General features: G+C 52.6%; 97 protein-coding genes and 1 non-coding gene across 98 annotated transcripts in view; 54 read left to right on the forward strand and 44 right to left on the reverse strand.

Annotated features, from left to right (window-relative positions):
* Positions 1 to 4949: 4949 nt before the first annotated feature.
* J4E87_009392 (uncharacterized protein) lies at positions 4950 to 5464 on the reverse strand (the record flags this gene model as incomplete). The annotated part of the gene is made up of 2 exons (XM_049380969.1): positions 4950 to 5365; positions 5461 to 5464. 2 exons carry the CDS (start codon positions 5462 to 5464, stop codon positions 4950 to 4952), a joined length of 420 nt encoding a protein of 139 aa, XP_049229190.1.
* Positions 5465 to 6120: 656 nt separating this feature from the next.
* Positions 6121 to 7860, reverse strand: J4E87_009393 (uncharacterized protein; the record flags this gene model as incomplete). Its single annotated transcript, XM_049380970.1, has 3 exons — positions 6121 to 6541; positions 6592 to 7601; positions 7654 to 7860. The coding sequence occupies 3 exons, from the start codon at positions 7858 to 7860 to the stop codon at positions 6121 to 6123; spliced, it is 1638 nt and encodes a 545-aa protein (XP_049229191.1).
* A 1009-nt stretch (positions 7861 to 8869) lies between these two features.
* Positions 8870 to 12302, reverse strand: J4E87_009394 (uncharacterized protein; the record flags this gene model as incomplete). Its single annotated transcript, XM_049380971.1, has 3 exons — positions 8870 to 10252; positions 10300 to 12083; positions 12140 to 12302. 3 exons carry the CDS (start codon positions 12300 to 12302, stop codon positions 8870 to 8872), a joined length of 3330 nt encoding a protein of 1109 aa, XP_049229192.1.
* A 4694-nt stretch (positions 12303 to 16996) lies between these two features.
* SNU13_2 (RNA binding protein snu13) lies at positions 16997 to 17572 on the reverse strand (the record flags this gene model as incomplete). The annotated part of the gene is made up of 2 exons (XM_049380972.1): positions 16997 to 17449; positions 17498 to 17572. The coding sequence occupies 2 exons, from the start codon at positions 17570 to 17572 to the stop codon at positions 16997 to 16999; spliced, it is 528 nt and encodes a 175-aa protein (XP_049229193.1).
* Positions 17573 to 17699: 127 nt separating this feature from the next.
* Positions 17700 to 18424, forward strand: J4E87_009396 (uncharacterized protein; the record flags this gene model as incomplete). Its single annotated transcript, XM_049380973.1, has 2 exons — positions 17700 to 17748; positions 17802 to 18424. 2 exons carry the CDS (start codon positions 17700 to 17702, stop codon positions 18422 to 18424), a joined length of 672 nt encoding a protein of 223 aa, XP_049229194.1.
* A 370-nt stretch (positions 18425 to 18794) lies between these two features.
* J4E87_009397 (uncharacterized protein) lies at positions 18795 to 19729 on the reverse strand (the record flags this gene model as incomplete). The annotated part of the gene is made up of 2 exons (XM_049380974.1): positions 18795 to 19511; positions 19568 to 19729. 2 exons carry the CDS (start codon positions 19727 to 19729, stop codon positions 18795 to 18797), a joined length of 879 nt encoding a protein of 292 aa, XP_049229195.1.
* An 837-nt stretch (positions 19730 to 20566) lies between these two features.
* Positions 20567 to 21667, reverse strand: J4E87_009398 (uncharacterized protein; the record flags this gene model as incomplete). Its single annotated transcript, XM_049380975.1, has 1 exon — positions 20567 to 21667. The coding sequence occupies one exon, from the start codon at positions 21665 to 21667 to the stop codon at positions 20567 to 20569; it is 1101 nt and encodes a 366-aa protein (XP_049229196.1).
* A 557-nt stretch (positions 21668 to 22224) lies between these two features.
* Positions 22225 to 23577, reverse strand: J4E87_009399 (uncharacterized protein; the record flags this gene model as incomplete). The annotated part of the gene is made up of 1 exon (XM_049380976.1): positions 22225 to 23577. One exon carries the CDS (start codon positions 23575 to 23577, stop codon positions 22225 to 22227), a length of 1353 nt encoding a protein of 450 aa, XP_049229197.1.
* A 442-nt stretch (positions 23578 to 24019) lies between these two features.
* Positions 24020 to 25847, reverse strand: J4E87_009400 (uncharacterized protein; the record flags this gene model as incomplete). The annotated part of the gene is made up of 3 exons (XM_049380977.1): positions 24020 to 24669; positions 24724 to 25659; positions 25742 to 25847. The coding sequence occupies 3 exons, from the start codon at positions 25845 to 25847 to the stop codon at positions 24020 to 24022; spliced, it is 1692 nt and encodes a 563-aa protein (XP_049229198.1).
* Positions 25848 to 26695: 848 nt separating this feature from the next.
* On the forward strand, positions 26696 to 29726 carry J4E87_009401 (uncharacterized protein; the record flags this gene model as incomplete). The annotated part of the gene is made up of 2 exons (XM_049380978.1): positions 26696 to 26891; positions 26938 to 29726. The coding sequence occupies 2 exons, from the start codon at positions 26696 to 26698 to the stop codon at positions 29724 to 29726; spliced, it is 2985 nt and encodes a 994-aa protein (XP_049229199.1).
* An 87-nt stretch (positions 29727 to 29813) lies between these two features.
* On the reverse strand, positions 29814 to 31470 carry J4E87_009402 (uncharacterized protein; the record flags this gene model as incomplete). The annotated part of the gene is made up of 3 exons (XM_049380979.1): positions 29814 to 29923; positions 29972 to 30910; positions 30957 to 31470. The coding sequence occupies 3 exons, from the start codon at positions 31468 to 31470 to the stop codon at positions 29814 to 29816; spliced, it is 1563 nt and encodes a 520-aa protein (XP_049229200.1).
* Positions 31471 to 32579: 1109 nt separating this feature from the next.
* On the forward strand, positions 32580 to 34550 carry J4E87_009403 (uncharacterized protein; the record flags this gene model as incomplete). Its single annotated transcript, XM_049380980.1, has 1 exon — positions 32580 to 34550. One exon carries the CDS (start codon positions 32580 to 32582, stop codon positions 34548 to 34550), a length of 1971 nt encoding a protein of 656 aa, XP_049229201.1.
* Positions 34551 to 35245: 695 nt separating this feature from the next.
* On the forward strand, positions 35246 to 36172 carry J4E87_009404 (uncharacterized protein; the record flags this gene model as incomplete). The annotated part of the gene is made up of 2 exons (XM_049380981.1): positions 35246 to 35693; positions 35748 to 36172. The coding sequence occupies 2 exons, from the start codon at positions 35246 to 35248 to the stop codon at positions 36170 to 36172; spliced, it is 873 nt and encodes a 290-aa protein (XP_049229202.1).
* A 1292-nt stretch (positions 36173 to 37464) lies between these two features.
* J4E87_009405 (uncharacterized protein) lies at positions 37465 to 39031 on the forward strand (the record flags this gene model as incomplete). Its single annotated transcript, XM_049380982.1, has 2 exons — positions 37465 to 38563; positions 38613 to 39031. The coding sequence occupies 2 exons, from the start codon at positions 37465 to 37467 to the stop codon at positions 39029 to 39031; spliced, it is 1518 nt and encodes a 505-aa protein (XP_049229203.1).
* A 590-nt stretch (positions 39032 to 39621) lies between these two features.
* Positions 39622 to 41430, forward strand: J4E87_009406 (uncharacterized protein; the record flags this gene model as incomplete). The annotated part of the gene is made up of 2 exons (XM_049380983.1): positions 39622 to 40797; positions 40999 to 41430. 2 exons carry the CDS (start codon positions 39622 to 39624, stop codon positions 41428 to 41430), a joined length of 1608 nt encoding a protein of 535 aa, XP_049229204.1.
* Positions 41431 to 41809: 379 nt separating this feature from the next.
* J4E87_009407 (uncharacterized protein) lies at positions 41810 to 48119 on the reverse strand (the record flags this gene model as incomplete). The annotated part of the gene is made up of 2 exons (XM_049380984.1): positions 41810 to 42894; positions 42944 to 48119. The coding sequence occupies 2 exons, from the start codon at positions 48117 to 48119 to the stop codon at positions 41810 to 41812; spliced, it is 6261 nt and encodes a 2086-aa protein (XP_049229205.1).
* Positions 48120 to 49356: 1237 nt separating this feature from the next.
* Positions 49357 to 55038, forward strand: J4E87_009408 (uncharacterized protein; the record flags this gene model as incomplete). The annotated part of the gene is made up of 3 exons (XM_049380985.1): positions 49357 to 49876; positions 49927 to 54875; positions 54928 to 55038. The coding sequence occupies 3 exons, from the start codon at positions 49357 to 49359 to the stop codon at positions 55036 to 55038; spliced, it is 5580 nt and encodes a 1859-aa protein (XP_049229206.1).
* Positions 55039 to 56202: 1164 nt separating this feature from the next.
* On the reverse strand, positions 56203 to 57687 carry J4E87_009409 (uncharacterized protein; the record flags this gene model as incomplete). The annotated part of the gene is made up of 5 exons (XM_049380986.1): positions 56203 to 56583; positions 56643 to 56722; positions 56773 to 57074; positions 57125 to 57382; positions 57683 to 57687. The coding sequence occupies 5 exons, from the start codon at positions 57685 to 57687 to the stop codon at positions 56203 to 56205; spliced, it is 1026 nt and encodes a 341-aa protein (XP_049229207.1).
* A 3598-nt stretch (positions 57688 to 61285) lies between these two features.
* On the forward strand, positions 61286 to 64966 carry J4E87_009410 (uncharacterized protein; the record flags this gene model as incomplete). Its single annotated transcript, XM_049380987.1, has 1 exon — positions 61286 to 64966. The coding sequence occupies one exon, from the start codon at positions 61286 to 61288 to the stop codon at positions 64964 to 64966; it is 3681 nt and encodes a 1226-aa protein (XP_049229208.1).
* A 2229-nt stretch (positions 64967 to 67195) lies between these two features.
* J4E87_009411 (uncharacterized protein) lies at positions 67196 to 67868 on the forward strand (the record flags this gene model as incomplete). Its single annotated transcript, XM_049380988.1, has 3 exons — positions 67196 to 67282; positions 67410 to 67551; positions 67612 to 67868. The coding sequence occupies 3 exons, from the start codon at positions 67196 to 67198 to the stop codon at positions 67866 to 67868; spliced, it is 486 nt and encodes a 161-aa protein (XP_049229209.1).
* A 175-nt stretch (positions 67869 to 68043) lies between these two features.
* On the reverse strand, positions 68044 to 69138 carry J4E87_009412 (uncharacterized protein; the record flags this gene model as incomplete). Its single annotated transcript, XM_049380989.1, has 1 exon — positions 68044 to 69138. One exon carries the CDS (start codon positions 69136 to 69138, stop codon positions 68044 to 68046), a length of 1095 nt encoding a protein of 364 aa, XP_049229210.1.
* Positions 69139 to 70669: 1531 nt separating this feature from the next.
* J4E87_009413 (uncharacterized protein) lies at positions 70670 to 72792 on the forward strand (the record flags this gene model as incomplete). The annotated part of the gene is made up of 4 exons (XM_049380990.1): positions 70670 to 70769; positions 71066 to 72246; positions 72358 to 72552; positions 72601 to 72792. The coding sequence occupies 4 exons, from the start codon at positions 70670 to 70672 to the stop codon at positions 72790 to 72792; spliced, it is 1668 nt and encodes a 555-aa protein (XP_049229211.1).
* A 1761-nt stretch (positions 72793 to 74553) lies between these two features.
* On the forward strand, positions 74554 to 76637 carry J4E87_009414 (uncharacterized protein; the record flags this gene model as incomplete). The annotated part of the gene is made up of 4 exons (XM_049380991.1): positions 74554 to 74774; positions 74829 to 74995; positions 75045 to 75952; positions 76008 to 76637. 4 exons carry the CDS (start codon positions 74554 to 74556, stop codon positions 76635 to 76637), a joined length of 1926 nt encoding a protein of 641 aa, XP_049229212.1.
* A 354-nt stretch (positions 76638 to 76991) lies between these two features.
* J4E87_009415 (uncharacterized protein) lies at positions 76992 to 80021 on the reverse strand (the record flags this gene model as incomplete). Its single annotated transcript, XM_049380992.1, has 1 exon — positions 76992 to 80021. The coding sequence occupies one exon, from the start codon at positions 80019 to 80021 to the stop codon at positions 76992 to 76994; it is 3030 nt and encodes a 1009-aa protein (XP_049229213.1).
* Positions 80022 to 80763: 742 nt separating this feature from the next.
* Positions 80764 to 81636, reverse strand: J4E87_009416 (uncharacterized protein; the record flags this gene model as incomplete). Its single annotated transcript, XM_049380993.1, has 1 exon — positions 80764 to 81636. One exon carries the CDS (start codon positions 81634 to 81636, stop codon positions 80764 to 80766), a length of 873 nt encoding a protein of 290 aa, XP_049229214.1.
* Positions 81637 to 83364: 1728 nt separating this feature from the next.
* Positions 83365 to 84666, reverse strand: NOP1 (Small subunit processome complex component; the record flags this gene model as incomplete). Its single annotated transcript, XM_049380994.1, has 4 exons — positions 83365 to 83669; positions 83718 to 84127; positions 84181 to 84408; positions 84650 to 84666. The coding sequence occupies 4 exons, from the start codon at positions 84664 to 84666 to the stop codon at positions 83365 to 83367; spliced, it is 960 nt and encodes a 319-aa protein (XP_049229215.1).
* Positions 84667 to 85082: 416 nt separating this feature from the next.
* On the forward strand, positions 85083 to 85877 carry RPL17 (60S ribosomal protein L17; the record flags this gene model as incomplete). Its single annotated transcript, XM_049380995.1, has 4 exons — positions 85083 to 85085; positions 85151 to 85364; positions 85487 to 85674; positions 85722 to 85877. 4 exons carry the CDS (start codon positions 85083 to 85085, stop codon positions 85875 to 85877), a joined length of 561 nt encoding a protein of 186 aa, XP_049229216.1.
* A 984-nt stretch (positions 85878 to 86861) lies between these two features.
* J4E87_009419 (uncharacterized protein) lies at positions 86862 to 87872 on the forward strand (the record flags this gene model as incomplete). Its single annotated transcript, XM_049380996.1, has 1 exon — positions 86862 to 87872. The coding sequence occupies one exon, from the start codon at positions 86862 to 86864 to the stop codon at positions 87870 to 87872; it is 1011 nt and encodes a 336-aa protein (XP_049229217.1).
* Positions 87873 to 88945: 1073 nt separating this feature from the next.
* Positions 88946 to 90013, forward strand: J4E87_009420 (uncharacterized protein; the record flags this gene model as incomplete). The annotated part of the gene is made up of 1 exon (XM_049380997.1): positions 88946 to 90013. One exon carries the CDS (start codon positions 88946 to 88948, stop codon positions 90011 to 90013), a length of 1068 nt encoding a protein of 355 aa, XP_049229218.1.
* Positions 90014 to 90191: 178 nt separating this feature from the next.
* Positions 90192 to 91772, reverse strand: J4E87_009421 (uncharacterized protein; the record flags this gene model as incomplete). The annotated part of the gene is made up of 2 exons (XM_049380998.1): positions 90192 to 91658; positions 91713 to 91772. The coding sequence occupies 2 exons, from the start codon at positions 91770 to 91772 to the stop codon at positions 90192 to 90194; spliced, it is 1527 nt and encodes a 508-aa protein (XP_049229219.1).
* Positions 91773 to 92535: 763 nt separating this feature from the next.
* On the forward strand, positions 92536 to 93627 carry J4E87_009422 (uncharacterized protein; the record flags this gene model as incomplete). Its single annotated transcript, XM_049380999.1, has 1 exon — positions 92536 to 93627. One exon carries the CDS (start codon positions 92536 to 92538, stop codon positions 93625 to 93627), a length of 1092 nt encoding a protein of 363 aa, XP_049229220.1.
* Positions 93628 to 93824: 197 nt separating this feature from the next.
* On the reverse strand, positions 93825 to 94711 carry J4E87_009423 (uncharacterized protein; the record flags this gene model as incomplete). Its single annotated transcript, XM_049381000.1, has 3 exons — positions 93825 to 93897; positions 93950 to 94535; positions 94588 to 94711. 3 exons carry the CDS (start codon positions 94709 to 94711, stop codon positions 93825 to 93827), a joined length of 783 nt encoding a protein of 260 aa, XP_049229221.1.
* A 340-nt stretch (positions 94712 to 95051) lies between these two features.
* Positions 95052 to 95998, reverse strand: J4E87_009424 (uncharacterized protein; the record flags this gene model as incomplete). Its single annotated transcript, XM_049381001.1, has 2 exons — positions 95052 to 95803; positions 95881 to 95998. 2 exons carry the CDS (start codon positions 95996 to 95998, stop codon positions 95052 to 95054), a joined length of 870 nt encoding a protein of 289 aa, XP_049229222.1.
* A 1010-nt stretch (positions 95999 to 97008) lies between these two features.
* Positions 97009 to 97948, reverse strand: J4E87_009425 (uncharacterized protein; the record flags this gene model as incomplete). The annotated part of the gene is made up of 2 exons (XM_049381002.1): positions 97009 to 97042; positions 97125 to 97948. The coding sequence occupies 2 exons, from the start codon at positions 97946 to 97948 to the stop codon at positions 97009 to 97011; spliced, it is 858 nt and encodes a 285-aa protein (XP_049229223.1).
* Positions 97949 to 99465: 1517 nt separating this feature from the next.
* Positions 99466 to 100040, forward strand: J4E87_009426 (uncharacterized protein; the record flags this gene model as incomplete). Its single annotated transcript, XM_049381003.1, has 3 exons — positions 99466 to 99498; positions 99553 to 99666; positions 99726 to 100040. 3 exons carry the CDS (start codon positions 99466 to 99468, stop codon positions 100038 to 100040), a joined length of 462 nt encoding a protein of 153 aa, XP_049229224.1.
* A 1301-nt stretch (positions 100041 to 101341) lies between these two features.
* Positions 101342 to 104566, forward strand: J4E87_009427 (uncharacterized protein; the record flags this gene model as incomplete). Its single annotated transcript, XM_049381004.1, has 1 exon — positions 101342 to 104566. One exon carries the CDS (start codon positions 101342 to 101344, stop codon positions 104564 to 104566), a length of 3225 nt encoding a protein of 1074 aa, XP_049229225.1.
* Positions 104567 to 105279: 713 nt separating this feature from the next.
* Positions 105280 to 106295, forward strand: HPT1 (hypoxanthine-guanine phosphoribosyltransferase; the record flags this gene model as incomplete). Its single annotated transcript, XM_049381005.1, has 4 exons — positions 105280 to 105312; positions 105563 to 105669; positions 105748 to 106176; positions 106244 to 106295. The coding sequence occupies 4 exons, from the start codon at positions 105280 to 105282 to the stop codon at positions 106293 to 106295; spliced, it is 621 nt and encodes a 206-aa protein (XP_049229226.1).
* A 451-nt stretch (positions 106296 to 106746) lies between these two features.
* Positions 106747 to 108520, reverse strand: J4E87_009429 (uncharacterized protein; the record flags this gene model as incomplete). The annotated part of the gene is made up of 2 exons (XM_049381006.1): positions 106747 to 107608; positions 107721 to 108520. The coding sequence occupies 2 exons, from the start codon at positions 108518 to 108520 to the stop codon at positions 106747 to 106749; spliced, it is 1662 nt and encodes a 553-aa protein (XP_049229227.1).
* Positions 108521 to 110058: 1538 nt separating this feature from the next.
* Positions 110059 to 112092, forward strand: J4E87_009430 (uncharacterized protein; the record flags this gene model as incomplete). The annotated part of the gene is made up of 6 exons (XM_049381007.1): positions 110059 to 110390; positions 110441 to 110539; positions 110594 to 110661; positions 110720 to 111066; positions 111117 to 111186; positions 111671 to 112092. 6 exons carry the CDS (start codon positions 110059 to 110061, stop codon positions 112090 to 112092), a joined length of 1338 nt encoding a protein of 445 aa, XP_049229228.1.
* A 913-nt stretch (positions 112093 to 113005) lies between these two features.
* Positions 113006 to 115536, reverse strand: EXG1 (exo-1,3-beta-glucanase; the record flags this gene model as incomplete). The annotated part of the gene is made up of 4 exons (XM_049381008.1): positions 113006 to 114007; positions 114067 to 115190; positions 115241 to 115426; positions 115476 to 115536. The coding sequence occupies 4 exons, from the start codon at positions 115534 to 115536 to the stop codon at positions 113006 to 113008; spliced, it is 2373 nt and encodes a 790-aa protein (XP_049229229.1).
* A 2066-nt stretch (positions 115537 to 117602) lies between these two features.
* On the reverse strand, positions 117603 to 118234 carry J4E87_009432 (uncharacterized protein; the record flags this gene model as incomplete). Its single annotated transcript, XM_049381009.1, has 2 exons — positions 117603 to 117784; positions 117880 to 118234. The coding sequence occupies 2 exons, from the start codon at positions 118232 to 118234 to the stop codon at positions 117603 to 117605; spliced, it is 537 nt and encodes a 178-aa protein (XP_049229230.1).
* A 574-nt stretch (positions 118235 to 118808) lies between these two features.
* On the forward strand, positions 118809 to 119333 carry J4E87_009433 (uncharacterized protein; the record flags this gene model as incomplete). The annotated part of the gene is made up of 1 exon (XM_049381010.1): positions 118809 to 119333. One exon carries the CDS (start codon positions 118809 to 118811, stop codon positions 119331 to 119333), a length of 525 nt encoding a protein of 174 aa, XP_049229231.1.
* Positions 119334 to 119611: 278 nt separating this feature from the next.
* J4E87_009434 (uncharacterized protein) lies at positions 119612 to 121984 on the reverse strand (the record flags this gene model as incomplete). The annotated part of the gene is made up of 1 exon (XM_049381011.1): positions 119612 to 121984. One exon carries the CDS (start codon positions 121982 to 121984, stop codon positions 119612 to 119614), a length of 2373 nt encoding a protein of 790 aa, XP_049229232.1.
* A 1016-nt stretch (positions 121985 to 123000) lies between these two features.
* J4E87_009435 (uncharacterized protein) lies at positions 123001 to 124362 on the forward strand (the record flags this gene model as incomplete). Its single annotated transcript, XM_049381012.1, has 1 exon — positions 123001 to 124362. The coding sequence occupies one exon, from the start codon at positions 123001 to 123003 to the stop codon at positions 124360 to 124362; it is 1362 nt and encodes a 453-aa protein (XP_049229233.1).
* Positions 124363 to 125261: 899 nt separating this feature from the next.
* On the forward strand, positions 125262 to 126890 carry J4E87_009436 (uncharacterized protein; the record flags this gene model as incomplete). Its single annotated transcript, XM_049381013.1, has 3 exons — positions 125262 to 125287; positions 125346 to 126756; positions 126843 to 126890. 3 exons carry the CDS (start codon positions 125262 to 125264, stop codon positions 126888 to 126890), a joined length of 1485 nt encoding a protein of 494 aa, XP_049229234.1.
* Positions 126891 to 127213: 323 nt separating this feature from the next.
* J4E87_009437 (uncharacterized protein) lies at positions 127214 to 128531 on the forward strand (the record flags this gene model as incomplete). The annotated part of the gene is made up of 5 exons (XM_049381014.1): positions 127214 to 127220; positions 127424 to 127938; positions 127986 to 128019; positions 128067 to 128354; positions 128407 to 128531. The coding sequence occupies 5 exons, from the start codon at positions 127214 to 127216 to the stop codon at positions 128529 to 128531; spliced, it is 969 nt and encodes a 322-aa protein (XP_049229235.1).
* Positions 128532 to 128836: 305 nt separating this feature from the next.
* On the forward strand, positions 128837 to 129951 carry J4E87_009438 (uncharacterized protein; the record flags this gene model as incomplete). Its single annotated transcript, XM_049381015.1, has 2 exons — positions 128837 to 128840; positions 128990 to 129951. The coding sequence occupies 2 exons, from the start codon at positions 128837 to 128839 to the stop codon at positions 129949 to 129951; spliced, it is 966 nt and encodes a 321-aa protein (XP_049229236.1).
* Positions 129952 to 133414: 3463 nt separating this feature from the next.
* On the reverse strand, positions 133415 to 135472 carry J4E87_009439 (uncharacterized protein; the record flags this gene model as incomplete). Its single annotated transcript, XM_049381016.1, has 3 exons — positions 133415 to 134064; positions 134114 to 135225; positions 135279 to 135472. The coding sequence occupies 3 exons, from the start codon at positions 135470 to 135472 to the stop codon at positions 133415 to 133417; spliced, it is 1956 nt and encodes a 651-aa protein (XP_049229237.1).
* Positions 135473 to 135973: 501 nt separating this feature from the next.
* J4E87_009440 (uncharacterized protein) lies at positions 135974 to 136682 on the forward strand (the record flags this gene model as incomplete). The annotated part of the gene is made up of 2 exons (XM_049381017.1): positions 135974 to 136492; positions 136551 to 136682. 2 exons carry the CDS (start codon positions 135974 to 135976, stop codon positions 136680 to 136682), a joined length of 651 nt encoding a protein of 216 aa, XP_049229238.1.
* Positions 136683 to 138025: 1343 nt separating this feature from the next.
* Positions 138026 to 138882, reverse strand: J4E87_009441 (uncharacterized protein; the record flags this gene model as incomplete). Its single annotated transcript, XM_049381018.1, has 2 exons — positions 138026 to 138360; positions 138468 to 138882. The coding sequence occupies 2 exons, from the start codon at positions 138880 to 138882 to the stop codon at positions 138026 to 138028; spliced, it is 750 nt and encodes a 249-aa protein (XP_049229239.1).
* A 574-nt stretch (positions 138883 to 139456) lies between these two features.
* J4E87_009442 (uncharacterized protein) lies at positions 139457 to 140422 on the forward strand (the record flags this gene model as incomplete). The annotated part of the gene is made up of 3 exons (XM_049381019.1): positions 139457 to 139697; positions 139745 to 139980; positions 140027 to 140422. 3 exons carry the CDS (start codon positions 139457 to 139459, stop codon positions 140420 to 140422), a joined length of 873 nt encoding a protein of 290 aa, XP_049229240.1.
* Positions 140423 to 140769: 347 nt separating this feature from the next.
* Positions 140770 to 141367, forward strand: J4E87_009443 (uncharacterized protein; the record flags this gene model as incomplete). The annotated part of the gene is made up of 3 exons (XM_049381020.1): positions 140770 to 140775; positions 140802 to 140817; positions 141063 to 141367. 3 exons carry the CDS (start codon positions 140770 to 140772, stop codon positions 141365 to 141367), a joined length of 327 nt encoding a protein of 108 aa, XP_049229241.1.
* A 1959-nt stretch (positions 141368 to 143326) lies between these two features.
* J4E87_009444 (uncharacterized protein) lies at positions 143327 to 144054 on the forward strand (the record flags this gene model as incomplete). The annotated part of the gene is made up of 2 exons (XM_049381021.1): positions 143327 to 143391; positions 143442 to 144054. The coding sequence occupies 2 exons, from the start codon at positions 143327 to 143329 to the stop codon at positions 144052 to 144054; spliced, it is 678 nt and encodes a 225-aa protein (XP_049229242.1).
* A 1893-nt stretch (positions 144055 to 145947) lies between these two features.
* J4E87_009445 (uncharacterized protein) lies at positions 145948 to 147902 on the forward strand (the record flags this gene model as incomplete). The annotated part of the gene is made up of 7 exons (XM_049381022.1): positions 145948 to 146091; positions 146138 to 146208; positions 146256 to 146279; positions 146331 to 146503; positions 146553 to 146959; positions 147005 to 147340; positions 147396 to 147902. The coding sequence occupies 7 exons, from the start codon at positions 145948 to 145950 to the stop codon at positions 147900 to 147902; spliced, it is 1662 nt and encodes a 553-aa protein (XP_049229243.1).
* Positions 147903 to 148606: 704 nt separating this feature from the next.
* On the reverse strand, positions 148607 to 150257 carry J4E87_009446 (uncharacterized protein; the record flags this gene model as incomplete). The annotated part of the gene is made up of 3 exons (XM_049381023.1): positions 148607 to 149151; positions 149198 to 149279; positions 149325 to 150257. The coding sequence occupies 3 exons, from the start codon at positions 150255 to 150257 to the stop codon at positions 148607 to 148609; spliced, it is 1560 nt and encodes a 519-aa protein (XP_049229244.1).
* A 1003-nt stretch (positions 150258 to 151260) lies between these two features.
* Positions 151261 to 151809, reverse strand: AIM41 (Altered inheritance of mitochondria protein 41 mitochondrial; the record flags this gene model as incomplete). The annotated part of the gene is made up of 1 exon (XM_049381024.1): positions 151261 to 151809. The coding sequence occupies one exon, from the start codon at positions 151807 to 151809 to the stop codon at positions 151261 to 151263; it is 549 nt and encodes a 182-aa protein (XP_049229245.1).
* Positions 151810 to 152273: 464 nt separating this feature from the next.
* Positions 152274 to 156515, forward strand: J4E87_009448 (uncharacterized protein; the record flags this gene model as incomplete). Its single annotated transcript, XM_049381025.1, has 4 exons — positions 152274 to 152514; positions 152571 to 155006; positions 155057 to 155805; positions 155856 to 156515. The coding sequence occupies 4 exons, from the start codon at positions 152274 to 152276 to the stop codon at positions 156513 to 156515; spliced, it is 4086 nt and encodes a 1361-aa protein (XP_049229246.1).
* A 1883-nt stretch (positions 156516 to 158398) lies between these two features.
* On the reverse strand, positions 158399 to 158969 carry J4E87_009449 (uncharacterized protein; the record flags this gene model as incomplete). Its single annotated transcript, XM_049381026.1, has 3 exons — positions 158399 to 158534; positions 158813 to 158896; positions 158959 to 158969. The coding sequence occupies 3 exons, from the start codon at positions 158967 to 158969 to the stop codon at positions 158399 to 158401; spliced, it is 231 nt and encodes a 76-aa protein (XP_049229247.1).
* Positions 158970 to 162024: 3055 nt separating this feature from the next.
* On the forward strand, positions 162025 to 162905 carry J4E87_009450 (uncharacterized protein; the record flags this gene model as incomplete). The annotated part of the gene is made up of 2 exons (XM_049381027.1): positions 162025 to 162051; positions 162099 to 162905. 2 exons carry the CDS (start codon positions 162025 to 162027, stop codon positions 162903 to 162905), a joined length of 834 nt encoding a protein of 277 aa, XP_049229248.1.
* Positions 162906 to 164089: 1184 nt separating this feature from the next.
* J4E87_009451 (uncharacterized protein) lies at positions 164090 to 164868 on the reverse strand (the record flags this gene model as incomplete). The annotated part of the gene is made up of 3 exons (XM_049381028.1): positions 164090 to 164184; positions 164253 to 164603; positions 164790 to 164868. 3 exons carry the CDS (start codon positions 164866 to 164868, stop codon positions 164090 to 164092), a joined length of 525 nt encoding a protein of 174 aa, XP_049229249.1.
* Positions 164869 to 166072: 1204 nt separating this feature from the next.
* J4E87_009452 (uncharacterized protein) lies at positions 166073 to 168047 on the forward strand (the record flags this gene model as incomplete). Its single annotated transcript, XM_049381029.1, has 6 exons — positions 166073 to 166277; positions 166325 to 166547; positions 166598 to 166660; positions 166712 to 167219; positions 167287 to 167617; positions 167683 to 168047. The coding sequence occupies 6 exons, from the start codon at positions 166073 to 166075 to the stop codon at positions 168045 to 168047; spliced, it is 1695 nt and encodes a 564-aa protein (XP_049229250.1).
* A 1877-nt stretch (positions 168048 to 169924) lies between these two features.
* On the reverse strand, positions 169925 to 171184 carry J4E87_009453 (uncharacterized protein; the record flags this gene model as incomplete). The annotated part of the gene is made up of 2 exons (XM_049381030.1): positions 169925 to 170883; positions 170935 to 171184. 2 exons carry the CDS (start codon positions 171182 to 171184, stop codon positions 169925 to 169927), a joined length of 1209 nt encoding a protein of 402 aa, XP_049229251.1.
* A 418-nt stretch (positions 171185 to 171602) lies between these two features.
* On the forward strand, positions 171603 to 173166 carry J4E87_009454 (uncharacterized protein; the record flags this gene model as incomplete). Its single annotated transcript, XM_049381031.1, has 2 exons — positions 171603 to 171794; positions 171847 to 173166. The coding sequence occupies 2 exons, from the start codon at positions 171603 to 171605 to the stop codon at positions 173164 to 173166; spliced, it is 1512 nt and encodes a 503-aa protein (XP_049229252.1).
* A 2033-nt stretch (positions 173167 to 175199) lies between these two features.
* On the forward strand, positions 175200 to 178449 carry J4E87_009455 (uncharacterized protein; the record flags this gene model as incomplete). The annotated part of the gene is made up of 2 exons (XM_049381032.1): positions 175200 to 175527; positions 175574 to 178449. The coding sequence occupies 2 exons, from the start codon at positions 175200 to 175202 to the stop codon at positions 178447 to 178449; spliced, it is 3204 nt and encodes a 1067-aa protein (XP_049229253.1).
* Positions 178450 to 179141: 692 nt separating this feature from the next.
* On the forward strand, positions 179142 to 182771 carry J4E87_009456 (uncharacterized protein; the record flags this gene model as incomplete). The annotated part of the gene is made up of 1 exon (XM_049381033.1): positions 179142 to 182771. The coding sequence occupies one exon, from the start codon at positions 179142 to 179144 to the stop codon at positions 182769 to 182771; it is 3630 nt and encodes a 1209-aa protein (XP_049229254.1).
* Positions 182772 to 183506: 735 nt separating this feature from the next.
* On the forward strand, positions 183507 to 183610 carry J4E87_009457. The gene has a single exon. It is a non-coding gene; the product is annotated as a tRNA-Glu (tRNA).
* Positions 183611 to 184297: 687 nt separating this feature from the next.
* J4E87_009458 (uncharacterized protein) lies at positions 184298 to 185291 on the reverse strand (the record flags this gene model as incomplete). Its single annotated transcript, XM_049381034.1, has 2 exons — positions 184298 to 184832; positions 184879 to 185291. The coding sequence occupies 2 exons, from the start codon at positions 185289 to 185291 to the stop codon at positions 184298 to 184300; spliced, it is 948 nt and encodes a 315-aa protein (XP_049229255.1).
* Positions 185292 to 186595: 1304 nt separating this feature from the next.
* On the forward strand, positions 186596 to 188431 carry J4E87_009459 (uncharacterized protein; the record flags this gene model as incomplete). The annotated part of the gene is made up of 1 exon (XM_049381035.1): positions 186596 to 188431. The coding sequence occupies one exon, from the start codon at positions 186596 to 186598 to the stop codon at positions 188429 to 188431; it is 1836 nt and encodes a 611-aa protein (XP_049229256.1).
* Positions 188432 to 188846: 415 nt separating this feature from the next.
* J4E87_009460 (uncharacterized protein) lies at positions 188847 to 190480 on the reverse strand (the record flags this gene model as incomplete). The annotated part of the gene is made up of 5 exons (XM_049381036.1): positions 188847 to 189064; positions 189118 to 189932; positions 189984 to 190167; positions 190222 to 190357; positions 190409 to 190480. The coding sequence occupies 5 exons, from the start codon at positions 190478 to 190480 to the stop codon at positions 188847 to 188849; spliced, it is 1425 nt and encodes a 474-aa protein (XP_049229257.1).
* Positions 190481 to 191100: 620 nt separating this feature from the next.
* On the forward strand, positions 191101 to 191868 carry J4E87_009461 (uncharacterized protein; the record flags this gene model as incomplete). Its single annotated transcript, XM_049381037.1, has 1 exon — positions 191101 to 191868. The coding sequence occupies one exon, from the start codon at positions 191101 to 191103 to the stop codon at positions 191866 to 191868; it is 768 nt and encodes a 255-aa protein (XP_049229258.1).
* A 152-nt stretch (positions 191869 to 192020) lies between these two features.
* On the reverse strand, positions 192021 to 193749 carry J4E87_009462 (uncharacterized protein; the record flags this gene model as incomplete). The annotated part of the gene is made up of 3 exons (XM_049381038.1): positions 192021 to 192064; positions 192129 to 193566; positions 193618 to 193749. The coding sequence occupies 3 exons, from the start codon at positions 193747 to 193749 to the stop codon at positions 192021 to 192023; spliced, it is 1614 nt and encodes a 537-aa protein (XP_049229259.1).
* A 480-nt stretch (positions 193750 to 194229) lies between these two features.
* NOG1 (Nucleolar GTP-binding protein 1) lies at positions 194230 to 196373 on the forward strand (the record flags this gene model as incomplete). The annotated part of the gene is made up of 3 exons (XM_049381039.1): positions 194230 to 194312; positions 194431 to 196276; positions 196332 to 196373. The coding sequence occupies 3 exons, from the start codon at positions 194230 to 194232 to the stop codon at positions 196371 to 196373; spliced, it is 1971 nt and encodes a 656-aa protein (XP_049229260.1).
* Positions 196374 to 197482: 1109 nt separating this feature from the next.
* J4E87_009464 (uncharacterized protein) lies at positions 197483 to 198926 on the forward strand (the record flags this gene model as incomplete). The annotated part of the gene is made up of 2 exons (XM_049381040.1): positions 197483 to 197864; positions 197971 to 198926. The coding sequence occupies 2 exons, from the start codon at positions 197483 to 197485 to the stop codon at positions 198924 to 198926; spliced, it is 1338 nt and encodes a 445-aa protein (XP_049229261.1).
* Positions 198927 to 199914: 988 nt separating this feature from the next.
* Positions 199915 to 203679, forward strand: J4E87_009465 (uncharacterized protein; the record flags this gene model as incomplete). Its single annotated transcript, XM_049381041.1, has 3 exons — positions 199915 to 201268; positions 202257 to 202388; positions 202445 to 203679. 3 exons carry the CDS (start codon positions 199915 to 199917, stop codon positions 203677 to 203679), a joined length of 2721 nt encoding a protein of 906 aa, XP_049229262.1.
* Positions 203680 to 203892: 213 nt separating this feature from the next.
* Positions 203893 to 204945, reverse strand: CDC21 (thymidylate synthase; the record flags this gene model as incomplete). The annotated part of the gene is made up of 1 exon (XM_049381042.1): positions 203893 to 204945. The coding sequence occupies one exon, from the start codon at positions 204943 to 204945 to the stop codon at positions 203893 to 203895; it is 1053 nt and encodes a 350-aa protein (XP_049229263.1).
* A 208-nt stretch (positions 204946 to 205153) lies between these two features.
* On the forward strand, positions 205154 to 206843 carry J4E87_009467 (uncharacterized protein; the record flags this gene model as incomplete). The annotated part of the gene is made up of 4 exons (XM_049381043.1): positions 205154 to 205332; positions 205381 to 205651; positions 205696 to 206181; positions 206226 to 206843. The coding sequence occupies 4 exons, from the start codon at positions 205154 to 205156 to the stop codon at positions 206841 to 206843; spliced, it is 1554 nt and encodes a 517-aa protein (XP_049229264.1).
* Positions 206844 to 207410: 567 nt separating this feature from the next.
* On the forward strand, positions 207411 to 208748 carry J4E87_009468 (uncharacterized protein; the record flags this gene model as incomplete). The annotated part of the gene is made up of 3 exons (XM_049381044.1): positions 207411 to 208464; positions 208522 to 208553; positions 208641 to 208748. The coding sequence occupies 3 exons, from the start codon at positions 207411 to 207413 to the stop codon at positions 208746 to 208748; spliced, it is 1194 nt and encodes a 397-aa protein (XP_049229265.1).
* A 487-nt stretch (positions 208749 to 209235) lies between these two features.
* Positions 209236 to 210485, forward strand: J4E87_009469 (uncharacterized protein; the record flags this gene model as incomplete). Its single annotated transcript, XM_049381045.1, has 3 exons — positions 209236 to 209666; positions 209731 to 210069; positions 210134 to 210485. 3 exons carry the CDS (start codon positions 209236 to 209238, stop codon positions 210483 to 210485), a joined length of 1122 nt encoding a protein of 373 aa, XP_049229266.1.
* A 466-nt stretch (positions 210486 to 210951) lies between these two features.
* On the forward strand, positions 210952 to 213135 carry J4E87_009470 (uncharacterized protein; the record flags this gene model as incomplete). Its single annotated transcript, XM_049381046.1, has 2 exons — positions 210952 to 212159; positions 212196 to 213135. The coding sequence occupies 2 exons, from the start codon at positions 210952 to 210954 to the stop codon at positions 213133 to 213135; spliced, it is 2148 nt and encodes a 715-aa protein (XP_049229267.1).
* A 3778-nt stretch (positions 213136 to 216913) lies between these two features.
* Positions 216914 to 217167, reverse strand: J4E87_009471 (uncharacterized protein; the record flags this gene model as incomplete). Its single annotated transcript, XM_049381047.1, has 2 exons — positions 216914 to 217103; positions 217154 to 217167. 2 exons carry the CDS (start codon positions 217165 to 217167, stop codon positions 216914 to 216916), a joined length of 204 nt encoding a protein of 67 aa, XP_049229268.1.
* A 361-nt stretch (positions 217168 to 217528) lies between these two features.
* On the forward strand, positions 217529 to 219238 carry J4E87_009472 (uncharacterized protein; the record flags this gene model as incomplete). The annotated part of the gene is made up of 1 exon (XM_049381048.1): positions 217529 to 219238. One exon carries the CDS (start codon positions 217529 to 217531, stop codon positions 219236 to 219238), a length of 1710 nt encoding a protein of 569 aa, XP_049229269.1.
* Positions 219239 to 226772: 7534 nt separating this feature from the next.
* Positions 226773 to 229601, forward strand: J4E87_009473 (uncharacterized protein; the record flags this gene model as incomplete). Its single annotated transcript, XM_049381049.1, has 4 exons — positions 226773 to 226827; positions 227032 to 227411; positions 227478 to 228214; positions 228263 to 229601. The coding sequence occupies 4 exons, from the start codon at positions 226773 to 226775 to the stop codon at positions 229599 to 229601; spliced, it is 2511 nt and encodes an 836-aa protein (XP_049229270.1).
* Positions 229602 to 230916: 1315 nt separating this feature from the next.
* Positions 230917 to 231836, reverse strand: J4E87_009474 (uncharacterized protein; the record flags this gene model as incomplete). The annotated part of the gene is made up of 4 exons (XM_049381050.1): positions 230917 to 231222; positions 231279 to 231457; positions 231537 to 231651; positions 231705 to 231836. The coding sequence occupies 4 exons, from the start codon at positions 231834 to 231836 to the stop codon at positions 230917 to 230919; spliced, it is 732 nt and encodes a 243-aa protein (XP_049229271.1).
* A 459-nt stretch (positions 231837 to 232295) lies between these two features.
* On the forward strand, positions 232296 to 233089 carry J4E87_009475 (uncharacterized protein; the record flags this gene model as incomplete). Its single annotated transcript, XM_049381051.1, has 2 exons — positions 232296 to 232389; positions 232437 to 233089. 2 exons carry the CDS (start codon positions 232296 to 232298, stop codon positions 233087 to 233089), a joined length of 747 nt encoding a protein of 248 aa, XP_049229272.1.
* Positions 233090 to 233216: 127 nt separating this feature from the next.
* On the reverse strand, positions 233217 to 233647 carry J4E87_009476 (uncharacterized protein; the record flags this gene model as incomplete). The annotated part of the gene is made up of 4 exons (XM_049381052.1): positions 233217 to 233360; positions 233409 to 233515; positions 233568 to 233585; positions 233632 to 233647. The coding sequence occupies 4 exons, from the start codon at positions 233645 to 233647 to the stop codon at positions 233217 to 233219; spliced, it is 285 nt and encodes a 94-aa protein (XP_049229273.1).
* Positions 233648 to 234029: 382 nt separating this feature from the next.
* Positions 234030 to 237180, forward strand: J4E87_009477 (uncharacterized protein; the record flags this gene model as incomplete). Its single annotated transcript, XM_049381053.1, has 5 exons — positions 234030 to 234152; positions 234204 to 234296; positions 234341 to 234619; positions 234721 to 234811; positions 234860 to 237180. 5 exons carry the CDS (start codon positions 234030 to 234032, stop codon positions 237178 to 237180), a joined length of 2907 nt encoding a protein of 968 aa, XP_049229274.1.
* A 1527-nt stretch (positions 237181 to 238707) lies between these two features.
* On the forward strand, positions 238708 to 239654 carry J4E87_009478 (uncharacterized protein; the record flags this gene model as incomplete). Its single annotated transcript, XM_049381054.1, has 3 exons — positions 238708 to 238855; positions 238911 to 239274; positions 239327 to 239654. The coding sequence occupies 3 exons, from the start codon at positions 238708 to 238710 to the stop codon at positions 239652 to 239654; spliced, it is 840 nt and encodes a 279-aa protein (XP_049229275.1).
* A 362-nt stretch (positions 239655 to 240016) lies between these two features.
* TIF35 (translation initiation factor eIF3 subunit g) lies at positions 240017 to 241062 on the reverse strand (the record flags this gene model as incomplete). Its single annotated transcript, XM_049381055.1, has 3 exons — positions 240017 to 240066; positions 240123 to 240907; positions 241046 to 241062. The coding sequence occupies 3 exons, from the start codon at positions 241060 to 241062 to the stop codon at positions 240017 to 240019; spliced, it is 852 nt and encodes a 283-aa protein (XP_049229276.1).
* Positions 241063 to 243501: 2439 nt separating this feature from the next.
* Positions 243502 to 244302, reverse strand: TIM23 (Mitochondrial import inner membrane translocase subunit tim23; the record flags this gene model as incomplete). The annotated part of the gene is made up of 3 exons (XM_049381056.1): positions 243502 to 243549; positions 243603 to 244233; positions 244295 to 244302. The coding sequence occupies 3 exons, from the start codon at positions 244300 to 244302 to the stop codon at positions 243502 to 243504; spliced, it is 687 nt and encodes a 228-aa protein (XP_049229277.1).
* Positions 244303 to 244656: 354 nt separating this feature from the next.
* PYR1 (Orotidine 5'-phosphate decarboxylase) lies at positions 244657 to 245358 on the forward strand (the record flags this gene model as incomplete). Its single annotated transcript, XM_049381057.1, has 1 exon — positions 244657 to 245358. One exon carries the CDS (start codon positions 244657 to 244659, stop codon positions 245356 to 245358), a length of 702 nt encoding a protein of 233 aa, XP_049229278.1.
* Positions 245359 to 246014: 656 nt separating this feature from the next.
* On the reverse strand, positions 246015 to 246953 carry J4E87_009482 (uncharacterized protein; the record flags this gene model as incomplete). The annotated part of the gene is made up of 3 exons (XM_049381058.1): positions 246015 to 246317; positions 246426 to 246757; positions 246884 to 246953. 3 exons carry the CDS (start codon positions 246951 to 246953, stop codon positions 246015 to 246017), a joined length of 705 nt encoding a protein of 234 aa, XP_049229279.1.
* Positions 246954 to 251181: 4228 nt separating this feature from the next.
* J4E87_009483 (uncharacterized protein) lies at positions 251182 to 252667 on the forward strand (the record flags this gene model as incomplete). The annotated part of the gene is made up of 2 exons (XM_049381059.1): positions 251182 to 251225; positions 251698 to 252667. 2 exons carry the CDS (start codon positions 251182 to 251184, stop codon positions 252665 to 252667), a joined length of 1014 nt encoding a protein of 337 aa, XP_049229280.1.
* A 672-nt stretch (positions 252668 to 253339) lies between these two features.
* J4E87_009484 (uncharacterized protein) lies at positions 253340 to 255259 on the forward strand (the record flags this gene model as incomplete). The annotated part of the gene is made up of 1 exon (XM_049381060.1): positions 253340 to 255259. The coding sequence occupies one exon, from the start codon at positions 253340 to 253342 to the stop codon at positions 255257 to 255259; it is 1920 nt and encodes a 639-aa protein (XP_049229281.1).
* A 282-nt stretch (positions 255260 to 255541) lies between these two features.
* J4E87_009485 (uncharacterized protein) lies at positions 255542 to 256738 on the reverse strand (the record flags this gene model as incomplete). Its single annotated transcript, XM_049381061.1, has 1 exon — positions 255542 to 256738. One exon carries the CDS (start codon positions 256736 to 256738, stop codon positions 255542 to 255544), a length of 1197 nt encoding a protein of 398 aa, XP_049229282.1.
* Positions 256739 to 258752: 2014 nt separating this feature from the next.
* On the forward strand, positions 258753 to 261253 carry J4E87_009486 (uncharacterized protein; the record flags this gene model as incomplete). The annotated part of the gene is made up of 3 exons (XM_049381062.1): positions 258753 to 259118; positions 259169 to 259846; positions 259901 to 261253. 3 exons carry the CDS (start codon positions 258753 to 258755, stop codon positions 261251 to 261253), a joined length of 2397 nt encoding a protein of 798 aa, XP_049229283.1.
* A 154-nt stretch (positions 261254 to 261407) lies between these two features.
* J4E87_009487 (uncharacterized protein) lies at positions 261408 to 262121 on the reverse strand (the record flags this gene model as incomplete). The annotated part of the gene is made up of 1 exon (XM_049381063.1): positions 261408 to 262121. One exon carries the CDS (start codon positions 262119 to 262121, stop codon positions 261408 to 261410), a length of 714 nt encoding a protein of 237 aa, XP_049229284.1.
* Positions 262122 to 263141: 1020 nt separating this feature from the next.
* J4E87_009488 (uncharacterized protein) lies at positions 263142 to 264399 on the reverse strand (the record flags this gene model as incomplete). The annotated part of the gene is made up of 6 exons (XM_049381064.1): positions 263142 to 263206; positions 263259 to 263531; positions 263583 to 263751; positions 263800 to 263944; positions 263994 to 264180; positions 264231 to 264399. The coding sequence occupies 6 exons, from the start codon at positions 264397 to 264399 to the stop codon at positions 263142 to 263144; spliced, it is 1008 nt and encodes a 335-aa protein (XP_049229285.1).
* Positions 264400 to 267074: 2675 nt separating this feature from the next.
* Positions 267075 to 267124, reverse strand: part of J4E87_009489 (uncharacterized protein) — a gene marked incomplete at both ends in the record, with an annotated part of 768 nt that continues 718 nt past the window's right edge. The window contains one exon of the mRNA XM_049381065.1: positions 267075 to 267124. This exon is cut by the window's right edge and continues 718 nt beyond it. Within this exon, the coding sequence (XP_049229286.1) occupies positions 267075 to 267124 (50 nt within the window).

Genomic DNA, 267124 nt, shown 5'->3' on the forward strand with positions numbered 1-267124 from the left:
TCTTTAAATAGCTTAAAGCTAAAAAGGTACTATTATAATAATAGATAAAAAGTATAAGTTAAACTATACAGTTCTAAAATAGATATTTTATTAATTCTAAAGAATAACTCTTTTAGAATAAATAAAAGTCTTTTTCTTTTAAATATATTAATTACTTAGAATAAGTAATAATATAAATAAAATATATTCTAACAAAGCTATAAGCGTCTAGCTAGGCTTATAACCTATAAAGAATAGATAAGTAATAAGAACTATTCTCTAATAATAGAATATAGCTTTGTTAGAATAAAGTAGTTAAATACTATAATAAATAGTATAACTAATAAAGATTTGTAATAAAGTAATTACAGAGTAAAAAGTAAGTAAAAAGTAATAATATTATTACTAGGTAAAAAATAACTATAAAGAATTACTATTTCTTTTATAGAAAATAGCTACTAGAATAATTACGTAAATATCTACCTATTTCTGCCTAAAGATAAGAATTTATAATTAAATCTACTTAATTTCTTTAATTTCTAGATTTATAATCTAAGTCTACTAAATTCTTCTTATTTTCTAGATTTATAATCTAAACTAGTACTAATTATATTAGTCTATGCGTTGTATTGTATAGACTAATAATTAGTTTATTACTAGATCTTTTAGTAATTACAGAAAGAAAGATAAGAAGATAAGAGTTATTAAATTACGTAATAACTCTAATATTAACTAGGCTAAGATAAATAAAGGTGTTTTAGAATCTTTTAGTGTAGTAGATTAAAACTAGCTACTAAAATCTTAATTACGTAAGCAATTAGATTTACTAGGAATTTTTCTAATTTGTTAAGAAATAATAATAAGTGTAATCTTAATAAAGCTTAATAATAAAAGATAATAATAATAACTAAGTTATTATAATCTTCACAAATCTAGACTCTCTAGTCTAAGTTAGAATAATTTACTTATATACGTTTACTTAATATAGCTTTTAAGTCTACTAAACCTATATAGCGCTTTAGATATCTACTATCTTAAGTAGCTACTTAGATAGTACTTTTATAATTTACTTATACTTATATCTATATCTACTTACTCTATATCTATCTTAATTACTATATACTATATAATATATATATACTTATATATACTATATATATTATTAATTAGTAAACTAATAATTCTATAGTAAGCTAGTTTAAAAAAAGTAAGGTCTATTACTAGTATATAAAAAGACGTATTTCTAAAAGAGTTAATATTCTACGTTTAGAGATAGAGGTGTTAGATAGACTAAGACTTAGGTTCTTAGTATAGTAGTTAAAGCTTTTAAAATTTAGAGTAGTAAGGTAACTCTTTTATTAATACTAATATCTACTAATAGTAAAGAGAATTATAATATAGTTATATATTCTTAATAGCTTATAACTAATAAAGCTATAGATTATAAAGTAATAAAAAACTAAATTTTTTAGTAAGTAAAATTATACTTCTACTATATATATACTCTCTATTCTCTATCTCTATCTTTATATCTATTTTTATTTTATAGCTTATAGTATATTAGAGATCTAAAAACTTATTAAAGTAAATAGTAGCTTAAATCTAACTCTAAAGCTATACTAGTATACTAAATAAGCTCTTAACTATATTCTCTCTTATACTTCTTTATAACTTCTTCTAGTATTAGAAAGTCTATTTAAAGCTAATTTTATTACTAGTTATATTATCTTACTTACTAAAGCTTAATTAAGTACTTTTATTATTACTATATTTATTACTTTTCTCTTAAATATATTACTATTACTACTTTTATAAGTTCTCTTAAAATTATTACTCTAAAAGCTATTATAGAGGCTATTATAAACTACTATATTTATACTATATAAAAGGCTATTATAAGTACTCTAAAGAGCTACTTTACTAGTATAGAGCTATATACTAGAGCTATTAATATTTCTATTACCTCTATTTCTATTATTTCTATCTTTATTATTTTTATTATCTCTATTATCTTTATTATATATATAGCTAGCGTAGAACTTTTTATTATTTTTTATTTTAGACTTTCTTTTAAGAAGCTTAATAGTAAGATATATAAGCTTTTTAGTAGTTATAGTTTTTTACTTATAAAAGAGAAAAACTAAAAAGACTATTCTATTAAAGACTATTATATTAATAATTTTACTAATAAAATAATACTAATTATTTACTATATTATTTTCTATAACTAAGTATATAAAGTAGAAGAAATAATTAATTTACTTCTTTCTTTAGCTTTATAAAAAGCTATACTTTAGTAAAGAAATACTTTAGCTAGAATACTTTATAAAAGTAATAAATACTAAAATAGTAAAAATATAGCGTTTATAAGTTACTTTATATAGTAAGATACTATTTATTAAATAGTAGCTATAATAAACTACTAGAACTTCTATTAAGAGCTAGAGAAATAGTTATTATATTATAGTTATTAGAGAATAGATACTATAAGGCCTAGTATAGTATTTCTATTACTATTATATTATATAGTTCTTAACTACTACGTAAAGAGAGTATATAAATATATATAGTTATAGTTAAGTATTAGTACTAATAGTAAAATACACTAAATATCTTAAAATCTTAAAATCTTCTAGCTATTCTAAGATAACTTAGAAGCTAGGCGTTTTTTAATATCTTTTTACTAAATAAAGTCTATAAAATTAGATATATAGCACTACTCTATATATTATATTATATTATATTATATTATATTATATTATATATATACAAAGATACTAAAAATTACTTTATATATAGCTACTTGTAAAGAAATACTATTACTAGTAATATTATACTACTACTTACACTAATATAATACTTAACTAATATATTATATATATTTTATAGGCGCTATATAAGTAATTTATTAGTATATCTTTAGACTATTCTATATCTTAAGTACTTCTATAAAATTAGTTTTATAAGTATTTAGATTAACTTTATTATTTAGATTATAGTATAATAACTTTAGTAGCTTACTATACTTTACTATAAACACTTTCTTTATACTATCTATATTATTTATTTTTTATAAGCTTACGCTATATAGCTATAAATCTATACTATATATTTTTTTAATTCTTTATATTCTTAAAAAGATATATAAATAGTCTAAGCTCTAGTACTAGCTCTAATATCTAATAATAAAGCTTTTTTATTTTTTTTATTCTTCTTACTAATACTAGCTATCTTTTTATATACTACTATTTCTATATTAAAAAACTTAAACTTTACTTTATTTATAAGTTTATATAAGTATACTTTAAATACTACTTATTATTAGCTATATATATATATATAATATAAGTATACTTACTAGTTATTACTAGTTCTATAATAGAAGAAAAAATTATCTTATTTAATACTTTTAAATACTTAGATATTTTAATAGATATTTAAAAATACTTTTCTAACTTTAAAGTTTTTTAAAATAATGTATATTTTTTTTTACTACTAATTTTTTATAACTTAACTACTTTTTTTACTTTTACTTTATAAACTTTTTTTTTATTTTTACTTTTACTTTTTAGCTACTATACTTTAGAATATAACTTAAATTAGAATTAGAATAGTTCTTAAATATTAGCTACTTAACTTATACTTACTATAATTATACTTTCTAATTTATTTATAGCTACTATAATTATACTTTCTTTCTTTTTTTTATAATAGCTTTTAAAATAGCTTTTAAAATAATAATAAATAAAAAAATCTATAAACAATTATAATTTATTAAAGAGAAAAGTAATTTATATAGTAATTATAAAAAGGTTTAATTAAGCTTTATAAAATAGAATAATAATAAAACTAGTAATAAAATTTATAATAGATATACTAATACTAAAAGAACTTTTAAAGAAAATTTAAGAAATTATATAGTTATAGCTTATCTAGTATATATATTTTTAGTTCTAAATTTAAGCTACTATTTATATTCTTAATAGATTTTAAAATCTTTAATTTATTATAAGTAGTAAGATAGGTATAAAAAGTATATATATAGTAGAATTATAATTTTATATACTAAGAGATTTAGTATTTTATTACTTTATAATTTATATATTTATTAGTTATAAGCTAATATAAATATAAAATTATATTTTAATTCTTTTTACTATAAGTAAATACTAGTATTTATAATATAGTTACTTTACTAGTTTAAATCTTAGAAGCTTAAACTATACTAAAAGTAGTAGTACTAGAAGTTTAAGCTTTAGTTTACTAGATAGTTATACTTTTAAATAGAAAGTTTAAACTTTTTAAGAAATATATCTTTTTATAAACTAGTAATAGACTTTATTACTCTACTTATAGAGCTATATATACTTAACTTATACTAGATAAAAGTAGATACTCTAATTAGTAGACTAGAAGTAGTCTTATAATTAGCTATATATAATTATAGTAATTTTAAAAGTTAGTATTTTAGTATAGTAGCGTAAGCTACTAAGAAATATAAAAACTTTTAATTATTATATATACTATAAAGTATAATATATATAATACTCTAAATAGAAGTAAAATAATTAAATAAAAGTAATATAATAAGTATATAGTATAAGATATAGTACTAAAACTTTAGATAAAAGTAAAAAAGCTTAGTATAAGATATAAGCTCTAAGATCTATATAATAACTAAGCTTTACTATAATATAATAATACTCTTTAGTATTAGCTAGAAAGTAGAGCGTTTTAAGTCTAAAATAGACTTACTTTAGATTTTATTTTTTAGACTAGCTTTTACTATAAAATTATTAGTTTACTAATAAAATAAATATTTACACTATTTTAAACTAGTTTTTTTATATACTAGTAATAAATTTTAGTTCTCTAGACTAGCTAATACTATAGAATAAATAGTTTTTTAATAAGCTAGTTTATAACAAGAGTAAATCTAATGTAATACTTTAAATATAGATACGCTGAGGCTATTCCTTCTGTAAAATCGCTAACGCCTTCTTCTTCTGTTCCTCGCCCATAGGTCGTGGCAGCAGTCCCGGATCCGGGTGCCACATTTCCTCATACGTCGCCTTCGATCCATCAGCTTCCTTAAGTTCTGGCGTGAGCGCGCGGTAGTCTGGAGGCACGCGGTCCAAGAACGCCTTCACAAGTCGCGGACTCAGTCCAACAGCATCGAGGACCGCACGATCCGCCGATAGATTTCGCAGGACTCCATCTTTGCCCAGGGAGATGACACTCAGAGCGAGAGGATCTTTGTTGAATTTGGCGAGGATTGCGGTGATTTCTTGTTGGTCGGGTGTGTTGCGATCGTATGTGTGGGGTGGGTTTGGTGGTGCTTCTGATGGGGCTTCTGATGGAGTATTTGTAGTCATTATGTGATAGTCTGGAGCCGGCAGGGTAGTTTTTGAGGTATGTGGGTAAGGTTTTGCTGCTCAGTTTGCAGTTGTGCTGCAGATAAGCATGCCAGAACCGGTGAACACATAGGCAGCCACACTGACATTGGAACCGCGTCATGTGTGCTGATCGCGATCATGTTGGCACTTGGCAACCAAGAAGGATTTCTTCCCCTGCATGTCATGCATTGGCTTGCATACGTCGATAGGATTGGATTGGACGACATGCGGTAGACTAATTGTCCATGAACCAAAGAGAAGGTTGTGAAGCGCTTGGTCGTGAAGAAGTGAAGTGACTGTGGACGTCTAAGGCTTGGAATGGGTAACTTCACCGTCTGATCTGCTGTTTGATCATCACTAAAGCCTGGCAGCAACAGGTAAGTAACCAAAGCAGTACTAAGAGGGTTGCGTTCTTCTGTTTATGCACCACCCCCTAATATAAGTTCAGCTTTCAACGAGTATTGCTGATGACGCGATAGGAACAAAGCGAGTGGGAAGCTGCATCACAACCACAGAAGCACCAGGCCGAGAGAAAGTGGAATGGTCAGTAGGGCAGAACAACAGATAGCATTTCGCATCCTCAAATATAGTACTATGCCAATGATCAAGACATCCTGGTATCCCGCAACGCCATACGATGCGCAGCCAGCTTATGAAACCATGACCGGGAAAGCGAATGCCCAAACGCCAATACAGATACTCTGTACAGATATCATCATCTTCGTATACAATCCATGTTCCACGTTCATGCGCTGGGCCCACTCGCGCCAGGAGCAGCATCCGCTTCATTCCTATGTGACCCTCCTTGCTGTGCCGAACTCTCATCAGCTCTTTCCCTCCTCGAGCGACCAGAGAAGACATCGCTCAGTCTGGCACTAATGCGCCTATTCCTCCTGTCGCGCGCGCCATCGACATCCTCGGTACTCGCATTTGCACTGCCAGTTGCGACATCACCACTTTGGTTCCTCCGCTGTTCTCTTAGTCGTCGTAGAGCAGATATACGCTCTTCGGGTGAGGCGTTCGGTCGTTGACGGAGAGATAGGATATCGAAGAGCGCGGTGCGGCGACGATGGGATGTGTCGCCTTCGGGGTTCAAAGGGGGAGCGAGCTCATCTTCTTGCGATCCCGTTGAATCGCGTGAGTTTACAGGACGGAGGTCGACCCGGCTATCAAAGGTTAGTACAACGTTTGCATGTAAGGTCGAGAATAGTCATACCATAATGGACATGTGCCGGATACATTCAATAACCACGGATCCACGCATTCTGGGTGAAACTTGTGGTCGCATGGTAGAACGCGGAGATCCTGACCCTTTTCAAAGTCTTCGGTACAGATCGAGCATCCCAGACCTTCATCTGGTGAAGCATTGTCGAGGCCCGTGGTCGCACCAGCGGCAACAGGTTGTGCCGGCGCGATGCCGGATTGCTGCTCTTCCGCGGGATCCGATCTTACGACCTGTGCTGTCTCAGTCGCACCAGGCACAGAATCTGGACTCGTGTCGTGCTGGGTCGCAGCTGTTCCTCCACTCGCTTGCGCTTCCGTGTCTGTGTTTACGCCGTTCACATCCCGTGTTTCTGCCGTCGAGCCCAGTTCGACATCAGCGGGTTTCGCCGGCTCCTTCTCGCCAAACTTGACAATGGGTATGGTATCCAGTATAGCTCGTCCCAAGCCCCTTGCCCTGCTTTGTCGCGGTCGTCCGAGTACGTTTCGAGGGCCGTATCGTTCGGGGTGGCGATGCGCGCGGACGGCGCCGGTGATGATGATGACGAGGAATAAGGCTGTGATGATGCCGGTGATACTGTATAGAATGATCATGGCGACGGCGGTAGAAGGCGATGGTCCCAGCGGGTTCTGCTGGTATTGGCCGTTGCCGGAATCGTTGTTCCCCTCATCTCGCGCCTTGACTTGAACGAAGTATTTCATAGCTGCCGGCATGTCGATGATGTCGTTGCGCACTTTTGCCGAGTCCGCTCTGTTCGTCATCGAGTATATGGCGAATTCGTCCATCATGACCTGTGTCTTGTCCTGAGTGTAGTTGCAGTAGTCTGACGTCCTGCTATACAGTATAACTGCCGAGATGTTGCCTTGCAAGTAGGTCTGTTCGAAGACGCCCTGCGCAGTGTCGTAGCCGTTGTAGTCGGTGGTGTCGCAGCTGATGTATGCGATTTCGTCATTGGATATGCCGACGACGCTGGTGTAGTTGGTATTGTACAGATTGCCCTGGACCTAGTGCTTTGTCAGTGCATGAAGGCGATGCGACGAATAGTGTTTGACGAACTGAGTTGGCGGCATCCTTAGTCAATGGGATCAGATCGGCTATCCTGGTCCCGTCGTCGCCCTGGGCGTTAGTGAGCGGTAGAGTGCCGTCGTAAAGATTTGTACGCGCGGTAGACGTGTTAGACGAGGATATCGTGGCCGTGGCGACGGTCGCGAACAAGAGACACGCCAATCGCGACGGCAGGCGATGCGGTCGCACGAGCAGCATCTCAGGGTCTATGCTGTGTATGATGCAACACTGGGTAGCAATATCGCTCGCTCAGCAGCGAACGGCTGACCGTCGGCCTTATCGATGACCAGCACACCAGGCCCGACGCCTCATGGAGAGAAGATCTCGAGCGCGGGGTGTGGCTTCCGCTGTCGCGCGTCTTTGGCAAAGCCCAGGCGGTTCAAAGCGAGTATACGACAAAGCAAATCCCGCGACTGCACACTACCATATCGCGCGCGAACACCAAACCGCGACATAGAAATAGACGGGGCAGCGAGGGTCGATTGAAGCCTCGACGGAGAGGCGCGGACGGCCATGGCGTATCGATTGATCTTCACACGCCCGCTGACGCCGGCGACCCACTGTAATCTGCCACTCCGAGACTGCCGCACCATGTGCGCGCACCCTCCTCTCCAGTCCTCCCACGTTGGATCGCCCGGGGGACCCACTCCATGCGCTGCGACTTGCGGACTTCGTCGCATCGTGACCTGTAAGATATACCCGCCTCACTCCGCCCATCTCGACTTCGCACGCCCATCGCAGGATGTTGTGAAGCTGTCGTCACCTGCATGGCTGAGCAGCGTTCACGGACCGACTTCATGTCTCTTTGATTCTATAGGCTTCACGTAGACGATTATGCGAAACACGATGTTCGAGCACATCCTGATCATGTTTCTGTCAGCAGTCCGAGTTAGGAGCTCTTGCATATGCTTTCTCTGGTGCCGCACCGGAGGAACATTGCACGCTGCATGAGCTGATCATCAATCACCGCTCGACCTGAGTGCAGCCCAACATGAATTATACTTCACAGATCAACAGAGCATCTCCATGTCCGATTACGTGGCAGTCTTGCCACTATTTGTGCGTTTCATAACTAATTATTCCCAATATAAAGTTTTCCTCAAACGCCTGCGCTATGTACCTTTTGTGCAGAAACCTGCCCATTGCAAACACTCATTAACATTCTTCTAACATCCCCCTCCATACCTCAATATCACAATAAAGCTTTTCAGTACGCCACGCCACTGCGACCTCTTCCAGGTGTCTTGAATGTCATGGACTGCACCTGCTGCTCGACCAACCCCCCAAGCGCCAGCGTGTCCATCGGATCGACACCCATCTTCTGGAAGTCGTTGAACCCGGAGAGGTAAAAGCCGGCAATGACCACAAGATACGACAAGATAAGAATAGAGCCCTTGAAGTAGTTGCTCTTACCCTCGCCGTACATGTAAGACAAGAGAAAGACGCAGAGGATGACAGTAACCATGTCCCATTGCGGGAAGATGAGAGTGAATGTCTGGCTGGCAACGTCCTGAGCGGGAATGTATCCAGTGTGGATGGCACTGTAAAACACCAAAGCCGGAATCTGGAGGAGACACACTTGGAGAGCGTACGCGGAACCAATCTCCATGGAAAGTGCAATGTTGCCGTTCATGGCAAACGAGATGGCGTTGAGGAACTCAGTCGTGTTGGGAACCAGTGCAAAGAGCGTGATACCCAAGAACTTCTCGTCAATGTCAGAGCCTTCAAGAACACCATCAACGGTATTAACGAGAATCTCAGCGATGATGGCATATGCGACAGTCGCCGTCAGCAGGATAGCAGCACTCTTTTGACGGCTCCAGTTTGGTGCATCGTGCCCACCAGAGGCATGCCCAGTCGCTGTATCAAGCTCCTCGGGTGCAGCTTCTGTGTTCGTTCGCGTGTGAACGGGGCGTTCTGCATGCGCTTTCGTTGATGTATGGGCGAGTTGCGCTGCCTTGCGTGGAGCCCTGGTAACGTCACGCGTCGCCAAAGCGGTCGTCGTTGCCGCGATTTCAGTGATTTGTCGCGCAAGCGACTCTGCAGCATCATCTGTAAGCCCCTCAACGTGGAAAGAGTGGTGCGAGACAGCGTCGCTCTCTTTTGGCGGTACCATGTGTGGTGTATTGCTGTCCGATTTAGATCCAGGCCGCCCGGTGTCTGATGCAGTGTGTTCAGGTCCAAGACCAACTTCTTGCAAAGTCTGGCTAACCATACGCTTGTACAGCTGGCTGTCGCGTATGTGCGCACGAGATATGGAATTTCCTGTCGCTTGTCTGACGAAAGAAGCATGTGGGAAGTCCATGTGGCCGCTTTGACTGAGACTGCTGGCGCTCATCTCGAGTAGCTTCTTCTCTTGAGCATCTGGCTCCGTCCAAATTGTCGCAGCATGGGTACGAAGGGTGAAGAGAAGACCAATGATGTAGGAGAAGAACAGGAGAGCAGCCGCGAACCAGGTGTAAGGCTTGACAGCTTCGTTGTAGAAGCGATCATTGAGTGCTGGTGTTTGTGAGTAGTAACATCTACGGCAGTCTCGCTCAAGGGGAACGTGGTGATTGGAGTGCACGCATGAGTGGCAGTTGAGTTCATGCTGGTTAGAGTTAGCACAGGATCGACGTGCAATGGGGCTATACTCACGCTTCCGTAGATCTGGTAGAACAATGTCGGACCGAAAGCGCCAATGACGGCGAATAGCAGCATGGTGGAAGTGACACCAGCGGATCGCACATTGAAACGCTGAGTCTTACGCTTGAGAGCACCAAAGCACATGGACAGGCCTGGTAGGAACAGAATACCTGCAAAGATACTGCCGATGATACTACCCTCGACGAGTTGAGCTTTGCCTTGTTTGAGGGCTACGCAGTACAGGAAGACTTCGACGACAGTAGAGAAGAAAGCGTTGATAGTAGCGCCAACACCCATGGAGGACTGAGCTGAGATGGAAGCTACAGCCTGACCAATGAAGTATGCCAACGGAATAATTGACAGCAGTGCTAGGGAGAACAACAAGAACTGGTCAGTCAGCCAGAACTTCATCTCCAAAGCTTCGGCCAAGACGAAGTAGTCGAAGATGGTGAAGGCGACCAGGCCCAGAAGGTTGATGAGGAAGATGTTGGTTCCATCAATAGTGTACTTCCAGTACTTGATACCGACTGCGCGGTAGGTACAGAGCAGGATCGAGGACGACTCTCCGGGGCGGCGCACGTTGCCGTTGTCGGAGTGGAACGAGAGCGCCAGGGGATGGCGTCGCAGATGGTCGAACAGCAGCAGGGTAGTCTTGCCCATGGGAATGGTGAAGACGAGGAACCAGCACAGAGCTGAGACGAGGAACAGCGATGGTGTGAGGAAGCCGTAGAAGAACAGGAAGAAGACCACACGGCCAAGATTCCACTTGCCACGGCCAAAGAGCCTCCTCTTAGTGTTGGCTGTGTCGGTGTGGTTGACATTGGCACGTCCATCTCTGCCGAGGAGGCTTGTCGTCTCTCCACCTGTGGAATCTACGCTGTTGCGTCTGCGGCCGATCAAGGAGCTTGTGCCAGTTGTTGGGCCGAAGAATAGACGTCCTTCTTCGATGTCGCCGCTCTGCCACTGCTCGTACTCGCTAATGCTGCGACCCTCGCCCTCGTCCTCTTCTATGTAGGCCTCATCCTGCATGAGCTTGACGTATTTGCCGAAGGGGTAGAAGAGGTAGCCGGCTAGGGCGAAAAGCAAATGGGAGTACTCCTTGCAGCTTTCGTTGAAGCCCAGGAGCGCGCACAGCAGACCACCCACCGTAGCAACAGCAGCTAGCCACCATCCGAATATGAGGGTCCATACGATGTTGAAGAGAAGCAGCCATCGGCTGACAAAGAGGCCCGGGGACGAGTGGATGTCTTCTTCAGCGTTGCGCTGGACCGACCGGCCCTTCTTGTAGAGGGCAGGCTTCCAGATCCTGATACCGAAGGGATGTGTGACGTTGATGGCATCCTGGCGGTCGCGCAGCGTGAAGCTCTCGGCGTCGCTCAGGTCGTCGTCTTCATCGCCGCCTCCGCTCTCCTCTTCCTCGGCTTGTACCGTCTCCTCGCTGGACGAGGGCGTCGCGTCGGCATCGGCGCCGGTCGGGGGGCCGGCGTTCTCCTGCTCGACCTCGTCGTCTTCGGTCGAGTCGATGGTGGCTAGGTTGGGCGGGGGCGCGGCGGTGCGGCGGCGGACGGTCGAGGGCTTGCGGCGCAGTGTCTGTCGCTGTTTCTTCTGCTGGTCCTGCTGGGCCTGGTCCAGCTCCACCTCCTCTTCGGCGTCGTCGACACTGAACTCCTGCCCCTTCTGCGGCCATTTGGACGACGTAGCGCGCCGGCTCATGGGCGGCTTCTTGGGCTTGGTCGAGCTTTCGTGCGCCGTCGCTGCGGCCTGCTGGCGTCGCTCGATGCCGGACGTGATGGAGCCTGCAGTGGCGTTAGCATCGTGATATCCTCCCCGGGTCGCCAGATGATGCGCGTACCATAGCCAGAGGGCTGCATCGCAGCTTGCGGCCGTCGGCGCGCCGAGTCGCTGGGCGTCGCGCTCTGGGTGGGCGTGTCGCTGCCGGTGCCATAGGTGCTGCTGCGGCGCGACGTGTCGGGCGACGGCTTCGCTTTACCCGCGGCGGGCGTGCGATCTTCCATGGTGGTGTCGCTGTGCGAGGGCGCTGTGAGGTTGGGCAAGGGCAGGCTGTCAGACTATCTGTAGTTCAACCTTGTTTTGGGAGCTGCTGTGGTCACAGCTCAAATGCTCAAACTACGTGGCTCTCCGCACAAGTCACGATTCTGCCGCCGTACGATGACAGCTGTTAGGCAAGGGCAAAGATGCATTACCGCGCCCGTCGTGCCCCTCTGGAGTGTGCGTGTGGGTGGGAGCAAAGCTGCAGATGACCCTGTTAGACGTCCCATTCCCCGGCGATCCATGACTTTAGCGCCCAATGTCTCACCCTGCTCCAGATAAGATAACCACTGCCCAGGCAAGCTGCACGTAATTCACGGCTTCCGCGGCAACTGAATGTCAATGTCAAGAACCGCCTAGAACAACGGTCGCTGTTAGTGCTATTCTGCAATGCTGAAGGTGGCGGTGCAAGCATGATGTCATCTGAGCTGTGGCTGGAGAAGTAGTACTAAGGTAGTCTCCTGCACCCCAACATCCCAATCCTACACCCTCCCAAGACACACGACATAAGAAAAGACATCTGCTGCTACTAGAACAAGGCGCGAACGCCCAGATAGCTAGGTCCTTTGCAGTCTAGAACAACGAGCATTTCGATATCCACGCCTGCATGCGGCTCCACGCACTAGTGTCATCAAAGGTTAGCGTTCAGCCCAGCTCGAATGTCACATGCGTGTCGTCGGGCACGTGTACCACCCTTGAGCTGGCAAATCTTCCATCGGCATCTGGTCCTACAGTGCGGAATCGGTTCGCCAGATCATTAATCGAGATGTAGCAGCTTCTTATACTGGACCGCTGTAGAAGCTACGGCACTAGTCCGCCTCATCGTCTATGATGCTGCAGCCCTGTCCAGGTGGAGACGTGAACCCCTCATCCGGCACTAGGCATGTATACCAGTCGTGTTGCAGTTCACAAGACATCGATGTATGATCAGACTTTCTATCTCTATCTAGGTAGAGGAATACGTTGCCTCGGGATGTATCCAGTTGTCAACAGTTAATAGCGCGTATTCAGCAACACCTGCTTAAATCGAAATCTGGCCACGCCTGGTGCCAGTAGCGCAATGCGCCAGTACAGCCATAGATGCAGCCACAGCTGGGGCACACTCAGCCGCACTCAACCAGAATCTGGATAATGCTTGAAAAGGCCGGCCTCCCACATGTAATGACTGGTTTCTGCCAGCTAACCTCGGAAGCCAACCCCTGACGTCTCTCTTTACTTCCTGTCGTCTGGATGGTAATGAGATATGGACCTCCTGAATATCTTCCTCGTAACCACGAGCGTTTGTGCATTCGCCTACACAGTTTATTTTGTCTACTTGGACAGCGCACGCCTACGGGGCGAAATTGTCGAAGAAGCTAAATCAAGGAAGCGTGCCTGGCATCTCCGAGTGGGACCGGTTGTCTGCTCGATACTGGCTATAATTGCCTTTGTTCTTATACTGTTACCAAGGAACAGTAGATCTGAAGCCTGTTTGCCAGAAAACAACGAAATCAATCCGGATGTTGGGGGCATTGGTGTCCTGCTTGGCCTTTTTCTACCTTGTCTTGTACTCCTTGGGGTACTAATCTTGGGTCACTTTACAGCACATACCTCAGGTGCGAAAGAGCTTTGCATGGCTCAGTTTGCGAGTAAGTTGCGAAGAGCAATGAAGCGTGTTTCGGGTTTAACACAGCATAGACTTGCTTTATCTCACAATCAATCTTGCCAAGGAGATGAGAAGATTAAACGCTCAAGAGCTTGGAATTGCCATATCCAGTGTTGATGCGGTCAGTGCCTCGATATCCATGGCCTTCTCGGATAAAGATGTGCTCGCTGCGCGGAAGCTGGTCCTTCTTGGATTCTTGACACAGCTCGCTGCATACGGCGTACAGGCTGCGGCTTTCAATCAATACTCGCGGCGCGACAGTTTCCGCTGTGATTCCTCTACAACAAATCAGGCATTGCCGCAATCCTACTCGACATTCTACTGGGTTTACTGGTCCCTCCGCGTGGTAACATCGATACTCCCAATCCCGGTAGCCTATCGTCTCACGTCGGACTTGAACAAGATTGAACATAAGAACAATAATACACAAAGCTCACGAGTCAAAGCCACAGCACTATGGAGGTCTCTACCCGCCACTTTAGCGACAAGTTACCTGATCTACGGGTCGTTCGTACTACTCCATGGACTATCTATCTACAACATTTTGCGCGGAACGAACACTATCAAACAGTCATGGCTTGCCTTGATGACCGAGTGGGGCCAAAGTGCCAACGCCATAATCGCCATATTTGCCGTCGGTCATGTCGCATACCACATCTATAGGCTGTTCGTTGCTGAGAGCAGGAATAATATTGCACAGACTCCTGGGCTCAGTGGGCAATCAATCAGTGAGGCCTATCCCCCAACCGGGTGGAAGGCATGGGAGTACTGGCCTTGGAACGCGAAATGGTGGCCTTTTCATCTGGAATTAGACTACTCGGATCATCTCTTGGTAGACGAAGGTATACTGCAGAGAACCCTGCAACCGCCTGTCCAACAGACCCCAGAAGTATTGAAAGAGCTTTGGGAAGACATGATGGATGGCTTTACTTGGAATAGGCCTGACGACATTGTCGATTGTCTGGATCGAGGAGTCCCATTGGATATTTGCGATGACGCGGGCAACTATCCAATCCATCTGGCCGCTCGCCACAACAACACCGATATCCTAATGAGAACACGCTTCAACTTCACCCAGGACTCGATCGAAGGTGACCCTCTGCTTTTCAGTAACTTGGCCTCTGAAACTCCTTTGGAAGTCGCATGCAAGGCAGACAAACTTGAGGCCGTTCGTTGGATTATGGAGCAGCTCCCACAAACCCACCCGCAAGCCAAAGATGCTGTATGTCAAGCTTTCAAGGTCGCTATCGTTGGGGAAAAGGAGGGTATTTTGAGGATTTTACAGCACCTGTGGCCTGAATGGACAACACTGGAGATACAATCACAGTCCGACCGGTTTTCACTACTCCGCTTTGCCATCAACAAGCGCAAAGCAAAGTCTGCCTACCGACTGACAGATCCTAGAGTCGTATTAGAAAGGCAGCCAAATGCGTACAGGATCTTCGAATTGGGCTGGAAATTGGATCTAGACGAGTCTTCTCTATATATGATCCTGGACGATCGTCAAGGCCCGACATCGATTGTGGACCCGACACAGTTGACTTATGATGTCATTGGCTCTTCTACGCTCGATAATGACGAATCATTGGAGCTTCTTCTTGGCCTGAACGTTGACATCTCTATAATCTTTCGACAATCGGTAAAATTTACAGCGGATCAACATTTCGATCCCGATCGATCAGGCGACATGTGGGCGTACATCCTACTAAAAGGATATACGTTTGAGCTAGAGGATCTAGACTCCATTATCACCTTCTTGTTGGATGAAAGACCTTACCCTGAACATCGAGCGCAATTACTGTACAGCCGTATAAGAAAGGCCTTGATTCATCATGGCGGGCGTGACTGGTCCCAGGTGGTAATGTCAGTGAGGCTTGCCTGGCCGATAGAACTAGAAAGAGATATCAATTTGATCCAGGACGCAGCAATGTTGCAGCGGATGCTCAACGTAAGGAAAAACCATCGAAAGTCGCTTCTGACATATGCGATGAAGCCATATCAACCAAAACAGCAATCACTCGAATGCATGGAGCTTCTTCTGCAATATGGAAGCCATATTAAAGGGTCAGACTTGGCTTATGCACGTCAGTGCGCCTTTGATCGGGACGAAGACATCACGTTCTTCATGTTATTGGCCATTTGGGTTAGACCTGAAGTCAATTCTGACGCCTTGTGGACGGTGTGCGACCCCAGCGACCCCAGCGACCCACCTTCCAGGATTTATACACTGTGCCCACCTTCCAGGATTTATACACTGTGCCAAATTTTGCTCAGGTGTGGCGCCGATCCAACACTGATGGATGTAAACGGGAAAATTCCTCGGGATGTCTTCGAGGGTATGAGTGGTCTGATGATAAGAGCATGGGGTGACGGACCTGATGACCTATACCCGTACACACCAATGGAAGAGCTGGGGAAACAACGCATGGGGAGAGGGATAAAGGAAGACATTTCGGAGGTTATAAGTCTCTTGCAGCGGTGGGAAGACTACCATAATGATCCGAAAAGCGGCAAGCCGTCCGATAGACCAGATCCAGATTGGGAGGCATTGTGTGATCACATCGACGAGTCAAAATGGGCACTACTAATCGAGAAGAACCCCGAGGGCTTCAAGATAGTTGAAGAGCATTGAACCGGTCTTGATGCTGCGTGCCGCCTACCTCTAAGCAATGTTTGTCAACTTGCTCAGATCAGGTACGATGTGGGCGGCACGCAACACTGATGCTCGTGGTTTAGGTTCCTCAGACGACTTGATCAGGGGCCAACATCACCGGTACAAGACTGTGCCGATACGTGTAAGGTCCAACGAGCTTGCAAGAAAAGACTCAGACTATGTAGAGACGAGATGGGATCCGGAGAAAACGTTGAGGTTTCTATCTGTCTAAAGAGTGTATTCCAGAACCATCATGCGTCTCGCGTCGCGCAGACCTTGCCGTTCAGCCCCATCTCCATCCCAAACCAGTACCAGGACTCAACAACTCAGAGCTGAGCCATTTCCAGACCCGCTCATCATCGTCAAATCGCAATCCTCTCCACCGCGTCCTTCATAGCCCTGATCTGCCCCATCAGATCGCTCGCCTCGTTGCTAGTGAGACTGACAGCCACAACCGAGCGACCGACGCCACAAGCCCGTCCCAGTGCCATTTTACTGGGCACATAGACGAACGGCACGTTCTTGTCTTCACACAGGAGTGGAAGATGAAGTGTAATGGCCAGAGGCTCGGCGTCGCTAGCCATGATGATGAGCTCGGAGGTGCCTCGGTTCAACGTTTTGGTTGCTTCATTGGCGCCTTTCGAGATTTGGTGGTAGTGAGTAGCTTGCTGGATCAGATCCAGAAGCTTTTCGGCTAGGGTGGTGTCGGCGATGGGCCAGGCTGCGGATGGCGTAGACATTCTAGCTTTTGAAGGTCGAAAGAAGGATTTGTTTCGGTTAAGCTTGGGTTCACTGCTTGGCTCGCCCGTGGGTTCCTGCGGCTGTTAGCATGCATCTATCTATTGATCATTTCAAACACTTACACTGCCTTGCTCGCCCTTGCAAATGTCGTAGTAAGTGGTGGGGAAAGGTTGTTGGTGAGATGACAGAGGCCGCATTCCGAAATATATCTGCCTGGGGCTTATCGATAACGACGGTATGACACGTTCCCCATCAACCGCGCGCCGTGGACCCTCACCCGCCGACCATGTGAAGCGCGCGTCGACATAACGCGTCGCGCAAACCATGTATCACCTGTTCAAGTCGATATATCTCCATGCGACAAGTAAGGAAGGTACGCTCCCTAGTTCTCGTGCATGTCGAACCACTGATGCTAACGTATCGCAGAGTACTCCGTCCTCCTCCTAGGCCTCGACAATGCCGGCAAGACGACACTCCTCGAGCAAATAAAAGGCACCTACTCGGCCTCGCACCCCAACCTCAAGACCGTTCCCACCGTCGGCCAAAACGTTGCTACCATCGCCCTTCCACCTCCAAATCCACCCATCTACCTCAAGATATGGGACGTCGGCGGCCAACATAGCTTGCGCGGGCTTTGGCAGTCATACTACAGCAGCTGTCACGCCATCGTCTTCGTCATAGACAGCAGCGATGTAGGCAACGCCACCCTAGCCGACATGAGCGCGAACAATGCAGCAAGCATAGAAGACATTGGGCGATTGGACGAGTGCAAGTTGGTCTTGGAGAGCGTGTTGGCGAACGAAGATGCCAGCGGCGTGCCGATATTGATACTGGCGAACAAGCAAGATCGCGAAGACTGCGTCGAAGTTGTCAGGATCAAAGAGGGCTTCGTGAGAAGAGTGTTCGAGGGAGAGAAGGGTGGAAACGTGAGGGACAGCAGAGTACTTCCTTGCAGTGCTCTCACAGGGACTGGTGTGCAGGAGGCGGTGGAATGGCTGTGCAGTAGGATGGCATTCAATAAAGAGGCAAGACCGCCCGTCATGAGGTAGTTGAAGGTCGGCACGAAGTCACGAATATACCCCTATTTTCGAACTACTAATTCAAGGCCATATCGATCGCAAGGTGGAATGTTGGGCCCTCAATCTTATCGCGACTTCAAAGAATATACCTTCACAGCAACAGGATGGCAACATTTTGGATATGCAGCTCGTCCCGCGTTTACGGAAGGATGCGTTGGTCAAGAGCTTCTCCACTCCAGTGTTCGCAAATCTGCATCAACACGCGAGCGAGCAACAGCACTGGAATGTCGTTTCTGACGCTTGAACATTAAGAGGTGGAAAACTCATATTCACACTGACGTTCAAAGATATTTACATTCAAACTAGGCTAAGAGATTGTATCGTAGTCTCATCATTCCACTCAAAGTCCAAACCACTTGAGGTCCTCCGCCTCATGCACCGGCACAGTGTGACCGACATTCAGAGCACTGTAACCCACAAGCTTCGTCCCATCACCATACACCATCTTCGTGTACCCACTCTGCGGAGTGTTCGTCTCGTTCTTCGAGAACGAAACACCCAGCAATCCACTCCACTCCTTCAACTGCTCACCCAAGTTAGGAATCTTGACGAGCGAGTCAGCAGTTCCGTGCCAAGTCGCCATGCGAGGGTAAGAGCCAGAGTAGCCAGGGTACATAGCCTTGACCTGAGCGACCCATTCAGCCTGCGACTTGATAACCTGGCCGTTTGCGCATCGCGGGTCTGCGGTGCTGGGACTGGCACCGGGGCTGCCTGCAACACAGCCTGCGGCGACACCGGAGTAGCAGGATCCTGCGGCGATGACGTCTGGGTAGGTGGCCATCATGACGTTGGTCATCATGCATCCGGAACTGCTGCCGGTGACGAAGACCTTGGTGGGGTCGGCGTTGTACTTCTTGATGGTGTACTGGATCATGTTGTTTAGGCCTTGGTTGTCGCCGCCGGCATCGCGGGAGAGGCCTTTGGCGGTGTTGACTTCCCAGCAGTTGTTGTCTTTCTTGGTGGATGGAAAGATGTTGATGAAGCCTTTTTGCTCGGCGAGGCTGTTGTACTTTGTCGATTGAGCGTAGGCTTCGCCGGTGCCACCGCAGTAGTGCAGCTATCCACTGGTTAGAAAGACGATCGTCACAAAGTGGGTGTGATGGAAAGACGTACGGCGAGGATGATCGCAGGCTTCTCCGCAACCTTGGCAGGAACGTAGATGTTCATCTGAAGGTTGGATGGGTTCGCTCCGAAGTCGTTGACACGAGTAAGGGCGCCATTGGCAGTTGCGCAGAGCGCAGCAATGCTGCCGAGTACTGAGGTGGAGAAGTGCATCGTGAGTGTCGTTAGAGTCCGCAACACACAATTTCCTGCACCCTCCTCCCCTTCTTATACCCACACCACACACTCATCATGCGATCGTCGCCAGAGCTAAACATATTAAGCTTGTTTCCCCGTGAATACTAGCCGACATAAACCTCTGTTAAAGCGTCAATCTAAAAGTTCCGAAGCGAGGAGGCACGGCTATGCGCATGTGAGAAGATGAAGTTCGTGCGTTGTTTCAAAACACTTTTCCTTCTCCAATGACATGCGACTGAAACGGCGTACCTGCTGTTTTGGTCGAGCGATGGAGGTTTTTGTTCCAACTGAGGTTAGCCACCAGGGGAATGATGTGGAGTAACCGCAGGGAATCAGGGATCTTGGATCATTACCCCGGATGAACTCCCGCCACATATATTAACCTACTACCGAGCTTTGCTCCGGCGCACGTAACATGTGGCATTGCCTACTTTCGCATCTACGTCACTTGTCATGCTGGGTGGTGACGATTACCGCGACTGTTTACCGGGCTCGAACACCAGACTATGTCCTTTCTGTGTGCCATTGAGCATTGTGTTATCCATATGCCGTTGCACGTCCCGACTTCCGTTCCTGGAGCGAACATGTATACACATGTTGTATGTTTTGAGGGCCCGTAGGTTGCGCAATAACGGCATTAAAGATGGGGGCTGACATGCGTTGTTAGTACGAGGACGTGCCTACGGCTACATCCGAAATTGTGCAAGACCGAAGTAGAGCAGAGCTGTCACAACAAAAACATGCGTCTCAAAATCTTTGTCCAATTATTCTATCAAACTCGCAAACGCTACTGGGTATCTTCTTGCGCCGAATCTACAAGTTAGGGTGCGCCTCCTTCCACTCCTTGCTGAAAGGGTAGTCAATGTATCCCTTCTCGCTCTTGGGGACGTAGAAGGTGTCGCGGTCGTAAGGAGTAAGCTCGATGCCCTTCTCTATCCGGAAAACGAGATCAGGTGTGCTGATGAAGTAGCGTCCGAACACGGCCACGACATCGCGGTCCTTGTGCTCTTCGACAATCTTCTTCGCATCCTCGGCCTTGAGTCCACCAGCGATGAGCAGCTTGCCAGAGTAGTGGGGCAGTAGAGGGTCGAGAGAGTCGTAGCCCTCAACATCTGCGTTACCAGATACGCGAGCCTCGACAAGGTGGAGGTAGGCCAGATTGAACGCATCCAGTCTCTTCATGATGTCTGTGAACTGGGGGAGGGGGTCCTTCATCTTCATGCCCTGGAACTCGGAGAATGGACTCAATCGGATGCCGGTCTTGTCGGCGCCCACGGCCTCTACTACAGCCTGGGTGACCTCGACACAGAACCTGGAGCGGTTCTCAACAGAGCCGCCGTAGGAGTCTGTGCGCTTGTTGCAGGTATCTTGCAGGAATTGATCGATGAGGTAGCCGTTGGCAGCGTGGATCTCTACACCGTCGAAGCCAGCCTCGATAGCGTTTTTGGCTGCCTGTGCGTAGTCGGAGATACTCTGCTTGATGTCCTCAACGGTCATCTCCTTGGGAGTAGCGTATCCCTCGCCTAGGGATGTTGCGCTGGAAGACTTGATGGTGATATCGTTCGCGGCAGCAAAGTCCTTGTTCGCTACACGTCCAAGGGCCCAGAGCTGGAGATAAATGTACGAGCCCTTCTCGTGGACAGCCTTGGTTACTGGTTTCCATGCGTCGATCTGAGCCTGAGTGTAGATACCGGGTACGTTGGGGTAACCACCAGATTGTTTCGAGACCAGGGTGGCTTCGGTGATGAGGAGGGTTCCCGGTACGCAAGCACGCTGGCCGTAGTACTGTGCAGCCATGGGCAGGATCTCATGGTCGTCGTTAACACGGAAACGCGTCAGAGGTGCCATGGCAATGCGGTTCTTGAGCTCCATGGCGCCCACCTTGAGCGGCTGGAAGAGGCGGTCTGCGGACATCTTGGTGTTGTGGGTGTTTGATTTTGGCAAGTTTGAGAGTTCGGACATGTAGGAAGATATTTAAGGAAACAAAAAACAGCAGCTGTGAGGGTTGAATAACAAGACTCCAGACGGATCAAAAAGGCTATATACGCCCCTACTAAGCACACCCCGTCCGATGGTTTGAAATCAGCGCTCGGTCGATCTCGGCATTTGCGCGGTATTTGGCTCGTAGAATTTTCCAAGGCGTTCCACGCCGGTGTAGACCCTGACGGGCATCACCCTAAAGACCATCTAGTCTTTAGGTGGTAAAGTGTGCCCGCATACAGATATGTAGCCGCTGGGAGCGAGATGGTACCTGGACTTAGTGGGAGACGGAACTTGTTGGCGGGAGCGGCGGTATCGCCGAAACCTTCGGGCCTATGACGTAAGCTGCATTGGCGTGGATCGCCAAACTGAAAGAGCGAAGGCCGACACTTCATTGCATGTGTTGGCAAACACCATCTGGACTTGGAAGGAAGTAGAGCGATTGATTGTAAGAAATTACAACAGTTGCGCGAGAATGGATCCCGAGCACGCTAGAGCTGACTAACATCATGTGCGCTTGCTCCTCTTAGAATCTTTTGCGCCCTGCGCAGTTGCTCTTCCAAATCCTCATACCAAAGCCACCGAAAGTTCTCATTAAGCTTCTGCTCGAGCTTAATCATATCATCTTCTACCCCTTCCACCATGAAGTTGTATGCTAGACCATTTTCGATACTCCTCTGAATACATCCCTGTGTTCTAGGTCGTCTGACAGCATCATAGGCCTTGAAGGCAGCCTCAATATTATCAGAACTTCCGACATCAGCTATCAAGCGACTGAGGAGAAATGCATCTTCCATAGCCATGCCAGCTCCAGCTCCCATGTGAGGCGTCGTGGCGTGTGCGCTGTCACCCAGTAGACACATACGACCCTTGAAATATGGCTTATCGTGTTGAAGAGTGTGTAGTGCCCATTTAGATGGTAGAGTATGTTTCGCGATAAGATCGATGAGTGGCGGATAAAAGTCTTTAAACTTTTCACGGACCTCGTCCGCACTCGTGGGTACTATCCAGTCATCCTGGTCCCAAGTGCTGGTGAGGGATCGATCGTGTGGCATGGCAACCATGTTGATGAGTTCGCCATGGTCGACAGGGTAGGTGATGCAACTTCCTCCATAACCACAGTACAATGTACCGTTCAGTGCCCTTTCTTCTCCTAGCGCTTTCTTAACCACTTCAGCTGGGGCCATAGCCCTTATCGCGGCCTCGTGAGCGTACGCTGGCTTCACATCTGGACCACAGACAAAGCTTCGTACCTTGCTCTTGATGCCATCGCAGCCAATGAGTGCACTGGCTAGAGTAGTCGTTCCGTCGGCGAAGCTTATCTTGAGCATACCAGCACCCACTTCTTCGACACTCTGGAAGCTTTTGCCGAAGCTTGTTATGTCCTTGGGAAGCAACGCAACCATCTCATCAAGCAGACGTGCCCGGTGTATTCTACCTCGCATACAGAACCCAGTGGGCGCATCTGGTGTCTTCTTGGCGTCAGCCTGATGGAAACCGAGATCTCCAGCTTTGGCTCCATTGGGTCGTCGCTCGTCCATACCCCATCTGATCGTGTTGAAGGTGTTTTCGCGTTCAGGGTCTGTGTTTATCGTGGCGTGTTTCATGTAGCCTTCCAGCAGTCGAGGATCGATAAGGTGCAATGCAGTCGTGGCGTTAGCACCGAATCCAACGCCGGCACCTATTTCCGCGAAGGCCTGAGAGGCTTCGTAGATGTGCACTTTGACACCATGTTTGAGAAGACCAATGGCGAGCGCGGCACCACCAAGTCCGCCGCCAACGATTGCGATCGGAAGGCCATTGTAGTTCTGGAAGGTTGCTGCAGTTGACCCGTTTGCGGACATTCTTTGATGATTGGTCGTTGTTCCAGGCGCCGTCCTTTCCGTGGCTGCGTCGCAACGCCGCGTCTTATATTATTGAAGATTTCATACGGGCCGAAGAGAGTTGTCAATAACTGCCGGACCCGACCCGCGGGGCTGGTGTACAAAGTAAGCTGATGTTAAGCCGCATACCTAGGCACCCATGAGTTTAAGTTCAGGCCGGCTTGAGGTATATCATTCTCCCGAAAGAGACCCTGATGCGGATGACGTAGTAGACGGAGGCGCCGAGGCGGGAAGGTGCGGAGGCGGGGAAATTGGGGATAGATTAACTCCACGCTAACTGGTGATAATCGTGTTGCTATCTACTCCAAACGCGCTCCAGATGATGTGGGGGACAAAGACAGCGACACATGTTCCAGAACATCGTCATGTCTACCGGCCCAATTGTCTACGTAATTTCGTTTCTTCAAAGCTCATTGTGCGCCGGCACGGCCTTTTGTACATCGATGCCACAGACTGCAGGCGTACCTACTTCCATTCTGTAGACGCACTTTTCTTCCTCGACGATCTTCCAAATCTCGTCATTCTCGGCGCACGCTAGAATGACCATTGTGCTTCGGTTGGGGCCATTCCAGCAGTGTTGGCCATTCTCGTACTTGATTGCGATCCTTTCTCCACTGCCCAAACCCTTACCATCGGCAGGAAGCTCTTCATCGACGGTGATGGACTCAATGCGTGCAAAATTGCCCATGCCAGTGTGGCCACCGCCTTTCTTGGGCTTCTGAGTGGTTCTTGAGAGGAAGCAGTGCTCGTATGTGTATTCACCAGAGTCAGTAGACGTGCAGCGGTCTTTGAGGGCGCGGAAGATGGAGTCTGGGCCGTAGTCCTTGGTGAGATCCTCCTCGTGTTTTGTAAGTTCCGACTTGTCGCCTTCAAGTTCCTTCTTCGCGGAGTCGAGCTGTGACTTGGCGTCGGTAATGACCTTGGATTCCGGGGCGTCGCCAGTCGTGGGGTCCGCGAGGATACCGTTCTCGATGAGCGCGACACGCAAGTCGCGCAGCTTGCTGTCCACCCAGCTACGGATGGAGTCGGGAAGGTACTCCTCGAATTTATAGACTACATGCGATAGTCAGTAGATAGCTTTAGACGCGTCTTGGGGAATTTGCTTACGGAGCTCCACGTCAGACTCTTCGACTGTTTCGAACTCGTCCCATTTGATGGCACTCTCAGAGTCGGGCTTGAGAATCTCATCGAGGTCGCGGTCTAGAGCGTTGTTGGGTCCCGGACGCTCTTGGGCAGCATAGTTCTCCCAGGCCTGCACAGCACGCTTCACGCCCTCGTCGTTGAAGTTGGGGTTGTATTCCTCCTTGAAGCGCTTCAACATGCCCTCGAGCTCCTCAACCCGTGATTGTGCCGCATTCCTCTCTTCTCGCACGCGGTTGACGTTATCGGTCAGCTCTTGGATTCTATCCTTGGCGAGGCTGGCCAGCACTGTGATCTTGCCGCCCTTGCCTGCGCCCTTGACGACCTTGCCTCGCTCGGCCCTCTCGATCTCGGCGAGGCTCTTGGTCAGCCCGTCGACCTTGAGAGTCGCACCTTCTATCTGCGTCTTGAGTGTCTGAATGCGGTCCTCGACCTCCTTCCGCATGCGACCAGCCTCGGCGATGAGCTCCTTCCGCCGTTGCTTCGCAGCAGTCAGGCTCTTTTGTCTCGCTTCGTCCGCCTTCCGCCATTCCTTCCCGATTGTTGCACACTTGTCTTCACACTTGATGCCGCCCACACGCTCGTATTCGTCGCTGCCGTCACAGCATAGTTCGTAGTCGCATGCGCCATCGTTCACGTTGGTGAAGGGAATGTAGCTCGGCTGGTGGCCCTTGTTCTTGCAGTAGAAGCCAGGAAGGGCAGGCGTAGCGTTGACGTCTTTGTTCTTGAAGCCTAGAGGCTGGGGCGGGGAGAGTGGCGAGAGGTAGGCGCACGCCGAGGTGCCTGGCTCATCAGAGCCATCGGGGCAGTCGCAGTAGTCGTCGTTCAGGCGTGCAATGGGGAGCTTGATGGCGGGATTCGAGATACAAGTGAATGTCTCGGCATCCTTGTAGTACTTTGCAACTGCACATCTACTATCAGCTATACTCCAGCGTCTACGTGGAAGCTCCCGAGGTCTCCCTGAGCTGTATCATGTGCAACTTACACTCCGGAGCAACACCCCGCGGCCGGGCGGGGTCTGACGCCGCATCTGCGGTACTGACTAAGATGGGGAGAATGAAGGCTAGCGAAGACACGTGCTTCTTTCCCATTTTGAATGTGGAGAGAGCAATTGGAGCTTGAGGCCTCAAGATGCTCGAAATGCCACATCGACATAGTTTCAGGGTCCACTGGCCCGTGCGCCGCCATTCGAGCCCTCACCTCCACCCAACACTCCACAACTCCAGCGCTGCACGTCACGCCCAACCTACAAGGTCGAAACTCGCGACTCCGTGTTTACTCGCTATCGTCTTAGTGCATACATCTGTCCGCAATGACCACCGGCACTCGCACATGTATGTCGGCATCGCGTCCAGTCGGCTGTGACTTCAACTCCGCATAGCCTGTGTGAGTCGATTGGAATGCGCACACTGACCTTGTCTACGGCATGACTACTTCGCATCTACTTTACCGTCTTTTCGAATTATGTGTCACTCAATGTCCTCGGCGCCCAAAAGTGCGTTTGGCGCTCAGCTCGGACATACCAGCATTCCTCGGCATCAAACGAACAGTAGCCTTCTGCCCAGGCCGCATTACCAAATTTGCCCCCACCAGCATCATTCAATCGCGAACCTGGTGGATCTATTCCTCGAAATCGGCCATCCATCGGGCCTACGACGCGGCTTTTGGGTGGCCGTCTATGTTCCGATCTCTAACAAACGCTGCACATACATTTGGTTTGCTCTGTCTTTTGATCTTGGACATCCACATCCGGCTCTAGTATGACTGAATTCGCACGCTAGAATGATGTCTTTTGTTTGCATATGCGCCCAATTCGCATCAGGATTTATGCGGCGAGGTCATCAGAGTATATTTCTCTTCCTTCTCGAATCTCATCATTCTATCTCTGAACATCGATATCCGTCATTTGCTCATACCTTCATTTACCCACTTCAACATTATGGTCTACGCTGACGAGGATGAGATCGACTGGAGCGATGGCTCTTTTGGTGCTCCGTCTCGGATACCCATCGACGCCGCACCCGGTTTAACTCATCACAACCCAACAGCGGACATTTACGAGGACCAAGATTCGCTTTTCGTGTCGGAAACTTACGACCAACACCAGATACCCAGTGGTGTTACACTTGAAGCTGGTAAGAAGCTTTTTCTACGTAGATGCTGTTCGCTTACATTTGGTAGCTGCTACTAACAGCAACGACACCCTTCAGAACCCTACGCGTGTTCAACGAGCTCGTGCCGGTGTTCATCTGAACCGTCGTATACCTTCCAAGGCGGACTACGTCAACTACGTGCTTTACCAAGCTAGTCAGAAGGGTTACGAAGCCACCTTTCTGAACAGCTTCGTAGCGCATGCCTTGCATCCCGACCGCCTCGCCCAGTGTTCTGAAGATACAAATAGCGGCCGCCAAAGCATCGCCGAGTACATGAAGTCCGTGTCACATGAGGTCAACAGTATCACGAAGAAAATGATCTGGAATAGCCATTGCCGCACTGTACACCTTATCGCTGGAGACGGCATGGACGGCGCGCCGTTCCTCGATCTACATACTCTCGAAACCAAACCCTTCTCAAAGTACGGTCCTGGCAATCTCTTTCCTGTAGCAGAGAGAGTCAACGTGTCTTGGCACCGTATCAGCTCACATCCTACGATGGTACGATACTCGACCAAGGAGTACGAACTTGGCTACCAGGCTGGTCCATTGGAAGATCTTGACGCTGTATCTCAGACACTGTTTCGAAAGGAGAACTTCAGTATGACTTTGCCCATCGGTCGTGCCGTCAAGCTGTCAACATCCAAGAAGCGTAAAGGTCAGAACATGCCTGGAGCAGCAACCAGAGATGACAGGATGGCCTCATCTCGTCGGAACTGGATTCCTTTCCCGCAGCTGGCCACCACGTCAGAATTTCACGAGCCTCAATCCATTACAAGCAGTCCACTCGATATCGGTCACGAAGCAAAGGCGGCTGATGTTCACCAAGAGCCCCGGATACTGTCAGATCTCACCCAACTGTATCACGACCCTGTAGATGTCCTGTCTCCAGATGATGCACAAAAAGAGGGATCCCATCAACCTTTCCCTCGTTACGAAGATCTATTCGGTTCCCATGATTCTGGAGTGTCCATCGGTGACCAGGCCGGCGCATGCAAGCAAAGTAACGGCAACGAGCACGTAGAGAAGGTACACCACTGGCGAACCAGGTTGATCAATGATCACAAGCGCCGGCTGACACTTAAGTGGGGTAACCCACCACAGGCTCTCGATCATGCATTTCAGAACTTCAAGCAAGTTGTTACAGCAGCTATGTGTATGGGTATTCGTCCCATCGCCAACGACTACCCGAAGAAGCTCGAAACCATCGCAGCCTGGGAGCGACTTCGAGAGCAAGCCAGAAATTCTGCTCGATCACAGCAGAACAGTGAAAGCCTGTCAGCTGAAACTACCACTACCGATTCGCCTGCATCGCAAAGTCTCCCAGTAGACTCGGACATGCATACTCCCGGGTCCTCTTCCTTCTCTCCTCCACAGATCCTTCGACGAGATATAGGTGGGTCGTCGGGCAATTCTAATCCCGACAAGACATCCTCCGAGCCCTCCAGAAAGAGAAGGAAGAAGAACCAAGTCGTGAACACGCAAGTCTTGAGGAGTAACTCTGCTCAGCAGCAATTGACTGCACCCAAGTCAGGCAAGCAATCGATGAATCAGTCAATCGTGAAGGAACCGTCGGCGCACAAATCATCATCGCTCCATCCCAGTGGATCTACGACTTTGGAACTACATCAACACCTTCCTCCTAATGCCTACTTCCAGCCGACCTCAGTGGACGAGAAGTACGCTTGGCGTTGTCGTTGCAAACACGCAATGGGTCACTACTACAACTCCGGGAACCGCAAGAACTGTCGAGGCTGTAACACTTCGCTCAGTGACAATCATGCTGTTGAGATGGACTTTTACATGCCACTGAGGTCCTTTTACCACCAATCCGCACCAGACATGCGTTGGAAGCCTAGCAAGCAGACTGCTCGACATCGCAAATCAGACCGACCTTGTCACAATGCTGTGGCGAAGGACGCATATTGGGAGGCCGTGGGTACTGGTGCGACTGAAGAAGAGGCTCGGCAAAATGCTGTCGACGCAGTGGTTCATTACCTTCGGCCAAAGCCACCGCCGAAAGCGCCGACGCCTGAGACGACGCCAGAGCTAGAGCCAGAACCCGATCTTGGTCCTCATCCGAGTGGCTCGACCGCTATGGAACACGGTCAAGAGATCCCCGACTGCTACTACTGGAAGAAGCAGAAAGCAGACGAAAAACTTGCCTGGCGATGCGACGTCAACCATGGTCTCGGACGGTACTACCTAGCGGGCGATAAGAAGACCTGTCCAGGGTGTGGAGCCGGCCGGACTAGTCTGGGCAAAAGCGAAGATATGGACTTTTATCTCCCGTCGGGTGTCGTGGTCCGCCAAGAAGCACCAGGCCTCTCCATATGGAAACCTAGGAAGCCATACAAGATAGGCAAACCCGCTGCTACGAAGAGAGAAGCGGTTAGTCACAACCAAATGTGCGCTAAGGTGTACTTCGAACTTCTCGCTCAAGAACACGAAGCAGAGGAGGCTTTGGCGCTTGCGATTGAGAGAGTGGACAGTGAGCTGGACAAGAAGCAAGAAGCTAAAATGAGACGACAGGAAGCGAGAGAGGAGGTTGGAGACTCAGATGCCGTTGATGGCGCTAGCACTTCTGTCAGTGCCTCGAGGAGGGACTCCGCCGCTACGAGTCGCAACTCGAGAGGAGGATGTACCATGTCTCTCGTCCCGAAGAAGCGTACCATGGATGACGTCATCGAAGAGAGTTTGGAGGGGGCTGTGGGTGATCTTGGAGATAGGGATATGGGAGGTCAGAAGGATTCTTGTGATAGTGTTGTGATGTCTTCTTCTGATGAGGAAGATAGCTCTGGCTCAGACTCGGAATGAGGCTGTAGTCGAATTATGTAATTGTAGTGAATGAACTGTACATTATGCATGCAAATTTCGGCGATAGCGTACATTATCTATGATAATTTACAAAGGGTTCGCTCCCTTTGGAAGCTTGACCTTGAACACCAAAACCTGGTTGTCAAGGTTGTAACCAGACGCATCCACGTACTTATTCTGACCAAAGTTGATGTATCCTACACGATGTCAGTATGGGCTTTGAAATGCGAAAGCAGAGAACCTACCGTTCTGAGTGATGAAGTCATTATCCGAGAAAGACACCAGATAGTACTGCTTTCCCTCATCCTCATCCTGCCTCTCGCTCCTACCAATCTTGTCGTCCTTGTCAACGGGCAACATAGCGAAGCTCTCCCACTTCTCATTCAGCAGATTCGCGTCTTGCTCGCCGCCATTGTGAAGACCGAATCTGCCGAGCTGGTCGTTGTTGTTGAAAGACAGCCATGGGCAGTAGGTAGCAGGCACGATGCTGCTCTTCAAGACACCATCTTTGCTTGCAATTTGTCCTTTGATGTCATCGGCCGCTGTACCTGCGACGTTCGTGGCTTTGGAGATGTCGATCACATCCGCGTTGCGGTAGATAGACAATGTGCTTTCTGCTCCGTGACCAGCGTTGGAGTCGCGCGCAAGGACGAGGAATTGGGTTTCGGAGATATAGTGCATCTCGGACTGACTGGCGACGCGCCCTGTTGGTAGCACAGGAAGCTGAACAGCATATTCCGCCTCTAGCGTAGTCTGGTCGTCTTTGACACGGTACTTGAGAAGGCGGGTGTTGCGACGCTTCTTCGCGGAGCTGCCGCCGTCCTGGATGGTAGCACTTTGGAGCATGGTGTAGAGGTACTTGCCATCTGGACTGGCAGTCAGAGCTTCCAGGCCCTGGTTGTTGCCTCTGCCACTGTCGGGATCCTCGGGCGTGATCTCAACATCAGGGTCGTAGATTGGCGGAGATGCCGCGTTGAAGCTTTCAGTCCCGTTACGGCGGGGAACAAGAGCCTCGGGGGTGCGAACAGCCTTGATCATTTTGCCCTTCTTATCGAACTGGTAGACGTACGCGGCGTATTCGTCACTGATCCAGAAAGTCTTGTCGTCTCCGAGGACCAGGCCCTCAGTGTCTAGCGGGACGCGAGCACCACCGGTTCCATCTTGGCCGAAGCCGTTGCCAGTGTCTGCAACTATCAGTACTGATAATTGATATGTGAATGTAGAACTTACATCTAGCTAAAGGAAGAGTTGGGAAGCCAGGGTAGGTGATGGTTTCTGTAGGATCTAGACCAGTCAAGGGCGTTCCATCAGGTCCAGTGAGAAGCAGAGTGTCGACGTAAGAGAACTGGAAGTTCGGACTGGCCGGTTTCTTCAGAGTTGCCTCAACCGGTGTGAAGACAACGCTGAACTTGTGGATGCGGGTCTGAGTGTTCTGGGTGCCCTGGGTATTCCAGCCGCGATCAGGCAGACCCCAAACGACACCCTCGTAGGAACCTTTCTTGTACTTCCAAGACTTCTTCTCGAATGCAATGGCGCTTCCAATGCCGCCAATGGTGTCGCCATACTTGTCACGAGCGTCGCTGACAAGTTTTCCGTAACCCGCTAGCTCCTCGTAGGTGTAAAGTTTGCCATTGCAGGTGGTGACATTTGCTGCTGCAGCATTATCATCTCGAGTGATGACCGGACCAGCAAAAGCTTGGTTGACGGAGAGCGCCAGAACGCCGAGCGAAGCGACAAACAACATTGCGAAGGGTGGTAGACTGTCGCGTGCCTGAGCAGATGCTTTCTGAAGAATGTCAACAGCCTATATACATGCCCGTCAGGACCGGGATGATCCCGCGATGACGCGACCCGACAGCCAGGCACACGAGGCTATCTTGATGCATATTCATACCAGCAGACACACGTGCGCTGTCTGTTTGGCTGCGACCGACGAGGGTACAAATGCAATAGCGGCATGGCGTTCGCAGAAGCCGTGTAAACAGGCAAATGGCGTCGAAGAAGCGGCATGTAGGAACAGATGCTCTGCCATGGATGTCACTAAGTCATACCAGCGAGCGCAGTGGACTGCAAGCTCCTGGCGGAATCCCCAATAATGACGCGAGGTTCGTGGAGATGGATGCGCACGTTGCTCGAGAACATGATGTGAGTCGCTGATCGGAAATGGTGCCGAGGCAGGCGTTATTCCCGATCGGGCATGCGACATTGGCGGGCGGGTACTTAGTTCAACATAGTTCAGCCTCTAGAGAGTACACTCAAGCCGTCTTTTGACGTCGGAATCAGTAATGGAGTGAGCTGCCCAGTTCGGCCGGTACCGGGAGTGGTATTCAGTCGACCGTCATTGCCCAGGTGAGGGGTGGACACATAAGAAGCCGCCTTTGCCTCCATGGATACGTAATCATTGCAAGCTACAAAAGAGCATGAGCCGTGTAACGTCAACAGTGGATTGATTCCGCATGTCTTTTGTAGAAACCGGAGTTTGTATCGCATTCTACTATCTCAACTTCAGCATGCCCTGCCTGTTCATGGCAGTGCGATTGAGTCATGCTCATGCGAGTGTAACTTCCCGAGGCCAAAACATGATGGCTCTGTGGAGGGTAAGAGCTCCCGTCCCAAGCTGTACCTTTCCTTCCGCATATCCAGATCTTTCTATTGTACAGTTGCCCTGGCTGTTACTGCACACACGTTCCTCGCGACTAGAACGTCACCCTAAATCCTTTTATCACTGACTTTCGAACTTCCTACGTCACGATCTATATATCACGATACTTGCCACCGCTCTTCAGGCTCCGACTCACACGCTGACGAATGTTTGCTGTCCAGTTGACGTATTCATCGTAATCTGCAACTACCATGCTTGGGACCTCCGGCGATGGCTTAATCACCAAGCTCACCTCGTACCTCACAACCGATAAAGAGGCAGCCCTCAACACTCCTCCTTATACACCTGACCAGGAGCGCCAACCCCACTTTGCTTTCGCAACAACAACGCCGCATGATGCCGAGACAACGAGCAACGATCGAACTGACACGTCAGCGAGTCAGCCCTCGAAGGCGGGTTCTAGGCGGTCGCTGAAACGATCCGCGAGCGAACTGGTTATACCGAGCCAAGAACGGAATGAGCGCTTGACTGCGATTGCCGCGTTGGAGGCGGTGCGCTCGAAGGAGGATGGGCGCCATACAACCCGTCCGATCCCATCTCCGACACGTAGCCAGCTACGGCCTCCACGACCCGGCTCTCAGCGCTCCATCAGCAACTCCAGATACGAACTAAAATCTCAGTACCACGATCCAAACATTTCATCTGCTAGCCTTCAGAAGCAACTCGTCGAGCAGACAAAGTCCATGGCCAAGCGATCTCAAACACCCGAGCCGAATAAGAACCAGATCAAGAAGGGTGCAAGGCCAAGTCCCATCAGGTCCACTGCTGTGCGTTCAAAGTCAGAGCCAGACCCAGCAAGAGCGTTTGCAAACCCAAAGACGCGCCATGGGAACGCGAAACTGAAGCCATGTATAAAGAAGAAGGCGAAGAGTACCACAACCACACCACCGACCGGATTGCAACAAGAAAGCATCAACGCCGAGCTCAAGACCTTGCGCCGCGTGAAGACTGTCGATTTCGAAGAAAGCGGTTCGAAGCAATCGATTACGTTACCCCCGGCACCCATCACGGAAGAAGTCTCGACTCGGATTCTAGCAAGTGATACCGGAGAGAGGTTCAGGTCGGCCAGCAATCATACAGAACTCGCCAAGTCATGCCCATCATGCCCGAACACGATGAACATAGCGAAGAGCGCTGCAGCAGAGCCAGCTACTACACGGACAGACGTACATGTCATCGCCATAGCTCCCTCGTGGGACGCGCAAGGACTCACCCATGATGACAGCGCTGACCCAGCAACACCTACAATGCAAATCATCGAGACAAAGAGTGGCAGCTATGAAGTAATCTGGGACGATGTGCCAGAAGAGCACACCATTAGGACAAGAGGACGACGAAGCTCGTCAGCAAGTCATGCCTTAGAAACTGCCAGCCCAAGCGCCAAACGTGGTGGCCTTGACCGAGTCAACTCGAAGCTCGCAGGATGGTCGGGAACCTGGAATAGCCCGTCAGACAGCTTCAAGCCCACCATTGTGGTGTTCCCTGATGATGATGGTCAAGCCACTCGCTATGACTGCGCAGTGGACGACGACGAAGACCTGGCAGCAACAGTACCTCCAAATAGCCGTATCACAAGCGGAGCGCATTCTAGCGTCTCATCACGTCCCGTAAGCGCGCCTCTGACCAGGAGCGTGTCGTGTGAGGAAATATCACTTCAGCACGCCCTACAGGTGACGCCGCCGCACGCTCCAGGAGCAGGATCACCACCCTCCGAGCACACTCTTGTCGTGCCCAATGTCGAGATCCCGCATACCAGAGGAAGAAACACCAAGCCATCGCCAATGATCCGAAAGCTCTCGAATCTCGAAGAAGCAGACACCAAATTTCGCGACCATCGCGATTCTGTTACGATCGCGCACTCTCGTATTGTGCATTCGGGTGGTGTGTCGCCTGAACTGTTTGCTCATAGGGATTCTGTTTCGCTGGGAAAGAAGCGCATGCACGCGCGTAACCATGCCGCATCAGCAGCACGGTCGTCATCGAGCAGGAAAGAGTTGTCTGTTGAGGCACTCGGTCTCTTCACTGACGAGGATATCTCAACGGCGACGTTGCCGACCGTCAAGGAGCATGCCGCACAGGCGCTCAGGAACAACAGCGAACCTTCCATCCTTCATCCACCACAGCAGACTGCCAATAAACGCCACATACGGATCGTGGAGTGAGGAAGCGAAGCCGAGTGGTTGATGCTGGCTGATACTGGCTGAGCAGACGGACGGGCCGGAGGTAATGTGGCGATGGTATCTTCTAATTTCGCTCGAAGAGCATCGATAACCTGTAGAGTATGAGTCGGATCGGAGCGCGTTGATCTCAATCTCATGGTCAGAGGGTGGTCGGTGATGATGCCGAATGCAGTGGCAGGTGGTGTGGGCTAGGGAGTCCTTGGCGTGATTATCGATAGACTCCAATTAGCGTCATCGCGTCCAAAGCATCGTCGCCGACGCCAACCCTCCAACTCTACCATGAATATGAACGAAATTGTTGCGTTGCCTTCTTCCTTCGATCTGAACTTCGATCTGAGTTCGCGTCATCGTAATGTCTGCGCTGATGTCTATCGCGGCGCGTCTGCCACTCGTGCCTGCCTCTTGCGCGATGACATGCAATGCAGCACGCCGTACATATACGCGCATGCTGTTACAATGCGTTCCGAAAGCTGATACTTCTAATAATGTATTTGATCTATGCTAATGATCCAGGGCTCGGCTTGCCGATCGTCGTCCTCCAAGCCGGATCACGTATCATCTAACGATTGGCGTCGCAGTATACGTTTGAGCACCAAAGCAGATGAAGACGATGCCGCGTCAACGCCATTGTACACACGCGCTTACCCATTCATCCTTACCAAACCACAGCTACAGTAATGCCAGCATTCGCACCACACAAGTCGACTCACGACGTTTCCATCATGGCCTTCGCGACCAACGACCCATTAAAGCCCGACCAACGATACGACGCCTTACGCAACACCGACGATCACTCGGATTCAAGTACGGAGGTTGACGACTGGGACACAGAAGATGCAGTCCGGCCGAGACGAAGACGCAAGACGGTGTGGAAGAGGCTGAAGGGCTATCGCTGGATACTGGACACGGCGCTTCTCCTCGTCATTGTGGGGTTGCTGGTGGAGAAGAGATGGCAAAAGCATGCGAAAAGCCATCAATACGAGCTCGCGGGAGACATTACAGGATTTGCGCCAACGTTCTCGCAACAGATTGTGAGCTTCAAGCCCAGTTCTGTGTTCGCCCCAGAAGATGCGGCAGAGTTCTGGAGTAACGAGACGCAACATGCATGGCTGAGCATCGTACCAGGTATGTGCATCTTTCTGGTTCCTCACAGTTGAACAGTGCTGACGATGTCCATAGAGGGCTTGGGCTACGTCAACGTGAAGAAGCCCTCCGAGTACTCAAACCTCCCACACCCGATACACGACTATCCCAATCATACCGTCTTCACCACATCCGTAACGCATCAGCTGCACTGTCTCTATACTATACTGGGCGCCTACAACTCCATGAAGCTGATGGTCGCGTCACCTGTGTCAGCGAACCCTGTCAAGATGCCATGGCACATCAACCACTGCTTCGAATACATTAGACAGGCGATAATGTGCGCTGGAGATGTGGCGCTGGAAGGGGCTGCGACAAGCTTCCCTGGCGACGAGCATGGAGAAGATCGGGGTGGGAGTGACGGTTGGGATGCGAAGCATGTGTGCAAAGACTACACACAGGTATATGAATACCTAGAGAAGGAAACGATCAATCACATGAAGTGGATCTCATCGGATTAGTGATCCACGCTGTACCCTCGGAGGCAGCATGTGAAGTGGAGTCTGCCTCGTGCAGCGGGCCGTTTGGACAGACCCAAACGTGGGCTTTGCGCTTGCGCACGCGGGTGACGTGTATCGAGTTCACCATCAGCAACCCAAGACATTGGCATGTAGCAACATTGTATACATCGTATTCCAAGTGCAAAGCGTCGAATTAAAGTTATGAGCTGACTGTGCACACTATCGTAGCCTGTGTTACATTGTAACAATTTCGCTATGGACCTATGATTTCTTTCTAGCTAGCTGACTCTGATGATTCCCGCAACAAGCAGCATTCCCTTCTCGCCTGCAACACATGACTACCTATCCCACCTCATTACAGTAACTTCCGAGTCCTCCGAGCATGCATACAGCACCATCGGGCAGTAACCCGTTTAGGTCCAACATGCGAATTCGCAGATCTGCTGTATCAGATTTGGCGAATCACGACCCCCGCGAATCAGCCTCGGTAACGGGGCAGAGCAGGGATGCTGCAGCAGCGGCATCACCGAAAACCTACGCACGCTATGCTCTAGCCTCCGCGAGCGCATTCCCTTCCGAATGGGCGTTTACCTCAGCAGTCGGGCGCCGCTTTGCACCGTGTCCGGAGCTGAATGCTCAAATTGTAAGTGTGCCGTGGGCTTGTTAGACGATGCGTTTGTGGAACCCCTAGAATTTCGGACGAGTGTTGGTGGTATAAGAGAGTGGCTGGCCTCGTGACTAGTGATATTATTTTGCTGTGTTGACATTTTACGACAAACCTTGGAAGTACTCAGCCAAGCCCGTGGCTATACTGAACGACCATCCGCCTCTTGGTGGTAATACCGGGATTCTTGGACAACACCGCGGAGAGCGGAACAACGACGGAGACCGAACAGTTTATCGGACCTCGGCCGAGCAGTCGCACGACAAATCTTTCTGCGAGTAAGAAAAGAGACATTGATTGCATACGGACGTAAGACAAGGGGAAGAGGACTTGGGTGTCTGTTACCTGGGCTTGGCTCAACAACAGACGCTTCATACTGTGGATTCAAGGCGGACCTGACAGCGGCTGTGTCTATTACCCTGCAATCACTCTTTCCACATCAACAACTGGGTTTGTTGCGAGGCACCGGTTAAACACCTCGTGGAATAAACGCGACTGCCTCGACGAAGGCATACAAATAGCTCCCACGAAGACGCGGCTACCCACTATCGACATTCCTCGACGTCATCACTAAAACCTTTTCCGAAAACCACTCCTACTCTCCAACAACACCATTCCTACAGACACCATGGCGCAGTCGCCACTACTTTTCATCGTTGCGGGAGCCGCTATATCCTATATCCTATACACCCGTATTGCCCTGTACCTCGCGCGCCAGCGCTTCAAGAAAGAGAATGGCTGCCAACCCTGCACGGCGCAGTTCCACAAAGACCCTATTTTCGGAATTGATAATGTGAAGGTCATGGCATACAACAGCAAGCACCACATCCTGCTGGAAGAGAACAGAAAGCGCTTTGGACGGCTCGGTAACACTTTCCATAACAGGCTGGTTACCATGCCTTTCATTGCGACGTGTGAGCCGGAAAACGTCAAGACGATCTTGAGTTTGAAGTTCAAGGATTACGGTTTTGGTCATAGGCAGGGTGCTTTTACTCCTCTTTTGGGCCACGGTATCTTCAACGCGGATGGTGAGCGGTGGGCTAATAGCCGTCACTTGCTGCGACCCAACTTCGCTCGCGACCAAGTTGCAGATATCGAGGCGTTCGAGAGGCACTTCAAGCTTATGCTCAAGCACATCCCCAAGGATGGCGCTACTGTCGATCTGCAAGAGCTCTTTTTCCGTTTGACCATCGACACCGCAACAGAGTTCCTCTTCAACCACTCCACCAACTCGCTCCGCATGATCGGCCAGGAGGACGAAAACAACGAGGACGTCATTTTCAGCAAGGCATTCACCGCCGCACAAGACGACATCACGACCCGCACCCGCTGGGGCATCTTCGACCGATTCCGCAAGAACCCAGAGGGCAAGAAGGCTATCAACATCTGCCACGCCTACGTCGACAAGTTCGTCGACGATGCTCTCCGTTTCAGGGAAGAATTGGATGCTGAGAAGAGCGCTGGAGGCAAGGACGACAAGTACTACTTTATCCAAGAAGTAGCCAAGCAGACTACCGACAAGAAGCGGATTCGTGAGGAACTCATCAACATCTTGCTTGCCGGACGTGACACGACTGCTAGTCTGCTCAGCAACATGTTCTTCCAGATTGCGAAGAGGCCTGATATCTATGCCAAGTTAAGGGAAGAGGTTGCGGCACTGGGAGGTCGCACACCGACGTACGAGGAGTTGAGGAACCTCAAATACGTCAAGTGGTGCCTCAACGAATGTGAGTTTGGCCACTGAGTTGACGCTGTTTCTATGCTAACCTTGTCCAGCACTCCGCCTTCACCCAGTCGTCCCCGGTAACTCCCGCCTTGCCATCCGCGACTCCGTCCTGCCCCGAGGAGGTGGTCCAGACGGCCAAGCACCTTTGTTCGTACCAAAGGGAACCACAGTTGGCTACTCACCATACACCATGCACCGCCGCCACGACCTCTACGGCCCAGACGCAGACGAGTACAAGCCTGAGAGGTGGGAGACACTCCGTCCAGGCTGGGAATACTTGCCCTTCAACGGCGGCCCACGCATCTGTCTCGGCCAACAGTACGCGCTTACCGAGGCGAGCTACTTGACTGTGCGTTTGGTGCAGGAGTTCAAGACTATGGAGAGCCGAGACCCGGGTCCATGGCGAGAGGGTCTCACACTGACTCTTGCCTCAATGAACGGTACGCAGGTTGGTCTTACGCCTGCCTAGAAGGAGCGTAGCCAGCGATTGAGACACAGCTGTTTTGAGAGGTGTCAGACTGGGGAGGGCGGTGGAAAAATTCAGCACGATGAGTTGTGTTTGCTTGCGGAATCACTGGGAGTCTCGCCCGTCATGCAACCTACTTGGCCAGGAGAGATGCCTAACAGGAGAAGGCGGCTATCATTGTTCTAGGGAGTTCTGTTCATATGGGGGCCTTTCAGAGGCATTGCATCTTGATCTTCACTGTACTATACCTACTACTACGAAATTCTATGAACTCTAAGGAAGCTGGCAGAGAGGGTGACTTGCTACTAGGCGTCCTCCCGAAGCACTAAGACATGCTCGTGCATTCGGTTAATTCACAATGTTTCGAACGTCTCACTTTCGTGATTAGATACAAAATAACAGTGCTCTCTTCGCCAGCGGCAATCAAACCTACAACATTACTGCAACTGTAGTGAGCCGAATCGAGACTAGTGCCGGAAGTCCGCAACTGAGACCCCAGACACACAAGTGTTGATCAACAACAGCGCAACACGCCACGACGCACGCACCGAACCGAACCTTCCACCTGTCCCGTAATCTCGCTGGCAGACATCATGTCGCGAAGTCACCGCCCCTCGACGACGCCCATGGACTTTGAGTGGACGAACCAAACAGGCCCCATCGACGCTCAATCGCCCTTCCTCGCTGCCAGCCAACAAAAGAAGCGTGAGTCCCCAGGCCCCTCTTCCGCTTCCAGACGGAACACATTTGGGGAAACACAACCGCTGACTTCAGGGCCTTCTTTCGGCCAGCCAGGTCCTCACTCCGTCCTAGACTCTCCCTCCAAAAACGGTTTCGCGACTCCAAACCGGCTGCGCGACCCCGACAACCGCATGACATACTTCAGCCGCGATCCCAGCAAGCCGCTACCGTCCACACCCGCATCCTCGGTGCCCGCACACATCCAACCCAGCCTCTGGTCTATGCGGACGCCCTCACACGACCTCGACTTCAGCTCAGGCGGGGAAACACCCGGCACACCACAGGTAGACAGCGACCCTGGCACACCAGACACACAATTGGCGAGCAAGATGGGGCGGTTGGGCAACGGCGATGTAAAGGGCGGTCGGCGAGACAGCTGGTTCAAGCGGACCTTCATGTCCACGCCGAGCCCCACCAAAGAGCGGGACAGAGAGCGGGACAAGGACAAGGACGCATCGCAAAAGTACTACTCCAAGAAAGCCGAGAACCGCATAGTCAAGCGCCGGTCAGAGCGCTCACGGTCCAAGAAGCGCGCCACGGTACATGACGACGACGGCGAAGATTCCGACAACGAACTCCAAAGACGGCCTCAAGTCCCTCCCAAAGAGGCGGGCCCCGTCCAGCAGACTCTCGCCATGAGCGTAGGCGGCTTCCTCTCGTGGGTGGAAGCGCATCCCAACCTCCCCTCCGTACTATCCTACTACCTCCAACTCACCGTCAACATGTTCCTCGGCAGCCTCTTCATCTACATCGTCTACTCCGCCTGGGCGGGCGTCATGACCGACGTCGACATCGAGTCCTCCAAACACGCGTCGGAGGTCATGGTTGAAATCGCCGGATGCGCCATTGAATACAACCGGAATCGCTGTCGGCCGGAGGAAGTCGTGCCGGCGATGGAGAGGGCATGTGGTGTCTGGGAGACGTGCATGAACCGCGATCCAAAGAAAGTTGCAAGAGCGACGGTGACGGCGAAGACGTTTGCTATGATCTTCAACTCTTTTGTCGAGGAGTTTAGTTATAAGTCTATGGTATGTTGCTTTCTTCTCGGTACACCGGCGGTCGCTGTGTATAGAGCTGTTCACGGACGGCGCGGGCACATTGATTCTGCGCATACGCATTCGCACAACCACTACACCCAGTCCTGTAATTGCTTTCAACGCAGCCAACCTCAAACCCACCACCACGAACCCCCAAATATATATCCCAACTCAGACTAACACGCCCCTCAGATCTTCACAGCCATAATAATCTTCGGCGGCTTCAACCTCTCAAACTGGGCTTTCGGCCTCCTCCGCTCCCAGCAACAACAACAATCCCACCACACACAACCCCACCACCAAACCCAACCCAACGAATACGTCCCACAAACACCTCACAGAGTGCTTAGCAACGGGTACAACGATAGTTATAACCAACAAGGTTACCAGCAGAATTGGCAGCAATTACCGACGCCGTATCAACAGCAGCAGCAGCAGTTACAGGGAACGCCGTATCAGAGTCACAACACGCCGTATCAGGGTCAGAGACATATTGAGGCCCCGCCGCTGGTGCATGCGCATACTATGCCTACTCTGGGGAGTTCGAGGGATGGTTCGGCGCAGGAAGGGGTGGCGACGGCGGATGGGGGGAGGACGCCGAGGAAACGGGGGTTGTTCCGGTAGACACTCTTTCATTTGATGAGTTTTCTGTGTATGTTTCTTGATGATTGATCTGTATAAGCGCATTCTTTCGATTTGTATACATGTTCTTAGGGCTGTCGTCGTAGGGTAAGGCTTGGGGGCTCGCGAAAGCTAGCATAAGCTGGGCGAACTGGTCGGAAAAGGTCATCTCACGAATATCCACACTTTTTCTACTCCTGTCATATATAGTTTGTAAATGTCATTTTTGAACGAATGAATTACTAAGTTTTATCATAAAGAAGAGCATCGAAGCCTCCAACCTGGATATCAAATGGCCAATCATCTACTTTGTTGAACCGCCACAAACGCCCCAATCAAGGAATCTCGTATCTATCTGTCTATGCATACATGTCGACTTGCTTTACGCAGCAGCCTCGGTCTTGGTCTCCTCCTTGCCGCTCTCCTCGTACTTCTCCCAGTTGGCCAAGATGTTGCCAATCTTGGGTGAGTTGGTGAGCTTGTACACGTCCTCGAAGTACTCCTTGGTCAACGCGAATGGCTTCGCAGTTACGTTGGGGATGTACTTTCCGACCAGCTTGCTGGGGTCGATGGATGTCTTGTGGATCTTCTTAAGAAGGAAAGACCTGAAGGGCTTGACGCCAGATCGCAAGAAGGTCGAGTGGAAGGGTACGTCGATACCCTTGAGCGGGATGGTAGCAAAGCCACGCTGGAGGTCGAGTGGCTTGGGCTTGGCCTCTGTCTGCTCGGCGCAGCCCTTGATGATCTCAACGAGATGGTTCTTGACTTCCTCTAGCGACAGAGTCTGCATGAGCGCTTGGATGTCGATCTTCTGTTGCTTGAGGTAGTTTGTCACGCCAGTAAGGCAGTCGAGAGCGCGGAGGTCACCGGCAGCGACGTACTGCATGTTGGCGATGTTGTAGTTGACAATCTCCAGAAGCCATCCGGTTGTCTCGGCAATGTTCTCAACAACGTATTGAAGAGCTTGCTCGTTGAAGGTCTTGGAGATCCTGCTGGGGTTGACAGCGCACATGGAGTAGTTCGAGCGTCCGGTCTCGTCACGCTCGACGGCGACTTGCATGGTAAGACCACGGTAGAACACGACTGAGACTAAACTCTCGATAGGCATGACCTCAGCCATGGCAGCAAGGGCAGAGTATTCACCAAGAGAGTGTCCAGCGAATGTGCTCTCGACTTGGATCAGACCCTTGGCGCGCATGTCCTCAAACGATGCCTTCTCCATAAGTGTCAGAGCAGGCTGTGTGAATTGAGTCGCTGACAACAGACCAGTCGGCGACCGGTAGGTGTACGATGTGGTGTTCTCGTCAATCTCCTTGAAGATCTTCTCAGACTTGATGGAGCCGTCCGCAGCAACAGTCTCGAATGTCATGGACATGTAGTTCTGGCGGATAGCCTTGCCCACTGGGCCACCGAAGTGAATGGTGAGCTCCTTAGGGTTGTTCTTCACGATGTTAGTGATAGCGAAGCCTGTCATGAATTAGCCACAGTATAATGCAGGTGAATAGGAAAGTCTTACCGTAGTTGTCCATGAAGTGCTTGTCGGCGCGGTCCCAGACTTCCTTGGCGACGGGGCTGCTATTGTAAAGCTCCATACCCATACCCTGTTCTTGCGATCCCTGTCCAGTGAAGACGTATGAGGTAGTGGGTTGCTCAACCTCAGCCTCGCCGAGGAGGACCTTGTCTTCGGTCTCCTGGTTGCTGACTTCAATCTTGATGATCTTACGACCAGACACCATACCGACGTGCTGGAGCTTGACATCGAGCATGTCGTCGGGAAGCACCATGCCCACGAGGTTGACGTGGTAGCTCCTAACACGACCGACATTGTTCTCGGCGGCCCAGGTCTCTACCAAGCTTCGGACAGCTGCGCTGGAATACATGCCGTGAGTGATCGTACCAGGTAGGTTGGCGTAGCTAGCAAAGACACGTGAGACGTGGATGGGGTTGTAGTCGCCAGAGACGCGAGCGTAGTTCTCGTTGGAAGCAGGTGCCTTGAGCTGAAGCGGTGCCTTGCCGTGAAGCGGGATAGCGTTGTCGAACAGTACTGGCTGATCAACCGCAGCTCCATTGCGCTCCAAATAGTCGAGGACGGGGTTGCCGTATGCGGTGCCCGAGCTGTATTGCACGGAAGCGATTTGGATCACCTCCTTAGTCGGGAGTTCGAGCAAGACCTCTCCTTGAGTCTCGATGTCAGAGAAGACTGTCTTGTTCTTGTATCGCACGACAGTCTCGAGCTTGAAGAGCAAGGTTTTGTTCAGCAGGTCGATCTCAGGCTCTTCAAAGTTGAACCACTCCTTTGATCGCAGGATGGCTACGTCCTTGCTGGTAGCCAAGTTGAGCTGAATGGGCTTCTCGACCTTCCTCTGGAACGTGTTCTGGAAATCATCGTATGCGCCGCGGTAGAGGAATTGACTAGTGACTTCCATCACTGGCTTACCATCGCGGGTGATGGTGCCACAGACCTCTACGATCTTACCAGAGTCCTGGTTGATAACAGCATTGATCTGTGCAGTGGTGTCAAGAACATCGCCCTTCTTCAAGGGCTCAGCGCCAGAGATCATGCGGAACCCGTTGGAAAGATGAACCAACTTGAGAAGGTCACCATCGATTGCGCGAGGGAAGATAGGCTTGGTGATGGCCTTCCAGCCGACAACGATGGCGAAGTCCATGGGGGCGTAAACTTCCTTGCCAGGTCGGTCAACAAAGGCCTCACCCTTGTTTCCGACTGCGTGGACGAAGTCGTTGATGGCCTCACTTGTTACAGTGGCGCGGCCACCATCGAAGCGTGAAGTGACGGACGCATCGAATGGGCATGCCTCATCTCCAAACCAGATCTTGTAGTAGAAGTCCTTGATGCGGTCGTTTCGGGCATCCATGACCTCATGAATAGGCGCGTAGCCTACGTCAGGACGGTAGGTGAAGCGGAAAGGCAATGCGACTGCGTGTCCAATGGCGGTACGCTCCTCGTAGATGTTGAGCAGGATCTCACTGTCTTTGGTGAGGCTGACTTCGACGGTCTTGATTAGCTTGCCGCCGTGGTGCAGCTCCTTGACGATGATGGCAGTCTTGGCAGGCTCGTTGGGGTTCTGAATTTCGACAACCATGCCGGGTGTGGGAGCAAAGACCCTGGAAGTAGGGTTGGTCTGGAAACGCTGACCCTGCACAAAGATGTCCGCAGTGAAGAAAGCATGTCTCCATGAATAGCTGGAGCCTGCCAGGAGTTGCAGCCATGAGTGTACTTCTGGCATTGTGGCGTTGGGAGCAGCGGAGAGGCGGTAGATGACCTTGTTCTCAAGCTCTGAGACGGTAAGACCATCGACCTCTAGACCCTGGGGTGGCGCTAGCAGGTTGCTACCGAAGTACTCAATGACGGGAACCTTGGACTCGTCATCGCCGTAGATGTCGTGCATAAGGAGCTTGATGTGACCCTCGTGGACACCATCCAGGATCTCCTTGATGGGCTCGTCAACCTTGGTGGAGTACTTGACAGCCATGGGTCCTTGAAGGATACATGTCCTGCCAACGTCTTGGTCAACGACAGCATCGAGATCCTCGGATTGCCAGAGTGAATCCTTCTTGAAGAAAAATTCAAAGGTCTCGTCAAGGACGGGAACGAACGGTACAGGCTTCTGTCCACGACGTTGGCAGAGCAACAGGAAGTGTTGCACATCTTGGGCGCTGATGAGCTGGTTGTCGGCATCGGGGTAAGCCTTGAAGACCTTCTCGAGCATTGGGAAGGGGTCGTTGAGCTCATCGTAGTTTTGGATGAGTGACTCGCTGCTAGCTTTGCTGAAACGCTCTTCCAATCGGCGGATGAAGTCGCCAGTCAAGCGCTTCAAACTCTGGTCGATCCAGCGGGATTGGTGCTTGACGTACATGAGGTCTACCATACGTTGGACAACCTCAGTGTAGGTCATGTCTTCCAAGTCAACTGACTCTCCCTTCTTGTTCTTACCGAACCAGACCTTCTGGAAGTCCTTGTTCAGCTTCTCGATGATGTACTCGCGCATCTTCTTCAATTCGGGGACACGCTTGGCCTTGTCGAGACTGAAGATCTTCTGGTCCATCTCATGCCAGAAGATGACACCACGAGTGGCAAGCTTGTGGATTGGCTCACCCATCTCAGAGCGAACAGTGATGACACCTCCAGCTGGGCCCTTGTAGGTCTTCTCCCAGTCCTCGTCGTCAAGACCAGGGGCGTCAACGATAGCTTGTTTGGCCATCTTCGATGTGTAGCATTCCTTCGCCGTCATTACGCGACTGCCGAACAAGCAACCGTCATATGGCATGGGTGGGTATCCAAATTTGGTAGACCATTGACCGGTGAGGTATGGGTATGTGTCTTCGGCGCCACCGAAACCGGAACCTGCGACGAGAATCAGGTTCTCACACTTGCGCAGACGGCTGTACATCTGCAGAATGGGCTGATGGAAGTCCTCGAAGGAATGATGACCTCCACCACGACCACCAGTCCATTGCATCAAGACTGGGAAGGTAGGGTTCGCCTTCGCAATGTTAATGGTCTGCTGAATAGCCTCGACGGAACCAGGCTTGAAGGCAATGTGCTTGATGCCAAGGGTCTCGATGTATTCGTTGGCTACTTCAATGGATGGAACACCAGCACCGATGGTAAGACCTTCGATGGGAACACCTTCGGCCCTGAGCTTGGCCAGGAGGGGGATCTGCCAGGCCATAGCGCGAGGGTTAACGTAGATAAGGTTGACGCTGATACCACGACCAGCAGGAATCGCCTTCTCGACCTTCGTGATAGCTTCGGTCATAGTCTTCTCATTGTAGTAGCCGCCACCGGCAAGTTCAATCTCATAGCCGGCGTTCATGGTCGCTGCAACAAAATCCCATGGAACAGTGCAAGGCGTCATACCAGCCACCATCACTGGAGGCAAACCGAGCATACGACTCATCTTGGTGTCGACGTAGGTTTGGCCAGTGGAAGTCTTGACAAGACGCGGTCCGTGCTCCTTGACCCAGTCGACAGCGTACTTAACAGCATGGTCGAAGTCGCGGTCAAAGATTTCAGGCTTGTAGCCAACTTCGGCGTTCTGTCCGTCGATGGCACCCGCAAGGATGACACGGACACCAGTACCGTCTTTGTTGCGGTTGGTGAGGACTCCGAGACCTGAAATACCACCGGGACCGAAGTCGAGAATGTGGGTAGCCTTGGGGAACACAGTTGCCTTCTCCCACTCGACCGAGTCGGCAGTGATCATGCTGACAAGACGAGGCACGATGTTGTCACTCTCGGTCTCGCGAAGGTCTTGGCCCGTATGTGTGTCATACATGGGGATGCCAAGATCGGCAGTGGAGATTTTGATTGACTTGAGATCATCTTCGAGCTGCTTGGTCGCATCTACCAGATATGGGCTGTGGAAAGGAGCAGTGATGGGTAGGAAGCGGTTGACAAAGCGCACTTTGCGCTCAGTGTAGGGAATTCTCGTTTGGTCCAGGCCAGTCGGGGCCTTGTCCTTGCGCAAACGAAGGTTGAGACCGTACAGAGAGATTGGTGGACCTGTGACTACGAAGTTGCGAGCGCTGTTGACTAGAGAGATGGCAATGTGCCGATCTTGGGGTAAATGGGCATTTGTCGCGTCAATGTGGTCCTGGACTGCTTTTCTTGAGAGATCACGGATGGAAAGCATAGGCGTGGGGACACCCTCGCCGTTCTCGTCCGAGTCTTGCAAGACTGTCGGTGCCAGCGAGGTTCTGGGGAAGGCTTGCTGACTCCGCGCACCGATCCAGAAGAGGATCTCAATGGCTTTCTTGGCAGATCGCTCGAAAGATTCCCAGTTCTTAGCTTCGGCGATAGCGGCGGCTGTAACGACACCCTGCGAGTGACCGGTAACACCAGACAAGCGGCTGCGTACGTGGCCGGGATGGCTGCCGAGCACTCTGCACGTTACGACGTAGTGTGCAAGCTGAGTCAACCCAATCAAGGGCAAACTGACAGGTGCCGAAACCAGGTAGTCGGTATCGGGTTGTGAGTCTCGGTTGTTGAGCCATCGCATGACATCGAGGCCCTTGGAGTAGAGCTTCTCAGCGCGCGGGTCACGCGACAGGACGAGGAGATGTTGTGCCTCGGCGGCAACAAAGTCCTCTACGAATGAGGGGTAGGTGTTGTAGATTTCGCGGAGTTCATCGAAGTACTCCTCGATGTTGCCCTGGCCGCCGAGAACAGCGTAGATGAAGGCATTCTCGTCGGAAGCCTCGCGGAAGAGAGCGGACTCGTGGTGCTTGATCGGCCTCTCTACCGCCGCGCGAGCAGCGTAGTATGACCGGACTGTGACCAGCTTCTTCTCGGTGATGCCGGGCAGAGATGCAGCCAGCGCGTGCACCTCGTTGCCGCGGAGGAAGGCACGCTCGAATTCGGTAAGAACGAGCTTGAGCACCTCCTCGAAAGAGTCAGGGTCCTCCCCCTCCTCTACCTCCTTCGCGACAAAGCCAAGGTATCGCGCCACCAGCTCCGCCACCGATGATGGCTCATCGTCTAGGGCGAGCTCGTCGGTGGGCTCTGGGAGCGTCGACTTGAACGTGTCCCTCAATTGTTGTGCATTGAAGTGGAGGGCGGTCGGGATGAGGAGGGTGTATTCGAGCGAGCCGTGGGAGAGGATGAGCGGGCGCAGGTTTGCGGCAGAGCGGGGCGTGGAGATGCCCGTCTGCTGGCCGGAACCGTACATGGTGGGAATGTGCGATTACTGGTGAGGTGGTTAGCTGAGGGTTGGAGGTGAGTGACGAGCACCGGAAGGCGCGTACCTTGGACAGATTATAGGTGTGGAAGGAACGACGTGGGCAGGAAGGAGCGTCTGAGCAGTGTGAGCTCTCGTCTGGTATGGCGGGGAAGGAGCGATGCAATCAATGCAATGGCCCGGGCCAAAAGACGTCCGGAAGACAGCTGTCTTGAACTGCTCGCAAGAAAGACTCAATGCGTACCTCTTCACTCAGACAGAAGCTAATCTGGCCGGTGTGCTGGGATAGGGCCCGTACTGCTAGTAATGTGTAGCAGCTCCCTTGCTATGTGCGGTGCGGTGTGCGAGGGGCGTGGAGAGAATACCGCAGGCAGCAGGATTACGAACGGCCCCAGGGTTTAAGAAAAGTAATCAGAAGGGAGTGCTTATGCAATTGGGCGGGGAGGAGGTGAGGAATGGGTCGGAAGCGGTGCGCTGGCGTGGTTATGGTCGCGCCGTCTGGGTCGACTTTTTCGAGAGGAGCTCAGATTTGGCCCGCATATCATGGGTCACTAGCGGCGGCAGGGGTCTGCGGTATGTTCCTACACAAATGCTGGGGCAGAGGCACTCAACAAGTCGCCGCCATGCGCTTATCCGCGCCCACGCAGCTGTTGAGGACACGGTGGGCCGAGTGTCCAAGTTTCGGTGCGAGGCTGGCACCCACTCGCAAGTCCAACCGCAATCCCCTTCGTGCGGTGGCCGCCTGTTCTTCGCTCGCAAGCCCATCTTCTTCCAGGCGAGATTAGTTCGTTGAGCACCGGCCAAAGCAGTAACGAGCTGCAGTCGCAGGGGTCTGGAATTTTAGTACCGCCAGCCCGAAGCGGGAGAAATCCTCAACGCCCGGCCATATCAACGCCGCGTGCTGCTGTCCAACAAGAGATAAACAGCCAATGCGTTGAGTGTCCTGTTCCTGCAACGCCCGCTGACCCTTCCCTCATTTTTTCGCGAAGAAGAAGAAAGTTGTCGTTCGCGGGGAGCCAACGCACCCCTCCCGGACCCTTGAATCGTCTCTCGTGCTCTCACCGCACTATACACTACCCACCCACCTAATAGCGCGTCTTCTTCCTGGCCGCTCCTCCCTCCCTAGACCCACGATACCCGTCTTCTATTTTGTAATAGAGATACCCTTTGAGCTCCGTTGAGCTTCAACCACCTTCCTTTCCGCCAATTGCTCCCTCAGTCCCTCGCCATGCGTCCCGAGGTCGAGCAGGAGCTCTCGCACACGCTGCTCATTGAGCTGCTCGCATACCAGTTCGCCTCGCCCGTCAGGTGGATCGAGACGCAGGATGTCGTCCTCGGCGAGAAGACGACGGAGCGCATCGTCGAGATCGGCCCCGCAGACACGCTCGGTGTCATGGCGAAGCGCACCCTCGCCAGCAAATACGAAGGACACGATGCGGCGCGGTCGCTGCAGCGTCAGATCCTGTGCTACAACAAGGACGCCAAGGACATCTACTACGACGTAGACCCAATAGAGGAGGAACCAGAGGCTCCCGCGGCGGCCTCAACAGCGCCCTCTTCTGCACCCGCCTCTTCAGCACCTGCCGCCGCCGCCGCAGCCCCTCCACCACCGAGTGCCGGGCCCGCAGCCCAGGTGCCAGATGCCCCCGTCACAGCCACCGACATTCTGCGGACACTGGTGGCGCAGAAGCTGAAGAAGCCGCTCATGGACATTCCGCTGAGCAAGGCCATCAAGGATTTAGTCGGAGGTCCGTCAATTGCACGTCTAGCGTAAAACTGTGACTAACACGCTTCGCAGGCAAGTCCACGCTCCAGAACGAAATCCTCGGAGACCTGGGCAAGGAGTTTGGCTCAACTCCCGAAAAGCCCGAGGATACCCCTCTCGACGAGCTCGGTGCTTCGATGCAGGCTACCTTCAATGGTCAGCTTGGCAAGCAGTCCTCGTCCCTCATTGCCCGCATGGTGTCCGCCAAGATGCCTGGTGGCTTCAACATCACAGCTGTGCGCAAGCACCTCGAGACAAGATGGGGACTGGCCCAAGGGCGACAGGACGGAGTTTTGCTGCTCGCCATCACCAACGAGCCAGCAGCCCGTCTTGCCTCAGAAGCCGACGGCAAGGCCTTCCTCGATGAGCAAGCGAACAAATACGCGGGCATCGCTGGAATCAGCCTGTCTGCTCCTACAGCCGGCGGAGACGCTGGTGGTTCGGGTGGTGGCATGATGATGGACCCCGCGGCGATCGACGCCCTCACAAAGGACCAACGCCAACTGTTCAAGCAGCAGCTTGAACTTTTCGCGCGATACCTCAAGATTGATCTTCGTGCGGGTGACAAGTCGTTCGTCGACTCACAGAAGGCGCAATCCGCGCTCCAGGCCCAGCTTGACCTCTGGAACACGGAGCACGGCGAATTCTACGCTTCTGGCATTGAGCCCCAATTCACACCGCTCAAGGCGCGCGTCTACGACTCATCGTGGAACTGGGCGCGCCAGGACGCCCTCACCATGTACTACGATATCATCTTTGGCAAGCTGAAGGCTGTCGACCGTGAAATTGTCAGTCGCTGCATCGCCATCATGAACCGCTCGAACCCTCTCCTTCTCGACTTTATGCAATACCACATGGACCACTGCCCTACCGAGCGCGGTGAGACATATGAGCTTGCAAAGGAGCTCGGTCAGCAGCTCATCGACAACTGCAAGGAGGTCTTGAACGAGGCTCCGGTCTACAAGGATGTCGCAGTACCCACAGCGCCACACCTAGAGATTGATGCCAAGGGCAACATGAACTACAAGGAAGCGCCAAGAGCGAGCGTCCGCAAGCTTGAGCACTACGTGCGCGAGATGGCTGAGGGCGGAAAGCTGTCCGAGTACGGCAACCGCACCAAGGTCCAGAACGACCTCCAAAGGATCTACAAGCTAATCAAGCAACAACACAAGCTTTCCAAGTCCTCGCAACTTCAGATCAAGAGCCTCTACAGCAATGTCATCCGTTCGTTGTCAATGAACGAAGGACAGATCATGCCCAGTGAGAATGGCAAGGCTGCTAGCGGCAAGAGGGGTCGCAACGGTCGCGTCAACCCTTCTGCTAAGCAGGGCAAGGTCGAGACAATTCCCTTCCTCCATCTCAAGAGAAAGGATGACCATGGCTGGGAGTACAGCAAGAAGCTGACTGGCGTCTACCTGGACTGCTTAGAGGATGCCGCCAAGTCTGGTGTCACTTTCCAGGGCAAGTACGCTCTTATGACGGGCGCTGGTGCCGGCTCTATCGGTGCGCAAGTCCTTCAGGGTCTCATTAGCGGTGGTGCCAAGGTCGTCGTCACAACTTCCAGGTTCTCCCGTGAGGTCACCGAGTACTATCAATCCATGTACTCGCGTTACGGCGCCCGCGGTTCTCAGCTCATTGTTGTGCCTTTCAACCAGGGCAGCAACCAAGATGTTGAGGCTTTGGTCGACTACATCTTCGACACCAAGAAGGGCCTTGGATGGGATCTCGACCTCATCGTTCCTTTCGCTGCTATTCCAGAGAATGGCCGCGAAATTGACAGCATCGACTCCAAGTCTGAGCTCGCTCACCGCATCATGTTGACCAATCTGTTGCGCATGCTCGGAGCTGTCAAGAAGCAAAAGCAAGCTTACGGCTACGAGACCCGCCCAGCACAAGTCATCCTGCCATTGTCACCCAACCACGGAACCTTCGGTAACGATGGTCTTTACTCAGAGTCCAAGATGTCGCTCGAGACACTCTTCTCGAGGTGGCACTCAGAGAGCTGGGGTAACTACCTCACCATCTGTGGTGCCGTCATCGGCTGGACTCGTGGCACTGGTTTGATGGGCGCCAACAACATCGTCGCTGAGGGAATCGAGAAGTACGGTGTACGCACCTTCTCTCAGCAGGAGATGGCCTTCAACTTGCTTGGTCTGATGGCGCCACCGATCGTCAACCTCTGCCAGGTCGAGCCTGTATGGGCTGACCTCAACGGCGGCTTCCAGTACATTCCTAACCTGAAGGACTTGATGACCGACTTGCGCAAGGAACTCACAGAGACCAGCGATATCCGCCGTGCCGTCATCAAGGAGAATGCCATCGAGAACAAGGTTGTCAACGGCGAGGCCAGCGAGGCCCTATACAAGAAGGCCACGATCGAACCACGTGCAAACATGAAGTTCGACTTCCCCACCCTACCTGATTGGGACACAGAGGTCAAGCCTCTCAACGATAACCTTAAGGGTATGGTCGACCTTGAGAAGGTCGTCGTCGTCACTGGTTTCTCTGAAGTCGGTCCTTGGGGTAACTCCAGGACACGCTGGGAGATGGAAGCGTACGGCGAATTCTCCATTGAGGGATGTGTCGAGATGGCTTGGATCATGGGTCTCATCAAGAACCACAACGGTCCTCTCAAGGGCAAGAGCTACTCCGGATGGGTTGACGCCAAGACCAACGAGCCAATCGATGACAAGGATGTCAAGCCGAAGTACGAGAAGTACATTCTCGAGCACGCCGGTATCCGCCTTATCGAACCCGAGCTCTTCAATGGCTACGACCCCAAGAAGAAGCAGCTTATGCAAGAGATCCAGATTGAGGAGGATCTCGATCCATTCGAGGCTTCCAAGGAACTTGCGGAGGAGTTCAAGAAGGAGCATGGCGACAAGGTTGAGATCTTTGCGATCGAGGAGTCTAGCGAGTATACTGTCCGCATGAAGAAGGGAGCGACACTCCTCCTTCCCAAGGCTCTTCGCTTCGACCGTCTCGTAGCTGGTCAAATCCCGACTGGCTGGGATGCAAAGAAGTACGGTGTGCCCGACGACATCATCTCCCAAGTCGACCCTGTCACACTCTTCGTGCTTGTATCCACGGCCGAGTGTCTGCTTGCCAGTGGTATCACCGACCCATACGAGTTCTACCAATATGTCCACTTGTCTCAAGTCGGTAACTGCGTCGGTTCCGGTATTGGTGGTACTACCGCCCTTCGAGGAATGTACAAAGACCGCTTCATGGACAAGCCAGTCCAGAAGGATATTCTGCAAGAGTCTTTCATCAACACTATGAGCGCTTGGGTCAACATGTTGCTCATCTCATCCACTGGACCCATCAAGACCCCCGTCGGTGCTTGTGCCACCGCTGTCGAGTCTCTTGACATCGGTTACGACACTATCGTTGAAGGAAAGGCCCGTGTCTGCTTCGTTGGTGGTTTCGATGACTTCCAAGAGGAAGGCTCCTACGAATTCGCCAACATGAAGGCCACTAGCAACGCCGAAGACGAATTTGCTCACGGACGTACACCGAAGGAGATGTCGCGCCCCACCACCACAACCCGAAATGGCTTCATGGAGTCGCAAGGTTGCGGTATGCAAGTCATCATGGACGCCAAGCTCGCCCTCGACATGGGAGTCCCCATCTACGGTATCCTCGGCTTCACGGCCACAGCAACCGACAAGATTGGTCGTTCCGTCCCTGCTCCAGGAAAGGGTGTATTGACCACCGCACGAGAGAACCCGTCCAAGTTCCCATCTCCTCTTCTTGACATCAAGTACAGGAGGAGGCAGATGGACCTCCGCCGCAAGCAGATCAAGCAGTGGCAAGAATCGGAAGTCCTCTACCTCCAGGAGGAAGTCGCGGCGATGAAGGACGCTACTGGCGAGGACTTCGACGAGGCTGCCTATCTCGAGGAGCGTGCTGCTAATATCGAGATGGAAGCCAAGCGACAAGAGAAGGACGCGCTCAACAGTCTCGGTAACAGCTTCTGGAAGCAAGACTCACGCATCGCTCCTCTTCGTGGTGCTCTTGCTACCTGGGGCCTTACCATTGACGATCTCGATGTTGCTTCTTTCCACGGTACCTCCACTGTTGCGAACGACAAGAACGAGTCCGACGTTATCAACCACCAGATGCGCCACCTCGGCCGTAAGAAGGGCAATGCGCTGCTTGGTATCTGGCAGAAGTACCTCACCGGTCATCCCAAGGGTGCTGCCGGTGCCTGGATGTTCAACGGTTGCTTGCAGGTGCTCAACACTGGTCTTGTGCCTGGCAACCGTAACGCCGATAACGTCGACAAGATCATGGAGCAATACGACTACATCGTCTACCCATCGCAGGCCATCCAGACCGATGGTATCAAGGCCTTCTCCGTTACTTCGTTCGGTTTCGGACAGAAGGGAACTCAAGCTATCGGTATTCACCCCAAGTACCTGTTCGCCGCTCTTGAGCACCACCAATTTGCTGCCTACAAGCAAAAGGTTGAAGCTCGCCAAAAGAGGGCATACCGATACTTCCACGATGGTCTCATCAACAACACTATGTTCCGTGCCAAGGACAAGGCGCCATACGAGGACGAGAAGATGCAGGAGGTCTTCCTCAACCCGCAAGCGCGTGTCACCATGAACAAGAAGACTTCGACATACAGCTATGCGAAGACTCCTGCTCCCAAGAAGGACAAGAAGGCGCAAGAGACGATGAAGATGGTTGAGCAGCTCACTCAAGCCACAGCTTCTTCCAACAGCAAGGTCGGTGTCGATGTTGAGAGCCTCAGTGCGCTCAACATTGAGAACGAGACCTTTATCGAGCGTAACTTCACCGAGAAGGAAATCGCATACTGCCAAAAGTCACCGAACCCGCAAGCCAGCTTCACAGGCAAGTGGTCAGCGAAGGAGGCTGTATTCAAGTCTCTCGGTGTCAAGGGTGAAGGCGCCGGCGCTCCGCTGAAGGATATCGAGATCATCAACGACGAGTCTGGCGCGCCAACCGTTCAGGTATGTTTCTATCATTACTCAACTCTGAGACCCCATACTGACGCATTCACAGCTCTACGGCAAAGCCGACGAAGAAGCCAAGCGCGTCGGTGTCAAGAACATCAACATCAGCATCAGCCACTCGGACGACCAGGCTGTTTCTGTCGCCATCGCGCAATGTTAAATATACGTGTCAACACCGGCGGGCGAGGTCACTCAATATTCACGACGATTAGATGCATGGTAGTATAGTTGGAACAAGGGGCAAAAACGGTTCACATATCCTTCCTAGAAGGAAACATTATTCCCCTACGCGGCGTGTTTGGGTTCCCAGGCGCATCAAGATTAGATATGTCCATGGTTCGCAAGAGATTTATGTATTGTAATGCAACAAAAACATGTTCAAACAATCCCACCTTCACTACGATGTATGATGACGATGAGTTGTCCGCGTGTCGTCGCGTGCTCCTGCCTATCTTACTCCTTCTACCCTCCATCTCCTTATCTCCCTATCTCCCGAGCATGCCGAGATAACCTCAACAGATAAACCCTCTTCCACATAAACGGTACATCATGCATATTGTTGAGGCCTGGTTACACCTCCTACAGTTTCTTGGTTGCCCCGCTGTTAGCCGTTTTACGCGGCAGCGGTTTCCGTCTTATGCAGTTGAGGCTGACCTGCAGCGGGTAGCTGCATGGGCTGACGTAGCGTGCAGGTTGTTGAGTAAGGGTTTGGGAAGACCGTTACTGCCGTTGAGAACGTGGGAAGCTGGGAACGTGGGGCTGTTCAGTCTAATGGTAAGGTATGGTAGGGTGACGTCGCGGATCGGGGTGCGGGTGGGCTAGAGTGGGCTAGAGGGGAGCGTCTATGTGTATGCGGGAGGGGTGGGTGGTACGCTTACTCGGGTAGTGGATGTGGCGTTCACGGGTTTTGTATGACGTATCGTGGCTTTAGTCTTGATAATAGATTCTGCGTACGCGCGCTTGTTGTTGCTCAGTTGATCTATGTCTGATGTCTGTTACTTTCTTCCACTTTATACATGTTGCGTAAGATGCGAGAAGATACGTGTAGTGGCAATTGCATTATTTGAGTATTGCTGATGCGAGAATTTGCTTTGGTAATCAGTTATGTTATCGTGAGATAGAGTCAGACACAGATGAGCTAGCAAATGTGAAAGGCACAGTCCGTTTTGAGTCACATCGTTTGCTACGTTGAGCAATTGTAAGAGCTTCGCCGTTCTTATTCAGTATGTCTGAGCAGTTCCTTACCGCTGCTTACACGAAACCGCTCGTATCTTCAGGGAGCGGTCGAAGATGTTGCGACAGCAACCGATCACTCCATCGCACCTCACGCTTCACCCTTGTCATCCCAAGCATATACCTTCTTAACCCACGCGATATCCTGCGCAGACGGATGCAAGTTCGGCGTCATCTTCGTAGTCCCCTGGCTATGATCCTCAAAGTTCTTGTACTGTTGAATCGGGCACTCAGCCGTATCCTCCTCGCCGCTGTAGAGCTCACACTTCTCTTGTTTACCCCCAATGGCGCTAGGATAATGCATGATGCTTTCGGGGTCGTATTTGTCGAAGGTAAAGAGGGGGAGATAGAGCTCGGCCATGCCCTTGACCCAATCTCTGCATGCACAGTTGTTGCGTAGCGCTACTCTGAGTGAGGTGCATACGTTTTCTCGGGTTACTCGAGAGCTCTTTTCGTGGGCGCGCTTGTAGCACTGTTCAGAGTCAGTAACGGGTTTGTTTGTTTCGGCGGCTTAATGAGTGTCATACTCACCTCTTCGAAATCGCCGATTTTCTCGGGTTTGACCACGATATAGTCGTCTCGATCACTACGCTGATGTTCGTGCGCCATACCTGCCTTTTGTTAGCCTTTGTCGGTAGCTTACTCGTAGATGAATACTAACCCATGACATGACCCAGTTCGTGCATAGCCGCCCACTCCACATTCACAAGGCGACCGCTTTCCGGGCCGTTCAGTTGGTTCCTCCAAGGACTCTTCTGGTCAACCGCTAGACCTGCGTTGGCCGTCCAACCGGTTTCTCCCTTTCCCACCTGGATCGTCAAGGTCTCGTGAGGCAGATCTGGGTTCCAATGGAAGAAGTCGGTTTCGCTTTTCTTGTAACAGATGACTGGTTTTCCTTCACTGTCCACCCACTCTTCGAAACTGATAGCGTGACCGGATTCCTTTCCTGGATTACCAAGATAACTAAGGGCTCATCAGTCCACGATCAAAGGTCGCACTGGATATGCACGTACGTCATCCACGATTGTATGGCGGCCTCGATAACTTCGTGCATCGCCTCGCGTTCTTTTTCGTCGAAGTAGCAGTAAGGGATAACAGCAATGTTTTCTGAGTTGCGAGGCCATTTCAATGGCGCCTTACCGATGGGGCCACCAAAATGATCCACAGCACCTTGGCCGTCGCCGTCGAGATCGTCACCAATCTCGTCGAGATACTGCGCCCAGCTCGTGGCCTGCGACCCGTTAGCGAGGTAGGGGAGGGGAGGACCACAGCTGAAGACATAGTCAGAATCTGGTTTATGCTTGACAGCTGCAGTGGCAATGGCTGCGAGTGGTAAGAGGTGACCGAACAACATCTGAGAAAATGCAGGCCGAGTGATGTGTAAAAGTGGAGGTAGGAAGTATAAGGAACATTGGTGAGTAACGCAAGGGTAATGTTTCCGAAAAGCGGGCTCTGGAGGGACTTTGCGAGTGAACAAGGCCCAACAAGCGAGAAACTGGCAACAAAGTAGTGAAGGTGAGAGTGAGAGCTTGTAGTGACGTAGTTCCACATCAGCCGATGGGAACTCGCACCACATCTCAGCAAAACTATTGGACATCTACTCCCAACGAAGTAAAGCAATAAGTGATCCAGATTTACATTGCGTTAAGAACTTGCCAACTTTGGCTTTCGTACCAATGTAGACTGCAGAGTGTTCGGCTTCTTCATTGTATTGGTGCTCGTTATACTCGTGTGTGAACTATACAAAGCTTCAAAAATCAGGACGTCAGAACATTCCTTGCTCGTCATGTTCGCGATAGACAAATAAAGAAAGCTATCGACACAAGCTAGCCGCAATTTTTGAAATTGACTTCGAGGTATTGAGATCACAGTGAGGCAGCGCTTTCCCGTTGAACGCGATAGGCAGCGATGGCTACAGAGATGACTGAATATGGCATCCTCGTACATCGCGGACAGTACGTATCCCAGGTCACCGAGAGTGAAGCAACTTGGTAAACCCGTACGAGAGGTCAGTATCGTGGTTATATGAAATTTGCGAATTGAAGCAGAAGCTGGTGTGCAAGCTCGAAGAGCGGAAGTCGGGAGCGTATACACGTAGCTTGGAGATGGTTCTTTCTTGAAGTTCTCAACTGCACAGGAATGATAGAGTGGACTACTGTAATCCGGATAACCCAAACCCCTCTCGGCGGACTCTGGGCATCAGTTTGTCATCGGTCACGCCATGTGATCATCACACACAAGAGCGCGTTACTTAGATTGTGATCAATCAAGGTCTCTGCACTGACACAGCAAGACCCTGCTCAGCGAAGGGTGTTGTCCGGATGATCGGCGGAAATTAAACAGCTTTGTCATCTCGGTCTCCGCGGCAAGGATATACTTTCGAAGTTTCGATTCATCTACGGATCGATCGCGAGATGCTGCCGGAGCCTTGGAACCAGAGCAGAATTTGCATTATCAATTTCGCGCGTCTTCTTGGCAGCAAACGGTTTTTCGTGACTGGAGAATACGTAAGATGATGGTGACGTCGACGACGCCAACGAGAGTTGCAGCGTTCCTTGCAAGTCTGGAGGTCCGGATGACTGAACATACTGCTTACCCCTCAGACGAACTCTATGTATATATGGAAACTCGTCAAGGGTTCAAGTTTTCAGAGAAATGCGGAAGGGTGAGATTTTGGAGTTTGTCGTTACATGCGACAGGCCACAGCCTGATAAACCTGACCCGCTGTCACAATAACGGCTGTGCTGGTTTGCAGCGATGATGCTTGGGTAGTGGGACTTGCAAGAGTGTGTATGGCTGCTCGGACCGCAGTGAGGCGTTCGTCGGACATGTGTACGGAAGCATGAAACAATCGTGGGGTCGGTTAGCAGGGCGGTGCCTGGGCCAGATCTGAAACCTGATCAGGTGGTGGGCAAAAGCACCAGCGCGTGGGCGTCTGTCAACATGGCGCTGAAGAAGATACATGTAAATACCGTGGGCGCGTCCCTGTCGCGTGTGACGGGACGGTGTTAGCGAATAAGATACTGCTGTCTCACAGGGCTGGAGTGGCGCCGATCCTACAGCAATTTCGCGGACGGGCTGGAGATGATCATCCTCAGCGTACAACGGCAGGCGGCGGGTGAGGGGCAATTTGCTTACCTCGTGGCACCGATGCAATCGATTAGGTCCAGCCCGGGCTATTCATTTCGGAATCCAGGTTGAAACTTGCTGAGAACTTAGTATGCAGAAGCTCTCGGACTGACTGTGGCGGTTGCGTATGCAGGAAGAAGATGCAGGTATCTGCAGTAAGCTCAGCAAGGACTGAATTACAGCACAGCCGGCTGGCCTTATTCGCCGACGGCGAGCAATTCACTCTGCCGGCATTTAGTCTGCCGATGCGAGTCCAACGTTCCGAACAGAAGGGGAAGGATGGCCGTTCGGATCAGCTGCCAGGGGCGGCCTGACGGTAGACAGACGGCCACGCGGGAGATGACACGACAGTTGGACCAGGTCTCCGGATGCGAGTCTGGCCGGGCCCCGTATCGCGAAAACACAAGACCAATTGAATCCTGCTCCTCGAGAGTCGATCAAGAGGACATGTTGGAACTTGCGAGTGTTGGAGCATAGTTTTGCGCTTACCGTAGTACATGGAAAGGGGAGGTATGACAGCGCCAGGCGGTTAGGCCAGGGGAACACAGCGAAAGGCCACCGGGACCATGACTAGGAAGCTGGGTGATTCGCTCGCTTCACTGTACGTCCCGAGGTTAGCGGCTTCAGGTACGCGATGGGCGTTTGGTACTTCTGGATCGTCTCCCCCGCATACTTTGGCTACCCATGTGTGAGGTAAGTGATTGGGCAGCAGACGGAGTCGACGCTGCAGCGCTGACGGGCGGAGAGGCAAAGCTGACGATGCGTCGTGGCGCGACGAGAAAAGCAAGTCGCGGGCGCGGTGATATCGAGGATGCAGGGATGGACCAGCCCCTCCCGACGCCTGCAAGGTACCGCTCAGGGCAGGGCGCTGATTGGGCGGGGTGCTAGCGGAGCGCGATGTCCCTCGCAGTGTTCATGATACTTTTTGTCGTTGCGGCAGCTGCAAAGGGCGGGCCAAGGGCTATCATAAGGTCGTGCGTCGTGGTTTTCAGACTGTGGGGGGAGGCAAAGTTTGTTATTGCAAAAGGAAGGCATGACTCTGCGACGCGAGTGACGAGGCAGGAGCGACGTGTGACGCGGAAGGAGCGTGTCTGACGAGCTGCGAGGCAGCGGCGAGGCAGCAGAGGGCGCTAGCAAATGCCGTTGGATCGCGTCGACGCATCGTCGTCGACTCTGTCGCGCTGCCAGTCGCCCGCATCCCCTGGGACGGCGCGGGTTTGGGCTCAGCGGCGCAATACTGCAACTGGCCGTCCGACCTCAGTCAGCCTATCGAGCGGATATTGGCCCGCGCTCTATGGCTTCTCTGCTCCCTGCACCGCGACGCCCATGCGCGACGCGGAAATGAGGCTAGTGGAAATTGATCCTTGTCCCATGTGCGAGTGCTTGTCACTCCCCCAGAGGCCCAAAGAGTGCATACCCACGTCGACCCGCTCCTCGAAGCCTCTTTTCGGTCGGGAGATCTGCTCTCTGCATTCTTTTCTACCACCACGCCAGCACTCCGCAGCGCGCGTGCATTCACTCCTTCACCTGTTTGCTGCCAGCTACTCACGCTCCTTAACCTTTGCCATAATCTATTGTTTTGTACTTTTTGCCGCCAACCGAGCCATCCAGAGTCGAGCGCGCCCGATCCCGCCTGCAATCGCTGCACGCCTTCCTTTTCACCTCCAGCTCGCTCATCCCTCGCCTCTTGCCGACATTACTTTCCACTGTGCCCAGGACACACTTTCGAAAAAGACAGCCCGTGACCGCCCCATTGTTGTTTTTGGCCCCGCTACATGTTCGCGATTGCTCTTTCCTCCCAGCCCGAGTCGCCTTGCTCTCACCTTCCCCACTCCTCGCTCGAGTGCGCCTGCCCGCTCACCCCAGCGACACGACAGTCGAGATTGGTCAGCGCACAGTCGTCGCTATAATCCGGTCTAATCACTTTCGCCAGTAAGACTACACTCCTCCCCATCCCCATTGCCAAGGCGCCCTCCCATTGCCTCTCGCCCACTCCGGATGCAATGCGGCGTACTTATACGTTTGCTAATAACTGCCAGACCATCATGAACCGCTGGTTGAACAGGAAGAAGGATGGCGCCGAGGACGCGGCCGCCGCCCCAAAGAAGACGAAGAAGGGCAAGAAGGGTCAGGAAGAGCCCAAACCAGAGTTCGATCTCAACTTCGCGTTGCCTAAAGCAGATGACTTCCGGACAAGTCTGATCATGCCTGGCCTGTCCACCCGCTTCAGCATGTTGAGAGAGCAGGACGACCCAGACTCCAAGATTGGCAAGGCCAGCGACGACAGTGTACTACAACCGAAACGCCAATCGCGGCTCCACGAGTTTGGCTTCGTTCCAGGGGGTCTTTCCGATATAGCTGAAGTCTCCTCGCTCAATGGCTCCATTCGACCGCCCTTCGCAAGCGAACGGACCAATTCCTTCGACAGCAGTAGAGATGACGACGGCTCTGGTAGCGTTATGAGCAGAGCTAGACCCGGCGAGGGCAACGTCTTGTTCGGTGGACGACAAAAGATCTACATGATCTCTAATACAAACGCCAAGGGCACCGGACGGACACTCTACGACGACGACGTTAATATGTCAGCATACCAACGGCTCAGACAAGAGGAGAAGGACAGGCTGAGGCAGCAGTCGGATTATGAAGACGGCCAGAACTCTGAGCCGTCCAGCCCTACTGAGCTCAGCCGTAAGAGGGAGACTTCGTCATCCACCAACTCAGGCACATTGAACACCCGCACATCTACAGCCGCGACTTCGATAGCGTCACAGGGCACCAACTCTGTATCAGCCTCCTCGCCGGCGTTTCCCCCAGCAGGTGCCCCGATGACATCCCCAGATCTAGGCCGGTCCACAACGAAACGGAGACTTTACGACCAAGGGCTGGACCAGCAAATCCAAGAGCAACAGTCCTCAGCTATGAACCGTCTCAACTCCATACAACGCGCACGTGCGCCAACCGGACGATCAACGCCACCGATTCCCATATCTCAGGCACGTTCTGCCACCAACCTGAATGACCGGTTCGCTCGGGGACCACCCGCCTTCCGCTCAGACAGCCCAAACGCGCTTGGATACCCCGGCATAAGCAGGAACAACTCCTCCGGCGCGTCGAGCCCCGTCCTCGCCCGCCCGCAGTCGCCTGCACTGACAAGTCCCGTCATCAGTGACAGTGAAGAAGCTCATACCCTCAATGCTGCACTTCAGCCCAACGATCGGGGCAAAGCGACCGCCATGGGTGCTTTCAACAAACCCAAGGCGGCGTTCAGCGAGGAGCAGTATGCAGAGCGCTTGCGCCATATGCAGCAGGACCGAGAAGGGCGCTCAACACCACCTCAAAAGGCCGAGAGGTCCCCGCCTCGTAAGCCCACTTTGAGAGAGCGTGCAGAGCAGCAAAGGCGTAAGCGAGCTGAAAGTGACGCAAACGAACGGTCAAGCTCTGAATCAACTGCTGAGCCAGCTCAAGCACCCTCTGCCTTCTCCAGGTTTCAAGCTGCTGCCAGTCAGATGAGGACCGCAGGCCCAGGTACCCCGACTTCGCCACCGACCCAGCGCCTCCCAGCCATTCCACGCCAACCAGCAGCGTCTCCAGACAATTGCAACAAAGCCACCTTCTTCAGTTCCCCAGATTCCAGCGAAGCAGAAGATGAAGCTCCCAGGCCGCCAACCACGCGCGCGACAGAGCCCACTCGTCGATTTGACAATCTCCCCGTAGCAACCGGACCCGCACCCTCAATGTTCGAGCATCCCGCATTCCGCTCGCGGACAACATCGGAGGAAGAGGTTTCTCAGAATGGCCCTTCTTCGTACAGCCCTGCTCTTACCCAAGAGGCGTCTCCACGCCCCGACGAGACAGTGAAAGTGGACGGTACCGAGGTTGACTCACCAACACTGGGTCCTGAGAGCAGCGGACTGAGTGGAATGATTAGGCAGCATCTTCGCAACGTCAGCAATGTTTCTTCCAACTATGGTGAGCCAGGTCCTCCAATGATGAGCCCACCTATGGGGCTCGCCATTCATACACAAGGGTCTGGCTTCCAGCGCCGCCAACCGGGGTCGGAATCGGCTACCCCAGCTCCCTCAACATACAGCCACTCTAACCCATGGGATTTGGACGACATTGACAACCCCTACCGCGATGAACTCGTCAAGATGAACTCTGACGAGCAGGCCAACGTACAAAACGCCACACCACTGATCATGAGCGCAACCGAACCAAACCCTGCAGCTCCCTGGGATCTTACTCCGCGAAGGGCCCATGAGCGTGTCGCGAGCAACGAGACAGAGGCCGACCATGAAGCTTTCCAACGAGACCTCGCTCACAGGCAGCGCTTGATACAGGAGAATCTTCGTGCTAAGGCCGAAGGCCGTTCAACAAGTCCAGCACCAGCACCCGCGGGCCCATCCAACGGACTGAAGACAGCTTTGAACATGCTCCGTGCAAAGTCGAGCCGTGAATCTTTTGCTACAGTTGATGTTTCCAACAAATCAGTAAGGAAGCTTGCTCTTGGAGGAAGTTCAGCGAATGTCAGCAGCACCTCGCTCGTAGGTCTTCAGGGTGATATGCCAGCGCTGCGACCAAAGCAGTCCCGAGTATTGCAGCAAAGTGAACAAGACGCACAGCGGGAGCACGAGAATCGCCAACGATCGGCAACCGAGAGCAGCCGCACTGGTCGTCCATCGGGTAGATCTCCACAGGCATCGACCAGAAGCTCCACGCGAGAGCGCTCGAGCTCTGGAACATCGTCAGGCCGTTCCCGGAGTCGCCATGATCAATACCGCGATGACCTGGACCAGGCTATGGCAGATGGCACCCGCGGCGCGTATCCTGCAAACACAATGCCATCAATGCCTGGATACTCTGCTCACCCCACGCCTCCACTTCCTTCTGAGAGACCATCGCTGGATTCCCAAGGTCGCATGCGATCGCGCAGCAACAGCAAGACTGCCGCGGCGAACTACTTCGAGTCGAAGCATCTGCACCCTATTCAGACTAACGCTGGACCGGGTCAGAACACTCGTCTGCCTCCTGGGGGGAAATTCTCCCCGGGAATCCCTATTTCGCCCCGGCCTTCACCAGGCGGCTTCAGCAGTGCCAACGGCAATGGCTTCTCGCACCCAACATCTCCAGTGCCTCCGTTCTCTGCCAATCACACCCCTCCTGTCTCAAACCCCACTACACCCAACGCTGCCGCGTTCAACCCAAGTACCGTGCAGCCGTTGACCAAGACTGGAGTGCTACGAAAGAAGTCCATCGCGAAGTCGGAGATCTCGGAGCCGGTGTTCCTTTCCACAACGTCTTCGATTGACACCATCAATCTTCCAGCTGGTGCTTCTCTGAAGAATGGCATGGAAAACAACGCTCCCCCTGTTCCTCCAATCAACCCTATGAGGCGACGTTTCGGATTTGGCCGCGGTGAAAGCCAAAGCCAAAGCCCAACGGGACCATCACCGTATGATCCTGCTGTGCAGCATGGAATGGATGGACCTCGAGCCCCTTACGCTGAACCACTCCGCACCAACTCGTCCGACGCAGTGATGAACCAATCGCAGCAACCAAAGGGCAGACTGCGGAAGGCGTCGAGTGAAGGCAGGAGCCTGCGCGGAGACGCACAAAGCCAAATGGGACCCTCGCCAGCAATGCCTCAAAACGGCTTCACCGGACGCAATGGGTCACCTCCACGTCCTGCCAACGGTCAACAGCCCATGGAGGGTGGCATGTTCTAAACAGCACCTCAGCTATACGAGCTTTTGCTCTGTCAGCACCTCAACACTCGTGATCAAAAGCGATCCTTTTTCAATCTTTGGTACATTTGGAAATCTCTTTTCTTTTCTGTATGTCTACTTTCGGTCCACGGATCGCCGTGTCTGCGATCACGGCCTTTTCTTTCCTTAATCTCTTTCGGCTTCCGGCTTAGCAATATACCTCCCCGTTCTGCGACTGCGACTTCTCTTTGCAAAGATCTCATTTTACGATCAACGATAGGGTTCTGGCTAGATTACAACCTTCACCGGGCTGGACACGGTGTTTCTGGAGGTTGGCAATAGCATCACACAAGTTTGAGTACATTCAGTAAGAGTCAGGTTCGGGAGGATTGCATGTTTATCGGAGTCTTCATGTACTGCTAGTCACTACAGCCTTTTCATAGGCTCACGGTTCAGCTCGTGCTGCCAGACTCGCGTCAACCAATTCGTGGTGTTGAATACAATCAATTGCCTCATACAACAGATCATATGCACAGAGTTCACTCCGCCAGCACTGATTCGAAACCAATCGCATCATCACTGTTAGACCTCAGCAGCCAGCGGCGACTGTTGGACGTGGGACAACGGTCGCAATATGTCTGAAACCCCCGCGCGCGTTGTTTGGACTGATTATGTACCGTGCCGCGTTTCCGGTTTCATCGCTGCCGAATGCATGCAGCGTCAACGGCGTTGACACCTTCACATGCAACATGCAGAAAAGCATGATTTCGTCACCATGCAAAAGGAATATGAGACGACATTGCCCATGTGCATAGGCGAGCGACTCACGAGCCTTGTGTTTCAGATGCCGCGAGAAGGGCCGTGCGCTGGTTCGAGAACCTGGGATCGTCGCGATAGAAGATAAACTACGAATTCTCGGCTCGAGACGAGGCTTGATCGATCGTCGATACTCAGAAGAGGGTGAAAGATAACAATGGGATTGTGAGCGAAGGTTCTATGATGGAGAGATCGAATTGCTGTGGAAGGAGAAAAGGGATGTCGGTGGAGACAGTGATCTAAGGCCTGCATGCCGCTTATCGCGTACCTGCATCTTGCGACCCATGTTCACGCGTCGCCTTCCTTTGTCGGAACCAGGACGTCAGCAACACAACCCGGCGCTCTTGGTAGCGGTATAGTGGCATCAAATTCCGAGCAATCTTGTCGACATTCGATGATGTGCACACAATCTTAAGTAGCGGAGCGCAAGATGTTACTCCAAAAGACTAAGCGATCGATGATGGAAGCTCCACGTCCAAAGTCCAGTCTACCGTAGCGGTGCACTACGCCACCGTGCCATTGGAACCGTCGACGGCATCTTCCCCATCCGCACGCCAAGGGGACATACTTTCGTCTAACGCAGGGTCGGTATCCGGTGCCGCACGAAGAACGCATGTCCCCCAAAGCGTTCGCTGTGCAAACAGAAAAGCAATTTGACAAGGCTGTCAGCAAGCGTGATGTGTGAGGGCAGAATGAGGAGAAGTCAGCAAAAGCCGTTGTGGTGTTCTATCGGGTACAGCATCCCTACACAACCAAGAGAAAAAGGTCTGGATTGCCAGGCGCAGGGCCTGCCAAAACAGCCCTGACACAGCTCCGCAGGCCGCCTGATTGGGCCGGCGACAAGAAATCGCACCGTCGCATTGCGCAGAGCAAAGAAAAGCAAGGCCGCCTCCCACCATCCATCTCCACAGCTGTGCCAGCACGCCGCTTAGCCAACGCTAAAGGACCGCAAGTTCGGCGCCATCCCAAACTCTAACTGCAACCTAACCCTCCTTCCGAGGCACATTGCACACCTATGCGAAGCTCTCGCTGCACATCCGTCGCCCGTAACTCGACGAGATACACCCCTCTAGAATGCGTAGGTGCGATTGACGGCGCAGTAGATCAAGGAAACCAACAGCGCCCAGGGAGGGGTACTGGGGAAAGATAGTCAACTGCATACCAAGGCTCTGCGACAAACCGCGGCAATCCCTGGGGACGATCACCGGGTAACTCCAATGTTAATCTCCACGAGTCTATTGCTGCGCGTTAGGGAGCAGGCTTGGACCAAGGTATTGGTTCACTAGAAGAGAAATCAGTACATAGACCCCCCCTCTCCGTCCCATCGTTTTTCTCGCTCAACCCTGTTCCATCTCACTTCGACATTCCCTCACTCCAGTCCATCTTTCACATATCGAATACTATCACCAATACATATTATACCATATAATCAAGATGCGTTTCCAGGCTACCGTCCTTGCCGTCGCGGCTTCGCTCGCTTTCGTTGGTGCTCAGGATTTGAGCGGTATCCCCCAGTGCGCTGTATGTTGCCCTTCCTCTCCTGTCCCCGATCGGATCGGACTTCGGAGCCCACATCTCCACAAGACGATCGCGATCGCGATATGGGCACATTGCATCTAGCATCACCAACTAACACATCAATCAACAGATCCCCTGCTTCGTCGCTGCCCTCCCCAGCTCCAACTGCGGTGTCACAGACACAAACTGTCAGTGCACCAGCGGCCGCTCTGCCATTGAGAACTCGCTCCTTACTTGCGCACCCGAGCGATGCGAGCAGAGTGAAATCTCCAGTACGTTTTTGCATACCCTACATACCTATCATCTTCGTCCATATCTAACGCGACTACTAGGCCTTGCCCCCGCTGTCTCCTCCCTCTGTGCCGCCGCCGGTGTAACCCTCTCCGACATCCCCACTGCCGTTCCCTCATCTGGCGCTTCCATGACCGGCTCAATGATGTCCAGCATGATGAGCGGATCCCCCACCATGAGCGGCTCCATGTCGCCCACCAGCTCCGGTGTCGCTGAGCAGACTGAGAACGCTGCTGCTGGCAAGCTTGCCAGCTACGGTGTTGTTGCCATGGGTATGGCTGCCGTCTTCGGATTGTAGATGTCGAATACCTGGAGGGGTGATGCGAAGGGCGCGTTGGTTGATTAGGAATTTGTAATGCGACATTCGCTTGTATATCGCAATTGATACCGTATCGTTCATTTGAGTCGCTGGATGTTTGACGCCGTGCGCGACTGGTTGGTGATGTTGAATTGGTCTCGGCTAGTTCCTTTGTTCACGCAGCTTCGAGTGCGGTCGCCCATTTGCCAGACCATGCCGTGAACTCATCGTCTTCGCCAGCCCAGCTCTGCCTGACCAGCTCGATCGCGCTGTTCGCCTCACCACAACATTTATCCAAAGTTTCTTTCGCTTCGTCCTCGTCGAGATCGTAGAACGCGCCTGCAATATCGTCGACCGTCTCAGGTATCGTCTTGAGGGTATTCACAAGCGCGTCTAGCTTCTTGCAGGGTGGCGCGGTCGAACCGTTCGTTGACGCAGTCGGTTCGAGCGTGGACGATGCAGGATACGTCTTTAACCTCCTCTTGATGAGTGCTTGGTACAGCATGCTGATCATCTTCAGCTTCTTGACACTGGTATCCAGCAGTTCCTTCAGCTCCTTGTTGTCTTTGCCAATCTTGTTCGATGCGCCAAAGATCTCGTCTTCGTCGTCGCTGCCTTCTGCTTCGTCATCGTCGTCGTCCACGTCTTCGCCCCATTCTTTCAGTTCCTCGATCGCATCGAGTAGGACTGCGCGGTACTCTTGCGCCTTCTTGACTACGAGTCCTACAACGCCGTCTTCGCATAGCTTCAGCAGCGCGTCGCATACGTCCCAGAGTACACCAGTCGAAGACAAAACTTCTTGCTTCTCGCTCTCGGTTGGACCGGTGTCTTTGCCTTTCGCGCTTTGTCTTTTTTCTGCCATCTTCAGGATCATGGCGAGGACTTCTCCCCATGTTCCCAACAATCTCCGTGTCTGCGCCTTGACTTCTGTGCGCATTATGTCCCCGATGTCACCCCTTTGACCCTCTCGTGGTACATATGAGGCCGCAGTGACCATACTGTTGAGTGGCCCCGAGGTCACATCGCCGATTTTCGCTATTATCGCGGAGGGCGTGAGGGGCGGGTTGATGAGGAGGAGAGACAGTGTGGTCGTATGCGATTTGAGGAGCTTAGTCGACGCTCTGATAACATCGAGAGGATCTGCTATCTCTGTCTCGGACGTAGGAGCGGCATCTTTGGTGGGCGCAAGAGAAGACTGGTAGTGTGTGAGGAGCGCTTGTGTGGTTTTGGTAAGGTCGATGAGACTGCGCAGATCTTTTGGCTTCGACATTGTGCCCTCCTTATTGGGAAGAATTAAGGGGTGTTATAGTCTTGGAATCTGAGAATATGTGCGCAGTTCACGAGCCAAAGTTTGGGCAGTATCAAAATTTTGGTGGGGCAGTGACTCTTAGCGGGGTACCTAGGTACGTAGGTACATAGCTCCGTCATACCCGTAACACAGCGGACATACTCCGCAGATGCAGATGACTGTGTCCATCTCCTTGCCGCGACACCATTCCGATATAATGATATCTCGTTCTGTCCAGAAGTTCATGAGATCTTAGTCGATGTGCTGGATCCACCCTTCTTATACCATGGGCAGTCCAGTCCGGACCCCCACGATTTGGAAGGCGAAGTCGAGGCAGTGAACCTCAGCAGACCTTGTATGTGATGCGTCTCAGACACGACTGAACGGGGAAATGTGCCGCTGATGCATGTATTCACATGTATGTAAGAGTCTGCCCCGACATCTGCTGAGGTCACAATGGCGTTCGTCTCCGCCCTCGTGCTGCTCACATTGAGCCTCGCCAATAAGGCCACGCACTAGGCAATGAAGGCTGCGAGGCGCAGTCGATGCAGCTCACCGGTTCTGCAGGTTTGACCATTCAAAACCTACTACATGTCATCTCATACGCTCATGTTGCAGGTGCATACATTATAGTATGTTGAGCAATTACGCCTAGCTCAGCCATTCGTCAATTGGACCCGAGCGATATCGACAGCCTCGCAACATGAAGCTGGAGGACTCGCGATGAATTCAATGAAGCAGAGCCTCACGTACTGGTGCAGTCCAGCCTGATGGTATATCTGGCAATCGCGAATGCGCGAAGGACATAGGTCCCTAAAGTGCACCTCAGGAATGTCACAGACCTCACCGGTATAGCCTTTTCTATCCGTTTACTCCAATACCAATCGTACCCTAGCACTCTCATCCGCCCATCGTACACCTCCTACGCAATGTCTTACGTCGAGGATACTTTTCCGGTCTATCGTCTTGATCAGGCAGATTTGCAGAAATACCTGAGCGAGCTGCACGGTTCGGGTGACTTCTACATTCAAGTAGGAAATCCTGAAATTCGTGTCGATATGTGCTGAGAATAGTGTGCAGGTCATCAATGATACGTACAAGTTCCGAATTCCGAAGAAGTTGGATGCGGTATGAATTATTATGTGATCAGTAATTGTACATATTCTGACCTTGAGGCAGAATCAGCGAAGAACGCTTGCAGGTCGACGGTGGGAGGATGATTGACAAGAAATGCTGGCAACGATCTTGTGGGGGCGGGCTGCATGATAGTCTGCCGCGGGGCTAGCTAGACAGGATGTCGTGGCGATGAGGGCAACACCGGACTTGGAACTCGGTGCTGCGGTCATGTCTAGTGCTGGTATATAACTTGGTTTACCCAATTTTGTTAGTGAGGCACTTTCCAGTTTCATTACTGACCTTCGATGCAATTGCAATGGATCAATTCGTTTCATCATGCAAGGAGTTCCGACGCTATCCTCAGAATCTCACACAACGATGTGCCCTTAGCCATAGTATGGCTGGATACGCATCTCGGTTGCAATCACAATCCGAGTTTCTGTTCAAAGATGAGAAGGTAGCTGTGGACTTCCTCGATTATCGCGAACTGGACAATCGTAAGCACTCTATTACTGGCCAATCTTCGACGTACTGACCCCACTCAAGGCTTCAGCCCGGCATGCGTCAAAAACCAAAGAGAATTGGAACTCATACTTAGCTGTAGACACTCATTAACACCTGAGGCTGCCGATCCGAGATGTCGTTTCATGTCAGTTGGCTTTTTCTTTTTCTAGAGACTCAGCTGATGATGACAGATTCTTGACAGCTGGCCATGCGCGGGCACCATTGAAGATCACGCACGACATGTTCAGCTTTCTGTGTACAATCTATCAGGTCTCTCCTTCCTTTCTAGATTTCGTATTTCCTTTCGGTCTGAAGGAAGAAGCACAAGACTTTCACTTCAGTGGCTTGAAAGCAGAGTACCGGTTAGCGTCTTATGACAGGGCGTGTGTGCTACCAGACCTAGGCCGCTCGGGCAGAGATCTTCGCTTCAGCTATAATCTGAGATCCGTGGAACCGACGCCATCTCGATCAACAGAACCTTGGTCCATCCGCCAGTGCGCTGTATACCATACCTTCGACGTGGAAAATGGGAAAATGCTCTGGATCATCGTCAAGGCAAACAAAGAAATCCAGAAGCGCGTGAGTGAAGTGTCCGACGAGTCAACACAAAGCGGCAACCCCCTCAAGTGTCGCAGCAATGCGTTTGCGGCCGCCCTACAAACACATCTGTTGTTGTGCAATTGGTCCGGAGAGAACTGGCGGTGGTATATCAATTATCTCGAAGATAAATTGCAAGCTTTGACAAGAGGTGTGTCGGCCCTCGAGGTCGAGAGGAAGCCATCCCCGCTGTCATCGCCAAAGATCACGAGCCCAAAAACCAGCGTAGGCCCGTTTGCCAGCTTGTCACGATCTCACACATTGCGTCCGATTCTGACAGGACAAGCCTGGACACGGTCAAACACACTGCGAGAAAGTCCACAGACATATACACGCACCACTACGACTACCTTTGATAACCAGCCTTGCAGTGTTTGGGCGTCAGCACAGAGAGCAAGCACTTCGCCCGATGCGAAACGTTGGAAATCGGCCGTGAATGATCTCCGTAGATTGCTAACACGGCCCTTGCGATCCAACACAGTCAACAGTAACTCAACTTTCGGAGACGAGAAGACGCTACTAGCATCCCCCGAAACAACGGTATCGCCAGAGCTACCCTCTGTGTCTTCCGATGGAGGAGCAGACAAAGATGACAAGTTCACTTTCAAGAACCTTCAATCTATACAGCATATTGAGGAGAAGGCACAAGAAGCCATGCTTGTGCTCAAGCTGAACACTGAAGTTCTTGAGCAACTGAGATTGCACTACGATGAAGTTGCAGAGCATGCCGAGTTTCCTCAAGAATTGAAGGATGGCTGCAAGGCTAATCTTCATCGGTTCAACAAGGGTATAATTGGAGTAGAGAAAGACATGCACATGCTGCAGTCAAGAACCGAGACGCTGCTGCACCTTCTGGCTAATCGGAAGAACTTAGTAAGTACCCATACTCCCTCGCATCATCATACGGTTAGTGGGGTAGTGGTATGCACCAAACTTACATCGATCGAAGCGAGAGACTGGGCATGTGCTAATACCATGTTCTAGATGAGCGGTATACTACAGCACCGAAGCTCTAAAGCCAGCGAGTTCTACGCTAAAGAGTCTCGAGAATCCGCGGCCCGCATGGAGATAATGACTGTGAAGATGCAAGATCTTGCCATGAAGACGAAACAGGAAACTGTCTCTATGAGGGTCATCACCACCGTGACCCTCTTCTTTCTTCCAGCAACCTTCATCGCCGTAAGTGATCGAGATCACATCCTGGATACACATACTAAAGCTACTCAGACGTTCATGAGCACTGACATTCTTAACTTCGAACATGGTAAACAAGACCTGCAAATGCAAGGTCTCCGACTATATCTCATGATTGCTCTTCCTGCGACAGCTTTGACCTTTGTCGCATGGTACTTCATATATTACTTCGCCAGAAGGGAAGCTCGGTCGAACGATCAGTCCGAAGCAGTTGGGGAGGCCTGATCTCTTATTGTATTGCGTGTCAGTCAGCTATGTTACATGCGTTGGCTTTTCATTCCCTATTGGTAAAAGGTGTGGTTTGAGTTTGCAATGTTGCTTTTCGGGTATGTGGGTGGTCTCTTGGGAAGCCTCATTTCTGCGGCGTTAAACCACTAGGGCAACAGGAACGGGAACCATGACGATGTCTCCTCTGTTGTACATTAGACTCTTAGATTTCTAGACAACTTTAGATCGTGATCCTGTTTATTCAGATCTCCATGCGCTCGTATGATGAGTTTGTCTTCTCGCATAGCTCGAGATGAGAGCCGTTAGATCTGGGAGTTGATCCGATCGTCCAAAAGGATCTAGCCGAGGTTTCCAGAATCAGGTTCGCTGTAGAAGCTGTCGAAACTTGCGAGCGTATCATGAAGCCTGGGCTTCGAGCCATGGTCAACAGCGGACCGATGCCCGCGGGCGTCTTGGCGGTTCCACGTTGCTCAACCTAAAAGCCAACGTCGTGTCCACAGGGCGGATCTATCCTGTCATTAAATCTCCAATTATCGATCAATCCTCATCAAAAACATATGCGCAGCCTTGAAAATCGTAGTAATTTTATCGTGTTAGGTTTGTAGACAGTAGCCGTCACAGTCGCTCAGCCGCGTAGCCGCGTGGCCGCCAACTTTCCTGTTGTCACCTCTCCTTTGTTCGCGATAACTCTTATTTCCTCTCATCACATCTCCTGCCAGAAAATCTTTCTTTTTCCAGATGAACGATGGCACGCTCAACGAAGGACGATGATGCAGCTGATGCAGGTCCGGTCGAGTGTGGCTTGAGGCTGCGGGCGGGGTCCTGTCCTGCTCGCTTTAGCGCAGACATGGAGCAGACCCCCGAGGGCCCTGGCTTCAGCCTGCCGCGCATACTTGCAAAAGCTCCAACCTCACATTGAGCTTACGTGCAAACTTCATACCGCCTCTTTTCTCCTCCTAACCCTTCCTATACCTGTCGCGATTCGCGCCGACCGAGTATACCTCATGCGCACCGTCTCCTATAGCCACGATGGGATCCGAACTTCACGATTTCCTCGAGCGCGTAAACGAATGCACATCGGTCGCGATAGCTGAGCCTATGCCACTGGTTACCCGGCCGATCGTATCGATAGATAGGCTCCGATCTTATCTTACTACGGAAAGACTGCGAAAGCTCTTGCTATATGTAGACAGCTCCACCGGCTTCGAGGATGCTGTCCGGACCAGATATTTAGCTGTGTTCGCGGTTCTACTGTCGATAAATCAGGGTATCTACCTATCGACATTCGTGCATCACGATCACATGGCAGACGCAGGGCTACCTTTTCTTACCTGCGACGCATGGCCGGAGGTTTCCAAGACCATATTCGATGAGTTCTACCAAGCACAGTGGAAGTTCTGTCCAAAACGGCTCGTTTTTGGCCAACTGCACGACACATGGCTACATCGCAATGTCGTCGTACCTATGAAGCAAAAGATACTGTTGAGAGAAGGCGTGGACGCGGTGATCTTTAAGGTGGAGTTATTCGAGGAGTACAACCATCTCATCCCAGTAGGTCAACACCGTGCGCGCGCACAAGTCCGTACATTTGACGCAACTAGCTGACTTCTTTGTGCTAAGAACGAACTAAACATCCCCCCTACCAACGTATTCATTCTGAAATCAAGCCTGTCGGGCTATGCCAAATTACACAACAACGAGGTCGAAGCCTACAGAACACTACAAAGCCACCCAAGTGGTCGAGATGCGATGCAACACATGGCCCGCTTCTATGGTTCGTGGGCACAGGGTGAGACTCGTAACATACTGCGCGAATTCGTTAGTGGTGGCACACTCACGGACTTTTTCGAACGAACCGAGCCGCCGACGACCAAGGCCGATATTCTGGAGTTTTGGAAAAACTTTATACAATTCATCAAGCCAATAGCATGTATACATCACTTTCCTAATCCGCACAACCATCATTCATACAAAGTGGGGTACGTCCAAAAGCATGGGTTCTCTCTTCTCTTACTTCGGACTGACTTCCAAAGGCTACATAACGATATCAAACCGGATAACATCCTCGTATCGGAGCGGAACGGGAATAGCCCGTATAGTGTCTCCTTCAAACTCGCAGATCTTGGTCTCGCCGGGTTTGTGGTGGCTGATGACTCAGACGAGACTCAACTGCGCGATGTCCACGGTACGAAGATGTACAGTATGTCGCCACTACGTCCTTCACTTAGCCCATGCTAACTTGCGTCTAGGTGCGCCCGAATACTTTCGTGGCGAGACAGACAGGTCCAAGCAACAAAGCATCAAGCAAGCCCGTCCGGCTAAGGATATTTGGGCCTTAGCTTGTGTGATCAGTGAAGCCGCGGTATGGTCTGTATTAGGCCGAAGAGGGTTGATTGACTACCATCGCCAGCGCGTCGAAGCTGCTGAAGCCATTCCGACTCTCAGGAACACAGGCTATAGCGGCTGCTTCCACGACACCACCAAAGTCCTCTCGGTTGTGGGAGAAACGCACAGGGAGGTCACCCAACGATGTCGAGCAGCTATAGACAACATTGTTGGGTCAGTCCTTCTTATTGTTAGCGGAATGATGATGCAAGATCCGGCCAGAAGACCAGATGCGTGGACAGTTTACGATGGTCTCACACAAGCCATAGACTTAGCGACACCAACGGCTCCCCCACCATTTCACGATACAGATCCACGGCCACCAACACCGAACAACTACACTCGACACTCGGTGCCTGTTAATCTGTCCCCAAGCATGACGAACGGGTTGGGCTTCACTATGAATGCGAACGCGCGGCCGCTAGTCAGCGATACACGCGGGTATCAACCGGATCGTTTTCCAGAAAGACGCACAACTATCAGTGGAGATCGTTCCCCTCGTCCAGATTCTGGTTCATCGAGTACTAGACAGGGAAGGACACCGAGACGGGATGCCTACAGTCCAGCCCTCGATACTACGCATGAAATGCACTGGACTCCGCTGTCCCCTACCAACAGTGCTGTCCCACAGGCCAATGTATCTTCCGGTCGGACGGCCCGTCCTTCGGCTTCTGTAACCAGGGTCCTGAACTACATAACTAGGAAGAAGTTGGATAAGAGCACGGTCTTGCAGGGCGAAGAATGGCTGAACAAATTACATGGTAGAGATCAGGTATGCTAACATACAAGAGGAACTTTTAGCAAGCTTGCTGACGAGATGTTACTAGATCTTCCTCATCGACGACTCAGAATCTATGCGACATCACTGGGATGACGTCAAAAGTACCTTCGAGGCTCTAGCGTACCTCGTTAAGGCCATGGATCCAGATGGTATCGAGTTACGATTCGCCAACAGTCGGAGATATGACAGCCGTGGGAAGGATCGCAAGGCACTCCTCAGGAATTTCGAGAAAGTCAAGCCCAGTGGCCAAAGCCAAATGGGTATTGCGCTCAGCAATATTCTCCCAGACTACTACCACAAACCGCACCAAAGCCAAGCCAGCAAGCGGTCATCCTGGTCTCCACGAGTAGAAGAAAAGCCTGCAGTTAACATTTACATCCTCACCGACGGTGTATGGTCGCCAGGTCATCATTGCCTTTCAACCATCAAAAACCACGTTACAAGCCTAGTCAATCACCTGGTTGCGACCGGAAGGCTTCAACACGTCGGTATCCAGTTCATCCGCTTTGGAAACGACGAGACTGGTAAAGAGCGCCTGAATATCCTCGACAACGATGAATTGAAGCATTACAAAGTTCCTATAGATATCGTCGACACGGAGCCGTCTACTGGCAATATCTTCAAGATGCTGCTCGCCAGCACCGACCCTTCCTGGGATAACGAGCCCAGTAGCTAAGGAAGATGTCTACTAATAAGTTTTACTGGAGAACCTCCCCTTTGTCTTTTGATGTTCTTTCAGGGATGATGCGCATGATACCCACTCTATTACGGCGTTTGGCGATATCGGCGTCGCATTTAGGGGTAGCCACGGCATACTCTATTAGCACACTGTTTAACTCTCACGGCTGGACAGGCGGACAACCGGGGTTGCATATGAACCATTGATATGATAATAATGAAACATCATGTAGAGATTCATGTGACGATTGTTTTGATCTAGTCTATACGTACACAGGCACCATCCCTTCTACAATAATGTACATCAATGTCGTAATCCTCCTTTCATACACCACACCGCATGCAGTGCACCTCAGTTATTCCTCTTACTCTTCTCCTTCCCCTTCTTCGCCTTCTTCCCTTTTCCCCCCTTCCCCTCCCCATCGTCCTCACTCGCCCTCTTCCCATTCCCCTTCCCATTCGCAGCCGGCTCCAACGCCGCATCCGTATCCTCATCCTTGACCAGCAACTCATTAAGCGCATCATTAAAATTCTCCATCTCGCAAATCTCGCCAATCTTGACGCGCATGTAGTCGAATGCAATGGCGACCTTCATATCCTTGTTGCGCACCTTGATGACGCGGGCGTTTTCTTGGAGCGAAGATGAAGTTTCCTTGGGGAGAGAGGGTATGGGTTTTGCGGGGCCGGGAGCGGGGGCGGCGGTGGAAGAGGGGATGGAGGGGTGCATGTCCATGTTGTCTGCGTTTTCAGTTGTGGGGTCGACTTCCGCGTCGTTATCTTCCATGGACACGTCTTCGGCGACTTCTTGGGGGTTGAGTAGTGGGTCTGCTTCCTCGCCGTCTGTGACGGTTTGGAGGACGGGGATCTTCTGGTAGCGCTGGCTGAAATGCGTGAGGACTACGGATTTCGCGTTCATCGCCGCGCCGATACCGAGTGCTTCGGAAGTGGTGGAGTGTTTCTTGGCCTTTGCGTCGCCTTGTAGTTCATCGTCGAAAGTCGCTTCGTGGATGAGGACTGTGGTGTCTGCTCCGATCTTGGCGAAGTGGCCGCTTGGTCTGCAATCGCCTGAGTAACTGACCTTGAGTGGCTTGATTTGTTCAAGGTCTGCTGGGTCACGTGGGAATGTGATCGAAACAGCCATGGCACCGTGGCAATGCGCTACTCTGGAAGCTTGTATTTCGTTGAAACGAAACAGTTTCTCGTACTGTTTTTTCGGTATGGCCGCGTTCTCAGATAGTGTCTTTCCGAACGAGTTCAGTATAGACAACCTCGAGCCATTCTGATATTCGTTGGGAGTGATTTGAAGAGGAAGAATTCGACTGTAGCCAAAGTCCTCGATGGCTGAGTATTCGTTAAGCCATTGGAGCATACCACTGTGGGATACGACAGCAAGACCGTATGCGCTAGGGTCTATGTTGCTCGCGGAAGGGTCCAGGGGCTGGGGGTTTGGAACAGCATTGTGTGCTACTTGGTACCAAGCACGAATTACTGATGCTGTGCCTAGGTGGTGATCGGCATGCAAGTGACTGATCCAGATCATACGCAGATTCTTGAAGATATCGACAAGCTCCTCGTGGGGAAAGACTCTTGAAAGCTGGCCCAATGTGTTCTCCCCGCAATCTAAGAGGTAGTTGCCGATGCCAGGAACACGCACCAATGTGGAAGACACGTTACGGTACTTGGACGGAAGGGCAGAACCTGTTCCGAGTGTCGTTACCTCGGTGTCACGACGCGCTAGTAGCTTACTCCATATCTGCATCTCTCTGCTTTTGCTTTTGACCTCCGCTTGAGCCTTTTGAGCCAATTCGAGAACCTCAGGCGGCGTTGTAAGTGCCACTTCATCGGGTACGAAGAGACTAGATATAGTGTTTTTCTTTGTGGCAAACTGTGGCATGAGATTAAAGCCAAAGCCTCGGTCAGCGCGGATGGCTCCGGAGGGCAACGGCGGTGCTGTCGACATGCCAGTCCTGTATATACTTGTTTGCGGTACAGTAGTGTTATCGAAAACGGGTGTGCGATATCTTGACGGATCAATCTGCCCAAGTCGCGTAGCTTGTCCTGCTACCGAGTCGTGCGCGATGCGATTCGGCGCAGTATCTAGAGAGGATATTACGTGTTCTACGTTGTGGATCTTGTTCATGAAATTGAGTAGATCTGGGTGACCTACGACGCCTGGACCAAGCATCCAAACGATAGCTCGAATGCCAGTCATAACCTCTGGAGAGCTAAGCTCTTCTCGTTGAAGAGTGCTTTCAATGTATTCAACTGAGGGGATGTCCAAGATGGCGATACCCTGACCGGGCCTATCAGCGCCCATGACCTGATCTGGGGTAATCATCTCGCCGTCCGCGTTCGGTACCGATATGCCATTGGTGAGCTTTCCGAAATCCGGTCCTGGTTTGACACCTAGCGCTTTCGCGCGTGCGACGTCGAATTGACCACGAGCTGAATGCGACCGCACGATGTACGAAACACACTCTGGTGCTGGCCTAGTCGGTGGTAGCGCCAGAATCATAGCGCCAGGCCACGGCGTCCTGGTCCAGACTTTAATGTCAGGAAGAGGCTCTTTGCCCCCTGGCATCGGCCCTTGGTAGGCCGAGAAGCCGTGTGTATCGGGGTTACGAATGAATATTTGAGCAGGCACTTGTACCTCAGAAATGTGGCGTTCTGCCAGTGTATCCATCTTCCAATTCGAATCGAACATGTACTTGATGGTCGCTGTCCGTATCCGGTCGTACCTCAACTCGCGGTCTTCCGGGCTCTCATTTTCGGGAGCCTGTAGTCCGTCAAATGTATTCTCGTGTTCATCGAAATACCGTCGCCGCGCCTCCAAATCAGAATCCGCTTGCGCATCGACTTCAGAGTTGACAGGCGCTACTGAGAGAGCCCAAACTTTGATATTGTCGTCCTCCCACGTCGGGACTATAGCGCCATTGCCGTCCTTCTCGGGTGACTGCTTAACGTACTCGGTCGCATTGATGGGTATGCCCTTTCTGAATATGAACCTCCGACACGTTGCCAGTGTATGTTTCAGATTGGGTGGCCCATATATGTCGAAGTGCGGCTTCGCGGGTGCTTCGCCTTTCTTTCCCCGCTCTTGAGCCAGACGAAAGGTATCCATGGCGGTGGTGTAAGAGCTGGTGGTCGAGTCGGCCAATGTGAGCATCATGCCAATCAATCCACCCATGTTCTTCCACTCTGTCCTGCCTGTCATGAAGAAATCTTGCGCCTTCAGCAGACGTGTGCCCTGCTGCACCATCGCCCGCTGGGTGCCCTCTGCCAGGTTGCCGAAAACATAGTGCTTGCTTGCCGTCCGTAGCACGAGCGTTGTTCCCGGCGTATCGGCCGTAGGCGTTGTGACGACCTCAACGCTGCACGACATGTCTTTTCTTCTCAAGAACTCGGTTCTATCGAACTCCGCAGGAGGCTTTGTATGTTTGTTCTTGGGCTCGGAGAGTTCAAGGTTCGGCGGTTGCGTAAGGGAGCATGAGGCTGATCCGATTGGAGCTTTGGGGGGTTGATATATCAGACGTGTGAGTACCTTCGCTTCTGCTAGGTGATTCGCCTTGCCGCTTTTCGTGTGTTTAGATGCAACTGGTTCAGGATCGAGGGGTAAGCGGTAGATCTTCGAAAACGTTCGAATGGATGGGCGAAACCGAGGAGTAGCTCTGGAGCGGAGAGTAAAGGCAGCGAAGTTCGTATGCGCTATGGGCCGACCGTATCGTGGGCGCAATGCGAAGAATCGGACATTAGTCGTAATGGTCGTAGCTCGCTCCGTGGCGCTAATTATGGAAGCCAACTTGACGAAGGGAAGGAATGACACGAGAAGCAACTATGTACAACCCTGGAAGCATCGGGGTGAGAGAGCGCATGCAACGAGTCGAAATGATGCGCGTCACTTTTCGCGATGCGTCAACGATCAAGGCTAGATTTAGGCGAAGTTGAGGCCCGTGCGAACTAAACCCGAGCGGACTTGTTCCGCGACACTCTACCTTTCTGTCCATCACTCCATCTCGACCAAGACGCTGTTTTCATCGGATATCATTATTCGTCTGAACTTTACTACTTTTTTTTTTCCTCACGTTGAATCTTCGTACGCATCAACACTCATCGCTTGACCCATTCTAGGCATTCTTCTTCCGGAGCGCTCCACCATCAACAGTAATGTCCTGACCAGTGACGAAGCCCGCCTCGATGAGATACAGCGCAGCATCAGCAATGTCCTTCGGCCTTCCAGCCCTGTTGGTCGGGTGATCAGAGACGTCCTTCTCACTAATCTGGCCTGCCCAGTCTGCCCCGTTCTCGTCGCCCTCCTTGCTCTCGTGTGCGACCTTGATGCGTCCGGGGGCGATAAGGTTGACTCGGATGCCTAGACTACCCAGACTGATTGCCATGGAGTGCATCAAACCAAGCTGACCTGACTTGCTTGAAGCATAGCCCTCTTGGTTCGGATCAGACTGATGCGCACGGAAGGAGCCGATGTGAATGATGCATGGGCCTGCAGGACTGGAGTTGTTGGCGTTCTGGATGTGTGCACCGTGTTCAACATCAGATGCTCGGGCTTTCATGTAGGGTATACAAGCTTGGGACATGGCGAAGGGACCAGTAAGGTTGGTGTCGATGTACGCTTTCCATTCATCAATGGTCGAGAGGTCCTCCATGGTCTTGCCATCTTTCCACTGTGGAGATGCAATACCGCCGTTGTTGATCAACACATCAATGCGGTCGTTGAAGAACTTGGCTGCCTCTTTGACTTTGGCACGGATGTCCTCCACGTCACGAAGGTCGCAGATCGCCGAACCCAGCCTACCGTCGGCGTAGTACTGCTTGAGGTGGACCTTGGTGGTGTGCTCGAGCTCTTCCTCATCGATGTCGAAGATGTAGGCGTGGTGGCCAGCTTCGAGCATCATCCGAGTCAATGCTCGGCCGATGCCTCGTGCACCACCTGAAATGATGATGTTCTTGTATAGCGCAGGAGCTGGTGCTTGGCCTGCCATCTTGAGGGTCTTGAAATGTGGAGTTGGTATTGTTCGGTATGGAGACGCGGGGTGTGAACTTCGCGTAGGTGTTGTTTGTTTAAGTACGTTGCTCTGACGTCACGCCTCAACACATCGTTTATCGCCACGACGTGTGCTGCACGAGATCTTGAAATCGGAAATCGTTACGAGGATCTCATTTTTGCGGGTCTTACCCTTACTCAAATCTCTAGGCCAAAGACTCACATTGTGTTATGTTGTACAGTTGTTAAGGGAAGACAATTTATGTTCCAAATGTAGTACGACTAGAGTACAACTCAACCATAAACCAGACCTTTTGAGTACGATGATCAAAAGTAGTTCGCAGGACAAGTGATATGATGTTACCAATACTTGATACTATCACATTCTCGTGAAATCTGGGGCCACTTTGGCTAATCATATGTCGAGTGAAGGGAAGCTCAGCATCTTGAGCGTACGGCCACCTCACACAAGTATGAACCTGAGCAGATGTGTAGACTGCACTATAATAGGCCAAACTAGATACAAGGTAGATGTAAAAATCCGGCGTAGATGTAGACTCTGGGGTGTTCGGTGTTTTCCGTGCATGAGACGCGGCATGATGATGAAGCAGAGCCACCCCCATGATAACATTTCTAGTGCAGCCGCCCCTTCCCGATCTGTTGAAACATTCGAGGAGATGAAAGTGAGTGATGAGAGGGTAGCTACTTCCTCAGTCCAACGATACCGCTTCCAAGGTTGGTAACGAGCCCACGTGGCAGAAGATCGGTACCTTCCCATCTGAACCACAACTGGGCAACGCACTCACCCATAAATAATTTATCTGCATACACTCCCCGTCAACTCTACAAATACCACCACCACAAATACGTCCGAAACATGGTTCGCACCTCTACAGTCGCCGACCCCCAGTGCGTCCACGCCATGGTCGCTGAAGACGTTCTCAAGTTTATGTGTGGCCTCATGGTTTACGTCTGGTTCGCGATGGATGCCTTCTTCAACATGACCAGCGAGAGCAAGTTCCCAGCGGTGTTGGCGTGGCTAGTGCTCATTCCGGTACGTACGCTGAAGATAAAATCCGTATCCGCTCTAACACATTTCAGTTCAGTCTGTTTCTCCTTACAAACATCGTCGTTGTACACGTAGACGCGATCTCCAGGAAATACAAACTCAGCAATGACGCCGTCACCGGGCTCCAATACATACTCGGTTGCATCTACGTACCGGTATTTCTGTCAATATGTGCGGCGATACGATTTGCAATCCCAAAAGGCCACCTACTGGTCTGGTCTTCCTTCTTTCTGCTACCGGTAAGTCCTCGTGGTAGAGCCTGTATCGACAATTCTCACTCTTCATAGGTCTGTGGCATGCTCTTTGCCCTCGCCATCGACGCTAGGGCCAGGGGATGGTAGGTGGAATATCCCTGCCTGTGGATTCGGTTGAGGAAGGGGCGGCTTCAAACGAAATGCGCAAACTTTTGAAAGACGGGGAGGCGAGGAACGGAAAGCAAGAGATCAGGGATAATGGATAGAATCAATCATGTCACCATATTACACCTGAGTGAACGTAAAAATCGCATCCATAGATCTTTTATCAAAACACGACAACCAAATCCCTCCTGACGCCAGTGAACACCGAGTTCCGTCAAAGTACAGGTATATGACCACATGCATGCAATCGTTTGAAATCAGAAAAGCGCCGTCAGCCCATTGTAGCTCAACATTCCGTCTATTGCGAACGCTGGTAAACACCGACAACCATGGCGTGGTCACGCTCAAAGGGCTCAAGGGTGAGCTGCTCCTTGGGCTTGATGCCCATCTCTCGTAGCTTGTTGACTTCCTGTGCGAAGACGGCCTCGGGAGCAGCGGTGGAGTCGATACAGTTGGCCTTGATGGAGATGACGATACCACCTCCAACCTTGAGGAAGAGTCCGGCGTTGAGACCGACGATACGGGCTTGATCGGGCTGGGCAACGTCGGCGAAAATGCAGTCGACCATGCCGACGAGCATGCGGTACTTGAGAGGGTGACGGGCTGCGAATTGTTAGCGAATGTCATAAAGATGGAACGCGAAGTACATACCATCCTCAACGATGGGGATGACGTTGGTGCGGTGGGTAGCCATGTTGATCAGATCACGGCCGGAGCGGTGCGAGAACTCAACAGCGAAGACGGTTCCCTCAGGTCCAACGATATCGGCAACGTGGGAGACTGATGTTCCGGAAGCGGCACCGAGGTACAGAACCTTGGAGCCAGGGCCCATGTAGATGTTGTCGACACCACCCAAGATACCAGCGGCCAACTTGGAGCGGAAGGGGTTCCAGACACGGTACTCTGTGCTGGAGGGGGCTTCGGTCTCGCCGTCCTTGGGCGCGGTGCTGGCGCCAACGCTGATGCGCTTCTCGCCGTAAACGGACTCGCCGGGGGTCAAGTTCTTGGTAACGAGGAGATCCTCCTTTCCGCGAGCGACGAAGACACCGGCGTGACGATGGCTAGAGAAGTGGTCAGTAGCTGTCTTGCGCGCTTTTGAGCTGGCTGGACTTACGGCTCAACAATGACCTTGGCGCCTCCACGCGCTCCTCCACGGGCACCTCCTCGGGGCGCACCACGGCCTCTTGGGGCTCCGCGACCACGAGGAGCACCACCACGGCCGCCACGGTCACCGCCGCCGCGACCTCCGCCGAAGCCACCACGTCCACCCCTGGGGGTGAAGCCACCACGACCGCCACGGTCACCACCAAATCCACCACGTCCGCCGCCGCCACGACCGCCTCTGTGAGAAGTTAGAACTGCGCTGCAGATAAATGTTCGTATGTGAGTACGGAGAAGCTCGTAGTTCCTGGATCATTCTGAAAACAGCTCAGAAAGAACAAGCTTCTCCGTAGCGTTGGACGCGCATGCTGAGCGAGCAGACGTCGAGATATGTAGTATCTGCGATCACATCTTGCTCAACACGCCGCGGTTCGCGCATTGTTCATATTGCGATGGTGTCTCGAGACTTGCGGAAGTCGTACCTGGGAGTGAAAGCCATTGCTGAAAGTTGTCGGGATAGTTCGAGTAGGTTATGGAATGCGAAAGCTACTGCGCAAGGTTAGTCTTGAGATGGCAGAATACAAATATCAGCCCAAGTACCTCTAGGTGCTCTGTTCCACTATATGCGCGTTGACTGTGCGCGTTGAAGTGGCTGTGGGTACGGTATGTCGCGGTAGATGCGATGGGTGCAGCTTTGAAGTTCGCAGAGCTACATTTTTTCAAAAGTAGCGCCAAATCTGCGCAGCCAATCACGTGCGGAAGGCGCAAGCGGCCCGCTATAATGCCGTGGGCGCGACTTTGGCTTTTTTCGGTTGGGTCTGCGACTTAGTCATCAAGGCCACTTTCGCTCGAGAAGTCGTCGAAATTACCTACCACGTCGGCAGTCCACTACTAACAACAGCACAACTCGACAAAATGGTACGTTGCCCGTCGCGATATACTGTCGGATCTTGCACGCACGAACATGGAATTAATTCTTGCAGGTTCGCTACGGTGCCTCCTCCATTGACGGCGCAAAGTCTGCTCGCGCCCGCGGCAGCTACCTCCGCGTATCCTTCAAGAACACCCGCGAGACCGCCCAGGCTGTCAACGGCTGGAAGCTCGACCGCGCCCTTACCTACCTCGGAAATGTCCTGGAGCACAAGGAGGCTATCCCCATGAGGCGGTACGCCGGCAGCACTGGACGCACTGCTCAGGGTGAGTAGCCCTTCCCACGATTCGCACAATGCGCAAATGGACTTGGCACGGGAGGAGGAGCTATCTGGTGTTGGAGATGGAGTTATGTTGGCAATTGCAGGAACACGGGCTGACTTCCGCAGGCAAGGCTTTCGGTGTCTCCAAGGCCCGCTGGCCCGTCAAGTCCGCTGAGATCCTCATCGGTCTCCTCAAGAACGCCGAGGCCAACGCCGACACCAAGGGTCTTGACACCAGCAACCTGATCATCAAGCACATCCAGGTCAACCAGGCCCCCAAGCAGCGAAGGCGCACTTACCGTGCTCACGGACGTGTATGTACACACCGGTCCACAATTGCACTCCCCTCTAACATACCTAGATCAACCCGTACATGAGCAACCCCTCCCACATCGAGCTCATCCTCACCGAGGCCGCCGAAGTTGTCCAGAAGTCCAACCAGACCCTTGAGCGCCGTATGAACTCCAGGCAGCGTGGCCGTGCCGTCCGCAAGGCCATCACTGCTTCTGAGGAGTAGAGGAAGCAGGGGAAGTTGATGTTCCGGCGAAGAAAACGGTCAAGGCATGGGCACGGTTTGGGAGTCAATGAGCGATGAATATTCAGGGTCTTTCCACACTCGTCATGTATTCATGATATGGCACTTCGATTTCTGCGGTGTCTGGTCCGTAAAAATAAATAGGGCCAAGGCCTGTTCCCAAATGTTCAAAGCCGAGACTTCCAAGTCGCAAGTTCACGATGTTCGCCAGTGTATTTGATTCCTCTACGATGACAGGACGCTGAATGATCCCAGCGGTACATCTCTCCCAAGGTCCGGCCGCAGTCATCAACATGCTATTTCTTACAATGGAGCCAGTCCTCTACGCGTTCTCAGAACGAGCTCTGAAGGAATGCGCTGCTTGTTCACATTCTCATAAGTACGACCAAGGATTTCAGGAATGTTACTAGAGTGAATTTGCGGTACGACGTAGAGGAACATGGGCTGCTTTGACCAACTATGAACGCATGTCAGAATTGACCTCCACATGCATCGATAGACCCTGAGATTCTAAGATTTCCCGTCGTGCGCCTGGGGCTGACCGCAGGCTGCGCTACTCTCAACATGCGTTAGCGTGATTGTGAACTTTGGCAGCTCGAACCCAGAATACCAGCTAAGCAAGGCCCAACGGCCAGCTAAGCATGCATGCCGCTAATATCTGAGATGAGGCTGGCTGCAAATCCCACATCATTTCCTTCGAGTCAGTTGCGGTCAGATACGACCTCTTGCCTTGCTGCAATTGCTCCGAGCCAACTTTCCCACGATCGATGACGCAGGCCCAGCAAGCCCAGGCATGGGCATGTACCTCGCCACAAAATGTGTCGAAAGATAAGTAGTCATGTATAGACTGGGATCTATCTGCTGTCACACATCTTTTTATACAGATCTCTTTCTTTACTGGTAACGGCAGTCGTTCTTACGTGCATCACTGCATACCAGTCTTCACCTCGCACCTACTACACTACCATGGCTCGGCTACACCAATCCACTCGCCACAGGCGGCAACCCCCATACCTCGCCTCTCTCTACGCACTCTTCGCTACCGCCGCATATGCGCAAGACTCAAAACGCGGTTTCGCATTCATCGGCGACTCACACGTACCGGACAATCGGCTACTTACTTCCGACAATTCACCACTGGCATGGTACTACAACTGGTCACCATATCCGAACAGCGACCTCATTCCCGCGGACAGCCTAGAGTTCGTGCCTATGATTCACGGCATAGACGCCACGGAAGACGATAATACCGAACGCGTGATTGCAGGCTTGCCCCAAAGTAGCAAGCACCTTCTTTCCTTCAACGAACCAGACGGCACCGAAGGAAGTGGCGGTAGCAGTATCAAGCCTGAAGATGCTGCGAAAGCATACATCGACTTCGTCGTGCCATTTCGGAATGGCGATAAAGGTGGCAGGAACTGGTTGATCAGCCATCCCAGTACGACGGGTAGTCCAAATGGTCTTGACTGGTTACGGAAATTCAACGAGTCTTGCTACGACATTGACTCCGAGAACGGCTGCCCGGCAGATTTCGTCGCTGTACATTGGTACGGCGCTTTCGATGGTCTGGCAGGCTGGCTAGGCACCTTGGATGAGTTCTACAACACAAATTCGACAAGAGATCAGCCGTTGAAACTTTGGATTACTGAAATGGCGCTTCCACAGCAAGACGAGGAGAATACGGTGGGCATGATGAATCGCACACTGCCATATCTCGATCAGCTGGATTACGTTGAGCGATACTCATGGTTCGGTGCTTTCAGGACAGACGATGCCAATGAATGGACAGGCGATGGCGTCGCGCTGTTTGATGACGATGGCGGCTTGACTCAGCTCGGTGCTCTGTACCTGGGTAATGGATTCGAGGAGGGACAGAAGGGTGAGGGCGCTGAAGAGGATGCGGCGAGCGGGCTGAGGGTCAGTGCTGGTCTGATGGCTGCATTGTCGTTGTGCGCGGCCGCGTTTACGATGCTTTGAACGATGTATATGATATGTTTCCTTTTACTGTAGATACCTTAGCGAGTCGTATATATCACCGATAACATGTAGTAATGATTTTGACTCAAATGTTTGATGCCGTGTTGCGCGCCTTCTAGTGCGGCTACCAAATATCCGGTCGGATCCGGCAAAGTTCACGAACCCATCCCCTCCATCCAACTGCACACACTCACGACAACTCCATCACCTAGCGCACATACTGCACTAATGAGGATGCATCTGCAGGGCCCGAGGAATATTTCGGGGTAGTAAGAGGAATTCGCGAACGAGTACTGAACTGCTGCAGACAGATTGCCGAAAGAAACGTATGTCGCGTCGCGATGTGCCTCTTACCACGTTTCACGCCAAGCCATTGTAGATCTGTCGAAACGAGCCAAACACTTCATGTCAACCACTCAAACACCAAGTACTTCGATGCGAACCCACAAAACCAAGGGTCTTTGGTCCGGGAGCTATGATCCGATTCGCTGCTCTTGCTGCAACACCCGAGACACCACAGCCCGGAGAACCATGTGCCTACCACGTCAAACAAAGTATTGACCAAGCTTTCTCAAACGCGAGATAAGCTTTTCTTGACTACGGCGCTTATAGGATACAGCCGCGACTAATACGTTCAGTAGTCTATTTCTGTACCGGCACACGTTGTTTCCTTTGTCGCCTGCATAGCCTCACCCTGTTTGAGCCTTGGCGGCTATCCCGTCCTGGTGCGCAGGAGATCCATATCGGACACGAATATTGCCGAACACGTGTGGCGCGACGTGAACTGCTTTAGTTGGCTATCCACATCAAAGAAGTTTGTGGTGCAGCGCGAATGTCAGATGGGAATAGTGGGACAGGGTGGGAGGCTAAGTCAAGGAAGAGCTGCATCCGTTGACCTGGGCACCCAGAGACGATACGAGGGGACGGTTCATGTATAACAACAAACATGTGCCTTAGGCTTCAGAGTATCACCTCAAATCCCTTGTTTCGTTTCCAGTATTCTGTCTGATATACGTCTTCCTCCCCTGCACCGATCACTCAAGTCTCATTCATTCATCCAACCACCACACAACATGCGCTTCTCAATAATACCGACCGCAGGCCTCCTAATTACCTTGGCATCCGCAGCACCACTCACGAAGCGCGACTACTCTCCCTTCCCACTAGTAAACGGCTTCCCAAACCCCTCCCAAGAAGCCGTTCTCCAAATCCAAAAAGACGGCCACGGCACCCTACCCAACGGGCCTCCACCACCCACCCTCAGCCCCGATGGCACCACAAACCTCAAGCTAATCGCGCTCAACGAACTCTTCGAAGTAGCCTTTTTTACCGAACTGATGAGTAACGTCACGAACAAACTCCCCGGCTACGACCTCGGCGACCGCCAAGGCTACATAATCGAATCCCTCAAAGCCATCGTAAATCAAGAGGAAATGCACGTCCTCAACGCCAACGACGCGTTGAAACACTTCAACAATGCCCCAATCGAAGGCTGCAAATACAATTTCCCCGTCGTCGACTACGAAGGTGCCATCGCTCTCGCAGCAACGTTTACAGACCTCGTCCTCGGCACTTTACAAGAAGTATCCGAACTCTTCGCCCGCTCCCAAGATTTCGGTCTGGTACACGCAGTAGCATCCGTAATAGGAAATGAAGGCTCACAAGAAGGTTTCTTCCGCGCGGAGCAGAAGAAGCGGCCAAGCGCCCAACCCTTCCTCACATCCTCATCCCGCGATTTCGCATTCACTGCTATCCAAGAATTCGTCGTGGAGGGCAGTTGTCCGAACATCAACACCATTCCACTGAAGCGCTTCAAGCCTCTGGCGGTTGAAACAAAAGATATCAAAGCTGAAACTCAAAACATCAAATTCTCGTTCTCGATGAAGGACGCGGGTATGTTTGAGATTGATATGCTCAAGTTGGTTTGGATTAATGGGCAGAATGTACCCGTTGTCAAGGCGCTGCGGAATTTGGAGATGAAAGATGATAGGGTTATGTTTGAGGCGGAGTTTCCGTTTGAGGAGTTTGTTATGGAGGGGTTGACGATTGCGGCGGTGACGATGGGGGCGGATGCTTTTGCGGGGGCGGGGGAGGTTGCTGAGAAGACGGTGTTTGGACCGGGGATTATTGAGCTGGATTGAGTGGTGCGGTGGGGCTTTTTTGTGTGCATAGCGATGGTGTTGGTTTTTACGCAGAGGATAGTGGTTCTGGTGTGTAGATAATTGTAATGTCTTGTGTAGCTCGTCTAAAGCCCTTTATACCCCCTCATTAATGCCTTTCACTTGAATTTTCGACCGCCCAGATCGCCTAGACTTCCCTTCACAACTCACTCATAGGCTTCGCCAGCAAAGTCCTAAAATCAACCGTTTCCCTAAAACTCTTCAAAAACTCTCTCATCGTACTCGGCAATTTCGGTTTATGCCAAGTCCGCATGATGCTCATTATGTACTCCTCATCAGGCACCCGATTTCTATTCAAATAGAACAGCGAATTACCTAATGGCATCCAAATAGCCATGATACCCGTCACACCGAATTGTTCCTGGAGGAAGTAGTCGACTGACTTCATAATCATGCGGGCAAACGGTCGAGGGTGCGGGCGATCGGGATGCGAAAGTGAGGTATCGGTGTAAAGATTGATGCCGCTTGCGACATCGAGGGTGGAGTATAGGAAGAGGGCTGTCAACCAGTAGCGTACTGTGACACAAGCAATGTCTATGCTGGGAAAGGTGATTGGCGTTGCGTTGCTAACAATCTCGGGTGTGTAGATGGCGTTCGCTTCTGCATTGACCCAAGCTTCAAGCTCGAAATGGAGTGTCCAGCATTTTGCTATGGTGTATACTTGCAAACCTTCTCTTTCTTGCTCGCTCAGATTTCCGAATTGTAACTTGTCTATAGCGCCCAGAAGCTCGGGTATACCGCAGAGGATGTCGATGAGAACGTCGTCGGATGACTTGGTCCGCCCTTTCCAAGGTATCGTCTTCCACTCTTCCTCGTTGAGTATGGTTGGCTTCCTGCCGCGGATGGCAGGACCAAGCAGTCGGTATCTTGCATTAGTGAAGAGCCTATGCGCTGCGTCGTTTTCCGCGAAGATCTCCGGACCACGGCTGACTATCATAGCTAGCTCGCCTTCACAGTGACTGAGCCAGCTTTTCGCCTGGTTGGTCGTATTCGGTTCCGCGCCGAACAGCATATCGAAGAGAGCCATGACTCGCGGTACAACAAGTAGTGATTCGCTACTCGCTCGAGCAGGGTTTTGTAAAGCCACGGCTGTTTCCTTGAGCGCTTTCCCATACAGTGTCCTTCCTTGCCGCGTGAGAGCTTCGTTATCCGAAGTTACCCCAAGCTGTGTTATGCCAACTGCCAGAGCAGCCATCTGTAATGCTTCATCGCGCGTGCTAAGCAAGGGAAGCAAGCTAACAAACTCCTTTGCGTCTGTGTTGGTGGTGTGGATTACGCCCTGCGGGTTGTACATATTCAAGAAAGTCGCCATAGTCTTCTCGCTGTAAGCGGATCTCGCGAGCGCATCGGGCAGCATGATTGGTATCGACATGGAACATGGTTTCTGTGTTCCTGGAGTCGATACAGGGTTGAATTGCATTATCTGCATGCCTTGCCGAGGTGGCTGTCCGGGAGACTTCTCAGGCGTCGCATGGCGTCCTAATTTTGGTGCAGAACGGGTAGGTCCGCTTCCTTTTTGGTAGATGAAGATGCGGTCCGAGTCGTAGCCTCCGCATGCTATCCCGCGTTCTTTGCATTGACCGCACTCAGGCTGGACTAGATCGCACTAAAACACATCAGCTTCACGTCTTGGGTGTTGCTCGTAGGCGCTCGCACTTACGCCCTTCTTTCTTTTTCGGCACGTCACGCAGCCTTTGGAGCGTCCTGGAACTCCCACCATCTCGTAAAGTTAGAGTTGACGCATGCACGATGGATTTCGTCCGCTGTCACTCCTGTTCAGCGCAGAATGTTCCCTATATGGACATACATCGTCTGCCTGCTAGCGTAACGGTAAAGAAGCGCAATCTCGTAGGGCTGTGAAGCGCCTGTAGTAGCTGTAGGGCTAGCTATTGATTGGTGCGCATTTGTCTATGACGACGGTCGAAATGCTTGGGAGGTGGCTTGTATGACTTCCACGTTGTTAAGCATCAGGCGTTCCACTATGTCATCTCAATCAACCAATGACAGTCTCTCACGCGTTACCCTTTTCAGTTGATTCTGCGACAACTCGCGCTGCTGCAGAGGGGCCCCAGCTTTCACCGCAGAAAACTCGGGGTAGATCGAAGTAGCCATGCGATATCTTGATTACCATTGCGATCTCATCGAAGCCTCCCTCATCGGCCAAGAATCTTCTGTCGCATGGGGGACCCTTTGCGGGGTCACTGCGCGCTGGGTACCTTCCGCTGACAAAACGTCTTCTCCTGCATACGAGCGCGAAATGTTCTCAACGCGGCATGGTGATCGTCTGCACAGTGTGTGGTCAACTGGTATAACATGAAGCCAAATCTCTCTCGAAGATGGCATACAATCAGCAACAATCATCACCTCGACTACCTTCAATCAACTGCTACCTCAAGCACTACAAATAAATCGTCTCCATCAACTACACTACCACTACCTACCAAACCACACTCCTCTCCAGGGTTTCGACATCAACCACCAAAATGGTCGACTCAGCACCCACCCCCAACTTCTTCACCAAACGCATAATTCACCCCCTCGGCTTCACAAAAACCTACAACTTCTTCCTCTACTTCATTTTCGGCGGCGCACTCATCGGCTTCGCCCTAGCCCGCCTCTCCTACCTCGACTTCTCGCGCAACTTCTGCCCCTCTTCCGGCCCCAGCTCCAGCGGCAACGGCGCCGCACCAGGAGAATGCTACTACTACCTCAACTTCAGCCAGTACAAAATCGGAATCCTTCTGCATCTCGCTGGCGTGCTACCGGCTAGTCTGCTCGCTGTGCTGCAATTCACGCCGTTTATTCGAAAGAGGTGGATTATCGTTCATCGCATCGGCGGGTACGCTGCACTCCTGCTGTACATCGTCGGTCTCGTTGGGGCACTGATGATTGCGCGACATGCATTCGGCGGCGGGCTCGATGTACAGGCTTGGGTTGGGCTCGCTGGACTGGCATCGCTGGGCTGCTTCATCGTCAGCTACATCAACGTCAAGAGACTGCAGATTGAGCAGCATAGAGCATGGATGCTGCGAGGCTGGTTCTACGCCGGCAGCATCATCACGACTCGACTTGTCATGATCATCGCCGCGCAGGTCATTGCTAAGCAAAACTACCACGTCGTCTGGTCCTGCGCAAAGCTCGCTGCAACAGTTGCCAGCAACGTGGATCTAGCGTCTTCGTACCCTGCTTGCGCGGCTTTTGTCAACGGCACGGATCTAGAGGCTGTCTCCAGCGTCGCAGCGACGTTTGCGGTGGGAGGTCCGGAAAATACTGGGGCTGCGCTGAATGCGGCGTTTGGTATGGCGTTGTGGGTGTCGTTCGCGCTGCACGCTTTTGGTGTAGAGGTCTACTTGCAGCTTACCCCCAAGGAAGCGCAGCGGTTGAGGCAGATCAGTTATCAGAGGCAGTTGGAGGCTGGTATGCGCAACCCGGGCTCTGCGGGTCTTACGGCGGATCGCTTGGGGGATGCGGAGAAGTGGGTTCCGGCAGAGACCAAGGAAAAGACCAAAGAAGATGGTGCGAGCATGGCGAGGACTGAGTCGACCGATTCCAGCGCTGATTTCCGGGTGTTTTAGAATAGCGTACAGCATTTTGTTTTTCGATTAGAGTGAAATTCCGGGAGCAAGGCGTTAAAAAAGTCGTTTGTGTAGACCATTAGTTTATAATTTATAGAATCATTCAAAACTTCGTTCCCGAGTTTTCTTTTTGGCGATATCGATAATTCATCATTCATCATGTCTAGCGATCCAACATCACCATCCGACCAGACCGCTCACCAAGGCAGCTGAAGAGGAGTAGACAGCTTGCTCTTCGGCCCCAACACAGGTTCAGCAGTACCAATATCACTACATTCCATATTAGCTCACTTCCACATATCTCAGATCAACAACAACTTACCCAGGTCCCCTCGGCGCCCAATACTGTCCAGTATGACTAATATCAAACGTCTCAATCCACTCCACCAGGCTCTCCGCCGCGACCTCAGGTTCAACCGCCCCTCCTTCATCCCAGAACTTATCAAAGCCCACATTACGAGTCATTTCCGTCCGCATGAAGCCCGGATGAACGGAGACAACCGCAATGCCCCTATCTTTCAAATCTATGCTCAACAACTTCATGCACATGTTGAGTGCTGCCTTGCTAGCATGGTGACCGTAGTTGCCGCCGCCTTCAGATTCGTGTCGCAGTGTTATACTGCCGCTTTCGGATGAGACGAAGACGATCTTGGAGGCGGAGGAGAGGAGCGTGCTGTTGTAGTTTGCGAGGGCGGTAACGAGGATGGTGGGGCCGATGGCGCAGGTGGTGTACATGCGCTGTTGCGCGGAGAACGAGGGCTCCTTAAGCGATTCTGTCTTAAAGTATCCTGCTGTTATGATGACGATGTCCAGATGTGGTATGTGGTTTGATTCAAGAAAGTGGACGAGATCGCTGCCGACGTGTGGGGATTCGAGATCGACGTTGGGGATGTATGTTATGTTGCTTGCTAGAATGGGTTAGTCCAATAGAGCATCTCCAAGGAGTAGGAATTCGCCTACTGTTCTCTGGAGGCTCTGACGCCCTCGCGGTCGCTAGAACATGGTTGTTCGCGTCTGCTGCGTATTTTTGTACGATGCTCGCACCAAGGCCGCGCGTTGCGCCTACAACGAGTATGGTAGGCATCTTGGTGGTAGGAATGAAAGAACGAATGCTTTGAGATCATGAATAGAAGTCGAAGAGGTGAGATACAGGTCTTTGGATAAAGGATTCCAATGACGTAGGTGTGTGTTACACAAGTGTGAGATTGCGCTAAGATAAGGACGCGTCCCGAGGTCGCGTCAAGAAAGAACGCTCACCTTCCTGTAGCTCCGCTTCAAGATTCGGCTGAATGCATAGTAAGATTCCTGGGCTACCTTAAACCGGGTGCCCTTGTCAACACAGTCTGGTCATCAACTGAGAGAGAACCAAAAACCTGTCAAAACCAAGTAACCCAGAAGTCTACATGACCACAGGAATGTGCTCTCTACGTACCAACCTCAAAAGCCCCCTCGACCAACCCCCAAAATTCCTCAACAATCTCCTTCTGCCCCTCTCCTCCTCTAACCGCCATGTACCTCTGCCCCTCCACCTTCGGGTCCCAATTACCCGGATTCGCATCCACCATAATGCCGCCCGCCTCTTTCAAGATAACCCACCCGGCACAAACATCCCACGCCCAACATCCGGCCTCCCAATAAACATCCAACCCACCACTCGCCACACCACACAGATTGAGCGCCGCAGAACCAAACGACCGCAGTCCATGCACCATACCCCCGCCATTCTCTTTTGTAGCAGCGAGCTTCTTAAAAGTTTCGCTCTTGACCTTGAAATCATTCCCACTCCTATCACTGCCCCACTCCACCGCAACAAGACAACTGCTCAAGCCATCCAACCTCGTCGGCTCGCTCAGCGGCAGTCTCGTCGTCTCATTCAAGTATGCACCCTGTCCCTTGATCGCTGAGTACAGCGTTTGTGTAAACGGGTTGTAAACGATTCCCACCACCGGCTCCCGGTTTATGGCGAGCCCCAAAGAGATGCTGACGTAGGGGTAGCGGTGGACGAAGTTTGTGGTACCGTCAATGGGGTCGCATATGAAGGTGGGGTCGGCGGAGAGGGTGTCGCCTGGCTTGTAGGTTTCTTCGCCCATGAAGGCGTAATCTGGGTATTTCGTGGAGAGGGAGGTGGAGATGAGGGCTTCGACTGCGCGGTCGGTTTCGGTTACTAGGTCGACAGCTGTGGGGTGAGGAGGGTTAGTATGGGAGGTTTTCTGTGGATTGAATCGGGTTCTGGGATGATGAGGTGCTACGTACAGTTCTTCTTTGAGCCTGAGCCTTGTGTTGTGGGTGTTGCGGAGGTGATGCGCGAGCCGGCTTGTTTGGCGATGGTGATCATGAAGTCGTGGACTTCTTTGAGGTTTACGTCGGCCATGCTGATTGTGTTTGTCGTCTTCCTCGACGGCTTCTGTTGTGGGGAGAGAGAATTGAGGTTTGGAATGTTAGTGGAGAATGCTGAAGCTGTGTTATGTTGTGTTGTATAGCTCCCAACCGCCAGAGCTACCTAACTACCCCTCGGTGGGGCAGCAGCGGGATGCAGGGCCCGCCACGTGGGGAAACGGCGGCCTCCAGCGGATGGCATTGCGATGTTTACCCTAGTTTCGATCCAAAGATAGAGAACCTCATACTGTGAAGAAACTAAACCAATTTGCAGTCTACATCAGCATGAAGTCAACGTAGCATATGTGTAGTCGTGAAGGGCGAAGGGAAAGAGAACATATCAAACATCACATCAACATCAAAACAAAATATAGCGGCGGCAAAGTTGATTTCTCATTACCACCACCGCTCCAGATCCTCCACAGCAAGTCTTCCATTCCAAGCGGTCCGGACCAATTAGTCACCGCATCGGACACGTCTCCACCAGAGAGCGGTGTCCTCCAGCACGATGTCTTCCTAATCCACGCAGCACCAATGCGTCATGAAAATGAATGTCCCCTTCTTATTCCCTTTGATATGTTCGTACAACAAGCCTTGATTCCCAAAAGCACAAAACAAAGGAAACGCAGTTTCGTCGTCGTCGAGTACTCCTCTCTGCAAGCAGAGAAGGGGGAAATAGGTTCGTTGATGTTGTTTGTTCGTTGGAATTAAGGGCCAAGGGGGGACGCGATGGGGGTAAGCAAACTCCACTAGTTAAAGAGAGCGAGCAAGATGAGATAAAGATGAGTTGGGATGATACAACGGTACGCCGAGGGAAAGCAGGGAGAATGGGTATTACTCCATGTTTTTGTGATTGTTTTCACGTTTTGTCGCGGGTCGGCAATTTGGGGTGTGCGAGCGGAGTGTGGTTTGGCAACTTGGTGTGTACTCCGGTGTTGTATGCGAGTGTGTGTTTGTTTGCGGGTGTTACGGTGACGGGTAAGTGGGTGTGCGAATCAGAGGTCTTTAGATGGTCCTGGGAGTGCCGCGGGCGCTGGCGCTGCGTGTTTGTCAGTATGAAATTAACATCACGGGGAAACACAGTTTGCAGGAACTGAACAGGAAAGATGCGCAAGGCGTACCTCGCGTCCACAAGATCATCGACATGATTGCACATAGCCACGAACAGGTCAAAGAACAGTTTTCCCCCCATCTCCATCTCCATCTGCATGGTGCCACTACGCTTGAAAGTTTTCCGACTGCGGATAATCAGAGCGAGGTAATGAGCGCGCAGCCGCGAGTCGCTGTCCGGCGTGTTCTCGTACGCGTAGCGTGCGCTGCGCAAGATGGTTCCGACCTCGATCCCGCTCTGCAGGCCCTGCTTGCGCAAAGAGAGCTTCTTGAGCTCTTCGAGGCCGTAACTATCGGCTGCGCAGTACACGGCTGTGTCGCGCAGAATGACGTCGCCTACGCCGGAGTGGAAAAAGGTTGGCTCGACGGCGGCCGCGCGGTCGCCGGTTTTGTTTGGGTCGGGTGAGGCAACTGCACCTTCGAGCATCCAGGTTTGGCGTCGCTTGTCGTGGACAAGGCGCGGGTAGTAGTCACCTTTGTACAGGTACTCGAGGATGCAGCTGAAAATCTCAGGTTCCTCCGTGGGCAGATCGATGCGGCGGTTAGCGGATTCGAAGAACTGGCCCCGCAGCAGTTCAGCAAAGTACGGGGAATGACAGAGGACGTCTTCGTGCGCGGCGAACAGTCGCTGGTCGGAACCAACGATCACTGTCACAATGGCAGAGGTGAGCGATGGTGACCCACCGTCCATCATTGGACTGTCCTTGCGCGCATCCAGCTTCTCGACCATCACCTTCTGCTTGGACGCATCGCGGAACGATCTCTTCGGCTGTTTGGTAATCTTGCCTGAGCGGTCTTTCTCCTTCGAGCTAGCGAAAGAGCGTTTGCCGAACATGTTGACCGAAGAGCGGAATCGAAGTAGCGAGCGACGAAGTTTCTCGTAAAGAGTGGACAGGTTAGTGACGCAGCAGCAAGTAAGAGAAATGGAGCTCCGGAAACTCTCAGATTTCGCAAACCTTTCGGGAGAGAAAAGTCGTTGAAAATCCGAAGAGCTTAAGCGAGTCTACCAACACTGGTGGTGAAGATAAAGCACGCTTTGGTTGTCGAACTCAAGCTTGTCGTGAGGCGTAAAGGCTGAAGATTGTGGGGTTGCGGCCTGTTAAATACTGGCGATGCCAAGTCGCCGCCCCTGTCGCCTGGGACAACTAGCGCTGGCACGCTGGGCTGTGTCACGCAGAGTGTTATCGCTATTCGCCAATTGCTGCATGCGAGCTGCAGTAGATATCAGGCTGCGAGGCGCCATCATTGATTGTTGTGAGTGCTCATTCGAGGCTTTCCCAAACATGGAAGACGATGGATTTCTGGCTCGAGGAGTGACGATAAGCGAGTATCAACGGCAAGCGGTATGACGTTGGACCTAGCAACGTCAATATGGAGCGCAGAAATAAGTTAGCATGGGCAGGGAAGTTGTGTTTGAATTCATAGCCGTTTTGATCGGGCCGTCAGGTGTGCGCGTCGCGTCTCTGTCGCGATGTAACGTGATCTGGGTGTTGGGCAGTTGGTGACTCACAACAAAAGTGAGTGTGCCTATGAGATGAGCCCAATTTCCAGTCTTGCAGCCCTGCATAGCGCATAAGTTTAGGAAGACGTCCTCCGACGGAGACAGAACCTAGAAGTAAGTTCGGAGCTCCGAAGTATAATGCAGCGCTTATGCGCTATGATGGTGCGTGAAAGCGTGAAAGCCTGCCTGCGTGCCTGTCGCAAGCTGTCGTTGCTGTCAGGCCCAAGCTGAAACACGATAGCTTGTCAAGCGGTCAAAACCACGTGTTCTAGACGGATCGCGAGGATGTGCAGTCTCGGAGATATACGTGCGGTATGGACCGGGGCGGCTTGATAAGATATCAGGACGGGGGTGCACCTTGATGTTCGGCACTCGCGAATGAGGCACCAGAACCGAGACGAGTGTTCCTTGGTGATGGTATGACGTCGTCACGTTGCTCGAACGTCAAGTGGAGTCCCAACGTGTCGCAGACATCTTTTGAAGAGAGACAGAGATGTAACTGGCAACGTGTGAATGCTAGCGTGATCCTGCTACCAGAACGTGTGCAGGCGATCGTCTACCGGGCCGCGTGCGGAGCTTTGACTAAGGAATCGAGGTCCCTCGTCATCCATAGGCAACTTTCCCCACATCTACAACCCTCTTTTCACGTCAATCACCTGCCACTGCACTGCATCCGCCTACCCACGAGCGCAGTTACGGTGTTGCAGTCTATCCTTACTCTCCGCACTTCCTTTACCTGTGCACCAGCTTCTGCCTGGCTACTTAACTACACCGCCTACCCCGGTGCAGTCCCAGAGTCTCTTGCACGAGACAGCCTAACCTACAAACAACTCACTCAACCAACCGTAAACATGAGCACCGGAGCGAAGAAGCGTATTATGAAGGCAAGCCACTATATGGAGGCCGGCGCAGAAGTTATCATACTAACCGGGCCACAGGAGTACGGCGAGTGCATGGCTGACACACCGCCGGGTATGAAGATCAACTTCGACGAGCAGAACATGACCAAGTGGGAGGTGTTGATGGACGGGCCAGCCCAGTCGGCGTACGCTGTAGGTTTGATCCATGCGCCCTCCGTGCGGCGTGGGTAGCGCTTGCTAACAGCCTGCAGGGCGGCCACTTCAAGCTCGAGATTACCTTCCCGACCGAATACCCCTTCAAGCCACCCGTCGTCAGCTTCCGAACCAAGATCTACCACCCCAACGTCAGCAACGACGACAAGGGGTCCATGTGCCTGGGTCTGCTGCGCGCTGACGAGTGGAAGCCGCCAAACAAGGTGGTGTCCGTCCTGCGCCTCATCCAGACGCTGCTCATCGAGCCCAACCCCGACGACGCCATCGAGCCGTCCATTGCCAACGAGTACCGGGAGAACCGCAAGGAGTTTGAGAAGAACGTAAAGGACTGGGTCAAGCGCTATGCCAAGTGAGGGGTCACGGGTCCTCTACCGGCCAGGCGGATATGGGCATCGATTAGAGTAGGCAGTCGCACAGGGCCCGTCGGATACATATTGCATCTTTGGCGTTCGGCGAAATTTGCACGCGGACGGAACACGTCTTGACCGGTGTGGGCGAAGAAGCATCCAATGTTTTGCAGATCGCGATGCATCCGCAGCTTAGGTAGGCATCGGGCGATTATGCAGGGTAGACTTACTCGGGCTCGCCAAATAAGATGAGTGCAACCGCAACATGTCGTCATGTCCCAATCTCCCAGCGTCGTCTGTGCCAGTGCTGTAGAAGCGAGCCGCAGGGCAGGACAAGGGGGAGCCTGGGAAATTCCTTCTCGAAGCCCGCAACAGGCTTCGACGCCTAGTGCACTTCCCAACTGAGATTGCTGCGTGCTTAGCTGTCAGCTGTCCAAGTTTATTCTCTATGCGAGTGGTGCTCGAGCGCAGTGCTGGCAGCGAGTGCAGGGCCAAGCTAGCGAGTCAAGCGCAACAAAGCGTGTGGCACGCGCCTCGCAAGTGTTCCAGCAAAGCAAATAGTGCATTCATGTAATCCGAGAGAGCCGGCCAACATGTGTGATGGCTGCGAGGACTTGTCGCCAGGGCACAAGACCGACTAGACAAGGCCGTCGACGGTGTATTGCTTCGTGATGACTGCACCCGGGCTGAATATCCCCGGCACCTCTGATAGGCCGGGAGCGCGTCAATTTCGCGAATTCCTGCTCGAGGCGGCGGGCGGTCGGTACCTGTTGCAGCGCTTATGCAACTCTCCTAATTTGTGCCGTTGCATGTCAGAGTAACGAACTCCTCTGACACGCCCGCTGAGGTCCACCAAGCTCCTACCGGCCCGCGACCTCCCAGCCTACAGGAATCGGGGATGAGGGAAGCGCCGCGTCTTGGCAGCGACTCAGTGAACGGACGGATCCAGGCGCGGGAGCTGAAGGAGACTTTCCTGCTACACGTTGCAGGCACCCATCCCTCACCACCGTCTGATTGCACCGCGCCAGTGCCGCACGTCACGTTCCTTATCCTTCGCATGCCCTCATTCTTTACCTGACCCCATTCACACCCAGAGCTCTGAAGCTCCCCACGTCGACCCGCCGCCGCGCCCCCAGAGCAGGCCTCCACCACCCAACCAACGCCCATTCACGATAATTCTCACATCCACACCTGCGCTGCACCCGAGAATGTTACCGCGAATTTCAACCTCCGAGCTGTCCTGTTCCCCGGTCGAATGAGCGCCCGTCCCGCCGACGCCCACCACACCCGCACCCCTTCACCACGCCATGGGCGACGCTCTCCTACGTGTCGCTACAGGCGTCTCTCCAGCAGCCGAGCCGGAGCCATACGTCCCCTACCGCTCTCCCACGGCGGAATACACGCCACCGACATCGCCCCAGCCACAGCTCCCGTATGCGGCGAGAAGAGGCTTTGGAGCGCACCGGGCCAAGCACCCAGCTGAGCTCCAGATGGACACAGCAGACGCGCCACTCTACGAGCGGCCCGCCTACAGCCCGTCACCTGCAGACAGCCCGACCCTTCCGCTTGCAGCACTGCCTTCCCCCGGCTTTCCCCAGCGCCATCGCGCTCCTTCCCTACTTCGCCATGCCGCCGTCCCTCCCCCTCCCAACGGCGTGCAAGCGGGAATGGCATCTGCCCCAATGTCCCCCATAATGGCTCCTGCCATGGCCCGCCAGGACAGCGGCCCTCGCTCGCCTGACCTCCGCGCTATTTTCAACCCGCTCGCCAGCAATCCCGTCAATTCGACCGGGCCGTCATGGGACTCTTCCAACGAAGACCTGTCTGGCTCACCCAGCTCCCCTCTAAGGCCCCGTGGAATGACCAACTCTTCGCAAAATTTCCATCCAACACCGCCTCTGAGATCCGTGACCTCGATCCCCGACTACGCCCAATACCGAGGCAACGAACGCTCCAATCTATCCGGCACCTACAAGCCGAACAGAGGTGTTCCGAACTGGTCCCACACTGACTACTACCCTCCCCCACCTCGACCGTTTCGTGGCGAGGAGCCACGGGCCAGTTTCAGATCCGGTTGGACCAATGCGTCTTCCAGTGTACTCGAGACTAGTGGCACGGAAAGAAGCAGTATTGTCACTGCACGGAGCTCCATCGCCAGTGATCGACACAACAGCGTCTATTCCCGGGATCCATCGAGAGATCGCCTGGAACGCCTTCGGGAACGCGACGGTTCCCCGGAAACTATACTGACTTCAGAAATCGCCGAGGAAGATGAGAATCTAGACGCCGTTGGTGATGTGTTAGATTCATATTACTACGATGAAGAAGATGAGGAGCGTAGTCCTATCATGGAGCAGGATGAACGAGACATGCACAGCCCCTCGCCAGCAGGTCTTGACGCGGAACTCCCCGAGCTGTCGCAAACGCCCTCTCGCGATTTTGATTCCCTGGACTCCTTTCAATCGAATGAAAGCCTCAAGCAATGGGATGATCGGACACGACTTTCAACGCACAGTAAACTTGGACGTAACGCGGATTCGAAGGAGCTGTTGACAATTCGTCCTCCTTCCGGCTCGGATGTGGACGAGGTATACAACCTCGATCCGACAGAGCGAAAGGCGCTGCGAATCGAATTACTGCCCTCGGTACAAGTGAGCCCGTTCCAGGCCGCATACACCCCACGAACAATCGAGGCCGCAACGCAACAGTCCAGAAAGAAGCGATCGAGCACAGTGAAACGAACAAGTGAAGAAGCACCGAGGCGTGTGTCTGTCACACTGCAAGCTCTTGCTCTCAGAACCACGGAAGCCAAGGGCCACCGCTCGAGTAGATCGATGGGTAGCCGCTCGCAGCTAGACCATATCCGTCGTGATATTTCCAATCTTCCACAACTGCCCCCAAGTCGGTCGCGAATGTCGCGCCAGGATTGGGCCAACATCGAAGCTTACTCCAAGCGACACAGCAAGAGACCAAGCGTCCCTCGCACTTTTTCCAGTGAATCTCTTGCCAGTTCCCATGTTCCTCAATCTCCGCCTATGCAAAGATCTGAGCCGCTCCCTGAGCTGGACGAAGACGAGGCTATTCCTCGTCGCGCTTCCACGAGTGTCTTCGACCGAAAAAGCGCACTGTTCGATCTTGGCATGATGTCTCAGCTCACGACAGCCAAGAGCAAGCCCGAGTCCCCAAGAGGCCCTACATTGGCACCTCCCAGCCAAATCCCCACCGTAATACCTGGCCTGCGAAAGACGGCTGCCCCTACCGAGAGAGATCGCTATGGATTCAAGAAAGCTTCCGATAAGATCAACGTGCAGGAGTACAACGCATGGGCTTCCAAATACGAAGACCACATCTCCCGCCGGAGAGGCAAATGGATTTCCTTGATGGCTAAGCAAGGTCTGTCAACGAATGAGCCTACTAGGTTCCCTGAAATGTGCGAGAAGGTCAAGCGCTATGCTCGCAAGGGCTACCCTCCTGAGTGGAGAGGTGCCATGTGGTGGTACTATTCTGGTGGCCAACATGTGCTTGCGCGAAAGGAAAATGTAGGCTTGTACAAGTCTCTGGTAGCTCGTGTCAACCGTGATGAGCTCAACAAAGACGACAAAGATGCCATTGAGCGCGATCTTGACAGGACATTCCCCGACAACATCCACTTCCGCCCGGAAGCAGCGACTGATCTACTGGATGGCGAGTCTGACGACGAACCAGTGTTGATCCAGGACCTGCGCGAAGTCCTATCTTGCTTCGCCCTGAACAACCCCAATATTGGTTACTGCCAGTCGCTCAACTTCATCGCCGGCCTTCTTCTATTGTTCCTGAAGCAGGACAAGGAGAAGGTCTTCATCCTTCTCACAATCATCACGCAAAATCATCTGCCTGGTGCTCACGCTCGCAGCTTGGCAAACACCGAGGTCAATGTCCTGATGATGTTGATCAAGGACTACCTGCCAAAGGTATGGGCATCAATCAACGACACCGATCTCATCAACAGCGGCGCCGGCTCCAACGCTCACCCCAACTCCAAGTTCCAACGCCAGCCCACAGTGGCCCTTTCTTGCACTTCCTGGTTCATGAGCATCTTCGTTGGTGTTCTGCCAATCGAAACGGTACTCCGCGTTTGGGACGCCTTTCTCTATGAAGGACCCCGTGCCCTTTACCGCTACGCCCTTGCCATCTTCAAGCTGGGTGAACCAGAAATCAAAAAGTACCGTCCTGGCGATGGCGAGATCTTCATGGCAGTCCAGACACTGCCCAGACGTTGCCTCGACCCCAACATCCTGCACGACCTGGCGTTCGTGAAGAAGGGGTTCGGCAACCTGTCACAGAACGTCATTGACCAAAAGCGCATGTTCTGGCGTGAACAGAACATCCTGGCGCACCAGACTTCGGTCAAAACCACAAACGGTCGGCGAATGCTTACCGTACCACAAGAAGAAGATGAAGACGACGATCGGGACAGCCTCAGGAAGGCCATGGGCATGAACCGCCTGCGCCGTCGCGCATCCCGCAAGTTCCGCCAAATGGGCATCAAGTGAAGGAGCCAGACTTCTCTCCGCCCACACCATCAACAAAGAATCAGTCAACCAACTGAACGTTCAGCACGAGTCCAACGTTTCTCGGCCGTGCCTTTCTCACTTACATATACGTTTGCAGCGTTTTATCTCCTCATCGTCCGGCGTTTTACCAAAAAAGAGAAGGTGGTCTATCTGGGTTACTTTGCTTTACCTTCTTGTATAATAATCACGATATACCCTTTTTGCGGGCGGAAGCTTTTCAACTTGAACGAAGGATTGTAGAGAGCTAGAAGGGATGGAGACGGGAGTGCTTGTCGCAAGCATAGCATCGCATCAGATGGACGTGCTTTTTGTTGGGTAATGGTTACGATGTTATGACCCTCATCAGTCAATCAATATACCCTGTTCGTCCTGCTTAGAAATACTTCGACTTTGCTGTATCTGCTTGCTGTGGATGAAGACCTGCTGCGGAAGGGTCCACGAACCAGCGCGCGCATGTGAATCACAACTACGTTTCACCTGATTGGCCCAGGACCAGATTGCGGGGCACTAATCCCCCACCATAGATTTTCGGCGTACGCCGCTCTAGCCTTGCCTACCTAAGTAGGTAACCATTTCTTGACTCTCCCGCGGGCGGACAGACTTTTTTTTTGCAAAAACAATTCCACACCTCCGTTCAACTTTGATTACACTCTTTACGCCTTGGAGATATTATCCAGAATACTACCGCGAAAATGGTCGAGAAGGTTTACGTCACATACAACCAGGTACGTTCTTTCGAGGTCCAATGTTACACATGCGATCAGACACCCCGCGCACGCACGCGCGTGAGGTGTCTCTGTGTCACCACGATTTTTACGACGCGAGGCTGGTGTCGCGCCATGCAGATGTTGCAGAAAGCGATGCTAGAGACTCAGTTCGTATCGTATCCATGCGACCACGACAATCGAACCCTTGCGCAACACGAAGCAGCAAACAAAGCACAAAGTCCACAGCTAACAACCCCCCTCCGCACAGGTGCACAAGCTGTGCCAAGAAGCCGCAGACCAAATCCTCAATGACTTCAAGCCCAACCTCATGATCGCCATCGGCGGCGGCGGCTACGTCCCCGCGCGCATCCTCCGGTATTTATATCCCCAAACCCCACACACACAAACACTGTACATACCAGACACACAAGAACTAACATACTTGTTTGACAGATCCTTCCTCAAGCGCTCAAACAGCCCCAACATCCCCATCCAAGCCATCGGCCTCTCCCTCTACGAAACCCTGCCCACAACCACAGACAAAGACGTCGAGACCCCGGGAACAAAAGTAACCCGCACACAATGGCTCGACCTGTCTTCTCTCGAGATGGCGAATCTGATTGGCAAGAACGTGCTTATCGTCGATGAGGTCGACGACACGCGCACGACGCTGGAATACGCAGTCAGGGAGTTGGAGAAGGATGTGGAGGCTGCGGTCAAGAAGCTTGGAAGGGAGGGCGAGAAGACGAATTTCAGTATTTTTGTCCTGCATAATAAGGATAAGGCGAAGAAGGGGGCGTTGCCGCAGGAGATTCTCAAGGGGAGGTATAGTGCGGCGAGGACGGTGGGGGATGTTTGGATTTGTTATCCTTGGGAGGCTACGTATGTCTTCTTCGCTCTCTTTTTACCTTTTCCATATGGTTTGGGATAAGTGCTAACAGTGATTTAGTGACATCGACGAGCATGACCGTCTTTCGAGGGAGCAGGAGGGCAAGCAATAGCTAGTCGTGTTTGTGTCTGCATCTGAGGAAGGATACGAGGGAGATTACGACAACGATGAAAGAGAAAAGTCTGCGTGACACTTACGGCATTCGATCGGTAGCATTTAACGGACGGATGGGATATACTGGAGTTTGAATGGATTGGATAGCAAGAATAGATATTGAATGAGCGAATGACTTGACATGAATGATCGTGCCAATCTAACGGGTTTACCATTTCACAGTTCAGATTCGTTATCGGTCATGGTCGACTGGTTGGTGAAGAGTTGATTGTAGTAGAGGTTTTGGATGCTATGGCGTGCGAGGTATGAGATATGGAGCAGGGTAATCTGGGTGCAGTAGAGAATTCGGAGTTGGTCAGCGTCCTGTTGTATGGAAAGTTACTAGGGTTTGCTAGAATCCCTATCGCAATTCCAAAGTTTGCGACACATACACTACTATATCTCAATGACTAGTCAGATTCTGAACGTAATGAAAGCTCCTGCCTCCGTCGTTCCAGCTCCGGCCCCCAGATCTCCTTTACACGGGCATATGGCCGAGACTGTAGCCACCCCTTGTAATGCGGTTGATCGAACCAAGTATCCAAACCCTTCAACACCTCAAGCTCTCCCTGATCAAAGAACGATCCACTCTCCTGTGGTTTCCTCCCCTCATCGTCGTCGTCGAAGCAGAGTATGTAGAATCTATTTCCCGCGTTTCTGATAACATAGTTTTCGTTCATAACAACGGGTGCGTTGATATCGAGATCGAGTGACTCGTCGTCTGTTGATTCAGACACGATGGGCTTGTAGGCTCTGCCGTTACTGGCGTCCTCAACCGCATTCATATCATGTTTGTCGGCTTTCCGGTCCATAAGCGCAATCGTGTCACGCATTTCGCCTTCGACGTCTCCGTCCCAGAATGCGGCATAGCATGTGTCCTTCCACCACGCCATGGCACCGTTGGTATCTGAGTATTCGGGGTGTTCGTAAAGCCGGGAACCCTCCCATACACTCATGTCCATTTCTTCTTCGTTGAATCGCACTAGGAAGGATGACTTGCCGTTGGTGTCTCGCATGACTATCGACAGTATGTTCTGCTTGTCGTCGACTGGGACAAAGGTGTTTGGATCACGGGAAAAATACGAGAGAGAAGTTACCCCGTGGAGGTTTGCGTGGTGTGTGCTGAGACACTCCCCGCTGTATGTGTAGCGACCGAACGCGAAGAACTGTTGGTGGAAAGGAACGTCATTGTTACGTGCGGCATTGGCAAATAAGATGATTGTCTGGGTCGCGGGCTGTATGATAGGAGCAATGCCAAGGGATTCGTTCTCGCTAGACTCTGATTAGCTTTACGTGCAAAGAATGCATAGAGTATCCCAGTGTTGGTGGATTCCTTGGCTTCAAAGGATACGAGCACCGCTCAGCAACCCCAGAGATTACTTACACGACATCTGTCCCCCAGAACATGTTACCGGGTTCGAATTTAATATCGAAGGATCTTCCACGCTGGGAGTCGTATTCCCAGATATACACCGATGCAAAACCGGAGTCGATATGATAACATGCGACAGTGCGCTCTCGACAGGCAACGCTGGCGAAATAGTTGTTGTTTGGTACTCTGAACTTCTTGCAACCGCGTTTGCCATGCAATTCGTGAACGTAGCAGATGTTCGCCCAGGTTGTTAGCGCCACAATCTCATTAGATACGAAGACGTCCTCAATTCGTTCACGGCCTTCGCCACCCAGAAAGCGAAGATCCCATGTAGCTAGATCGAGGACGCAAACATTTCGCGATCGGTTTTCTGGAGTGAAGGTTAGGCTTTGCCAGATGAGACTGTTTCCTGCTAAATAGATATCATCTATACTGTCTTCGGGTTTTATCTTGTAGACTTTGCGCGGCTTGCCGGAACGAAAGGCATGGATCTTGCGGGCTTTCTTCTGACACAGAGCGTGGTCGGCATCTTGGAAGTTGACAGTACCTTGGTACCAACTGTCGAGGCTTGCTTTGATCACGTGTAAGCTCTGAAGAGTGTGATTCCATCGTCTTGAGACACTTTGCAAGCGGTAAGGAGCAGCAACGTCTAAATGCGAGAACACCTGTGCCACTAGCTCAACGGGTAGATTGCCGATGACGTCGAATTGGAAGGTACGACTACTTGTCGTGGCGTGGAGTGTCCTCCATTCATATGGCGATAATTCCGCTGTTAGAGCCGTGAGTGCCTTTTCTCTCTCATGTACATGCATGCGTCGAAACGCGTCGATGAAGTCGGTAGCCATGCTGCTTTTTCTGCCGATCAAAGGCAGGGCTATCAATAGGATGGCGACTCGCCACCCGAGCGGTCGGTGACAGACTGGTGCGGTGACGGCAGGTGGTAGCGTCGGGGTAAAGCTAACGTTCTGCGTTGACGGCACCTGGGTTGGGCTGGGGAAAGTCGGTCGAGGCTGACTCGAAGGAAGGTTGGTGGTTGACGTTTATCCAAGGAGGTCTGTGCGTGTAGGCTGCCTGCAGACCCTGGACCCTCCCCTGGCTTACACCACGCGTGAAAGCCGAGGATGGCGCAGATGCTCGCGAGTCGTACTAGCAATGTTTGACCATGGGCAAGGGAGTCAGTCGGCTTCAACTGCCCGGCAGCATTTGAGGCAACTCTGGCGAAGGTTCGGTATTCTAGTCTGTGCCACTGCCCTTCCGCATCCGCAGCCGCATCACGGGCACTCGGGAGGAGCATAGGCATATGAGGCGCATTATATGCTGACCCCGCAGCAGAAACAGTTCGCGTTATAGTGATATTAGCGGTGGGTTATTATGGTCGAGCAATGTTTCAGTGTCTCGACCTGCAGCTGGCCGAGGGCAGGGGTCGCGGGCACATGCAACGTCGACAAGGAGCGACGTCTTTGCCGTGAGCTGCATGCCATTGCCCTACCATGGCAGCAAACCCGGACAGCGGGCCATGGGCTGTCAGCGGGCGTTGGGGTACCTAGAGCTACACAGTGCTGAGGGCGGTGATAGATAGGTAGATAAATGAAGATGACCATGTGTCCCCTCAGCGTTGGATGACACTTGGCTCGGCTGGTGGTGCGCTGTGGCCTTCAGATGCTCCCGCAGCACGCTCCCACATCGCGATCCCCCATAGTATTCTCAGCGGTAGCGCTACCGTTCCGCCCTCGACGCCCCGTGCCTGGACCTCCTTTCCGTCCGTAGCCAGTGTTGCGACACGCCGGCATATCTCGCCGCGCCTCGCAGCTTGCAAGTTCCCACGAACCTGTCTCCTCCTCCCTCCGCCAAGCCTCGCACGCTCAAACACAGTATCCCGGAGCATCTGGAATTGTCGTCGTCGTCAGCGCTCGGACCTGCCCCTCGGACTGCGCGAGCTCCTATTCCTCAGCGACGGCCGCTCCCGATCCGACAAAGGACCACTGGCACCGTCTGCCACGCCGACTTTTTCTGGAACCATATTTCTACGGCTCGCGCAGGCGCTAGAAGAAATCCCCAAGCCTAGGAAGCTTCCAAGACGCTCGCCCGCCGATTCGAAGCTTCTGCGGCGACGTCGGCCACACATATCGCATGCTCCTCCGCATCTTCTCCGCCCGCCCACGCTCGCTGCCACCGCAAGTCGGGACCCTGCATCCACCCGGCCTCAAGCATTTTTCGAGACACTTCTGAATCTCTGCGCCCATCGCACGCTGCTCAATTCCCTTTCCCCTGCGCGACCCCCGTGCGCCCGTCTCCACGCACGCAGCAGGCCTGACAGCTCAACACCACGCCTGCTCTCCACATCGCCCACATGGCTTCTGTCGCAGAGGCCCGCCGCAGTCCCTTTTCGGGCGACCCTCACCATCCCAACCTGCACAAGTCGATTCCCATCCTGCCCTCGTCGAGCCCGAGGCTTGCGGCGTCCCGGGACCCCATGGACATCACGCCCTCGTCGTCGAACATGGGCCCGCCCAACGAGCGCACCCAATCGGTCTCGTTCCAGCTGCCGTCGCAAAGAGAAGGAAACGGCGATTCGGAAAACACTTCGCCTCCCAATGGCAACACCGCGCCTGCAGTGGGCGCTGCCGCAGCTGCACAACAGCCCAAGGTCGTCCAGACGGCCTTCATACACAAGCTATACAAGTACGTGTGCCGCAACAGTACGCACGCGATGCGACACTAACACGACACAGCATGCTCGAAGACCAGAGCATCCAGCACCTCATCTCCTGGGCGAGCACTAACGAGAGTTTCGTCATGTCCCCCTCTAGCGAGTTCTCCAAAGTGCTTTCGTACGTACACCTGAAGCCACGGCCGCTTCAGGCTTTCTGACTAACATATCCCAGGTCCTACTTCAAGCACACCAACATTTCCTCATTTGTGCGCCAGCTGAACATGTACGGCTTCCACAAGGGTACGTGTCCAATTTCTTTCCGCCATGCCATAATCACATGCTGACTGTACCGCTGCAGTGAGCGACGTTTTCCACACTGGATCGCCAGACACTCCGCTTTGGGAGTTCAAGCACGGCAACGGAAACTTCAAGCGAGGCGATCTGGTCGGTCTGCGCGAAATCAAGCGACGTGCTTCTAGACATGCCCTCGTCCATCGCGAGTCCTTCCCCGCGCCCAAAATGCCCCTCGGCCCACCAGCTGGGCAGGCGGTCGACCCAATGCCGGATCCTGTCGAGTCACGTCTCCAGAGTCTCGAATATAACCTCCATGACATGCATGCGCGCATGCAGCGGTCAGAAGACACATGCGCATACCTTACTCAAAGGAGTTCGGTGCTAGCCGAGGGCATGATGAAATGCCACCAAGTAAGTCGATCGTCTAGACTCCAATATACAACAGCTAATAGATTATACAGTGGAATCAGGACCTTGCAAACCTCATCATGCAAATGGTGCCGGACCCGGAAAACCCTATCCATAGGGATGGTACGCGTCAATGCTCAAACCTTATCTGCGCGACACACACTGACTTTTGCAGTCGCCATGATGCAGCGTGAGATTGCTCGACAAACAGACATGCTCCGAGCATTGGAACCACCAGAAGATGCACCTCTCTCCGCACGCCAATCCTACTTTATGCAAGTAGACAGCAGCAACGGCCCACCCCTTTCACCCCGGCAAATGCCACAAGACAATCTAACAGAATCGCGGAGAGGATCCTTGGCGAACGTTTCACGGCAAGCTCCATACAAGGCTCCGATCCCGGCCCATCTTGCAATTTCTCCGCGACGTTACGGTTCAATAGGCACGGGTAATTACTCTCCATCTTCAGCCAGAACCCCAGTTTCCCATCAGCCACCCCCACCTCCTCCACCACAAGTCCAGCAGCCGGGAGGTGCAAACCTGGGGAGCAACTTGCCAAGCACTTTGTCCCCTCCGTATAATCTATATAGGCGGCACACCTCGGCAGATATCCGCTTACATGGTTGGCAACCGCAGCCACCCAACGCTGCCGTCAATTCGCCATACGCTTCTGGTTACAACTCCACGCAATGGCCCTCGTCACCGCGCCATCCACCTATCGGAGGTGGTGACCAGCAGCTCCGTGATGCATTGGAATCGTATCAATTACCCCGCGGTCCACGGCAAGCACAGTCAAGACACGGCTCTCCTCCACCGCCAAATGAAAATATGCCGTCGACATTAAATCCAGATGCTGGCTGGACACTACCGGGAGCTAGATACCCTTTCAAAGGCCTCGACACTGGACCACCTACTCGACGATCTAGTATGGCGTCCAATGTCCACTCGCTCCTCAATCCCGCGGAAACTGCGGAACGCAGTGAGGAGGATGAAGCAGATGACGTGCGTAAGCGAAAACGCATGCAGTGATGATCATACTCCCCCTGTCCGACGCAAACTCTTGTTGTGTCACGCGACTTCATTTATTCTGTTGTGTCTTTGCGTTTGGGTATGGCGTTCAGCGAGTCCCGCTCCGGACATGAGATCCATATTTTTCGATTCCCACATCCTCATCACGGCGTCTGGATATGTCTACCCATATTCCATTTCCTATTTTTCTTATCCATTCCTTAATTCTTATCGAAAAAAAGCTGCTTGCATAAAGACATGTACATGCATTGGGTGGTGACGACTTTCGGTATTGCTGCTCATTGATAGGGAGTAATTACGTGTTTGAGTGTCGATGGATTGGCTCTCAATCCACTTTGTATGTTGGCAGCCGGATGGTCAGGTTTGGGTTGTGCTGTGCTAGCCTCGCATGAGGGTTAGTTCGGATACAATGTGAACTTCGGTTACTTGTGATTACCTGGTGTTCTTACATACCGACGTTTACAAGCACTGCATATACGAGCAATCCCCTGACTACCCCGTTGTACAATACATGCAGTGGTCGCCGATGTCGCACATGTGGAAGGTTGACCCTGACGCGCATATGATGTCGATGCTGATCAGCTGGACGGATCGAGTGAGGTTCGGATCACGGATTCCAGTTCGCAGAAAGATGACTACTAAATGTGGGGTGCCACATAGACCATTAGTGAGTAGAGAGAGAGACGAAGAACCGATAAGTTTTGATCCTTTGCATTCAGTAGGAAAGAGTATACTACAACAGCAGTATAAAACCCAAGACTCCATCCCATCCATCAGGACAGAAAGATAGCGACCGTAGCCAACCAGCCATCCAAACAACCCCCCCGAAAACACCAAACACCGCCCTCCATCCCATATATACAATCCTCTTTCTTTCAACCCCAACCCCCCTTACCAACTTTCCTCTTCAACCCTAAACCCTATACCCAAGCCACCCAATAGTATTCGAATAAACACTCAAATTATCCCTCCAACCCGCCTTATCCACCCCATCCACCGTAATCATCCACTCACTGCCCACCTCACTCAGCGCAAAAGCCTGCACACTGCTATCCCCCTCAATACTAAAAATCCTATTCTGGCATATCCGCGCCCCACCACTCGCATCCGCGCTCGAACAACTAGTGCTGTAATTGCGGAAGAAGGAATACAAACCCCCACCGTAGACAAGCACGTTCTTTGAGTTCAGCACGCGCAGGCCGTAGGCGGAGGCGCCGGATGGGTATACGGGGTCGGAGTAGGCAGAGGAGGTGCCGTAGGGTTGGTTGGAGGCGTCGGGCGTGGGCATGTAGTATGGTGTTTCTGTTTGGATGAAGCCGGCGAAAATATTAGACGCGCCGTTGAATTGGTACTGGTAGTTTGCGTGGTGTTCGACGCCGTTGGCCCAGAGCCACACGTTTGAGGCTTCGACGTGCAGGCCGCGGCCCGTCAGGATGGTGATTTGCGTGCTGCGCGCATCGTCCATGTCGTGGTCGGCCGTCCAGAACCAGTTGTTCTCGAAGTATGCGCCGTTGGCGCCCTTGGTTACGTGTACGTTTGTGTGGGCGGCCATGCATTCGGGTTTTACGCTGCCGACGGTGGACGGGCACTGCGCGACTTGCAGGTTTGTGCCTTTGGCGCCGCCGATGCGCGTGTGCACGTCCCAGAGGCCGGAGCCGCGGGAGGTGTTGAGGTTGTATTGGATTACGATGGCGCCGGGGGTGGCGCCTTGGGTTTGCACGATCATGTCGGACCATTCGATGCGGCCGCTTTCGCCGGGCTTGCCGATTTGCATGATGGGGATGGGGGAGTCTTTGTTGGAGAAGACGGAGCCGGAGCCCATGATTGAGGGGAAGGTCTCGCCGACCATGCGGGAGCCGGGGGGGACGTAGATTGTGTTGGTTACTCTGTAGACGCCGTGTTCGAAGAAGAGGACCTTTTGGACAATGATTAGCCTCGGATTATGAGATTGTGTGAGATTGAAAGGGGACGGACCTTGTTAGAGGAAACAGCCCTGTTGATGGCATTCTGAACAGCCTGGGTATCGTCGGTACGACCATCACCTGTGGCTCCACTGCCGCGAGCACTGATAAAGTCGCCAGAGTTGAGGTTCTCGTACTGCGGCTTTGACTTGGCGTAGTACTTGTTGCCATCCAAAAGGCCTCCAGGGCGAGCAACAGGGGTGAAGGTTCCCTGAAACTTCTCCGGACCGTTGGCATTAGGTGCGTACTTATTACCCTGACCCCAAGCCTGGATAGTGAAGGTACCGCCCTGGAGGACGGTAGCTCCGTTTCCCACGACGGCGTTGGGCACGTTGTTAAGCTTGATGTTCTCCAGCATGAGCTGTCCGGCACCAGTAGGAACGCTGTTACGGGTCCATGCCATATCGACAAACTTCTGGCAGTTGGTGATCTCAGAGTCGATGATAACAACAGAGCCAACCTCAAGCTTATTAGCCGAGCCACCGTTGCTCATAGAAAAAGCAGTGCCGCAGTCACTAATAGTAAGACCAGCGTACAACCAGCCCCAATCCCAAATCTGCGAGATACCAGTAATGGCCTTGGAGATCTTGACGTTGCGCATGGTGAACTGCTGGTTTCCAATGTTCATGCCGTACAAGCCACCCTCGATGTCGAGGTCAGCCATGTGGCCACCAGATCCGTTCTCGACGAAGATACCGGCGTGGACTGAGTTCGATGCCTGTGTCATGCGGATCTTGACATTCTGGATGGTCGTGGCTTGTGAAGCGGGCCAGTGGATACCCTGGAAGCCGCTGGTTGGTGCAACAGCTGTGCCGTCGATGATCAGGTTGCGGATCTGCCTCAGGAAGATGTTGGTTGATGTCCAGCCGGGTGCACCGTTGTTCTGGTAAGGACTGGCATCGATGAGAGCAATAGCCTGGAGAGTTGGAGCAGCCTTCAAAACAGGAAGACCTCGGGGGTTGCCGATGAGCTGAGTCATGTAATAGAAGATGATGGGCTTGCCAATGAGGTAAGTTCCAGAAGGAATGTAGACAACGGCCGGGGAATCAGTGGCCGAGTCGCACACGCCGGGACCGCAACGGTTGCCGTCGGCAATGGCACGGTTGATTGCATCGGAATCGTCGGTGACACCGTCGCCTATGGGAGTGTTAGATTTGTACTGAAACACAAAAAGCAAAGTAGCTTACCCTTTGCTCCGTACTCCTTGACGTTGCGGAACACCTTGTAAGCACCGTTGGCGTTGAAGGCAGCTCTTCCGTTGCCGGAGAGGTCGTTCAGCCAGTAGCCATCCGTGATAGCAGCAACTCCCTGGATGCTGCTGATGTTCGAGGTAGGCTCGGTATCATTCACTACGATCTGTCTAGGGAAGCGTGCTGTGGTGTATCAGTAACGAAACTATTCAGGCAAAAGGTCATTGCTTACCGATAGCAGCACCCTGAATGCCGACTGCACTGAGGCAGGTGAGCAAGAAGGACAAATGCATAGTCGTGAGTATATGCCAATAGATAATGGTATGTTCAGTGAGAACACAAAGAGGAGGAGTACAAAGGAGTGTAGACTGTAGTAGCGAGAAGAAGTCTCAGAAAGGGAGACCATGATGCCTATTTAATCTCCCCGTTTGTTCACAGCTACACGTCGTGGTAGTGCGTGATAGGAGAAAGATCCATACACCCACGCGATCATTTGGAGATCTGCCCCCCATGAAGCCTGCCGACTGGCTAGCTAGCGACATCCGGTGATGAGATACTCACCGTCTACCACTTAGGAGGTCATAAGGCCTTGTCGAAGACTAACTCACTAGGCGGCTGCCCCCGTTGCCGTTTGAAGGGTTACATAGCTTACTTAGGTCCCGGCTTCGAGATGTCTTAGCTTGAGTAACATAGTCTGGGGAAAGGGAGGGTGTAGGTACGCGCCCTTCCTTTTCAAGCCACATCTCCGAAGGGTGTTTTGTGTTGTTTGGTAAGTAGAACAGCCTGTTCCATTCTCGTGAGCAGTGTGATATGCTTTACGTCCGCAAGTTGCAGTGGCTATCTGAACATGAATAGCTGCAGATGATGATGATAACCTAACATGCTGCCCAACACATGCTGTGGGTGAGCTACAAGCAGAAGTTGTGAGAAGACTCAGGGGATATGCAACTAACCTCGATGCAGCGTTGGTCACCGGGACGGCCCTACGCATATTATTTCCGTGAAGCGCTGTCCAGTGACTGTGCAAACACCGACCAAACCTTGGAAGCATGTGACGGACGCTAGTGCCAAGACCAGAGCGTTGAAGCCGGCAATTGGCTCCGCGGTCATGAATCTTAAGACCCCAGATTTGCGCCGTCAACAGTAGTTCGCCACGAAGCCTAAATGTGGGGTAGTCTTAGGTAGAAATGCCATGCGTCGCACTGCATGAGTCTGCCCTATGATCTTGCCCTGCAGCATAAGCCTCAAGCGCGCGTGCTCATGTGTTAGTCTCTTAGACGTCAGAGCACTCACTTCACACCCATAGTTGTGATGCGGTGAATGCAGAGAGTCTTGTGAGGCTTCCGCGAGACAAGCAACGTGAAGGCGAGTCCGACACCTTTCTTTTGACCTGCCTGATTGGAACAGACTTGTTTTGAAACGGCGCCAGTCAAAAATCGCAAATGACGACGGCGAAGTCAGGCGCGTGAACGTTGACCACGGAGTGTAGTGTCGTTTGCAGACTCGGGCATGCCTAGATCTGGGCATCTTGGAGCTGTTGCTGGTTAGAGGTCGGCCGAACGCCATGTTTGGAGACAATTTCCTAGGTGTATGCTTTGAGATTGCAACATCGCAAGCGCCTCGTCGAATACCCCAGATGCACAGGAGCCGGGCCTAGGCGACGGTCATGCACAGGGTAGATCATGTGGGTCAGGGTAGATAGATTAAAAGAATCTGGCTATGACCAGTCATGTGGCTAGACTCGACTTACACTTTCGGGCTATCTGCCACTAAGAGCAGGCGCCGACCCAGTAGCTTCGCACATGGCAAAATCTGAGCATCAAGTCGATGAAAAAGTAATAGAATGTGCAATACAGGAGGTCAAGCGAATGTACGCTTGTAACTTCGGTCAAAGTCGGACTGTCCATTCGTGGTGGAGCAGGTGAATAGCTCAAGCGATTCTTTACACGCCTGCCTAAGAGGGTATCTTGAACGAAACCTTGAAATTCGTAGGCTGGAATCGTAGTGTACCAGCATTCAGTATTGCAAAAGGGGTTGAGATGCGCGTTGAGGTGCGCGACATCTCGCCGTCTCTCAGACTTTGCTGAGGGTCGCGGCAGTTATGTTGCGCGATTCCATGCAACCAAACTCCCGACAAGCAGCGAATATGACAGATGGCCACGCGAGCGGTGCGACTTTGCAGATGAGATATTGTATTCATGTACAAGCGTAGTACGCGCTGTGGTGGCCCATGTACTGTCGAGTTTGGTATCCGAATGCCCAGACATTTCGACGGCTACCTCTACCATATTCCGTGGCACATAGTAGTACTGTGGGTCACTGCCTATTCCCGTGCAGAGCGCATGATCATCTAGAGGTATCATAGCTTGGTCGAAAGTCTGATGAACATGCCGTCGGCGATGGTGTATATCGTACCGTTGCCGTCTTCGAGAGTCGCGCGAGCGTATAGTTTGCGACCGCCGTCTTCTATTCGTTCGATCTTGGCTGTGCAGAGAAGCGTCAGCAGGGTTGGCGCCGGCTTCTTGTAGGTAGTGTTTAGATCTGTTTGTGCTCAGCTGGTGTTTCGGTGCTGATGCATGGTATGGACGAACAGGCAGTAACGTAGCTTGCGACAGGCGCGCGGCGACCGTCCTTACTTGCCCTTTGCGCCTTTTTCTCCATGACCTTCCCGATCAAGACGCCGGACATCTCGTCAAGCAACGTTGCCTGGAAGCCGCCGTGTGCGATCTGTGGGTAGCCTTGTAGCCCATCGCCTAGCTCCACAATCGTTTTGATCTCTTTGTATGCGATGTCGCCTGCTTCCTCGTTTTTCGGACGAAACGTAAGAAGCGTTGTTATTGTGCGATCAGTGCCAAGCGTCCCTGCGAAAAAGGAGTCTTCCCCTGATGGCTTTACTGACCGCGAGCTGGTCTCCATCGGCGTCCAGTTGGGGTCGTTGATCAAGGCAGCGGCCCAGGGAACAGACAACAAGTGGGAATATTTCGCGTCCATGATGGCGCATTGATAGTGTTTGCAGTGCGAATCGCGTGTGCTGCCTTCGCGTTCATTGAGAACATGACTGCGGAGCTCGCGAGACTCTGGGGTAGCAAAGATGCCGAGGTGTAACGGCAGGACGGGTTGTGGGGAGCTTGGAGCTCCACCGCTCTGTAAGCCATCAGCACACCTGGGCAACCTCATTCGTTCATGACCATAACAGTCGTCAACACTTCAGAAACTCAACTCCAAAGTCTGCAACCAATGAGTCCCAAATAGACTTCAAATTGAACGATAATTTGAAGGAATCCAAAACGCGCAAAAGCATCACGAAGATCTTCATGTGAAAACGCGCCTCACAATGCAAGACGTCATGCCCACGCGCTAGACACTCCATCAAGCATTCCCACCACCAAAGCACGCACTATCTCTCAATGATGTAGCTGCGTAGCTGCCGAGGTACAGGAGTAGGTCTAGATGTCATAACCAGCCCTTTTTCCCCAGATTCCATGCTCCGCGGTTACACACCATCCTGATTTCATACCATACATCATACATCCTGGACAACAAAAAACTACCCTGGTCAGCAACAATGGTCGACACATCCCACTCCTCCTCCGTCCGCGGCACCCTCTCGAACCCAAAGACAAAAGAAGCCATGAACTCCGATAAACCCACTCCCCGTCTAGGCGACCACGTTAGTCTGAAACCTGAAAACGACGATAGCAAGACTTTCCCTTCAAACGACGCTCCCTCCTCTTCTCCCTCCTCTTCTTCCACCTCCACCTCCTCATCCCCGCCATCCTCAGAAACCTCCTCCATCGGCGCACCCACGCCCTCAGCCCCCTACGTCAAATCCGGTACATCAGCCGGCGGCGCCGACAAGAAGGCCATTGGCAACGGCGGGAGTGCAGGTAGCAAGAAAGAGGAAGGAAAGGAGGATCTGCCGCACAGCAAGAAAGTACGAGGGACGCTTGCGAACGACGATGGAAACAAGGTGAACAAGACGCAACTTGGTGATCCGGCGAGTTTGAAGGCGGAGACGAGTGATACGAAGGATATGGGGAGGCAGACGGAGAGGGAGGGAGGGGATAAGGGGGGGAAGAGTAAATTGTAGGGTTTGGCTTTTAGAGACGGGAGATGAGATGGGGGCATAGCATGGTTGTATATGCCTAGAGCACGGCAAGGCGGATGCGTACATTGCATACGACACTGCCTAGTATCGGATGCAGTGTACGCATCCGCCTTGCCGTGCTCTAGGCCTATGCAATTTCGTTGATATTGTTACTGGGTATCTCTCTAATCTAGTCTATACACTCCAACCACCATCCATCATACTTCTATACACCTACCCATCTACAAACACCTTATCAAAACACTCCAAACCCTCCCATCTCACCCCCCAGCCTCCGTCCTCTGCGGCGCCCACCCCTTAAGCCAACTCCTCGCCCTATCCAAATCCCCACCTTCAGCCTCCATAGCAGCAACACACCACTCCAACCCATACCCCCCCTTCCCCTCAATCCCCTTCTCAGCAGCCACCATCTCAGCCAACGTCCTGCACTTCTGCGTCCTCTCGTCCACGCAAAAGTGCAACGGGGTCTCATACCCCCTCCCATCCATACCCTGCAGGAAAGGCTTAACAAGTGGAATAGCATCTTTAGTCGGAACGGATCTATCTTCCTGGCCTAGGTTCTTCCGACCGGTACGGCAGTACTCGTTCTTACACCACGCTTTCCCGCAGCCGGTCAGGAGCTGGGAGAGGTACCGACGCTCAATACGGCGACGCAGTGCTTTACCTTCTGGGTCGTGGAGCGAGACGTATAGAGGCCCGAAACAGACGCTGCAGAGGCCGATTTCATTGCCGGGGCCCTGACCTTTGCGCGTCCCAGCTCGGGTGTCGCCGGCTTTGTTTGCGCCGTCTTGGGTGCGGCCGCAGTTTACGTTGCGGCATAGGCGTGGTGGGGGGCGGGATAGGCGCTCGAGATCGTGGTGCCGGAGATGTGTGTCCATATCGCGGAAGCGGACGATTTTGTTGCAGAGGTGGCATTCGGTTGTTCGGCCGCCGTCTGCTAGCTCGTGGGGTGTGAGGCCTGAGAGGAGGAGTTCGGGGGATTGGTCGTTGGGGTCGCCTTCTTGCGGGACTTGGAGGTGGCAGAAGCGGCAGAGGATTAGTTTGCCGGGACATACGGTCGTTTTGTGATGGGAGAGCATGGGCATTGATGGGAATTCCATGTCGCATATTGAGCACATCTGTGGTGTGTGGTAGAGAGCGTCGTGCTTCTGGTGGCTCAATGTGGTGTTTCCGTTGAAAGTATCGTGTGGACAATGCCAATGGTTCTGGAAAGCCGGCGAGCGCTTCTGGAAGACTTGACCACAGCCTTGGGGGCAAAGGATGTTGTTTCTTAGACAGAAGTTCTCGTGCAAGAACAGTGAGCCTTTAGGAACTACTTGTTGGCAGTTTTTGCAGATCACTTCGTCCGGTCCCACCGCTTTGGCATTCTCAAGGGCCTCGTCCAGCCCATCCATCCCTTCTGTCTTGGGGTCGAAAATCGACACCTTCAGACGGAAGGGTTTGGGCGTGCTTGAGGGTGACTCAGATGGGTATGCATGAACTGAGATCCATACAGCTTCCGCATCGTCAAGCTCGACGTTTGTAGGCTGTAATCGTATGCGTTTCGGATATTGACTTCTTATATTTGCGAAAACATGCTCGTCCTCTCGTGGGCGAACTCTCTGTCGTGACGAGTATGGACTGACATATAGATCAATCTCATCTCCATCTTCTACTTCGTCTAGGAGGATTTCCAGCCCCTGAGATCTGTCCCAGGATGTCAGTTCGTAGTCGACGTACTCGCCGTCAAGCACTTGTCCAGGTTGCGCGTTGAATATGTCGACCGCACCGCCGGTGGAACTGCCTTGTGATGTTCCGGGAGCGCGATGCATCTTGGCAGCTATCCTCTTCATAGTCTCGCGTGCTTGTTCTTCGTTCAATGCTTCGATATCCACCTCCAGATCCGTGTCTACTACGCAAATGCCATCTCCTTCGGGCTTGAAGCCGTCTACAAGGAAGCGAAACTCCTCGCGCTTGCCATCAACTCCTCGACCACCATTTATAGCCAGGACCTCTCCGTTCGTCAAGGTTGTAAAGTTGGACCGTAGATGTTCCTCCAGTAGCGACTTCCAATCCTCCGGGTCATAGCCAGCTTCGAGAGGCCGTAGCTTTACGAAGGTGCCCTTTGGTAATTGCTTGGCATGTACTGTGATCTTTGTAGATGCAGCACCTTCTGTCCCCAGAGGAATTGCTCCATTCGACATAGCCACGTCATCTTCATCCTGACCATTCGGGCTGGCATTCCTAGAAGGCTCCGCAGATTGTTCCTTGATTCCCAATGCCTCTTTCAGAAAACTGCTCAGTACAACCTCGCCCTCCTCTGCGGAGAACTCGCGTATGCCTGCATGTACAACTCTGCCATTATCCGGGTTGACCAAGCGGAACGTAAGCGGGTGGGGCAGCTGCTGGAAGCGGTCCTGCGTTTGTGCTCGTGCGTGGCGCTCGGCGTTGAAGGTGTATGGGTTAAAAGGATCGAAAGCGGTGATGTGCGGTCGATTCGCGTCGACGTGAACGACAGGTGCTGCGGCAAGGAGCTGCTCTAACGCTGATGGGGGAAGGAGTAGTTTGTCGCCGGGTAGCGTGCTTCGCGTCGCATGTGCGAGTTCGTATTGCGCGGACCACTTCAGCTCTGCTGGTTCTGCTTCCGGGTCCATGGTTGTATCGTGTCGGGTCTAGAGAGGTGAAGGTAAAGACTGTGGGAACACATGAATGATGGTACGCTGTAGTTCAGAGGCGTGAGATGGCTGACATATGCGCCTCGCGACTCGAAGCTTCGGTGAATGACTGGCGTCATTGCGCTGCCTCGCCTCGGCCCGCTTGGCTTATCGATAAGCCTCGCGTGGTAACGCGTGAAGATACCGCCACCGTTGAAAGCATACAGCAGAAGTCTAGTTTCACCACTCGCAGTCGTCATGTATATTCTATATTTGGTCTACCATCTTTCACAGTGCAAGCGATGGTTTCCCGATACAACTGCGAGACGGTGACTAAGCTTCTTAGACACACCGATAGAGCCACGAGCATACCTGAGTATCTCGCAACATACAGCCCATATATGTGTAGACGTGTTTGGATAATTCATCATAATTGATCAACAGAAGTGCGCGTCTCAACAAAGATGCGAGAATCTCCCCGGGCACCTAAACCATATCTGTGTCGTCCATGCCAATGCTCCGGTGAGTTTCGATATGTCGATTCATGTTCTAAGCGGCCAACGTGGGGCGAACATCCCCCGGCGGCTTTGCGCGTCGCGTCGCCTACCTGACATCTCGCAGCGACTGTTTTAGCCTGTTTCCACTCGACCACCAAGACTTGCAGCGCGGGCTTGGCTGCAAGACGTGTTCCAATCTATGCTTCATCGCGGCCTGATCGTGCAGGTCCTATGCAGGAAGCTTTGCTGTCCTGCTAATACGCCTCTTGGCAGGGTCTTGCGCTTGCGATCGCCGCAGGGAACGAAGCATCGGCGGTATCCCACGCACCCACAACCCCATCTCCTGCAGCGTCTCAACCTCGATTAGTCTTTCCTTTTGCTCATCCAACACACACCTGCAGTGTCAGATCAGTGGCACGTGCTACTCCGCCCTGCCCTCGCGCTGTGTAATAAAGATTCGGTGAGTACCCATCTAACCTCTGGCCAAACTTCTCTGGTTGCATTCCCCGAGCCCTCACCATGGGCCCTTCTACCTTCAGTGACGACCTTCCTACATCCCTGGCGGACCTGCTTTCCAACACCTTGATCCTGCGCCAAACTGCCCCGTACCTGCCAATATCTGCTCTCCGTAACCTGTCGCGAACTTGCAAATCCCTACACCATGTTGTCTTCCAGTCGCCAGAGGCCTTTCGCTACTTGGATCTCTCTCCGGTGAAGTCTGCTATTGTGCCCTTCGATGGACCTCTTGATATCGGCGGTACCAGTTTCCGTGCTGAGCGCATGGACGAAGCCCTCACCGAAGACGACTTCTACAGCGGCCCTCTACGTCATATCTTCAACAGACTTGAGAAGCTGCACGTCTTGCGCAATGTCCACACACTCGTACTAGACGGGCTCAGCGTAACAGCCGAGCTGGTCAAGGAACTGCTTACTGAGGAACGCTTCAACGTCCGCATACTCTCGATCCGCGAAGCCAAACACTTGAACGAGAGGAAGCTTCAGCAATACCTGCGATACGCGGTCCGACCGTCCAGGCCTGCGGGCACCCCTCGAGTCAAAGGCATCTACATCTTTGGCACCCGCGATCGAACACCGCGCCCTGCGTCGCCCGTCACGAAGAAGCCTTCCCCACATATTCCCAAGGGCGTGACGACTTCACAAGGGGCGCAGATAGGGGCGCAATGGAACGAGAAGTCGCAGCAGGCCTTGGAAGCTGTACTGGCGCGGACCGAGGACAAGTGGTACCAGTCTTCTGGCAAGATCATACCTAAGCGGCCGTCGCCGGAATGGGCAGAGATTCTCCAGGCGTGCGAAGGCATCATCGCTTTCGACGCCGTTCTGTGCAGAGGACCACGCCATGACCCAAGCAAGGCGTACGTCAGAGACGCGACTGCAGATGGCGCACCCCATCCATCCTCGTTCCTGCGGCCTACAGTAGCCACTGTAGCGCTAGGTCCGTCTGGCTGCGAGACATGCCACTCCTCTCCAGAAGGCCCGGCAGTGTTTGGCGACTCCAGTCCGTCGCATCATCCGCTACTCAGTCCGGTACCACTTCATGGGTCCTCCGTACGCGCCGCGCAAATACCACACACTCTCGACGGATCCGCCCCTCCACCTCTCATAGTGCGATGCGAGGACTGCCTGAAAGGACGCTGGTGCGAGAGATGTCACAAGTGGTGGGACGAGAACTGCTACACTGGATCGGTCACCGCCCAACGTACGGAACTACAGCAGACGGAGCTCACCGAGAGCTTCAAACCCGACGGGACCAGCCAACTGCTCCCCAAGCAAACCATCAAGGTACATATGGGCCTCTGCGTGGAACACTGTCTCCGTGAGGAAATGATGGCCGGAGCCGGTAGCGACGGGATGTGGGGATGAAGGACCTACCTTGGCGCGCGAGCAGCGATGCTACCTTGAGGCCGTTACGATGTAGTTGGATTCCGGAACCCGGAGCCTGGCTATATTGGATAATTGCACCTGGAGACTGGCACTTGCGCGCCAAGGTATGTGCTCACTCTTTGGTCAAGAAATAGGCTGACGTGAAAAAAACACAGGTTATCGGCGTGAGACGTGACTGTTTTGGCTGTGGCCATACGTGCATAAGCTGTAAGGAGCTTTTCATCCGCACCTGCAGGAAATGCAACAACGAGTATTGCCGTGAGGATAACGACGCGTCTTCTGACACTCTGGTTAGTATGGTGCGATGAGGCGTGTAAACATCAACTAACTCGTCTACAGTGCGACTGGTGCAACTATACTTCACGAAGGACCAGGGAAATGTATTGAACTTGGCTTTCGTCGCTTGAGTAGAGCTTGGATACCTCCTCGGCCAACAGCAAACGTATCGCTTGCGACCACAGCTATGGCTGGATTTATGATTGATGATTGATGACTTCCCTCTCCTCTTCGTATTAGGACTAGATACCCCCCTCAAATCTATGGACACGGTTCCCGAACCTACTTCTCCGAAATATGCAAATGACATTTCGCATGCTTGGCTGTCTAGCATCGAATCTGCGGTGCGGCTTTGCTGTGTGATCATTCGCTCCTTCTTTCACCTATCATGCAGGATATGGGCGTGGTCGATCTAGCCCGTTTCGGCAGACACGCTCCTGCCTGTTTGTGTTGTCGCCTATCCGCGGCACGTCAACATGTCCGCAGTTGACGTCCTCGACTTCCTCACCTTTACCTGCGTTTATTGTTTGGTCGATATTTATCCACGGTTTCGCAAAACGGGAGTCGCTTTATCACCATCACTATCGATCCAAGAATAAGCCATGGATCCTACTGCAGCAAAGAAGAGGTATGGTTACTCTAACAATACCGATAATATGACAGGACTTGTACTGATGCTGCAATAGAGTACGGGCTTGTCTACCCCAAGTCCGGAAGTTGATGGGAATCACCGGATGTCCTTCTGTCTCCATCGGCATCCTCCACGAAGGCGAGGTCATCCTTCAGCACAGCCAAGGATTCGCAGACGGGAACGAAAATTATATCCCGGTCAACAATTCAACTCTCTACATGATCGGATCACTCACCAAGGCCTTCATCGCCGCGTCCTGTGGTATACTCGTCGACGAGGGCAAACTGAGCTGGACCGAACCACTATCCACATACATACCCTTTACCCAGAACAAAGATCCTGCCATAGGCAAACACATGAGTCTATCAGAAGCCCTCTCTCATTCCAGCGGATTTCCACAGCTCGACATCGCGTGGTATGGCGCAGCAGGCGCAGAACTGCTTCTTCCAGAAGATTTATTACATATCACTGCCAACATGCCAGTTCACGACACATTTCGCACCGGATTCCATTACTCCAACTGGCCTTACGCTCTGGTGGGTAAGGTGATTAAAGCGGTAGGCGGCGAGGATGCCGTGGATGGCTGGGGAGGGTTCGTCAAGAAGAGAATCTTTGAGCCTCTCGGAATGAGTAGATCGACGTGTTCTCGATGGAAAGTCGAGGGTGGAAATCTGGCTGAGGGGCATACGGTCTTGCACGACAGGCGACCAGTACGTTTACGAATGCCTCAAGTTTCAGACAAGACTATTTGTGGAGCCGCAATGGCGATTTGGTCGAACGTTCCGGAAATGCTCATCTGGTCGCAAGCAGTAATGGAACGGTTGGAAGAAGAGGGGACGGAGAAGGACACCATTGAGGCCATGCAAGGATTGAGTCTCAACACGGAACAATACGAAGCAGTACACCACGACGACCATACGGACGCGCAAAGCACATCGACAAACCCGCTCAGGCGAATCAGCCAAATCACGTCTCGCAAGATACCCGTTACGGACGATACCACCAACGAGAACTCGTACGCGTTTGGATGGGCAAGACACATGATTCCCTCGACACAACTTGGGTGGTTGTCTACCAACGGCCCACAGAGAGACGACATCATCGGACGAGAATCGCACCCGCGGCTAACACTATACCACGGAGGCCAGGTGACCGGATATCTCAACTCCATCTATCTCTTTCCGGAGACTAAATCAGCTGTGGTCGTCCTGACCAACGCGCAGAGTGCTGGAGACTGCTCTGATCTCGTTGCTCAGATGTTCGTCCAATCGCTCTTCGATATGACCCCGAAAGTGGATTTCGGTATGAGGGCGGAGAAGCTATCTACCCGTAGTCTGAACCGATATACCGAGATGAAAAACGATCTGCAGAAGGACCGCATGTTAAATACGCCGTGTCCCCGTCTCGAAAGCCTTGAGGGGACGTACCGGAACGAAGACATACAGGGGATTATTCATGTGTACAAGGTAAGTGAAGATCAATTGGAGATGAAACGGAATCGCATGGATTCGCAGTGCCATCTTCTGGAACACTACCAGTCCCACACGTTTAGCTTTTTGCCTGGATCGAGGGACGAGATGGAGACAAGATGTCTGGTTGATTACTCGAGCTACGAGCAATTTCTCTTGGTATTCATACGCAATAAAGAGGGTACGGTTATTGGTTTGGACTGGGTGATGCAGGAGGGATTCAAGCCGTTGCGTTATATTCGCCAGAATATCGGCCCAGTCAGCGGACCCCCGTCTATTATGTTAATCCCGTGTTGAGGATGAGAAACGTAACGAGTAAACATTCATAAGCTTCGTAGAACTATAGCTTAGACATGGTCGTTAAATATTCACGGCGTTAACTTTGCTTTGGATCCTCGTGTCGCTGCCAAGCCCTCATCGGCCTGTGGACGGCTGGCCAGGGCCGATGCACACGATGACATGTGGCTGCCACATTGAGCCTCAACACTGCAAACAAACCATTGTCTTCTTCCCACTTCAGCGCGCGAGTCCTCACTTTCCAAACCCAACACCCCCGTTTCACGCAATCTGTCCTTTCCGCGCAAAAATCCTCGGTGACGTCGTCTCTCGCTCCACGTACCACATCTCCCCAGGACACGTTCGCTCCACCTCCGCCAGGCACCAGCTGCACGACCTACCCAACGCCAGATCGCTACATTCCGACACTTCCTCTTCGTCGCTATACCTCACACACTCGCATATCAGACAATGGCGCAATACGGCTACGGACAAAACCCGCAATACGGCGCAGGAAATGCGCAAAACCTCCAATTCTACCCATCGTCATTTTCGAACCAGCCGGTATCTGGCCATTCCACACCGTTCCAGGCAAATTACGGCGCACCAGCAAGTCAAGCGTATCCCGCACAGTATGGCGCGGGGTTCGCTGCACCGGGTGTGAGCGGGCAGATGGGTATGGGTGTGTCGGGGCTGCGGACGGGGTGGCTGGCAGCCTTTGGGACGGAAGGATACGATGGAGAGCCGCCGCTACTGGAAGAGTTGGGAGTGAACTTCAGGCATATACAGATGAAGACGTTGGCTGTGCTGAATCCGTTCGGTCGGATCGATCAACATATCATGGACGACAGCGATGTGGCAGGGCCGATACTGTTCTTCTTGATCTTTGGGACGTCGTTACTGGTATGAGACACGATATCAAGAAAGAAATGAGAGCTAACGTGGAGTAGTTGTCTGGAAAGCTTCATTTCGGTTACATCTACGGTAAGTCAAACAGCTGCTTGGAGAAAGATAGTAGCTAACAGAGACAGGTCTGGCGTTCGTTGGCACGATCCTCCTCCACCAGATCCTCTCGCTCATGTCCCCGCCTGTCGTCGAAGCGACACCTGGAGACCACGGTCACCCGCATGGCTCACATCTCGGCTCCTCGTTAACGTTCCCACGATCGGCATCGGTGCTCGGATACTGTCTGCTCCCTCTCGTTCTGGTATCGATGTTTGGAATCATTGTGCCGCTTGACGGGCTATTTGGATACCTTCTGACCAGCCTGGCCATCACATGGTGTTCCTACAGCTCCAGTTCCATGTTCACCGTTGTTGGTAAGTCGAGCCTTCCGATGGGGTTTTTGATGGGAACTAACACATCTCGTAGGGCGCATGACTTCCATGCGGGGACTGGTAGCGTACCCCATGGTTCTGTTCTATGGCAGTTTTGGTATCATGGCTATCTTCAGCTCGCGGGGCACTGGTCAGTTGGCGAAGGCGGCAGGATCATAAGAATATGGTTGAGCACATTTCAAGGCGTCTTGACCAAGATATGTAGAACATTTGCGCATATGCGTACGATATCAAGAGCATAACCAAAACAAAATCCAAATATAGCTTCCAAATCGACCTTCACTACATTGAGGTGTCGAGCCAATCGGAGTACGCCTAACGTGCTTAGAGCGATGACGACGAGGACCCTGCACGAAATTGTTCTTCCCGATAATCTCCGCCACCCGTCACATCTTCTTCAGCCCTATATACCCTTGCTTGCCTCTTCTTTTCGCCGTACTACTCTTTGCATACGAATACTCACCATGGGTTGGTTTTGGGCAGACACCGCACCCGCCGCACCTGCTGCACGTGTTGCGCCGCACGCCATGCCTCGAGGCAGCATGAGCAGCATGGAACCACCAGTACGCACTCCCACTCCCCATATACACACTTCCCACTAACAACCCCCCAGCCAGAATGCCCGATGCACAAGAAACCCGTCCCGCCCGTCGTCGCCGAAAACAAGACACCCGCCGGCGCCTGCCCCTACGTCCCACCTGAGAGTGCCTCCACCAGCGCCTCCGAGCCACCCCCAAAGCAAGGCCTCCTTTCGCGCCTCAACCCCCTCAACAACATGTTCTCTGAACTCTCCAACGAGCGCGCCTCCACCCAATCCGTCACCCTCCCCCTCGACCGCGAGACCTCCACGATCCCCAAAGGCGACGGCTCGCTCTGGGAGTACCCCTCCCCCCAGCAAATGTACAACGCCATGCTGCGCAAAGGCTACACAGACACCGACATCACAGCCGTAGAAAGCATGGTCGGCGTGCACAATTTCCTCAACGAGGGCGCGTGGGCGGAGATCATGGGCTGGGAACGGCGCTTCAGTCGTGGTTTGAAAGAAGGATACGAGATATGCAAGCAAGGCGAGGAAGTCGCGAATTTCAAACTCGGCACGCATGAGGATCCGTTTGATACGACGACGTGGGATCATAGGGATGTTCAGCCGCCTAAGTTACTTAGGTTTACGGGGCGTCCTACGGAACCGACGCCCAAAGCAACGATTATGCAGTGGCTGGGCTACGTGATGCCGGAGAAATTCGGTACGGCGCCGCCGTTTGATCGCCATGATTGGTTTGTGGAAAGATGTAATGAGAAGGGGTGTAAAGAGATTCGTTATGTTATTGATTACTATGAGGGTGCGCCGGAGGCATCTGAAGCGGAGGGCGAGGGCGAGGCAGACGAACAACCCGTGTTTTATCTTGATGTTAGGCCCGCGGTTGATGGGCCGGTTAGTGCGGCTGAGAGGTTGATAAGGACGGGTACGGATGTTTGGTGGAGGGCTAGTGGGGGTGTGGCGAGGGAGTTGAAGAAGTTGGAAGAGGAGAAGAAGAGGAGGGAGGAGGAGTGGGCTAGTAAGAGTAGGAGGTATAATTAGGATGGGTGTGTGTTGCATTGCGCGGCGTTTATGGCTTGGGAGGTTTTCCTTCTGTATCATTTGGTTGTATGAGATATGGCTTGGGAACCTTTTTCTTGAGACTCGGTCTGTTACGCTGCTATGTTTCTCTACTCTAGCTTTTCTTTCTTGTTTTAGTATTCTCCATGGCTCTTCTCGAATACGAATGACGCTCAACTTGAATTCAAAACTTCTTCCTCTACCTATCTATCCCCTCCGCCACAACTTGTTCTCGTAGTACGGTATATTGTTCGATCCAGCCTGCGTATCGTGTATCTTATTGTTGTTAGTTGGGACAGGGTCGTCTGGAGGCACTTGTCGTATGGTTGCTCGAGGCAGCTGTGACTCTGGGTGTGGGATGTCGGAGATGGCACTAGGACCTTCGGCGGTAGGTGTAGTGACGTGAGTAGTGGTGTTTGTTTCGAGAGGTCGAGGGACAGGGAGCGGGTCTGTGGATTTGGAAGATGTGCAGCCCATGGTTGGTTTAGGAGGTTGGGAGTCGATGGCTGGTGATGATGGTGGTTGGTAGTAGGCACTTCGATGGTGTGTGCGAAGTAGGCTTCCGCGAACTATAGGAGAGGGGATAAGGTGTGGATTCACTGTGGTTAGTGAAGAGATTCGATTTATGACTTCGCATCTCCAATGAGCGAAACGATGCTTTGAGAAACTGGTGTGGGAATGAGTGATTCACGTTCTAGGGCTCATCACATCACAAAAGACATTCAACTCATCGTCTAGTTCATATAGCACTCATTGTATTCAGTTTCACATATCAGTATCCTTTACTCCAGCACACCCATCACTCCATCATCTTATCCCGCGTGCTGATCCACGTGAATCCCGTGTCGTAATACCCATATTTGCTTCCCAAAGGTCCTTTCATAGGAACAGGGGTCGAGGGCGCTGTGATGAATGGAGGAGTAGGAGTATTGCGCAGTGCTGATTGTTCAGGCTGAGTCTTTGCTTCTGGCTTGGTGGGTGTGGGGGAAGGGGCCGGTGGGTTTGCGGTAGGAGGGTTGGAGACTGCCGGTGGTTTGGGGATTGGTTTCGAGGATGAACAGCCCATGGTGAGAGTTTGGGAGAAAGATGTAGGGTTTGGGTTGGTAGAGAAAGGATGGACTGTTCTTCTTGGAGGTACGTTTTGACTTTGACGGTCAGGAAAGCTTATGGGTATGTAGAATGAGCGGAGCTTTAGAGTAAGAGAGATACAAGTAGCTTTTTGTAAATCTTATACGTGAACAATGGAAGCGAGCGCAGTGAAGCACACAATGTGAGCATGTTCCCCGGTGACCTTGAGCTTTTGGATAACGGCACAAAAGATAGCTGTTCCAGTACCCAGAGCCCTGACTGCGCACATTCCACGTCCTGTGTTTTTAGGATCTCTAGCTCGTTCGCAGCCAACCATTTTTAGTCACTTCCTCCACTTCCACCTCCTCCACCAGACGCTCTGCCCTCACTAGACGTCCCTACAACACCACCGTCACCGTTACTAAACCCGCTGTCTGCTCTATCCAATTCACTGTATTGCCTGCCGTGCATATCACCCCCGTCATAAAACGGGGTGGTCCTATCATGTCTTCCGTTGTAGCGTCCATACGATCTGTTTTGGCCTGGGTATGCAGCAGTACCCTCGAAATATCCGCGGGCTCTTTCACCGTTTCTCCGGGCAGCATATACTGCCGATATGTGATTTACTTCATCTTTCACGCGTTCGACTTCGCGGTTTAGCTTTGATAGAAAAGAGCCCATGGCTTGGTAGTCTTTAGCTTGAATGAACAGTGCGAATATGCGTGCACTATCTCGAGTGCTTGCGGTGAAGTGAAGACGACCGAATGGAGGCGCTGACGATGTCAGTAGTAGTTAGAGGAACAGTCGATGAATGAAACTGCGGAGGTTCGTGGATGTTGAGAAGGTTAAGGACAAGCTCGAAAGCCAGTTCTGAGGGATATTCATACTTCTTGGCTGTGCCATAGCGGATATGAGGCACGGTTGACAAGGCGGCTATGCTAGGCGGAAGTCATTGTTGTAGTTGGTCCCCACCCTCTCTCCCCCATGGTACCGCGATGACCCATTAACGACGAGCCACTCACGACTCCCGCAACACGCACGAGATACACGATAACTAAATCCGCCCATTAAATAATGGAAGGGATGAGAAAGATGTCATTGTTGTAGTTGCGGCTGATACATTGAAAGCACATACAGATTGCTACCTATGAAAGGTAAAAGAATAATCACAAGACAGCAAGTAGGTCAAGAGAACATGGAAGCATCTTGTCTTTCGTTGTCGTTATCAACCACCACCTCCACCTCCACCATCTCCTCCTCCGCCATACCCTCCGCCATCGCCGCCATAGCCACCACCGTAGTACATTCTACCAGATGTATTTCTGGCGTTTGTCCCGTCGGAAAGTATGTAGGGAGGGCCAGGCGGCTTCCCTGGGTTGGGTCCATATCCGTCTTGGTCGTGCTTTGCTCCAGCGAGTTTGCTTGACATGCAGCCCATGACTGGCGTTTCGAGTCGTTTTTCCTGTATGATGACAACTTAGGAGGATGGATGTGCAGTGTAGAGGGACGATATGGCTATACACAGTAATAGTGAGCAGTGGTCCGCAGACTTGAGCAGTGAGCTTACTATTGACGAGGTGATCTCTGACTGAAAAGTCGCTACATAATCATCAAGTCATAGTCGCTGAGAGCATCTCATCATATATCTTCTCAAACTTCACTATTCAGCTGAAAGTTGTGTGGTTGCGACAAGTACGAGAGAGGTCGTGTGATAACGCCTGTGGCGTGCGCCTCTTCGCATAAACTGATGCTTTCGCTCACAGCTCCATGTAAGAAAACTTGGCTTCAACTCAGGTCCAGACTTTCACAAGCCAAAGGCACACTTCAGGAACATCTCGAGAATCTATATTCGATGCGATAATTGATGCTGGGTATATAAGCGACAGTAACAAGAGATGCACGGCGATAGAAAGTTCGACGCAACGCTAACAACCAGAGGCGGAAATAACCCGCGCCGTCGCAAGAAATTACGGAAGAATTGCGGAGCAAGAACACATGTAGAAGTTCGGAGGCGCGCAAGTGACTTTTTTTAATGTGGATTCAGCCCGATGGACTGCCTTGGAAGTGCCTTGAAGGCGTGCGGCGGACTGGGCCTCGGCACGGACGGACATTGGATGGGAGGACCGACACGGAGCCACCGGTCAGTCGGTAATGCGCGATCGTCTCTGCTGGGAAAATAATGCCGCCGGAGAAAGACCGCAGAATATGCACCGGCATTTGATGCAGATGTGGAAACCTGTGGTCACGGCGACCGGAATGTGGTGTCATTGTGCTGTGACCGGTTTCGAGGCTGATCGCGAAAACAATCGCGACAATATATCGAACCACTGCCAGACACCTAGATGGTGTGCGCACAAGGCTTTTGGCATATCTTCCCTCAGACCGCGCCCATGAGGAACTTCCAGTGGAAGTCGGTGCTGGTAATATCGAGCGACGGAGTCACGTCCCGTAAACTCGGTAATTTCTCCACTCCATTGGTCGTACCACTCCCGTTGATTTTAGGCAGTGACAGATTGTGGAGGAGAGATACAGTCCGTCCCGAGCCTGTCGCTAGCTCAAATGTGTTGCCGTTCGGGCTTCCCCTACCCATTGCATCGTGCAGCGCTAGTCTCATGACTGAAGTGATGCGTCGGAAGCGCTCAAACGCGTCTTCTTGACTGTCTTGAGCATCGCGAGGGCGAGGCATCTGCGAGGATAGCTGTTCGCGATAGTAGTCGAATGACTTCGCTATTTGGAGCTCGCTAGCGTCCCAACCTGGCATGGGCGAGGCGTGAATAGCCAACTTGCTCAAGCTGGTGATTGTGTTGATCAGGTTGAGCCAGTCGATCAGCGACACGAAATCGAAATGCTTGGTCGGGAGCTTTGTGCTGTTGTCAAGGAACTGTTCGACGGACCGGACCAAGGTGACGCGTAGTGATAGCTGGAAGCCCGAAGCCCACGGTGTACTATCGCGATCTACGAGATCGATGGAAGCTGCCGTTCGATACTGGTGTATGCGTGCTGCAAGCTGTAGCCATTGCAGTATTGCTAGTCAGAAATTAGCAATTGCGAACGTTACAGTGATGTGGCTGCTTACTGAAATCTTTCGCTTGCAGCTTGGATGCAAGACGAATATTCTCCCACTTATCGCTCAGTCGTTTGACTTGTGTGCGAACCACCACTGCTTGCTCTGACTGGTTACGGAAAGTCTCTTCCACGTCCTCCATGTATTGGCAGACATCCGTTAGTATTGGAAGGACGGCATCTGACGTGTTTTCCCACGAAGAGGCCAGTTCTGACGCGTAGTTCCGGAGTGTGCTGGTGTGCGTCATTGTCCTTGCCTTGACTGGCTCCATCAAACCCAAGTTGGAAGATAGGTAGTAACATCCCAAATAAGCCCGCTTAGCTTCCCTGTCTCGCGGGCTTTCCTTTTGTAGAGGACTCCTCACAGTCCTCCCTATACTGTCCAGACCCAGGTCGTGTGCGATACCCAAGCACAACTGGAGAAGCATCGTGATCGAAACGGCTTGGACGTCCATGTAGTGATGATGCCAGGCTATGAAGACCAAGAGTCCCTGTAGGAGGTCCAAACTCTTTTCGCCTTTCATTATCCGGACCATGACCACTTTACGGAACTCTAGGCTCAGTGCTCTTTGGAGTGGGACCGAATCGTAAGAAGAGACTGTTAGCACAGCAAACATCAACATCGGCCGGCTCTGGAAGAGGTCCTGACAGCGGGCGTCTCTTGGTAGTGATACAAAGGGGAAGAAGTCGACCATGCTGCGATACGTGTCGAGCAGCATCTGCATGTGCACCAGGCTGATCGATCTGATAACAGGATCCAGTCGGCCAAGGCAAGACAGTGTGTCGTTCATTGATTCCCAGAATGACGCCGAACTTTCGGACTGATTTGCATGAGCGGGGAGTGATAACGTCCTGGGAGCTGGTGGCATCGATACAGGCGGAGCGGTGATTGGTGTCGGCGTCGGCATTTGCTGTGTGGAATCCAACAGCTGCGATGGGATGGTGGCTACCGATGGCAGACTACATTGTGTCGGAGCCGGCGCCATTGTCGCAACGATAGCAGACAACTTGTCCAATTTCTTGTCGAAGTCGCGCAGCTTGGTGGGTGTTTGGCCATCGCTGCGCGCCTTTGCTGGCCGCCTGCGCGCAACATGTTCCACACACTCGACTCTTGCCTTTTGGCATCTGGGGCACGTGTCATTCAATGTGGAGCAAAAATATGGCTGGGGTAAACAAACCTCTGGCAGAGAGCCGGCGTGTCAGATGGAACGCAGCGAACCTTGTGTTTTCGACAGCGCTCGCACGCAAAGGCGTTCCCTATCCTCCCTTCTTTTGCGTCCATGGCGGGGACAGAACTGGCAGTCTTGGGGGAAGGAGAGCCATCGGCCTCCGGCTGGGTACCCAGGCTGCTCATGTGGGGAAGTCCGATCATGTGGTGCCAAGTCCGGGGTCAAACTGCAGTTGTGAATTGAGTCCCTCAAACGCGCGTAACGGGTGCACCAGAGATCAACGCTATGCTGACAGGGCGGAAGGCAATGCCGCAAGCCATTGCATCGGAACAACTTCAGCACAAGAGCCTTTGAAATGGGTTCCGCCGAGGGCCCGTCTATGTGGCGGTGCGAAATGATCAAGATACCTCGGGTAGTATATGTCGGTATATTGATGGTCCGCTTGGAACCGGTTGCTTACTCCCGATGGTCTGGGGGCGTGAAAGCCGCCTAATTGCCCTGGCGGAACTGCTCCGAAGCTCCATCCGGCACCAGTGCTGATAAGTCCGTCATGTCAACGTTGCGCCTCGAATTGAATGGACGGTAATGGTGATGACCTCCAGTGCTGGCCATAGCAAGCGGCGCGACGCTACCGTCATAGTTTCCTCGCTCTTCTCCGCCCAATTTCAATCATGACTCACCTCTAGTGCCACAACCACGACGAAATGACCCAGAAAGCGCATCGCGACTATCAGGATGGCTTCGCCGGGAGGATAGGATGGGGTAAACGTCCGGCGCTGCTACTTGTCGATGTTTGTAACGCCTACTGGAACGATGCCAGCCCATTGGACACCAAGTCTAACCCTGCGTCTGCGGCGGCGCCCGCGTCCATCGCAAAACTCGTCTCTGCCGCCCGCCAAGGCAAAACGCCGTTGATCTGGACGCGAGTCGAATACACGAAGCCGGACATGTCGGATGCGGGCCTGTTCTACAGCAAAGTACCGCTACTCAAGCTGTTCCAAGTCGGCTGCGGGAACGGGCTTGAAAGTTGGTATCCTGGTTTAGAGCCCGCCGCTGGTGAAGTCGTCGTCCCCAAGCGCTACCCGTCCGCATTCTTCGGGACCGATCTGGCTGCGCAACTCCAAAGTTGCAACGTCGATACTGTCATAATCTGTGGTGTCAGTACAAGTGGTTGCGTCCGCGCGACTGCCCTCGATTGCATGTGCTTTGGATTTCGACCAATGGTGCGGATCGACTCGGCAACGCATGAGTCCCTGTAAATGTCACTAATCATCATTCCAGGTCGTGGGAGAAGCATGCGGTGACTTATCACCTGCGGTCCACAAAGCAAACCTTTCCGACATCAATGCAAAGATGGCGGATGTGGTTTCTGAGGATGAAGCAATTCAGAAGCTGCAGGCTGGATGGAATTGAGCGGGCCGCGCGGCTACAGTACCGCGCCGCAGAACTAGTTCCAGGAGGTAAAGCTCCTGTCGCTGTCAGTTAATACAGTCATCTAGGTTCCTCTCAAGCTCGCCTACATGAAGCCGAGCAAGTTTCTCGTGTACGATACTGTGTCACGAAGGCATGTGGGGATGGCGGCCACCACGAACGACAAATAGCACGGAAAATTAATAAAGCATACTTCTATTTCGAGAAAGAGCCAAGGGTAACGAAAGACTGGACGGACTGTAGAAGGCATAGTCAAGGTGCATCATCTAATAGGAAGGTGTTGAGCGTGGCGTGATGGTCGGTTCTTTTTTCTGACTAACATTTCACTTTGGCAACCACGACCCAGGCACTGGGTTTACACACACGCAGGCGATTCTTCACTACTCACTGCTTTAGATGCACTGCTTCACAGCTCATTAAGTTATCACTCAAAATCACTCACATCGCTAGTCACAATGCCGACGAAATCTTCCAGCAGAACCCACGAGTGACAACGAGCAGGCACGTGTCCGGTCTCAGAGCACATTTGCGCGTTTGCTATCGAGCACGGCATCAGCGTCTCTAGATACAATTCTAATCCACAATACCCTCGAAAGCGACGCGACACTGTGCCCAACTCAAGCACATCAACCACACTTGAAGTCTTCCGATCACAGTTCTCCGCCAGCGCAAGAGCCACCGCCAAAGAAATTTCTGACATGAAGCAACGAAACTCAGCACTCCCGATACTACAACACACTCCTTATCCGGGCGCAGAACCGGTCCCCGATTGCGTGTGGGTATGCTGTGGATGCAGAAGAAGATGGGAGACGAAGGATCTCGGCAACATCTGTGTCGGCTGCAGTCACAAATACTCCGTTGACTGTTGCCAGCTTGCCGGATAGCAGGGCATTGCTGGGGACGAGGACATGACACAAGGACGAGTTAAGGTGCGCCGGTCTACGTTCTTGATCTAACAAAGGCTAATATAGCGGCATACTTCAGCTGGTAACATACCCAGCGGTCGAGAGTGTGTACGAATTTGTACTTGTAGCCATGGATGAACGTGCTGGTGGCAAGCGCAGTCAACAAAGATATCCATTGGTATGCATCCCTCTTCAATGCCATGATCTACGAAATTTACTCCGCTCATGCTTCACATAGGCAAAGTGCTGTACTCCATTCGCTCCTCTGACACAACTGCTGGGCACCCATTCAGCCATAAAGCTAACGCCTGACTCTGCTTAATCTCTCCGATGGCTCGATTTGATTGCATCCCTTCCATACACCATCACGCTCCTCATCGGCGGTACTACCATCTCTTCCGACCACTTAAATTCAGGTCCTCATGATTTGGTGCCCAGCGACCACGGCAGTTGGAAATCTCCCTGGGGGCCTGCCCCAGACGACTTCTTCGGTCTCCACATGGCGAAGATAGGCGGAGGCGTCAGCTCATGCGCGCACTTCCTCCACTCGTCGCTCGCTTCCGACTTCTCGTTATCGAAAGCAATCTTCAGCAGAGACTGAAACGCAAACTTGTCGTAAAGCGGTTTTCCCATGGCAGAAGCTTCCATCCAACATTCGAGATCAAGCCCGTCCGCGCGTGTGATACCAACGTGCATGAGAAGAGAGCCAACACCGCGATTCCGATGGGCAGGGTCTACCGCCATCCAGTTGAGTGCTAATACAAAGTCAGCGAGAGGAAGAAGATCATTTTGACTTTTCGCACAATCACGTTTCTTCATCCGGAAATAGCGCGTTTGAGGGGAAAGGAAATGCTCCACTTACCACAGTGTGGCCGCGTCATCCAATTCGCTCGCGGCCTGTACACCTGATTGAGTATTGACTCGCAGAAGCTCCGATATTCGCCCTCGGGCCACCATGGCGCGGTCAACTTTGGTGTGCCTGCAGCGAATGGGTTGACAGTCGAAATTACCCATTGCGAGCAACCGACAGTCTTGTTAGTGACTGTGTCGAAGGCGTAGAACCAGTGGCTGGAATTGTCCTCTTGGTGCTGTTTCCAGAAGCGTTGTTTTGATTCGGCGACGGCGAGGTCGCGATGGGCGCTCGTGTAGCCAAGGACCGGGAAGAACAGTTGCATGAACGGCTCATAAGGTGTGTAGTTCGCAGCCCAGATGACATCCAGTATCTCATCCAGCTCTTGCTTTGTCTTTGCCTCCCGGATCACGTATCGTTGTCCCATCGCAGCGGATTGGTGATTGCGTCAAGCCATGGCGACATCGGCCAGGTAAAGTAGTCTGCAAGTGCGCTACCTCGCCGCCGCTGCGCATTGACAGCGCAATCGGAGATATAGCTTGACCCAAGTATTGGACATCGTAGATTGCCGTGTTAGGGTGAAGTTGCCCAACAAGGAAGGTACCGTCGACACATTTAGCGTCTTGGCGAGGCTGGCAAGTAACACCCTTTTGCCCCAGCACACCTTCCCCGATAGCCCCTCACTTTTACACACATCCAGCCACTCGGTAGCACTTGTATCGCTATCATCATCTCCAGATGCTTGCGACCTTCCTCGATCGTACGGGCGCCGCAAGACAGATTTCTCGGCGATGTAACGATGGACCGAGGCTGGTCGCGTCGCTATTCATTCATGGTCCGCGCTCGGAGCGGTGCGATTGGGGTATGGTGTTGTCGGGACGGGCTTGCGACGTATGTTTGTGAAACTCGAGGCGAATTCTGTGACACCCAATGAGCGCGCTCCGTCTTATGGAGCCGCGGAGGCTTGCTTTCTACATTCTCTCCACAAAGCGGATCGAAGAATGGAGCGACCTCCAGCATATGCGCCAGTCTGCAGCGATGAACAGGAAGAAATCCTAGCAGAGCTAGAAGAGAAGGATGGCGTTTCCTGGAACTCTAAGAGTACTGAGATCATCCCGACCAACACGCGCAGCTTCGTGGCGTACATGTCCATCCTGCTGCTCTCTCTTTCAGCGAACATTCTCCTGGTGATGGACAATGCAAGGCTTCGAATTGCGCACAGTCCAGCTAAGAGCAACTACAGTAAGTGACAGCCTGATCGGTCTGATGCTAGCTCACGAAAATCAAAGGTGGATTAGCCTACGATACTACTGTGCCATATCACGCGACGACAAAGTACTGGCATCCGAACGCCAGTGATAGTGATATGGAAGGGGCATGGGACGCTATTGACACCAATGCCATGGCTGTCACGCTTGACGATAGATTCGCAAAACGTGTCGGTCTACCCAACTCTACTCGGTTTCCATGGGATACCGAGAGAAGCATCTACTACGTCAAAGGAATCCACGATCTGCATTGTCTTGTACGTATACATGATGATGTTTGTGTTCATCCGCTGATTGCATCAGAAACTCATCCGGAAAGCCATTGTGTCAAAGCATAACGACAACCCACAGCCCTTCAATCTTCTTCACATCTACCACTGCCTTGACGGACTCCGGCAGGACATCATGTGCAATGCGGACGACACACCGATACCAGCCCCTGTTACACATCAGTCGGGCGAAGGTCAGCTTCGGCAGTGTCGTGACTGGGACAAGCTGATCGCATGGGCCACGCGTCCTGACCAACATGCTTGCTACGAGTTTGACGATTATCGCGAAGCAACGAACACACTGGAAAACTTTGCATTCTGCCCCCCGGGTTCGCCTTACCGGGAGTTCCAAGAGGCTTATTTCCAGTATCATGGACACAAAGACGCGTATGAGCTGTATGGTGACGAAGAAGAAATCGTGGTTTTCTGAAGTCGTGGCTGGGATACACCTTAGGCATACCTGGTGCGGGAACGTTCCTGGTCGTTTGCGCCAATTAAAATACGAATGTACCTGTTTTGAAACTTAATCGTGGTAGCAGGGACCACTTTATCGTCAGAAGTTCGGATGAACATGCAACTTAATATCGATGGAGGCTACACTACATGATCAGCATCAGCCACTAATGGTCGGACGCCATGGATCGGAAGGGTATGTACCTCATATCTGCCCTGACCACGAAAAGCGTCAGGCAAAATCCGCAGCCAACTCCAAGGTCAACCGATATCCCATGCCGTCAACGCTTTCTCATATCGGCCCGGGTTAACTGCATTGTTACGATGACCGTGCGGCGAGAAGACAAAAAGCGCAGTGCGACACTGGCAGGAGTAAGGCAATCATAGAGAGTGGATGAGCGGCGCCGAAGGCATGCGCGTCTGAAACTTCGGAATGACATGATTACATGCGAGAAGCAATAGTTCCGAAAATACTACGCCGAGGTACGTAGCAGTCGACACATATATCTCGAGGTGAAGAACAGCAAATCTAGCACCACCTTCATCCCGTTCCCACACACTATCTTCGACGTAAGCTAGAATGGCTTCGGGCGCGTATACCCACTGACGCTAACCAGAACCAAAGGAGCTCACCAAGCATATCAATTACCAACTATCTACCATGCACGCTACTATCGCTCTACTTCCGCTGCTTGCCTTCGCGATGGGCATCGCTGCAGCTCCAGCACCCCTGCATCCCGTTGCCCGGGCCGTACCAGACATCAACGAAGTCGCCCGAAACCCGGCTCCCATCGATCATCATGTCGGTTGGGACGACCATGGCAAACCGACACTCGGGGATATCAGCCACCTCAGTCCAGAGGACATCAAGAAGCTCAAAGATCTCATCAAGCATCTACTTGGTGGCAGTCACTCTGCATAGGAGGCTGTCGGAAGTCGTACATGGAGGAAGTGATATCATCCAAGGTATGCGCTTCAAACTTCGCTCCTCTAGGATTTAGCTAAGAATTGTAGCCCCCGGAATTCTTTTACAGACAATTATGCCATCTACTTGCGCATACGAAAGAGGTGGAGTCCTTTTCCCGCATGCGTCGTCGCTCTAGCCGCCAGGGCCGCCATAGCAACATGATCAAATACGACGAATTTCGAGATTTCTACTGCTCTATCTTAATTGCTCAGCTCTGAACATTCCGACACGTCTTGGCTAATTCCACGGCCTTTTTCATGCAACAACCTGTGAGCAGCCATCATCTGACGGGCAGCGCCACCACTGCAGCGACCGCCCCACTGCAAGCTCGCGTATCAATGGAACACTGCACAAGATATGTGCTGGCAAATGTTCCACGACGGCATTGGCCAATTGACCATCAATCGCCCGGCAACGTACAGTCGTGACACATTGCCGAGCCTGGTGTGTCACAAAGGTCACACCACGGTAGAAGATCCCAGAGTGAGCTAATCAGCGATTGGAAGATGACGAGTGTCGTTGTAGCTAGCGAGCTAACATGCTGGCTTTCCTCCGCCGCTTACTCCCGTAGCTTCCGACGTGTACCTTTCACTAACATACCAGCAAATCCTAACCTGACCCGAACTTCCGGCGCAGTAGCACAAACACCTCTTTGAAACAGAAGGATGTTCAATCGAGGATACACAAGCGTCTGGCCGACCTTGCATGTTCGTCCCTCTGTGTGGCTACACCTGCGCAACGTCGTACCGCCGCTTCCTGGTCTAGCAGACCCCTTTCCCCCGGTCTACTAACAATCCAACTGACTTCGCTTGTTTGCGAGTGTCTCGCTCCAAGATTAAGAGCGGATAACGACAGCGTGTGCTATGGTAATTGTGAGCGAGCCCTCAATGCAGGTTACCTACACGGTGGCAGCTCGCAATCTCACATTACCTGCACGTCATGTCGGTATTAGACGGTTGAGCGCGTTTGTAAGCTCCACCTTCATACAAACGAACAAACGGCCTGTTTGCACGCCTTCCCTTGTCTATTCTTGCGCGTGATAGGCCGCGCATAATACCTCGCTACCTATTACTGGCGCACTCACTTCGTCGGTATCTAGCCATTCTAACCTCGGATACGATGCAATGATGCCGCAATCTCTTTTTGCTTCTTCCCATCATCCCCTCCCGCGCGAACCGGGAAGCAGCGCGGATGTCGGTCCGTACATCAATGTGGTTACGTGGGTTCTCTTGATTACCTCCGCGTTGGCGGTCCTGACTAGGCTTGTTACCAAGCGTGCGTTGAAGCGGAGCTTAGATATTGACGATGGTTTTGTCTTGCTGGCTTTGGTATGTCGCGTTTGATTGAGCTGGATCATCGTTTCAAATCCCGCTTTTGCTGACTGATGGGAAATAGATTGCGACTATAGGCTCTGGTGTCTCTGTTAGTGTCCAGACAGGCAATGGCCTTGGGCGAGACATCCTGTTGTTGACTGAGGATCAGATCTTGGCGTATCAGAAAGTAAGCGGCTTAGTGACCGTCGACTACATTGATATCCTGCTAAGTTCTTTTGTAGGCCGAGTATGCGAACAAGCTGCTCTACATCGCAACTCTATGTTTCGCAAAGTTGTCCGTCATATCGCTGCTCAAGATTCTGACCGCATCAAAACTACACCGGACCTTAGGCTTGCTACTCACCGTCTTCATAGCTTCTTGGAGCATCCTGTCCGGACTTGTATCTGCGTTTCAGTGCGGCGCTGAAGAACCATGGCGCTTCCTTGAGAGAGGGGGGAGATGCTTCGACTTGGTATGTAAGAATTCTGCCGTCTTCTTTGACATTGCTGACACTTCGGGGAGGCCGCTTTCTGGCAGTCCGTGGGCGTCGTGAACATACTGACGGATCTGGCGCTCATACTGTTCCCGGTTCACGTAATCATGACGCTACAAATGAGTACGGGCAAGAAAGTTACGATCCTGACGTTCTTCGGCGCACGTTCACTGTAAGTTTGGCAAACAACCATCACAGTAGTCTTCTACTAATGCACCACAGAGACATCGCAGCGACTGCCGTCCAAATGGCGTTCCTCCACGGCTTCGCTTCACCCAACCCGACGAAAGACCTCTGGACATGGACACTCCTCACCCAGATCATTGAGTGCATCACCATCCTAACATCATGCGTACCCTACCTACGACCGCTCCTGGAGCACGTTCCATCAGGTCTCTACGGTACCGACACGATACGACACCGAGGTACGACCCCGGAGCACGGCTACTCGCGCACTAAAAGCAATTCGTATCAGCTCTCCAGCATCGCTTCGAAAGTCGGTGGCGGAACAAAACATAGTCGGAAGAGTCAGGTGGAAGGTGGCGGGTTCAAACGCCTTCTACCAATGTTCTCGCACAATAGAACGACAAATGCGAATTCCGCATCGGGCATCCCTGGAGGCCCTCCGCGACCTGACGGCGAAATGGATGTCGAAATAACAGCTGTACATCACAAGCACGATGGGGAAAAGCGATGGGATGACAAAAGATGGGAGACCGCAAGTACTGGGAGCTTTCCAAAGATTCTGAAGACTACTGTTGTTAGTGCAGAGTGGGAAGACGTGGGAACAAAGCGTGGCGATGCTTCCAGTGATGAGATTGCGATTTTGCGATGATATGCGCTCGTTAGGGGTGCTTTTGCGCCAGCATCAAGAGTTCTATACCCATGGATCTGGTGCTGAAATCCAACGAACCCAATGCTGCACGATCTCCATGATTCCTTCACTGTATCAAAAGAGTTACGACATGCTCGTTGACCAGTGTCAACGTCGAAACGACTGAGTATTGTGACATCATACGCGTGAGATTACAGTCGATACTCCGGCGATGTGGTATCCCCGTGGGCCTGTGAAGCTGTGCGAACGTTTTGCAGTGCCAATCGTCGCGTGGCTCACGCACGGGTTCCAGCCTTGAAGATTGGTGAGCTGGTTCCAATTGCAACTATCCGTCTGAAGGTTTAGAACTGACATGCCACTTAGCTGCCAGTACCCAGTCTAAATTGCTCATAGGCTAGAGAACCTTGAATGAGCATAACTTGCACGCGAGGTGAGTCAAGCCCGATACCAAGTCCGGCATTCAAGTTAGCCCCACGCTTGCTCCAGTCAACAGGAAGTCGTGCGCCTTTTTGGGCTTTCGCCCCCTGTAGCATGCCGCACTTGGACCTCTACTAGGAGATGTAACGCGGCATGCCTGTGGCTGCATATGTCAGCCTCTAAGAGTAGATCGAGATGCAACACGCGTGAACTGCATCTGCGCAGGTTTCCGACAATAGTACGATGTCTGAGAGTCACGCTGAGGCGTGCAGGTGATTGTAGTGGACTCTGTGCAAGGGACAGAATAGCTGGCCGCCACATTGAGATCGGCCTGGTTGTGTTCAGGTAACGCATCTTCTGCTCGCATGGAACCTTTAGGACACAAAAGCACCACACGACTCGCTTGGAATGCTGGAACAGATATCGCGATGCGTCATGATAGCCGTTGAGAATGCGTGCACGGATGGAGGAGGCGACTTCCCACATGGGCGGTCGATTACTAACTAGCGTCACACAAGATGGAATGAACCCCGGAGCCACCCCTTCCGTCTTCCCTCATTCCCCAACCACCGCACCGCTCATCGTCCAATTCGTGCCACGGACAATCTGCCGGGAGGTCTATGCCTTCGACTACAACGGTATGACAGCCGTTATTGTGACCACATGCCGCATGCTCTACCCTCGATCAGCATGCCGAGGGGAGACGACGGCGGCCCAATGTTGCACGCCCAGTGACATGCAGCGAGGAATGATGCTCTGAACCCCTTTTCGCGATTGAAAGCCATCATGATCTACTGCTGAGTTCGGGAAGCACGAACGCCTCTTTCTTGGGCATATGCAAAGCGCGACGTCCCGGTGCAAACACACATCTGTCCGTTCCAGCATCGACCATGCCGTTTGACAAACACGCGAAGACCGGGGAATGTTAATTTCGCCTCTACCACACTTAATGCATGCGAACAAGGGGTCTGCAGGAATGCATGTCACCGCTTTCCGCAGGTTAGGCACCCAATGGTGTGCGACCGAGGCACCAATCAACGCCCGTTTCACTGTGGGGTGCCCTCTGAAACTACGACTGCAGTGCGATACGTCGACTTGCGAGCTGCCGCCGTCACTGCAGAGAGCCTACAACTGCCTTTGCGGTGCGAAACGTTGGCTTGGTGTCTTTCACTCGGACGCTTAGTTGCATTGCCGAGCGACCGCCTCCTAGACCGACTTCACTACCGTCTTTGCCGGCGATCACCGTACTACCGCATCCACCCGTGGACATCTGCACATGGCGCACGTTACCTCTAGAAGGGATATATATCGAGATTTACTTGCATTGCATGCGTCCTGTATCACGACACACCTTCTGGGTATCTTCTTTCCTTTTCTGGTCTGCCTGCTTGCTCGACATTTGTTACTACGTACTGCGGTCGTATCCGTCTTGTTGCTCAACACGCCGCGCATTGAAAAGCTGGAACCAAGGCTATCATGGAGAAGCATATCGAACTACAGAGGTTCAACCATGAGCCTCTGCGGCCGAGGGGCCGGGGCTCCATTTCGGAAGGCAAAGGCCAGCAGTTCGATCACGACAGATATGAATTGGCGAAAGTGGGAAAGAAGCAGGTGTTGAAGGTATGCGCACTTTTGACAATATGTTTGTCCGGTCTGATCATGGTAGCGTCGCTTCGGACTGGTGTCTATGACCGGTCTCTCTTGCGGGTTGATGTGCACCTGGGAGACTTTGCTTGTGTAAGTCCACATAACTGACACCAACTACCTGGCTGACGTCATGGCAGTATCTTTTCAATAGGCTTCCAAAAGTAAGTGCTCAACCTATACAGCGTTCCAGCAGCAACTGACGATGACTACAGCGGCGGACCTGCTGGTCTCATCTACGGCTTCATACTGATATGGCTGGGCAACTTCTCCGTCTTTGTCTGCATTGGTGAACTTGCAAGCGCCGTCCCGACTTCTGGTGGCCAGTATCACTGGGTCTCTTTACTGGCGCCGCGCTCAAACAGGAAGTTCCTCAGTTACGTGACTGGTAAGTTCGTCAACTTCCAAAGCGATTCTAATCATATTAATCATCTTAGGCTGGCTCACTGTCATCGGCTGGATCGCAGCTCTTACTTCCGTATGCTACTTTGTAGCCGAATTGATCCTGCAGTTGGTCAGTCTGAACGACCTCGAGGGCACATACGTCCGCGAAGGCTGGCACGGCACACTACTCCTATGGGGTATTCTACTCTTGTGTGTCTTCATCAACGTCTTCATAAGCGGAGCGCTTCCCACCATCGAAGTCGTCGTCCTCATCGTCCATATCCTTGGCTTCTTCGGCATTCTAGTGCCATTGATATATCTGCCATCGAGCCACAATTCGGCCAAGAGGATCTTCACGATGTTTCATAATGATGGAGGGTGGAGCACGCAGACTCTGGCCTTCTTTGTGGGACTACAGGGCAATGCTTTGGCATTCGTCGGAACAGACTCAGTCGTCCATGTAAGCCCAACACTCCAGATCTGTCTACCCCTGCTAATGGAGTAGATGTCTGAAGAAGTCAAAAACGCCAGCACTGACGTTCCACGTTCGATGCTTCTCAGTCTCGTCATCAACGGCACGTTGGCATTGGGGATGCTCTTCGCCGTTCTCTTCAGCGCCCACGATATCACAAAATTACTCAACGACCAAGAAGCGACAACCGCGCCTTTCCTCCGCATCTTCACACAGGCTGTCGGTTCCGAGGCTGGTGCTACAGTCATGGTTGCAATCATCGTCCTACTCGAATTCTGCAGTGCAATGGGGTGCCTTGCAGCTGCATCACGCATGACATGGTCATTTGCTCGAGATCGCGGACTGCCTTTCTCTCGCGCTCTCAGTATGGTAAGTTCATGAATCGTTGCACTGCTATCTAAACGCATCCATTAATACCCCTCAGATTGACAAACGCAGCACCATCCCCGTCGTCTCCATCCTCGTCGTAACCGTCTTCGCTGCCCTCCTCGCCCTCATCAACATCGGCAACAGCGCAGCCTTTAATGGCACAATCTCCCTCGTCCTAGAAGGTTTCTACCTCTCCTACCTCCTCGCCATCGGCCTCCTCCTCTGGCGCCGCGTCCGTGGCGACCTAGACAACCCGGACTCTTCACTCACCATCTTCAACGAAGCGCAAGTGGATGAAGCGTACGATCGCAGTCTGACCTGGGGCCCGTGGCGTCTCAAGGGCGCGTGGGGCGTTGCGAACAATGTTGTTGCCATTTGCTACCTCACTCTCATTATCTTCTTCAGCTTCTGGCCTAGCCAGCCCCATCCGGATCTAGTAAATATGAATTGGGCGGGTGTGGTGACAGGGGCGGTGGCCGCGTTTAGTGTGGCGTACTACTTGTTGTTTGCGAAGAAGTCGTATACTGGGCCGATTGTCGAAGTGGATCCTCATGTGTTGTAAGGGGGACCGAAGTGGAGCTATCTGGCGCCTCTGGGGGTTATGTTCAGCGGGATAACGTACCAGAGGAAGGCTTTTGAGAGTTACTGCTGTGTAGTGTATGCTAGGTGAAAAGTTCCGGGACATAGAGGCTTGCAGTTGAGGCTCAACAAAAGCGCGGTATATATAGACTGGACATACCCATCAACCCGACATGACTTACGAACAGTACAATGAAGCCTGCCTTCCATATTTGTGAGGCTTGGAGAGCTACCAACGCCTCTCTACACTAGCCTAGATAACCCTCTCAAAACTTCACTCACTATACACCGATTGGAACGAAAAGTTGTGATCATAATCATTCGTTATCATACATAACTCATAGCATGATGACATTTGCCTGTATATGCGCGCCTTTCAAAGCCAAAATAGTACTCATGTGCAATAGAGCGTGAGAAAAGAAGAAGAAGAAGAACCCAAATAACCGGCCGTAACTCATCAAAAAACATCAAAGAAAAAAATGCTGCACCAACAGCCCCATCTCCACCCACTTCCGACTTCCAGACAAAAGCATCCAGATGCTCTGCCCACTTTTCCACTCCAAAGTCCTGAAGAACCCCAAGCTTAAGAAAGCGCCCCCATAGCCAACGCCACAATCTTAGGATTCGGTTTATCCTTTCGAACCAGAACTAGCAGAAAGAATCAACGAGCCGTTCAAAGAAGTGTGCTTAATGGGCCGAGCGAACAAGGGCTAACCTACCCTTCCGGTCTCTGTCAACGCGCATAACCTCCTTGCGGGGCGTACGCTCGACAAACTCATACTCGCGGTCGCCCTCGCGCTCGTACTTGAGCATGCGGCGCTCCTCCTCGAGGAAACGGATTTCGTCGCGGATTTCGCGCTCGGAGCGCCGGTCGTCGCGGCGCACGAGCTGTCGGCCTTCGGGGAGGAAGGCTGTGGCCGGGCCGTGGATGGCGGCTGAGCGGTCGATTTCGACGTAGCGCTCGTGTTCGTGGATGGAGGGGGAGGGGGCGCGCTCGGAGGGGGCGTAGACGGTGGGCGCGTGGTGGGATGGGGCGTAGATTACTTGGGGTGGGGGTTGTTGGTAAACTGATTGTGGGGGTGGAGGAGGTGCGTGGACGACGGAGGGCGGCGGAGGCTGGAATTCTTGAGGGGGTGGTGGGGGAGGTGCGATGACTGATGCTGGTGGTGCAATGGAGGGTGGTGGCGGTGGGGCGTCCTCCACCTTCTCCTCGTAGACGTATGTGATTTTCTCTGCTCACGGTTAGAAAGGGTTGTAAGAATATTGGCGGATACGTACCCTCTTTGTAGTTCTCGCTGATCTTGATGACCTCGTCGATGTGCTCTTTCTCGAGTGCTCGGGTAACGACAATGAAGTCGTCCTGCTGAAATTAGTGGAATTCTAGTAGTGCGTGCGGATGGCGTACCTCTTCCTCGTATGGATAGCCCAAGTCAATAACAGCTTGCTTCTTGACCAGGCGCTTAGGGAGTCTCGTCTTGCCCTTCTTGCCCCAGGTGGCTCGGGAAGGCTGGATTTCTTCAAAGCTGGAGATAGAAGAGCTGCGTGTTGACTTGGCTGCTACGCTCTTGCTTCTTCGGACTCGGCTCTTCTCGCGGTGAACTTCAACTTCGCGGTAGTCTTCTCGTTCCCGGCCCCTTCCGCCACGGTCGTCGTATCGGATCTCTTCAAAGTCATCCTCCTCGTGGAAACGACGAGGTGGTGATCGGCGACGCTCGCGGATAGGAAGTGGAATGGGAACGTTGGCTGGTGGACGCCACTCGTGGTCTTCGTACCTCTCGTACCTCTCTACGTCGCCATAGCGTGGCAGGGGTTTGCGGTCAAAAGTGTCGAGAGATGATTGGCGGCGCATGAACTGCGGCCGTGACGGCCTGGGCGGGCGAGGGGCTGGCCGGCGCTCATTGATGTCGATATCGATGTTAATGTCCTTGTCGATGACGGACCTGCGGCGGTAGGGGGCAAGTGCTTGGTTGGCAATCTCGGAGGGAGTCGGCTCGTGGAACATCTCAGAGGGCACGCGGCGATGAGGGCGGTCGAAACGATCTTCTTCGTGGTAGCGTTCTCTCTCCATGACAGCGGGGCCTCGGCGTGCGCGGTCTTCATGGAAATCAATGTCACGATGGCCTCCGGGGAAACGATCGTGCTCTTGGAAGCGGTAGTGATCGTAATCGTCGCGACCACCACGGCTGCTACCGCCAGCCACACTTCCGCCCGGTGGTGGCGGAGGAGGAGGCCCCCTTCGCATGCTCTCAAACCTGTCGCGATCCCATCGCTGGGGACCGCCACGAGGCGGCTCGTCAAAGCGATCCAGATTGCCCGTTGAAGAGCGGTACGCCGACATGTTGGGTAGTCAGGTGCGGCTCGTCGATGGGTGGTGATGTAGGAGTAGGTATGATGCGGGGCTGCCGGTTATGTGTCGGAAGATGTCACAAGAGAATAAGGTGTGCGCTAGGAAGCACGGCAACGGGAATGCGACAGACTGACGGCGGCGCAACAAGCGGACACACGAGAATATAAGTGTCTTGGATCCAAAGCCTGCCGGAGAATTGGTGGTGGGTGGGTGCGACCAACTTTAGATGCAGGATTCGCGACGGGCTTCGTCATCGGCGCTCGCGCATCATGCCAGGGCTGCATCTGGACTGGGCGCTAACCGGCGCCATGACTGGAGGGACGCACCCCTGGTGTTACATGGTTTCTCATTTGTCGCGGAGTTCCCCATGGTTCAGTTTCATGTGAATCAATGTGGACTCGGGCTGATGTTGGGCATTTTCCGCTGTCATGTGAGATCTCGACATCTTCTTCGCCATGATCGGGAGAGGAAATACTTGGTCTTGTTGCCCAAAGGGCCTTTCTAGACACCAGGCTATCCTTACCGTGAGTTCCTGGTCGTCGGCCGTATTGGATGGGATGCATGTCCGCAGAACTAAGTCTTGACAAGCGGTGACGTCAGGGCACGAGCTTGGAAGCGGACCGCGGCGCAGTTCACCGCCTAGCGCAGCCTCAGCCACGGTTGCTCACAGCGTTGTAACGCTGCGGCTTGGGCTTCAAAGGGAACAGACGTTCCCAACGCTTTCGGCGAAACTTTTCGATGTTGGGTTGTCACCGCTGCCACGTTCTGGGGGCTTACAGACCGATGGTAGCGATACCCCGCAAAGAACGTGTGTACCATGATGATGGATCTGCTAACCCCACGGAAAAGCAATAATCGACGATGACGGATACTCTTCGGTGTCGTAATCTGGCCGTCTCTTTCGTTACCTCGTTTGGAGAGGAGTCCGTAGTCTACATGATAGATGTACAGTTATGCTACAATTCGTCCAATCCCACCCAGCGCATCGTGTCGTTTATTTGGCTCCAACAGCTTCTTGAATCTTTTTGGTTACATACTCCAGATCAAACGGCCTTCCCTTGAGACCACCCATGACTTTACCCATAACGCTGCCAAAACTCCTCTTGCCCTCCTCTAGTCCTTCGATCGCGCTCTTGACTAACGCGTCCACCTCACTGTTCTCCACTAGCGGAATCTCCTGCGCATAGCCCTTCAGCACATCCAGGTGCGCCTGCTCTTTCTCGACGAGGTCCTCCCTCTTAGCATTTCGGAACTCTTCAATTGAGGCCGAAGAGGCTTTGATCTGCTTTTGAACGAGGGAGTACAGGGCTCCATCGGTTTCGATTGGCTTGGCAGTCTTTGATGCGTTGATGATCTCGGCTTGCAGGGCACGGATTGTGTTTAATGCAGGCTTGTTCTTTGCGCGCATCGCCGTCTTGAGGTCGGATTGCAGGCGAGGAAGTACGACATTTTCGGATGTAGAAGTGGACGAGTAGCGGACGCATAGAGACCGGGCGGGAGTGAAGAGCTGCCTCTGCAGCATTGCTGTGCGAAATAATGACATGGTGGGTGATGAGTTTCGTTGCGTTGTAGTGTAGAAGTCGTATGAGGCAGGTGCGGTTGCGACCAGAAGGAGCGACCACAGACGGTGTATGTAATGGGCTGGCTTGCGAATATGTTGAGCAACGAATCGTGGTCAGCCAAACGTCGAAAGTTGAAAGCACAAAAGTTTGGACTACCAACGCGCTCAGACGCGAACAGCTAGCATCCCTGCGCGCCAAGCATCTCTTTTGTTGTGGACCGCCGTCACTTTTGCAGCTTGTACCTGAGCCTCAGCGTCGCAATTGCGCCAGAGCACCCTTTTGATCTTTCTCTCGGCGCGCCTTTCTTAATTTTATTTCATCGACGCATCCGCGCGCAGCTCATGTGCACGCCATCTCACCGGCGCGTTCCCCCAACCTCCATCTGAAGCTCGCTCTCACCCGGGCCACGACCAGCGCATCCCTTCGACTCTACACGCAGTCCATCATGGCCTTCCAGATGGCGCCCGCGACGCCGCAACGCCCCACCCCCGGCGCTTTCGTCAACACGCCCGCGCCCAACCGGCCGGGCTTCACACGAACTGGCTCCATGTCGCAACCACAGCCGCAGCAACAGCAAGCGCTGCCTGCACCGCCCGCCGAGAGCCCCATCGATCGCGCATCGCGGACCATAAACAGCATGCTGGACCGGGACAACAGGTTTCCCGCGCTAGAGGCGTACATTGGACGTGAGTAGTCAGGTATAACGGCAGAAGCTGGGTGAGATGCTAACAAGGTCGTGTAGAGGGCATCTCCGGCGAGTATGAGATCCCCAACAGCCCAGCCTGGGCGCCGTTCCAGAAACTGCGGTCCTACAAACTCCCAGAAGCCGTGTTTGAGCAGGTGGACCACACGCAGATGTCGACGAGCATGGGCCTGTTCGCCGAAATCAACCACGCCTGGGTCGTCGTCGACAACCAGGTCTACCTCTGGGACTACACACATCCGAACCCCGAACTCGTCGGTTTCGAAGAGCAGCCCAGCAACATCACATGCGTCAAGCTCGTCAAGCCGCGTCCCGGTGTCTTTGTTGGCACCATCGAATACCTTCTTGTAGTCGCGACCGTATCCGACATCTTCCTGATAGCGGTCGAGTGCCAGCGAGGACCCGAGGGCGTTCATGGCATCACAATGTATCGGACGGGACTATCGACCTCGGTCAGGAAGATCAACGTGACTGCGATCGCCGGCTCGTCAACAACGGGGCGCATCTTCTTTGGTGACGGCCAGACCGAGGACGTATACGAGCTGAACTACCAGCAGGAGGACAAGTGGTTTTCCAGCAAGTGCAGCAAGACGAATCACGTAACAACCTCCATCGGCCTACCCACGCTACCATTCTACGGACCTACGCGACAAGCTGGCATTCAGCAGATGGTGATTGACGATACCCGGAACGTCCTGTACACGCTTTCCACCAACGGCACTATCAAGGTCTACTACATGCGCGCGCCCAACGTCTTGGAGAGCTCCCTCACCCGAACGCGAACACAAATCGAGACAATGTGTGGACACATTGTGCGGCCCACTGGTGTCCTGGACAAGATGCAGATTATCGGTCTGACCCCCATCTCAAGCACAGAGGCGGACAACTTGTCTCTGATGGCCATCACATCCTCTGGCTGTAGGCTGTATTTGAGCACAACGTCTGGGGGACAGTGGAACTCGAACAGCACAAGCGCTCCTAACAGCATGCAGCTACGACACATCCGCTTCCCGCCCAACGACGGTCAGCCCTCGCAGCAGAGCAATTCGACTCAGGTACAGCCATACCAGGGTGGTACAGCGGTTGGATTCGAGTCGAGATACCTCAGAGAGACAACTGTCGCAACCCGTTACGCGCCCGGCGCGTTCTTCTCCTTCGTCCTCCTAGCGCCAAACGATCAGAACCACCACATGTTCGTCTCCGCACCACACTCCGGACTGCTGGGCCAGCGCGAAACCACAGAGCCCCCGCGGTACACCGAAACTGGTGTGTTCACAGAACTCATGGGTAGAGTGCAGGATATCGGCCTAGTTTCAGAGCCCTTTTCAGCGAGGAATGAACCGCTCGGATTTGGCAACGAGCTTTCGACCCAGTTCGACAAACCCCTAAGTGAATACGCCATCATCACATCCGCCGGTATCGAAACAGTTCGACGAAGGAGGCTTGTCGATATCTTCGCTTCGATTGTGAAGAATGGAGGTCACGAGGGTGCTGAAGGCGACATCCGCAAGCTTGCAAAACAGTACGGCCTGGCTGAGACTTCTGCTACCGCTCTGGCGGTTGCGTGCGGGCAAGGCTCGGACGTGGGACCCGATTCGCGGATTGCAAAGGTCACTGATCCCGAGGTTATTGACTTCGCTCGTAGGGTGTTCATCGAATTTGGCGGCAAAGCACATTTGACAGAGAGTGCAACCGTCGAAGGCCTGAGCGTAGAGAATGTCCGCGCCTCCCCAAGACACGATGGTATCGCCATGTATGTGTCACGCATTATTCGTTCGATCTGGAACACGCCAATCATCACCGAGGCTGTCACTCCTACCGGTCCTGTTCTCACATCGACACATCCGATCACCAAGTTGCAGGAAGTGCAACGCTCGTTGGCTCAACTTCAGGAGTTCCTTGAATCAAACAGATCCTTCATTGAAGGTCTGGCCGGTCCAGAGGCGCTTGGACGCGCATCGTCACGACAAGAAGAGGTTGAGCTTCAGGGCGAGAACAGAGCGCTTACTAGCTTGTTGCAGATGATCAACAACATTGTTGAAGGCATATCTTTCGTTCTGGTACTCTTTGAGGAGCGCGTAGAAGACATCTTGGTTCTTCTGCCGGATCCTCAGTTACAGGGGAGAGTGCGTCAACTCACTTTCCAAGGCCTTTTCTCTGTCAAAGAGGGCAAAGAGCTTGCAAGGGAATTGGTCAAGGCTATAGTGAACCGTAACATCGCCAAGGGTTCTAACGTCGAATCTGTTGCTGAAGCCCTGCGGAGAAAGTGTGGCAGCTTCTGTAGCTCAGACGACGTCGTCATTTTCAAGGCACAGGAGAGTTTGAAGAAGGCCGCCGATTCTGGTGCGAATGCCGAACGTGGGCGCATCCTGCTCAATGACAGTCTGAGATTGTTCGAGCAAGTGGCGAAGAGTCTGAGTTACGAGAACCTGGCTGCTACAGTCAATCAGTACATTCAGCTCGAGTTCTATGCGGGTAAGTTTACCAAATACTCCACTCTTTGACATTACTAATATGATATCCAGGTGCTATTAGACTTGCTTTGAAGGTTGCGCAAGAGTGGGACCGTGGTAACAAGGCTCTGTCTTGGGTACGAGACAAGAGCGAACAGAACGTCGATCCGAATGACGCGCGTCGAGAATACTTTGACAAGCGTGCTTCTTGCTACACATTGATCTGCAATGTCATCGAGGCTGTAGACCACGCCTACAATACCCAGGGCCCTGTGCCCGACGGTGTCATCTCTCCGGTCACACGTCGCAAGCATGAAGCGTATGAGCAAATCAACAACTCAGACGACGAGGTCTTCCAAAACTACCTGTACGACTGGTACATGCAAAACGGCTGGGCTGAGCGGTTGCTTGAGATCAACTCTCCTTTCGTTGTTGACTACTTGCGCCAAAGCTCGGAGACGAATCTCGCGCATGCGGACCTGTTGTGGCGCTACTACGCCCACTACAACGACTACCTCAGCGCTGCTGAGACACAATACCAACTTGCTAAGAGCACCCTGCCCTTGACACTGGAAAAGAGGATTGAATATCTGTCCCGCGCAAAGGCAAATGCTTCGACGCGGATGAACGGTTTCGCAGAGAATGGAGTCCGCAACAGGCAATCAAGACAGGAGCTTCTGCGGAACATCACCGACCACCTAGACATTGCCAACATCCAAGACGATGTGCTACAGAGGATCAAGGGTGACGAGCGTCTTTCCGGTAAGCGGAGAGAGGACGTCATCGCCCACCTCAACGGCCAGATCCACCCGCTTGACGAAGTAAGTTATTGCAGAATTCTTTGGGGATGACTTGACTAACGATGCCTTAGCTCTACCACGACTACGCCGACCAAGCAGCATACTACGATATATGTCTATTGATATACCATGCCGCCGACTACCGCAGTGTGCCAGACATCCGGTCGACATGGACTAACCTCATCGACCAAACTCACCGGAACGCTCTCGCCGACCGACAGGGCGCGCCTTGGGAAATTGTCGCGTTGAAGGTCGAGGACCTTGGTCACCGAACCAACCTCAACGACAACGTCTTCCCCGTCAACATCGTCCTACAACTCCTCCTCCAGTACGACCTCGAGTTCTACGTACACGATGCCAATGCGCCGAATGCACAGAACCTCGCACTTAACAGCAACCTCACATGGCCGATTGACGTTTTCCTCAAACTTAACGCGCCATTCGAAAGCCTGGTTGCCACACTGGAAGCGCTGTGGTATGCGCAAGAACAGCCTTTCGCTGGCCGAAACCGCAAGCTGCTCGTGAAGTGGATCATCTACCTTGTGGAGCAATGGGGTTCAGTAAGCAGGCGAACCGGTGCACTCTTCGGCGGTCCTGAGAACGCGATCGGTCTAGCGGAAGTGATGCGCATCATCCTAAGCAGCGACGTCTTGGGACGGGACATGGACGATCAGGCATGGATCCAACGTGCTCGGGATCTAAGTGCCGTTCTTGAGGAAGCTGCGCGCTGAGAAGACGTAACTTTAGGAGGAGCAGAGGGAGCCACGGATGAAGCGTTGTGAAGATATACAGAAAGCGATGATTGTGTATTTTGGGTTGTTTCTCTTCGTTAGCATTCTTGCAGCGCGAGGCGTTGAATAGGTTGCATGAGTATTGGGAAGGGTGACTGGCGTAAAAAGCATTTGAACCCATCTTGTAGGACATAAGACGAAGACGGAGCATAATCAAGGCTAGCGTATTCTTGAATGAAGTATTATAATGGAAAGATAGTCTGGAAGGATTCGTGAGGCTTTTGAAGATGACAAGCTGGGAACTGGCGATTTGTCGGACTTTAGCGTTCACGTTAACGCCGCGTCGATACGCGTTCCCAACTATCGTCACTCTGCGCATCTTCTCTAACACTCCCACCCCACATCCCACAGCTTCCAGCGCGACCGACAAACACTTCCGACCGAATCGCCACACCATGTAAACCCTCTTCTATACCTCACGATCTTCCGTCCCAACCCCCACACAATGCCAATCTGCATCTCATGCCGCACCCCCGTGCGCACACTCTACACAACATACTCCAAAGCCGACGACCGCGCCCTCGGCAAAGGCGTCCGCCTAACCCAATGCCCCGTATGCAAGAAGTTTGCGGATAAATATGTCGAACACGATTTCGTGGTGCTGTTCATCGACCTCGTGTTAATCAAAGCGGAGGTGTACCGGCACTTGCTGTTTAATCGGTTGGGGAAACATGAGGGACGGTTGGGGTTTGATGTACGTATTGCCGATTTACATATCTTGGGATGGGATGGGAGGGAGGGGAGGTCTAACATTTGAGAGAAGATAATGAGGGCTGACATAAGATATTACAGCGATCCATACTCCGCCTCGGCATCCTCCTCCTCCTCTTCGACGTCTACCTAACCTGGGCGCGCATCGAGAAACTGCCCCTCCCACCTACATCGCCCTACCACCCAACGCCCTACTCCCCCTCCTCACCCGCTCTAAACACAACTTCCACAAGCCCCCTCGTCGCACCCCACGACGGCATCACAAACGCCGTAGTCCTCCAAGCCCACCCACTAGGCCTGCAATACCTATTCTTCCTCTGCCTCGTCACCCTCTGCACTCTAGCCTTCCACCTCCCCATCCGCCTCCTCTGCGCCTTCGACACTACGCGCCTCCCCAGCTCGACACTCCGTCGCTTGTGGCGGAGATGTATACCTAGTTTCGACACCCCGACGCCGCTATCAACTGCACTGCTGGTGAGCAGTTGCACGAAATTGTTTCCTATACTGCTTATTATCTGGGACTACGATTTACCTAGCTCGGCTACGGCGGTGAGCTGGGCGGTTATCGTGAATAATATTGCGGCGCTGGAGATACTCATGGATTGTGGGTATGTGAGGGCGGGTGTGTTGGTGGGGACAGGGGCGGGGCTGAGGACGGCAGTTGGATGGGGGATTTTGAGGGCGGCGGGGTTGGGGACGGGGTGGGAGGGGTATTGGAGGGAGTGGACTGTTTTGGGGGGGCTTTGGGAGTGGGTTGGTGGGTTGGTTAGTGCTTCGTGAAGGAAACATGGTCATGAGCGTTTTTGTTTGGATGGAAAGCAATGATACCCCATTTGATATTTGTACAAGTCGAGAAAGACTCCGTATTACGCCAAAAGACCAACTATACACATGTGCTCAAGTATTCGGTAATGCACTGCTCTCGTGGTCCCTCACTGATGGCTTCAGATCCAGGTTGCCAGACAGACGCAGTTGCTCTAGCATGATGCATCTCTCCGGCATATGCCCTGCTGGATCCCGTCTGTCGCCTCGTCCAGACCGGCCCAAGCCATCCTTCTCACAACGTGCATATGCATATTCCCCGCGCGTCTAGCATCCCCAGTCGAGCTTCGCTAACGCCCTCCATTGTATTCCGGTCGCAAATCGTTTCGTACAGGCGAGATAAGAGGATGGAGTTGTGCGAGGAAAGTAATCGCCCACATGATATACATGGCCGCGGCAGAGAGAACGAGTGTAGATCGCCAGACCCTGTCCAATCATGTTAGCCCAAGGTGTCTCTCTTGCTCCTTGCATCTCAAAATGCTCGTCTTAGCTCGCTGTCGCTGATGTTCGTGTTGGTATCCTCGCTCATCTCATGCTCATTGCTGAAACGGACTCGTCTCCCATCGCCTGCGCCGCGCTTCTTGCACACTGCTAGCAGCTTCTCTCGCGCGTTCTCATTCTCGTCGCGCAGACACGGCTTTGGGGGTGCGGGTGGTGATTTGGGTGGTGACTTGGTGCTGGACGAAGAGATGGTGGAAACGTACGTTTGGTTCTCGCCTTTGGGAGCTAGGAACCAGGCGGCGCCGCAGAAGATGACGGTGACGATGAGGCCGATAATTGGTGCCCAGCTGTAGTTGTGTTAGTGGTTTTGTGGGTTGGAGAGCTTCGTTGAGCGGATCGCGGAACTGACCCGTTCGCCATTGTAGGTGGTGGTTTGGGAGGTGACGCGCTGGGAGATGGTTGTATGGGGTTTTGTCTGGGGTGATGCGGCGACCGGGTTTTGTTCGAGCTTCGGGGATGGTAGAGTGCGTGTAGAGGGAGCGGATGTCGTGGTGTGGAGATGGCTTCGCCGTGGTGTCGCGAGCTGCGAGCTTGCGATGACGATACGGATCGTGCTTCCAGGGCTTGGCGCCAGGCGCGTCGTGATGCTGTCACGTGTGAACCCACATGGCCGTCCTAAGGTTGCCTGGAGTAGGCTCCGAGGTCCTGCGATCTTTATTTTAACATCATGTCTTTCTGAGTCTTACTCGCATCACTTCCTTCTCGCATTTCTGATTTTCTGTCATCGGCGCACTCCTACGCGTATTCCCGAGTCTCTCTTGCCGCCGTCGCTTGTTCTTGCCCAAGCAACATGCATGAAGATCATCACAGGGCTTCCACGCGCCTGCCTCACTTACTCTTCCTATCGGTCTTTTCAAGCTTCATTCTTCTGTTCAACGGTTTCGAAATAGTTCTCGTAGGCCGTCGCGGTCTCTTGATCCCGAGGTCTCCTCCGGCGTCCCGCGTCACCAAGCCCGTCAAGCTGATCACTAGCCTACTAGGACTTTCCTTGACCCCCCACTGGTGGTATCGTTCTCGAACAGCTTTCTATTCAAGTATATTTGGTCGTCCAGAACTGACGCACAGTGGCCTTCCAATCAATCCTGCTCCACTTTGTTGAGCATCCATCTGGCTGTACCGTTTGGGATCACAAATCTGTGGCACCGGTGAAAGTAGCTACTAATGTCATGAGGAACGCTTCAGACAGTTGCTACGCGACTCTATTCAGGGCTTATCGTTGATCGTCGATGAGCCCTTGTCGATGTCCTACCAGTCGAACACGATGGCTCACTCTCCAATGAGCTTCTACTATGCTCAGCCTCGTCTTGACTATAGTGTACCTTGCATATACCCAGCCCCCACGATTACATTTGAGGCCGGGTACTACATGGTCTCGGAATTATGTACATTAGGTTCCTGAGCAGCTCCCTGTAGAGTTTCATCACTCAAATTCTCAGAGTTACCCTGCGCAAAGGCTGCTAATTGGCACAGAGGAATGAGGATGCGGTGTGACAAGCGATTCGCCTACATGAGCACTGCATATGGCTGATGTTCCCGCATACTATCCACAGACAAAACGGCTCGGTTCGTTCTTGTATCTACAGTTCGACGATAAAGTTCACGAACACTTCTTATCATCGAGATCTTTGCGTTTTACGCCGGGATCAAGAATTGGCCCGTCGGAACGGTTAGAACGAGGGGAACCCGGATCCGCACCAACCATGTCCGGCACCCCCGTCTTTGGCCGACCCATTATGCAGTGGTTCTCGGCATCGTACCTCAGAGGGTGGTAACATGCATGGCTGAACTCTCAAGCGTCAGATATGCTCGAGTTCACTTGGCTTATCGCTAGCAGACCGCTTGCTCATTTCATCGATTGTGGTTGAACTTTGAACCTCTTCACCGCCTACTTGTGAAGGGTTGCCTGGTTGTTATCAGCTGCTTCAACAAGTGGAAACCCAAGTCTTGATCACATGTTCTCAGTGGAATGCATGCAAGCTCGTAATGTTGAAGGATTCAGCGGCAGAGGAACCGGCTGACTCGAACTGTATAACTTAACCGGCATCGTCAGGATATCGTCCAAGCGCCGACAGCCTCGAATTATAGCCAGGATCTCCGTATGTACTTACCAGCTAGCCGCAGCTATGCTAGCGGACTTTAGTTCGCCCTTGTGGAATCGACGCTTAGCAGCATGGACTCGAGACATGCTACCGCAGCCTTCCCCACAAAGTGAAGCAACGAACAGGAGCATCGAATGGAACTATCCTATGCAACGTAACATGTTACAGGCTGCCTGAAGATGGTACAAAGCACGGTTGTCTTATTTTTGAGGCGATCAAATTGGGAAGATAGACCATTTCAGACTTGTGGGCACAGTCCTTCCGCCACGCACCCTGCAGTGCTACGTGGACAAAAGCAGTACTACCCAGTATTGACAGGGTGATCTGCACCACACCTCTGGGACCCAGGAGTATGTGAGCTCATCCAATGGCCCATACTTCCGCTAACATCCTTGCGGTTGACCTGATTTTCGGTAAACATTTGGTGGCACAAACAGTCTTCTGGCAAGCTATATTCCATATGCCTTGCTTTCCCTACAGGGCTCGAGAAGTTATTTGATCACAGCTCCGTCTGCGCTGGCTCGCGCATTTCACTTGCATATAGCTTCCCATACTTCGGATCGTCTAGTCCAGTGTATCACTTGGTTATGTCATTCTTGTGCCCCTACGACCCATAACGTGTAACAGCCATCTTGATAAATATCGAGACGATTATCTCATCATTTCAACCATCAGTCACTGTCGAGAAATCACATCTTCACGAGATGGAATCGGATGAGATAGTCTTCGTCGAGCATCCGCCCTCAATGCCTATTCTTTCGTCATCCCGACCGCTTCCGGAACCCAGACCAAACGGCAAACAAGCAAATACCAATCCGTATCAACAAGAGGCCCGTTCTGCCATGGAGATAACCTCCTCTCCAGTCGAACACGGCTCCTACGAACGCAGTCTTCCATCGATACCAACAGAGGAGGACATGAAAGATCGGATGACTGAGAGTGGGTCATCACGGCAACGCCGGGGATCAGATTGGTCTCTCAGTTCGGACACACAAAGTGAAAATATGAAGAAGCACGAGGACCTCAGTCCAGGAGTGTCTACTGCAGGACAAGCTGCTCCATTTCCACCACCACCACCGCCGCCGCCGCCCCCGGCTGATTGTCACTTTGGCCTCGGAGGATATAATTCTCAGATCCCTCATCCAGTGAGTCTGAAACCATACCAGAGAACGAGAACTTGATCTGACTGTATACTTTAGCCGCCTCCTCCTCCACCTCCTGTATGCGATATACCACATTCCCATTGCGGAATGATCGTAAGCTGACAATAGCAGCCTCCACCACCACCAGGCTTACCTGATTTCATGAACGCTCCGATGATGACCTCAGCACCTCCTCCCCCGGTACGTTCAGAACGCGGTCAGATCCATGCATTGCTGATCAATACTAGCCCCCGCCCCCGCCACCCGGGCCTCCTCCACCCGCGTTGACCATGAACCCGTACAATGCAGGAGAGGAAGTGCATACGCCGAACCAGTTCATTCAAGTGCAGTACTCCAACGAGTCCATCTCCGACTTCGCCAGCCGCGTACTTCGCATTGGGCCTTTCAGACGCAATGTCTTCATGACACTTCATCCGGCTAGCGCGGCAGACTACAAGGAGTACGAGTGGCTGATCAAGTATGGAAGCTCTGAGATTTGGTATGAGAAACCTACGAAAGCGCTTCTTAGGAGTGTCAAGACACTGGAGGCAAACAGACGGGCACCGGGTGAACTACTCCCTCTGCATAACGCCAGGCCAGTGAGTCTTGAAACGCCCAAAGTGTGGGCTTCAGCTGCCATGACGACACCGACCGACGACGACATCTTTGAGTGTGTTGCTGATCATCCTGTGGATGATGGCTATGACACGGGAACATGCCATCAATGCACTGAGGCCAAGTCAGAAGCACTTGAAAGCACACCTCTCGTCTACTGTCTAGTGTTCAGCACCTGCCAAGCAGCCGATCCTTTCATTCACGGCGCCCACTTCAACGGCCGCCAGATCTACAAGCTCGTCAAATGTGGTAGCCGCGAGGCTGCAGTTGCAGAGACCTTTTACGCCGCTGGTGTCAACGGATGGAGTCTGGCTTTTAGCTGCATCATGAAGCTTGGTGAAGACTTCGAAGAGAGATGCGGTACGGCCAAAAAGATCAACGTGCTGTGGATGCTGGCTGAAGAGGAAGCCGACGAAAAGATGGTCAAAATATTCTACTAACATACACAAAAAAAGAGCAGCGTTTCTTGGGTTATTTTTGCTTTCGATATCTATCCTTGCGTCTTCCAAAACAATTCTTTTCTGTCTCGCAAAAGTTACTTCTCTCCACCCTTCAACGGTATCACCTCCGGCGGACCTCCGCGCATCTCAACGTAGCACGGTCAATCCTCAACATATGACCCATGGACACCACCAAGCCCTACCGAGACGAACCCATCAAGGCCTTGTACCACATCAGACGCACAGCACGAAAACACATGTGCAGCCTACCGATATCTGCAGTCCGAATCCAGTTGCATATGCCATGTATTACCATGCTTGCCTCAACCAGTTCATTCTGCGTCCGGTACACCCTCGCCGCCTACCACCAATGTCGTCGAGTCGCTCAAGAAATCCGACAGACGTTGTCAGATGCTATCTACGGTAGAGTGCAGAGACTGTCTCGTCCAATCAGGGGTGTACACGATAACGGGCGTGTCGTACGAGGCTGCTCGTCTCACTATCTCTTCTCTTTCTGTATGGCTGTTTTTGGCGTTCACATCACGTTTGTTTGTTGGCATTTTTGTGTTGTCTCCTTTGTTAAATCGTGTTGTGTTTATGGCGTTGAGGCTGGGATACGTATGAGGAATGACCTGGATGTCGATTGGCGAGGCTGTTGCACGGGTGTGGCGTTATAGTAGACACACGTTTTAGGATCGGTATAACGGAAAATAGTGCATCCAATGCTGGGGGAGCACGTGGCGCCAGGGCATAACGACACTACTGTATTATTAGATCACATTTGGGCAGAGGGGTGTACGACTAGTGCGCTTTTCGAATGCCAGCAATGACAGAGTCCCTGATTGGATTTTTTTCTCATGTGAAGTGACGTCTTGCGTAATACCATGCTTGGGGAGTGAGGTTTAGTGAAGGAGGACTGTTCCTGCCTAATTTATTTCGTCTCTTCGCCTAGTCTACGTCCGGTGAGAAAGCTTTGGTGGTCACCCACATATAATCGACTATAGCGCACTACGTACTTTGTACAACTGCTGTTCCTCTTCTACGCTAAAGATTGCAGTGCACTATCCGTGTGGGAAGTTGCTTTCAGGCAACGGTACACAAACCCAACTCCCGGTTGTACCGAGTGACAGCTGGGTACAGTTATTGTCAAAGCCTCGAGTGTTCCCTGCAAGTGTACCACGGTTCTACAACTTCTTCTTCGTCACCGGCTCCAATCCTCGATGTTGCTTCGCAATCATCTGATCAAGCCTCGCATAGCAGTCCAGCGACATGAAGATACCTAATCGCGTTAGCTTATATTCCCCTCGAACAACTTCTATGACATTTCTCATCAGGCACAGCACTTACCAGCAGCCAGATACCCTCCATACATACCACCCAGCCCCTGCGCGCCCCTCTGCACCGACGTCAACTCCTCCCAACTCAGCATCTCCGCGAGGCAAACCAACGTCGTCAAGCTCGTCTCTAGACCGAAGACTAGCAGAGCGAGAGGAATGCGTGGATCGTTACGCAGCAAGGCAGGGATAGCCCAGAGAGTGAGAGGGAGGTGGTAGACAAGTTCAAGGAAGGTCAGAACGGGGAACCAGGCTGGGGCGTTGTAGAAGAAGCGGTCGCGATATTTGGATATGTACCAGTCGCGGAGCGACGACATCCAGAGGGGCTTGATTTGGATTGGGTAGTAGGCTGTCAAGTCGAAGGCTGTTTGTTCAGTTAGTATTGGTCAGTCCATTCATGTATGCGGTGATGTGCTATATCGAGTCCGGAAGCATCGGAACGACTGATAGAGGAGATGATTCAAAATATCGGGCCCTCGCATGTGTAATCTTGCTATGCTATTGTAGCATCACAGAGCCTCCAGCCTGAATATTCCTTCTCGGTACTTACCTAGCATCACCGGCAGGTGCACGAGGAAGAAGACGAGGTAGATAAAGTCGCGCTTCCGCTGCAATATTGAGACCGCCATGTTTGTATGAGCCGATGATTAATATTCGGCAGCGTGGGTTGAAGTTGGTCGTTGGCGTAAAGTCACGTTTGTTGGCAAGCGCGTCGTACGCGTTTTCGCGCGTGGGGCATCCACGGCCCTTTCCCCATACCTATGGGGCCGCACTCTTGGCTTCCGTCTCTCATCACTCCACCTGGGCACCCACGACGTCCAACTCGAATCGAATGGACAAACTCGACCACCGGAAATTTTTGATGGGCTTCTCGTGATTTTTCCGCAAAGTTCCAATGCGGGTCGATGGTGCTCCTGCCAACCGTGCTAGACCAAAGGCTACCGCCACTACATGCGAACTGCTTCCGCGTAAGCTGCAGCTCTAGGAGATCGATGCCTGAAACATGACTATTGTTCATCGGAAAGCACTTTCCTGCTTCGACCAGTCTTTCGTCCGAATGGCTATACAACTCGGACATCGGGTTGGCTGTTCGCGATCAGTTGAGCGCCATGCCAAGCGCGGTATGCCTTCTACGTGCATCAGCGTTCCGCCTTTAGCCTTCGCATCTGATTTCTAAGATTCAGTTGCCACCACATTTGGAAGTCGATGATGCTACACGTGTAGAAACAATGGTCCGCACCTCTCACGACTCGATCGCACTATTGAAACTGCCGTCGCAACCGTCAAAGGATTCCTCGGAGCCTCGTCATGTCGGCGCTCCGCTGCTACGAATTCACGGATGACGGGCAATTTAGCCTAAAGCTTTCCTCTGATAGCCCTTGGCACCCGGCCCACAGCAACCGAACGACATCAGCGGCGGATGAAGCACGAACGGCACATGACTGCCAAGAATGGTGGATGCTTACATCGCTTTCCGTGTCCAATTAGTGTGCCCGAAGCCTTGGCTTGGCGCTCTTCAAGCCGTCGTTTAACATGCTGCCCAGCAGCCGTTTCCTCTTGGTATGCTTAAGGGGTTAAACAGCTCTTATTACCGATGATCTGGAAAGAGTATGGAGGCCTGTTTCCCCACAGTGCTGCGGTACGGCCACCGGGGTACTGGATGATTATGCACATGGTGGTGCGGGCTTCTGTGGCCCCCCATACATAAGCCTGGGGTCTCCGAGTAAAAGACCGTAAGCTTTTTGGCAATCTGGGGTACTACTCAGACGGCTTTTGTTCAAGACTTTCGCCAAACTCTTCGAACGTTTCGATTATCGGTAATCGAGCATCATCATGGCTGGAGGCGGCGGTGGTGCATCTGGTTTCGATGCCGCGCTTCAAAGGCGCCAGGCCCTGATGGGCGCCAGTGGTCCTAGGGCTCTTGTGAAGAACGGCAAGGTCTTCCTGATTGCCTTGTTTGCCTGTCTCGGAGGTGTATTGTACGGATACAATCAGGGCATGTTCAGTGGAATTTTGGCTATGCCATCTTTCGGAGCACGTACGTACTTGCAACTTCCACCATCAACTTGCGCTTACCTTGAGTAGAAACCGACGGCTACGTTGACAACCCAACACAAAAGGGATGGCTCACTGCTATTCTGGAACTTGGAGCCTGGTTCGGAGCCGTCATGTCTGGTTTCGTTGCCGAGGCAATGTCGCGCAAGTACGGTATCTTGATCGCTACAGCAATCTTCATCATTGGTGTTGTGGTTCAGATTACTGCGATTTCCGGTGGTCATGAAGAGATTCTGGCTGGTCGCTTCATCACGTTAGTGAACCATCAACCCAGACCTTTCAACATTTACTAACCAATCTTAGTGGTATCGGAGTCGGTGGTCTTTCTGTCATCGTCCCTATGTACAACAGTGAATGTGCGCCTCCGTAAGTATATCCAAAGACAAGTATCCTAACAAACATGCTAACGCGTCTCAGTGAGGTTCGTGGTGCTTTGGTTGCACTGCAACAACTTGCCATCACCTTCGGCATCATGATCAGTTTCTGGATCAACTACGGTACCAACTACATCGGAGGTACTACGATCGAGACCCAATCCAACGCCGCATGGCTCGTACCCATCTGCCTTCAGCTCGTCCCAGCATTCGTCCTCATCATCGGAATGGTCTGGATGCCGTTCTCCCCACGTTGGCTGGTACACCACGGACGCGAAGATGAAGCGAGGAGCAACCTGGCCTCTCTCCGCAATCTCCCTGCCGACCACGAGCTCATCGAGTTGGAATTCCTGGAAATTAAGGCCCAGTCCATGTTCGAGAAGCGCAGTGTTGCTGAAGCTTTCCCGCATCTTCGCGAGCAGACTACTATGAACATCTTCAAGCTTCAGTTTGTTGCCATTGCTTCGCTTTTCAAGACAAAGGCTATGTTCAAGAGGGTAATCGTCGCGACTGTCACTATGTTCTTCCAGCAGTGGACTGGTATCAACGCCGTACGTACAATCCCGGGTCTCGTTGATGATCTACATTCGGAACTCATGCTGACTTTCCACTTCCCAGGTCCTCTACTACGCGCCTCAAATCTTCGAACAAATCGGTCTCCAAGGAACCACGCAGTCCCTCCTCGCGACAGGCGTCGTCGGCATCGTCATGTTCCTCGCCACCATCCCCGCAGTACTCTACATCGACAAGCTTGGCCGTAAACCTGTGCTAGCAGTCGGAGCCCTTGGCATGGCCTTCTCCCACTTCGTCATCGCCGTCATTCTCGCGAAGAACTTCGATAACTTCGAGAACCACCGTGCGGCGGGATGGGCAGCCGTGGTTATGGTCTGGTTGTTTGTCATCCACTTTGGTTACTCGTGGGGTCCTTGCGCTTGGATTTTGATCGCCGGTAAGCTCTATCCCTATTCACTCGAAACGTTTATTATAGGTTTGATGCTAACGCGTGTAACGTAGAAATCTGGCCGCTATCCACCCGCCCCTACGGCACAGCCCTCGGCGGCTCCTCCAACTGGATGAACAACTTCATCATCGGACAAATCACGCCCGAGCTGCTCGAAAACATCACCTGGGGCACCTACGTCCTTTTCGGACTCGTAACTACCCTCGGAGCGGGTTTCATCTGGTTCTTCGTCCCTGAAACGAAGCGCTTGACACTTGAGGAGATGGACACCATCTTTGGTAGTGAGGGTGCGGCGCTGAAGGATCAGGAGCGCATGGCCGAGATTAATCATGAGATTGGTCTTGCGGCGTACTTGCACGGCGATGCTAGCAGTGGGAATGAGACGAATGTTGTGGGGAATGAGAAGGGTATTGTGTAAGCGCAGGGACGCCTGTGGAGGAAGGTTTTTGAGTAGGAGGTGAGATTGGGGGGTGGGATTAGCTTAGTAGCAAATTGACGGTTGTAATTATGTGAGTTCTTTCGATGCCACTTTGGAAATGAGGGTACATGTAGTGTTTGCATTCTTTCGCTTCGCCATGTTTTGATGTTGCTTCTAGTAAAATAGAGCCTGATCTCGTGAATGTACAGTTTTTTCCTCATGCGTGATGTATTCGCTGATCATTAACCACAGTAAATGTAGTGTATTTGGCTTTCATGTTTGTACCACCAGCGATCTAGTGAGATAGCTGGTACTGAGTTGCCACTTTGGTCAGCTGTGCTTTCCGCAGTCGTACCTGCCAATTGCAAGCCCATCTCTGGGATTATATCGCGCATCAATGGTTTTCGCCTCGTAGCCGTGATGGATCCCCAACTGACCTCGACTTCTTCTTCTTCTTCTCCTTCTTCTTCTTCTTCTGCTGCTGACGCAAGGATCTTTTGACAAGATGATTCCGCCCGTACTCTAGTATATATACGACCCGTATATGTATACTGAACATCTCGAATCTTGGTGCTCAAGTATATGTTTGAGCAACATTGGAGAAATGAATATACGCCATTGAGCTGTAGTTGGGAGAAACCCATTGCTTTCGCCAGAGTATGCAGTGTTTTCCGATAGGCCCCTGGATTTGCCAGATCTGTTATCTCTTTTGGATAACGGCACTCTGAATCTTGAAGGTCGAATAACTCTTCGTAAAGGGCCGCCACCGCATCGAGATATACCTCAACCACTTCTTTTGTGTAATCAACACGCACTCGCCATCTTCCAGGTGTAAGCCCTAACAATCCGTAGACTTTGTCGCGAGGATCATGGCAATTGCCCCCACAATGTAAAAAGATACATCGTTGCAGAGTACGCCATTCTCGAACAGGGTTGTGTTCACATATGGTATCATAGGCGGTTGTCGGTAATATTCGCTGTGTGCGTCTACTCGCAAAGCGTAACCAATCCCAGTGTATCTCATACCCTCCGCACACAACGAGGGGTGATTTCAAACTGAGCGCAATCTCCTGGACGATCCATATCCTTGAGAAATATGGGTGGGATATCAGACTAAAAAGAGCGTACCCGGAAGTTGCCGCGTCTTGCAACAAGCGCGCAGCCTCCATCATGTTAGGGGCAGTCCCTAACCATACCAGCACGTTTTTTGCCTTTTTGTAGATCTTTTCCATGATACGGACTTGGTCACTGCGCTCAACCAAGTCCTCCTGGTTGATGCATATCTGATCGATCCAATAAAAACTGGGCTTGTTTATATCGGCCATGCCCCATGGCTCCGTAATATAGGCGTGTAAGAAGTTGAAAAGATTTTGGCGTACTTCGATATTGGCTCCGTCGATTGATATACTGCGAGCCGGCGTCGGATCACCCCAGGTGTATGAAAGAGCGGTATATTCAGGGCAGTTTATAAGACTGTACTTAAGGCTGTACTTCTGTATGCTGCATTGCGGCTGATCGGTGAGACGGTCTTTGCTGATTCGAAGTAGCCGGAACTCTGCATCTGGCTTGTCGAGAGGTTGATAAGTGTATTTAGACATTATTGCGATGGTACAGAAGTTGAGGGAGCTGAGGTCTAGAGAGATGGGGCAACGCGGGGTAGTAGTCTTCCACCAGACTGCCACTGCCTCGCAATAGTTAGCGCTGACGAGAAGGGCTACGTAGGTGTCAGGCTGGGTAATACAATGCCTTACCTGCCAGACACGACATCTCAACCTATTTGATTCGCTCTTCCCACTTTTAATCTACACCATCCGCAGCACAGCCCCAACGCCATCAAACCGCGCCACCCTTCATTTTTCTTTGACACAAAAGCTCAATCACTGCCCACCATCTAACGTAGCAATCAAGCTCTGCCTAAACGCCTCCTGATCCACAGCCCTCCCAATCAACACCAACTTCGACTCCTGAACCCCATCTTCAGGCTTGGCGTCGAACTCATTCGTATCATAAATCGCCCTCACGCCTTGTGTAAGAAGCATCTTGCCGTCCTTGATCGGAACGCGTCCCTTCAGACGATGGATCTCAAAAGGCTTATGTGCAGTCTCAGCAGGTAGCGTCTCCTCCCACAGGATAGTGCGAAGGAAGAGGTCGAATTTGTCGACTTGGTCGCGGGTTAAAGCGGGGAAGGATATGGTTGAAGTGGTGATTGTAGGGTCGAGGTGACTGTGTCCTTTACTTGCGAACTGCAGGTCTGTGTCTGTGACTTCGTCGTAGGCATGTAGATCCAGTACCAGTCCTTCGAGTTGCGGAACTTGGCTTTTCGTCGTCGTCTTGATGCGAGCGAGGCCGTTGATAGACCGGATTCGCTTGGTGACTTGCTCGAGTTCTTGCGCGGAAACTAGGTCAGTTTTGTTGATGATGATGACGTCTGCGTGGCTGATTTGCAAGTGCGCTGTCGTGAGTAGTGGGCCGTGTTCGTCGTGCGATGCCTTCTTTCTCTCTTCGATGTTTTCTTCGTCGCCGAGGCCTTCGTCTAGGCTCTTTAGCACGTTTTTTGCGTCGACGAGTGTGACGATGCCGTCGAGGAAGATGCTGCTGCCTAGGCCGTCGTCGAGCCAGAACATTGGTGCGATGTTTCCGGGGTCGGCCAGACCGGTTGTTTCGAGCAGGATGTAGTCGAATAGGCCGGATTGCTCCATTAGGTTCTCGATGGCTGCTACGCCGATGTCTTTTACGGAACAGCATATGCAGCCGTTTGCGAGGGGTACAAAGGGGGCGGGTTGGGCGGATGTGGAGTTTGCGTCGGAGACAGTGAGCTGCTTTTCGATGTCAATTGCTAAGCCATCTGTCAGAGTGATGTCTTATTCTTAGTGGAGGCTGAGCATACAGTCACCGAACTCATTCAGAATGACAGCAATCTTCTTTCCATGTTGCTCAGTCAAAATATAGTTGAGCAAAGTCGTCTTTCCCGCACCAAGATACCCTGTCACTATGGTGATGGGCACTTTACCCTGTGGTGCTTCCTCCGAGGTCGCCACAAGATTGGGTATTTCCTCATCCTGGTCGTCGAGGACTTTGGTGTTAGTCTCTGGCTGGACTAGAGTGGGGACTTCATCGTCTGATACGTTTCCGTCCATGGCCGGCAAGCTGTTACTAGATAGTGATTCGAATGTCGAGGAGGGGTGCCAGAGCGTCAAGATACAGTTCTAGAATAAGTTAGAACAGATGATCTGGAGGTAGGTGCGTAAGAACATGCAACCTAAAGTACACGATGCACCCATAACGACTTACCTAATCGCAGCTACTTCGGGAATTTGGAGGCAAAGAGAGACGGCAATGACGTCGTGGGGTGGCAGAGTCATGTAGAAAAATGGTCCACCGCGACTGACGCGCGATGAAGCTAGCACCGTCGCGTATTGACTAGCTGAGAGGACCCCTGCCCATGCCCTGCATTCGCAAGCTCCAGGTATCAACAACACACGCCGCCCCGCCTACCTGTCGCCAGACGTCTACTGTGATCGCAATTCACTCACTACCACCCATCATTCCGCAAACATGACGTCGCCCGCTTCGCCGCGCCTTCCCAGCCCACCGCCCATCCCAGAAGACCAGCTCTCGCCGGTATCCGCGTCGCCAGAGCAGCAGAAGCTCTTCAGCAATCTCGACCATGCTGCCGAACGGAGGATAAGACCGGGAACTAAGGCGGAGGATATGGCAGAAGGACCGCCGCTGGTAGAATTATCAGAGGTGCGTTGAGGCGTACTGCGATCAAGACAAGCCTGGCTGACAAGATGCGCAGATCGATTCGGCATTCCAACTTACAGAGCACCTCAAAGCCCTCCACTACTCGCTCACGCACCCCGCCGGCTCGAATGGCACTATGCCAGTAGACAGAAACATGGCATTGAAGATAGCACAATCACCCGCCAATGTGGACAGGACGTTGTGGCTATACGAACTCTGCCGCTTCCTCATACAAAAGGTCAACTCCATCATCACCGCCCTCTTCGCAGACGACCCGCCGTGTTCGTCCCTGACGTGTCCCGAGATGCGCGCTTCCGAGTGGCAGTACCTCTGCGCAGTACACGACCCGCCAAAATCATGTTGTGCTATCGACTACTGCTGCCACACGCTCGACTGGGCGGCCAACACCCTCACATCACCCAAGCACTTTCCTTCACGGCTCGCGCTTGGCACCGACTCGTCAACACAGCATTCGCAAATGCGCCAATTGACCAATATCTTCAGGCGCGTATACAGAATCTTTGCGCACGCATGGTACTCGCACCGAGAGGTCTTTTGGAAGGTCGAGGGACGCACAGGGCTATACATATTCTATAAGACAGTCTGCGATGTATACGGTCTGGTACCGGAGGACAACTACACCATTCCTCCTGAGGCCGAGGGCATTGAGCCATCAACAGAGGTCAAGCCGTCAGCGCCACCTCTGATTATGAAGCGAGAGCCCTCTGATTCGACATCGGAGATTTCAAGTAACACACTGGCAGACGGATTGTCTGATCATTCGCTATCAACAGCTGGAACAACCAAGCGACATAGGCATTCGCCATCAGTTGGAGCCACGGCCGTTCAAACAGTTGTAGAGGAGAATGAGGAAGAGGAGGAGCGTCCAGTTCTTCAAGCGCGACCAGTCACTCAAATCTTCGAATCGGCACAGGAGGACGAGGAAGAGGAGGAAGCCGATAGCGACGGCGACGTCACGGCTATTGAAGATAACAACGAAGATGATGATGACGACGATGATGACGAGGACGAAGACGAGGACGAGGCTGAAGCTGCTGAGGAGATAACACAAGCAGATGCCAAGGATCCCACGACTGAAGCAGCCAAGGAAGGCGCGGGCGAGGAGAAGGCAGCGGGTACCTCGACCGATGAAGAAGAAAAGAAAGATACAGATGCAGCCACAGAGCCAGCAGCTACCGAGAACGCTGAGGCCAGTGCTTCGGACGCCCAAGACGACGAAAAGGAACCGTTCAAAGACGACACTGAAGCCAAAGATGATAGCAAGCTAGATGCTGCAGGGTCAGAGGAGGCGAAGAAGGTTGATTCTGCTGCAGAGTCGGCTGATGAAGAGGGTGGTGCGAAGGCCCAAGATTAGGTTATCACGGGCAAGGCTCAACGGGTGGTATTTCAGAAAGCGAGCGTCGTGTACATTAAGCGTAGGAATAAGACGGGATAATGACTTGGCAGGGCACATCGGGATGCTATCATTGGCATCAGCACACATAGATATCACGCACGGCATGATGTGCCTTGAAGGAGCCGCATTACTAGATACTGGTATCTGATGATAGTTGGGATCTAAGATGAGTGATGGTGGGGCATCATCGAAGAGACATGCATTGATGCCCTCGGGCTTTACCTCCAGCCTCAAGGACCAACCAGTACGGAGTGGCTCAGCTAGCACATGTGTATAGCCTCCGCGGAGGATCCATCTCAGCTCACGAGACAAGTATAGACTGGGACCAGGGAATTTCCTGCCCAGTTTGGCAACATACTGGCCTTGAAACATGAAGGAAGGGCAAAGCAAAGCAAAACTGCATATTCTCCGTGGCGGAAGAGAGGCGCTCGGTAAAGCACACCGGAGTGACAAGGATGGGAGAAATTGTCTCGTTGCGCTTGGTCCAGCGGTTGGGGGCGAATTTGGCATAGGCCCGGCTTGGTCGTTCCACGTTTCCATGTTGCACTGCGTGAACTGTCTCGTCACACGGTGTCAATGACAGATAGGGCTGATGAGGCTCAACTAGACAAGTACCGTCTTGACATTCCTCCGAATAGATCAATGCCTATATGCAAAATTAATCAAATGCGGATACCGATGCGACGACGCTCGCCGGGCTCCGAGTGCCGCAAGAAGAGGGTGACGTCCGGGCCGCGCATCATTGGCGGGAGTGGACCGTAGATGCGTCTGCGTGTTTTGTCGCGCTGCGCGGCAAGACGATCCTGGGGTAGGGCGTCCAGGCTGCAAGTATCAATTGGTGGCCGACGGGCCGAGTGGGCACTAGCATCTGGGTAAATGCTGGCGAATGAGCACAGCGGTGCGAGTGGCGCACGTGTGATGAGGTGTGGAAATTAGTTGCGCGTTGGGCGGGTTGGGCTCAGGTCGCGGTATAGAGAGGTATAGAGGGGCGTAAATCAGGGTCTGGAGATGGGTGAAGCGATGCAGAGATATCAACAGTCTCAGAAGTGGGCAGGATGGCAGCGGGCCTGGGAGCAGGAGGAGTCGAATGCTTCCACGTGCAGCATCGCATGCTTGATGCAGCCTTGTGCATACGGCGGTGCACAGTCTGCGGTGCATGAACAGGCACGCGCTGCTATCGACCAGTAGCTGAGATGGCGTTTACGAGAAGTGGTGACGGTGCCGTCGGAGAAGGTCGAGTAGATGCTGCGCTCGAGCGGCCCCCACGCCCGAGTTGCCAGTCCCACGCCGGCTCGCTTCTCCACATTCTGGTGGTCCAGCAGGCTGCAGGTGTAGGTGCAGTATTGCAGCATCCAGACGGGCGTCTTGGAGTGCATTCAGAAAGTTAATTGCTGACGGCGGAGGCTGGAGTCGTCGGAAGGCTGCGAGCTACCCCTCACTACTTCAGCCAGCTGGTGCTTAGACATTACCCACAGCCACGGGATCTTGAATTCTTATCGCGGCTACTGCGGACGGTCTGCGTGGTCACAGGTCCCCAGTCGTGCCAGAGCCAGAGCCAGTCCTAGTCGCCGTCCCAAGTCGGCATCGGCCCTCTCCATTCCATTCCCACAAGTCTACCCGCGCCCGTCCTGCTGCCTCCCACGACGAGCTGCTCTTCCCCACGTTCCCCGTCCAGGGTTCTCGCCACGACGACACGCACCCAGAGGCTCTAACATCTATCTGCAGGTCATCGCCCAGGATCGCGGCGATTAAGACCTGCGCAGCCCACGCCGTCGCTTTTGGCCCGCCCCAGCATCTCGCCTGCCGTGTGATTCCCAAAGCAGCATGCACGCCCATGGCCGAGCGCCTCTTGACTAACATCAACACCATCTGGCAACCGCGCACACGAGTCGCTCCGCCACCAGGCTACACAACATCCACCCAGGCCCTACACACGCGCACTGTCCGCCAGCGTCGCGACACACGACATTGCACCTGACGACCCGCTGGCAATGACGGCGCAAATCTTGTCTATGCATGCTGCGCACGCGTCGGATTTGGGCAAGATCCAGACGCAGTTCCGAGACAAGATGGACTCCACGGTTGGCCCTGCAAACGAGCCTCCCACCCCCGCCTCCCCCGACAGCGCCGACACCCGTGGCCGCCGACGCGACCGCGACGAAGACGGATCCGGCGGCGAGGGCGAGGGTGACGGCCATGGCTCCTCGAGAAAGAGACGGCGCAGCAGAAAGGGCCTCGACAAGAAGTTTGAGTGCCCGCACGAGGGCTGTGGGAAGAGCTACTCCCGCGCAGAGCACCTCTACCGCCATCAGCTGAACCGTGAGTCCAGCAGCGCCAGCAGGCCTCACCCAGCTAACATGGACAGACAACCCCAAGCAAATCTACCACTGTGACTTTCCCGATTGCCACCGATCTTTCGTCCGCCAGGACCTCTGCGCGCGCCACAAGGAGAGACACACGGCGCGAGGCTCGCAGCTGCTGCGCAAGGACACGTTCAACATGCACAATCTGAACCCCATTGTGACGGCTGCACTGGGCGGAAAGAATGCACCGCCACAGAAGGCACTCGGCATGCAGTCTCCGCCGTCGGGAGCCTCCAACGCAGGCCCAGGCAGCAGAATGTCGCCGCCAAATTTCCAGTCGCCAGGCTCGACTGCCACGCTCAGCAGGCAGGACTCGCTGCAGAGGACAGTGAGCGACGATACGTACCGCAGTGGCTCAGAAGCTAAGCCCTACGACATGCAGTCCCAGAGCGCTGGAAACTTTGCACCCCCACCGCGTCCGGCCGCTTTGGGCAACTACAGTGGAGGTCGCAACTCTCTCCACAACTCCCCACATGTGGGTAATGGGAACTTCACCCGGCCCGATCTACGCGCGCAGACGTCCAATCTCAGCTCGTATGGCTCGAGCTCACCCTTCAACTCTGCCGTTACACCATCCCAGTATACTCCCTCTGCGCCCTCGACCGGCTACCAAAACAGCGCAAGTGCGTATCAATCACAAAACAACTTTCCTCCCTTCTCCTCCTTACCTCCACCAGAGTACCCCCAGCCAGCCGGCACCCCTGCTCCTCGAGAACAAGAGAACCAGTTCTACAATGGCACTTCTGGACAGACGCCCATGAACGGTGTTGAGTCCACAGGTCAAATAGACAACAGAATGCAGGGTGTCTCTGACGCAATCATGGAACAGAATCCCGCATATGCCATACCAATGTTTGGTGGCAATGGATACAGTCGGTCACCATTCGCCATGGCCGACGACTTCGCTGCCTGGCTCTTCAACGACAATCAATTCAACCCAGGAGGCGCATCGCCCATGGATTACCCGGGCGGAGTAAACCCCGTAGCTGGTGCGTCATCCCAAATTGGCCTTCAAGCTCCGTATTTTAACTATGATCCCTCAGTCGCCGGATATCTGAACAACCCTGCACCGCCTGCACATCCCATGGCTGTTCATAGCATACTAGACACCACGCTTCCCGAATCTGCCCTGTCAGAAGAGAAGCGGAAAGACCTTCTTGACCTCATCCATCTGCGCTTCAACGAAACAGATCATGCGCCAGTCAAGAAGCAGAAGGAGGAACTCATGGAGGGTGACAAAGACGACAGCCGGCACGTACTCAGTTTGCATATGATGCAAACGTACATCAGCTCGTACTGGGTACATTTCCACCCGCAATTACCAATCCTCCACAAGCCAACGTTCAATGCAAGCACGTGTCCTGAGCTGCTGTTGCTCGCCATCATGTGTCTCGGGGCGTCTTGTTTGGAGAAGAACTATGGTCAAGAGACTACACAGGCTTGTGCTTCATTAGCCAACTTTCTGGCGTGGCACCTGCGCTGGGAGCTGTTCATGGACGCTGATTTCCGTCCACCCGCTAAGCTATGGATCTTCCAAGGCCTGCTCCTCCTCGAGTCGTTTGAGAAGATGTACTCTACGCGCCCGCTACACGAACGAGCGCATATCCATCATGCCACGACACTGACACTTATGAGGCGTGGAAGCTCGTTGATCGGACGGTCAGCAATGGACTCGCCTCCTAGTGTCAAAGATGGAAAGAGCAACGGAATCGGTGGAGCAAACACGCCAGACGAATGGTGGAACCACTGGATCACGAATGAGGCTACTAGGAGGGCAGCATTCGCAGCCTTCGTCATGGACAGCATCCACGCTACCATGTTCGGCCACAGCGCTGTCATGGTCGCTCACGAGATGCGACTTCCACTGCCATGCGACGAAGCGCTCTGGTCTGCAACGAGTAGTTCGGAAGTCGGACGAGTTGAGCAATCCCTGACGTCGAATGGCATCAAACCAATGTCTTTCCTTGACGGCCTTAAGAAGACGCTCAATGGGCAGACGGTACGGACCAATTCGTTTGGGCGCACAATCCTCATGGCTGGCTTGCTGAGCGTGTCATGGCACATGAACCAGCGAGATTTGCAAGTCAGCTCGCTTGGTGTTACAACAGCACTAGGAGGTCGCGACAAGTGGCGGGGCTCCCTCACCCGGGCCTTTGATTTCTGGAAGCAAGATTTCGACAGTTCACTGAACCGATCCGAAGACCGCCCTAGTTCGAGCTCATACGGATACTCGCAATGTGTTGACGATGACAACGTGTTCGAGTCCCGAACTGTGCTCCACCACCTGGCACACATGGCCATGCACGTCGACATTGTGGATTGCCAAATCTACGCCGGCGCACCCCGCCTTCTCGGGCGGTCAATAACCCCGCAAGACTACAACGGCGCGCAACGTCGGATGAAGGAGATGTGGGCCCCCACTGCCCGAGCCCGGGACGCCACATTCTACGCCCTCCGTTTCCTCTCCAACGTTATGGTCGCCGGAGACCACAGTCTGAACCCCAACACGCCGTCCACCGCCGGCTTCTCTTACTCCGCACGCGACGACTACCTCCTCAACCGACCGTGGGTGCTATACTTTGCCACACTAATCGTGTGGTCGTACGGTTTCGCGCTCGATGGTCCGGTCAAAGAGCCATACCAACTCCCCACCTATGACGATAAGGTTAGGGATATGGTTCTCTACCTCAACCGTGTTGGCGGTGTGCGCTCACCAGAAGACCTTAGCAAGACTTCCAATCGCAATGCTTGTCTCGGTCTGCTCATCATCATGCGGGATATGTTCAAGAAGACGAGATGGGAGTTGTTGCACGAGGCGAGCAATCTGCTGACGAAGTGCATCGAGATGCTTCTTCCTGGTGCGGGTGGGGCGTTGTGAGCAGAGCAGCCCAACCACCCACCCCCTTGTCCTGATGAAAAAAATTGCCAGACGAGGCGATGTTGTTTGTTGTTCTCATTTACGATGTAATGGCTTATTACCTGTTGTTTGTTGATGGTTTTCCCTGGTCTGTCTTTTCTGATATCACTGCATTCTAGCGAGGAGTGTGCTTGTTGTTTCGATCTTTTTGTTCTTGTTCGATACCTCTTCTGTATATTCACACAAACAAGTGGCTACTTGGATGAAGTGGGTTTGGTGGATTGGATATGTGGGCGGGATGCTGATCTTCTTTGGCCATATACCCTGGGGATAGGTGTGGAAATGCATCTTGGACTCTTTTCAGAAATGCTTTTGACGCGCGAGGAGTGATTGTGATGTGTTTGTGAAGTGCTTGTCGTGTGATGTTTGGACTAGATTGCACTGGAGAGAAGCTGAGGCGCGCGGGATTATCGCGCACGTGAGAGCGTGGTGACGCGCGACGCGAAAATCGGGTCTTTGTGAAAGCCGGCGCAACAATTGTCTGCAGGGTCAAATACATATCTAAGAACGTGATTCTAGACCTGCTAATTCGCATGTCAAATGCTAGAGCGAAATTTCCCCTGATGCACGAGCAGTTTCCCGTTGCGCCATTGCGTCATTGATTGTGAAACAGAGTTCCCTACCGGCGCTGCGTCCAGAACAACGTCCCCACAATGCCTCGACTCAAGGCTGCCACCGTCTCGGACCAGACTGTACGAAAGCGAAAACGGAAGTCGCGAGATAACGATGAGGAAACGACTGCAGGGGCGTTAGCTGCAGAAGGCGAAGGGGTGAAGGAGGTTCATAGGATTGTTGGGCCGGATGGTTCAATGGTCGACCCCAACGCGCCCGACCCTGCCACGACCACTACGAGCGTACCCACGAAGACACACGATGGAGGGAAGAAGCCGCGGCGAGCGCCGAAGAAAAATGGTACTGGCAAACCAGCTCTTGCGCGCAACAACTCGTCCACCCTAGTCGAGACGTCGATACCATGGCCAGAGCATTTCACGAAGCTCGCGCAAGTCCACCGCGCCGTAAACCTTGTCTACACCTTCCTCTGCACGCGCAAACACCTCGCGACGACGCTCGAGAACCTGCGCAGCACGGTCGAAGCCAACATCCAACGAGAGCTAGTCATCGAAGACGTAGCGCAGATCACCGCCCTGATACCCAAAGCCATAAACTTCGCCTACGTCGACGAAGCAATGCTACAGATCAACCTGATGGGCTCAGAAGATAATCTTCACGGCAGACGAACAACAGACTTTGCGATTCTCGAACCCGAACCGGATAAAGGCGAGCATAAAGAGGTGCTGTTGTTTGAATTTATTGATGGCGATTTGAAGCGCCAGGTACAACATAAGAAGACGGGAGAGCCGACAAAGGCTACGACGAAGTTGAGGAATGAGGATCTCAAGATGCCGGTGTATAGTCAGAAGCAGATGATGAATCTGATCGAGAAGAGGAATGTCAAGTTTACGTCGGCGGTGAATGCGTTTTTGAACCAGTGTGCTGAGGAGGGGGCGGATTCGGTGGAGAAGATTATGGAGGTTTCAAAAGCATTTGTTCCTGTGGAGACAGCGAGTCGACACTCTACACCCGGTCCGGATAGAGCGCTCATACCAGCTTCCATACCCACGGAGCGGAAGCCTATTCCTGATATCTTGAACGAGATCAAGACGATGGAGTGGTACACTGGGCAGATCGTGCCAGACGGCCACCGTGTTTTCGACCCACAAGAAGCTGTCTTCGGCGACTTGAACTTCGCCATGTCGCAGAATCTCGTTAACGCGCTGTATAACACGAGGAATATCACACAGCTTTATGCTCACCAGGCGGAAGCTATAAACAATCTCTACGACGGGCACAATGTGATTGTGTCTACTTCGACGAGCTCGGGTAAATCATTGATCTACCAGATACCCGTTTTGCATCAATTGGAACAGGAGCCTAATACGAGGGCTATGTATATCTTCCCGACGAAAGCGCTCGCGCAGGATCAGAGAAAGAGCATGAAAGAGCTGTTAAGATTTATGCCTGGGTTTGAAGAGGTGCTGGTTGAGACATTCGATGGCGATACACCGATGAGTGAACGTAATTACATTCGGGATGAGGCACGCATCATCTTTACGAACCCGGACATGCTGCACATCACTGTCCTGCCGCAAGAAGATGCCTGGCGGACATACCTCCAGAACCTACGTTTTGTGGTGGTGGATGAACTGCACGTTTACAATGGGCTGTTCGGTGCACATATGGCGTTCATCATGCGCCGTCTACGCAGAATATGTGCAGCATTGGGGAATCGGCATGTCAAATTCATCTCCTGCTCGGCTACAGTGGCCAATCCTGAAGAGCACATGAAGACTATTTTCGGTGTTGACGAGGTCAAGTTGACAGACTTTGACGGGTCGCCTTCTGGACGCAAAGAGTTCCTGTGTTGGAACACGCCTTTCAAGGATCCTGGTGATCCTACATCTGGACGCGGTGATTGTATGGCAGAGACGGCAAAGCTGTTCTGTCAATTGATGTTGAGGGGCGTCAGAGCTATTGCTTTCTGTCGTGTGCGGAAGCAGTGTGAAGCGCTACTTGCTGCTGTCAAGACCGAACTCACCAACCTAGAAAGACCGGAGGTCATTGCTCGGGTCATGTCGTATCGAGGCGGATATACGCCGCAAGACAGACGAGAGATTGAGCGAGAGATGTTTGACGGTAAGCTCTGTGGTATCGTGGCTACTAGTGCGCTGGAACTTGGTGTCGACATCGGATCTCTGGACGCTGTCGTTACGGTCGGATTCCCCTATACTATTGCCAATCTTCGTCAACAAAGTGGTCGTGCTGGAAGGAGAAACAAGGATTCGCTATCCGTACTAGTCGGCGACTGCTTTCCTACTGACCAGTATTACATGTCCAACCCGGACGAGATCTTCACGAAACCCAATTGCGCACTTCAAGTCGACCTAGAAAACATGCTCGTCCTGGAAGGTCACGTCCAATGCGCCGCCCACGAAATGCCCATCAACGTCTCAGTCGACACCTCCTACTTCGGTCCCCTCCTCCCCAAAATCGCCCGCGAGCGCATGCGCTGCGACAAAGAAGGTTTCTACCACGTCAACACGCGCTTCCTCCCGCAACCATCCCGCACAGTCGCAATCCGCGACACCGAAGAAGACCACTTCGCCATCATCGACGTAACCCACGGCAAAAACACCGTACTCGAAGAACTCGAAGCCTCACGCGCCTTCTTCACCCTCTACGACGGCGGCATCTTCCTGCACCAAGGAAACACCTACCTCGTCAAAGAATTCAGCCAAGAGCGCATGCTCGCAAAAGTCGAATACGTAAAAGTAGACTGGACAACCCAACAACGCGACTACACAGACATTGATCCCGTGGAAACAGAAGCTATCCGACGTATCCCCGGTTCGCGGTCGAAAGCTTTCTACGGGCCTATCAAGATCCAACAAGTCGTGTATGGCTTCTTTAAGATTGATAAGAAAAGACGGATTCTGGATGCTGTCCAGGTTGACAACCCGCCTATCATACTGTTTAGCAAGGGCATGTGGCTCGACGTGCCCAAATCCGCCCTCGATATCTTGAGGTCAAGGAGATTGAACATCGCAGCGGGTATCCACGCCGCCGAACACGCCGTCCTATCTCTCATGCCCAACTTCGTCATCAGCATGCCCGGTGACGTCCGCACGGAATGCAAAGTCCCCGAGAAAGAGTTCCTGGCGAAGGAATCCACACGGAAAAGACCGGCGCGACTTACCTTTTACGACGCCAAAGGCGGTGCGAGTGGCAGCGGGATTAGTACCAAGGCATTCGAGTTTATCGATACGCTGCTTGAGCAGGCGTGTCAAAGGCTTACGAGTTGTCATTGTCTAGAAGGGTGTAATGAGTGCTGTAATGACGACGCGTGTAAGCAGCATAACCAGGTCATGTCGAAAGCGGGTGCTATGGTTATTATCATGTGTTTGCTTGGCCGGGAACATAAAATCGATGTTGAGAGTCTGCCGTGGGGTGAGGAGGATGTTGAGGCGGGTTTCGATACGGTGGTTGAGGCTGTGGGCGTGAGGATGGCGGAGGGGAGGACGAGGGATGGGGGGAAGCTGCCGGGTGAGGGGGATGGTGGGGAGATGGATGGGAAGGATGGAAAGGGGGAGGAGATGGTCAGGGCGAAACTTGTGGATGGGGTTTGGATTAAAGAGGAAGAGGAGGAGGAGGATCATTTTTCGAGGAGTATTCATATGTATAGGGGGGAGAGGACGTTTATTGGGGTGCATAGGAATGGTAAGTGAGGGAGGGATAGGTGGGGTGTTATTGAGATGAGTAGGATGGTTTGTGTGAGCAGATCAGGAAGCGGAGTGGTTTTGACATGGTGAGATTGAGATGGGAGGGACTGTCCAATATCTGTACCGTGGTGTTGGTATATTGATAAGGCTCAATCGCACAAGTGCTTGTGCAATATGCATGTATTTAAGGAAGAGACTAAACAGGTGCTCTGCAGCATACATATAGAACAAGATCGTAACGCAATGTAGACTTCTCGGTCACTTACTTCTACCATCCTCTGTGGACAGAAATACATCCATTTTCATTCTCAAATACGGTAGGTATGCGTTCTTGCGAAAGTGGAGCGGATACTCTATACCTGAAAATCTCGACTAAGATACACGAGGAGAGGTAGAACTTTGGAAAACGTGCCGACACTGGCTTGCCTTATGCATTGCACCAAGTCCATCGTCTCAAGCACTCGTACAGCGAATCCAGCGTCTTCAAACAACGTTGTGGCACATCCGCAGTACCTCCGAAAGTTCTGTTGGTAGAGATTTCGCGAAGTGGGGGTATTCAGGGGTCTGCAGAAAAGTTCCCCGCCATCACCCACTACATGTCAGAATCTTCCATGAGCTTGCCAGATTGCTTTCCCACCATCCCCAACCCTCTCAGCAGAGTCTGGTCAAACTTCATCGTCGCCACGCCAGATTTTGTTTCTTTCTTTATATTGCCCTTATTTCCTCTTTCTTCCATCAATTTCCGATATGGTCTAGTGGCTAGGATTTGCCGCTCTCATAGCAGAGTAAGCTCGCTGTTGCAGCGCAGTGCCGGCAAGGCCCGGGTTCGATTCCCGGTGTCGGAAACAATTCTTTTGTTCTTTTTGCCATCTTTATGGATTCGAGATTGGGTTGGTGTATCTTTTTGCCGATGGAATCTTTTTGCCCCGACCTACGGGGCGCATCGGAGGCGAGGTATGTACTTGATAGCTTCTGGAACATGGTACAACACTTCTTTTTTGCTTTTGACGATGTGTGAGGTTACTGCCGAGGTTGACTACACGTGGTATGCAGGTACGACCGAAGAGACTCTACTCTGCCGCGATCACTGCTCTACCACTATCAGACAACATGCTCTTAGCCATCGCCAGCCTATGTCGCTCTATAGGTCCTGATGTGGATGAGCATTCGAATGACACTTGCCAGTAATGTAGATCGGTTTCACCCTAACTACAGCGAACAAACAGCTTACCTACGCTCACACATTGTACAAGGAAAACCTAAACTGGTCTGCAGCCTACATCAAGATGAAAACATGCAAATTAGGCGACCTCACCATTTCGGCTGGATGGTGCTTCCTTGAATGAGGTGCTGTTAAAACACAAAACTATAACGACTGGTATTGGTATAGAACAGGTAGTGACAGGGTCACTTCAAACGATCGCTAATTCTGCAAACAAGAAACCCCAAGCCGTCCACTATCTAAACAAAGAATAACGCCCATAATGATCTTTACAATGGTGAACGATAGACATGATATCTTCTTTTTACACTTAATCCTCCCGCAGCACCGCCGCTGTATACCCATTCTGCCCCGTACTCGCATCGCCACTCCCACTCTTCAACCAGCAATTCGCGCCATTCTCAGTCTCGTACCTTGTACTAAAGTCAGAGCTAATCACGGCGGCTTTGCAGGCACTGCTTGCGTTCATGGCGCTGTATTGACTGCACGCGTCGACGCATTGCTCCAAGGTGTATGCGGTGAAGCTCATGAGGATGGTGTCGAGGATGTTGGTGCTGTCGAGACAGTTGTAGGTATACCGACCACTGATATCGGACTTCTTGCCTTCCAGGCGACTTGAGATGAGGAGGGTAGATGGACATGTTGTGTTGATCGACTGAATGGCGCCAAACGGCCTCGCGGAGTAGTACGTCCCTGTGTCTTCAGTTGCAGCCGCCGGGCTATCCGTTGGAGTCTCCGATGGGGCATCCGCTGAAATATCCGATGGACTCGCCGATGTGGGTGTTGGAAACAGCTCCATGCTCGAACTCGCCGCCGCCTGCTCCGCTGCAAGTGCTTCGGCCTTCCTACTCAAGCATTAGACAATGACAGAGAACTAGAACCATGTCTTACTTGTCGGCTTTCTCTTGCACCACAAGTCCTCCCCCAATACTAGTGCCGACGAGTGCAGCGACGATGGTGAATGACATGGCAATGGTGAACCAGTATTTGCGTCGCCTGTGAGCGAAGAACTTCTTCCACATATCAGGCGGGACCTGAATGTGAGGAGCTTGGTCCTGATCGTCGTCCATTGCAGTGCGGTACGACAAAATATCGTGAGAGCCCCGCAGACGTGATGATCTCGTCCGCGGTGGACGTGGTCGTCCACCATCGTCGTCATCGTTGATTTGTGGCAGCTTCGTATCGCCGTTGGCAGAGTAGCGGTTGACGGCTTCGGGATATGTCTCAGGTTGAGCGATCTGCAAACCATCAGACATATCGAGCCGCTCTGGCTTTTCGTCCTTCTCCGTTGTAGTGGTAGACATTGTAGACATTGTACATATGGACTGCCGAAGATCAGGTCGGGATTGGGACGGTTAATGTGATTGTGCGACAATGAGGGACCAAGCCAAGTATAAGTGTATTCGAGCGCCTCCCAACTAGTCAACGGCGTCTAGTAATCGGGCTTGTGCTAGATACACGCATGCGGGTGCACTTGCAGCAGGCTGCCGAGATCTCCTGGTAGATCGCTGTATACCCCGTGCGAGCCATGTGCGTCAACGTCGACAGCCTCCTATCAGGGTCAAAACACCGATTCCAACATAAATGATGAGGGGTTCCACGTATCGGAGAGCTTCGAAAGTGAGATGCGGCACACCGATCAGCCAGATTGCGTTTGGATAGGAAATCCCTTGCTCAACCCTTACCTCCACAGACCCTTACGCAAGACTTGGGCTAGAACGATTATGCTACCACCTTCAAACGTGGTTAGTGTCGTGAAGGTAAGGAGAGTTTTATTCTAGATGTGCCGTTCCTGAGGCTTTTTCTTGGTCTCTCAAGAGGTCAGTTCCTTCGGATTGTCTACCAAGCCGAGGTAATACTCCACGCACATATAAGGGATACCTCAATATGACCCTGACAAGGCTGGGCTATTTCCAGATGGCATGATCCGGATAAGGTTGAGGTATTTCCACGAGAAAAGGCAGTCGATTTGTAGATGTTCTGGCTAGGATGCTCTGTAATCTTTTCCAGGTTGCGTCGAAAGCCCGATCTCTGAATTTCCGCCAACTAAGCACCTGCGCAGTATCCCGTTCATCCCCAGAGACGAAGATGTCGACGCCAGGTGAGTGCGCATTGATACCCCATCTTTATGGGCATCGATGGCGTATTGCGGATATGGGATGAGCGTGTTGTTGTGGAGTTGCGTAGTTCTGGAAGGTCGAGGGAAGAGGGCGCTCAGATCCGACGCGGAAGGTGCGAGCACAGCCACCGCCACACAATGACGTGCGTGTCCAGAAACCCGGTCACAAGAACAAGCAGAGCAGTCGGACTTCCAGGCGCTTCTCTAACACATCACATGCTGTGGCGCAGCTTCAAATAGGCATCGTCACTTTTGTTAATTCCTCGTTGTTCCTGTACGCGTAATCTTCCACTCCATCCAGGCAGCAACATTTCGCATAACTCAGGCCACTAGAGCACAACAGCGCTCCAACTACCTTCACATTTGCGGCCAAAGTCCTCATCTCCTGTCACGAATTATTTTGTGATTGCCTTCCAGGCCTGAGACATTCACGCGTCTCGCCACCCACAACCACCATCCACCATGGATATTCCACGCGGCCACGCAGCGATGCCACTCACAGAAGCCGACTTTCTAGACTTCATCTACAACTACTTCAAAGCCGAGTACTACCCCATCCGCTCATTTTGGTCTACAGCAACTGCCTTCCCAAGACAAACCGAACGATGGATCTGTATGGGCCATGAACTCTCACCACTCCAAGTCCGACCCGCAAACGCGCAGGCGCAGAAAGATTTGGAATCTCTGGACTACTTTACGAGAAAATGGAACCTCGATGCCGGATTCGTAAGAGGCTTGGTTATACGATTCGCAAAGTACGAATTGCATGAAAGACTGGAGAAGAGGCTGTATGAATGCGCGAGATTAGACTTGATGGTGAGGAAGGCGCTGAAAGAGAAGCATTTGATCGACGCACTATGGCCAAGCCCTGCACCACGGAATATCGCGAAAGATTTGCTACAGCAGGGTGTGCAGGCTCGTCAATGGTACGGCGACATGTTCAACAAGTACTTCCGCGTCCTACAGTCTATCGACTCGTTTCAACTCCGTCCGGAAATCGATCATCACATCAAGACGAGTGGCAAGTTAATGTTAATTCCCTTTGTGGATCATCTCATCTTCGGAACGGTTGACCCTATTATACCAATCGTGGCCAAAGGAGCGGGATATGCGAATGCTAAAGGGAGAGGGAACGACAGAAATACTCCAGGGTTCGGTGAGCCAGGAAAGTTCGAGATCCGGTTCGATGCGCCGACCGAGGTCACAGATACGTATACGAAGAGCGTTGTACGGCAGTGTCAGTGCATGAAGTGTGGTACGAAACGAGACGTACAGGTCGTAATATCAGTGGACCCGAATCCAAATGCTGGAGCGAGTGCAGCGACGCCATCTACCAGTCGACAACGCGACACAGCACCGCCAAACTCCAGGACCGCACAGAGATACAGCCCAGGCTACCAGATGCCTACACAGAACGATCCAGCGCCTCCACGCCAACCTCCCCGACCACAGGCACAACCACCCCAGGAACCCACCCCATCCCACCGCCCATCAACACCCGACCTCAAAAAGCAATGCCCACGCTGCACCTTCCTCAACGACCCTGCCCTCACAGCCTGCGAAATGTGCGAAGCCTCTTTACCTGAAGCCACAATCGCGAAGCCGCCCAGTCCAGTGTCCAACAGAAAGGCTCCTTCGCACTCACACTCCGCATCGCATCCACCACCCAACAAGCCTCGAAGCAGAGAAGAAGCACTCCGACAAGAACAAAGACCCGGCGCGCCGAATAGACACAGTCTGAGCCAAAGCCTCTTCTCCATCTTCCCATTCTCGCAGCAACAGCAGCAGGAGCATCATGCTAAGCTGCCGCCTACACAGCAGGTTGATACTGCATCGGCTGTGAAGACAGCCTCTGCGCCGAGGCAGGAGATGAGAAAGACAGAAGAAGTCCGACCTACTTCGAAAGAAGGGAAAAAGCATGTCGCTACACCTCCCCCTCCCCAAGCCGAACCGTCCTCTTCCCGTGACGGCGCAACCACACCCCCAAACCGCCCCTCCACACCCCCACTATCCAACCACCCAGAAATGGCAATGATGCCCCTCTCCCCCTCCCCACCCTCATCTTCTCATCCACGCCCCGCACCCGCCGGTCTCCCAAGTAACCTCATGGACGACTTCGTCCCTGTGTCGCCTGCTTTTCCGCAAGACGACGAGGATGAAGATGCGGGATGGGGGTCTATGAGTCGGGAAGAGGCAAGGGGGCAGGAGAGTAGTAGTGAGGAGGAGGATGACGACGAGGGAGGAAGTGGCAGGGGGAAGGGGATGATTGATCTAGATGCTGTGGCGAGGGAGGAGGCTGATGTTTGGGGGGATAGGGAGGATTGATTGGGTATGCGGAGGGGGTTGATGGAGATGTTGGTGTTGGATTTAGAGAAATGTTTGCCCAGTTCATCGTTTAGTTATTTATGCCTGGCGTTCAGAGTTACACATTAGATAATGCTAGGAATGAGATTACGAGGTTGAATTGAAGGGACTCTTAGTTGCGTTTGTCTATACTCCCAAACACCCATTCCCAAGCCCACGTCTTCAGCGCAATAGAAATGTACGGCCAACTCCACGCTTCATGGTCTTTCATCTGCCCGCTCCATGCAATGCACCAAGCGCCCACACCTGTTGTTCGACGTCTACGACAAGCTTTGCACATGATAACCAGCCCTGCTCTCCACACACCGGAGGAGTATGTTCAGTACACGGCCGCACGCCCATCATAGTCGGCCCTAACGTCATCCACAAAGTCATCCTACGAGTTGAGGTAGTTCCGGACAGCGCCTTGCAGTTTCGTCGCACCCTCGCCGAGCATGTTCGTTAGGTTCTCGAGATCGTCGCCAGCGGTGAGACCGAACTTGCGGACAAAGTCCTTGGCGGCGGTTTCGAGGTCACCGTAGTCTTCGTCGCCGACTTCGTCTTCGGGTCGGCCAAAGTATGCGTTGGAGGAAATAGCGCTCGCGCCTTCGAAGCCTACATAGCAAGTTAGATAGTTGGACGCAAATGCTTTCACGTATGCTGCATACCTGATAATCTCTCCTTGGCCTGCGCGGTGGCAGTGGGATCGAATGCGTTGCGTCCGAAGAACTCGTCACTGGAAATGCCCTTTTGTGTGCCAAACTTGTCTCGCGCGTACTTCTCGCCGTCATCCTGAGCAGGCTTGCCTACACTGCCGAAGCCACCCATCTTCTTCTGTGGTGCAGCCTTCTTCGCTGCACCTACCTGTCCAAAGCCTAGACGTTGTACACCCATGCCTAACCTCTCCATATCCTGGCTGGAGCGCTCGGTCTTGGAAGTGGAACCGAACCCGCCTCGTGGCGGTGATACGGGAGTGGGAGAGACAATGGCGGATGCTTCGGGGGCTTTCGCTTTGGTGGCCGCTGCGGCTTCAGCAGCTTCGGCTTCGGGATCGTAGCCCAACTTCTCGATGCGCTCAGCCTCTTCACGGGCCTTCCGCTCTGCTTCCTCAAAGTCTAGGCCTCCATCTGCGGCAACCACTTTCTTCGCTCCAAGACCCTTCTTCTTGGCTCCCAGAATGTTCTTCTTCGGCGCAGCGCCAGCAGTCGTCTTCCGTACAGCTGCGGGCTTTGCAGCGGGTGTGCTCGATTCACCGCCAACAAGTGGCGACTTGGGACGGTCTGTTCCATTGCCGTTGGCGCCAGGCTTCAGGAAGGGTGATCCTCCAACCTTGGGTGTACCGGTACGCGAGGGTGGGTTCGACGGGCGCTTGATGGCGGGCTTGTCCCATGAGGAAAAGAAGTCGTCTTCGTCGTTGGCCGGCGTGTTGGTGCCGTCGGTGCCAACTTCGGGTACATCTGTGATTACGACCTCGTTGGGGTACCTGGTGGAATCGGATTAGCTCAGTTCATCGTGTAAGACCATTTCTTCTTACATCCTGGCGTCCGCGGCGCAGCGCCTTGTCAGCTCCTCCTTGTACTTGGTGGCGGCATTGCTGGTGTATTTGGCCTTGTGGTCTTTACTCGCAAGCGCAGCAGAGCCTCCGTGCGACTGGAAGTACTTGGTAGCGCTTTCGTTACCGCCCACTTTCATGATTCGTAATTGATCCCATTGCCAGACTACCCTCGGTCAGTATGTGTGTTGTATAGCCATAAGACTCGGGGTGAACGTACTGTCGAGGTTGGTGGACCGTACGAAGGAGATGTGGACACCCATGTTACGATGGTTGGACGAGCAGTCGAGGCACAGGTAGATGCCAAACGGTACAGAACTCCATGTTGGATTCTTTGCGCCGCAGTCGAAGCATATCTAGGGATGTATTAGGCATTGACCGAGTATCTGTCTCCTTGCAAGACGTACCTTGTTCGCGGGCTTCGACTTCAATTTGGTAAAGATGTTCTGCGACTCGGTCTTGGTGGCGAGGGCAGCCATGGTGGGAGTGGGTAGGAATGGCGCGGGTTGGCGGTAAAGGAGTCGAGCTGTGGTGGGGATAATTTGGGTTGCGGCGCTCGGGAATGCTAGGGTGTCGTTTCCAGGAAGCCGCGTTCTTGACACGTGATACGCGCGATTGCAGGTGCAGGTGGTACCTCGATGTCGCAACTTCAATTTCTACTTTCGCTTTCACCAAACGACTCTCGATTGATATTTTGCGCTCAATTCTGTCTTGCTTATATAGGTTTTCGTCTAAACCACATTCGTGGTTAAGAGACGCCCCCGAGGTCAGAACCATGGTTGCGACTCGGTGCTACGCGCTCACTTCGCGCGCCTGAACTCGATCGCTACACTGTAGACACGGCCAGAGCTGTCGTTGGCGACTACAAAGACTTCACCATTCTTGCGCTAGTCTATGCTCGAAGGATGACATAGGCTTCGGACGCCGTCTTCCTATCTCCCTATCTTCCCGTCCCACGACCTGACGCGACAGCACAAGTGGGGTATGCATATACAAATGATGGCATACCTCACCTGCCCCCAAGTAGCACCTTGGGTCTATTGCATACTCACATATCGACTTCATAGACTACAGACTACAGCATCCTAATAACCGCACCATGTCCATCCTCCAAACCGTCCCCGCCCGCCGCGGAGCAGCCACCCTCGTCAAGACCGGGCAGAAGATAAAGATAACAAACACCCACGGGAACCAAGTCGTCGATACCTGGGCGCTTGCGCTCCCTTCCTCCGCCCTCTCCACCGTGTCTACAAAACTCGAAGCACCGCTCTACCCAAACGCGACCGCAGACTCGCCGTCCAAGTACTCTACTACTGCGAATGCCGCTGCCAGCGCCTCCGAATACATGTCCATGTGCCACTGCCGAGCAACGCTTCTGAAAGTAACGCCGGCAGTGGGCGATGTAATGGTCAGTCAGAAGAGGGCGCCGATGGTCAAGCTGGTGGAAGATACAAGTCCAGGCGTACACGATACTTTGGTCGCGGCGTGTGATCGATGGCGGTACAGTGAGCTGGGTGTTAATGGATACCATGAGTCTTGCACAGACAATTTCTGGGATGCTTTGCATGCGCTGAGCACATCTTCCCCTGTCTCGGCTGAGGAGAAGGAAGCCATTGAAGGTCTGCAAGCGAGGATGGGATACAGAGTCCCGGATCCGTTCAACTTGTTTATGAACATTCCTATCACGAAGGAAGGTGAGGGTGCGAAAAGAGGCATTAGTTTCGAAGAGCCGAAAACGAAAGCTGGAGACTATGTCATTCTGGAGGCGCTTAGGGATGTGGTTGTGGTGATGAGTGCGTGTCCTCAGGATGTTCTTACGATCAATGGGAAGAATCCGGTGGATGCACATTATCAGGTCCTGGACTGAATCATCAAGGATGAGTGAGTCGTACGATAGAGCTATCGACATTCGTAAATAAATTAGATACAACGTTACCTGAGTTCATCTCAGATACGAGAACAACGAATTTGGTCCAGCCGATTCCAAACTAACAAAAAACGTGAACAGTAAGCACCCTGCTATGAGTCCCGCTCGCCATATCCAGTACACCACATGCCCTCTCCTGGTCTGGTCTCTCCTCTCTTCGTTCTCTGTGGACAACCGTCTCCCTACACCGGGCCACTTACCGACCACTAAAGCTGCAAGATACCATGCTGCCAGGTGAATGAACGACGCCAGCGGTAAGATCGCTAAGATCCAGATGACGAAGAGTCTACTGCGTAGGATGGAGGAGATGCCGAAAATGTCTGCTAAGCGCGTGAGAAAGAAAAGCGCGACGGTGCTGACCATGACGATCTGTGAGACCAGAAGGACTAGGTGATCGTGATACCAGTCGTGGGAGGCGAAGTTCTCGTAGGGGTATGTTGGAAGGTTGACAAGCCGATTACAGTTCTGAGGCACGAGCGGGTCTGGGTCTACAGCGCTCGGATCCTCCATCTCTTGGGTCGCCGCCGTTCCAGGCGGGGAGGATGTGTCCTCATCCGTTCGCAAGGTCTCTTGAGCCTTTGCGTCGTCATCAAGGTACGCCTGGGCCATTGAGAGAAGTGGTAGTAGAAGCAGGATTAACGGTAAAGTCTGGCCAAACCCCCAGGAATTCTCCTCAGAAATTTTCTGGTTGAGAGTAAAGTTGTAGCCGTCATAGTTCCACGAGGCTGCGGCGCGTGTATCCCAGACTTTAATGGTTCCCCATGCCATTGCAAATGCCAACCAGAGGATCTCCAATAGCATTGACTCGAAGACATCGTAGGAGACCCGGACGGTTACGAAGCCAGCATATGAGAGTAGGTATGGTAGGTGCCAGACGTAGGCCTCAATCGTAGGAGGTAGTGTCTTCCTCTCCAGGAAGCTGAGGAACTGCTTGAACTTCGTTCCTGGTAACGTCCGAAGGCATGTGCGGGATACATCCCCATCGCGGTCAAGTAGTTTTATACCACACCGAACAAAAGACACACCAACGATAACCACAGAGAAGATCATAGACCAGATCTTGGGACCTCGCCGTGGGAATGACCGCATTCCAAGCTCTTCGTAGAAGCAAATAGCGCTCAAACTCGGATAGAAGCCTTCGCCATCATCAGGGTACCCATTGAGCCACATCCTCGACCCTGTCGGAAGCAAGGCAGCAATCAACAACGAAGCAAGTAGAACCATAAAGACCAGTCTGATAAGCCGCATGCTTTTGTTAGTCTGGGAGCAGCCTTCGAGAAACGCCGTCGCAGAGACGAAAGCAAAGCTTGCGAACCACGAAATGAAGACCATCATCTGCCAGTGGTACGCCGAGATGCCACATTTTAGTTGTGAGTAACCGGCGATGAGGATCGCAGTGCCGGTGACTAGGTTCAGGTCGCTGAGGATGAGGACGGACTTTTCGATGGCGTACTGGAAGCGTCGACTGGGACTCCATGAGAAGATGCGGGAACGTGTAAAGGTGAGGATTCTGTGGTCGACTGCATTGATGTGGGCGTTCGCTGTGCTCTTTGTTTGGTGGGCGTTGTGGACAGTGATGTAGTGGATGATGAGTAAGAGTAATGTGAGATATGCTGAGATGGAGAAGCCTAGGATGACCTATTGTGCAGGAGTCAGTCGCGTTGGTATAGGCTGAGTCTTGATACTAACTCCAATGCCTGAGAGATCTGAATCTGGTAGTAAGGGTGGTACGTTGGTGAGGTTTGTCAGGTCAGTTGAAGAGAGCCATGCGCAGCTCGGTAACTGGCAGCGCGTGACAGCATCTTTCACCGTGGTGTTCATAGTGAATCTATCTGGACATATTTGAGAGGATGAGAGCAGGAGCAGGAGCTGGGAATGCCGACGCGAAAGACATCGCTCGCGCCATCAGCCGCTCGGAATGCCACTGTCCTGGGAACAGGCCGGCGGTCAATACTAGTTGCGCCGAAGTATACATCTGTTCATACTGCTAAGTTACCCCGAGGGTAGTGCTATTCTGTTGACTATACAAAATCGCCAACTCCTATGGCTCAAACATACTGCGTGATTTCGAGAACATAATGGTGAAAATGTGGACTATGGTGTTCCAAGGTTGTCAGGCGCGTGATGGGTGGGTGCAACTGCCCGGTCACACGACGCTAACATTGGATGCGGGACTAGCGCGGCGGCGAGGCGAACGATTTTCCCCACCGGTATCGATAGCGTCGTGAACTTTTTTGCCCTGAAGTCTCTCCAACGCGCGCAGACGGCTTTACTCGACATCAACACACCGCAGTCGCCAAAATGAAGACCCAGTGGAAGGATATCCCCGCTGTACCCACGAGCCAGGAGTTTCTGGACATCGTGCTTTCCAGGACCCAGAGGAGGTAGGTGCCTTCCTCGACACAATTGCGCAAAGCGCCTTCCCTCTACCACCCGGCGCTTTGCAACTTCGCAGGCGCAATGCATATCGCATAGAGGATGACAAAGCTGACTGCAACCCAGACTGCCGACACAGATTCGTGCTGGATTCAAGATCAGCAGAATTCGAGCCTTCTACACGCGAAAAGTCAAGTACACCTCCGAAACCTTTACCGAGCGCCTCTCCACCACCATCGAGGCTTTCCCGCGCCTCGCCGACATCCACCCGTTCCACCGCGATCTGCTCAACACCCTATACGATGCGGATCACTTCAGAATTGCGCTTGGTCAGCTTTCGACTGCAAAGTCGCTGATTGAGACGGTTGCGCGCGACTATGTCCGTCTTCTCAAGTACGGACAGTCTCTCTTCCAGTGCAAGCAGCTGAAGAGGGCCGCGCTGGGTCGTATGGCCACCATTTGCAAGAGGTTAAAGGACCCTCTCGTCTACCTTGAGCAGGTTAGGCAGCATTTGGGTCGTCTTCCGTCCATCGACCCCAACACCCGCACACTCGTCATCTCCGGCTTCCCCAACGTCGGCAAGTCTTCATTCTTGAAGTCAATCTCAAGGGCCGATGTCGAGGTACAGCCCTACGCTTTCACCACCAAGAGTCTGTATGTCGGACATTTCGACTACAAGATGCTCCGGTTCCAGGCCGTTGACACTCCCGGTATCTTGGACCACGCACTCGAGGACATGAACACCATCGAGCATCAGTCTATCTGCGCCATTGCCCATCTCCGCGCCCACATTCTCTACTTCATGGATCTCAGCGAGCAGTGCGGTTACTCCGTTGCCTCGCAAATCGCTCTTTTCAACAACATCAAGCCTCTATTCGCCAACAAGCTCATCTCCATCGTCATCAACAAGATCGATCTTATGCGCCCGAATCAGCTCGACCCCGAGACTCAGGAACAGCTACAGGGTATGCTCAAGTCTGGCGAGGTTGAGATGCTCGAGCTCTCTTGCAACACAACTGAGGGTGTTATGGCCGTGCGAAACTCTGTCTGCGATCGCTTGATCGCTGCCCGTAACGCTGAGAAGCTCAAGGCCGGTACCAACAGCGCCGGCGAGCCTTCTGGCCGTCTCGGTGAGCTGCTTCGCCGTATTCACGTTGCCCAGCCGTTGGGCGGCGTTACTCGCGAGACTTCCATCCCAGAGGCGGTGCTCAACAAGAAGAAGTACGACAAGGAAGACCCGGACAGGCCGCTCCTTGAGCGTGATTTGGAAGAGGCAGACGGTGGAGCTGGTGTGTACAACATCGATCTCCGCAAGAACTACATGCTTGAGAACGACGAGTGGAAACACGACCGCATTCCTGAGGTCTTTAAGGGCCAGAACGTCTACGACTTCATTGACCCTGACATCGAGGCCAAGCTTGCCGCGCTCGAAGCTGAGGAGGAGAAGCTGGAGGGTGAGGGCTTCTACGATTCCGACGACGACCTTGAAGACGCAGAGGAAGCGGACATCAGGTACAAGGCAGAGCTCATCCGTGAGAAGAGGCAACTCATCCGGAACGAGGCCAAGATGCGCAAGAGTCTCAAGAACAGGGCCGTCATTCCCAGGACCAAGAAGGCCATGCAAATGTCAAAGATGGAGACGCATCTGGAGAGTCTCGGCTACGATCCCTCAGCGGCTGTCGAGCGTACGACTGCAAAGGCAGAGGCGCGAGGCCGCAGCTTGGCTCGTGGAAGATCCGAGGCTCCTGGTGGCGATGCTATGGAGGTCGATACGCCTGGTGCTGCTATGCTTGCGCGTGCTAAGAGCCGAGGCCGCAGCCAGAGCACCAACAGGAGGAATGACGGTGTTACCAATGAGGTTGCCGCTTCCAAGGCTGAGAGGCTGCAGAAGCTGTCGCAGCAGAAGATGAACAGGATGGCCAGACAGGGTGAGGCCGATAGGCACCAGACTGGTTCTTTGATCAAGCATTTGGTAAGTTTACTTCGAACACGTTTTACTCTCGGCGCAGTTGCTAACAGTTATCCAGACTGCTGGAAAGCGTGGTATCGGAAAGACCAGCCACAGATAAGCGTGGAGTCTTATGCGTTCTTGCATTGCGTGTTTGCAGGTGGGAAAAATCATGGCTGGCGTTTGGGGTGCATTAGATACCAACTCGCTGTTGATGAAAGCAGCGTGGTAATGCAATACTTCTTTCCATCACTACCCTGTCTCAAGCGAAGTGATCGCGCATAATTTCGTTGAAGTTGGTGATGCCCAGCAGGCTTCCAGGCTTGACACAACTGTAGCTATTGCCCGGCCTAGCACCAACCATCTGCACACCCAAGGCATCGGGCATAGACTACATAGCAAGATCAAGGCACAAGCCTGCCGCACCCTTGTGGTGATGGGATCCTGCAGGGCGAAAATAGCATGACCCAGCGCTCAGCCTTGTTACGCCCTGCCAAGGCTTTTTGCTTACCGATCCTTCAGAGAGAGCCACGAAATCCTTCAGTCCCGTCTCGCGTGCTGGCGCCTAGAGTTCTCACTTTCCAACCCCCTCTTTTCATCTCCTAGATCTCGTTCGTTGGGAGTCTTGCGCGATTGGAGTTAGTGTATGCCAAGCAATCCAAGCGTTTCGGTTGAGTCGCTCCGCATCCGCTCCAGGGCTGCAGCGACTGAATCCTTGCCCTTGCGCTACACCATTCCACTGCGCGATTGTCATATGGCGTTTTATCGGAACACAAGTGGTCGCCTATTCACACATGGCCTCTGTCGTCATCTCGCACGAACGGCACAATTCCCAAAAGCCAGAAGTCTCTGCTTAAAATCGACTCATTCTCCGGCTTACTACTCAACCGACGAATCCGCTAAGCTATTTGAATACACATCAGGGCGATGGATGTTTGTCAAACCCTTCTACCAAAGCAATCGCTCATATTGACCATGGACTGAAGTTGGAATGATGCCTCGAAGCACTCTGAACGAAGACGTGTCTTTGATGTACCGGAGTTCAAGCGCTTGGCGGCCGCAGCTGTCAATCAAAACGTAGAAGACGTGACTTCCTTCGAAAAACTAGCTGAAGGGGGTTTCAATCGAACCTTTCTGATCACGATGCGTGACGGCTTTCAGTTTGTCGGGCGCATTCCTTATCCGGTGACAGAGCCGAAGCACCTGGTCGTAGCCAGCGAAGTCGCGACGATGGAATTTCTCCGTTTACACGGTATACCTGTCCCTAAGGTCTACAGCTACTCAGCTACAGCGGAGAATGCTGCTGGTACCGAATTCATTTTCATGGAGTTTATCCGGGGCCTGGATTTAGGTGACATATGGTTTGAACTGCCTGAAAAGGCTAGAATTACCGTTGTCACTAAACTCGTGGAACTGGAGTCGAAACTGTTTGCTTTAGAGTTTCCGGCAAGCGGTAGCCTGTATTACACCAAGGACTTGCCAGCTGAGTACGGTAGATCTGATGGACCTATCGCCAAATCTGTCCGCGATAGGGACTTTTGCGTAGGCCCTGATACGAGACTCCGCATGTGGCATGGGAAACGGGGCAATATCCAAATTCATCGCGGACCATGTACGTGCTAGCTCTTCCATTTACACAGCTGATTCAGGTTCTTGTTGGATCATCTGCTACAAACTACCTCAATCTCTACCAGCAACCTCAACTAATTGTTCCAAAGATACAGATCCAACATCGGCACTTATAGCCGGTGCCAAAAAAGAAATCGCATATTTGACGAAGTTCGGCCGATCGCTTCACCCCTTCCAACATCTGCGACGAGAGATCTACAACTATCAAAAACAATCGCCCTTGGATCATCTTGCCAGCCTGGAGAAATACCTGCAAGTTGCGCCTTATCTCATCCCGCATGACAACGAAGCTCTTGCCCGGCCGACACTACGACATCCCGATCTCCAACCAAACAATATAATCGTCTCGGATAAACTTGAAATCACTAGTCTAATTGACTGGCAACACTGCGCAATACTCCCGCTGTTCCTGCAGTGCGGTATACCAAACAGCCTCCAGAATTACGGTGACGCCATCTCAGAATCGCTTGAAGTGCCCGAATTACCACCCAATTTTGACGACTTGAGCGAGAGGGAACAATTCGAGCAGGCCGTGCTCCTACGCCAGCGTCAACTCCACTACTACTATATTGCAAAGACTGCACAGCTAAACCCGATGCATTACAACGCCCTAGCCCACGACTTCAGCATAATAAGACGAAAACTCTTTGATCACGCGAGTGAACCCTGGGAAGGCGATAATGTGACACTGAAAGCTGACCTTATCTATCTGACGGAGAACTGGTCGAGTATTACCGCCCCAGAATCGAGCGCAAGAGGCGATTCGAAGGTTCCTTGCCCGATTTCTTTCACAGAAGACGAGGTGACCGAGTGCAAGCGTCTGCATGCTGCGCAGGTTGAAGCCGACGAGCAGCTCCAGGCCTGTAGGGATGTTGTTGGCATCGGCCCGGAGGGTTGGGTATCCTTAGAACAGTACGAAGAGACTAGACAGCGTGCACGAAAGCTCAAGGCCGCCGCGCTTGAGGCATCTGAGTCGAACGAAGAACGAGCGAGGCTCGAAGAGCATTGGATCTTTGGTGATTTTAATGAAGAGGAGTATTCGTGAACAATCAACACTGCTGGAAGTTTTGCTTCTTTCCGAGCGACGTCTAATGGCGCTACCCAGGTAGGCAACGATGCGTTGTCACGGCGCGAAGCACGCCCGAGCCAGTGGTGCACGTCTATGCACCGTACTGTTATGTACACGCGTCGTAGCACAGTCGTTACGACCTCGAAGGTCCGCTAAGTCACATGGTGCTAATGATCTCTTAGCAACGCTATCAGACACATTTCTTCTGTAGTAGATCAGTTCTTGCAGAGCGTTCACATCTCTACGCGACCTCATGGCCGTCGTATATGCTCGCTTGTGATCAAGGCCGATGGTTTCTTGTCAAGTCTCTTCTTTCAAAGTCGCGCAAGGGCGCTGCGTACGTTACTGGGATAGAAGTGCCATTGCGTCGTAGGCACGCATCAGGATCAGACCACAGTCCGAGTCAAAGGCAGACTCCATTGTTTCGTACCCAGGTAGGCGCAAACACATTAGGTCTTCAGCCGGTGCCTTCACAGTCCGAACCTGGCTGAGCATTCAACTTGCGTATACTTGGTATACATTATACGTAAAATTTCAGCCGCATTGGTGGAGAGACTACCCGTAATAGAGCATAGTGAAACGTTCGGTCCGAAATATGGGGTATCTGGCGAAGGTCAAGTCTCCTATGTATGTACGAACTGCCTGCGAGACATACACTAACTTCGTACATCGACCTTTTAGATCGAGTTTGCCGCATCGGAAGAAGGCTAAGAACGACGTTATCCGGGGACTTCTCTCGGCTGTTCTTTGCTTGCGCAATGTCGTGCATCCCGCTAGATCAAACAAGAAGTACCGCCGGCACTTCGTGTCTAGTGCATACTTGCACCTGACCTCAGTATGGTCGGCACATCGAGCGTCGGTATCGATGCTGTATCAATCGAAATATTATATAGGGCCCTGATGTAGCCTCTAGTGCCACCTGGGCATCAGCAAAGTCATTCCTTCAACTTCTCCATTCCTCAAAATGAGACTTTCTTTCACCCATTTCATAACTATCCTTCTTGGAGCCAGCCGCGCACAGGAGTCATGCGACTCCGCCTGCCAGACGGCATTCAAAGGAGCCCTCCTCCTCGAGTCCTCAGGGTGGGTGTCGAAGAACGTAACGCTAGACGAATTCTACACCACCCCGGCCAACACCACTGGAGCAAAGCCAGGCGCCCTTCTGCGATGGCAACCAGTCTCACGCAACGACAGCAACACGAAATTCACAGCGCCAACCGGCATGTCTCTTGCGCGTTTCATGTACACGACAGAAGACATTGAACGAAACCCTATTCCGGCTACTGGATTCGTGCTGTTGCCGTACAGCAAGCCAAACCGGGACGAGCCGCTGAATACAATAGTCTGGACCCACGGCACAGCTGGTAGAATTCGCAACTGTGCACCTTCCAACAACAAAGACTTACACTATGAATGGAGAGGCCCGTATGCTCTTGCTCTTGCTGGGTATGCTGTCATTGCGCCCGACTATTCGGGTCAAGGCTCAGATATCCCTCAAGGATTCATGTACGAGGCGGGCTTCTTGCACGCAGCCGATGCCGTATACGGGTTGATTGCTGCCCGCAAGGTCCTCGGCGATTTACTCTCCAAGGAATACGTAGTTGTCGGCCACAGTGAAGGGGGCATGACAGCTTGGAGAACCAACGAGCGGCTCGCGATGCCCAATCAGGAAGAACTGCTGAAGGCAGGAAAGTTCCTAGGCTCTGTCGCCGCTGCTCCCGCGCTCCGTCCTCTTGACCTCTTCCCTGAGTCTATCCGACGAGCCAATGGTGGGCCGTTCGGCGGCGCCAACGCCATCTTACTTCTGCAATCGCTCGTACTGCTCTTTCCTCACACCTTCCATCTCGAAGATTACCTTACAGATGCCGCTCTCGATCTCCTTCCACTCCTGGATCAAGGCTGCATTCTTGTTGCAAACGCATTATACGGCAACTTCACCAGCGCACAGATGTTCAAGAAGGTTACCTGGTACGAGCATCCAGATGTTGTCGACTGGCAAAAGCGTTACAATGGCGCTGGCCCTCACGCTCTCGCTGGACCTATGCTTGTTGTTCAGGGGATTGCCGACGCTTTGGTGTACGCAGTCAACACTAGGAGTGACTTCAATCGGACTTGCAGCGCTTTTCCAGAGTCTCGTGTTTCGCTCCTTTTGTACCCGGAGGTCGATCACTTGGGTGCCTCGATGGTTACAGTTCCTGACTATCTTGCTTGGATTAAGGATCGCTTCGATGGTGTGGAGGTTCCGGAAGGTTGTCATACGAACACTGAAGAGACGATTACGAATACGTTCAGGACTGTGGTATCCTACTACAGTGGAAGTTAGTTTGACAGTCAGTTCGCGAAGTCTATTGCTGTAATATCGTTGGATCACTTTGTTAGCGAGTAGAAGCTCTAATACTTTTACAAAGGATCTTTTACTACAAGCATTTGTTGTACAAAAACCGAGGATTTGAAGCTGTGCACATGTGACACCAAAAGGCTTGTCCTATAAAAGCAACATTCCTCTGCTAGTACACAAAGAGCGTATTCCAAGGTTCCTAAAGGGTTCAACACATTGGGAGAAAACATACAACAATACCTAGAACGCCCCCAGATAAGCACTGCGTGTGAGACATGACGACTTCGTACATCAACATTTGTGCGCAGTTGTTGTTCTCTGCAAGGCGCAATGCGCCTTCTCTAGCTCGTCGACGAGGCTATCCGCCATTGGTGCGTTCATACGCTAAAGAGGATCCTACCACAATCCCTGCAAACGCCCTGCATCTCAAGGGTCATCGTCACCCGCCTAACAATGCGTTGACCAAGCACAACATCGTCATTCTTGTCGACACCACTCATAATCCTGGCGAATCCCAACCACCCGATGATTCGAGATGTCCGCGGACGCTGCGCCCTTAAGCCATGTCGTAGGATTCAACGAATTCCCACCTCTAACATGAGGTGCATTGTCTTACAGGAAGACTTTCTGGCCCTCATGTATTGGAGGCCTGAGTTGCAATTTCAATAACCGATGTACTTCGCCCCATGGCTTACTATTGGCAACGTGCCTGATCGGTACAGCTTGGTTTAACCTTGTATTAACCTTGTATCGTACACTCACGATCCCCGGATCTCGCGTTGTCGCGTTTCCTACTGTTGTACAAGCACAGGTCTTCTACTATGGGATATACTAATATGCTGGACGTGAGGATGTGGAGTTCATTAACTCTGATGCTAGCGACTACGACGTTTGCTTCACCTACAAGTATGTTTGCAGGTGTGGAGGTGATGTGGTAGTAAACAAGACGCTTGCTGATACAAGAGCAGGTCTAGCAGAATATGTACCAGGTCGCGCTCTCGAAGCACGGCAATATAGTCCTGCGCGATGCGGCAGCCCATTTACGACACTGAACGGCGCCAACTACACCACATACTGTGATCAAAACATACGCAATAATGGTGAGCAGCAGATCACGCGATATCCTCCAAGAAGGATCATCATTAATAGACATCAGACGCGCCAACCGAAGCCATTCAACTAGACAGCTTCGCAGAATGCATAGAGCACTGCTCACGGTTCTGGGGCCCCGGCGGAGGATGCTTCGGCGTCCTCTGGGTAGACCCCGACAACATCTGCTACATGAAGAATAGCAGCGCGACCGTCGATCTCCTCGAACCGAACCCCCACCGCTACACAGCCCTCATCGAGAGGAGCGAAATGGAAGGCTTCGACGAAACATGTCCGCACGAGGATCTTTCCACCAACACCCTCCCCGGCGTCCACGGCATGCAATACACCACGCACTGCGGGCAGATGATCAAGGCAAACGTAGCTGACTTTGACGGGTATCCACATCTCGAGGGCAACTATCAATGGTTCTACCACGCCGACTCCCTCGATGAATGCATGCAGATATGCGTCGATCAGCAACCGCTCTGCACAGCTGTGTCTTGGAATCCCAGTATGGTAATCGGTTTCGCCAACTGCATTCTCAAGACGGGCGATGATTCTGGTTACACAGATAGCTTGGACGTAGGCGCGGGAATCATCCTCTTTCACTCAGCAGTCATGACGCAAATCGACCAGATCGATACGAAATGTCCAGATAGGGAATCGTATACGGCGGCGGCGGGCACGGAGGATGCTAAGGGCTTTGAAGTGCACTGTGGGAAGTTGAATCCGGGGACTAATATTACGAGTTTGCATTCGCAGAATATTACGGCGTGTATGGATGCTTGCGCGGAGGAGAACGTAGGATGCAAAGCTATTCTCTTCGACTCGACATTGAAGGGCGGATTCAACAACTGCTACCTCCAAAACACTACGAGTGTGATTAGCGAGCAGCCAGGCGCGACTTACGCTGTACTTCTCGACGCGGAAATCCCTTCTTCGTCGCCCTCCTCATCATCTGGAGCTGGCAAAGACAGTAACGACTCCTCCTCCTCCTCCAGCAAAGCATGGATAGCAGGACCGGTAATCGGCGGCCTCGTCGCCCTCGCGCTGATCGGCTTTGCGGCCTTCTGGTGGCGCAAGAGGAAGGCGACGAAGCTTGCTAATGGAGAGAAGAGCCCGTATAACAGGGAGAGCATGTATGGTGCAGTGCCGCCGCAGTATGTAGATGCGCAGCATGTGGATGCCCAGTATGTGGATGCGCCGGATTCGGATACTGTGAGGAGTGAGTTGCCGGCTAGTACAAAGTATGCGCATAATCATGGGCCAAGGAGTGAGCCGCAGGAGATGCCTTCGTAGGGGAATGGGGGTAGATGGGGGGCTTGGGGTGAGAGGGTTAGGTTGGTTATTATGCTCCTCTTTTCGTGCGTGTAATGAATTTACGTTGGGTTCGTAGCGTTCATAGCGTGTCTGCAGGCTAGAACGTGTATGGGAAGCATGCAAACGTACAGTATCAATGAAAAAGCATGTGGTGGAGACATGCTCCTACACTCGTCATACATCGTATACATCCTACACACTCATCTTCATCGCAATACTCGCATGCGGCTTGTACCCCAGCACCTCAAACTCCTCCGCCTTCCACCCATCTATACTGCCCCCAATCTCTCTGTTTATCTTCAGTTCTGGGAACTCTCTCGGTTCCCTCTCCAACTGCACCTTCAATGCGTCCACATGGTCCAAATACACATGCGCATCTCCCATTGTATGCGTAAAAGTGCCCGGCGTGAGATCACACACATGTGCCAGCATATGCGTCAGCAACGCATAACTTGCAATGTTAAACGGGACACCAAGACCCATATCGCAAGACCGCTGATACAACAAACTATGCAACACACCTCTCGGTCTCTCCTCCCCCTGCTTATGTCCCGGAAAACTAACATAAAACTGCGCAAACATATGACAAGGCGGCAGCGCCATCTTCTTAATATCCGCCGGATTCCACGCACTCAGTATAATCCGTCTATCATACGGTTTATTCTTGAGCTTATCGATGATCTCGGCGAGTTGGTCGACGCCTTGGCCTGTGTAGTCTTCCGCATGTCCCTTGTACTCAGCGCCGAAATGCCGCCATTGGAAGCCGTAGACGGGGCCTAGTTCGCCTTCTTCGTAGTGGGAGAGGCCGACGCTGTCGAGGTAGGTGCGGCTGCCGTTTCCGTCCCAGATCTTGATGCCGGCTTCTGAGAGGGATTTGCTGTGTGTGCTGCCCGCGACGAACCAGAGGAGTTCGCCTATTACGGCGCGCAGGAAGACGCGTTTTGTGGTGAGGAGGGGGAGGATGGGCGTGGGTGGTTGCGTTGGGTCGGTGGATGGGCGCGAGAGGGCGAATTTCATTTGGGGTGGGAAGGGGACGGCGAGGGTGCCGGTGCCGGTTCGGTCGGGGCGGTGCTCGCCATTTTGGATTATGTCGCGGATCAGGGAGAGGTATTGGTGTTCCTCGTGCGTGGGGTTGCTGGATGACATGGCGGTGGTGGGTAGTGGGGTGGGTTGGATGGAGGCTTCTTTGGCGGTTTCTTTGGCAGGTTCGGGGGTTATTACGGGCTCGAGAGCAGTGGGAGGCATTTTCGTGGTCTAGTGGGGAGTTTGGATGGGCGTAGTGCTGAGTCAAAGTTCAAGTCGCGAGCGCGTTGGGAAAGCACGAAGGGTGCCGTGAACCGCGACTGCGCGAGTGGGTCGTGTGGCGCGCCGTATCGAATGTCGCTGACCTAACTGCTTTCGCATCTGCCACAGAACACTCACACCGCAAGAACACCAATGAGACGTGGGTGATATGGAAGAAGAACAAGCAGCTCACCATCTGCTCAATGTGGTGGAAGAGCGAGGCCTGAAGGTAGATCTCGACAACGTTCTTCTGGGCTTTGAGGATGCGGATACAAAGCACGAAGCTGCGGCGTGGGTCGACGAGTACCTCCACGAAGACACTTTACTGAGCAAAGAAGAGCTGGAGCTGTAAGTGCGAAATTTTGTTATTTCGGTATCTGCTAATTGAAGTTCTAGGTACCAGACTTTGAAGAAGAAGGGTCTCTTACACCAGTACGAAAGCGACGGTGAACCCATCCGACCTATCTTAGACCACGAAATCGCTGCAGCGATTGAATCGCTAAAGAGCTCTGCTACTGCGATCGAAGAGCAGTGCAGAGTTCTGGAGAGTCAAAAAGATGCGTTGATGAAGCTTAAATCTCTCGATAAGCCCAACTTGGATGTCGAGCATGCAAGGAACGAGCGAAGAAGGAAGGAGGGTCAGGAAAAGTCTCGACTAGACGTCTCTGTAAGTCCCAAATGCCATGGATGGTTCTTTGCTAACTTTAGTAGGTTGACGATGTCGTTGCATCGGTCACGGAGCAGATGACCGACGCCCAACGAGAAATTGACTCTGAAAGGTCAACACTAAAAGGCTACCTGTCAGAACGCTTTGCATCCGACGACCAAATTCTGAGCCGACTTCCTAAGCTGGTATCGCAGATTGTTACGGAACCTGAAGTCAGCGAGGACGAGAAGTCGATGGAGCAGTGGTGCAAGGCTATTATCTCTTTCCGCGCGGCGGAGATCAAAGCTCGCGTCGACACTGTGTTCCTTACCAATGCATCTGGTGACTCCCAGAATGGCCTTGCGGAGGAATCAGAAGACAGCCTCAAAGAGAGAAAGGCCGCCCTCCAGGCCGAGCTTGAAGAGCTTCACTCCGAGATCGCATCTGTTGCTGAAATGGTCGTCGAGCATGAGATACGCAAGCCAATGACTGAGATGAAGGAGCGCAAGGATAGGGACAGAACACAGGCACGAACGGCTTGGCTCAACTATGTAAGTACATCTCAAGTGTCATCAAGTTATTACTAACAGATCAGGTGCTCTCAACCCTCGAGTATATGGGCAAGCGTCTGAGCATAGTCACTACTGGCACAAAGGACACTGACGAGTTCCAACAAGCACTCGCGCACGTCCAAGGAGCAGCAGCGAAGCGTATACCGGAGACACACCCACCGGTTGGAACTCCCGTATTGAAGCGCATGAGGTCTGACACGTCGGCCTTTACACCCATGGTGAAGCTCAAGCCTACATCGACGCTCGACCTTCCGGTCACACTGCAAGACGCGCTTCGTTATGCGGGCATATCATTCAGTCACGACAACATTGAAAGCCTGCAGGACACTCTACAACAAGCTCAGCTTGAGCGAAGCAAAAAGCTGCAGAGCCACTACGAATCCACCGCGACGTCGGCTCATGATGTAATTGCCGAACGAACAAGCAAAGAAGACACCGACCTGAGGGCGATCTTGAGTGCGCTATATAAGCACGCACCATTCCACCGGGCTAGCTTGACAGATCCGGAACTGGACGAGCAGTTGAAGGCGATGGAGCTGGAGCTGGAGAACAAGGACCGCGAGCTGCTGGATGCAGAGGGCAGTGAATTGAGTTTGAGCGATCCCAAGGTTCGCGCGTTCATTGCGAAGTACGGTAAATAAAGCAAGGTTTTGGGTGTCAAGTTTCAGGCAGGTCGGTGCGTTGTCGAGTGGAGCTGACATGGCGAGCTGGGATGATCCAGGCGCGTATCAGGACGGAGTAAACAAGACGTGGAGATGTTGTTTACCGCAGACAAATGGCAGTTTTTGGGCGAGGCCAGCGTGTGTCCTCACCGCTCTGGATCTCCGCGATGAACACGATCAGCTCGTCGGTTGCAAGCGATGGAAGCCACATGTTCGTAGGGTGGAGCTCTGGGGGAGTTCAGACCTCGGGTTGGTCGCGAGGAGTGACGAGCTGCAGGCTAGAGCGCCTCCATGTGGCTAGCACCCAGCCCCCGAATAACACTAAACAGCTACGGCCCCTGTCAATGCTGCCCTGAGTAGCTGAGCGACAACAACTCTGCTCTCTTCACACCTCACCAAAGCGCCTATCCCCACTTTCCACGCCGGTTGAACCTGCGCGGGATGCTCGCGCCAGGTACAGGCAGAGACGCAGGCACCCTTTCACTCAATTGAACATCACCCTCACCAAGCCGGTAGCTCCCAGCAGCTGCCACCTCACCGCCCGTCATGGTTAAAGGAGAGATCCTCACGCTCGGTGCTGCCGCCGGTGCCCTTGGGGGTGCCTACAAGCTCGCCGAGTTCCTCACCAAGGCCAAGCGCGTCCGCGACGTTGGCCCATCCAACGCCGTCTACGTGCGCATCATTGGCCGCGTCCGATCCGACCTCGACGAAGTGCGACGCCTGCTGTCCATCCGCGAGATCCACGACATCCTCGAGGCCAACCCGGAAAAGTCAAAGTGGGTCTACGGATGCATGCGCGACGTGCGCGGCGCCCTTGAGAACATCACGCCGCACACGGAACGCGTCGCCGGCGATGTCGAGGACGGCCGCCGCATCGGCATGCGGCACCGCGTCTACTGGCTGCTCAGCGAGAAGGAGAAGCTCGAGAACCGGGAGAAGGAGCTCGCCATCGCGCATTCCAGTCTCAGCGAGGTCATCGGCTACCTGACTGCTCTGGAGCCAGTCGAGGAGCCCAAGAAGCCCAAGGCGACCACCAAGGAGACGCACATCGACATCGACATCCATCAGGAACCTCCCCAGCCCCAGCCTCAGGCCCAGCCCGCCCACACGACGCACATCGAGAGGGATGTCTGGGTCGAGCGTGATGGCGCGCCGCCGCGACACGTAGAGGAGCACCGCGATGTCTGGGTTGAGCGCGACCGTCAGCCCCCAGCTCACTACGAAGAGCGTCGCGACGTGTACATCGACGAACACCAGCGCGGACCCCAGCACTTCGACGACCGCGGCCCTGCTCCCCGTCACGACGTCCACTTCGAGCAACAAGGTCGTGACGGCCGCTACGAGACCCACTACGACGAGCGCTACCAGCAGGAAGACCACTACCGCTCTCAGTACCCCATCGAGACTCAAGGCACCTACAACCCGCGCTTCCCCGAGCCCCTTGGCCGCCGCCCTGAATCGTACGAGGACCGTCTCCCCGAGCGCGACTCCTGGATGCAGAGCAACGCGCGCGCCCAACGCCCAGGTCAGTACGGCCCTCGAGCCCCTGCGTACGCCGAATACGGCGCCCCGCAACCCATTGGTGCAGCGCACTATTCGCGTAGGTTCCAAGGAGACGCGGGCTTTGGCGACGAAGAAATACTAAATCCACAACCAGTGCCGTTGGACAGGAACTACGCCGACCGCGAGGTGAGTGGTTACAACACTGCTGGCTACCCGCCCCGCCCCTACGGTAGCAAGCTCTAGCTGTTAGCACAAGGCTAACTTGCTGGGCAGATGTGGATTGAACAAAAGGAGGACTACCGCTTCGATCAGTATGGAAACAGGCTGCCGGATAGGCTCTTCCAGCCGGCTGTCCCTAGGCCCTATCGCAGCCGCATGTAAACAACTTGCAATACCTCTTTTGATTACGATCTTAATCTCCTTGTTACCCTGTCATGAGCCCTTTTTGTCCTTTTGCTTTACGCAAGCATGTACACCCCCTGCGAAGCCCCGAGCCCGATCAATGTTTCTATGTAGTTGCCAATTCAAGTTGATACCTTTCCGACCGGTCGCTCTTTCCCGTTCGCCTCGCGTGGTTTCTTGGCGACGCTATCGTCGTCGCTTCCTTTCAGAGATGCGACAAGCCCATGTTCTCACATTTGAAGATGGTATCATGGCTCCCCCTCGCTTCCGGCGTCACACCCACGGTACTCACTGTACCGCTACCAGACGACGACACCACAGACCCTGAGAGATTGAGGGATGGATAAATCCTGTCCTGCTCACCTTTCTTTCTCGTCCTTTCGACTTTCAGATAAGTGTTACAGACACCCACCACTAACCAAAAACGACACCAGACTACAAACCTCTCACCACCAACAACGCCATCATGGCGCCCCCCCGCACGAACCCCCTCAAGGAAGCCCGCTCCTGCCTCACCCTCTTCACTCACTCCCGCTCCACCCGCTGGCCCTCCCGCACCGGCCTCGCAACCGACATCCTCCTCTTCCTCTCTATCCTCTTCGCGGTCGCGCAACTCGGCTTGTGCGTCGCCATGGCCCATCGTCTACTCACCTCTCCCCAAAGCGAAGTCGACTGCTTGAATGTAGATGCCGGTAGCAACTTTGACTTCACCAAGTACGGGATATACGGGGATACGTATGGGATTGTGTTGACTAGCGACGTGAAGACGTTGCCGGTGCTGTATGCGAATGTGGATCGCGAGAAGTTCTGGCATGGAATGGATGTTGGGATTAACAGTACGGACCCGGGGCTGACGGGGCCCGAGTATCTTAGTGGGAAAGAGAGGGGAGGGGTCTTGTAAGTTTTGTCTTTCTGTCGTACTATCCCATGTATGAAGACATGCTAACCAACATCCTCGCAGCACGATCATAGCAATCCTGATCTTCAACCCGCTTCTCCTAGTCGTCGATCTCCTCCTCCTCCTTCGGAGCCACTACCGCTCCGCACGCATCTCCAACCGTGCCGGCATGCTCTGGTCTACCTGCCTCGCCATCTACTTCGTGCTGGTCGCTTTGGGCACTGTTTGGATGAATACTTTCCCCAGTAGCAAGATCGATTATAGGTTGGAGCACACTGTGGCTCTCACTAGGGATTCGTGTTGGCAATACGATAAGACGATGTATACGTTGGATAGGTGGAGTCGATGGGCGAAGGGGATTGAACGGGGTTGTGAGGTTTTGGGCTTGTTGGGAGCGGTTTGGTAAGTTTTACGATGATGAATGGATGGTGATGTTTGGGAAATAAGCTAATCAGTATAACAACAGCATGGCTATCTACTTCGGCTTCGCGCTCGCTGCTGCATACATCAACCGCAAGACAGACGCGCAACAGTCCATGCGACTAGACGATCTCAGCGGCGCTTCTTCCCTTACTCCGGCCCAACAAAACCTTCGCGACTTCCCTTCTTCGAGTCTCGGTGCTCATGCTACGCCTGTTCCGCTGAACAACTTCGGTCTCACATTCATCGATGGTACTCCAGGCCAGCAGCCGAAGACCGCGACATCACGAGCGTCGCCCGAGGACCTAGAAGCGCATACAAATCCGTTCACGGATCCGGCGAATCTGATCAGGGATGGAGATGTTGTGCCGCCAGAGCCGGCAAGACAATGGAGATAGACGGGTGTGACAAAGGTGCCAGGAGGTGTACCGGCAGTATGGATCGGTATTTACCACTTTCCCGGTATTCGTCTATATCCGTCGTTGCCTCGGTATTCTGTAGCTGACACTTCCATGGCATATTGAACATCTCGCTAGCTACTTAATTAACGATTCACGATATTTACTTCCTCTTACAATCGACTATACTCATGTCTTTGCTAACGACTAGATCAGCTGCTCAACTTGCCATCCCAAAACGGACATGAAAGAGACTCGGACAATGATGGTGTCGTCCGATACTCGACAAAGGGCGTTGCTATCTACCTTGGTGTCTTTGTTCGTCGCATGCCGTCCTCTTTTCAAGCATCTTCGGCTTTGTTCGAAGAACTCGAGGAAGATGCTACATATCAGGCATATACGTCCGCGGGATCTATGACACTCGTTGATTTCATCAAAAGGACACCACAAATAAAGCTTTCGTAAAATGACAGGCACTCCAGAAGAAACCGCCAACGGCTCGACAGAAGTTGATGATATTCAAGGCACACCAGCGGTCGAGTCTACTGGCAACGATGAAGGCACACAAACAGACACACCAAAGTCTGACGACCAACTTATCGAGGATTGGCTAGGCACTAGTCTAGTCGAACTCAAGAATGAGCATGGCTACACTCGCGAGATCGGAGTCCGGGAATACTTGGACATCACAACTACAAGAGGCGATAACCCTGCTTGCTGGCTCGAGGCTGGTAGTCTTGATGTTGCCTTCGCTCTATTGACTGCGCAAAAAAGGGGGGGAAACGTTTGCGCACTCCCAATTTACCAGGGTTGGGATTTGTTTAATTTGGGTAACGGAAATTGCACCATGGAGGACTTGCTCAAAGATGTTACCATTGAGCCGACACTAAAAGATTCAAAGCGTTATATTGTAGTGCCTGTCAATGACGGGCCATTAACAACTAAGGAGCAACGCGCATGGTATAAGGAGAAAGCGAGAAAAGCAGAGGAAGCTAAAGAAGCTAAGGCAGCTCGAGAAGCAGGTACTCAAGGAGTCGAAGAAGGCGAGGTGATGGAAGAAGAAGAGGAGCTTGCCGAAGGTCCTCCAGTTATCGGCAATCACTGGGGTCTCTTAGTCGTCGATAAAGAATCAAAGACAGCACGCTGGATCGATGGCAACATCAGACTGGTCACCATCAACGGAAAGAGAGAGCGGCTTCCCCCCGACATGTCTAGAGCGGCAACAGTCGCCGGCAAAATTCTCTGTGCCATCGAGCAGGTTCTCGGGCCTGAGCGAGGAATGTACAATGCAAAAACCGCCAAATATGTTCCGCACCAGTTCGATGACAACAGCTTTCAGGCCGATGGTGGAGCGTGCGGCCCGTACGTCGTTGCCTTTCTCGAATATCTGTACAAAGACTCGTCGCCCTACTTACGCCATCTGGGTGCTGCTTTCCGGAGGCGGAATAAGACACGACATTGTAACGACTTGGCCTTTGATTCTCTGTACACAAGAGTGGAGATGCAGAAGATCATACAGAATAAGAGTGAGGAAGATGCCAAAGCTGGTGAGCTTTCGTTGAAGATGACACCGGATGTCTTTCGCATTCTGAACCCCAAGGTCGTTGCGCCTTGGGTGGCAACCGCTTGGCGGGATCGAATAGGCAAGCCAGATACGCCGAGGTTGTTCGATAAGTACGTATTCCGTAAACATGCGGCTAGAGGTAATAGGCATGGCGGTGGCGGCGGTAGCGGTGGTGGCAGCGGTGGTGGTAGTGGTGGTGGCAGAGGATCCCGTCCCGGTGGTGGTAACGGGGGAAGACGCCCAACTCCTCCTCCCGAAAAGAATGTTTGGGATACAGACGATGACGATGAAGACGACAATTACATCTACGATTTGAACGATCCGCAAAACACCCAAACATACAAAAACATACTTCGCGCACGCATTCGAGAGCATCCTCGTCATTATGGAGGTTGCACAACAAAGGAAGAGGCCTATAGACTAGCCTGGAGGACGATGAAGGATGAGGATAAGAAGGCAGCGGAAGAGGCAGCGGCTGCACGCGCTGCAACTGGCAATCCTCGAGCAGGCGGTGACCCTCCACCAGGCGATGATCCTCCACCAGCCACTAGCAATCCACCGCATCGCTCTTACCTCCCTCTGCTCAACCGCCCCGACACAATCACCGATATTCCCGCAGACTTCGCCGACGAGCAAGCAGTACCCTCCGAGCAAATCAAGCTATGGCGAGAAAGCAATCTCGAACTTATCGAACGATGTCCGCTCGGTAACAAAGCCACAGAAGACGGTATCTCAATGAGGGCAATACTGCAGGTTCTTTCCGGCGCTACATTCACCGACGAGTCTGACGATCGCTTAACCAATATATGGCTCAAGGACTCCGATCTCTTCACCGACGAGGATCGCAAGACCTTGACTGAAATCCCGAATATCATCGGAGAGAGAATGAAGGAGAGGTATGAGGTCTTCAACGAAAGACAGCCGGCAGCTGCCAAGCGATCCCGCGGTGGCGAAGATAACATGGGTGGCCACAAGAAGGCGAAGATGGCGGAAGACGACATCATGGATTTAAGTGACTCAGACGACTTGGACTTGGACTTCGATGAAGAGCCCGAAGAAAGCAATTCTGCTGCGGCATCCGATTAGCCACCTACTCCCGGTGCTAAGCAAACCAAGCGTCCATCCCCAGACTTTCTCAAAATGCCAGACTCTGATATCATTCTCTGGGCTAGGAAACTTCCGTCCGACGTGAAAGACTCACTGCTCGACGATATTGGAGAGAAGTTGATATGGCCAAATCGGGCACGTGTCTATCTCGAGCGCATTTACAAGAAGACGTTTCAGACCTGGGCTGCTGAGGACCCCTTGACTACTCAGAGCTTGAAAGGTTTTAATCAATGGAGGAGATTGGGTACTTTTGCAGGCGTGTACACGAATAAGACTCCAGCAGGTCTGAGGAAGTTCTTGGTAGATGTATTGTTGGCGAATGAGAGGAAGGAAGGCGATGGGAAAGAAAAGACGGTGGTGAAGATTGATTTGCCGGATTATAGTGATGATAGGGAGAAGTGGCCGAAAGAGTGGAAGTAGGAGATGCGAGGAATAGAGCAGATCGTTTATTCATCGTGTTATTGCGAACGGAGAGATTTGTACAATAGCTCATGTTTCGATACATCCAAGCAAAGTTCAATGAATGCTAAACTTTATCGTTCTGTTCTTGATCTCCGTCTCGCCCATACCTGCGAACATCTCACCTTCCATGTGCCCATGTGCATAACAGGGTCCGACAAGCTTGACATGATAAGTGCTATCGGTTTTCGATCTGTCGTCGTCGACTACTCTCAAGATCACAGGTACAGAGGAACCATACAAGATACTAACAAAATCTCGATGTTGAGAATCCATAAGCTCTGGTCCTAGCCCCACAATGTTTTCCAACGCCCTGTTTTGAGCTACCGTGAGACCAACAACCCGATCGGGACGTTTGCAACGGAAGATTTTCCGATTAGCGGTCGCCTCTTGTACGCGCTTGAGATAGTCGACTAATGTGTTTGGCTGCGAAGAATCGGCTATTAGAGCTCGTGAATTTAGATCGCCGAGGTCGTTGAGCTGGGTGAGTGCCAAGGCGCAAACGCGTCGATACCAGGTAGGAGCTACCTTCGAATCCGGATTACGATTTGCAACTAGGGTTCTCCAGAGCTGATCATCGATGCCCTTGTCTAAAGTGCCACGCCAACCAAGCATTCTTAGCAAATTGTCTTTGAGGTACCCTCTATGGACAGGAAAGTCGGAGATCAACTCTACTATCCCTAATGCCATGCCATCGAGCTGGATGATGTTTTGCATGATTGGTGGTATTGTATGTCCATAGAAAGTAACACCATGAGATGCGTGATAGATCGGAGAGCCCACGGGCCCGAGGAGGCTTGCCGAACGAGTCCGAGGCCTGAGAGGAAGGCGGCGACCTTCGTCAACTACTGCTGCTAGTCCAATCCAGCTGGGAACAAACTTTGCCCTGTACGCATCCCAACTAGCCCCCTGTTGGTGCGGCCAACTAACCCATTGACGGCAAAGCACATCCAGAGAATTTGATCCGGTGATGCTATAACAGATGAAGTCCTTGAAGATATCGACCGGATTCCTGGAGTAATCTGAAGTAAGAACATGCTGCACTTGAGACTCGGATGAAGTGTTAGTGACATTGTGCATGTCACTTGCTAGGTATAGCAAAGCGTAGACAGTATCACGGACTTCTGATACCGCGAAAGACGAGGCTGTCAGCACCAAAGACTCTAGAGACATCAGTCTTGAGGCAATGGTCGAATCTGGGGACCTCTGAAACACATTTCGCGAAAATCGCATGAGCTCGACCGCCTCTGAGGTGTAGATATGATCGAATTCGGAAAGGTTCTGCTTGTAGAATGTTGAATCGCAATATCGGGCTCGCATCTGCTCGAGATGATCCGAGTATAGCTCCACTGCATCTGCAAAATCCAACCAGCTCAGAATCTTATCTGCGATGCGAACAGACAGTCGTCTTGCACAGGCAACTTCCTGAATCACCCATCTGCGCCTAAACCAAGGTCGCTGTAGAATGCGACCGAAAGCTATCCAACGATAGCAGAAAAGATCCTTATCATGTCGTGCTCCTCGTAGGTTGAGGTTAAGCTCCTTGAGATTGAGGATGTCCGGTATCAGGCAAACCGCTTCCTCAACGTCTCCCGGCTTGTCGTCGACTCCAAGCCAGGCGATTACATTCCATGCACTGGAGTAAATAGAAGGCATCTTTGGAATTTGCTGACTCTTCTCCTCCTGGTTTGTTTGCTCGATGCACAGGTAGTCCACCCAAAGCCATAGATATTCGTCTGTGAGACGAATATGTTTCAGCGCCTGGTAGAGGTTTTTGCGGATGGGATACGTCAGATGTTGCGTCGGCGCTGTAGAAGATCCCCCGGATACTTTAGCAAGGTCATTCAAGAGGAGTTTGCATGAGGGCGGATCGTTGCCCCACGCATAAGAAAGTGCCTGGAATTCGTGTACTATTGCCGTGATTTTCTCCATAGGAACGACCTTCAAGGAGCACTGCAAGGGACTGTGGAAATAACCAGGTGTAATCCGGAGAAGCCGAATCTCATTATCACAGAGTGGTGCGTACTGATAGGTTTCACAGTCTGTCGTAGGTTTAGGATCTGGAAAGGTTTTCCCATAAAGGACAGTGTTTGCGTCAACGACGGGCAACGGCGGTGTGAATTCCAGAGCACGAGGCAGATAATCTGAAACCCCCAGGACCGGCGTTGGAATTGGCGAGTCACCATGATAGAAACTGTGAGCTGGCGACTGTGACCGTGTTCTCTCGTTGTCTGAATAGTGACCGGGTGTCTCAGGAGATTCGTCCATTTGATCCATGAGCGCTTCCTTCATTGAGAGATGCGCTACTTCGGTGCTGATTTGAGGTTGTCTTGTGTTGGTGTATCCTACAGCGGCAGAGTTGGTAACAGTGGTGAAGCCGTCATGAATATCATCTTTCCGCAATGCCGCATTGCAATCGATACAGGGCGTTGTAATGTTCGGGGCAAGGCCTGCCCTGACTTCCTCGAGGCATCGTTCACAAGTGTCTGAAGTTTGTCGTCTTGCCTTAGTCGCCCTTTTCCGAGCCTCTCCTCGGTCGCACTCCCCCTCCAGTTCGATGCAGTTGGTACATCGGCCTTCAGAATCATTGGGGGTTGGGGAGCATCGCGCCGATGTTGGTCGACAGTGATTGCATGTCGAATCTGCCCGGTGGCGTTTTCGTCCCCTCGTCTCATGCGCAAACGACGGTGAAGGACCCATTGGTTCAGGCATAGTCAGCGTGGTATATCCACGTCTATCGAAAGCGATACTCAAGTACAGGCAATGAACACAATCAGGCTGCAGTTTCGAGTTGACAGGGCAGTTTAAGTAAGCGCCAAGATCATCTCGTGACGCATGCACGCAGGTTCGGTATAGCGGTCATTTCGCTCAACTCTACGCCGGGTTGAAATGTTGGAACTCGCCGCTTGCAAGGCTCCATCTTTGACGTGAAAATCTTTAGTGATACAACCTAGCGGTCAATCTCTATTATTTGAATTAATGACGGCTGAAGGAATTTCGGGTAGGCAGACGTCATTCTGTCCTGAGCATCACATCGCGAGACAACGCCATCGTGATTCAGTATCTCGAGAGATGACCATAGCTGTTGTGTCATTTTTAGTTGTATTAGGATGCTTCTCTGCCTCACCACCCGGATAGGTCTCCCAAAGTGGTACAGTGGAAACGAGGCTGTGTATGCGCCTGAAAATCGTCAGAATTTGTCTCGCTGTCATAAAAATGCAATAGGTCGGTTATCCGTACTGTGTCTGTGGTGTCACTTATGAGGTAATGTAGATTATGGAGGACAGGATGTCGTGCCTCATGAAGTTCGCTTCTCGACAGTCGAAATTTTGGGTATCACGTCTTGAAGTTGCTCTCGATCTTTCTCGGTTGGGGTAAGGCCAAATTTCTCCTCAGCCTTGTCGGATATGTAGAGGCCAGCGCCCGCGTACGCCATGACGCCCACGCCAATGATCATGCGCGTCTTGGGCGGTATGTTTTTGAACCACCTATCTCAATGTTAGTGGTAGGAACGTAGATAGTCAGGGTGCGCACGTACTGCCAGACAGCCATGTCGAGATTGAGAAGGTGCACACGCGTTGGTGTCGCAAAGTTCGCGATGACGACGCTGAGGGCTCAGCGCCAAGCCTGGAGCAACTCTCAGACTCGAGCGCGACACGACGTCAGCGCTCACATGTGTAAACTCGTCTCGTACATTCATTCATTCGCATTGGATACCGTTCTTTCATTCACCACACAATAGTCGTCCCGTTCGAGCCAAGCATGGTCTCATAGCTTGGAATCTTGAACATCGATCGCCGCACCTCCGCACCCGCTCCGCACCCTGAGACCACCTGGGCAGATGTGCGCGCTATTACCACCCGCCTCTTGAGCGCCTCCGCCAGCACCATAAGGCCTCTACCACTCTTTAACTATGCCCGGCTTCCGCCGCTGGGGCAAGTCCAAATTCGAGCGGAATCCCGAGTCGTCGTTCAAGCTCCTCGCGGCCATCATCGTCATCACCCTGTACCTCCTCATCAAGGAGTTCCAGAACCCGACTGTTCGAGAGAGGGACATACCGAAGTTCGGCGCACAGATACAACATGCGGATTGGAATGGGACTGGCAAGGCGGATGAGGCACGAGCGAAGAGCGTGCGAGATGCCATGAAATATACCTTTTGGAAGTACAGGGAGAACGCCTGGGGCTGCGATGACATCCTGCCTGTTTCGGGAGGCAACTCGTCATCTAGGAATGGGTGGGGAGCTTTCATCGTGGACTCAGCGAGCACATTGGCACTCATGGGGCTATGGGACGAGCTGGCGCATTCTCTCGAGCACATACTCGCTATCGACTTCAACGAAGCGAAGGACCTCGTCGACCCATTCGAGACCACCATACGATACTTGGGCGGGCTTCTGTCTATTGTGGACATGTATGACACCGGGCTCATTCCGGAAGACGTACTGAGCGAAGAGGCACGCGATCTTGTACTCGAGCATGCTGTCACCCTAGCGGGGAAGCTTGCTCCAGCATATGACACCCCCACAGGCATGCCATGGCCTCGAGTCGACTTTGAAACAGAGCAGGGAGAGCCAGATCCTTCCTTCGTGTTCAGCGACGACCCAACCAAACACGGCTACGACCAACACCCCGCTATAGGCCCTGCGCGAACTGGCTCTTCAATCCTCGAAAACCGCGTCTTGACCAGATTGACTGGCAACCTAACATACACGCAGAACTCGACGAACGCGTGGGCGCCACTTGTATGGTCGAAGTGGAAGACACCGTGGCCAGGCATGGTTGACGCGCCTGTCGACATCATGACAGGAGAGCCAGTGGGCCGCCAGAGGCACTGGGATGGTGGACACGATTCATACTACGAATATCTCGTCAAGATGACGCTCCTAGCACCACCAACAGATCCCCATCTTGGCACATACAAACACCGCTTCACAGATGCGGCGTACTCCTTACGCAAACACCTCAGTTCCCGATCCGCACCAGCGCCTGATAATTACATGCAGCACCTCTACATCGGCCGATACAACAAGGAATATGAAAACCAGCAAGGACATCTCGCTTGCTTCGCACCCGGTACCATCCTCCTCGCATCCAGACTCTACGAAGAACCCTACCTCCGTACCTTTGCGCTCGCGCTCCTCGAAGGCTGCCGCCACTCGTATACCTCCACACCCACCAAGATCGGTCCAGAGACATGGGCATGGATACCCAAATTCGGATACGACGACCCGCTATTTGTCCCCGAGACCGCCCGTCAAGAGCGCGAAGCGATGGCTAGCGGTATCTGGGCACTAGAACCAGCATACAAAGGCCGGCCCGAGTATGTGGAAAGTCTGTTCTACGCATGGCGCATAACGGGCGACAAACGGTATCGCGAATGGGCATGGGAAGCTTTTTCCGCTATGGAAAAGCATTGCAAAGCGCCGTTCGGATACGCACAACTGGCTGATGTGTACGATACAAAGTCAAAGGGCGAGGATAAATGGGTTGATATGCAAGAGAGCTTCTGGGCTGCGGAAACGTTGAAGTATCTTTGGCTTACGTTTTCGGATGTCGAGGTTGCGAGTTTGGATAGCTGGGTGTTTAGCACTGAGGGGCATCCGTTTCGTATGATGCGGTGAGGGGGTCGTCATGACACGGCCATGCATGAAAGCAGAGAAAACATGATCTTACATTAAAGAGAAGGACAACATAACGACGAGAAAGGCTCATGAGAGCCCACCACATGTCGCAAGCACAGTGGAGAGGCACAAGGCTGGCTACCCAGCAACGGCGCAAAGATACCCAAAATCAAATTCGCTTCAACAACAAAACGAGAGCCATTACACTACTTCTTCGCTCCCTACCATCTCCGTCGTTCATCAAATTTCATCGCTCACAGCACTTAGCTTCCTGCACCACTAGCCCCGCCACTGTGTCCACCATCATGCCCTCCACTATCACCACCGTGTCCATGACTATGGCCCTGGTTATGATCATGACTATGCTCATTATCATGCCCATTACTACCTCCACCTCCGTCACCACCTCCATCGCCCCCTACATCTGTAGCATCAGACACTCTATTGCTTTTATACACACTCCCTGATGCACCTCTATACACCCCGCTACTACCGCGGTTATACCTCAGCTTACTGGCATCCGTGTACGTGGGTGGATCGTAGATCGGACTTCTTCGGGATGGTCGTGGGTCGTTAGTGGCGTTAGGATTGATGGCATCAGGGTGGGGTATAGAGAAGGGGTTAGTGGTGGGGGCAGTGATGGGTTTGGGGGTTGATGGTATGCAGCCCATGGTGTTGTGTTTTGGTAGGTCTTGGTGAGCTTGAAGGTTGTAGCGGCTGGGAAGTGGGAAGTGGGTAGTGTTTGAGCATGGAGGAGGGTTGGTAGGGGCGTTTGCTATGAGTCTAGGAGGAGGACATGTGGAGAGTGGCGTGGCAGTAACGAACGGAGAGTGATGGTCAGTCGCTGAATGTTGGGAAAAGGTGAAGTGGTGTCTTTGATATGCGGTTAACGGAAGCGCGCTCTATGCAATCTATCCTCATCGCTACAGCTTGCTGTCGTAGTGAGGTATGTTATTCAATTTTCCCCAGAGACTCAAGATCACGTGTCACTTCTCTTGCGTACCTAGGTACCTAGGTATCCACTGTAACCTAGATACCGTTCTACCATGAAGCCAATGATATCTTTTTCTTTTTGCAGAAATTCAGCAATCCGGTTTCTCATCTTCTATCCATGAGACGAAACAGGGAAATACGACATACGCTCTAACTAATCCTCTACCATCTCGCGTACGGCTTGTCGTCAACCCAGATCTGCTCACTCCTCATAAGATAAGATTAGCTCGCTCCGATCAGCCCAGTTCGTTCCACTTGGTGATTCTGGTACTGCACCCGAAGTTCAGCAGTTTGGTTGAACTGCTGAGGGGTAATTTAGAGGGATGCTACTGTAGGCTTAGCAAGCGCAGATCGACAGGATCGTCATGCGCGATCCAGATGTCATCTTTTGTGCTGTGTAAACATGTTGCTCACGCTCTATATTTGAAGATAGGGAGCAGTAAGTTGGATCGAAATGGTGTTGCACTTCGTGATCTCCGCCACGTGCGGCACAAGAGGCAAAGCACCAACACCATACTACACCATATCGTCAAACAGTACGTCTCTATGCGCATACGAGTGACCCAATAACAGACGCACGATGTTCAGTAACGAACCAGGGTCTTGACGATCGACGCCATGGTACATAGAGAGCTTGGGAGATGGTCGGGTAACGCTCGACGCGACTCCGGCAGGCTCTCGACCCGAGTAAAAGCAAGTGTAGCATACGTACTTGGACGGCAACGTACTTCGGTACTCATCGATGGGACTAGTCAAGATTAGAAGGAGGTGCATGTTGTAGTCTGTCGCTGAGGAAGTGGGGAAATGCAGGTACGAAAAGATAATGCGACGGGCCGATAAAGACGACTACACGGCAGCTTGTTTGACTAAACCACGTAACGTCAGCTGTATGCTGTATTCATTCGCCGCCTTGCTGGAATTCCTTCTGGTCTAGACGTCACTTTCATTTCGCCCTGCTAGAATTTTCAGCTGCGTAGGTTTGGATTGGTGTGGGTATGTCTGCCGGACCTGTTTGCCAAAAGGAATGTAGAGAAGCAAAGAGCACTCTTCATGCAGAACAACTCTAGTTGCAGTAGCAAGTAATAGTCTGCGCCTCAGTGGCGAAGTTCGTCAGGAGTTCGCAGCAGAAGCAATAACTAGTGGTATGCAGGTTGTTTTCCCAGACGTCTCGATGCGATGACCAAATTGGATACGCTGGATACGCGGATAGCAGCCGCGGAGTGAATTCTTGGTGACGAGGTTAGAAAAAGAGAAGCATAGTAGTGAGGTTTTCTGGTGGGTAAAAAATTGCAAAAAAAGACAAAAAACATACAACAGCGGGGATTCCCCGGTGGTCACCCACCCGAGTACTAATCCGCCGGTATCTTGCTTAAGTACCGCTGAGCGAACGGGAAGCGCTGTGTCTCAAGATCCTATGGTCGTATGTGAAAGAAATGGTGTTGTGGCGCTATTATATTGTCGGCATTCGAGAAATTCGACAGAAGCAACTGCGGTGGCTGTTGCGATCGCGCCAGAGTGCATTGGAAAACCAGAACTTGCAGTACTAATAGAGCCAGCACCGTACCTGCGAGATACTTCCCTTGTATATAAGACCGCGTGTCGTTGCAATGACATGCATGCAACCTACCAGGATCGTTGACATGGGTAGCCGATCAATGTCACCGAAGCTTCCTTCGGATACGCCCCGTTCCTTCGGCAGGATCCCGAGCACCAGAACCTGGGGTAGGAACATGCTAGTTGCTAGATCGATGACGACAAATCGGGTGTTTTGGAAGGGAGCCATGTGCAGTGAAGGACGTTTCGCAAGAGGCAACGCTGTCGGCTGGTGGCGTGGACAGTGGCGTCGGGAAACTTCGCTTTAGCCGTGAGTGAAATCCGCTCGTGTAATATGGGATGCTGTATGGCTGCAGGTGTCGCTGCACTAGCAGTGTCGTGTAAACGCTTCCGTTACGGCGGAGGTGTACCTGCGCAAGCTACAGCCCTGAGATGGTTCACGGTATCCTGTGGCTGCGCTTGAGGACAGCGGTGAGCGAGAGCATACTGTGCTTTAGCAAGCTTGATATATCAGCCGTTGCTACTTTACTGCCATGTCATTGCTGATTCTTCCTCTTGAGAAGGTAGCGGACAAACAACGACGACCGCGTACTAACTTCGCGCGGGAACTACCTTGGAACTACCTTGAAATTACCTTGGAACTACCGTCTCTCTAGTGGATATAGGCTGCGGGGTCAGATTGTGCATGGTTGCAGACTACTAAATTGTTGAGTTGATATTGTCGTCATATGTAAGGGCACACCTCTGAGATGGCAGAGTACTGAAGCATCAGCAGCACTCCAAGAGATAACTGATGCGACCGCGTCGCTTTGAAGAGATGCTCAGATTGCAGGCGCGAACAAAGCCTTGCTGCACTCATCAGCCGCAGTCAATAGCCGTGAGTAACACCCGGCATGGCACATGTCCTAACCGAACATCGAAGGAACCGCTTTAGACGTGAGCGTGCGGGTGAGCATGTCCGCATCACTTCGTGCATCTTCTCATGCGAGTCGTGTATACTGCCCCTAACACGACGTCAGCGCCTCTATTCGATCACGTGCACTTCGCAATAACTTACAGAAGTGACTAGCAAATGTGGGGAGTGCTGTCAATCCCCTTGTCGAGAATGGCAAGCGGATGAGGGGCGTAGATATGGCATCAGCCCATGTCGAAAATCAAGCTTTGGATCTAGGGTCCAGGTCGCTAAGGTGAGCCCATTGAAGCAAGGCGCCTTCAGTAGTCGCCGTTCACCTACCACTACACGCCCAATGCTGTTCCGTTTCTCGTGGCAGCCACAGCAGAGAACTCTTTCGACCCCTGCATCTCGATTGCAATTGCAAACTGTGCTTCCGTCGGATCGTCACCGGTGTAGTAATCCACGAATGGCTGTCCGGATCCGGTTAACCACGCCGCAAGCTCAACCGCAACTCAACCGCATCCCGTTATCTTGGAGAGCCTTGTCTAAAATTGGCTTTATAGTTCGGTCACTTCCGTAAACAGCCATGATCGGGACATACCGATGACTCGGAAAGTTGTTGCTTTTGCAGCCAAAATGTGAGGTGCAGCATCTCGGGTCCAGCGCCTTGGTAACCTGGGCTTAACCCCTGTTTGTAGGGTCTTGACAATGACGCCCAAGGTCACTGTACTTGCACGTCTTCCTTTTCATCTGATCCTTCAATAACCGGGAAGAGTACCCGCAGCCGTCGAACCGGTGACCCGTTTGATATACCAGGACTAAAAAGCACAAGAGACCGCGACTGCGCCGAGCGGACCAGTAGACAGTTCTCCCGGTGAACGTCTGACACTGACTTTGAAAAACAAAACAAGGCAGAATTATGTCTCTGCCAACCCTGAGTCGTGCATGCGCGCAGCACTAATGCAATCGTGGTGTGAAGATGCTGCATTAGCGTGCTGGGTGAGGCTGCTCTTTCGCATCCGTACCCGCGATGTCGAATGCGAAGTTCAGCGGCCATTACTGGAAATAGAGGTATTCCGAGCCCCACAAAAGTCCACATGATCGTCATTCCGCACGCTCATCAGCACATGGCATGAGGAGGCATAGCGCCGAGCACACAGGTACCTCGCTCCCTTGACCCCGTTGAGCCCTGAATGAGGCAGTCGACGAGGCAGTCGACTCGTGGGCAGGGAGCCATCACAATCAGAGGCTGACGATGCCCAGCTGTCGGGTTCGCGATTCCTGGACGAAAATCATAATAGAAGCGCGGGCCCCCGCGGCAATGGCTCTTGATTGCGGAGCTTGGTATTCCGCTCAGCTTGCCCTGAGCCGCCACCAGCGCGAAGATGCTTTGCATGCCGGCCACTCTAGTAGCAGTTGTGCCAGTGACGTCGAAATATGTCCGGGGTGCTCGGTGAATCAAACGCGCGAAACCAGACAGAAGGTCCGGTAGGGTGGTTGATGGTATAGGTTAATTGGCGGATGCTTAAGCTCGTTGGCCGGCGCGCGTGAGACGACGCCATCAGTCGATCAGCACCATGCCGCTTCTGGTAATGATAGAGCCATGTATCAGAGGCAATCAGAGCAGACCACCGTGGCAATTGCGCGATTCCTGGAGGCCTGGCAGCAATAGCGGCTAGCTAGGCCATTGGCAATGTCCACAGCTGTTGACCTGGGCGAGTACACGTCCGCTCCAGCTGGGCCAGTCACTGTGATGGATTGGGATGATATGTACGTGAAGACGCGTCGCACACGGAATGTCTTTTGCGCGGAATAAGGTTTGTGTCGTGGGAACAGAAGCATGGCCAGCTGTCGCCCGAGTCCCACGTTCCACTCAGGCTCCGCACACGAACGCAACCTCCACGCGACTGAGGCTGATGACAGCTGCCCAAGCGGCTAGCAGGCAAAGCACGCTTCAGGGTGGAGCAAAGTGTCAAAGAGGTTGCTTTGCCGACGTGCAGTGGGTGGGAGCGAGAAGGGTGAGGATCCTCGGCAAAGCATCGTGGCCGCTTCCGAACTCGGCAGCGCACCAAGTGATTGCAGGCTAGCTCCTCAGGCCGACGTCCCGCCGTCCATCTCTCAACGCTCGCAACCAAAGCACCCCCATCGCTTCGCCAGTCGTGTGTCTATATCGGGCAGATTGGCTGGGAACCCACGTCCAACGCAAAACATCATACCCCCCTCATTAGCCTACCCGGCATCAGATCCGTTGATCAGCCGCCAATTTTCTTCTCCCACTCTCCTAGCGCAAGCCCTTCAATACCCCCGGTCCATTGGCACGCACTCCGACGAGACCTCGCACGACAGCTGCCGAATCGAACTTGACTTCTTGCCCTGCTCTGAACACTCCAAGTCCGTGTCCGCACCCGCTGTTTCTGCATCCGACTCCAGTTGCCCACCCTGATCCAACCCCCATGTACCTTGTCGCTCCCCAGAAAAGTATAGTTCCCATTCTAGTCTAGAACACCTCTGCTCCTATGGCCATTCCATGCCTGATGTAGGTACTGTGGACGCGCTATCATTTTACGTACAGCCTTCCGTACCCACGAACAGCGGCGGGCTTGCCGCTCGCTCCCCTTTTGGCCTTCCCAGCGGCCTCTGACACCTGGTGCGTGCTCCCCACTTCGTTATAACTAACATTGAAGCCCTGGCTCCACATGGCTCCCGTGGGTTGAATGATCGACTCTCCCTGAGTAGATTTGTTCTTGCCTTTGAGCCCTGGATTCCTACAAGACGACACCATCACTTTCATCTTTAACCCAGTCGCCCGTGAAGCTTGACTGCCTCGTCACTGGCGCCCCGCAGGATTCAACCATTCAGATCGGCACTGCTGCGAGGTTAATCGATCTTGGCTCCGTACCCGCTTCCAAGCGGACCAACATCAGCCCGCCGATCTTGTGCCCCCATTCCTCAGGATCGAAGATTACTCAGGTATGTCATCCCAGTCTTACCTCCCTTATATGGCCTTGTAGCTTCGTACTAAGTGCTACAGACTCGCTTGTTGTTACCTCTATCTCTTTACTCGAATCCATGGACAGTATGGCGCCCGCCCCAATCTCGGGAGGCCCGGGCGATGTGTCACCAACAGGCCTCTCAGGGTCTGCTACCAACTCCAAGATGAGAAAGAGGACCAAAACCGGATGTCTCACCTGCCGAAAACGCCGCATAAAGTGTGGTGAAGAGAGACCTACTTGCAACAACTGCATCAAGTCCAAACGCCAGTGCGAGGGCTACAACCAACGAGTCATCTTCAAACCACCGATTGGCGACTGGCCGAATCACCCAGGCGTTGTCAGCACCATCCAATATCACACCTCCATGCTTCCTGGCACACGCAATCAATCATATCGAGGGCCCGAGCCAACTACCGGCATGCAAGAGGGCATGCTTGGTCCAATCCAGCCACGCCCGCACGGTAGCTTCGACTTCTCCCACATGGACGCGAACCAAACTTCAGGGCCTTTGGAACCCCCACAAGCTTACCCTGGAGTGACCCATGGCTACACACACGATCAGGCTTATCAACAGCCTCATCAACAACCTCTGCCATCACCTCTTCACCAACAGCCGCTTTCTTCGCCAAACCACCCTCCACATGGTCATACGCCTACCGCTTCATATTTCCCGCCCCCTCAGTCTATGCACACCAGCCCACAGACACAGTATAGGCACGATTCACACGGCACATTTCAACCGCCCATTCAATATACCCAGAGCGCGCCATATCCACCAGTCTCGGTTCCTTACAGCCACGAACCCGCTATGAAAGCCGCAGTCCCTCAGCCCCCGCCACACTATCCACAATCCTACCGGTCTGATAGCCAACAAGCCGAAGGTTCCTATCGGGACTATTCGAGTGTATCACCGCGAAGCGACCAGTATCCTCACTACACGGAAGCGCCACCGGGCATGCAAAGATATGATGGTCATCCGCATGCTCCCGTACACCCTCCGCAAGGAGGCCCCCCGAGCTTCAGCCACGTTGGAACTCACAATTACCCAGCAGCAGTTTCTCACGCTGACTTTAGTCACGCAAGCTATCCTCCTGTGCAGATGCCCATTCATGATATAACCCCAGATGTAAAGTATATGTCTCAGCCTGTCCTCGGTATGTCTCGTGTCTAGTTAAAACCTCATATACCCCAATGACTATCGTTATTCTCTTCGTGTCCCAACCCATTGTCAATCCATAAATTCGTGCATGTCTTCTAAGCCTGGGGTTCCTTAAGTCACCCCGGGTGCGACAGCACGCTCCTCTTTATTATCTGTACATGTCCGTGAATGTTTCCAGGCTGATCAGTGGTGAATACAGACCAACCTACCGCCGTATCACAAAAGCAAAGGCCTCAACCGCAACTTCTCCTCGGCGGATTCGATATCGACGACCACGTCAGTCCTACGCAGGTCCTTGACGAAGCTGCGATCGAAAACGAAGACGACGACTACTGGGACGTTCAATCAGACGAAGAGATGTTTGAAGCAGAAACAGTCGAGGATGAGCAGGCTCTGCTTGCGAGCAAGGAATTCAGCAACATCCGTCGCATACACCTTGAGAACTACAATGAGCTTGGAATCAGAAGATACGATGCGTTCTTATACGACGGGTTACTGTCGCACTATAGACCGGAGTATGCAGCAAGCCCCCTGCGCAATCCCAAGACTGCGAGGGTTTTCGCGCACTACATTCATGTGGTAAGTTTGACGGGATCGTTAGACTGTGATCTACCGAACTGGGCAGTGTTTACTAACATATCATAGACCGGACCTACACTGTCGATGTACGAACGAAATCCCCGAAACCCTACCCTCATCTTCGAAAGCACTACACACCCAGCTCAGCAAGGGCTCTGGACACATACATTACCTTTGAAGGCTCTAAGCCACCAAGGTCTTCTACACGCCATGCTAGCCCTTGCGAGCCTGCACATTGCGAGACTGCAAGGTGCTTCTATAACACCGTCATACAAACACTATGCATATTCACTTAAACGCCTCGTGCGCTCTCTCGGCAACCCTACAAAACGTCTATCAACAAACACACTAGCGACTTCCTTGCTCCTGGCCTTCTACGAAGTATGGACCGCAGAGCACGTAAAATGGGGAACACATCTCGTCGGTGCCCAGCGCCTGATCACCGAGCTCGACTTCCGGTCACTTACGCGTGAGTACAGACGAATGCGAGCAGCGCAAACTGCGATGGAACGGCAATTCCCACATCAGAATCCGGAGATGCTGTTTGATCAACGACAGTTCGACCAACGGCTCAAAGACAGCGCTTTGATGCCAGATCAAGGTCTTGTGAGCACGATAGTGGGGAAGAAAGTCAACTACGATGACTTTGGAATGGTGTTTGAAGATAATGGCGCAAGACACGACGCGCGGCAAAACATACCCGTGAAATTGGATCTGCAGAGCTACGAGACGCTTCAGGATATCTATTGGTCATATGCTAGGCATGATGTTTATCAGAGCATTGTGAGCGGCCATCGTCTTATGTAAGTAACTCCGGTCTAGATCTAGAACTTGCGACTGACATCAAGCAGTAACCCCTACCGCAAATGGTCCGATTGTCCTCCAAGAGCACCACTCGGTCGAACCGACGCCCTTTATGGCTCCCACGATCACATCATCCTCCTCCTAGGTCGCATCGCAGACTTTACAGTTCGAGACCGTACTCGCAAACTTCGACAGGTGGAAGCGGATGGTGGATGGCGACCTCGCCCGGGTATGCCTGGTTTTGGCAGTATGGGGCCACCTCCCGGCGGCCCACCTGGTCAACAACGGATGCATGCGGGTTCTGGAGGGCCTCCACCTCAGATGCAAGGTCCGCCGCTAGGATGGAAAGGACCTCCACCACCAGGATGGATAGGGCAAGGACCACCACAGCCACCACCTGGCTTTGGCCCACCACCCGGATCGACTGGAGGACCACCCCGAAGCCAACCACCACCCATGCCCAATTTCTACGGCATGGCGCCCTCCGCAGGCCCCGGCCCCATCCTCTCCAGCTACGAAAACCCAAACTACGAACGCTCACCCCCCACCCCCAACGTACCCAACCCCCAACACGCCGACCTACCGACCCTATACGAGAAAGCAGTTTCGGAATGGGAAACCATAATGGACGCCCACACATCCGTCTTACGAGTTCTAGAACAGAGCGAAGGCTTTGCTCCATTACCAGAAGACACCTACCCACCACCAGTACCAGGAACCCAGGCACAGGGCCGAGGAAATATGACGCCCTTCGGCCCAGCCATCCTCCACAGGAGCTACGACATATCCATCCTATGGGGCCTCGCCTACCTCTCCAAAATCATCCTTTTGAGATCCCACCCTGGCATGCCACCCGCCGCGCAAATGGCCGCCGGAGTCTGCGCCTCCGTCACAGCACCTTACTGCATGCTCATTGGCCGTATATGGGCTAGCGTCAGCATACCCGTTACATCAGACCTCTCCCCTTTCCTCGGCGCCGTGCTAACAGAATCAACACTCTCCCTTTTCTTCGCTGGAATCACGTTCCAGGACCCGCGACAGCGCGAGTGGCTTATTACCCGACTGCTCGAAACGGATAAGAAAACGGGGTGGGCGAGCGCGGGCATTATTGCTAAGGGGTGCGAGACGGCGTGGGAGAAGGCGGCGGAGATGGGGAGGGGGCCGCCGTATAAGAGGAGGACTAAGAAGGTGCAGCCTGTGGATAGGGAGGAGGTTGGGGTGGAGGCTGGACGGGAGGGTGTAAAAGGGAAGGAGAGGGAAGAGGGGAGGGTGCAGGAGATTGGTGAGACGAGGTTTGTGGTTAAGAGTCAGAGGCCGCCTTGGGCTATGAATTTGTTGGGGACGGAGGAGGATCTTAGGGTTGGGATGGAGAGGTTTGGACTTTGATGGGGAGGAGGGATGGGATGGGGTGGGATGGAGGAGAGAAAGAGACAGATTTGGGTGGGTGAATCGAGCCAAGAATACAAGAGGAGGAGAGGGCACACGGGAAGCAGATCGCGTAGCACCTGGTCAGGTACTCATCGAACGCGCCAGAAGCACAGAATTCCGAACCGATCAAGAACGCAAGGAACGAACATCGCCAGCTTTATCAGCATACCGCAAACCCGTCTCGAAAGACCACGCGCAGAGAACCCCTCTGCCCTTTCATCACCCGTTAGGGAAGAACAGGACCTACACGCCACACGCGCACCAAAACATACCAACTTCCCAAAACGAACAAAGCACGACATCGCCTCAATGTCTAGCCCTGCATCCGTTGATATCAGAGCATAGAACCCAACCCACGACAACGCCACGTCTCTTATCCGAAAGCTCTCACATACACCTCTTCCTGCGAGCAACATCCCGTCATCCAGCGAACTTGCCTTTCCCTTTCCTTTCCAGCGACACTCACACATCACGCCTAACGCAATAACGACTCATTAAGAACCCACACAACACAACACAACACAACACAATACAATACACCCATCATCTTAGAAAAGAACAAGAAACCTTGTCAGCATCGCGGAGGCTGAAACATCCGTCACTTTGAAGTTTAGAAAGCGTGGGAGGAAGTCTGAGGTTTGAGGGAAGTCTCTGGTACAGGACAGCCCATCGTCTGACACCGAAAATATACGTTATCTTGTTATCTTGTTATCTTGTTATCTTGTTGTCATGTTGTCAGGGCGATGGGCATATATAGTGTAGATAACCTTTGCATATAGAGACCACATTAGCGTACCAGATAAGGCATTCCGTGATCTGTCTGTTTTTGTTGACATCCATGGATCGGCCCCATCGGCTGGGAATACCAACCTAGTATTTACTAACACACAGACAGATCTTCCGAGGAAACATCGAGATTGAGTGCGAAAGGCATGCGAGCTTTGAATGAAACCGTAAATTTGTCTACATATGCCGCGCCCAAATGAAAGACCCCAAAATCGCGCCTGCTCGCTGAACATGAGTTTTTGATATCTTTGATGACTCGTGTTGCCGATGGGATGGATGGATGCCACCAAACGCCTCTCTTCCTTTCTTTGAAACACCCAGCAAGAATCATGTCGTGTGAAAGATCCAGATGAAACAAGGATTATGCTGCGTTGCCGTGTGATCTTAATTATGCCAAAAAAAACTCCGATATTGCGCCCAACCCCGTAAGTCGTCGCGTTCGCGCGACGGCTTCTTTGCCTCAACTACTGCCGTTTCCTCATCGTGTTTAGAAGAAGTAGTAAAGGAACCCTCCACCGGCAGTCATGAAGACACCGAACCACCACCATTGGTCAGCCCTGACGGCGCCGGTTGTTCGCGCGTAGATGACTTCGTGGTTCATGGGTAGTTCGCCGCGCTTGGAGTTCTTGGATGCGGCGGTTTGGGTGACGAGGGGGTTGAGAGTCGTGGTGGGGAGCATCTTGGGTGACTTCATGGCGAGGTAGAGAGGCATCATGGGGGCGCCGTCGGATTTGAAGAGCGTGATGCGCGGGGTGCCTACGTGGTACTGGTCTGAAGCGACGTATTCGTATTGCTGTAGGGAGAGGTTAGTATGGCACATTCGGGTGCTTGGCAGGTATCTCAACATACCTTGAACTTCTCGGTCGCGTTGTATCGGGTGTAGACGGCGGTCTTGTACTGGCACGGGTCGGAGTATAGTTGTCTGCCGTCCACCTTGATGGGCTTGAGGACGAGGCCGCCCTGTGCCGTTTTCTCGTAGCTTCCGTGTTGCCATTGGATTATGCCCTGGGGGCATTTGGGATTGGTGGCTGTAATGCTTGTCAGCGAACGCTCTGCTATTCTATGGTGTCTGTCCCGGTAGTGTTGGGGTGACTGCGGGCAACGTACGATTTGCGATTGCGCGATAGTATGCAGATTCAAAATGGCCATCCGCGGTAAAGGAGTAGCTGATGCCGGTGTGCTTGGGCTCGGTGAATTTCTCGTTGACAGGGTCGTAGAAGTCCTATGCGGGTGATTAGTCTTGTCTCCTCTGCGAACGTCGATAGAAGCGCATACAGGTCCGGTCATGGTCGAATTTGACTTGCTTGTCCATGTGCCGACGAGTTCTGCAGGAAGGGCAGCAGTTTGGGCTTGCGCATGCAGGACTGCGACTCCTGAGAGCAGTAGGGCGGCTATCCGTGACAACATGATGCGTGCGGTGTGTGGGTGTTGGCGTGAGAGAACGAGTGTGGACGGTCGGTGGTGTGCGGAAGCGAGCGTGGGTGCGCGAAGGCAGGAGGGCGTAGGGGTGGTGGATAGATGAGGCGGGCGTGGGTGGTTGTTGAGGGAGGATGTTTGGGAATGTTTGAGTGTCGCCGCCTCCTGGCTTGGGTCCAATCGACAGGGATCACGCGGCTACTTGCAGATCATCACCGGCCTCCGGTGGGCAAGCCCGACATCCTCGCCCGCACCCGCTGCGGATCTTTTAGCTGTTTGGGTCCTCCTTTGCTTTGCGACGACTCCCTATATATTTGCCGGTGCGATCAGGACATCTGTTGCTCTCTGCTGCAACCCATCTCAGTACCACAACACCAGATACGACATCCGGAGTACCGGCGCTATCTTTGTACACTTGGAACGCCGTTACGCTTGCAATCAAAAGACGCTATGGCCGCATCACTAGCAGCTGTCAAGAAGGAATTGCGATCCAAGATTAGGGATATCTTAAAAGGCCTTCCCGAAGCGGCTGCTGCTACGCAAAGTACGTCATGTTTTGGTCTTGTTGCCGCTTCTACTGATGCTCCCAAGCATCTAATGCAACCAAAACCCTCCTGTCCATGCCCGAGTACAAGGCGGCGCGCAGAATAAGCGTCTACCTGTCTATGCCGGGCGGTGAGATATCAACAAGCGAGATCGTGCGCAATGCGTTTGATGAGGGCAAGAAGGTTTTCATTCCCTACACCTATAAATTGGACGCACCCAAAGATGGCCAGCCAAAGTCCATCATGGACATGGTAGAGCTGCAGTCGATGAAAGACTTTGAATCCTTGGAACCCGACAAATGGGGTATTCCAACACCGAGCAAAGACTCCATATCGTCACGTGCAAACTGCTTTGGTGGTACCGGCATCACGAATGGAGAAACCGATGGTCTAAGTGCCGGCCTTGATCTGATCGTCATGCCGGGTATGGCTTTCGACTCGCAGTTCGGCCGGCTGGGCCACGGCAAAGGTTTCTACGACTATTTCTTGACGCGCTGTCACCAGATCTCGCGCATGCCTTTTCGCGGTAAGAACTACTGGTATTGTGTATTTGGAGGGCTAACTAACCAAGTTGAAGTTGGCCTCTCGTTAACAGAGCAGTTCCTGCCACCAAACGAGTCGGTTCCCATGGACGCCTCTGATTTCCGCCTGGACGCCTTGATCACTGGTGATGGCGAGCTCCGTCGCGTGGAGCCTTGATATCGTCCCACAAACTTTTGCATGAGATCGTCCGCACTACATGGCCCAGTCTTCCTCCCAGCCTGGCGTATGCGCCGTGTCCATTATATGTCTTTGCGACTGTGCGGGGGTGAGTTGGCGTTCGCGCTTATTGGAGTTGCTGGATGAGAGAGATGTTGTCGCCCTTCAACAGGATCTGGCCGACATTGCGCCTCTCCTCTGGTGTATCCTTCTTCGCGAGGGTGACTTCGATAGCGTCGTCGATAACGAGGTTCATGAATTCGTCGAAACCCTACACTACTATTAGCAGCAGTCATATCAGGTAGTTAGGCACTCGTACCCTCAGCTTTCCCTCAATGCGCATGCCCAGGTTCTCATACAGCCATACCGAGATGGTCGCCCGTGATTGCAGGAGCTTGAAGATGAAGTTGATAGGAGGAAGGAGAACTGCAAAGTTATTAGCTGCTGTCGCGGCGCATGCATGTGGGAGCTGTCGTACCCTTTCCTCCACCGCGGCCTGCACAAGTTAGCTAGTCGTCGTCAAACAGCGCAGATATACTGACCACCACGTCCAGTCATTGTGAAGATTTAAATGCGCGTCTCCGGTAGTTCTCGTAGTCGTAGGGGCGGAGTCGGGGCGCAATGTGGGGAGAGGCTCGGAGGAGAGCTGTGGTTGCAGGAACATTTCTGGCGCGACCTGAGCGGTCACAAACGCCTTGGCACCAACGTGGGGATCTTCGTGCTGCTTTGACTATGCGACGAACGCAACTTCCCGTCTCCGAACAAACTCACCACCACCACAACAACTGCCGCCCCGCCTACCTCCTCTCCGCTTGCACCTTCCTTCCGCTGCACCCTGGTAATAAGTCAGTTGATGCGCGCAATATAATCCACGCCCCGCCGCCTTGCTCCGAGCAGTATCCGCATCCGTCCCCCCACTACCACGCCCAATTCCCTCACCATGGCTGCCAACGGACAGCAGGTCTTCGACCCCGTGCTGGCGGCGCACAACACCATGTCGTCGCAGGCGGATCGCGCGCAGAAAGAGCAGGCACATCAGTTTCTGGAGCAGTTCCAGAAGTCGGTACGTAGCATGGGTACGCGTTCACGAGCATGAGGGGCTGATATGTGACAGGAAGAGGCATGGACAACCACACTGGCTATGCTAGAGGCAAACTCAGCAGATGCCGCTGCCAAGCTTTTTGCTGCTACCACACTCAAGGGAAAGGTGAGTCGTCACTACTCCGTACTCGAGCTGTTCTAACATGTCAGATCGTATACGACCTCCACCAAGTGCCTCGCGCACAGCTGCCAGAGCTCCGAGCATCCATCATGCGGAATCTGGCGACATTCCACGCCGGACCCAAGCCCATACGTCTGCAGCTATGCGTGTGCCTGGCGAATCTGGCCATACAGATGACCGAGTGGAAGGATGTCCTCAAAGACGTTGTCAACGCCCTCGGCTCAGATCCAGCAACGCTCCCTTGCGTCTTGGACTTCCTCCGCGTTCTCCCCGAAGAAGTCACGCATGGACGCAAGATCGCTCTCACAGTACGTCCGAACGAGCCGCGCCCCGTCATCAGCCCACGGCAACTATTCCCCGCGGCGTCGACATATGATAGTAGAGTTGTAGTCTAATATGTGGTGGTCAGGAACACGAGTTGACTATGAGGACGGCCGAGTTGATCGACGACAACGCCCAACAAGCCCTGGAGCTTCTCATACGATATGGCACATCTTCCCGTACGTCTACAGCCTTTCTTTCAATCCACTTTCACTGACTTTGAACAGCCGCTGCCGCGCAAAACCCACAGTTACTAAACTGTATTACTTCCTGGATACGCGAGATACCACTAGATGCCATCATAAACTCTCCCCTTCTCAAGATCATCGTCGAGGATTTGTCCCTGGATGATCCATTTGAGGCCGCTGTTGAGTGTTTGAGCGCCCTGATCGCGGAGACCAGAGATGTCGACGAGACCCTCCAGTCGATAATGGTGCTCTACCCGCAGGTCATCAACCTCCAAACCAAGCTCGCAGAGGCAGCTCAAGAGGAGGATACAGAAAAGTTCAAGGGCATCGCCAGGATATTCGCCGAAGCTGGAGAATCATGGGTCATTCTTATCGCTCGCCTGCCGACTGACTTCCGCGCCCTGGTACAAGCCATACTTGCGACAGCTGCATTGGACAAGGAGAGGGATGCCATATCTCACACGTTCAAGTTCTGGTATGATCTTAAGCAGTATCTCACCATCGACAAATATGCCGAAGCGCGCAACCAGTGCATGGATATCTACTCTAAGCTGGTAGACATCATGATTGGTCACCTGGAGTTCCCCAAGCCGGAGTCTGGCGACGAGAAGGATCTGTTCGAGGGCGATCGCGACCAGGAAGAAAAGTTCCGCGAGTTCCGTCATCAGATGGGCGATGTGCTGAAGGACTGCTGCGAGGTCATGGGCGTCGTCGAGTGTCTTCAAAAGCCCTACGACCTCATGCAACAATGGGTGCAAACATATGGCGCTCAGGCCAGTGCAAACAGCGTGCCCGAGTGGCAGAAGCTGGAAGCGCCTTTGTTCGCTGTTAGGGCTATGGGTCGCATGGTACCTCCGGACGAGAACATAATGCTACCTCGCTTGATCCCCCTCATCGCAGGTATACCCGACCACCACAAGCTACGCTTCCAGGCTGTCATGGCTCTGGGAAGATACACCGAGTGGACTGCACAGCACCCCGATACGCTTCAGTTACAACTGGATTACATCATGGCAGCCTTCGATCATTCTGCCAAGGACGTAATCCGAGCCGCTGCGCTATCATTCAAATTCTTCTGCAACGACTGCGCGAGCCTGCTGGTCAACTTTGTTGGCCCTCTTCAACAATTCTATGCGAAGAACCTCAACAAATTGCCGATCAGCAGTCAGGAAGAGATTACAGAAGGTGTCGCGTCAGTAGTCGCTAGGGTACCCAACGATCAGCTTCTAGCAACACTCAAGCTCTACCTCGACCCGGTCATGGCTCACCTCATCGAAGTTGCGCGTCAAGCAAAGGATGAGGCGGATCAAAAGCTAATCGCCGACAAGATCAATCTCTTGACCATCTTCTTCGAGATGGTCAGGCCAGAGATTCCAGCCGGTCAAGAACATCCCGCTGTCAAGTACTGCCAAGAGATATTCCCTACTCTCGCTAACATGATCACGCACTTCAACGCAAGCATACCTATCCTCGAACGTGTCTGTCGATGCTGGCGGTACATGGTGCTCTCCTACCGTACAGCCATGCGTCCACTCCTACCAGATCTCGCGACTAAGTTGATTGAGGGCTTCGACAAGTCAAGGCAGGGTTGCTTCCTATGGGCGACGGCGTCGATAGTGCGAGAGTTTTCGCAGGGTGTAGACGATGTCGACCCAAGTCTAGCAAACGACGTCTACCAGTTCTACGAGCAGCAAGCGAAGACCTTCCTACGGATACTGAGCGACCTGCCCCCAGAGGAGCTTCCTGACCTCATCGAGGACTACTTCCGCCTTGCTGCCGACATGGCACTCTACTTTCCCTCAGAATCGATCATGTCGCCACTCATGGACACTGTTCTCCTTGCAGCCTGCAGTTCCCTGACACTGCTCAAGGAGGATCCCATCATCGCAGTGCTGCACTTCCTACGCGACTTGCTTGGATACGGTCGCAACTCGTCGCCCTCATCTAGCTTCGACAACACGCGTCACGAAGTGCCCGAGCAACTGCGGAACCGCGTCAAGCAACTTGTCATGGGTGCTGGCGTTCAACTAGTCCAGCGCATCATGACTGGCATGATGTACAGCTTCCCTGAGGGCTGCTTCGCGGACTCTTCTGGCGTGCTCCTCGACCTGTTCGAGCTTATGCCTGAGCAGGTCGCTCAGTGGGTAGCTAGTACCGTTGGCATGTTACCCCAAGGCAGTATCACACCTCAAGAGAGCGAGCGATTCCTAAATAACATTCGACAACGTATCCAAACTGGCGATGTCAGGATGATAAGGACTATCCTACAAGACTTCACCACTAGTTACCGACGCCGGAACGTTGCGCCCCGCGAAGGCCTCGGTAGACTGGAAGCTTCGCGGTTCAGGTTCTCCGGTTAGATGCTGGATGCCGAAGCACGAATTCTGTTCCAGAACGTGGACGCGCGGAAGCCTACAGAGCCACTCACACGTTCTGCGCTTCTTCTCCACACGGTTCAGTCTAACGCCTCCCGGTTTCAGTAACATAGTGGTGGTGTGTTTGGGTGCGTGGTGTAGTGTGTATCGAATAGCATAATTGTACTTGAAGCGTTAGTGTGTGGGCATTTGCATGGAAGATCGGGACACGGAAGGACAGGATACCATCGGTGGAACAGAGTGGGGGTTATTGTTCAGATCTGCTTAGATACCGTTTACTTCTATACTTCACATCGTTTCGTCATCGCCGGTTGGCTACTCTTGGCCATATGACGTGATTTCAGTAGTTTGACGTTCACTCCTGCACTTCGAGTGACGTCGGGCAGCGCTCCTTCTTGGCTACCAATGAGTGTGCAAGACGTCGATCGGGTGGCAGCGACGACATATCATGGCCCAAACAAACAACAACTTCGCCATACCAGCTTCCGCGTCACTCACAATTTGGTCTATTGCTGAGCGCTTACCAATACCTAGGCACAGCCTTTCGGCTATCGAACAGCATCCTCTCTGAGCACCTATCACCTCAGTGTCCATCTCATCCTTTGGCCCACCGCCAGCAACACTACCTTGAACACCTGTTACCACCCGGCACACGCTAGCTCGACCTTCTCCGCTTCTCCCATATACCGTTACAGATCTGTATCTTCATCTGAAGTTCGTCGGCACCGAAGGTGACCACTCCACGTTAGGTGCGCGCCAAGTTTCATGGTGAAGGTCGTGAGATGAGAGTTGACAGCAGACTTCAGCAGGGCCGATTCGCGAACGTAACAACGTTCCCATTTACCTGCGGTACCTGCGCACCTCCAGCCTGGTATTGGCAAGAACAATATCGGCAGAGCCTAAAGCTCGCAACCATACAAGAAACGACCATCCTGGATCCCCCATACGGGCGACCCGGCCTAGCGAGAGCTAACTCCACAGGATCCGGCACTAGACCCATCTCGATCAGATCAAGCACGTCGAGCGCATCACAAACTTCTACCCAAACTTCAAGCCGGTCAAGGAGACACTCGCAGCCAGCTCTTCCTCCAACCCTTGCGGAGAGAATTGCACTAGGACCTCAGCTTAACCCATATCATAGCAAGAACCCTCATCGTCTAGACCGATATACCAGCGTTCGGGACGTCTATCTTGCTAGACAGGAGCAGCGCACGAAAGAAGCCGCACACCAGGAAGAGAGACTCCATCAACTTCGGCTCGAAAAGCGCAGGGGTACCCGCCAATTCGACGGTTCAAGATCAGCTGGAACTTCACCAGCCCTGAGTCGAACAAACTCGAATTCAGATCTCACTCGAACATCTTCCCTCAAGAACCTTGCCAGAGAACTGACGACATTCGACAAGTTCGGACCTATCAGGCGCGCAGACACGGGTGACTCTACCGCATCTTCATCGGGACAGTCGAACAAATCCAAGAAGTCGAACCTCTCTCGGGTATTGACGGCTGACCGCTATGATCGAGACGCTCAAAGAAATGAAGCACGGCAAGAGCGGCAGTTACGAGAGCCTGGCGCTGGAACGAACGGCGAGTCAGATTCTCCATCGCATGGAGGACAAAGACTCGGAGGACTCTCTGGAAAGCACACGGACAAGAGTACTCGGTCTGTATCTTTCGCGGTTTCTTGCGATAGAAACAGATTGACTGACCTGTTATAGCGAACGCGCGCGCGATATATGGACCGAATCGTTGTCTAGACGTGATAAGTTTCGCTCCGACTTCCTCAAGAAAAATTGGAGCTTGCATCGTCGAGCACAATCCTTCGAGTAGATCCTACGTACACTGCTGCTCTGCGAAAGAGGACTCAAGGCTCGGTGCCATGGAACACTTGCTCGTCATCACCGAAGATCTGCTCCAGCGACTTATGGACGCCGAGGGCATCACGAGTAGTGGATGGTTGCCCGCCACGCCACAGTCACATCATGCAGCAATGTATGGGAGTGCGCCGGGAAGTGTAGCGGGTGGAGGTAGTGTGGCAAGCAGTGTGCAGCCGAGTCGAAGGGGCAGTGCTCAACCACAGGAGTAAGATCACCCTTCCTACGATCTCCGACCCTTGTATACTCACAAAACATAGCCTCCTCATCGACTGCGCGCAAGGCTCACCACAGTTAATGCAACAATCACCTCAGTTCTCACCGCCCGCCCAGTCGATACCTGCCCAAACCCCCTTCGTCAACGACTTCAACACGCCCTGGTCGCCTCACCACATCCAAAAGCCCAAGCTCCCTAGAGGCAGCAGTGACACGGTCTTTCACACCACGGCCAACACTCCCAAGCCAGTCGTCCAAACGATCCCTAGGACTAACAGCGATATTATTCAGCAGCCTAAGCCGGTGCCAATCGGCCAGTTTCAGGGTCCTGGAAGAGGCAGGGTGCAATGGAATCTGGGCTCTGAAGGATAGAAGAGTCGGGTCTTGAGTCATCGGCTGGTCGGGGTCAGAGAGATGATGTGATGGATGCTGCATTTCTTCGAACTGGGGGAGGATGGTTGGTCTTGTTGGTTAGAGTTATTCTTATTACGCGAATGCTAGTGTTTTGAACTCCGCGTAATGGTGCACTGATGATGGGCGATGTGTGAATCCGAGTTCAAAGCGAGCACTCTATCATTGATATTCATGAGAAGCAGCTTCGTTTGCATTCACAAACGATAGCTGTCGTCCAGCACGGAGAGACCCATATCTACAGATATCATAGCCCGTGAAACCACCCCCGAACGCCAAATTGCAATGATCATATCGCCATCACAAATGTCCTTCCCGTGCACTTAAGCCTTCTTAGCGAACTCCACGCGGAGAATAAGATGTCCGAAACCGACTGATCACAAAAGTTAGCAACAACACCCAAAACCACAGGCTTATCCAAAAACTTACATCCATCCATCTTCTCACACGCCTTCGCGGCATCCGACCGATCCGCATAACTAACAAACGCAAAGCCCTTGGCGCGACCCGTCTCCCTGTCCTTGGCAAGGAAAACACGAGTAACGTGTCCGTACTTGGAGAACATGTCGCGCAGATCTTGCTCTTCGGCGAACTCAGACACGTTGGTAACGCGCAGAGTAGCGCTATCGTCGCGGTCGAATTTGCCGCCCATCTTCTCGCCTGCGCCAGCACGGCCACGCAGATGAGGAGGAACGTAGCCGCCAGAGCCGGTGCCCAGACTACCTCCTGCACCGCCGGGCGCATCGTCTGGCATTTCCGCGGGGGCGACATCGCCTTCGGGGGCCATGGTGTCCTTGAAGGGACATTTTGTGGTGAAATGGTCGCCCTGGCAAATACGGCACTTGATCTTCGCGTTCTTGAGCTCTGCCTTCTTCTTCGCTTCGTCGCCCTTATCTTCGTTGCTGGCTTTCCAGTTGGAGACGGGGCGGAAGGCGATGTTTTCGGCGACGGAGACGGTGTCTGTTTGTGGGCCGGCGGGCTTGCCCTTTTCTTGTCCGAATTTCGCCCATTGCTTTCGTTCGGCGACGCGGGGGTTTACGATTTGCTTTACGACGGTCTTCTTGATGCGCCGTGTTGTCTTGTATTTCTTGCCGTCTTCGCCGATGCGGTAGGAGATTACGGTTTCGGTTCCGTCTTTGTTCTTGATGACTTGTTGGGGTGGGAGGGAGGTGAGAGAGTCGTTCTCATCTTCTTCTTCTGCCCAGTCGGTGCGGCTGTAGTGGTATTGTCAGCTTGACGCTCTTTAGCCCAGAGAGGTGTGTGTAGAAGCTCGCGGCTTGGTGTGCAGTATGGGAGCGATATAGGAAGGCTGTAGGCGTGGGAATCCGGAGAAAAGGTGCGCATAAACTCACCCTGCTGTTTTGGACATATTTGCGGTTGTGGTTGTGTTGTTGGGGGTGTCGGGTCGGTAGGTAGTCGGGGTCCCTTATGATACAGAATGTGAGAAGTGGCGGCGGCCGGTGGGGCAATTCAATGTGTGCGGTGCGCCGCCAAGATTTCGCGCTAATAGGTGTTGCGACTCATCACTCCCTTTCACCAACTTTCATCCAAACATGGTACGCTCGAAAAGCTCCGTTGAATCCTCGAACAGACAGTCACTTTCTTGTCGATTACACGGAGGGCTGTGCCTCTTGTAGGCTGGTGAGTTATTGTCAAGTGATTTGCGCAGCTTCATGTCTACCTAGGTATGGCGACATCAGGAGTCAGTCATGAACTGAGTCACTGTTCATGCTTAGGCATAGTATGCTAGAATCAATCACAGTCAGTGATATTACTTTAGTAGCTCTAGTTTTCAGTTCCCGATACGCTCGTGAGTCACAGCAGTAGCTTGGGCAAGTTGCATTAGTAGAACCATACTCAAGCAAAGAGCATGTGAATTCGATGTCTTTGTGGCTTTGACCCCATCGCATACAGCGTTCTACTCAGGTAGCTATAGGTTTGATCTACTTGGCTAGAGGTAGTAGTAGGATGTCTCTACTAACTGTTGTAAGCATGCGTAACTTTGCATTCATACTATTAAGCGGTAACGATACTAGGGCGATATGACTGAGGAAGTGTGTGCGAATGAGAGTGCGCTGGGCGATTGTTACACCATCCTGATTGCTGTCCAGCGTATAGCAAGCCTCGACGGCCCAGCGCTACCTCTATAGAAGTCTGGAACGCTGAACGCATCACCAACTACTTAAGTATAATGTCCACTAAACACAACATCATGAACGAAGCAGAACAAGCTGAAACCTTTCCTTTTGAACGTCTACCACTGGAACTACAGAGACGCGTCCTCAGCTACGTACTTCCTCAATCCCAGAGCATAAAGTTCAGATGGGGCCCATATCCCGAAGAACCCAACTACAGACCGAAATGGATCATCGAGACGCGACCAATAGGCGCCGTACTTCCTTGGGAGAACCATCATGAAAGGGAAACAAACGGTAACCAGCACATCAGCAACAGGCTATCCGACTATGCCGCTTTGATACGCGTGAAGACGTTGGCACAGGAAGCGAAAGGTAAGCTACAAATCCCTGGATTGAGGCCCCAGAGTCAGAATATGAACTCTCCCCCTCCCTCCCTCCGACCTACTCCCCACAACCCAGCCCTTCACCCTCTAACAGCAACCCCACAAGCCCTCTTCCTCCACACCAACGAAATCACCCTCGTCATCACCTCTTCACAATACACCTCCGAACTGCACTTCGGTCCTTTCAAAATGCATCCCCGCCGCCTCAACGTACACACAATGCGTGATATAGAAAACCTCCGCATCATCCTGAACATCCGTTCGGGGGATAGCACGGCTGCGCCGTGTAACCGGCTACGGACGCGCTTACAGCAGATCATCACGCAACTTACTCTTCACGCCGAGGACAAAGATCAAAAGTCTCTGTTGAGGAAGCTCGAGATCAGTGTGGCGGTTGATACTCTTGATCTTGTGGATGTGAAGGAAGTCGGGATGGAAGATGTGGATGACGGACCTCTTGGGTATCTGGGTGCGATGGACATGGCTGGGTTCATGAAGCGAGCTCCCGAAACGAATCCTTATGTACCGCATTTTATGTTCGCGCTTGAACCACTCATGGAACTTTTCCCTAGGCTGATAGTTGAGAGTGTGAGGGTGAGAGGTGCGCCTAGCTGGTTTGCTAGGTGTCTTGAACTTTGTGTAAGGGGTCAGGGTGGTGAGTTAGTAGAGTTGGACTGGGGGTGTGATATTGTGATGAGGCAGGTTGGTGTGGGTGTTGCGAGGAAACGCCGGGTTAGTGTTACGAGGAAGATGTGGATGCAGCCGGTCTATGACTGGAGGCGGTACGCTGAGGAGAATGGAATCGAGGTTGAAGACTGAGGTAGGTAGACTTTAGAATGTAGGAGATCTGCAAAGCATGCTGATTATGCTTGATTGAACATGTCATTAACTTATCTCCATTCCATCACTTTCATCTCTACATACACATATACACGTACACAGCACAACAGCCCAGATCGCCCGACAAGAGGGTCGTCGGGCCGCTGTTCCAAATCCAACCCAGAGCCAACACCTTAGACCTTTTTCTAAGAGACCCTCGTAAAAAAGGATCTTTATCCTACCGTATCATGAACGCCAGCTTTATTGTACAAGGTGGGCAGGGCCCGCAGAGTGGTGAGGAGGAGGGTCATGCGCTAAGATCGACTTCGTGTAAATGCGGGACAAACGTCGAACTGCAGTATAGAAGGTGAGAAGAAGATTGCTGCGCCTGGTTTCGCGATTGGGGGCTCGTCAGGGTAGCGGTAGAATGGTATGTATTTGCTGTGCGCAATTCCTTTTATCTTTGCTTTAGTCGACTTGTTTTAGGTCGGGCTCGAAGAAGACTTTTCGTGTTATCTGGTGGGCTGTTAGCTTTCGTCGTGAAAATACCAGGAATCGATTGAACGTACCGCCCATCCTCCCGCTACAGTCGCGCAGATACCCGAGCTAATAGCCATCTGCCTCGTCCCTCTTGTGCTCTTGAACAGCGCGCCGCTCAATGCGCCCGCCACCACGCTGTTGCTCATATCGTGCTTGCCGCGGTAGTACCCAATCGTGCTGTTCATACCATTATACACCATAGCAATCACACCCGCGCTGTTTCCCAGAAAAGGACCTCGCCGTGTTATCGCATTGAGCACGCCGTTGATGCGCAACCGCGGGGGCATGCTGGGTGGGTTCTTTTGCAGGCCCTCGGCTAGACCCCACGCTCCTCCTATCGTCAGCGCCGTCAGATACGACACGCCCGTGCCGTAACATAAGTCGTCGGACCAGCCGCGTGAGGGCAGAGCGGATTGTGCGCCGGGCAGGTCCGAGAGGACGCTGTCTTCGAGGTTTAGGTAGTCGAGTGTGTCTTGGTTGAGGCCGGCGAGGGGATGCAGTTGTGAGGGGTCGAGCAGGAATTCTGAGGGGTTTTGGATGGCCGTGTTGGGGTCGAAGGGCGTGGGTTGGAAGGTGTCTTCTTTTACGAAGTCGGCATTTTGGGGCGAGGCGGGCGCGGGTGCCGTGTCCTTGGACTTGCGTCCGGTTATGGAGTCCCAGCTAGCACTGGATTAGCATTGATGTGACTGAGAAGACGCAGGATATCAGAGTTTATACATACATGGTCATGTTGAAGAAGTCAGGTTGTGATGGCGGCGTAAAGAAATGTTGCGCCTGATTGTCCACAGCCGCACGAACAAAATCCCCCAGACGCCCGAAAAACCTCTATCAGACCGACGCAGCTAGGAGAAACAGCAGAAAAGAGGCAGGTGGTAGATGCGCGGGTATTGGATAGCGTGGGGCGGCGTTCGTGATGCTCACGAAAAGTTCTGGCGAAGCAACTTGGGCAATGACGGTCTCTGTGCACGGCCCACCTTCTCGAAGCCTCCCTGCTTCCGAGCTCGGAAAGGAACGAGATCGGAAAGAAAAGTTCAGACAGCCTCACCCACTTCGGGATAACGACAGACAACAACGATTCCAACCATGGCGCTCCCCGAATACAAGCAAAACTTCCTCAAAGACTGCGTCTCAGCCGGCGCATTGAAATTCGGCACCTTCACCCTCAAGTCCAAGCGCATATCTCCCTACTTCTTCAATGCGGGCCTCTTCCACCGCGCCGACCTGCTCCGCTCCATCTCCTCAGCCTACGCACACACACTGAAGAACCACGGCGATTCTGACCCCTCATTCCAATGGGACATTCTCTTCGGCCCAGCCTACAAGGGCATTCCCCTCGCAGCAGCCTCAGTCGACAAGCTCGCAGATCTGGACATGGCCAAGTACGGACAGAAGAGCTACAGTTTCAACCGCAAGGAAGCAAAAGATCATGGTGAGGGCGGCAACATCGTGGGCGCGAGTTTGAAGGGCAAGAAGATTGTTATTGTGGATGATGTCATTACGGCTGGTACGGCGATTAGAGAGGCTATTGATATTATTAAGAGGGAGGGGGGTGAGCTTGTGGGCATCATCGTTGCTTTCGATAGGCGGGAGAAGATGCCTACGGCGACTGATGACGATGGAAAGCCGGGTCCCAGTGCGATTGGCGAGGTTAGGAAACAGTATGGAATTCCTGTGCTCGCTATCTTGACGCTGGATGATGTTGTGGAGTATCTGAGGAGTCTGGGTGGGGAGGAGGATCTCAAGAGGTTGGATGAGTATCGGGAGAAGTACAAGGCGAGTGATTAGGCGTATCTGGTGGGGCGTTTACGAAGTTATGATTATGGGAGTATGGGTGATAGGGAAGGGCGGCTGCTAGAATACCCCGCATGCGTTGCGGTCAATGCTGCAAGCATTTCAAGTCCACATGTTCTTCTTGACTCCGTGAGACTGTGAGGCGATCCTCATAACAATAAACGGCTGTGTCATTGGGGTAAGATGCTACATCAAAGAAAACACGCTGATTATTGTTATACTTCTATGGTATATATACAGAATTATGTACGCGTTCAACAAAAGGGGGGTATCCTCTATCATCGCTCCTGGCCAAACGAACAAGATGCATAGTCACCTCCATGCATATCTGAATCCAATTCGAGAGATCTGACGGGCAAGAATCGTCTGAATCCGAACCGTCTGAATCAGAAGAGCACTCCATAACAAGATCAAGCTGGACAGCTGGCCTGACTCCGACGTACCTGCTCCGCAAAACTCATCTCTTTGATGGCCTATTATCTTTCTTATGTTTTGCGTCCCGAGAATTGACTCCGCTAGCTTCCTCTAACTGTATTCATCGTCGCTGGAACCGGTTCCGCTGGGATCGAAAACAACGGGCTTGTCTTTGTCGTCTTCGTCCGAGCTGATGCCGTTTGCACTTGAATGGCTTCGACAGGATGTTTGATAGATTAATCTGTAGTAGAGACTGCGGCAGTAGAGACATGTTCGCCAGCATCGTCCGCGTTGACATCGTCTTCGCTAGCGTCGTCTGCGCTTGAGTCCTCTTCGCTGGGGTCGTCTTCGCCAGCATCGTCTTGACTAGCATCATCTTCGCTATCGTCTTCGCTATCATCTTCGCTATCGCTATATTCTGATGAATCAGGATAGAAGCCGGGCGGAGTGTTGAGCGCAGGATGAGCATAATTCTTGGGGTCATAATCTGGCTCATTCTCGATAAGGTAATGGCGTTCCGAAAATGCGATCCACGGATCCTAGATACCGGTTAAAGCATTAGCTACCGACTTGCGTTTTCAAGGGTTGATCGCATGGTTCGAGGACCCATTTATAGGTCATCATCGGGAGGTCAAATGAGCACCTACCTCGTGATATTCCTTGAGGATATAGTCATCCAGACTGTCCAGATATTCTCTCGCATCTTGCCTCCACTGTTCACTTCCACTCGTATCTCTGAGCACCTCGGTGAGGTCAAACTCTATGTCGTCGTACCTGTTAAACGGATGCCCCCATTTGAAACGCAAATGCCCTCCTTCGCGTTCATATGCCTGGAGAACAGGTCTCAGGAGTTCGATCCACGGGACCCACAAGTTTAACCTGACCTCCTGTTGAACCAATTCGATATGGAGACTGAAATTCCTCTTCTTCCTGATACTCATCAGGGTCTTGACAAGCGTCTCGCCTTCTGCATCGATGTCTGTATTGGATTCCCAAAGACAAACATACAGTGACTGCAAAACATCTGCGGGAATAAGTCCAACATCCCAAATATCTTGACAGACGACTCGTTCCGTTGATGCTATGGTGATATATTCAACTGGACCAAAGCCATCAATGTCGGGATAGCTGCCAGAATCGCTACGGTCGGGTTGTACCTCGTACCACTTCACCATAACTTCGTGGGCTATTTTCAAACCCATGAAGCGGCTTTGAATGAAGTGCGGTAACTCTGGTACGTCGCTGCGGCAAGACTCAGGGTTGAGACGGTATTGCATCGACTCTTCATGATACTTGAATGCTTTGTTATCCCAAATATAGTCGAAGATCATCGCTCTCAGTTCGGTCGGTAGACGGGTCTCTATCTCACGAGCGAATTGGAGATTCCATAATTCGCTGTATTTCGTGACAGCGGCCGGCCATTCTCTAAAGCAAACTTAGTGATTAGTCTACGCAGTTTTTGTTTCGTACAAGGAGAGAAACTCACTCTCTGAGGATTTTCGTTTGCTGTTTGGCGGTACGCCTCTTTGGGGCCTCGAGTTTGCTGCGAATGCTGTACGTATGTCAGTCTCTGCGGTTTCCTTTACGTAGGTGGTCTTACTCCACGAGGGTCTGGTACGCGGCCTGGACATCGTCCTGCTGGACCGGCGGGGAATTGGCAGAATGAATAGGGGCCGCCTTTGGCTTAGACTTCGGTTTGGTCCTTCGGGCCATAGCTGGCAAACAAAGAAATGGTAATCGAAGTGTTCACGTCTCTATGCGTGCTGTGCAAACCCGCGGGAGTGTTTAGGTGTAAAGTGCGAGTGTCACAAAGTTGGCGAGGGGATGCACGACGCGTCGCTAGCGCGTCTCAAAACGATTAAACACGCGTGTCCCTTACTTCCCCATGCCAAGCAACCCGCTTGCCGCGTACCGATTGCAGACTTCAACCGGCAGCTACGTGCAGACATTCTTTGCCCATACACCGATACTACTCGACGCCCAAGGCGCAAACGCTAGCAACAGAGACCAGCCTAGCGAAGATATGAGAGCAGCGGCGCTTGCGGGCCGCAGACCATTCTCCGTCGGCGGCACAGTGCAGATGTGGGGCGGCATGCGCTGGAAACCCTACTCAGGTAAGGCAAGGCAGACACCTGCAATAGAGATCAGCAAATCGGAGGCAATACACTGTGGAGCAGTGACGCTGTTGCATTGGGATGAGAAGGATCTTCAAAGTTTGGAGACTTCTTTTAGGCATCCAAATTGTGACAAGAAGGCGAGGTTCAAAGGCATGCCCAAGAGCGCTTTCCTATCTCCATTATCCTTCATTCTGTACTCTACTCATTCAGTGAACGAAACAAACACAACCGCGATCTCGACATGCATCACCTCCGTGATGCTCTACTGAGCCCCTCTCCAGAGGGCCCTCCCGAACTCAACCACCTAGACAATGTGGCTCATGACGTCCTAATGGTTCGCGAAGACGTGGCGCGTGGGGAACTCGACGGACTCCGCGGAACAGCCTTCTATAATCGAACCGGGATTGTCAGTGAGCGATACTGCAGCCTAGGAGATGGTATAGACTCTCTTGTGCACCACATCCACTCTGCGTGGCACATGTATTACCAAGTTGCTGTGCACACGGCGTATGATACGCGCGAACAGGACCGCTTGGTCCTCGACATCGTGCGAATCCAGGGATTGGGGCCGTTGACCAGGCCCGCTACTGGGCACTACGGTATCGACATCGCGCGAACAGTAGATGGAACGGTGTGGAACGGTCAGTAATATCCCCGTACGAACTGTATGTGAGATAAACACTGACGTTGTACACCAATCTTTAGATCTACCCTTTCTAGCCACTGACATGACCGCATTCTGGATCGAGAACTGCGCGGCTTTGAAGAACGCCCAGCGACTTAACCTCGCATCCTTTCTAGCTAAGCTGGCGTCGACTCGCGTTAGCAAGGATCGAATCTGCCAAATCGCTCTTCTACTGTTCTGCTCTACCTTTGAGGGAAGAAGCAGTATCGACGGAGGTCAACCAGACGAACTTTCCACACACCAGACGATCTCGACTCTCGATCTGACGCAGCTCATGCCGTCTGTGTGTGCGTGGATCAAAGAGGCTGGTCACGTTCTTGTCCAACTCTCTGAACTCTCATGGAATGACTGTCCTAGCCATATCGGGCAGGGTGGGCAACACTTCCTTGAATCTGAATTCGGGAAGCGGTCACCGACTGGTTTCACCCCGTGGAGATGGATGTATTGGCTCAAACGTCTTCATGAAATTCGTCAAGAGGCGAAAGAGGCAAATGAGAAGACTCTCGAGGAGCAGACTACGGAGGCTATTGACCGCATGGTCAGCCAAGTACACGATCGTAATTCAGGGATTTTCAGGGCGTATCAAGATGGCGGGGACTTCTTGAAGCTGGACGATCATCTGGCGTGTTTGAGGGGTAGATAGATCGAATGCAGGCTATACAGTTATGACAAACAATTCTGTACACGTCCGTGCTAATGTGGGAGTAGTACAGTTGAAAAGAAGCCGGAAACCCAATATGCGCCTAAATAGCCCCACGCGCATGGATAACACGGAGGATAGGTAGGGGACGGTCCGCGTAACCCACATCGGGCCAAAAGTGCTACATGAAGGCGCATGTTGCGCGGCAATCTCGTGCTAAGCACCTAACATATGGCGCGGCAATCTTGCCCGGGTGTGCTAGACACATGCAGTGTGGTAGGTAACTTTGTGCTAGGCGCGGCGCAGCAACCTTATACTAGGAAGGCATAGGCAACACCGCAACCTTTATTTAGGGCCATGCGGCGTGGTAACTTTGTTTGAAGTGCATGCGGCGTAGTGACCTTGTACTGGATACATGCGGCATCGCAGCCTTGACGATTACGATGATCCCTCGAGACAGTGAACGATCTCTGGCCTCTGGCTGGAACGCCACTGGAGAGCTTGTGCTCACTTTTAGAATCCTTCAGATAGAATATACTACATCAATTGTTTTGCTGTTCCCTCTCCGTCGTCCGCTAAAGGTATGAAAAGACGACGTCAGCTGCCTAGACATCACCTGGGCAAGCAGAAACGGATATGTATCATGGCAAGCAAAATTGGAAAACGAATGTATTGTAGTAAGTTACGAGTATAGAAGGGGTGCTGCCTTCAAAAAGAGCGTCCTTTCTCATGCCTCCCGAGCTCCACTGAAAGCCATAGCCTGTCAAGTATTGCGAATCGCTCACTGGGGACTACCACCAACCATGCGCTTTCTATCTGCATTCCAAGACCCCGTCATCGGAAGACTCCCGGCAAACTGCAATTCCATATCAATGTCCATTTCAACACATGTCGCGTAGAAAAACACTTACTTCTCGTAAGAATATAGCCCTCTCGATAGAACTTGCACGAATCGCCAAGCCTGTGCCTGCAATTGTTGGGGCAGTTGCATGCACTGATGGCATCGGGGGCAATGCGGACGTCTCTAGTCTCGTTGAGAACCGCCTTCACTTCGCTGTTGGTTGTTGCTGGAGGGGCAGCCATAGCCTGTGCGGCGAAGAGGGCCACAGCGGTGGTAGCAAGGAGAGTCTTGAAGAACATTTCTGGGTTTGACTGATGATGGAACTGAGTTCAGATTTTGCTATTGGTGGTAGATGGTTGGAATGGTGATGTTTGCGGTGGGGAACTGTGAAAGAGACATGCGTCTCATTATATGCTTTCAAATTCCAAATACCAACTGCTCTTCCAACACCTGAGAAGGGTTCGGCTGTAGGCTCTCAGGCCAGTAGATGTGTGCCGCCGGTCTCTCCGTTGGTAGAAGGACGATCAAGACTCCACTGACCGACCGGTCCGTTCCTACTCGCATGCTGATGCGTCATCTTAATCCTTCAAGAAACTATCTTGATCCTTCGTTTCGCTTCTTCAGGCATCACATGTTGCTTTGGGGGGCGAAAGCGCCTGTTCCAAGTTCACATAAGAACTTGCACCGCCGATGCTGACCTGGATCTAGCTTAGTGATGGTGTTGTCTTCGTAACGCTGTCATGTCTTGTGGCGGCGTAGTCTTCCCAACAATACCGATGTCACTGTACTCGAATCTTGTAGCCGGACCGAATCGTTACAAGCAAAGATCTGCGATACTCCGTACGATGCAACACCTTACTACAGATCCATATGCCACAACAGACCCTCGGAAGTTCTACTTTCCAAGCGTCGGTCCCATTCCCGGGCACATTAGCAAACCTACCATACGCCAGTGCAGCCTCCACACCATCATGACTGCAATCCAAGTTGTCTCACATGGACTTGCATAAAGGCATTTGATGCTGATCTTCTTCATGTTCGACTGAGCTACGCCTCACGACATGTCTTATGAAGCTTCGCACAGCAATAACGACAAAGTCTATTGACGCCTAGGCAACAAATGCTGCAGCATCAACCCGTTTCCTGGAACGACTCAGGTAACCAGTAGGCGGTGTCAAGACCCGAGGGTGCTGTATTGGCATCAGCTAACCATCAACCTCTTATTCTCATCACTTGAACGTACCACATGCCCATCTGCCTAGAAGTGTGCTTCTTGCTACATTCGTCTTTGCACCATGGACTCACCCGGCAGAGCAAACACGCCGGCAGCGAGGAGCTTTAGTGATGAGCTAAGTGAGGGCTCGAGCTGGCACTCATCCAGTACATCGAGTGAGGATAGCATGTCTCCGGTCACACCATCTCTCCGTGAAAGATGGAGAGCCTGGAGAGTTTCGGTAGCCTGGCGCCGACTGCCACTACCGAGGTTAATGAATTCGACTCGTAGGAAAGGAAGGGGTAGATGGCCATGGTGGAAGTATTTCCTGATCGTTGTTGGAGTATTGTTGGTCTTCGGTATCATCGTAGGAGCGTGAGTGGTCCTATCCGCCTTCTTATGAATCTGACTGACTCGAATCAGTGTGTATATATACCTCATCACCGCCATCATCCATAAGTTTACTCCTCCACCAAACTACAGCGGTCTTCAACACATCGTCGAGAACTGGAGGGCACCGGATACCTACGGTGCCCATGAAGCTGTCTGGCGAGACGACTTCAGCCGCGACATCGTGCCCAAGAAGTGCCATTCACACAATGACTACTGGCGATCTGTACCGCTCTTTAGCGCACTTGCAGCCGGTTGTACAAGCGTGGAAGCAGACGTGTGGCTGGCGGAGGACGGAGCGCTTCTTGTGAGCCACTCATGGGAATCGACTACGCCACCGCGGACATTGAAAAGTCTTTATCTGGACCCGTTAACGTGGATCTTGACGAAGCGTAATGTCTCCCAGGCATCTGTATACCACAGAGAAATTGGGGTTTTCGACGCAGACTCAGATGCTTCTGTCGTTCTTTTAGTCGACTTCAAGAACGATGCGTATGCAATCTGGAATGCGCTCCTGGCACAGCTAGAACCTCTTCGGGATAGAAACTGGGTCACGTACTACGACGGCGAGAAGGTGCATCATGGTCCGCTCACTATCGTCGGCACAGGCAATATCGCCCTGGAGTCTGTCCTATCGAACCACACCAATCGCTTCGTCTTCTTCGATGCGCCGCTTCTGTCTATTGCCACCGGCAACACTACTTTCAACAATACAAACTCTTACTACGCCAGTGTCAGTCTCAAAGATGCAATTGGTAAAATTTGGTTCAACCGACTGAGCGCAGAGCAAGAGAAGATCCTGAAGACCCAGATCGAGATGGTGCAGGAGACGGGATTAATGAGCAGATATTGGGATACTCCTGGCTGGCCGATTAGTTTGAGAGACATGCTGTGGTTCAAGCTCACGGAATTCGGCGTCGGAGTGCTCAATGTAGATGACTTGGTGTCGGCAACGAAGTGGAATTGGCATCAGTGCGTCGTCGCTGGCCTGACCCTCTGCTGACGTCACGTGCCAAAGAGCCGTTTCGGGACAAGCTCATGCCGCACAGAGCCTACGCAGAGAGAGCGCCGCCGTGTCACTACACGGGCATCAGCAGCCAACTCTTTCGCCCTTATTAGCATGCAGAAAAATGAACTTATATGAAAATCTACACTCTTGGTCGATTGAATGCAATGGTGACAGCTCTGCAAGCAGGGCAAGGAGATGCACGGACACGTATGCACCAACGCGTCTCTAGCGCGCCGGCACAACTGAACACATGCGCTTCACGTCGAAGAGTACACCGTCGCTTGTACGCACTTTCATATATTTCGCCGACACGTGCTATAGTCGCTTCTGGCGCTACGGTTACCGGAAGTGCTTCGACCTGTACTTTCTGTTTGATCGGCAATGGAGCTTGCCTTGGCAGATGGGTCACTTCCGTTACATCCCTCCACACTGGAAAGGTGGCCTTGCGCCGGCTTCACCATGGCGGTTTCATGAACAACACACTTTTCGGTGGCATCATCACACCCGGCATATTTTCCTTCATCATTGCATGATACCTTAATCCGACTACATCGCATAACCTCCCATTCAGGCCACCCACTTGGTGCTGGCTGCTTACTTCTCACGACATCATTTCTCCCATTGTACATTCGATGAGAGACTACAGGTCTACGCGTTTATCTCACAATGCGTAGGATTAAAGTGCCCCGCGGGGTGCCATACCAGCGGCCAATGTCGAGACAACATAAGCGCACCCTTATATATGCGCTTCTTTCGGCCGTCGCGTTCGGCGGGTATTACTGGCTCTACGCGCAGCCCACCGATGCGCTCGCTGTCGCATTCGAAGAGCACGAAGCGTATATGCACGATGGATCGAGTCTCGCGCGCATCAAATCCGAGCAGTCATATGATTGGCGAGAAGCGCCTTTTGTGAACACGATCACGTCCTACATACCGCTGCCGACTACCGCTCCTCGTAAACTCCCGCGCGTCCAGTCCGAAGACTTTCCCGAAACAAGCGCGCAAAGAAAACAGAGGGAACAACGTAGAGTCGCCGTGCGAGACGAATTCAGGCATAGCTGGAACAATTACAAGAAGTTTGCGTGGGCACAGGATGAGCTTAAGCCAATTACTGGTGAGGGTGAGGAGTCGTTTGGCGGCTGGGGTGCCACACTCGTCGATTCATTAGACACGCTGTGGATCATGGGACTCAAAGAAGAGTTCGAAGAGGCCGTGGAGGCCGTCGCGGCCATAGATTTCGGCAAGACCAATCTGACCACCGTAAGCGTCTTCGAAACGACTATCAGATACCTCGGCGGGCTGCTGAGCGCATACGACATGAGCGGGAAGCCTATCTTGCTTAAGAAGGCAATACAACTTGGGGAGATGCTGTATCGAGCGTTCGACACAACGAATAATACACCCCTGGGATGGCTAAATGTGGAGGGTGTCAAGAAGGTACCCAGGCTGGCCTTCTCCGCCGAGAGCAACATTTGCTTTGCCTGTCTCGGCAGCTTAACCATGGAGTTCACGCGGCTGGCGCAGGTCACGTCAGAGCCAAAGTACTACGACGCGGTTGCGAGAATCACCATAATGATGGATCGCGCGCAGGATAGTACGAGGCTTCCTGGCCTATGGCCAACTATGGTGAATGCTGCGAAAGAAGAATTCAATCAATCTCGCTTCTTCTCCATCGGCGCGCTTGCTGACAGCACATATGAATACTTTCCCAAGATGCATGCGTTGCTGGGCGGGGTGGAACCTGCGTACGAGAAATTGTACCGCGACTCTGCGGAGATGATTGACGCATACATGCTGTTCCGCCCCATGGTGCCTGACAAGTTCCACGGAGAGGACCTACTCCTGTGCGGCGATGTCTTCACACACGGCGAAGAAGCCAAACTCGATCCAACCATGCAACATCTTACGTGCTTCATTGGCGGCATGTTTGGTCTGGCAGGTCGCCTGTTCTCTGATCCTGACCACGTGGATCTCGGCGCGAAGCTTACCAAGGGATGCATATACGCCTACGCCGCCACACAAACTGGTATCATGCCCGAGACATTCGATATGGTCGCCTGCGACTCCCGGAAAACCTGTCCCTGGAACCAAACAGCTTGGGAAGAGGGTGCGCTGTATCACTATAGCAGCAAATATGTCGAAAGTTTCAACGATGCAGTGGAAAAATACAAGATTCCACCTGGCTTCACCAATATCCGCGACAAGCGATATCTGCTCAGACCCGAAGCCATCGAGTCTGTCTTCATCATGTACCGTATCACGGGGGACCGACAATATTTGGACGACGCGTGGGACATGTTCACCAGCATTGTTGCCGCAACTCGAACGCCATATGCCAACGGACAAGTCCGAGACGTCACATTCGTAGCGCCCAAAGCTCCAGGCCGGGCCTACAAATCCGTTCCTGGTGTGGGCGACGTACCCTACACACGCGACGACAATATCGAGAACAAGATGGAGAGTTTCTGGACAGCGGAGACATTGAAGTATTTCTACCTCATCTTCAGCACACCGGACATGATTAGCTTGGATGACTGGGTTTTCAACACTGAGGCACATCCGTTCCGGCGGCCGAAGCCGAAATAGCAGAAGGTTGAGGATGATGCTGGGGCTAGGGCTAGGATCGACGAACAGCGTAAATAGGATCGCTGGTATCGCCTGATTTGAGTGAGGAAACACCTCATCATCGCTATCGCATTGTGGTAGTGCGTAGCTGGAGTATTGCATTGGTTGGCGTTGTAGGGTAAGCTTGGATAGCTTTGATGAACTCTTTACACTACATTACACGTTGTCTCTCTTTCGCTGCTTTACCGACCGCGTTCATTTCTTCGGCTGCCAGCGTTTCTTGGATCAAGATGCATCACCAAGCTATTCCCTCCTCCTCCGCTTATTGCGATACTCGTCCTCACTCGTAGGTATTGTAAAGTCTTCCTTCCTCTTGATGCCTTCGCTGTTTCCTTCCACAGCCAAAGTCGTCTCTACCGGCCCAACTGTCACGACGGGCTCATCCGCCTCCATCTTTTCATCTGCCAATATCTCCTCTTTCTTCAACATCTCCTCCTTCTCCCTGATCTTCTTGATCTCCCCCTCATCCATAAGGTCCTCATCCCTCAACATCTCCTCTCCTTCAGAGTACTCCTCCGGCTCCGGCGTATTCCCCACCACCGTCTCGAACACCACCTGAAAACTCCCTTGTTTCACGAACCGCGAATCAACAAGCCGATCCCACTCCTGCGCCACATACCTGTACTTGTCTTTCGTACTCAGCCTAGGATTCACATGCACCACTCCCCTCGATATCGCCAGTAAGATGGGATCCTGGTACACAGGATGCTGGTACGAAGATAACTGCGGATGGTCCTTCAACATGCCCTTTATAGCATCCCAAGCAGCATCGTAAATTGTACTCCGTGTACCAGTGTGTTTGCCTTCAAGACCAAGATACCACGAGTCGTCTGTCCAGCTAGGCCAGTAGTCTCGCACAGCGCCGCTCTTCGCGTGACGTAGGCGCTCAAGGAATCCGGAAGCGGGAAAGGCGTCGCGCGACGTACGGATGCCAGTGGGAGGTAAAACGCGTGTGGGTGTGTCTAGTGACGCCCCGGATACGAGTGCGAGACCAGAGTCCTTCCACGCGTGGTCGAACGCCGGTTTCACGATCTCATCGTGCCAGATTTTGAGGAATTCGGGGTCAATACAAGGTACCATGCTTGCGTGGGGAAAGATAACGAAGAGGTGCGGACACGAGCCCATTCCCTCTGTCATCTTGTCTTGACCGGGTGTTGTGCTTCCGAAGAGTAAGGCGCATTGCACGTCTCGAGCCGTGACTGAGTGCCCGTGGAGGGACAGGTAGGCGGCGATACGATGGGCGTCGGCTTCGTCGATTGGGTTCACGGATCTGTGGTTGAATGTGTGGGGGATCCATGGGGTTTGCTCCCAGGTTAGGCGTTTGGCGAAGGCGAGGGAAGTGGGGAGGCAGAAGGAGAGGGCGCTGTAGCATTGTTCGGGGTTTACGGTGGGGGACAGGGCGGAAAGGCCGGGAATGGAGCGCTCGTGTGTGGAGGACATGGTGGTGTTGGAGTTGATGAGGCCCGGATGGACGAACGGCTACGCAGGGAGGGTTTTGTAAAAACCGTTTTGTTAGAAAGTTTCGGACTATAGGGTAGGCGTGAGAAGTGACTAGAGCATTGTGGGTATGTATGTTTTGCCTGGAGACGTAGTGAATGGTGTAGAGGTTACTAGCCGATGACGCACATGTTCTTCAAGATTTGAGACAGCTGAGTGAAATAGTTTTGTGCTTGCATGTTCTATCAGAATCGCCATCCGCCAGAATTGCGCTGGAAGGCAATAGCAGAGAATCTTGCATAACAAATAGCCTCTCGAATAACTCGCTATATCACTTTTTGAAGTGTCAAGAAAGACAGAGTGTTGAATCAACGACCGGGCTGCGTACAATGGATGGAAACTAGTGTAGCTCACATCTCAACAAAGATATTTCTCAGCTCCCGTATACTTAGTAAGAATAATTAAAGGCCGTGGCAGTGGAGAGAAGCGACTCTCAAAAAGATTTTCCTGGTGTACGTGGTGCGACGCAAGAAGCTCGATCTTTCCTCGAAAGGTACTGGGAACGTGTTTGAGATTGATCTAGGCTGTGAGCCTTGCTGCAAGAGCTGATTTATTTCGACTTGAAGACATTGTGACTGAAGGATACAGCGCTTTGATTCTGATGAGACTTCGAGACGCAATGGATGCTTCGTAGAGTAAAAGACCTCAGCGTTTGAGAGTGGACTGATGAGCTAGACGAGCTTGAGGTTAATTGACAATCACGACCTTGCTGCACACGTTCCGAGAGATGGGTTCCTGGATACATGCGCCATTTGGAAACTGGACTATACTGGCTATGTTGATGGCTCGTTGCTATATTGCATGACTTGTATGCAGAGCGCTTGCCTGCAGATCTGAGTCAGCGTGGAAGAATGCCAAGATGGCTGCCTGGATGTCAGCACTAAAGATCATCCTAGTACTACATCTTAAGTACACTGCTGCGCGCTTTTCGACACGACAAACCTCATTTTTCTTACACTCCATTGAGATGTCTTATTGTTCGTGGAAGAATCATGGAGGTGGGCGTTGCATCGACCGGAAACCAGCCTAACGGAATCCCGGGACTCGGCAGCTTATCTTCGCGCACCACGGCGACACTGCGGGCCTGACTGCCGCATTCTGGTCCACGACGCCGCTGCTCGCGGGAACGCCGTCCACATCTGCGTGCTTCAATCCACCAAGGCTTCATCTTGTGATGGACAAGCACGACCTAGCGGGCGCCACCCCCACTTGGCAACGCTTATCGTCGCATTCTCGAGGACAACGCCAAACAACGAGCGCCCCAATCGCACGAGACAGGATCGTCTGTCGCACGAACGCCGAGGAAACTTCCCTAAATTGCGTTGCAATTGTTCGGCGACACCAGGTCTGCCCGCGATTGGCTTGTTGCGCGGTCATAAGCACGGCGAATGCTTCTTCCGGGCGCATTCGATATCGTGTCTGCGGATGATGCCATCCAACCTGGTGGCGACACCGTTCCGTTGTTTACCTAGGTATCGGTCGCTATCAGCCTGCCGTTGCAACAGGGTGCCAGGCCATCCCCTTTGGAACGGCATCTCCGACACGGGATGGCACGACCTCGTTATCCCCGCAGTTTCCTGCCCAATATACGGTTGCAGGCTTCGTTTCTGATATGCCGGGTGTTCTAGAATACGAAGGGAAGAAGTGATAGGACCCACGGGTTGCACAGTTAGGTTACCTGCCGTGCCACCAACATCGCCTTGCATGATCTTTAGATACCCTTCTGTATTCGGCCGCTTCCTGACATGGGACACCTGCCCTTTCAAACCTAGGAGTGGCAGTCCTATCGCTCCTGCAACAGGGGCCTTATCTGACGTGCTATTGCGCGCAACCTCGCCGCAATCACACAGGTGAAGGCCACGATAACGCGTTTGCACTAGAACACGTGAGTAGTTGTATATTTGAGTAACAGTACTCCCCGCTCGGACAATGAACCAAACCATTACCGCGCGCAACCATGGCAGCTCCTCTTGGTGACGTGATGGTTATGGGCCGCCCCGACGCCGTCGAGGGCAAGGTCGTCAGTCTCCCCAGCCACAAGGCTATCAACGACTTCAGCGAAAAGAAGCATGCTGCCCACGACGGAGACATCGACATCAAAGGCCCTTTGGACCCTGAGATCAAGGCCGCTCTTCCCGAGTACGACGGCGATGGGCATGACAAGGACGGCGACGGTGAGGACCATGTCATCGTCACTGGCGCCGACGCAGCAGCCTACCTACTGCCTATGCGAGACGACTTTGTGCCTGCGTTGACTTTCCGGAGTCTGCTTCTGGCCACCGTTCTATCCGGATTCCAAGCCGTCGTGTACCAGATCTACCAGGTATGTCAATATCTCCACAGGCTGCGTACCTTGAATGCTGACGAAACCAGTTCAAACCCACTCTCGTCACCATCCAAGGAACCTTCATCGTCCTCATGGCCTACTTCCTCGGCAGGGGATGGGTCAAGCTACTGCCCCGCGGAGACAAGTTCGAGGCTCGGTGGAGGGAGAAGGGCGGAGTCGGCAAGGCGCCCATGTGGATTACAATCATGTCCTTCTTCAACCACGGCGAGTGGAACTTGAAAGAGCATGCCATCACATCCATCACCGCGACTTCCGCATCGATTGCTGCTCCCGCCAGTCAGGTCTTCGCTGCATCTGACCTCTTCTACGACATGCCTTTAAGCCCTGTCACAGTCATCTTCAGCACCATTTCTATTGGACTCTTTGGATACGGTATTTGCGGTATCATGCGCCCTATCTGCGTATGGCACGTTGACTCGGTCTACTGGAGCAGTCTTCCTACAGTCAAGGTCCTCCAAGGTCTCCACTGGCAGAGCGTCAAGGATTCAAAGCCTCTCCGATGGTTCTGGATCGCCTTCTCCTGCATGTTCGTCTACGAGTTCTTCCCTGCATACATCTTCCCCTGGTTGAACTCTATCTCGATTCCCTGTCTGGCTGCCATGCATGCGACTGGAAACACGGCGGCTACGCTTACCAACCTCTTCGGTGGTGCCTCAAACAACGAGGGTCTTGGTTGGTTCAGCATTTCGCTTGACTGGCAATACGTAAGAAGGCGCTCCGAAACACTCATACTCTGCAGACACTAATCGCTATTCCAGATCACTTCATTCCAGTCGTCGCTTCCTCTCAAGCTCCAACTCCACCAGGCTGCCGGCTTTGTATTCTGCTTTTTCATCATGCTCGGCATTTACTACGGCAATGCTTGGGGTTCGAAGGACCTGCCTTTCATGTCAACACGTCTCTTGACCCAGGAGGGCAAGCAGTACCCAAGCGAGAGCGTCTTCATCGATGGCATTCTGGATGAGAAGGCTCTCCTGCAATACGGTTTACCGAGGATTACTGGCACCTTCGCTTACGCCATGTTCATGGCCAATGCTGCGATCGGTGCCCTCATCGCCCACATCGTGCTCTTCTGGGGCGGCGACACAGTCCGTGCATTCAAGGATGCCAAAAAGGGCAAGTTCGATGATCCTCACCACGCGCACATGGCCAAGCACTACAAGGACGCACCACAGTGGTGGTACCTAGCCGTACTCGTCGTCAGTTTCGTGCTCGGTCTCGTCGTCGTGATCAAGGAGAACGTCACTCTCCCCGTTTGGGCCTACGTTATCGCACTAGTGATGGGCACGATCATCTCGCCCTTCAGCACCCTCCTCTACGCCCGCTTCGGTAACGGTATCGCAACCAACAACCTGTCCAAGGTCATTGCCGGACTGATCCTCCCCGGCCGCCCCATCGGTAACATGTACTTCGCCGCGTGGTCTCACAACGTCATCAACAGCGCCGTGCAACTCAGCATGGATCTGAAACTAGGCGAATACCTCAAGATCCCGCCCCGCGTGATGTTCATGACACAAATTTACGGCACCGTCCTCGGCGGCTTCATCAACTACGCCGTCATGATCTCCATCGTAACAGGAAACAAGCACCTCCTCGCCGACACCGACGGTAACGCGTCGTGGTCTGGTGCAAACATCCAATCTTACAACACCAACGCCTCCACCTGGGCCCTCGCCGCGTACCTGTACAAGCAAGGAAAAGCCTACTCCATCGTCCCCTTCGGTCTCCTCATCGGCGCCGCTATCGTCCTCGCCCACCGTATCTTCGTTCGCTTCGTACCTAAGATCGGTAACTTTTCTCTCCGCGAGATCAACTTCCCGCAGTTCATCCAGTACGCGGGATACATTCCTTACAACCAGAGTCAGACATGTGTGCTCCTCAGCTGGACGATTGTGGGTTTCTTCACGCAGTTCTACCTCAGGAACTACCGTCCTCGCATCTTCAAGGACTACTCGTACCTGATTGCGGGTGCCTTTGATGGCGCGAGTTTGACATGCTTGTTCATATTGTCGTTTGCTGTGTTTGGAGCTGGTGGGCCAGCTATCCCGTTCCCGCAGTGGTGGGGTAACAACGTCGCTGGTAACTACGATTTGTGCCCTGTGGCGGAGTAGAGATGAGAGACGCTTTACAGACGGAGGCCAAGGAATGAAGTATGTAGTCCACTGTCGCTTTAGATACCATCCACAATTATCCCAGACTACAATGTCCAACATGCTATCTACATACCCCTTCTACCACTTTCCAACACATATTCCCCATCCCAACCTACCACGCAACAGGCACACCATCATACCTAAAAAACCTCCCACTATCCGCCTCCTTCAACCCCCCCACAACCTCCAACATACTCCCCACACTAACACTCGCCTCAATCATCGCGCCCTCGCCCCCCATCCTCGTCTTCACCCACCCAGGATCCATACAAATCACTTTAACCCCCAGCTTCTTCAGATCCTTCGCCTGGTGCACCGTCAACATGTTCAACGCCGCTTTACTCATACTATAAGTACAGCATTTGGTTATATCCGTTGCAACAGTCAGACTACCGAGCCCAGATGACATGTTCAGCACCGTAGCGCCGCGGGCGAGGTATTTTTGTAAGGAGGAGACGATTTTCGCGGGGCCGAGCACGTTGGTTTGCATGTGCTCTGACATGCTTTTCGGATCGAGCGTCAGACTTGTGTCGCTGGATGTGGCGTTTATGCCCGCGACGTTGAAGAGGTAGTCGAGCGATGCGCCGCTCTTGGATAGGATCTCTGCGACGCGGAACTCGATGGAGGAGAGGGAGTCCAGCGAGGAGACGTCGCACTCGATGATGTGGATTTTGGGGTTGGTTTTGCTCATTGCTTCCAAGTCGGCAATGTCACCTGTTTTCGAGCGTACGCCCGCGATGATGGTGTTGTCGCCCTTCGCAGCCAACTGCCTTACAAACTCCAATCCAATACCGCGGTTCGCGCCTGTGAGGAAGTAGGTTGCCATTTTGTGTGGAGGTTTTCTCGATCTTGATCTCGATGTTGTAGAAGGGATATGATGTGATTTTGGTTTTATAATGATGGTTTGGGCGATTGGAGCGGAGGAGTCTGTGAGGGCTCGTAGGGGAAGCGTTGCTGGAGCAGATTTCCGCGGTATGGGTTGCAAATGTGGACGCGAAAAGTTTTGGGATGCGGACGAGCGACTTGATGATGTACTTCGCCTCCGCGGACGGGCTGATGTGCTGGTGGATGTGGATGTGGTGTGCCGTGTGGCATGCATGGGGGCTGCTTCCACCGGGTAAATCATGGTGGTGACGTGTGGTGCGGGAGCGTGGGAGGAGGGGAAGTTGGATGCGAGTTTGGGCAGGTCGTTGGATATCAGATATTTAGTTAGCAAAAGACCTATATGTTGTTCGTCGATTTGGTTATATGTATATATGCACGTACCATCTGTTCGCTTGAAGGAGTTGGTTGGCGGACCCGTAAGTCGGGGTCGGACGTGTCAGACCTGTCAACTCTGTGACATGGGGCTTCATGCGACACGGCGTGTCGACCAGAACGAGGCTGCGATGTTATGCTTTCGCGGAAATTGTGTCTCGAGTTCCCTAATTCTAAGGCTGAAATGGTCGTTTAGTCGTCGTGAGATTTGCAGGATCGAAATGCCTCGGGCGAGCCCGCCACCAGCTGGTGGGATTCGTCATGCGATGGACACGCGACCATTTCCTGGATCGGAACGATGCACTGGACTTGAGGACGAGTTAGTACGTGTGGAGAGATATGAATTCATGATTTGCATAATTACTATTTCGTGCGTAACTTAAAAATATTAACCGTAGCATTGGCACATGATGGAAGGAAAAGCATAGCTTCACGCTCTGATCGGCCACTGACAATATCACCGCCTCGACTGTCTGACGCGCGTAGTGTGCCTTTCGTCTGGTATCTGACCCACTCTTGATATCTCCACTTGTCTGCCACTCCCATATCCAATGCTCTGCATTCCGACCATACACTGTCGACATCTTGTCTATTCCATGTGGTCGATCTTGCGCTTCTCGCTGGCGCCCTTTACCACGCTGGATAGATCGACAACTGTTTCGTGTTAGCATGCGAACTGAACTTGACAACGACATGGTCAGCTTACGAGGTAGATCGAATGGGAAGTCGACACTAGCCAGCATAATGGCGAAGAAGATGTACCATCCGCACATACACGTGACGAAGGTGAAAGCTCCAGCAGCTTCAGCGAGCTTGACAGCAAGAGCAGCTTGGCCATTGGCAAGCTGGAAGTAGCTTCCGGCAAGGAGACCAAAGGCGGGTACAAGTGTGAAGAAGATGAGGAAGAAGATGAGGTTCGTGCGGATGGAGCAGACGAGGTAGACGAGGCATAGAATGCCCATCATGACGAGGAAGTATGCTGTATCAACCGTTAGAGGTGCAATTCCGAAACATATTGTAGGCAACGTACCAAGACCGACATTGAAGCCTACAGACTCGAGACCTGTGCTGCCTTCGACACTTGGATCTGCGTATGCGGCGTATGAGTTGTAGAAAGGTTGGAGGGTTGCGGCGAAACCGAGCCAGAAGGCACCGAAAGAGCAGAAGACAACGAAGGGGAAGGTGTTGCCGAGAATCCACTGTGGCAGCTGTTAGTGTTGCTGTTGCAAGGTTCAGGACAAACATACTTCACCGAGGCCACCGAGGATCATGAGCAGACCACCGCAGAAGTAATACCACCCGATGCTTGCAGATCCACTCCCACCAGCGCCTCGCCATCCCATAAGGGTCATGCTCAATGGATGCAGCGACAACAAGAAACCGATCAAAGCGCTGTGCAATGTCAGCAACCACGAACCCAAAATGTATAATGAGAACTTACAGAGGTGTTGGGTTACCGAAGGTCTTGCGCAGATCTCCCTTTACTTTATTCGGAGGTGACAAGTACAGCTTCTCGAAAAGCTCTGGCGAGATGGAGATGCTACCTGCTGTTCGGATTTGATGCAGCGCAGTACCCGAGTCGGCGGAAGCATCGAGGTGTGCGTGTCCTCCATATCCATTGCCGTAAGCTAGAGAGCGTCAGCCGAATTTAGAAGTACGCGTCGCAAAAGTATCCTACCATCTTGCCGAGAAAAGTCCTTCTCCAAAGCGTTGGGGTTGTCCATCATTCTTGTAGTCGACTCGTTCCTCGCAGTTGATCCAGCTGATAGAGTCTCCGCGTCCCGAGCGGTAGTCGCACCGAGATGGGCGTCGTTTGTTGCGTACTTGTGGTCGTGGTTGGAAGTCATACAGGCGATGTGGTTATCGAATAGACCGCTTCCGTTAGAGTTAGTATTAGAGGAGGATGTTTCGTGATGATGGCCAGTGGAGGAAGTGGTAGTTGCTGTAGAGTTCTCGTAACGTGACATAGGAGGCTAGAAGATGGAGGATAGGATTGATATAGGTGGGCAGACAATCTTCATTAAGAGTGTAGGTAGCGTAACGATGGTGCTCCGCAAACCTTGAGGCACGGATTCCAATTCCAAGAAAGCGTAGCCGCGGACGAAAGCAAGGGATCATCACCAAGTAGGTGGCAGGTGCAGCCAGGCCACCCCGGTAGAACAAGACTTTGAGGACCAACCGCTGCGGCTCCGCGTTGGACCTGATGCAAGTAGTCGAATTGGCGGGAGGGCAGATCTGCCCAGACTAGAGCTCGAAGGACGGCCAGGTCTTGATTCGCCGGAGTCATGAGGAGTTCATCCTTAGCTGCGGACGTGGCTTCCCTGGCGACGCATCCCCAGAAACAACAGTGGCGTTCCGCGCAGTCACATTGCACACCCCAGACGTTCTGCCTATAACACCGTCGGGGCTTATTCAAGAGTGCATGATAACGAGCGTCTGAATGGGCGATTGGAGATGTAGATTCCCATCGAGGACTCTACGATAAGCATGCTTCTTCATGAAACACAATTGATCACACTCTTAGCCTCGCCGTATTGGCAAGACCTCGGCGACCCTAGTGCCTAAAACGGTCGCAATGCAAATGGCACGCATTGAACGTTATAACGTGATCGTGATCCGACTCAGTGACAACCAGTAAGGGATCTGCAGCTGCAGGAAATAAGATCGGTGCTGCGGAGTCGAGTGGAGATGAAGCACGCGAAAGCTGGGGATGTGTGCGGAGCCTAGACTTTGGAGCTAAATGATCGTCGGGCCGTCACTTATTGGGGTTGACTTTGCGGGGAAAGCGTACTAGGAACGCTAGATCCGGATGAGTGGTGCAGGCGTTATTCCCAAACGTCATGTCGCCCACGGCATCTCTGAAGCCGCGCATGAGAGTTCCTTTTGACGTCTCGCAAACGAGTCGTGTAGGCGATGTCGATTACTGATGGTGTGGCTCCAAAGTGCGATCGTGTGCAACGTTGCAATTGAGGCAGTTGCAGATCTGTGTGACGAGAACGACCAACTGCTTCGACTCAGTCCAGAACATATGCAGTCCGGCCTCGTGCGGCGAAGCTGTTGTGGTTGCATGTGCATCTTATGATCGATAAATCAGTTCCGCAGTTGGTGTCAAACTGCAAGGGAGGGCCCAGAGCCAGCCCCCGCGTTCCACTACCGAGGTGTGCATGGTGGCTTCAGAATCTGGTGACTGGTATCGAGCGTAGGGCATTTGGCGAGTAGCTTGCGCTCATCCGGCCACGAAACGGGTAGGCGGCGGATTGATTCCGCGAGTAAGCCCGCCTAACCCAATCCAGCCTACGATGGGGGAAGACTGGTGGTTTTTGAAACCAAGCCCCGGGAATAGGTAGATGCACAAACACTGGGCTCGTGGTTGGAGTGAATCGAGGCTGGCATATCGCATAAAGTGTTCCGGGGAGTTGCATCGTTTCACGCAGGCTCCAGTCGCACTCGAAATGAAAACCTGGTTGACCGCACACCGCAGGTCGCACGACGATTCCCAAAATTCGTTCCGATTAACGCGCTCGCAACCTCTTAGTCGGTAATAGGCAAGTTTGCCAGGTGTCCAAAAGGCAGACCGCATCTTCCGTGGATCCGAGCCATCAGCATCCCAGTAAGACCGCGACCCAGGATCCTAGCGGCGTATGCCGTAACCCCTCTGATCCGAAGGGATTCGGGCTTTTCGCGATCATAGGGAACGACGCTTCCGGTCCAGCACAAAGGTGTCCATAGAATCTGCATCGCCTTATCCATCGTGAAAGCATGCATCTGCTCTGCGGGACATGCTTCCACTGCGTATGGGCTACCGGCATCCGAAATCGGCATCCGAAGAACGTGACACGAGATTGCGACCAACCTTGGAAGAGTCGTATGCGGAGTGTGGATCATGCGGCGTTGAAAGTTCATGTGGGTAGCCTTCGGAGGGTTTCGGTCTTCGGTGCTTTCCATGTTGGAGTGCCGAAAGCTGGTGAGAAGGTACAAGGAGATACAGATCGTCGGTACATTCGGATGTTCGATGGCTCAAAGTCCCCTCGTCGTCGTTCGCACCTTCTGCTCCTGGGGACCCCGTACTTGCTCAGCATGGACAGGTGCGCGTCGCTCCTGCCTAGTGCCGAACGACAGTCATAAACTCGTTCGCCATGATCGCGAAACGTACCGATGATCGAGTCGAGCAGATTGCGTACAGCGGTGATTAGTTGGGCACTGTCTTTGCGAAGGGACATGTGTTCCGCGCCAGTCAACATGATGCAACGTCAACACAAGTGCTGGTGGAAGAGGAAGGTGCATTGCACGTGCTCTCAGCGAAGATGAGATGGATCAGTTTGAGAGAAGGTACCAAGCCGGCACGTCATTCTCTTTATACCTGCGCACATGACGAGATGGATGGTGATGATGAGAAGATAAGTAATCTCACCCGGCTGGTTTGTTCGCCTTGTTCCCCCTTCCCCGACTCCGATCCCCCGCTGGATGATCAATGCGAAAAAGAATGAGAGCTTCAACGGCCGTATGGTCATCCATAGCGAACTCAAGCTCCGCCAACTTCTTCGATAACCTTCTTGAGGTTCTTTATGTCAT

This window comes from Alternaria ethzedia (genome assembly GCF_023757985.1).
Source record: "Alternaria ethzedia strain BMP 0044 chromosome Unknown scaffold_35, whole genome shotgun sequence".
Taxonomy (NCBI): Eukaryota; Fungi; Ascomycota; class Dothideomycetes; order Pleosporales; family Pleosporaceae; genus Alternaria; species Alternaria ethzedia.